The sequence below is a fragment of the Anas platyrhynchos genome, chromosome 2, assembly GCF_047663525.1.
Source record: "Anas platyrhynchos isolate ZD024472 breed Pekin duck chromosome 2, IASCAAS_PekinDuck_T2T, whole genome shotgun sequence".
Lineage (NCBI taxonomy): Eukaryota > Metazoa > Chordata > Aves > Anseriformes > Anatidae > Anas > Anas platyrhynchos.
The window spans coordinates 60,523,117-60,811,474 of record NC_092588.1 but is presented as its reverse complement, the minus strand read 5'-3'; the positions used below and the strand labels follow the sequence as shown (position 1 = coordinate 60,811,474).

The 288,358-nt window shown below is 38.4% G+C and overlaps 4 protein-coding genes and 3 long non-coding RNA genes across 26 annotated transcripts in view; 5 read left to right on the top strand and 2 right to left on the bottom strand.

Annotated features, from left to right (window-relative positions):
* C2H18orf63 (chromosome 2 C18orf63 homolog) overlaps positions 1-17,788 on the bottom strand; it is a 21,422-nt gene extending 3,634 nt beyond the window's left edge. The window contains exons 1-14 of the mRNA XM_072034823.1: positions 16,773-17,788; positions 14,758-14,830; positions 12,939-13,108; positions 12,158-12,236; positions 11,576-11,632; positions 10,156-10,267; positions 8,960-9,001; positions 7,868-7,944; positions 6,263-6,372; positions 5,534-5,630; positions 5,329-5,414; positions 4,706-4,883; positions 2,557-3,618; positions 1,226-1,345 (exon numbers count right to left, since the gene is read on the bottom strand). Of these exons, the coding sequence (XP_071890924.1) occupies positions 1,226-1,345; positions 2,557-3,618; positions 4,706-4,883; positions 5,329-5,414; positions 5,534-5,630; positions 6,263-6,372; positions 7,868-7,944; positions 8,960-9,001; positions 10,156-10,267; positions 11,576-11,632; positions 12,158-12,236; positions 12,939-13,072 (2,154 nt within the window). The 5' untranslated portion in view covers positions 13,073-13,108; positions 14,758-14,830; positions 16,773-17,788. The remainder of the gene's footprint in view (positions 1-1,225; positions 1,346-2,556; positions 3,619-4,705; positions 4,884-5,328; positions 5,415-5,533; positions 5,631-6,262; positions 6,373-7,867; positions 7,945-8,959; positions 9,002-10,155; positions 10,268-11,575; positions 11,633-12,157; positions 12,237-12,938; positions 13,109-14,757; positions 14,831-16,772) is intronic.
* A 339-nt stretch (positions 17,789-18,127) lies between these two features.
* CYB5A (cytochrome b5 type A) lies at positions 18,128-31,183 on the top strand. The gene is made up of 5 exons (XM_027451901.3): positions 18,128-18,336; positions 25,371-25,499; positions 27,402-27,431; positions 29,230-29,264; positions 30,047-31,183. Exons 1-5 carry the CDS (start codon positions 18,187-18,189, stop codon positions 30,123-30,125), a joined length of 423 nt encoding a protein of 140 aa, XP_027307702.2. The 5' UTR covers positions 18,128-18,186; the 3' UTR covers positions 30,126-31,183.
* Positions 31,184-38,656: 7,473 nt separating this feature from the next.
* LOC110353546 (uncharacterized) lies at positions 38,657-53,944 on the top strand. The gene is made up of 3 exons (XR_005263518.2): positions 38,657-38,698; positions 48,608-48,700; positions 52,412-53,944. It is a non-coding gene; the product is annotated as an uncharacterized lncRNA (long non-coding RNA).
* A 1,155-nt stretch (positions 53,945-55,099) lies between these two features.
* LOC106018512 (uncharacterized) lies at positions 55,100-64,650 on the top strand. The gene is made up of 3 exons (XR_005263467.2): positions 55,100-55,248; positions 57,797-57,992; positions 62,099-64,650. It is a non-coding gene; the product is annotated as an uncharacterized lncRNA (long non-coding RNA).
* Positions 64,651-67,946: 3,296 nt separating this feature from the next.
* Positions 67,947-73,790, bottom strand: TIMM21 (translocase of inner mitochondrial membrane 21). Its single transcript, XM_027451902.3, has 6 exons — positions 73,250-73,790; positions 72,204-72,266; positions 72,015-72,112; positions 70,683-70,756; positions 68,709-68,814; positions 67,947-68,611 (listed from the first exon to the last, which is right to left on the bottom strand). The coding sequence occupies exons 1-6, from the start codon at positions 73,506-73,508 to the stop codon at positions 68,519-68,521; spliced, it is 693 nt and encodes a 230-aa protein (XP_027307703.2). The 5' UTR covers positions 73,509-73,790; the 3' UTR covers positions 67,947-68,518.
* On the top strand, positions 73,759-97,695 carry FBXO15 (F-box protein 15). Of its 7 annotated transcripts, XM_072034818.1 has the most exons (11): positions 73,868-73,994; positions 74,667-74,879; positions 76,409-76,528; positions 78,356-78,460; positions 81,515-81,757; positions 82,037-82,246; positions 84,067-84,196; positions 86,454-86,536; positions 87,470-87,615; positions 93,599-93,723; positions 97,100-97,695. In XM_072034818.1, exons 3-11 carry the CDS (start codon positions 76,515-76,517, stop codon positions 97,367-97,369), a joined length of 1,326 nt encoding a protein of 441 aa, XP_071890919.1. In that variant the 5' UTR covers positions 73,868-73,994; positions 74,667-74,879; positions 76,409-76,514; the 3' UTR covers positions 97,370-97,695. The 7 variants fall into 7 exon arrangements, with proteins under 7 accessions (XP_038030861.2, XP_038030864.1, XP_071890919.1 ...); XM_038174933.2 differs by lacking the exon at positions 74,667-74,879 and having other exon boundaries at positions 73,759-73,994; XM_038174936.2 differs by lacking the exon at positions 74,667-74,879 and having other exon boundaries at positions 73,862-73,994; positions 76,395-76,528.
* Positions 97,696-121,966: 24,271 nt separating this feature from the next.
* On the top strand, positions 121,967-272,459 carry LOC119716136 (uncharacterized). Of its 14 annotated transcripts, XR_011807607.1 has the most exons (18): positions 135,257-135,450; positions 136,567-136,628; positions 137,298-137,448; positions 145,506-145,563; positions 173,067-173,222; positions 174,902-174,964; positions 178,903-178,980; positions 179,349-179,485; positions 179,621-179,742; positions 181,335-181,713; positions 197,849-197,939; positions 225,865-225,923; positions 234,138-234,194; positions 245,043-245,224; positions 249,475-249,596; positions 250,774-250,868; positions 263,192-263,257; positions 263,684-265,691. It is a non-coding gene; the product is annotated as an uncharacterized lncRNA (long non-coding RNA). The 14 variants fall into 14 exon arrangements; XR_011807615.1 differs by lacking the exons at positions 263,192-263,257; positions 263,684-265,691 and adding an exon at positions 272,209-272,459; XR_011807617.1 differs by lacking the exon at positions 179,349-179,485 and having other exon boundaries at positions 178,903-178,956.
* Positions 272,460-288,358: the final 15,899 nt, after the last annotated feature.

Sequence of the window (288,358 nt, the reverse complement as noted above, 5' to 3'; positions counted from 1 at the left end):
TCACCATTCAAAGCCCCAGAATTGTCCCATTTGGCTTGAAAAACGTAACAAAACAAAAAGATGGCAAATCAAACCTAATGTTAACAAATGCAAATTAAGTGGAAGAATCTGAATGATTTAGTTCTTAACAGTTTAGGAGTAGGTTTGACAAGTTTATATATTGTACCATGTGATTAGGCACAGGCAATTCATACTGAGCACGGGTAAGGAGACCTCTAATGGTCATGGGATTGCTTCAGATAAAATAGAAAAGGCAAGCGAATCTGGGTGGAAAGGGAGTAAAATGTAACTTTTCCTCCTTCTGGCTTATTTTGTAAAGTAATTGCACATATGTTCAATTGGCTATTAGCACAAATAATTACATATCTAGATAAGAACATACAACTCTACTGAGCTTTAGAGACGCAGGACCTTTTCCTTGCTAATCTGCCTCATTTCTAGGTAGTGAAAACATTAAGAATGTGGTTGTAAGGAAGAAAGGCTAACTGATGATACAACCGAGTTTTAAAGACCTGATATTGCAAAACAGAAATGAAGCCCAGAGATAGGTAAAAGCAGTATGTAAGAATCACGGGAAACATAGTTTGAGGAAGAATTTAAAAGCACACACTGCATCACACAACGTTAGAGCAGAATCCAGAGGAAAAGGCATAAAAAAAATCCAATTGGTATTAAGAAGCTATTTAATTGCTGCTGTTGGCTCTTGCTAGTAAGACAATTACAACTGAAATATATTTTAAAAATAAGAAAATACATCTTTTAAAATCCCACACTGAATTACAAGTAGCCTCTAAGAGCTCATTTCTGCTGAATAATGCTGAATTCAAGTTCTGAAGATGAGATATTTACATTGTCAGTGAGAAGGCCCATAATTCAATTAGAGAGAATCAAACTGTTTTCTGTAGAATCAGAAAACCTGCTTCAGAAGCATATTTACTTTACATACCATCATTGAATGCTTTCATTTTAGTATTACCTTTTGCAGAAGAGGAACATTTTAGATGCGTGTTTGAAGTAATATTAACATAACTGATGGTTAAGGTTCATTTCACCCAGGGTGGGCTCAAAAATATTTATTGGTTTTCCTATTTTAAGTGGAACATGATAAAATGATAAAACTGACATTTTCCTTTTTATCTTTTCATTCAAGTCCTCATAGACTGGGCTAAGGTGTGTATGTGTGGTGTTTTTTTTGTTGTTGTTTGTTTGTTTGTTTGTTTTTTACCTGTCTCCTTCTGGCACCACCTTTCTTTACTGATGCTTCCATGCTGCTCTCCTTCGTTGAGTAAGTCAGTTTTGATGCCAGTGTTTCCTCACATCTCAGATTTTCTTTTCCTGTAAACATCTTAAAATAAAGACATTTGTACCTTTATTAGAAACAAAAACCACACTATCTTGTCTATCAGATCTTATCAACACAACACATCCCGATCTATAATTTTTATCACCACTAACACCAACATGATTTATTCAGATAACCTCATTGCTCCTCAACCCAGGCATCATCTTGATAACCTTACTTATCCCATTTAGCAACTGCTGCATGTTTTCACACTCTGAAAGCTAATCTGTGACTGTCAGATGGTAATAATCTTATGCTGTTTAATTTCTGATTGTTTGGCATTTAGGAACTGACACAACTGAAGGGCTGTGCTCATGGAATGGCAAAATACGCGCTAATAACACAAAGTTGAGATAATCCTGCAATTACATTATATAGGTGAAGACAGTGATAAACACATTTGTACCCATGTGCTCAATCTGCGGGACATCATCCTCATAAAAACTGCACTGAAATCAGCTCAACTACTTATTTTATTAAAATGCAGTCAGAATCATAGAAATTTAGGCTATAAAGGATGCCTGGAGGTCATCTATTTGTAACTTTTACTCCAATCAAGGATAACTTCAAAATTCGATCACATTGCTTTGGATCTCACCCAGTCACATTTAGAGAATTTGAGTGGGTAACAGTTCAACAGTTTCTCCGTGCAAATTGTTCCTGTGCTTAAACACGCTCTCTCTGAAGATTTTTTTCCTTATGCCCAAAGAATTACAGTATGTTAGGGTCTGGAAGGGACCTTTAAAGATAACCTACTATGCGCAGTAGGTAGTCTTCTTGTTGGAACTTCTGATTTTAGTTAAACTTTGTTTAAACTTGTATTTTCAAAATCTTCCATGTTTGTCTATATGCACTGCAGTCAGGTTTGGTAAGAAGACAGAATGAATACAAAAAAATTCACCATACTCTCCTTATACAAATCTTGATAAGCCGATAAACTCTTTTAAAGAAATTAAAACTAATTATCCCACCTTAAAAGTCCCAATAAAAAAGTGTGTATCTCAGAGGACAAAGTAAATAATCCCTTTTGGAAAAACAAACAAAAAAAAAACCAGCAGTGGATGAAAGCATATATATATATGGTACAAATTTTAGAAAACTATATCAAGAATGTTGGTGGAGCATCATAAAAGTCACACTCTTTATTGCTTATTGTTGTTTTAGAATATACAGAATTTGTGACAACCAGTGAGAGTGAGTGTTATTTACTGTACCTGTTCACAGTTAGGTCTGGAATGAAGACAGGTTGTTGCAATACAATCCTTACAACTGCAAGATGCTTTCCTTTCATTGTTTTTGGTGATGCACATCGTATCATTTAAGATGGATTTGTGAATATTTAACCCTGGTCCTTCATTTGTTTGTTGCTGTGATAAATTGCAATTTGTCATTCCATTGTCTAATTTACAAATCTGCAAATGTGCTTTCTTTGACTGGTGTTGTTGCTCTAGAACTTGAGTGGCATTTGGACTTGCAAACATTTTTCCCCTTCTTGAACTGGAAGTAATAGATGCATGTGTATTCAGGCTTGGACTGATGTTAGATTTCGAAATCACTGGCCCACCATTCTTCAGAAAGGAAGGAGAGTTTGCCTTATTGTGACTCTCTTGGCCTGAATTGTGACCTGCAGCTGACTTATCAGAATAAACAGAAGTAGTCATTTGTCCACCGGGCTCTCTTTTCCACTGAAATACAGATACACCTTGTTTTATGTAGGCTTTCTCAGTCATTATCTGAATAAAGCTGCTGTGGGTAGGAATTTTGCCTGACGTATTTTGAACAGGTTTGTAAACTTGAGTTATGCTGGACTTGCAAACAGTCGACGCAGAAGAGGAAGCACCCATATTTTTTACTGGTGAATGTCTTTCAGCATTTTTTCTTTTCTTGCCATCAATTTGATTTGTAGTCTTTCCGTTCATTTGCATTAACTTTCCTTTGAAAATTGGTATAGTTCTGTTGACTTTTTTGCGGGGCAATTCAAAGGCTGAACTTACAGGCATTCCTAAGGATTTCAGAGCTGATAAATCTGATACTCCTGATATTTGCCTCTGATTCACTGATTGCTCTTTTACTTCAACGCTAACCTTTTCCATACTTCTGCTACTCGAAAAAATATGTGGTTTTGGCTCTTTGATCAAACACTCCATCCAGTGGCTATTTTCTGTACTGCATGGTGAAGAAACGCTGGGCAAAGTCTGTTTCTTTGGAGGAGCCTGGGTTAGAGATACTACACAAACCATCTCATCAGCCAATTTCATATGCCTAGATTTTATTTCCTGCAATACAACAAGAGTTGTTACATCGAATGAACTGGATTTAAAATTTTGACAGTGACACCTAATGCATCACTATATGACACATACCTGATACACACTACAATGTATAATTGTATGCATTCCCATTTTGAGTTAGAGCAATCTGTATTTTAAGCAGTATTTTGTTGTCATTGCAAGTGAAGATTTGTTTTCTCCTCCCCCGGTTGTTTGTTTATAAACTATGCTGGAATATCATATTTCTCAGAAGGAAAGACTTAAATTACAGCCATTATCTTGGTTTAGTGCTTTCCAGTTGGGTAATGCCCTTTTGAGGGGGGTCTGCAAAGAGACTTTTTCTGACAGTGCTCCTTGTCTTTTAAGCCTTCTAAGGACGTTCCAAGCAAAAGAGAGCCTGGATATCTATAAAAACTGCAGATGACAAGGAGGAGCCATTTTAGCTTTGATCACGGAGGAGCCATAAACAGGAACTGTGTTTTCAAAGAGGATTATACCATTTCAGAATCTCTGCCATTCCTGTCAGTATTCTTTGTTCAGAATTAATTACTTTACTTCTCCTCTTACACATTATGACCAAAGAAATTTGAGTCTCAGCCTTTGTTAAAACCTCAAATTACAGGCATTGTGATTGCCTGCCTCCTTTCCTTTACTGCACAGAATAAATCTTACAGTTTTAGTGCTTTTAAATGCCTAAATCCATGCAATTTTATCTTTTCCTCAGTTTGCTTTTTAAAAATAAATTAAAAACCATTTTTTTTAAGTATCATTTTTATGGAAGAGGTGTGAGAAAGTTCTCGAAACCCAACTGCAAAATGAGGACAACAGAACAGCACAAACTGACAGCAACTAATTAATGCTGTAATACTAACCCCAACTTTTTAAAAACTGTATTTATCATGTGAACAACAATATAACAGTGTCAAATAGAAATATATACCAGATTACACATTTACTAAAAAGAAGATAAATTTTCATTGTGAAAAATATACCTCCATGCTACTACTGGGTTCTGACTATGATATGGACTACTGCATACCATAAGCAAACTACCTGCCATTAGTAAGTTTATTTAAAAAAACCTTACACATACTGGAGCCCTGGAGAGTTCCTGTGTAGCATAAAGTGCCTTGCTTGTCATCTTTACTGGAAATCCACACAGATGTGAAAACTTACACTTCAGATCAGAAATAAAAGAGTTCAACACACTTTCTGAATCCATTCTAGCAAAATACTGCACTGGTTGGCTTCGAATGCAACTTAGAGGGTAGCTGAATAGTGTTCAGGGATACATAACACGGTTCTTTACATTTCTATCATTATGAATCTTCTTCTTTGGGAACAAACCATAAGCATGTCTAAACATATTTCAACAAGGTGAACAAAATCATTACTTTCTTAAGGGACTGAAGCTTAGAAAGTCAAAGGACTTCAATATGTTTATACCATACTGATCTACTGCAATAAAGATTACTCAGTATAAGTAATCTTCAGTCAAGTCTTTCCTACCAGGAAAATTATCTTTAAAATGAATCTTTGGTGGACATATTTTTACAGGAACAATGCACAGTATTAATTTAACTGTCTAATGAAACAATTCCAGTGACATCTATGAAATTACGGAAGAAGAAAATGTGGTGTTATCAAAAATGAGAAGGTAGGTCTTAGATAGAAGAGTAGTAGAGGGCATATAAGAAAAATATTTGCAAAGGATACGTAAAGAACCTTTCCCCTATAGGCTTGAAGTAAACACTCAAGTATATTTTTCTCTCTTCAAGATCCTCTGGAAGAATATATCCGTACTAAAAAAAAAAACCACAAACAAACACTAAAGGACACTCACAAATGTGTAATACAAATATAAATTCAATATCCACAAAGCAGGAAGGAAAAATACAGTAATATGTTTTTTTTTTTTTACCAGATTCTTCCAGTGCATCTGAAATTCCTCATATGAACGGAAAGGCGATTCTGGAGGAATTACATGGCTGATGTTTATGATCTGACCCATTTTCATGCTGTGCACAGGTAAAGAAGAAATGTTTACATAGGATGTCTCAAAACTCAGCTGAAAATACATTGGACTTCTTACAAAAATAATTCTTATTTTTGGCATTGAAAGTATGTATTATTTTTAGGTTAGGAGAGCTAACATCTTTAGCTCATATTGTTTATGACAAAACCATAGTGATATTTGCTGAAGTATGGAAAAGTGCTTGGAACCTACCAGTCTGATTAGTCTCATCTGTAATGCTCACTACCAGTGAGTATAGAACAAAAGAAAATGTATCATTACACCTGATACAGCTGTGATGAAAATCAGAGGTGAAAATAGTTTGTGTCAAAGATGATTATTTTTTTCTTTAAATTGACTCTTTCTGCTATAATTATACTTGAGGACAAGTAACATTTTTACATGTCACATTAGCAAAGAGCTTACTAAAAATGAAATGATACTTAGGTGCGTAATTTATGATTCATTAACTTTTCTTTCACATTTTCCATAACATTGAGACCTAAAAGAAAACTTCTTGAACGTAAAACGGTCTATAAAACAGATGTGTTCTTATCACTAGTACTAAATTTGCAATTTGCATGTCATACATTACAGGAAATGTTTGCTTCTGCTGGAATTAAAACAGATGCCTACCTTGGCAAAACATAGCACCAGTTAGTTAATATGGAGTGTCTGTGAATAACTGTGTTTTCATTGCTGGCAAACAGCTTTATGGCATTTGCTGAAATATCAAAATCTTCCAGCTTAAAACAGGAAAAAAAAAAGGTATTTGCAAATATCTCCATAACAATACAAAACTTATAATTTCAAAAAGAATTGTATATCACAATACAGTGAAGCTTAGACCTTATTATTCTCCTATCAGGACTCACAGCCTGCTTATTTCATAAGATATCTCATTGTCAAATTGCACGCTATCTTATGCTAGAGCCTACACTGCCCAAAGTTACATAAGTACAAGTTTTAAAGGCTACTTAAATCAGTGAGATTTAAAATTTAAGTGCTTTAATAAATAACAGTACAGAACAAATTTCCCAAACTCAAACTGTCTCACTTTTATGCATTTAAAAAAAAAAAAATCAACCCAGAAACTCATGTTTGACAGTCTAGTAACTGTGTAACTGTGCCATCCTTCCTAATCAAGTGCAAGGATCCCAGCAACAGAATTAATGAGACATGTAGCTTCACCCTGTGAGAAGTCACAAAACACCATACTTTTTCACAAAGGAAAAAATTGACTGTCAGAGCCAATCAAACAGAGATTCTCTTTCTATGATCTCTCAAGGCTTGCATTTATTCCTGGAGAAGAATATCTAGCCATTTCTGTTTTAGAAAAGTATGAAAATGGTCAAACTGATAATGAAGTCACACCGTGATCACTTCTATTATTACTTTGTGTCATTTTGTAATTGGATTCATAAAGACAGCTTTAATACTTATGCTGTCCAACTAGCTCACAAAATAAATCTTATTTTTCTGTTCTAAAAAAGAAGAGTTGGGATCTGAGATACTAATTTTGGAAAGAAACCAACCAGCCTGACAAATATGCCCCTGTATGCATGAACTTATCAACAAAGGTAACACGGCTGTCAGAAAGGACAGACATTTTTTAACCTCAACTATGATTTATTAATTTATTAATTATGTTCTCTAGCTGCATGGTACAGGCTGCTCCTGTATTTTGGCAGCTACAGAGAAAATGAAGCAAATTCCAGAAAAAAAATATATCCAGGGACCTTACACATAGTGCTGACAACTTACCTGCAGCTTCACTTTTAAGAAGTTACTCAAAACTGGTTATGTATTACAGTGAGACTGTGAATGCCTTCTAGAAAACACTGCTAGAAGGAACTCTAGAAGCATAAATACAATTGACTTCTATAATCTGCTAGGGTTTTTCAAGAGGTATTTCAAATAGAATCTGTTTTACAAAGATGTTTGTTATGCTTGCTAGAATGCATCAATAAAGGTAACATACGGGTGTTATGCACTCAAAAGCGGTGTATATGGTCAATAGAATCATAGAACACCCCAAGTTGTAAGGGGCCGGCAAGGATCATCGAGTCCAACTCCTGGGTCCCCAAAGGACCACCCAAAAATCAGACTGTGATTACTGTCTTAACACAGTCAGAAATAAGCACTTCCCTCCCCATCACACTAATACTATGTCACCTTACAGAAAAGAAGATAAAGTTTAGCATGACAAATACAGCCACAGAAAATGCAACTGTTTTATACCTCAGGGGGTGGTAACCGAATTGAGCAAGCCTCCACACTGATGCAAAGCTGTGTCTCTGATACATTGAGGTCTAGAACTAAAATAAAAACAAAGTCCAAAGCCCTGTTTTGAACTATAATACATCTGTTAGAAAGCTAAACCAAATGTTTATTTAAAATAACTGCTAGTCAAAATGCTGAGTTTGAAAATCAAAATGCAAAACTTCCTAGGCGTGGAAATAAAAATTAATTGCATTTTAACTGTGGGAAAAAAAATAAAAATAATCAATTACAATCCATACACCTCCCTATGAAGGTGAGGTGTATGGCTCCCATGGTTGTATATTCAACCAGATGTTTGACACCTATATGATTGATAAAAAATACCCATTTTCAAAGCAAATGTAGTTAATATAAAAATAACCATCAGCTGTATTCAGTTATCAAACCCAGTGTTACACATCCAAAAATGGTCAATATATATGAGAAAGGCAAGCACTTATTGATGCTTCCCCAGAATATTCACCCAGTGTTAAGTAAGCTTTAACATGGGGACTGAATGCATTAAATTCCTGAATATATAGTCCTGTTGCAAATGTAGACTTCAATATCCCAAAATGTAATCTTTAATTTTTACACTGGATGTATAAATACAAATTTAATTTTGTATTTTCTGCAATAGCTAAGCAGCATGCTTTGTGCCTTTAATTTTGCAAACAACAAACACTGTACAGTCAGTTTAGTTCATTTGCTTATCTATTACTATCGGGCTTTCACATCACTTTCAAGACTTGTAATCTTAGGCAAGTGCATTTAATTGTTATAACCATAATGTTTTAATGGTAGGTTTCAATCTATGGACATAGATTAATAGTAGAAAGGTTACCTTTTTTTTTTTTTTGTGGGTAATTTTTCAAGGGTGCAGTTGAGCTGACAACTATTACATACAAAGAATTATCAACCATCAAATCTAACTTGACTGAGATTAGTTCAGAATGAAAACCAAAAGACATTGTGTTGATAAGATGAAGATCATGGGGGTATTTCAATCATAAGTTCATATAATAACACGTTTCTCACACAGGCTTACCACTTACAGAAAACTGTACTTACCAACTGCATTTTGCTTTCCTGTACGAGACAAAAAATCTTTCCCTTAATAAACAAAATACATAAACATTATTTTCTAAACTGTATGTATGCCTAATGCTCTCATGCAAAAAACAAAGAAATGACATGATTTTATTTGTGTCAAGAGTGACAAAAAGTTTGTCCCTTTACAGAGAGGAAAATCCTCCACATCAATTAAATTTTCACTGACTCATTTTCTTCTTAATTAAAAGAAAGATATATGGAAGGATATTAATGGACAAAGAATTACACATAATTTTTTCTCCCAAAAAAGGAATTTAAACATAGAATTATTTTTAATTGACTAAGAGTCAATACATTTCTTAAGCTCAAAAGCAAACCTGTATAGTATTACTATGTATTTTACCATCTATCATGAGTTTTGCCCCAGATTTAGCATAGATATGATTAGACAAGCTGTATGCACCAGGAGCACATTGTTGTTAGACAATGTTTTCCTGAAGACAGTTTTGTATCAGCAACCATCTAGGCCTCAACTTCTAGCTGTTATTCCTGAAAGCTGATTTCATTTAAAAAGTTATAGGTTTTGAAGACACTGAAAACAAAGACACTGCTAATATTGTGACTGGAAATAAGACAACATGCACTATTCTCAATGTATATTTTAAATGATCTACACAATTGCTTTGCTTAGTAAGAGCACATGTATCTGAAATGCATATTTGTCCACACCTTGGTAATTCACCCCTAGATAGGAATTAGGGTAGAGGTGTTAGGAAAAGGAACTTCTATCTAAAAAGACAGAGCTTGGTAAAAGGAGATGGTCTGACAGAAAAACACTTCTGTATTAGAAAAACATGCAATCCAAGTGCAGAAGTGCCACTGATGAAAGCATGAATTTGAAAAACAGGCTGAGTTTTTAGAAGACATTTACTGTCCAACAATATTTGTTTTGGAAATGATTAGTCTGGTACGTTGCATTCAGTCGAAATAATTATTTTGTCTATTACAAATAACAGGATAAGGAAGTGCAAAAGTGAATGATATATCATTTTGGATTGTTAACTTGGATAAAGAAACAATAAAAATGCAATCAAATAAAAATAGAATAATGAAATAATTATGTAAATTATTAATATGGAAATTAACTTAGGAAAAAAAATGCAATAATAACGAACTGAAAATTAAATGCTTGATCCCTGGCCCAGGTGAATTACCTTGCACCAAGAGATGACCAGCCTTGTTCCACATGGGTGCAAGTCTGGCTGTAAGTGTGTAGGAGAGGCAGTTTTGGAGAATGGTTGGACTAACTCTTTGTGGTTCTTCCAGCTAATAACAGCAGTAAGAAAGGAGAAGTAAAACATTAATCATTCAATACACTTTTGTAAAAGCTTCAGTGAAAGTTTTACCAAAGACACTGCTATTGTATCTTGGAGCCAAATCCCAGTGTTACACATCTTTACTTTTCATCTACACAGCTACAAAGGACAGTTCGCACAATATTCAATGTAGGCATTTAGATTTCATGGGTCATCAGAGTAAGGTTTGCTACAATTCATATGATGTTTCATACAGCTGATAAAAGAGTCGGGGAAAAGGCTGGCTGAAGTATGGAATACTCTATTAGGTACGCATCTCTTTCCAGATAACATCCATAGCTCCCCAAATGTACATATATTAATTCTGCTGTCAAACTCAAGACCAGAGACATTCACTTGCAATCACAAGAATGATATGTGAATGTAGCTTTGTTCATCTAGCAGTATAGCAGTACTAGTTGTCTATTTGACTCTGTCCTGTACAGCCTGCTGTTGATATTAAGCAAAAAAAAAAAAGGGGGGGGGGGGGGGGGGGCTTAAAAAGATCTAAATAATACACATTCAAGAGGTTTCTAATGAGATTCTGCAAAGATCTGCTTGCCGCTTATGGTTATTAAATATAGGCATTTTAAACATCTGTTGGTTTTGGAAAATCTGACCATGATGAGTCAGTTACACAAATGAACATAAAACAGTTTTGTAATGCGACCGTATTTGAGCAGTACGTCTTTAAAAAAGCAGACATGCATTTACACAACTGGGAACAAGAAAAATACATCCAACAGTTTGTGCAAATAAATCACCAGAGCTACTGGCTTTGACTGCAATCAGGTTTTTTTTTTGACTTAGCAGTTTCAGTACACCCATCATAAACCCCATAAACATTGCATACAAGATAGTAAAGCATGTGAATAATGGTCTGAAAACAAAAGTTGTTAAGCTCTTGGGTTCCATTTCTTCTCTGTGTTTTTGTCTTGGTTTGGTTTGGTCCTCTGTGACAATCCTATACATGTTGGACAGAAACAAAATATGAATGGGAAGGTAGTTCAGCTCTCTGAACACCCTCACCCATGGGACCTATATGATGAATTGATGAATATATGGGACCTATATGATGGATTGGCTCTGATGAAGTATACTTACTACACCCAGATTCCTAGGAGACATTTTGTCTATGGGACAGATTTATTTATTTTTAACCTGATATTTGGCTTCTGCAGAGCAAATTGCATGTCCTATGAAACATACTCATCTGTGGTAACAGCAATAACAGAAATGCCTAATAATCTGAAGAAATGTGACATCTTTCAGCACTTACGGTAGCTCCTTGTCTCTCTATATAGGCTTGACATATTCCTGATTTGTAAAATGGTATCTAAAAATAAAATAAATAGAAATCATGTGTCTGCAATTAAGGGGTGTTTTATCAAATCATAAAGTAAATTTTGGTCCATCAGTGTCTCTACTTTAGAAAAACATACTGAGGAATACTAAAGAAAATACCAGATCCTGTATTTTAAAGGAGAATGATAGCTAAAATAAGTTCAAGGCATTTGTCATAATGTAATCTCATTTCCAGGTAAGGATATATTACCAAGCAAGCAAAAGACTGCCCAAAACAAAATGGCAGAAGCTGCTCCTGCTGATCTCATTGTGAGCTGAGTGGCATCTTACTGAGTCCATTCTGTCCCACAAAAGGTTCACCATCTGAAAAGGTCATTTTGTCAAAAGAAAAAATGACCTAAGCTGTCATCCACAATACTAATGCATACGAGTAGAAGTTTGCTTTGAATTAAGTAATTTTGCTTATCCTTTGTCTTCAAAAAAACACAACACTTTTTTTTAATGAAGCATACATCACATATAACTACATATACTTATTTGCAGAGTGATTACTGACCGCCATTACAGCTGAAATTTGGTTTAGTGTTCCAATAACAGGTGCAGAAAGGATGTCTTGATACAGGAATAATAACTGTCTACAAAGAAGGCATAAAAAAATCATCAATAAACTTCCATATCTTATTCTATCAGACTACATTTCTTTTCCTTACCCTTTCAACCAAATACATTCCATTTTTAATTGTTTTTTTGGTGGTTCAGTGTAGTAGGTTGGACTAGTCCAAGTCACTTGCTCTTAAACCACTCACAATAGGTCTAAGATGTAATCTACAGGCCTTTGGCAAACTAGCCTCAAAGCCTCAAAGCGTTCCGTTTGGCAGAATTTCTCATTTCTTCCCTTTACTATTACAGGGAACAATATAAAGGTTTGTGAGCACTGAGCAGAGTACATACTTTTTCTGAGTATTCTGTTCACTGAGTCTCAACCTACATAAAGCGTTTACAATAGCTCAAAAGATGGTACTGATTTGGCTCAATAGCAAAAATTTGGATGCTCTAAAGCAACCCAAATTTGCATGTTAACAGAAAACAATTTTAATTGTTTATCAGTTCCAAGTAGGTGGTCTTGTTAGTTTTAGATGATCACATTTAAAAACACAATAGTTGTTGCTTTTTTTTCCAATGCCTAGCAAGTCCCCCACCAACAACTTAAATTACTTGGAACACTTTTATAGTGTTTACTACTAATTATATTACAGTTAAGTCTAGTAGTACTAATAAAATCTTTGAATAGCAACCACTAGCAGCTTCTGAAAATAATAATCCTCAACATTCATTACCTGCATGTTTTTATCTGTGTGCTCCTTGTCTCACTTTCTGGTAACTGGGAACTCAGTGTTATTGTAGTGGCACAGAGTTTTTGTAAATCTGGCAGACTGACAAAGAATAGAGACTGATGCCTTGTGTCATTCATGTTATATTGTTGATTTCCCCAGAACAGCACCTGGGTCTTGAAATAAAAAATGTAATTAATTCCCATAAAGCAGATATTTATTTAAGGAACTTTATAAGTATATGTTATCAGGTAAACCAATAATCAGTTAATTATCTTCTGATTAAGACTAGGTAGGCAATATGAGGTAATTTGGTTAACTGGAACAGACAACTAATTCTTGTTATAAACAACATGTTACATTTTAAAGATATATATATATATATATATATATATATACATATACATATATATTTTTACAAGAGACAAAATATTCAGAGTAAAGACAAGGACGAAAGCATCCTTTCCACCTTCTTCTGAGTCTATGTTTGGGCTGGGATCTATCTGGGATCCAAGACCTGAGGAACCCTGTGAAACTCATCCCCTCCTGCCCAACAAGAAATTTTATTTGTTAGGAGCTCAACAGAGATATCCTCCTCAAGCCATACAAAGACAGCGGCCAGTCTGGTAGAGAGAATGAAAACCACGGAAACAGGGATCCACACTGAAAATCTTTTCTTTCTTGGTGTTACAGGAAATTTGTGTACTTTCTGCTTAAAACCACCTTTCTTCTCAAGTGTCAGGTGAACAGCATGTTCTTGTCTATGTAGAACACATTACCTCCTTACATCATACTGAAATCTGTACTAATCCAGAATCACATTACATAGTGAATAATGGTCACAGACAACCTGTTCTCCTGCACTTGCTCTCAAAGGAGGAATGTATGCAGAACAGCATTTGTCTTGGTCAGAATTTTAGTTGCACTCTAACATTTATCAAAAGATCGAGACAACATACCTGGTATATGGAGTGGAATGTGATCAGGAGGTGGTTCTAACAAAGCTGTCTCTCACAGCTTAAGCTTTACATTGTAATAGAAATTATTGACTATATTATTTGTGCGAGAGTATGAGGCAGTTTTGGGCTCAGCTACGATCATTATCCTGAAATGAACGTGACTGGGTATTTTATGAGAATACAGCGCACGTGTATGTTGATCGCCATGCCACTGAAAAGACATGCTGCAACTCTGTAATTTTTGGTATTTTCTTAGAAGTACTGAAAAGGAGAACCAGAAGAACCAGAAGTTCAGACTGAGAATGTGATCCTTTTAGTCCTTCTTGCTATTTCTCCTTCAGGCAGACTAAGGGACTAGATAGTGCAAACTGTTATCATGCTGTAATAATTCACACCACCTTAAATGAGCAGCGGCTATTTCAGGATGATACACTGAATGGAGACAGGAATTTCCTCCTTGCCATAGATTTGTTCTTTCAAACACCTTCGGTGGGCCACACCTTGTGAGTGGGATACAGCAGCACTAACCAATTTCATGTCAGTGGGAGTGATACGAACTTATGGCTGTTACCTGGTTGTTGCATGCCTGCTGCACAAGCCCAAGCATTGCTGAGCAGGCCAGGCTCTGCGTAAAGGAACTAGAATATTTATGCCAAAAAATAACAACTAACGTTTCATTATTCAAAGAAAATATACCCCTTTACTATAGCAGCATTCTCAATCAAAGTGTCTCAAAGAAAAGCAGGCAAGTTGAAAATCTGGTTGTTATCCAAAGCCAGCACAAGCAATGCACACCAAAAGCAGACGTTTTGATAGATCTCCCACCAACTTCCAAACCTGAAAACCCTTTTTGGAAATGGACTTACCAGAGCAGCGAAGATAGGAATAAGTATAAAGCAATTTTGTTGCCCAAATTTTATGAAGTCACCAGGTATTCACCTGAAAAGCAATTTTGTAAATCATGACTAAAAACTGATGATCTGAAAGGTTTTTGAGGAACTATGTCAAAGGTAACTTTGCTGTTCTGATTTTGCGTTGCATTGCTTACAGTGTAACCCATTAAAGAGCTTTATCTCAGTCATACTCTAGAAAAATTAGTGAAAGATTAGTGCTTTTTGACCGCAATTTTAAAGATTTTTTTCCCCTTAAAGGAAAATGCTTTTCAAGTTTCTTCCTTCAATCATGAAAACTAGATTTTTAAATGGGTACGAGAGGCTGGAGAGATCTTTTCCCATGGAAAGGGATCTGGAGGTTCTGGTCAATAGTGAGTTGAATATGAGCCAGCAGTGTGCCCCAGCAGCCAAAATGGCCAGCCATATCCCGGGTGCATCAGGCACGGCATTCCTAGCCCGTCAAGGGAAGGGACTGCCCTGCTCTGCTCTGCACTGGTGCGGCCTCACCTCCAGTACTGGGTGCCGCAGTATGAGAAGGACGTAAAACTAATGTAGAGTGTCCAAAGGAGGGCCACAAAGATGGTGAAGGGTCTAGAGGGCAAGGTGTATGAGGAGCAGCTGAGGTCCCTTGGTTTGTTCAGCCCCGAGCAGAGCAGGCTGAGGGGAGGCCTCATGGCGGCCTGCAGCTCCCTCACGAGGCGAGCAGAGGGGCAGGCGCTGAGCTCTGCTCTCTGGGGACAGCGACAGGACCCGAGGGGACGACATGGAGCTGGGACAGGGGAGGGTCAGGCTGAGGGTTAGGGAAAGGGTCTGCACCCAGAGGGTGGTCGAGCACTGGGACAGGATCCCCAGGGCATTGGTCATGGCACTGAGCTGCCAGAGTTCAAGAAGGACAACGCTCTCAAACATAGGGTCTGATTTTGGGGTGGTTTTTCCAAGAGTTGGAATCAGTGATCCCTGTAGTTCCCTTCCAACTCAGGATATTCTGTGGTTCTGTAAAGTGCCAGTCAAGATTACCACTTTATTAGATAATTCCCAAAGCTATAGCTTAAGGCAGAGCACCCTTTAAAACAAATGTGAAAAAAAAATCTTCTCAGATTGCAAACAGAGAAAAGAAAGGCTGGGTCCTCAACTTTCATTAGTGCTTAAAAGAATTCTAAATGGCCATCTGGGGATTTTTGTGGAAAAGATGTTGTAAAAACACATGCTGCAGTGCTCCAATGATTTGCTTGCTGTTAGAGGACAACTCCCCTGTGGGAATGACTCACTGTGTTCAGCGTAAGTTAAGCCTTCCCAGTGATCATAAAAGCTAATGGGACAGAGAGCTGATAAATGGTTTGTCCCTTCGGGGGAGAGGTAAAAGAGAGAGAGAAGTACCACTTACTATAGATGTACTAAATAGAAATCATATCAAATAAACCCAATGGCCGTCTTTTCAAGTAGTAGGTCTTAGGTGTGTAGGAGAAATTGCATCTCTAGATGCTGGTAATCATAGCACATGATGTTGAAACCAACACTGAGATCATGTTAAGATGAACTTTAGTCATATAATGGTTATCACTGTTTTTTGTTCAAAATAGGACAAATCATAGAATTTGTAAGCAGTATTTATTATTGTCATTATCGACCTGGATGATTGAATAAAGAGCCTCCTTATTGAAACCGAAAATGACACAAAGCTGTGGAGAACTGCAGTTACTCTTCCCATTTGGTTCACTGTAATAAACTGGAGAGAGGGCCTGAGAATCAGTATGGTATTCAGCGAGGAAGTACAACGTTGTCCTGCATGCAAATAACCAACAGCACCAGAGCAAGTGCAAATCCACTAGCTAAGCATCAACTTTCAGGAAATGGATCTTGAGGTCATATTCTGTAAACTTTATGTCACTTAAGTTACACTGGAAACAAACTCTTTAAAGGAAAAAAAAGTCTGTATTCATACTGGAAAGTGTAAACTGCGGTACTATTGGTACTAAATTGGTGCTGACCTAAAGCTGCTGAATGACTTTCCTCAGTGGTGGTACCACAGTGAAGGGAGCTGCCCTGGGCCGAAAAGAAAACAAAGTCACCAAAAGCGTTTGTGAACACAGCAAAGGGGCTGAGGTTTTAGCTTAAATTACACTGGCAGAAAACAGGCAGAGGCATGATGAAGAGAGTTCCCATGAGGTGAAGGAACTGCTCTCTGTGCCCTCAGCACCACAGAACGGGGGCCAGCAGGCATCGAGCAGCACCATGAGGAAGCCACCTGCGGTTGTCAGCTGGGCCAGGCTCCCCAGGTGGCCCTGCTGCTTTTAGTGGGTTTATGTGGCAAGGTATTGGTAGCGAGAAGCTGCAGGGGTGGCTTCTGTGAGAAGAATCCAGAAGCTGCCCCGTGTTAGGTAAGGGCCAGTTTCAGCTGGCTCCAAACGGGACCCAGCACTGGCTAGAGGTGAGCCGATAAGCAGTGTTTGTGCCTCTGTGAGAGCAGGTTTAAGAAATGTGAAAAAAAATGCTGCACAACAAAAACTGGGAGAGAGGAGTGAGAAAATATGAGGGAAACAACCCTGCAGACACCAAAACCAGCAAAGAAGGGAGGAGGTGCTCCAGCAGCTCCCCCACGGCCTGTGGAGAGGCCCCCGGTGGAGCAGGCTGTCCCCCTGCAGCCCATGGGTCCCCCACGGAGCAGATCTCCACGCTGCAGCCCCCCCGTGGGTGGAGGAGCCCCCGGTGGAGCAGGTGGATGTGGCCTGGAGGAGGCTGCGGCCCATGGAGAGGAGCAGGGGCAGAGTGGCCGAGGGCTGGTGGAGACGAAGCGTTAGGGACTGACCACAGCCCCCATTCCCTGTTCCCGTGTCGCTCAGGGGGAGGAGGTGCAAGAGTGGATGCATGGAAGATATTTTTATAATTTTTTTGTTTCACGCTTCTCTAGCTTGCAATAGGCAATACATTTATTTCATCTCCCTACTCTGTTTTGCCACCACACCGCCCCGCACCCCTCCTTACGGCCCCCCCTCAGCACCACGGGGCGGCGCCGCCGCGCGGGGAGCAGCGCCGGGCGGGCAGCAAGATGGCGCCGCCTGAGGCGGGGCGCGCGAGGGGCCGGGGCGGGCACCGGCCGCTGCGACGCACGTGACCGACCGGGTCACGTGGCGCGGAGGGGACGGCTCCGCCCGCTCCCGGCGGCGGGGTCGGAGTAGCCTGTGAGCCCGCCCCGCGGCCGCCTCGCTAAGCCCCGCCCCTCCCCCGGCGTCCTCCAATCCTGGCGCGGCGTCCCGCCGCCCTGCTTGATAGACGTGCCTGTAGACCAATGAGCGGGTCGAGAAGGCGGGGCAGCGGGCGGGGCGGCGGCCGGGCTCTAGGCGTGCTGCGGGGCGCCCCGGGGGCCGTGTGCGCGGCGCCGAGGCTGGGCGGCAGCGGGCGGCCATGGGGGGCTCGGGGGAGGCCGGCAGCGGCGGCGAGGCGTGGCGGGGCCGCTACTACCGGCTGGAGGAGGTGCAGCGGCACAACACCAGCCAGAGCACCTGGATCATCCTGCACCACCGCATCTACGACGTCACCAAGTTCCTCGACGAGGTGGGCGACCGTTACGCGGCGACCGTTAAACGGCCGGCGGGGGGGGGGGGCAGATTTCTGAGGTAAACTCGGGCCCCTCCGAGTACCAAAAGCGCACTCTGTGCGCTTAGAAACGAAACTCCTGAGCAAAGTGCTTTATCCGTGATGTTTTGAGCTTTCTCAGCCCCTTTCTCCCAACTCTGCAAAGATCTGGCACCCGATTTTAAAAAGTTCCTGCAGTTTTACGTTAGCTTGTAGTGGCACGGCACTGCGTGAGCCTCTGCTGTTGTGTGGCCCTGCCTCGCTTTTCATGACTGTAAGCGCTTGAACTTTAAAGTGGGGTGTTCTGCAAGTAAGAATTTGACAAGACAACTCTTAAGCGGTGTGCCAGTGCACTTGGGTCGTGAACTGCATCTACCAATTCTTCCTGAACTGGTTTTCATCTGGCCGTAGCCCTGGTCTGGTTCATTACCTAGGTATGGAAATGTTTACTTACACAGGCAAGGCCAATTTAACTCCAGAAGCCTTGGGGAAGAAAAATTTTTCATGGAGTCTCAGAAACAGAGCTGTTCTTGGAGACTGGGTGGGTTTTGGTTGGTACACAGTTCTGTGAGGTCTTCCTCATTTAAAAGAGAAACAAAACAGAAAAACATTTGACAAAAAAATCTAAGAACTAACGAGCTTATGATTTAAGTAGCTGCACAGTCAGGCAGACAGCCCCTTCGTTCAGAACACATGTGAAATTGATAAGTATTAGTTTCAAGTTATGCAAGGAAGACTTGCTTTCAGCCCTCAGGATAACTTGGCAAATTCACTATCAAACCAAAAGAATTCAGTTTGTAAGCAGTTAAGTAGTTTTTTTTTTTTTCTTGGACAGCTGCAGGATGTCTGATGCACTGTGGTATACCGGCTCAGGCTTTAGCCTCACGGTAAACAGTTTTTGCTGTGATATGGCTGGCTTTGGAGCTGAACTTCCTGGTTGATACGCTAAGATAATAAAGGAGCGAGATCAGATTGCTTTGTTGAAAATGACTATCTAAGTGCAGCTGCACTCCCACGGAAAGTTCTTGAATATCCTAGTGTGCATTGTATTGATCTTTTTTTTTTTTTTTTTTTTTGAGGGTAGAACCCTTGGATTAAAACATTTAATAGGGTACTTTGGGTTTTGCCTTTTTTGAATGCTTTTGATAGGTGGTTTACTTACAAAGTGATGTACTAATTCAGTCTGGTCTGTCAAGGACTTTGAGGGATTTACACATGACAGATAAGGAGAAATTGAAGCGAGCCACTTGCTGGTGCATTCTGGACTATGATAAACACTGCTCGGGGAAGCAGGGATTACATGAGCAGTTTCTATAGCATTACTAGTCAAATTCGGCTTTACCTATTGGTTTTCCTTGCCAGAAGTAGAAAAGCTTAAAATATTTCAAGAATTAGTAATAGGCTATTAAAATAAGTCTGTTAGTTTTTCAGAGAGAGCACAGTTAATGCATCGCTTCAATCCTCTTCCCTACTAAGAAACATCTAAGCATATCAGTTCACTGGGGAGTGAAGAACTGGGAACAGAAGCTCGCTTTACCAGTTCCAATTATTAGTTCAACAAAAAAATCTCTCCAACTATTGCATTAACCTTTGGAATTACTTTCTTTCTGCTTATAAATTTGAGAACTTTACAGTGCCTCACTGTTAGGGATACACTGGATGTTCTCTTGCTTAACAAGTGAATGTATGCTGTTGCCTTTCGCTTCATTACAGTACTTAAGGGCTGTGTTTTCTCTGTACAGCTGCTGTCTCTGCATAAAGCTCGCAGATGTTTAGTGAAACTTTTTCTGGGGTGTGGGGAACCGTCAGCCTTTGCCAACACTTGGTTGAAATTAGTAAGTGGACTGGGAGCAGTGTGTGCGCACTGGGAGTGGTAGGGCTGTGTGGAGGCATCACACAGGGTCACCACGTTGGCTTGGTTTCCTAAGGCCAAGGCTTAAAAATAAAAAGATCCTTTGAAATAGGGATGAAGTGCTGGAGAAAAAAAGGATTATGTGCATTGGCACCTTATCTTAGAGATTACTGAAGACTCCAGCAACTGTTTTTTTCCTCAAAATGTAGGATCTCTAAAACTATAATGTGAATATATATCTCTGAATATTCTTCAATTATCCATGTTTATCCCCTGAAAGAGGAAATCTGGAGACCTCAGCTTTTAGGGTGTGCTATCTGAATGTTCTTGACGTCAAAGAATATTCTTGGGGCTGGGAACTCGTATATCTTTTTTTTTTCCATCGAAAAGCTGTTGGACCTGTATTACAGAAAGTTTGAGAAACCTTTTCATAGTTTCAGGCCCTACATTCATTAAGGAAAAACAGCTGTGAGAAGTGAATGCATACTGACAGCAGGATCTTATGGCTATATCTGTCTGTACTGGAGATAATTCCATATGTGTGTGATCAGAAATATCAAGTAACAGAGTAAGTACGGTGGTATTGCTTGATAGTATTCTTCTGTAGTTTAAGAAAGCAATTCCACTGTTCAGGAGTGACTGTTTGACGTCGATCTGAGGAGTTAAATGAGTGATTGGGCTTATTTAAAATGGGAATGAAATGATCAGTACCCTGATCTCTGCTTCCTGTTGTGGTGAGGGTCTTCCCAATTCCTTTGCTGAGATCGTGGTTGGATTCCTAAAGCTAGGCAGAGAAGCCAATGTGAGCCAGAGAAGCCAACACCTCAGCCTCTGAGAAATGCTGTGTTCTGGAAACTAACTAGATACATATTTAATATTCATCTAATATAGTCCTTTTGGTGGTCTCAAAGCTTGCTTTGGATGTACAGTTTATATTGTGAAAATATGAATGGACAATGTCTTTTTCTCATAATCTGTAAGCTTGTGCTTTTACAGCACTGTTTCCAAACAGCATGGACAGCTCTCACGAAATTTCTTTTGGAGTGCTGATCGAATAAAATGCAGAAAAACTAATACTGTTTCACTGCATCCTAGTGAAAACTGGTCTCCCCACCATGTGGAGATGAATTACGTTCATGTGATGTTGTGGAGGAGTAGTATAAGTTAATGAATAGTTTACATCAAAGGGTGCCAATAGTGGCACATTCTGAAGTCTGCCAAAATACTGCGTGAGTTTTTACTGCAGAACCTTGCAGTCTAAAGATAAAAACTGGTGCTATCACTTCCTAAAGCTGTGGTGAAGCTTGCAGGAGGACTTGAAAATGCTTTGGAAAATAGCAGTTCTAAGTGTTCTCTGCAAAACACACACTGCAAGCTGTAATCGGTTTTTAAGTGGGAAAATGGGCACTCAGCTATTGAGCATTTCTTTTGCACTTCGGCTAAAACCCTAATGATGGTTTTCAAAACTGCGAACTCATAAGGAGAAGTACTCTCCTGTGCTCCTTAAATTTTATAAGTGCAGAATTTCTGTCCTGGAACTTGAATGGCTTACAGAAATAATTTGGAGGACTACATGAAAGTGGCTTTAAAGCAAACAAGTGTTCGTCTTTTTTACACAATAAAGCTAAAGTTTGCAGGGCACCTCTAGTTCTGTCTCTGCTCCTTTCTGTTTTCAGTAGAGTGCACAACTTGAATTCCTGAGGTTGCCACTGGTGGAGGCCTTCAGTTATCTCCCCCAGGACTTGAATTGGATCCAAGACTTGATTCCCCCAGTTTGGGGGGGAAGAAAGGGTGATAAGAGTTGTGAATTCAGGTAGTTACACTTTAATAGTCTTGAACTATGACACTGAGAAAGTTGCATGACTGTAGCAAGAGTGAGATCTGATAGGTGTTCAGAATGAAGTAATTAGACTCTTGACCCAGATGATAACAGTGAATTTAACTGCTTAGTTGCTTCATCTAAATCTGCTTAACGTGCTGCTGTTAGGAGTTAGCCTGTGCTAGGTACTTTTGCTGGCTTTGTGCAGACTTCTGTTCCACGTCTAACTTAGATACGCTGTATTGGGACTGTCCTAGAAATTAACTAGACTAGTGAAAGCTTTTTCATTTCCCTCGAACCACAATTTTACCTGCAAAAATACTTGTTATTTATATCACAGCATTTCAGTTTAGGAGTCATTATTGGTACAGTGTAGGCCTCCAGTTCAGGGGCTAGCAAGAGGCTTTTTATGAAAATGGAAATCCTGGTAGCAAGCTTTGTCATACAAAGTGTGAACAAAGGTCTTGTGTAGACAAACTTTGAGAGACTCATTGAACCACAGAAAATGCCAAGCTTTTGATACAAAAGTAATTTCTTGGCATTTGTAAGGCTTTTCAGTTACACCCTTTCATTGGGGAAGGCCAAATCTTCACTAATTGCATGTTCTGCGTGCTGGTTGTTTGCACAGAGGTTGTAAATTTGCGTTTTTAAAGCAGACATTTTCAAAAATGCATGAAGTTTCAAAATACTTTTAAGTATGTCTAGTAAGTTATTAAGGGTATCTTCTGCTAGTTGGCTTAAGTTGGAAACGCTGTGCATTTATCTTTGCCGTAGTCTTGCTGACACAAGGGAAAAAATTTACGTCTATCCAGCTATGGTGGCAGAGGTCAGGATGAGTTTCACCCCTTCAGCTGACATGTGTGATGAGTTGGTCATGGCCATACTTCCTCTGTGGTAACACTCTCTGCAAAACTGTGGCATTGGAGGGATCAGCTGCTAGTCAGCCTGAAAACAAAACCTTCAGAGAAAAGCTGGAGTGCCTTAGTGAGGCTGCTCCTGTAGCTATGTGGTTGCTTTGCAGCAGCGCACGGGAAGGATTTGGGAACACAGTGGATGGCCATGCTGTGGTCAGCAGCCTGCAGGTAGTCTGTTAGCGTACCCAAATGGCTGTAACGTAGATGCAGTCATACTGCTAGGGATCCTCTTGTCTTACAGCTTGCTGCAGTAACTGATGTTTTATTGACTTGTGCGAGCAGGTCTTGGGTTCACCCTACGTATGAATGTGAACATACGCGCCGTTAGTGCTTTATGGGTAGTGTCACGTTGGTTCCTTTTGCTGGGTGTTGATGTCTTGTTAGATAAGCCTGTTTTTTCCAAGGAGTTCTGCCTTCTGCTCAAGATGTTGCATATATTTCATACTTTCAATGTGGTATTTCACAGTTTATACAGCATGACTCATGCCTCTGGGAATAGGTTATTTTGGGGAGCACAGGACTTCAGCATGGTATAAAAACCATGGAGTAAATTTTATGGAGACTTAGTTACGACAGTATCTGTGAGCCTGTTAGATCCAAGTTCAGCTTCCTAAGTGTACTCTGGATTTCAAGGCACTGAACTCGAATGATCTCTCAACGTCTGCCTAGTCCTTTCCCTGAATACTTATCAGAAAGGATTCAAGGGCAGGATTTGATGAGCATGCCATGTTTGCAGGCCTGTTTGCATAATCTTTACTCTACATGTACTCTTAACTTTTTTTTTTTTTGGCTCAGCTGCTATGCCTAATCTCTGTATCGATTGCTTGATCTTGCTTTTGCTTAGTCATGGTAGGCACCCCTTGCGCTTCTAGCTGTGATGTTTTGGCTTTTTTTTTTTTTTTTTTTTTTTTTTTTTTTTTTAAGGAACTGTCTCAATCTTTAAAAATAATCTTTGCAAAGGCACAAGTTTAACTCAAGTTTTAGAGTTCTGGCACAGCTGGAAACCAGTAGTCATACTGTCTTCCTAATCTGTATGAACAAATCTTACTTTTTTTTTTTTTCCCAATTAGAAGAAATGGATTGATAGGAGGTTAATATGGTAGATCTGAATTAAATGCAAACTTGAATTCCTTGGGCTGGTAGAAATGTTTAAGCCATTTCTTTCATCTCCTTTGTAAATGTGGCTTTTCTGTTCAGTTATATGCTAGGCTTGGCTCTAAATAACAGAAGTTTTGCCTCTTTTCCTCACTTTAGATTCTGCAGTCAAGGGTGTTAAAAATGAAATAAGGCTTTGGAGACTTAATTTTCCATTCCTTTGTGAGGCATTAGTATTTATTATATGGTTGCCTTAATCCAAGGTAGTACTTAAACAGTCTCAAATTGCTCATCTAACAACTCCTGTTTGTATAGAACAGTTTCATAGTTTTCCACGTGCAAGTTGAGTGGTGAATTTTTTGGTTACTTACCTAACAACAGAGTAACTGCAGTGAGTCTTCTCAACCTCAAGTAACCAGAAGATGCACTGTAACTTGGTGTTTATATATGGGGCTATTTAATGGACAGAAATGTGGAACTGCTTGCAATCCCAAAAGTGTATCCTGGGGAAGAATAGAAGTCAGTGGATAGCAGGTATTTGGTTAAGGGAATGGTGGTGGGTCGAGACATCAAGAAGTACAGGGGAGTGACTTCTCTCCATCTCAGGGGTTTTACCAACAGTGTGGTTTGGGGATTCTGTGGTCTGCTAAAACAAAATTGCTATTGTAGTGTCTTGCATGAGCTTTCAGTGGTGCTGAAGCAGCTCCAAAGTATCTGGCTTACTAGATACTCATGCAATAATTTCTTTTGGAAAGGATTCCTAGAGGTTATCTGGTCCTGCCCCAGCTTGAGCTGTGATTAACTAGGTCAGGTTCCTCCTAGCCTTGGCTAGGCAGGCTGAAAGGATGGAGGTTGTCCAGGGAACATGCACAACTTGCTCAAATGTTTGATTACTTTTGTTGTGAATATCTCTTTTTGTTACACCTACCTGGAATGTTCCTTTCTGCAACTTACACCGTTTGGCTTTTATCCTTCTGCTGTATAAAGCACTGTTTGGGTAAAAATGTTTCCTGTTGAAATATGAGTACAATGTAACTTTAGATAACAGTTTGGCTGCTAAAACACTGATACCAGTAATGTTTTAAATCCATCCTTAGCTGCTGGGGATCCTTAGCCTGTTACTGATCTCTCACTGGAGTAGAGGCCTAGCTTCTCTGGTTTTGGCTTCTGAGATTGAACAGAGCTCTCTAGTTATTGAGAGAGGTTTACAGTTGCTTTAGACAAGTCTAGTGACTCTTTTTTGCAAGGACTTCTAGAAATGTGGAAATGAACTTCTGTTTTCAGAATGTGGAATGGTTTTTAATAACAAATACATGTTGATTAAAAATTGCAGCACCCCGGTGGTGAAGAGGTCCTCAGGGAGCAAGCAGGGGGAGATGCTACTGAGAACTTTGAAGATGTTGGCCACTCCACAGATGCAAGGACGATGTCAGAATCATTTATTATTGGGGAGCTACATCCGGTGAGTATGCAAGTGTACCAGTATGTAATGTCTACTATAGTGTCTTTATGTCTAGTTATTTCTCTGATAATTTTCTTCAAGATAAAGAGAGCTGCTGTTTGGGTTGGATGCCAGCTCTGCAGACATTTGTGGATAGGCTTGTTTTTGAGACTGTTTCCCTAGTGCAAAGTGATTTGACTAGTATAATGTGAGGATGGTTATGTGTAAAACTTTCCTTCTTTGGAATATTTTATAGCTTAGTTCTTGAGTAAACTGAATGTGGAATTATGCTGTTCTTGCTGTACCATGTGAGCTTTATAAGACTCTATAATCGCTGAAGGTGGAATGTTGGAATGTCTAGGCCTCTTCTTAAGTCAACGTGTAAAGTGATTACTCAGCAACTTTCATGCTTTCATTGCTGTACATGTATATGCCAGGCTTCCATCTTGATCTACAAGAACAGTCTGGATCTTCATGTGTATATTTGGAAGATTGCTGCTGCAGAACTGTAGAATGGATAACGTTAGAAGGGACCATCTTGAGGTCACCTGCTCCAACCTCCTGCTCCAGCAGGGACACCCGGAGCAGGCTGTCCAGGGCCACGTCCAGGCAGCTTTTGGAGGTCTTTGAGGAGGAGAGCACACAGCCTCTATGGGCAGCCTGTGCCAGTGCTCGGTCACCCACCACAGTAAACAAGTGTTTCCTGATGTTCAGATGGAAAGGTGCAAGCATAATCTAATTTGATGCTTTGTGTATTTTTCCTTTCTTTGGCTCCCCTCATTTTGTGCTGTATTACCAACTTGTTTGCCAGGCTTATGATGTGTTCCCACTGTCACTGACATTTCCATCTGTCACTTCCTCTTTTTCCTGTAATCTCCGTATCTCCTGTACTTCTACCAAGCACCTGTTTGCTGCCTCAGTCTTTGTAGTTTGTAGGTATAGAGCTGCTGTAGTGGCTATGGCTGCCTTCAGATCTGCTTCTTCTAAGCTCTCCTGCATGCTGGTAGTTGAAATCCATTTGTTGGAAGACCCAGGCAGCTAGTGTGCAGAGACTGCCTGCCATCCGTGCCTCTTCTCTTGTCCTCAGCTGTCTTGTCTGTTTTGTCTTTCATTTGAGGTGAATATCACTGCCTTTTTCAACTTCAAACATTCTGTCTTGAGAATTGCATTTAAGAGTAAGAGTCCTGATCCTCTTCCTGTCTTAGGTCCTTTCCTGGTGAATATTGCTAGTGTAGCCTCTGCTAGCATGAAGTAATTCAGGTCTGGTGCATACTTGTAATGCCCCAGATTTATCTATTTTAGGCAGCAGCTGATAACAGTAAAGTTGTTCATAACCTGCCACCAGTCTAGTTCATCCTTGTTTGATAAATGCCTGTTTTTATTGAATATGAAACACGCAGTTTGATAGTTGTGATAAATAAAACACTGTCAAGAAGATATATTGTTTCTTTTTGAAATGAATGTGACTATCCCAAGTAAAGCTTCATGGGTTTCTGAGACATCCATAGAATCTGGGATGTTTGTGTTGGATGTTAGACAAAAGCTAGTTAGATAATTTTGTTTGATAAATATGAGTAGACCAGGTAGAAGTAAGCTAGTACCACTGTAATCCATGTGTAAGCTAAAGAGACGTGTACTGTTGAGAGACAAAAGAAATGTAAAAACATGTGCACAAAAAAAAAAGTTTAAGACTCAAGTTTCACTTCTTTATTGTGTCCTGGGAAGTATTACTCAAGGCAGTGATCTTGCTTATGGTAGCTCAACAACACATACTGATACCTCTTTTATAAGTCTGTTTCCTAGGGAAAAATAGGTACATGCTAACAGAACAGAATCGTGAACTGAATTGAATTATTCCTTGACTTTTTTCATGTTTTGGGTGTTTATTTAAAACTCATTTTTTCTCTCCTTATTTTCATGCAGGATGATAGAGCGAAACTTCAGAAACCAACAGTAAGTATTTCTTAAAGTGTCACATTATTTCTTTTGGGCATTGTAGATGGTGTATCTCTGGGTAAATGACATACTCAAATGCAAAAATAAGTCAGGTTATTTAAGTGTAGTGTTTCAGATCATAAATCTCTTAAGTCCGTTGATCTGTCATCATAACTAATTGAGCTAGCGTACTAGGAAAATTAACAAATCCAGTGGTGACTGGAATTTAGAGCTTCTTCCCACCAATAAAAACATGTGTCATTCAGACTTCTTTTGAAATCTAGGATAACTTACACTTAAGCTGTAAGAGCAACAACTGTAAGTGCAACTGAGAAACAGATTGCCTAGTGCAAGTTGTAGTAATACCACCTCTTACTATAGGAAACTCACAGAATCTTAGTGAATTGAAATACAGGTTGTAGTTTGGCCTAAGCACAGTCAGTTGGAGTTAAAAGATCCAAATGACATCTTACTACCCTCCTGTTTGGCTTATTCCCTCATTTTAGTGCTGGTGGTCATAGTTATCTACACTAATGTGTGCTTTCCAGCTTCTCTCCGGAAACACAGAACACTTTGCTCTAGCAGGATGTGTGGGCATAGCTGATAAGATAGCTTCACGTAGAACTGCCCTCTGGATGTGTGACAAACCTATGCCCTGGCACTCTAGGAACCTTCAGCAGGCCTTGTGCTTGTCTTTTTAATCTTTGCACAGTTTAAAGCGCCATCAGTGGTACTTTCCTGTGTCATAATGTTTGAAAAACATATTTTTGGTGAATTTATTAATATTTTAATAATATTTTGGTATTTTGGCTTGCATTCTTCCTGCTGTCTTAGTGTTGGGGGGAACCGTTCCCTGGCCCTGAATGCGGCAAGTCTGTTGTAGAAACTGTTAGCCCTAATTGTGTGGTCATGAGCCACTCCACATGGCTTATCTTTGTGGTTAGTTCTTCAGGGAAGTGTTCACAAAAACAATATGGATGTAATTACTGAGCTGTGTTATTTTAAAATGTCATTTGTTGTGCATCACCCTATGATAATTTGGGCTTTTGAAAATGTAGCCTGTTTAAACCTATGCAGGATCTCTGTGTGGGATCTTACTCATTCTTTGCCTTGGTATCAGAATATTTATGGCTCAGTCAGTTCATTTTTCGGTGATGGATCTTGTACTACTAAAGTACACTTTTTTTTTTTTCAGTGCTTGGATCTTTTAAAAGCAATTAGGGCCGCGTGCAATTAGTAATACTCAAATGATTAAGTCTTCATATAAACTGCATAAATACCCAACTAGGATTTGGTCTTGTAGTGGTTCTTTTTGTATGCAAATGGAACAATAAATACAAGTCAGAATCAAAAGTTGAAATAATTTGACAGCAGTTTTTAAGCAATCTGAAACACCACACTGACAAGCTGAGTTTAATAAGCCTTGTGTGGATGTAAATCAGCACCTTGTTTCCCTGTAAGAAATTCTCATGTATTCGTTTGGAGTCTCTTTGATGGGATTTTAGACAAGCAATGGATCTTTGTCTTTTAGGCAACTACAGCTTTTCAAAATGTATCCTGAGGTTGACGTTAACTTCATGGAAAACTTGCAGTGAAGTTTTTTATTTTGGGAAATCACTTCCGATGCAGTGCTGACTGCAGAAACTGCTGCTATCTGGCTTATAATACGATAGTTCTGTTACAGCATATCCGATAAAATGTTTTCCAAAGGCAATGCACAGAGTTGTTTTCAAAATTAGTTCCCCTTAATTTTTGAGAAGTTGAGTGGCAATTAGTATGAAACCTGATGTAAATATCTTTTTGTTTTCCTTTCCAGGAACCTCTTATAACCACTGTGCAGTCTAATTCCAGGTACAGTATGACATCTGGTATCAAAAGCTCCCCATGATAATGTTTCTGAAGCTCAGAAAGCTGAATAGCATCTATTTACAGGAAGCATAGATGTCAAAGGATACAGCACAAACATTTTTGTTCTGTGTAAAGTCCAGTTTGGCATCTATGTACCATTTTACAAGCATGTTAATGTAATATCTAAATTTTTTGCTCATTGATGTGTGTCAGTCTCTATCGAATTGTTTGTGCTGTACAAGCTTTCATTTCTGAAGGCTAGTAGATTAGTAGAAGACACTTGGTTCCACTGCTGACTACTGACATGGATTCACTCACTTTTAAAATTTGCTACAATTAAAGGAAAAATCTGTCAGTACGGGGTGATGTGGAGGATATGTTCAAAATTGCCGAAATAACTTTGTAAAGTTATATCCTGCTGCCTGTTGCTGAAACCTCTGAGCACCATTCCGTAGCCCTTTGAGTGGGGAGCTTGGGTACTTGAAAGTGTCATGTGTAATGTCTTAAATGGCTTCTGAATGAATTGTATTCTGGGCAGCATGCCATGACTTTAAGCATGTCTAAAGTCTTACTCTTCTAGTAAACAAACTTGTAAGCTCTCTTGTGAAGTCTGAACAGGACAAGCTTTTTTTACTTGGCTGGAGCATTACTGGGCCAGTCCAGGTGTCCTGCTCTTGCCCTAACATTGAAGGATATGTTGGGAGGGAAGGACTTTAACCAGCGGTTTTTTTAACTTGTTGGTTGGTTGTCACTTCTTAAACTGCTGTTTCAAAACTTCTTTCTAGTTCATGGTCCAACTGGGTGATCCCGGCAATAGCAGCAATTATTGTGGCCCTGATGTATCGTTCCTACATGTCAGAGTAAGCGCCTTACCAAGAACTAATGCAAGAAGAGACTGATCGGGGAGAAAATACAAGCAATCCTAACCCAGTGTTTCCTCACGAAAGCCTGGTGTCTGAAGACAAATTCAACTTTTTCAGAAAACTGAACAGTTCTTCTCTGCTGTGCACTTTTCTTAATGTTGCCTTCTTATTTGCTGTACTGAAGTGATAAAAAGGCAGCATTTCTTTTTGTATAACAATTTATTCTCTAATGAATTATTTGATAACTGTATTAGTTTCTTTGTTAAAGTAGTTTTATATGTAACACCTTGATTCTGGTTATTTCTTCTTAACCTGTAATGGGGTCTGTAGGACTTTCTTTGCATATCAGTTTTGCAGCTTTAAATTACTACCAAAACTTTGTACATGCATTTGCCCATGTACACTACTTAACTCAAAAATCACGTTGTCTTGTAAGTAAATTTGAAACGCTAATTTAAATAAGCATAATGGGGAAAAGCTCAGTAGAGTAATGAGTATGTAAGGGCCTGTATATGGTTGGGCCCTATGTAATGAGATAATAGACTATAATTAGGTGATTCTTTCCTTCCCTCTTGACATCTGCTCTTACAGTTGTAGATACTCCTATCGGCAAACTGTTCTGTTTGGCTGCCATTGGAAAATTCAGACCAAATATGAAACCCAGTGTTTGTCCCAATAATGTTTGTCTCAGTTTTGTGAAAAGTAACTCTTCTGAGCAAAAAATAAAAAAGGCAGAAAATAAGTGCTGCGTGTAATTCCACTACAGATAATGTAACTACTACTATGTAATACTGTTCCTGCCAAGCACTCAGGTGACTCTAGAATTTGTTCTGGAACTTTTAGACTTTTATGTAATCTTCAACTTTGTCATCGTACATTGTGAAGGGAAAAAACTGATACGTGGAATCTGTTTCTGACTGTTCTGTTGTGTGTTCCTTGGTGCTTTACTACAGAGATGACCATTTTCTATGCTAAATACAAGATAACTGAAAGTCTGCATTTTGTTGCGAACATTTTGAGGCATATGTAAATGATCATGAATAAAAGTTTAATTGCTTACTCTTGCCTGGCTCAAATACTTTTAATTTCAGCCTTTTATTGAAGGTCTCAGAAGGGAGGCTTTTGCATGTTGGGACGCTTTTCAGACAAACCTGTTTGACAGTGAAAGCTGGATGCTTCCCTCATGCAGGGAAGTTTATATTTGAGAGGTGGGATGGCGTGCTGTGGAGCACTCAGCGCCAAGTAGCTGCTGTTAGCAGTGGCCCTGTAAGCTTTGCCTGTCTGACAGTGGCCAGGACTTGTAACGTCAGCACTGACCCTTGGCAGCACCGGGGAAGGTGCGTTCAGTGTAAGCCCTGCATCAAGCCAAACCAAACTACGAAATGGTACGCTGTAAACAACAGCTTTTTAATAAATACATATTTTAGTAGGGAGAAGGGGGAAAGTTCTTTGACTTCAGACAGTAAACACATTGCTACATATGCACAAGACAATGTGGTAGTCTTTTAAGTATTTTTGTGGGATTCCTTAAGTGGTAATTCCTTTACTGTCAAAGTAGCCAAGGATCTAATAAAACTTGGGTCCTTGCAGTAAACATCTCACACAGCTTCAATGGTGAAGGCATTTAGTATCTTACAACTTCGTTCTCTTCTGTCAGTCTTGATCTAGAGATATAAAGATACACCCTTAGAGTACACCCCATCACCTTCTTTGCCTTAGAAATTGAACGTGCAGTATAAATGACAATATCACAATGGTTGGGATTCTGTCTGGTGCTAATTTCTTACACCATCCTGTTCTTGCCCTAGCTTTTCTTCTGAATGTGGTGTGGCTGAGCTAAAAGTTCAGGCTTTATCCACTTGTTACGGATGACCTTTAAAAAGGATGTATTAACTCTAAGTTGATATTTAGACATGTAAACTGGGTTTGAAATACTGAAGTTTCTGTTAGTTTTTAAAATAACATTTGAGTTCGCGTGTTTGGGCCAGACAAAAACCAAAAAGCAAACACAAACTTTACCTTTCAAATAATTTGCAAGAATTGGGATAATTATGTTGGCATCCACAGATAGGGCAATGCAATCAAAGTGCATCCATAAAGCAAAAAGCTTTTTACTTGTTGCGAGAGATTATTTTTTTTTTTTTCTCCCCTGTGTTATGCATGCTTTGGGAACTTTAACATGGTATAGCTCTGTTCGCATCCCTTATATGCTGGTTGCTTACTGGGGCTGGATCACATCATGCAGTCCCCTGGAGTATCTTTTCAAACTCAGTTCCATCCCAAAGTGGTCTAGTTGGCACGCTCAGAGAATTTCCACAATGAGAACCAAAAATGCCATGAGTGGAGACAACAGGGGATACTTAGAAACTGATCCATCTTAAGAACCTACTGTAAATGCACACAGCTTGCTCCCTGTAGTTGGTCTGTTCATATTCCCCTCCATGGGTGCTGATGGAAGCTGTTCCTGAGAGGTGAGCATTACTGTTGCAGCTTTTTAAATGTGAAATGATAAAAAAGTATTAAATTTCCTTTTTATTACAGTAAGGCTAGACCTGCATTCCATAAGGGGTCATAGAGGAATTTTTATGAGACTTTAGCTTTTAATTGCTAATATGAGAGGAAGAAGAAAGATGGGTGTGGTGAGGAAAGAATTACTGTGCTATTAAGAAAAACACGAATTAAGGAGAGTCATTGTTTTCATAGTCTGACAGCAAAAAGAAAAGAAAGCAGAGACTGATTTATTCTCAGAACAAAGCCCTTTGTCCAAAAATCCCATCCAAGGGACTTGCTCTAATGACCTGGCAATTTCCTTTCATATTAATTTTTGTTTGGAGAAGCTGGTTTTGGTGGTCGATGCTTTAAACCAGATGTCTTCCTACGTTGCTTACTTATACAACACCACTATTTATACTGCCTTTGTATCCTGAAGAAATTGCTTTGTGCCCTGTGTTTTTGACCTTAATTTGACCATCCTCTCTTATTCAAAAGAGTGCAGAATGGCAAGTGGCTCCCTTCAGTGGAGACAGCATCATCTTCCTCTTGGTTTGTGCAGAGTAAAGCCAGTACACTCACTCATTTGTTTCATCTGCTAAAATGGGGGAAAGAAAATGTCTCTTTTGCTCACCAGCTCTGGCACAGCAGTCTGATGCCTTTCTTTTTCTTGCACCCTCCACTGTGCTGCAGTCAGGGGTTTGCAGAATGCCAGACAGGGACTGGCCAGGGAGTAAAAGCTGGGCAAATGGAGCCTGAGCACAAATCTCTAAGTCAGTACGTCTCTCTGCAGAGGCAAAAAAGGAAGTCACTATTGTTTTTGTTTCCTGAATGTTTGAGTGCTGGGGGTAAATGGGTGCTTATGAATTTTGTGGTCATGTTGACAAAACTGTTGCAATGTTTTCTGCAAGGCTTTGGCAGTGAAAATTGTCATCTGAAACTCGGTCAGAATGAATGAGCTGAACATAGAAAAGGATTTCAGAAATAGTACAGAACAGACAAGGAGGGGGAGGGAGCTATACTGTCTCCTTTGCTGTAATGACTGACCAGATCTGGTGTGAAGCTAGTAACTGGTACACCGCATATTTGAGTTTTACTTTCCTGATTTAGCTTCCCTTTTATGTTACATTGCATTCATTCTCCTGGTTAATTCATTATGTATTGAAATATTTCACCTAGTGAGTGACTTGGCTTGTAAGTGGGAGGTCAAACAAGCGCATGAATTGATGCTGGCACATTGCATCTTGGTTGAGGATTAATGCTGGATTTTCTCTTCTTTCTGAAAAGTAGTTAGACTTGTTCTTGATCTTCTGACATGCCAGAGTGTGCATAAAGCAATTCTTGAAGTTTTCTTTGCCAACTTTCTAAAACTGGGGACACGCAATGCAACTACTGGTATATCTTGGTGGCTGCCAACACAGAGCTCAGAATAGAATGGATTGCATTGTAGTTCACATATAAGGAATAGATTTTGACTTCTGTCCTGTTTGGTATAATTCATAGAATCATGGAATCATTAAGGTTGGAAGAAACCTTCAAGATCATCTGGTCCAACCATCCCCCCACCACCAATGTCACCACCATGTCCCTAAGCACTACGTCCAGCCTTTCCTTGGACACCCCCAGGAACGGTGACTCCACCACCTCCCTGGGCAACTAGTCCCAGTCCCTGACTGCTCTTTCTGAGCAGAAATGTCTCCTAATTTTCAACCTGAACCTCCCCTGGCACAACTTGAGGCCATTCCCTCTAGTCCTATCACTAGTTATGTGTGAGAAGAGGCCAACCCCCAGCTCCCCACACCTTCCTTTCAGGTACGGAGCAATAAGGTCTCCCACAAAATGCCAGGAGCAGTTGATTCTGTCCACTGAGAGAAAAGTAGCACTGTCAGGCAAGAGGAGTTACACACAAGAAAACCTTAGGAAAGCGTTTTGGTGTCCCTGAGCAGAACACTGCAGAAATCCTGTGGATTCCCAGTGTCTATGAACAGTATCCAGTAGCACAGTTATTGCGGAAATCTCTCCTTTTATGTAAACTCTGGTGCTTGGATAAAGCTGAGTGACTGATCTCATTACAAGGTAAGAGTGCTCCACAGCAGCTCTGCAGTTCTGCCTACTTAGGTCCTGGATAAATGTGGCCTCGCATTGCTTGAAATTACAAGGTTACTGTCCATTAGCTGTGCGTAAATAGCTGACTTGAAATAGAATATATTTTGGAAACTGCTTTGAGGGCTAGGAGAAGGTAGTTAGAGTGGAAAATGGTAAGCCAAAAAAGTGGAGTATTTCGCTTAATGACATTTCTGAAGCCAGTTGATGCTTTTAGCATCACTCATCATATATTAACAGGGCTTTCAGGGATGTCCTTAAGAGCATGATAGGTATGATTTGTATGTAGGTCCTGAGGGTTCACATGAAAAAAGAGCTTAGCTTACAACACAGAAACCCACAGGTTGGTGGGCTGGTAACTGGAAGCAAGCAAAACTGGCCTGAATGGATTCACAACCTGTGTTTATTTGGATCTGTTTTCAGAGTAGGGTTGCAGTGAGTAACAGTCTCTGCATGGGTCTAAGGAGTACAAGCACTTCATAAATTATAAAAGGAATTTGTCATTTCAGCAGTCACAGTTTCTGGGTTTGGAATGGGAAATTCTTTTATCTTCAAGTGATTCTGTAGAATTACTTTTTGACCCTAATGAAGTAACAGAAATATTTGAGTAATACAGGTTATTATGTACTTTGTTGTCTTGGTGAGATCTGCTGTCAGACCGGAGGATATGGATGAACAAATTACTAGAAAACAAACCAGGGAGTGTAGATTTAAAGCTAACTAGCTTCTTGGCAGCACCTGGGGATGGGCTGCTCTGATTCTTAGCTGCATATGCAAGATAACTTACTCCACCTTTGCTGAGGGATGTATGATTTTATGCGTGAGAAGCTCAGCATCTAGTGGAAGCACAAGTCTGACCAACAAGGCTTGTCTGCCTCGAGGTCCCATGGCAGGCTGGTGTCTCAGACCACATATAACAAGCACTTCAACAGGATCAGACTTCACAACTAATTGTACTTTTTCATACACTAAGTTGGTGTTGGCAAGTAAGTGTCAGTAGGTGAGACAGAGAGAACAGTTGCTGGAGAAAACAGAAATAGACTTTGAAGCAAGGACAATCAGCCAGGACTTTCTTTCTGAGCTCTAACTGCTAAGCTGCAGAGGATCTTTCTCTCTTCTCTCTGCTGTGAATCCAGCATGTTTTTTTCTCTCACTGGAACAGACAAACCACCTGAATATTTACCCTGGTTCTTGGACAAAGTGTTACAGCTTGAGCAAACTCTGACCTAGTTTAGTGTGAGCATGGATGTGCCTGCACCGTTCCTGTAGGCGTGACTTGCTGGGTTGCACGAGGCACAGGAATGCAGCTCCAGGCTTGTCGCAGGCTTCCAAGCGGGGACGTTTCAGTTCGTTCTTCAAATCAGCACGAGCTCATTATGAACCCCTTAAAAATAGATGGCCTTCTTACTTCCAGCTGCTAATCTGAATTTAAAACAAACACACACAGGGTTAGCATTACTAACAAATCACCAAACTACATTATTTTTGTCCTTTAAAAATGCACATTTTAAACTCATCATTGCAAGGACTATGCTCTGGGTACAAAACTCAGAATACAAGCAAACTGTGATCTTGCTTGGAGCTGACCAGCCCTAATAACTCTGCTAGAAAGGGTGTCAGTAACAGGGTTAGCATGCAAGCTGATGAGTCTAAATTCCCTTTTAAATAGAAATCTCTATATGTCAGTGTTGGATTTTTCTTTTGTTTTGTAAACTACCAGAGCAATAAAAATCAGAAGTGTGGAATGGATTAAGGCTACAGGCTTCATCTTGAAATTGAGAACAAAATGAGTAACCAAGAAGTGTGAGTGTTGTGACAAACTGTGGGTGCGTGCTGTGCTTCGGAGTGTTATTTTAAAGTAAACACGGGGAGCACGCATGTCACTTGGCACAGCATTTCTCCTGGCATACTGCATTCTAGTTATTCTGTCCCTGGGGTAAATCTTCATGTAATAATCTCATTTTGAATCCACTCATACGATGCTGTTAAAAGAAGGTTAAATTTCCTTTCATGTTAGATTTAGGGGTCAACCCAGTTGATGCAGTAAATTACTGCAATGCCACAATGCTCTGGAATAAGGATAGCCTTATTCCAGGAACATGTCTGCTTAGGCAAGCATATTTTTTGGTGATTTGTTTCATAGATCAGCTGTATGTAGATTCCAAATCCACTCAGCACATGGCAGAATTTCTTTCCTATAACAAAATAGGGATTATCTTAATCAGCATGTTGCAATATAAGCAATGTAAACAGAAAACACTATCACAAGTTTTACTGGCTTTCAAGTGGCGAAGACATTAATCAAAGATATCCCATATACCCTGGCTATCATCCTCCTCCTGATTTCTCCATTTCATGAAGTAGTTTGAGTCTTACTATTACAACTAACGTGTGTAAGCTAGGGTGCAGGCACTTCATATCCCTGCCCTGATAACAAAAACTTCACAGGATACGCTCAGGGACATCACGAGTTCAGATTTCTACCCTGAAAGGCAACTGAAATGCTCACTGACATTATTATATGGTATTTTTCGGACTGTAGTACTCCAAATACTGCCGTTTACATCCAGACGTTCCTCCAGTTTCTAAAAATATTGTACAATACCATGTCACCGAGCAGCTTAGAGGCTGTGTCATAGTAAAATAGAATTAGTGTAAGGTACTCATCAGAAGTCATTAAACTATTGGCAATAGAAAAGAATAATGCAAGTAAGTGCGAGATTAGCACGTCTCTTGCAACACAGTGCAAAGGCAGCTGCGCCCCTGAGGCACAACTGTGAAGGAGATGCAGTGCTTATTAGAAATACTTGAGCAGAGTAAACAGATTTACTGGACTAAGGTAGAAAGGTCTTAAGGTTGCTTAATGCAAAAAAAAAAAAAAAACAACACGAATGGACTATTGACCCGTGCTGTTGAAAGGACCTACATAATCCTCCTAATTGTTTATCTAGCTGCACGTATATAGATGTATGTTAATAATTGAAACAGGGAAAGCTGTCATAAAAAAAACAATTCTCGAGCTAATCTGCTCATCCATGAGAAAGTGGCAGTGAAAAATATTTCTTTTTGAAAATTTCTGTTCAGATTTTTACCTCAGAATGAATACCTCTCTTCTGCCTTTTCTCTCAACTTCTTAATATCTTCTTCAGTGGGGCAAAACCTGTGTCTGGATTTTGTAGCTATGCAAAAACATAGCATTCAGCCCAGCCAAGGTCTCAGCCCAAACACAGAGCTGCTCTATTGCCAGACAACACGACCAGTGAGGAACAAAAGGTTTCCTAAAAGCTTGAGGTGACCTATTTTTTTTTTTCTTCATCAAGATAAAATTACAGGAATATGTGCTGTGTGGGGTTACCTGGCTTTTGTCAGCTCTGCTGCTGTGTTTTCTTCCTTCAAAACTCACCCACCCACGGGTGATGCAGACAAAGCATGCCACAGCTAGAGGTGACTGGGGATCAGCACGGGTACTGCACGCAGCCCTGCTCCCTCAGATTTACTACACCTTTAGTTCAACGTTAGGCAGAGGCAGACGAAAACTCAATACCTCTAAAAATTTTTGGGGCCAAGTGCTTCTTGACCATAAGTTTAAACTAACACACTCTGGCCTTACTGAAATGGCTTGGCTCTGAGTCATAGAGGGGCTTGGTCTGTTCCTAGCGGAGTTTTTACATGATTATCCCGTTGCTTGTATTTTTTTTTTAAGCGTTCAAGGTTCAGAGGAGGAAGAAATACTGCACACCCATTTCAGAAAAGGAGATTTTGTGTTTATGTGCATTTAGTGAATGCTTGCCAGTGGCGTGTTAGCTCAAAGCAATTGCTGACTCACTCTGTGGCCAAGTGTTTAATTAACTACAGCTGAAGATTTTTAAACAAATGTCCAGCTGTAGGAGAGTTGGGTTATAAAGGTGAAGTTTCAGGGTTGTTTATTGTACTTCTATGTTTTCTGTGAATACGTCCTTATTTGCAAGACTGCTTTCACAGGTACCCCTGAAAGCTGCTAAGCTTTCAGAGCACGTGCTTCTGTATAGGTTATGAGAGTTTCTTTTGATGGTGTGTTGGGATCAGCTGTGTCATGCAAGGGCATGTTCACGAAAAAAACTCCATTGACCTTAGACACATGTCTTTATGAAGTTGACTAAGGGGACAGTGTTTGCTGTGATCCTTGCAGGGATCCTCTGAAGCTGACTAACCTTAAAAAAAGGTTTTCTACAGTAATGAGGAATATAGTCATGCCAGGATGTGGGCTTTACCGGAGAGACATAATGAAGCCGATATCTTGAATGAGTGTAGTGGTGTCTTTATTTTTCCCCAAAAAGTTACCATCCATAAAGGACCATAAAACATCCAAACCTGAAAGAAATTAGGGAGGAAAAAAAAAACTTTGGATATAGCTGTTGTTTTTTTGTTTGTTTATTTGTTTTTCAGGGTAACTATAGGTCAAAATCCTTCTTGGTCTTAGTAAGCTATTTGTAAATATGAAGTGTATAAACAGCAAAGTATTGTTTTAAGCAAACAGTTTTCTAAACGTTTGGTTTAGATCCCTTTTAAAAGCTCTGTGGAGGGGGTGTGTGTGATAAAAATATTTTTTCCCTTTCTCATTTGGTATACTTTTTCAGTGTCTGTGTGGAATGATTTTTCATATAAATATAACTGGGTAAGGTTTTGTTCTTGATTTTATTCTATTTTTTTCTTCCTCTGTCACTGCAAAAACTTGAATGAACTTTTTCAACCTCTACCATTGCCCTACAATAGTACCACCAATCAATCTTTACGTGGTTATCCGAGCAGTTTACTTTATTGTTCCTCCTCTTGCCTGGGCCATCCAATAACCTTTTGTTTACTTGAACTTCGGCTGTCCTTCTGGACTGCGTGGAGGCAGTGGTCCTGGGACAAGAGTCCAAGGCAAAAGAGTTAAATTGACCCTGTTGCATGACAGCTCCACTCAGAGGCTCGCTGCTTAATTAACTATTTCTGTTGCCTGAGAGCCATTGTCATGGTCCAGTGTCCAAACTGCAAGGAAAAGCATCCAAAGCACTGCATGTCTTAAGGCCTAGGATGTCCAGAGACACCAGAGAGAAGGAGCCCCAGGAAAAGGTGAGGCTGTCCTGGGAACAGTGAACTGATTTGAGCTCTCCTCGTGCAGCCTCTCTCCCATTTCCATGCCTGTTGACACAGCAGGACCCTTTGCCAAGCTTCAGCCCCCCATATTCGGGCAGCTGCAGCAAAGGAGGCTGCAGGCATGTGGGTGCCAAGCTCACCTCTAGCCTTCTCATCATGTCTGTGAGCCTGAGCCATCCCTTGCCCACAGCCTAACCACAGATAGGATGTGGGATTACACCAAAGAAATTGATGGGTTAAGAAAGGTGGCAGCAGATTAAACTCTTAGGTGATGCCAGCGTGGGTCACTGAGTTCTGCCTACGCACTGGTCAGGCAACGAGGATCAGTGTATTTGCCAGTTAGGGATTCCTATGGAAATGTAGCTACAGATGTAAAAGGATCACAGTGAATCACATTGGTTAGCTCAGCCACACCTGATGGGCCTTCTGGAGCCCAGGCTTTATGCTTTGTGGAAGAGCCCTGCCTGGGTATGGCAAGGTGTCAGCATCCCGAGCTCCTTGCTGGGAGGAGTACAGTTGCTTCTGGTTTCTTCTTCCTTCTGTAGGGTCCTCTGAGGGTGATTTTCATTTTTCCTAACACTACTTGTGCTTCCCTCACAGGTCTGCAATTTTGTTACAATGGAATTTACTATATACAGTGCATTTTATCTATGTTAGATGCTTCATCTTTGTTATTTTTGTTACTGATAACGGGTCTTGTTGAGCTGCCAGGCCATGGTCCCGCAGCCCTCAGCACAAGCCCGTGCCCATCTCCTGTCCAGTGTTCCTCTGTGCTGTGCCTTGTGGCCCCTGCTCTCACACCAGGCCTGTGTTTCTCTGCATTGCATCATTACGCTAAGGTCATAAATATTTCATCCTACACAGAGAAGCTGCGTGCTACTGCTCTCTATAAAAGCTACGGTTATGCCATGTGAAGGTAAACAAAGCAAGTTAGGCGTAGCTACCCAGTCCTTAGAAAAATTGCTGTTACAGCAGCAAATAAAACCAATAAAAGGAAAGCTCCAGGCAGGTCTAGGCAAAGTCAGGCAAAGCGAGCCTGAAATACCTCAGAGCTGAGGCTCTGCAAAGTCAACATGGAGCCTGGATGCTGTAACCTGCAACAGCCATACCATCTGCACGGAGACCTAGCACACAGAGCCCCCAGACCACACATTTTCTGAACGTGGGTACTCATGCCATCATGAAAAGTTACCCCAAACCTAATCCTAGCCTGGGCATGCTATGTAGACTGAAATGCTGATACACAGTGGTGTTGAACATGGAGAGATGCACTTGGTTTGGCCTGGCAAGCCCTTGTCAGATTGGTCACCTTCTTGCTTTGGGTTTGGCAGGTCTGAAACCTTACCTTGAGCCATAATCCCACATGTACATGCCCTAAAATTCATCCTGGGCCTCTTCCTTTCTCTAGGGATGAACCCGTGACACACCGTGACCATGCCCTACAGGGGTGCTGGTGGGGACACCTGTGAGAAAGCAAGCTCAGGCTTCTCCAGAGACCATGCAGGTCAGCCTGTGGGTTGAAACAACATTGCCTTCTCAGCCCCTGTGGGTTATGGCCCTGTGCCATCATCTGCAGCCCCATCCTTGCAAGGCAGTAGTGCAGGGACATCCTGTGGTGCTGGGGACCCTGCCTGAAGCCAGGCTTTTGCCTCAGCCTGAGGCCCGTGGAGGAAGCCCTGAGGCCTCAGGATGTCCTGGGCCAGGAGCCACCAGCTCATGGTGGCCTCAAAGAGAGATAAAAGTGGTGGGAAAATGCTATCAAGAGGTATCAAAGAGAATTTTTGATACCATGGTAGAGGAGGATATTTTCTTTCAATTTTGAAATGGGTCATGTGCTGGGATCTCCTTGCCACATCAACTTTTGGCCTTGGAGTCGAAGTTTTTGCAGATGCTAATTTTTAATCCTGTTGGGTGAATGCATTTATTTCACAATTAACATGTAAAGCTCTTAGTTGTTGTTTCAGGAACTGGTACTCCTAACTTTATCCCTATTCTCATTCCTTGATCAGTCTGATTTCTAAGTGGGGGATATTTTGGAGCTGTTTAGAGTAAATAGGACTTGTTTGGGGATTTGTATTGGAATTCCTCAATTTTAAAAAAGAGGAGGATTATGTGGATAAAAATAATTTTTATGTTAGAGCTGTGGGTAGAGGTTTGAGGAAATTTAGAATTTATTGCTGTATGTTTTAGACTCCAGGTTTTCTGAAATGTGGTTTGATGGAGTGCTTCCAATACACATTGATTGCTTTCACAAAAATGGCTGTCCTGGGCTACCATGACTTCAAGCTAACTCTGAGTCTCTTCTAGAAATATTATCCCTTTCTTCAGGGGAACAGGTTGTTGTAAAGGACAACTACACCAGGATACAGCTGTGCAGGAGCATGGTCTGAGAGCAAATTTTTTTGAAGTCTTCACCTTCAGAAAGTCCTTTGTCCAGGGCGGACAGAGGCTGATTTAGACATCAGCAGAGGAGAATTTTATGTGTGTAAAAGGTGCATGAGTTCACTTGAGTTCATTGAACAAGAACTAGGCCTCAGTTAGAAGAATCCCCAAGGCATTAAGTGTAGGACTTCTTGTCATGCTCTGTCCTACAGCTGATGGTGTAAGATTATGGCTGCAGTTGTGGATTTAGCTTCTGGATGCTGGTATCTTTCTGATGCCCAAACAGGGAAATGGCATGCTTGAGAAAACTTGAGAACAGGATGTCAATAGGAAGGCACAGGCTGTGCTAGGGCTTGGGCTAGGCTTGGAGTAAGGACTGCCCTTGCTCAGGTACCAAGAAATGGGGCCTTGCTAAAGGATGGATCTTTAGGATCAACCTACTGACATGTTGATGTGTTGGATACTCTGCCAGGAGAGTGAGAACAAGGGGAGCTGATGGTATTCCCAATTTATGAGAGGCCCAGGCTAACAGAGAGAAGTCAGCTGGGGCTGCAGGAAGTCCTGGTTTGTGGTCATCTCTGCATGGTGATGTCTCTCTTAGCTGCTGCTCTGTGAAGGAATGGTGCCACATCAACAAACAAAGCCCAACCTCCTCAGACACCCTCATCTTCTGTGGGTAGTCCACCTGCTACTGTGATGTCCCTTAGCTGTGGAGGGCTGCCTGGGCTAGGTCTAAGCAGTGGAGATCTGTGTCCTGGTCATGTTTTATTTTCTACTGCTACAGGAGTAACAGTGCTGGAAGCTAGATGAAAATATTGCCCCATGTCCAAAACTGAAGATACTGAAAATCATGCTTGGCTATTGTTTCACCCTGGAATATCTTAGTATCCAGAGATAACTCTTTGTCTAATTTATATATCCCAGTGTTAAGCAGGCTGAGTAAATTGGTACCTTTATTATATGAACCATAACATAGATTTCCTTCTGTTTAAAGTCCCTCAAGTCCCTGAGGGCTTGATGTGGGAGGGATGGCTTCAGTATCTTGTGAGCACATGTACAGGCTGAGGCTCAGCACACTGCACAGGTGGGGCTAAACTCTCCTAAGAGATGAGGGGTAGGTGAAAGGAGAAGGAGCCTGGAGTCTGTTCCTTATTTGGGGACAAATGCTTTAATGATGTGCGCTGCTGAGCCTAATAGCTCTGACGAACATGTATGGGTGGATTTAATCCTGTTCAGCTGGAGGTTGCAGCTGTGTACCACCTGCAGCTGGTAGCTGGTGTGTATCCCAGTTTGCAAATCAGATGTTAGTGCAATCCCATCTTCATATGTGAGAGGTTTGCAGTGGCCATGGCTAGGTGGGGTGGGCTCAGCAACCTTCAGTGGCAAAAATAGGCCTTCAGCAGGGTTAAGAACATTTGATATGACTTTGGCTTAAGCTACATCAGCCCTTATTTTCCAGTCTGGTCCTGTATTACACCTGGGTCCCACCTAGCTGAGAAATTTCATATTGCTATTCAGTGCTCTCTTTATTCAAAATATTGTCTGTTAGCATTTTCTGAAACAATTCATATTTTTAAATAACTATATTTTATGATGCAAAACATCAGCATTTTGCACTGTCTTTCAAAATGAATGTAGAACACATCAAACACTGCAACATTTTGAAACTTATCTTGAAATGGGCATATGCTTTTTTCTAATTCATTTTCATTTTCTGCTTACTGATACTACTGAGCTGCTGAAAAGTAGTATTTCTTCCCCTGGTAATTCATTAAAAAAAAAAAAAAAAAGGATTACTTTTACAACTCTTTGAAAAGGTTCACCATTGATAAAGTGCAAAAGAGTTCAGACCTTCCAGTAAAACTTTGGACTGTTTGATTACCAAATGTCTATTAATCAGTAAAGGAAGTTTTTCAAACTCTGTGTGTGGGAGACAACCCAAAAGAAAACATCCTGATACAATTATATTGTTAGCCCTTGAATTGCGTAACTTAATATAATGCAATTATTATTATTTTTTTCCCTTAAAGGAAAAAATGCATGTTTTTTGTGACATTAGGGTGAAAGTAAAACATTGGTAATGGAGAAGAAATAAATCAAAGTAGATTATAATCCAAGCCCAGATCTGATTCTGGTGAAAGGGATGAAGTTTTTGCTTTTACATAACCTCTTCAGTTAGTGTTCTTAATTTATTTTGTAGATAAACTCCAAAAGTCCTTGAGCTGCATGTGCTCTGGATCTAAGACACTTGTTTGTTATGGAAAGAGTGTACATCTCCATCCTTGGAGATATTCACAGCTTGACTAGACATGACCCTGAGTAATCTGATCTAATTTTGTTCCATCTAACTTCAAGGTTGGCCCTGCTTTGAATCAGGATCAGACTAGGTGACATCAGGAGGATCCTTCCAACCAGAGTTTTTCTATGAATTTCTCTGTATGTCTGCATATATGTGTACACAGACAAGTACAGGAAAGTTACCCGTCAGCTCCAGTGTAAGCATTTCATTTTCACTGACAGCAGCAGTATGAAGCTTGTTATAAGGCACTCTGGCTAAATCAGTGAGTGAATATGACTGTCTCTTATCATGCCCTTCCAAAGCAGGTAAGTATGGAAAAGAAGCCTTATAGCAACCAGCTTGTGTGAGTAAAGGGCTACTTGTCTATGGATTTCTTCAAGTTAATTTAATTTTCCTGGACATGTTTGTTTCTTGGAGGAAAACAATTAGAAACAAACTCAAAGCCCTGCCTGTCTGCACAACAAGTGACCTGCAGCAACAGGGCAGAGGTGGTGGCCTAAGAGAGGGTGGAGGCAGGTTGTAGGTGTTTCCTCCAGCTGTTGCTGATAACCTCTTTGTGGTTTCCCTAGTTTTTCCTTTCCTCCCTCTGTGCCTGCTCTCCTTCATCTCCTCATTTCTCTGCTAGTTGCTGTTATCTAGGAATGGCACTTGAATTCCATATAAGCCCTTTTTTCAATGGCCAGAATATATGTTCTGTGTTTTCACGGCTGAAATGCATGTTCATCAGAGAAGAAACTACTGTTAGGAGAAAAAGCCTCCTGGGAGACATGATGTACTACAGTGTCTTGTTTTTTTCACCTGCTCAATATGTGATCACAGAGCTACTCCGGTTGTCAGAACGGAATACGATGCTTTAAAATTTAAGTGGATTTTGACAGCAGTTGAAAACTGAAATTATAGCTATTATTTCTTCAGCCTGGTCTCTGAGGGTTTGATGATTCTTAGATTCAGGCATTCATCTGTGAAGCCTGGAAATTTTGTAATCTAATGCTCAACCACATGCAGAAAAAGTTGTGCAAGAAGATGGAAATCACTTTGCAATGGGTTAAAGGAATAATGTAATTGGGAAATGAACTATATAGAGATCAGAAGTTAGGGTGTTGCTGGCATGAAACAGCATAACCCTGTGCCAAATCAAAGGTTTACACCATCTTTCAGCATCTGGGCATGGGACAACAGAGCAGTGAGGCAGTAACTTGTTATACTGGTGAAGATGAAAAAAAATACAGAAAGCAAGGATGGCAAAATGGGGATCTGTTTGCCAAGAAATCACTCAGAATCTGGGGTACTCACTAAAATATCTTCATTTTTTCCTCTATTCATAACATAAAGTTCAGGGGTTAAAATATTCTGATATTTAGGTGCAATATTTGAATGGTAGGGAGCATCAAGTTATAAAAAGAAAGAAAGAAAAAAAGAAAGAAAGAAAGAAAAAAAAGCACAACAATTAAATTGTAGCAATTCTGTTTCATTACAAATGAGCTTTTGGTTAAGAGGAGCATAAATAATGCCAGCTACACAGACAATACGGATTTCCACAGTGATTCACCACAGAAGGTCACTGTAAAAATGGCATGAAATGGTGTTTCTGGAGACGAGTTCAATTTATCCTGAAAAGAAACATTGAAACCAGAAATGGACAAACAGCCATACAAAATAATAAAACAGCCGTGGCTCGTACAGTCCTCTTCTATTCTTTTTAGAGGCTTGCCTTGACTTTTCTGTCAATGAGATCAAAAAAATATACTATGAAATCCGTAAGAAAATAAAATTGGCTCCCTCATTAGATGATCTCTCTCCTTCGTTTCTTTCTTTCTTTCTCTCAGTGGTGCAGCCAAACCTGGGGAGAGTGCTCGTGTGCATGGCACGTTCATGTTCCTCCAGCAGGCAGTGAGCGGGCATGGGAACACACGAGGGGACATCGAGGTTGTAAGGCAGAGCGCAGTACATTTGTCTTTGCATCACCCCAGCTCTCTGCTTGTGATGCTTCTCATGTATGAGCATTAATTTGCAAACCGTTTATTTGTTCCCAGGGATGCATCCTTTAAAAGCAGACAGAACCAGGTGTCTTCAATATCTTGATGGATGGTCAGCAGCCAAGTGAACACGGGTGCAAGGTGGAGACTAGCTGGGGAAAAACCAACTGGAAATGGTTGTTTACCAATGTCTCAAAATGCTGCTGTGTTTTGAGGGCTGGTGGTGCAAACAGGCTTTACTATCTCCTTTCCTGCATTACCCTAGCTGAGAGAGCTTTCTGCCCTGGTTTTGGTTTGGAGGCACTGATGCAGGGCAATTGCACTGCTAAGATCAGCCCAGTTTGGAGTTTTCTTGTTCCTGGGAACGCTTATGTTCCAGCAACTTCCTCTGCATTACCTGGTGTGACCTGATGAGGCTAGGGACAGTTCCTCTGGGCACCCTTCTGAGAAACGAAAAAACAGCCTTGCCTACGTTGTACTCAGTTGCTACAACTTTTGCATCCAAACTCAACTCTGTTGCGCATTTTGCAGCTCTGGAGAATAGTCTGCCTACCTGTGATACTGAGCAGAGCACTGTAATGGATTTCCCTCTAGTGATGAAATATGTCAACTACAGATTAGTCAATATATCTGCAGTCCTAGTACAGTGAGAGCAGGTGTTTCTCCCTTGCTTTCAAACAGGCACTTTGGGAGGGAAGGAAAAGAAAATCAGAAGTTTTTTGGATGTGGAATGCTTTGCAGTTAAAGCACAAACAATAAGACTCTTTGCCATAAAAACAAAAGAAGCAAAAAGAAACCCTTTGAAATTAAAAACAGAGTTGTGCATTAAATACACACTCGCAGCAGGTTTATTATTCTGGAGAAAAATTACTATCTCTGTGTCATAACTTGTTTACTGGTGGAGCACATAACTTTTTAATCATTTATTTTCTTGGTGTTTAGAAAATTTCTCATCTTCTCCAGGCCTGAGACTGACACAATTTTAAGATTTTTCATTCTGTATTAAGATTAAAAAATTGTATCAGAAATAGATGCTCTGGGGCTCAAAACCTGCATGGTAGATTCAGTGTGGATTCATCTAATTTTGCTCAGCCAATGAAGAAAATATTTACTTAACCTGAGTGCAAAATACAATAACCTATCTGTTGCTGTTATTATTTTCTTTGGAACTGTCACTTTTGAAATCAAAAGTGTGTGTTATTTCCCCTAAATAATTTTGAATTTATCGATTGTTTTCAAACAAACTCAGCAGTAGGAAAAAGGTTTTGGAGATATTAGATTTTGACATCACTTGTAAAAAGAGGCAGCCAGCTACAGAGGAAAAGCTATTAATGCATGCCCTGAGGGGCAGCAGTGTATGAGCAGCGTCTGTATGGACACAGCGTGCCCGTGGGTAGCTGACTGGGGAGGGCAACCACACCTTCACCAGTGGGTCGTGCCTTATTAGAAAGCAGATTATTTATGCATGCCTTGGGGAAGTCTCTTGAGGATTTCTTTTTTTGGGGGGGGGGGGAGGGGGGGGATGTACTAAGAGGAACAAGGTTAGAAATAAAAAAAAATCTCTGGAGATACAGTTCACTTCTATCGTGGAGATAAAAGAAAGGTTGTATGGCTGGGCAGCAACCACGGACTATCGTCAGTGAACAGGGAGTGGCCCTTTTTCTTCTGCAGGAAAAGATCAGAGGACATTTGGGCATTTGGGGACCACAGGGTTTGAGGCGCATGGTGTGAGGTGGGCAGGACAGGTGGTGTGGCTGAGGCATCCTGGTTTTGGCTGTGGTGATCCTTGGAGGTTTAGCCATGCAAGGCGCAGTGTGCCCCCACATCCCCTGTGCTCCCTTCAGCTGCCTGCCACGTCTGGCCTTTTCTCACACAACCTCCCCTTAACCACCCATGAAATCCAGACATTCCTCATGTCATGTCTGACAATTTCTCCACGTCCTGATGACTTCATGTCAGCGGGCCAGGGACCAGCTGTCCGCCTGCAGCCCTGGCACATCATCCCATTTCTTCCTTCCACTTCACTCGCGCAATGATCTGCCTTACCCTGAGCCCCCATCGCTCTCCACACACATTATACTCTTATTATTTATTTATTTATTTATTTTTCCACAGAATACTTGCGTGCGCAGAAAGACAAGCTTAACAAATATTTGAAGAGATGATTTCATTATGCATTTTGCAGAGCAGTATTTTCCGCCATCCTTGGTAAGGGGAGGTGAGAGAAGGAGCAACTTATGGTTGCCACATACTTTGAATCACAATTAAAATTATATGTGGTTTGTTTTTTTTTTTTTTCTAAACTTCATGCTTGGTAACACATAACACTCACAGAATAAACATCTCCCAAAGCCAGAAAGGTTGCAGAATCTGAGAAATAATCAACGTTACTTTAGCGAGGTCTAAAAATCATTAAATATTTAAGCTAGTCTCTCTGAGAATTTTAATTACATTTAAAGAGCAATTCTTCTCTTACACATGACAACAAGAATGGTGTCTTCTGTGCCAATAAATTTGCATCTAGGTTGTATCTGACATCAATTCTGCATATTTTAAAAAATAAAATAAATGACTTCTGTCTTTTAGAGTTGTTAGCATCACGACACTGCTTAAATAATCCCCATTTAACTAAATCATCTCCATTCCCTTTGATAAGATCACATCCTCAAATGTTAATTTTAGATATATTACTATACAAAACTTCAGGGCTCTTTGCATCTTTATATATATATATATATATATATATATGTTTAGAGCAGCACACAAAATGCATACCTTCTCAGCTTTACTTACAGTAACTGGGGATTTTTGTGTAAAAAATCCCTAATGTAGGCAAGCACTGTAAGCTAAGAGCCAAGAACAAAAAATTTTCCTTCCTGCAGATGCACTTGGGGTCAGATTTGATGTTACTTTGCAATCAGGAAGCCAATCAAAAAACTCTCAAGGCACTTCACAGTTTTCAATCTTGTTAAAATAGATTAATGAAGAACAGGATACAACTGAAGGACAGAGAAACATGGAAAATCCTCTGTCCTGTGTGATCTGGAGATGCAAAAGAAGGAAGAAAAAAAAAATACCAAAAATTTTACCTAATTTGACCATTATCAAGGAGGCTTTTCAGGGCTCAAGATGTAAGGTCTTCCTGACCTTGTACATTAAGTACTTTTAATATGCATTTGAGAGAAGTTTAGGTAGCCAGCCTCATCGCCATGCTTGCTTAAAAGTTGTCTGTTCAAAACAAATGTGGTTTCAGGAATATATAAACTTTGATTAAAAGCTGTTTTAGAGGTTATGTTTGAGAAGATTTTTTTTTTCTCTCTTAAATTGTATGTAAAATACCTATTTTTTGTCTATACCTCCCTTTAATACACCTATTCAGTGCCATATGGTTTTGTTTTCTTTAAGGCAAGAATTATTTTCCTATAACTGTTCTGACTTAGGGCACAGAGTAGCATCTCTTAAATCAGGAAACCCAGGCAGGCTTCTGGATGCTTTACAGCTTTCCATTCTAGCAGCAAGGTGCCGGAGCAGCTTTGCTTGGCAAGGCGATAATTCCCACACTGAGGGAAGACAAGAACAGACCACAAAAGCTTTAGATAAATACAAGAAGAAAGCTGTTAAATGCATTTCAGTGGACATTTACGTGCGTCCGAGCACTATAGGACATAAAAAGCTGATTGTAAAAATAAGCAGCTCCTAGAGATGAGTTGCTTGTCACTGTGTATGTATTGGCAAAGGGTGTAAAACAAAACAGCACTGAAATGTCCCCCCCAAAACTAATCACGACATTCAGCTGAAGATTAAGATCCAAAATACTCCTCGTATAAACTTGTTCCTGTTAAATAAGCTGAGAAATGTGAGAGACTCCACCAGGCAAGGAGCTATCACTGTTGCCCTTGTAGCACAAGAAAGGAGCTATTAACTTTCTCATAGTGAGGTATGGAGGGATAATACGTTTCTGAGCCCAGAATGACCTAATCAATCACGTATAAAAAGAGGCCAGCAATTCTTTCTCTTCAGGATTCATTCTCTTCCATTATTTGCAGGTAGCTCGCTGCCATCCCAGGCCTTGGCAGGAGTTAGGAGTGAACCAGGGCAACCCATCACCTCCAAGAGACACAGCCAAGAGAGATTTTGTCATGCTCTCTTTATGGAGAGAGCATGACAAAGCAGCCCAGTTCAGCCTCACAAGCAGCCCAGCTATAAGCTGTGATCAGTGTGAGCTGAGCATCAGCTGGCTGAGCACCACTAGAGATGAGATTCCTGGCCTAAAGTGGCTCTTTGGTTTGAATTAATACGGCTTCTGCTTGATTTTTTTTTTTCCCCTTTCTGTTGTTTTGAAGGGGAAAAAATCCATTGCTGTAAGAAGCGGATGAGGTAGACAAAGCCCTGAGCAACCCAGTCTGACCTGGGCTGTATGAAGTTGTTTAAGAATTTTCCCACTTATTAAGAAAAATAAATTTTCTTTAAATTCCAATTAAATATCTTCTCGTGACCTTCTAGTGTGTGTTGCCTGTAAAAATCCCCTAATGTTTATTTGCTCTTATTTAGTGGTTTCTCCAGGGAAAAGATGTTCCTGCTTTAAATTTCTGGAAAGTCCCTAGCTGTTGTTAATAAACATGCTGCAGATATTTTAATCACAAAATATTTTCTACTTAATTCCTGTTTCATTTATTTCCCTACACCATTTGTTTGGATATTGGTAGTGTTGGCTCTGCGTCTGGAGTGTGCTAACTTCAGATTTCTTTCGTAAGACTCCGTCTCTCTCTCCTGTGACTTTTGATGTCTAAAAGCACAGCTTGCTGTTTCATGACATGCTGCACCTTACCTGTGCGTGCAGCAGCTCTCTGTAACACACACTCCGTTGTGCAAACAGAGTGAGAGGTCTTTGGATTTTAAGTTCTTGGCAATGGTCTGGATCCAGAAAGCGTTGCAGGGTGTCCTCCCTGCCTCCTGCAAAGGTGACAGATGCCATGCTGTGTCCACAGAGGCTTTTGGGCCAAGCTGGGGAAAAGCTGTTGGCTATTTTCTGCAGCTGCTGATGACCTCTTAAAATGAAGTCGATCTTGTTTTTATCTGAGCTATATGGTACAAAGCATTTTTTCATGGGATGAGAAAATATGAAAGCCTGAGCCAGCGTGTGATCCAGCCCAAGCCTGGCAGGATGCTAACTCATCCATGCTGCTTTAGCTGTCTCGGCCATTCCAGATGTTTTCCCAGCACTGTGTTGTACAGTGAAGAAATCCTCAATTTTGCATGCTGTCTCTGTCCTTCCAGAGATATGTGCCTTCAGCACAGATGTGCTGACCACACTGTTCTTTTAAACCCCTTTTCAGCGTACAGAAAAGGAGCTGGCTGGTTTCAGCAGTTGCTTGTTGCAGCCTTCCACACAGCTGCAATTCAGGGAAACGCCAGTTTGGATTTTCCAGGCTCTCCGTTCCCATGTTCCAGTAGCAAAGCAAAGCAATTCTTGTACATGTTTAATCATAAAGGGACACGGTACTCCCAGCTACTGCTTTGGAGTATAAGCATAACACATCTGCCACAATTGTAAATAAAGCATTGAACCTTATGGTGAAAAAGAAATCAGATGGCTGTGCAGTAAGGGGTAGTGTCAGTGTTTGTAAATGAGCATGCACTTTCTCTTGCATTTTGCCATGATGTGCTAACATATTTTGCATCTACGCTAGAAAAAAGGTACTTGTTTTGAACTAATGGACTACTTCTGCTTCTTGGTGAAACACAGAAAAGGAATAGAAAGTATTAACTCTCAATGTTTGCTGTATTTTCAAAGGTACACTCATGATGGTTAAGGTGTGATACAACACATTTTAATTAGGATGTTTGCAATTATGCTAATGCAGCTATTTTAAATTCTTTTTTTTTTTTTCTTTTTTTTTTCCTTTGTTATTTATTTAGGACTAGTGCCTGCAGGCTGACTCACCAGAATGAAATCTAGGCAAGCCTGCAGTTACGTATCTGGAAAGATCCCATCAGTCAGGGGCAGCGAAGCCATCAGGAGTTTTGCCATTCACTTACCGGCAACCCGTGGACTTTGAAAGACATTTCTTAAGTTCTCAAAAACTCTTGGGTGTAGCCAGTTAAATAGCCCATTCCTTTGCCAGCCGTAGCCCCTTTGCTGTTAATCCCAGTTATAAATGATTTGTTTTACTGAAATTCAAATGAAGATTTGAATCTGTTTCCTGTTCACACACACAAACTTAAGACAGATATTTGGCTGTAGCCAGAGTTCATACAGCCTCCTGGGGGCTATGTGAGTTTGGTGTGAGTCATAGTTCGCTGACATTCAGCATGAAAAGAAAAATTCTAAAAGTCTAACCAAGTCTGCTGGTCATTGGGAAGTTTGTAAACTTGTCAGCCTTGTTTGGAAGCTGTTTTCCCTATTGCGGTTTGCAACTGCAATTATGTAAAAAGTGATGCAAGATGTGGCCAAAGGCACTATGAAATGCTCTATCTGCTTTCTGTGAAGATCAGCTGAACAAGTTAGGTTATGAATAGAAACAAAATATTGCTGGTTCAGGAAAAAAAACAAACAGACAAATAATGAAAAAACAACCAACCACCACAGAGGCATTTCCAGCTACCTTTCATCTATTTTTCATTCAGGATAAAGTGCCTGTCACTGCAGTGCTGCCATGTAGTGTGAAGCATTAGATAGCCAGGAAACAGTTTCAAAGCAAAGACATAATTCACAGGTCTGAAATTTTATGTGGCGATGAATCCCAAAGAAAATGGAGCGTCAGCTGATCCGAGGCAGCAGGTGTCAGCGTGCCGTCAGTTGTTACGAACCCTCCTGCTGTCAGTAGACTTCAAACCTTCTTCTGCATGTCTTGAATTCTAAAGAAATGACCAAAGAGAAGAGAGTTTTCCATTTATAGGGAAGAAGTGAGCTTGGGAATTTTCAGTACTTCTATAAGAAAGAAGAAAGCCTGGCTTTACTTCCTCAGAAATTGCCACATGGCGTTCATTGTTCCGTGCAGCCTCAGAAACAGCCGTGCTCTATGGCCAACACACGCGATTCAGCACTCTCAGTGGAACCAAAACAATGAAGATTAAACGATTAAATTGTACTTTCAGATATAAATAAAGCTTATCTTGGCTACCAAGAGTAGCCAAGAGTACAAAGAGTTCTGATATCAAAATGAAAATCTGAAAGTATCTAATCTATTTTTCCTACTTTATTTTCTAGTCTACTCCTTGAATTCTATTAAAATTGGTTATTTGAACTTCTCTTTCCCTTTTGTTTCTAGACTTTTCAATTACAGTCAATTTTCATTCTTGTGGGTTTAGAGCAGCACTACACTTTTTGAAGAGATATGCATAAATCTATTTCTGGAGCCAAGTGATTTATCAGTTTTTATTACGCTGAGTGTAAGGAAAATCAGAACATATTTAAATTTAATTCAAAATGTAAATAGATAAACAAGGTAAGTGAAAAGATAAATGTTTTTCAATAGGTTTGATTCACGATTTGTGACTAGGTGGTGTTGACATCAAACAACGTTTGATTGTAACATATGAAAATAACTACTTCTAAAAAAAAACAGTTTACAGAACCAGAATATCTTGAGCTGGAAGGGACCCACAAGGATCACCGAGTCCAACTCCTGGCTCCAGACAGGACCACCCAAAAATCAGACCATGTGTCTGAGAGCATTCTCCAACCGCTTCTTGAACTCTTGAACTCTGTCAGGCTCGGTGCCATGACCACGTCCCTGGGCAGCCTGTGCCAGTGCCCGACCACCCTCTGGGTGCAGAACCTTTCCCTAATGCCCAGCCTGACCCTCCCCTCTCCCAGCTCCATGCTGTTAAATGCAACTTCAGGCCACAGCTCATATTAGGTTTGATAAAAGATCATTTTTAAAGGGTTATTAGTTTTTCAAAGTCTTAAATTCTGGGCTTAGCAAATCTAGAAATATCATCTGAGACATAATACTTAATCTTTATGTTGGTTCTTCTTCCCTGGAATTTTCAGTGAAAGAACTGAAGACAGTGAGTGGCTCACAAGGGACCCAAAGAGACTTCAAGGCCCCAGGTAGGAAAGTGCTACAGAAATGCAAGGATGTGGGGAATAGCTGAGGCTGAACCTAAGAACTATGCTTCCAAAGTCTGAAGATAGAAGCTAACTGAGAGATCCTGAAACTGTTCTCCTTTTCATATAGGCTACTGAGTTATTGGTATTCCAGAGTAAAACCCAGGAGTGTTACGCTTTATAGATCTTCACTAAGCTCTGGAGTGCCACAGATAATAACTGTAAAAGCAATAATTAATAATTGCTATTAAGATATCATTTACAAAAGCCTGCAAATAAGTTGCCATATGTCAGAGAAGGTCAGGCAGTAGCCCAGAGGCAGACAGTTGTATCCCAAAGTCACTGATGAGCCAGGTGAGAGCGCCAGGTGCTGAATATTGCCAGTGACTGCGCACACCAGGAAACCTGGCCCCTTGCCCTTCTGCAGGGAAGTGTTAACAGAGCAAGTCAGAGCAGAAAATGGTAGAGAGCAGGGAAACCAGTTCTTCAGGGTGTGTAATGGGATATTTTGAATTTTTAGTGAAAAATGTTCACTTTTCTCAGCATTGGTAGGTGAAGAAATCAATAGTGCATGCAACTGCTGCTGCTAATGAGGGATAACTGCTGACTATGGCTGGCCATCTTTCCAGGAGAGCAACTCCCAGTGTGTTTTGTTCATCACTCAGCTGAGGAGTGGCATCAGAAAGACCAAAAAGACTGGGAGGTGAACAGAATATCAGGCATGGGGTAGAAGGTCTCAGTCTCCATACTCTTAGGTCACTTCTCTCTAATATCTGTGTTTGTGTATCTCACTTCTGCGGGCTCCTCTCTGATGGATGTCATTTTCTGATGCTTGCTTTATAGCTGTTCAGCACTTTTATTACCCTACCATCTGTTCTAAACTGTTAAAGATGCTTTTATTCTTAATTTTTCTTCAGGGATGTAGAAGAGGCATCTGCCTCCAAACACTTAAAATTTCCTAATATACTTCTACCAATTATTCAGGCAAAGTAACTCAGATATATTTTCAGTATGATTTACAGATGACTAAAAAATAAAGAGTATATTGCTTACACCTTTATTTTTTTTTTTATGTTTGAAAACTGGCATGCATACCAACTTGGAAAATTGCTTGTCTTGCATATGAACTCAACAAAGTTAGGCTTGAAATTAGTGGAGTTCTTATCCTAAGCCTTTAATTTTAAACGTGCTATCAAGTATTTTGCTAAATGAGGAACCATAAATATCTCCTTACTCCAATCTGTTAGTCCTAACACTGCTAAATCTACAGAATACATTTTGGCAAGCCTTTCCATCACAAAGCTCTGTGTAAACACCGATTAATCTAGTTACTACAGTGGGAACTCTGAAACAGAAAAAGAGGCTTCTTAAAGGCTTCAGAGTGGATTTAGTGAGTCTGAGCTGGGCTTAAAACTAAGGAGTTTCGGTTGTTAGGCTGTGGAAATAAATCCCCTCCTGACCCAAGTGTATCAAAGATGAGGTGATGGTCCCCATGGGGTACTCACCCCTCTCTGCTGGCAGCCTCCTCCCCAGCATAGCTGCAGAAGCACAGCCCACATGAGTTAAATACCTTGGGTGACCTAAGGCTCCTTAGCCATTTTTTTCTTTCTTTCTATTTTTCAACTGCTACCACTGAACAAGGCTTTGCCAACATTAGATAAGAGCTGCTGCTAAACACCTTAGGAAAAACATCCTTTTCTGTTGCTACAGACCTCTGCTCCAGCCTGTGCTTATCGCTGTTCCCAAGGTGATAGGAAAGACCTAAGGGTTTGTGGACATGACTGGGTGTAACTGAGTGACGGTGGCTGAAGGAGCTGCCTGTCCCCAGAGGAAGGTGGGATGTGTGAATTAAATCCGATCTGCCAGCCTGGCCAGAGATGTCTGCTGGTGCTGCTGCAGTTACTGAGGTCAAGTGGCCAGTGCTCTCAATGTATAGGAGGGTAGAAAAGAGCAACTCCACATTGGAATACATTTTTATAACTCTTTTTAGTTACTGATATTCCTCTCTGTACCATGATCTCACAGCTCCGTGTTAATTCAGGAGCCATCCCCTGGGTACTTGAGTGGTGGTGCTGAGCCCTGGAGCCAGGCTTCCCATGGTGTCCACTTCGGGTCTGGGCGCTGGACTTTTGTGGCTATACAGCTGCAGTTGGCCCCACCACAGATTGAGTGGCAAGTTGCTCATCTCACTTCACCGTCCCAAGCATGGAGTACAGGAGGATCTGTCAGCATGTGGAGCACTTTCAGCCAAGGATGAGAAGTCAGGTGTTAGATTCCAAAAGTATGATGGAAAAGTTTTCTGAGAAATCTATTCCCTGTTGCCTGCAATCAAGCCTGGAGGAAAGAGTGGGGTGCTGAGGGAGAGGCCGTATGCAAGGCTCCAAGGCTGGGTGACCTTGGGGTGCCTGAGCTTGGGCACCCCAGGTTTATCATGGTACCACAACCAGGGAGGGCTGCCCAGGCATGGTTAATGTGGGACAGAGGGTATGGTGTTGGCCTGTAGGAAGTAAACAAGGATTGTCATTGCTTTTGGTATATTGGCAAAATTTGCCTACAGTTTTGTGGGAATAAAAGGCCACGTCTTTACGGCAGAAGCTGTCTGCAGGCAAATCCAAAAACCCCTGCTTCAAATTGGAGGTTGCTAGAGCTGCCAGAAGAGGGTCTTGGTATTTTGGATTAGGCAGAGGAGAAACTGAGACATTTGGAGGTTTTTGTTCCTCTGTGGCCCTAGAAACAGGCAAGCTATCTTGGCGGAAGCTTTTGGTGAAGGAGTGTGGGGGAAAATTGGCTGAGAGCAGATGCTCATTGTGTAAAATTTAATTCCAAGTTGTTAAACAACTGTAAACATGATTTTCTAGCTTTTATAGTTGGCGCTGTCACTATGTGTCATCAAACAATAATTGCTAATACCTTGCACCTTCTGTTCTCTCTGTATGCTTTTCATTCTGTTCAGATTTCTCATGCAGCCATAACGTCGGATTTGAAGTGCAGGAGCTGAAACACAAAGAGAACATCCATAGTGGCACAGTTTTCACACAAATGCTATGTTCAGGGAGCTAACTGTGAAGTTTGGTTGCCTGAAAGATGGAAAACTGCTTGGTGAACAAACGTTTTCATCAGGCTAGTACATTTGAGGTAGAATTCATGAGGGAAGATGGATTACTCTGAAAAATAAATAAATAAAATAAATAAATAAATAATTTGAAGTGATTGGCTCCACAGCTCCCATTTTAATGTCTTTTATGCTTCAGACTGGACTTGATTTCTCCTGGGCGGCCCACAGACCCCACTCTATGCCCCTTCCATGAGGCCTCCAAGTCTGCAGATGTCCCTTTGTGTGGACAGCCAGACCGTGGCCCTGCCAGCAATGCCGACTATTGCACACACACTGGCTGCTTCCAAGAAACATCTCAAGATGTAGGAAGATGGAGAATCACGGCCTGCCAGGTAGGCCAGCCTACCTTGTGGACCGGGTTTTCTGGGCCTTTGGCTTTTGATGGGCTTCTTTGATGGGCTGTAAAGGGCTTGCTATTCAGTAATAACACCCCTGTGATACCCACTGCCTCATCTACACTGTTAATGCTTTGCAAAGCCTGCACAAATCAATTTAATGAACGGGTTATATTAACATTATAACTGGAAAACATCATGGTGCTTAGTCCTCCCCATGGCTTTGAGCTACCTATCCCACATATGGCTGCTTTTGATCTGATGCTGAGGAATCTGAGAGATAAGGCTTGGTGTCTGAGGAGGTCTGGAGAGACAAGGGAAATACAGGCATCTAAAAATGTTTTTCCTTGTAAGTAGGAGTAAATTTGTTTACTGCTTTTCATATACATTATTTCTGTGAGTGTAGATATCATACGGAGTTAAAGAACCTTCTGATATAATCCATATTCTATGCAAAGTCTGGATGAAATAAAAATCAAATTCAAATTTTAACAAAACCATCAAATATACATGTCAGATGAAATCAGAGATCTGTTTATGTAGTTGTCTGTATTGAGTAGCAATGTCTGTGGAAATATTGCCACGCTCCATTAATTGGGACAAGAAAATAATACCTATCTGTTTAACACTGCATGCTGTCAAGACACTCTTCAAACAGTAATGCATTTGTCGTCTGCCTTCCCAGAGATGCACTGAAAATGCAATCCAAACTAAAATGAGAATTGAAAAGGGATGAATTAAACTGCACTACATGGTATTACGTGGTTGATGTTAGAATTATAGCATCTTTAATTTGATCTGCGTTAGTTCTCCTTAGAAATGAAGTAAATTAAATTAAAGCCACTTTAACTTTTGAATTCTTTATGAGAATACCTACACAAAAGTGTAAAGAAGCTAAACTAACCTACATTACAAGACTCATTTTCATGCATTTTCTTGAGAGTGCCTCCAAAAAGGACACCCTGATTCATATGTGACGTTTGGGAAAGGTTTTAAAGACTGACACCTATAGCTCCTTTCTTATCATTGATCAGAAGATGCTGCCTAGAGTAAACAGATGTAAATGTAGGTTCACATCATAACTCATTGTCATAAGTGAAGTAAAGGACGAAACCAAGCAAAAATCTACAAACATCTTTGTTTTTGAAGTATCAACATGTGGGACGTCTGTAAAAGAGGTCATGTCACAGGGGTATGTGCAGCTTCTGGGCAACAAGATAAAGAGCTCAGCTTAAAAGTAGGTTTTGTAGAGGGTGACTGTAAGGTAATTTTGTGATTAAGCTTATTCTTGGCTAGCTGATCCTAGACATGCCCCATGCAAGTGAGGGCAAGCTGGAGAACATGCCAAAGGGGAATATTGAAGAACACATTGTAAAAAATAAATAAATGAATCTGGATGCTTGGCTTGAATTTTCTTTGAGGTATGGGCTTGTCTTTGACTCTAATGCAGGTCAATTGCCCCCATGTCTGTCTCCCCTGTTTTTCAGAACACCTCCTTATATTATGAAAGTATTTCTGTTGTAAACTACAGCTACCAATCCTGTTTGTTTCTAAAGAACTCATTTAAATTTTCCTTAACAGTTGTTTATGATGAAATGTAGAAATCAGGTTGAAACTTGTTACCTTGAATGTTGATCAAATATTACGTTCAGATTAGGCACTCACAATCTCTTTCTCAATACTAATATATGCTAAAATTCAGCATAAAATTAACCTATACATCACATTAGAATCTCATTATTAAACATATCTAGTAATTAAAACAGATCAGGGCATAACTACCGCTTTTTTGGAATTTTGCTTATTCTTTGCTTTTTGTACAAAGGCTTCATGCCAAAAGATCTGGCAGTGCAAAGCTGTCATTCTTTAGTGTATAGGAAGGTGGTGCTAAACTACAAATGATGACAGAAGCGGAGGGAGTGTGTATTCTCTGCAGTTACACACAGACTCACTGATGTTGATCTCTGTTCCTTGAAATCTGGAAAGCCTGTAGGGGGAATGTTGTAGGGGGCCAAGAGAAAAGTGAATGGCCTTAGAAATGGGAAATAGGTATTATTTATGTTCTCTTAATAAAGTTCAGTATTAGGAAATCTGCTACATCTGCTATTTTTGTCACATCAATCTCAGAATTCAGATCTGCTCTCAGTTTAGTGGCTTTTTTTCCATGCCCTGTGAAACTCTATTACAAAAACTCTTAGGAAGTTTAATTGCTGTGCATGGACATGAAATCACATAAAATTTTGAAGTATTAACTAAAAACTTATTTGAAGTCTTATGTGTTCCAACTTATTTCCATTAACTTTTAAGCAAATGTTAAATGAGAGCCAAGCGTGATGGGGCTGGATCTGCCAGTGAAGAGATATTAATCAGTTATTGCTGTCCTTTTTGCTTGTGAAGTACAAGTGGGCAGATTTTTGTTTTACTGTTTCCACATACTTGTTCACTCTCACAAATAATTTGCTCACTGCCAACACACTTGAGTTTGTGGATTGTTCCCCAGCCATTTGCTGCAAGGTGCCGGTTAGTTTAGTTAGGTGCACAGACCACAGGGACCATCTGTGTAATCCTTCTGAGGCTGAACCAGTTGTACATTAAGGTCTATGAGATGCATGATCAAGACATGAATCTGCAAATTGCTACTTGCAAGTGCTTCACAATATCCAGTAAATTCAGACGAGGGAGCAAAATCCCTCCCCCCGCCCCCACTCTTCTTGTTAGACCACTTGTAGTGAAAGGTAATATGCATGCCTTCAGCTGGATCACGTTTCCAGCCCTGATTTGCTCCCTGCTTCACACTGAGGGCAGTTCTGTTCATAAGGGACTCCTGCTCACCATCACCATGCTCTGTTCCTGCAGATGGAGGCTGGGAGCTGTGCTCCAGCCCTTACATGCTCCCCAGGCCTATTGGATTAGTGAAAGAGATTTTTATGAGATGTTAAACTCGAAAAGAAACCATGCAGTACTGCACAATTGTTAGACCTACAATGGTATTTCAGATCCCATTTTGTAAATCAGTATTACCACTTACAGTAAATGGCAGTTCAATGACTTTTAATTGCTATTATTTGTGCAGCCCATTATATCATGGAGTGATGTGTGTGTTACCACTCACGGTATTCAATACCAGGGCTTCTGTTTGCATCAGAAGAAAGCTGAATTTAGCATAAATAAATGTATTATATTCTTTATATGCATAAAGAATGTTGTACTTTCCTAGATTGATGGCTTTAATTCTGTTATGCATAAACTCTGTTATGCATAAACTCTGTTCTACTTTGTGTTTTGTTTTGTTTGTTTTTTTTTTTCTTTCTTTTTTCCTTTTTTTTTAATCTGAGTTTAAAAGTGAGATGCTTCTTCTTGTCAAAGTCTTTTCAAGCGTAAGAAGGTTGTTACTAAAAATGGAGATTAACCGCAGTGCAGGGACACAGGATATCCAGGATAAAACAAGATTGGGGCACTGAACCATTCAGTTCTTTGTTATCAGAACTAGTACTATTGGTTTCCTATGAAAATTTCCTTTATAATCATGTAGTTTGTGAGGTGTGGTGGAAGAAAAAAGATTGATATTGTGATTTTTTATTTATTTTTGTTACTCTGTCATGACGTGTTTTGTTATCATTTCATGACTTATCACTTTAATAGCCAGAAGTGATGATACTTTCATTCTGGAAAAATGCTTTGGAGTACCTGACTTGAAGTGTGTCTAAAAAAGGGGGCTCAGGGGGTTCTGAAAACTGGTCTCTGGGATTCTGAGCAGTGGTGTGTGAGCTTATTCAGGCTTTGTGAAGCCTGAATTCATTAACTGTTTCTTACAGTACTCATTTGAGGCTGGTGATTATTGTAGCAGAAGAGAAAAATACTTGTTCCAGGCCCACAGAATGGATGACTGACAGAACTTAGCTTAGAATCAGTGTTTTCTGAGCCCCAGTGCTGTGCTTATTACTGTTTTCTGGGATGGTGAAAATGTCTGTATCATTACTCAAAAGTCCTTATTTCTACCAAGTAAATTATTTCAGTGTGCAAATGTAACCCTGTATGTTGCAGCAGTGATTTATAGGCAGTTCCAAGAATATCCATGCTGTTTCTTGTCTTTAAAATCCCAGTGCAAGCTGCATGGAGTCACATAGTGCATAGCTGCAGAAAGCATGACCTGAGGAACCTGAGTGGTGCACAGAGATGTGAAAGAGCAGCCTGCAGCTGGCATCCAGCAAGCTAACTCTTATTACCAGAGAAGAGATGAATGACCCTTGAATTAGAGATGGGAAACTTCACCGAGGTTCCAAGACTGAATAAAACATGGGTTTTAGAAGTCACCTAATGTCTGCTGTTTCAAAGGTAGAAACTCCCATGGGTATGATGCCAATGGATGCAGCAGCAAAACCATTTATAACTCATTGTAATGACCTCAGCATGGATCTGTTTGTGCTGGATTCTCCTGATCTTTATCACAAAGTACATTAATGAAACTACAAGATTGGGCATATAGGACAAGTATTTAATGGTCACGCACAGGAAGATTGCTCACTGATCACAGCACTGCCTGACAATGTGTGTGAAATGTAAATATCTAGACTTCACTCTGTGGAGTACATATTAATTTTCTTGACATTCTGATGACTTCATTTTTAAGAGTAATTGTTTTCCTTTGGAAACAGAATTTAGGAAACAACAAGGCCAGTTGTTCATGAAAAGGAAGTCACTGTCATGTCACTCGTGTGTGGCATAGCACGATGGCTAGCCTGTAGGTAAACTGGGCTGGCTGTAATTGGCAGTTGGTTTAGAGTTATTACTTGCAACGTGAAACATGTATGTTTCTACAAAACTAAATACTTTCCTGTTGTTATTCTATCCCAAAGACTTACGCCATCAGCAAATGCAGCAGTATTTTTCCAGCCTTCGTCATTACAATGCAGGATGGAGCGAGGGATTATCAAGGACAAACTGCTGATACACTTGACACAGGAGAAAAGACACGGAGTTGACTGGCTCTGATCTTAGCATGAATCATATACCTGTAGTGCTTATTTGATTTCTTCTTTTTGATTCCCCTTGAAGTATTTTCTACTGAGGCACATCTGGAGCTTTTCTAGATGTTAGCGGTTGGAGTTTTGGATGCGGTGCTGGACGTAAGATTTCATACCACCTTTTAAATGAGCCAGCATGATGGAAAAGTTGGATAAAAGCACAGGAGAAAAGCTGTCAGCTCTAGATACCTTGGAAACCAAAGGTGTAATATTTCTTCCTCATCTTTCATTTTGCTAACTTAAATATAGGTAAAGAAGAGAAATGCAGACATAGAAGCAAGGCATAATATTTTGAATAAAAAGAGGAATAAATGTAGAAGCTGGCAGGACTCCTGAAGACGTGTTAAAAGAGAAATTCCGGGAAAGGAAGTGGGAAGAATACAAAAAATAAAAATAAAATAGTGATGTAGAACATATTCCATGGATGTTTTCATTGAAAAACATTTGTGGCTAATTATGGGGCTTTTATGCCCAAGACGGCTGATAGGAGGCTGCTTTCTGGTTTAAGTCTTGAGATGTCTCAGATATTTTTCTCTCCTATATTTATCCTTTTCAGTGTCACACACTTGACTATGATGCACACAACTTGCTAAATATCATGCCAAAAAGTGACTAGTAGCATTATGAAAATCCGTGCTTCTCCGTTGGACTTTGGGTCAGTGTCAATACATGTAAGATAACGGGCAGTCCCAGACAGCATACAAAATATCACTTCACTTTTAGCTCCAGTATGACTGCTGTAACACTAATGAAGCAAATCAGATTTTGGGGAATATAGCCACATACTTAGTATGTGTATATGCTGTAGTAATATTTTGTTATGGCTGCAATTGTTGCGATTTTAGAGGAAAAAAAAAAAGAATTAGGATCGAAATTGTAAAACAGTCTGTTCCTATAAAAAGTGAAAATGCACTCAGATGAGTGAAAGTTAATAGAGTTAATCGTGGTGAGTAATACAAGAAGGTAATTCGTGTTAGAGAACCTAACTGTGATTCAGATAAAGAGGAATTGTAATTAAATGGAGGTAGATAAACAAGATTATTCTGCCAAGGTTTCCCAGTGCAGTACCAGGAGGTTTTAAGATGTGCTAGCAGACGTGTATGTGATTTGGAGTTAGAGAAGACATTGTAACGGGCCAGGTGGGTACCAAACCACTGCTGGGAAGGAATGGCTGCGAACCCTGCAACAACGTCGGCCTTAGTAGCACACAGCAGCGAGGTCCTCACAGTACTCAAGTTTTAAGTCCCGTTCAGTTTCAGCTAGATACTTGTGTGTGTGGTGGGATGGTAAATCAGGGGAGACATTAATGTCTTCAGCTAAGAGAGGTGAAAATGAGCCCTCAGATTTGGTAAAGCCAGGCTCCATGAGGTGAGGCCTGCGCTGCCCCATGGTGGATGCAGCCGGCTCCAAGGGCCCCACTGCAGGGCAGGGCCAGGCCTCACAGCCACGGGTGGGCACCTCAGGGAAAGGGTGTGTAAGAATGGCCAGAAAATATTAAAACTGACATTTTCTATTAAACACCTGATCTTTTCTGCTAGATATACTGTCATCTCCTTTTGTAGATAATTATAAGCTTCCGTGTACGTTATTTCTGTCAGTCTGAACTTCTGTTTACCAAAGCTTAATTAAAGAGTAGCCAGGTAGTCAGGTTTCGATATTTTAAAGTTTTAACAAAATTAATGACCTGAATGTTTCAAGTGCACAAACATGGACTCAAACAGAAGCCTGCATGTAACAGCATAGCTTTGTTATTTCCTGGAAACTGGATCTAAGGCTGTCGGCTGCCTGTTCCCTATATGCACGAGTTTGGGCATCACAAAAATGAGGGATTTCACAAAATGATTTAAAAAAAATGAGGGATGAGATGGTAAAGTTAAGACCAAGGTGCATACCTACCCCAAATTTTGAATAATCTGTCATGCAGTGTTTCTGGAAAAGCAGCATTTCAGTTCTGGGTAATGTGCTTTTGTTTCCTAAAGAATGGGTTTTTGTGCATACACATTTTTATTAACTCTGCAGCAGTCAAAATTTAATGTGTTTGATTTCCATGAAAATGTTACTGTTTTGGCCCTGACTTCCTGGCAGTTATTTTTTCCACAATAGCATGACAGTTTCACATTGGAAAGTAACTGGCACCTGCTGTAATTTTGTTTGTGGGTGCCACCATAGCTGTGTATCCTGCTGCTTTGAGCAACTGTGCTCACACACCTGTTTTCCTGCTACTTCACAGGAGTGAGATGAGTTCTGGAAATGACAACAGCACACTCCATGTAAGTACAGGATAAGAAACATTTTATTTATAACCCTGTCATATTGGGGCTACCCTAAAGAAAAATTAATTTGATGGTAATCACCTGACTTGATTTTCTGGATTCTCATTTCCTGAAATGTGTGCGTAAACCAGAGGTTAGCACTTTGCTTTTAGACATTCCACATCCACCTGTGCCTTTTAAATTATACTCATGTGTCTGTCTCTTCCTCATTGCCAGTTATGGTCTGTCTCCATTTTTCTTGTATAGGTCTAGACGGGTTGCCAAAGTGCCAGACAGAATCATTATTTTGACTTTGCAAAGACTTTTTCTGACACCTGGAACTGTAGCATTTATTCCCAGCTACAGCACACAATATTGATGTCTGACACAAATGCCAACATATGACAAGGGTACCAAGTCCTTTTAAGACAACTCTCAGAACTTCTGTGCTGATGTCTCACAGTGACCAGGCAATGCAGATTCTCAAATTGTTCTTTCACACAAGCCTTGAACACTATTGTATTTTTATGTAGGCTAGGAATTCCTTACTACTGAAAAAAAATATACAGAAACCTGTTTGCAAACAATAAAACTGTTTTCTCTAGAGATGAAGTTAAATGGAGACATTAACCCAATGGCCAATTCTTGCTGTTCTACCACAAGTCTCTTAAAGTATTTCTTGTAATTCCACTGTTGGAAAAACATCATTATGCAAGGTCAAAATCTTTTCCTTCCCAGAAATCTTCTAGTCCTCACAGTTTCTTTCTTCACTGCAAACAAGACTGTAAAACAAGACAAAAGTAAAACTAAACAGCTGGCTTTTCTTCACTGTTTTTATTTTAATGTCTTTCTTTTGATGCGTGACACTTGATTTATTTTTTTTCCTTAAGGACTGGATTTGACACATTGTTTCTACCATACCATTTACTCTAAAAAGTTGTTTACATCTTGCTTTAGGAAATACTCCTTTCCCCAGCAGTGAAGCCCACTGGAAACAAGCCACATTCAGATTAATGGGAGAGCAAAGCTGGAATGTGGAGATACAGGAAAAATATCTAGCCTGTCAATTTTGTTGTTGATGTGGAAATTTACAATGGCTTTCAGGCAGTTTGAGATGGAACAAACTCATAAAGGAGGGGCAAAAACAATATCACAGTTTAGGCTAGAAAACTTGTATTTTGATATAGTCTTGTTTCATAAAAGTTGAAGAATGAGTACATTTTTATCAAGGTATAGCACAGGCTTAAAGCTAGTAAGCTTAATATTAAAGTTATACAATTATATAGCTAGCAGTATTTCTGATATGCTCTTAACTGTTCTGTCTTTAATTTGTGACAAAACTCTTGCAGAAGTAGTTTTCAGTAACTGCCATGTGTGACACGTTTACAGCAACTGGACTTAAACATGGCATGCAGTGCTATCAGTCACTACTGCAGCAGTATGCAATGAAACAGATTTCATTCCGATTTTTTATTTGTCTTTGTACTTGGTTATAGATTTTGGTAAAGTGCAATGCTAAGAATTAGGAAGAGTCATACGCAACACGAAAACGTGTTAATAACTATTACTTTCACAAAAATAACATGAAGGGGGCAATAGTTGCTTTCATTGTTTAAAGAAACCTTTCCAGATTGACATTAATGATGTCAGTGACTGTGGGTGAAAATTAAAATTTGTTGGAGTTACTTCTTAATAAGTACCAGAATGGTTTCTCGTACTTTCATTAAAGAACCACAATGATTCCTGTCGCTTTTGACTATGAGTAAAAGACTTTTTGGTCTTGACAATTATCCATTAATAGATAAAAAATCAGACAAATTTATCACTCTGCTGAAACTGACAGATATGGAATCACTTTGATCAGTCTGAACAGATGTTAGTTTTGTAAAAAACCCTTTGGCTGGCACAGCAGAAGTTAGTTATATTCTGTACAGTGTAGAAACTCCAAAATACATTGCCCGTTATCACAGATTGATATTGGTAGCTGCTTCGCTGTAATGTGCTTTTCTTCTCTACTATACTCATAGGGTTGGAATAAATGTGGGATTCCTTTTCATTGAATACTTTCAAACAGTGTGAGGATCTGACTGAAGCTAAAGTTGCAATACTTAATATAAAGCAAAACTATCCAGGTCTAAAAAAGTATTAAGTGTAGTTGTTAGGGCTATGAAGATGAGAGTACTGGAGACTGAACAGGAGGGCAGTAAAGCATTTCTAAATGTCTATCTACAGTATTTGTATGAGGGAATACTGTATGAACTTTAGAACACCCCAAATGTACCATTAAATGAAGCTCAACGTCAGTGTATATTTAATTAAGGGCTAAACAACTAGTGAACTAAAAAGCTTGTATTATATATAGATAACTACAGAAAAATGCATTAGTTGGTGTTTAAGAAAATGGTTATATGTAAGACACTAAAGCTTGAGTTTTCAGATGGTGCTGCTTGGCAGACACAATTGAGTCTCACTATTAATACGCAGGATTATGCTTAATAATTGCCATGTGGTACTAATCAAGAAATAACCAAGAGATAAATTTGGTCATGAGTTGAGCTTTTGATTTTGGGTAAAATTATACTAATCTAATTCCTGGAGGATGTAGATTAGTTATGTCAATGAAAAAACTGTTGGCAGTGCTGAGCAGGGTGGCACACCATGAAAGGAGCAGACAGTAAAGGTGTTGATAATTTATTTAAAAGATACCAGTATTGGAGCCTTTATGATCAGTCATCTGTCATGGGTGTGGGTCTCCACAATTCATATTCTTAGATGCATTTGGGCTAGATCTCCTTTACACACTAACATAAATCATCTACAAACGCATCCAGAATGAAAACAGTATTTGTCTGTATTTCAAATACCACTTTCTTTATTGCAGTGCTAGTGGGAAATCCAAGCAAAGGAAGACAAGAAAACTCCCCACCTAAACCTGAAACCTTGAAAGACTCAGATTTTAGGTGTTAAGGAGAATTATCCAGCATTAAATAGTTTAGTATGAGCCATTATTTTCCTATGTCAAAAATACTTGCCATGAGTGACGGCTCTACTATTTTTCATTGGCTTCACCTCAAATTCTGGATCTGTTGTTATGAGAGACTTTAATGGAGGCCCTGAGAGGTTACTTCTTATATTTAACTCCAAATCTGCAAGATTCGATCAAGAACACCAAACAATTCATGTGTAGACTGCTTACACCAATATCATTCAACAGTGAGTAAGATGAAGCAGGAACTTTGATTGTTGGCTATCTGTTATCTTCAATGATAATGGTTCTTCTAGGATACGCGTCAACATCCACAAATATGTAACGGACTTCAGGTTTTCCTCCCTCAGGGTTCTGTAATGAGGAAAACACTTTCAGGCTCTGTTTTTTTCTCTTTGGTACTTTAAATCCAAGATTAGGCTTGTCAGCTACATCAAGTAATTGTACATACCTCTTTGACTTCCACGTGGACTGTTCCCTGTTTTCCTGGTTCAGAGCCCTCAATATAGAACTTCAAACGCATATGTTTCAGTCCATCCTTTATGTATTCAACGTGACTAAAAACGGCAAAACAAAACAAAAAAACAACCCACCCAGAAAGGATAGCTAGTTAATCTTCAAATTTCAGCTTCTTATTTAGAGAGGAGCTGCTTAGCTAGTTTTGTGAGAAAGTGTATTCCACTGCAGCCCTTATGCTACCTTGGGTTCCTTCTTGACTTCTCTTCCCAAGCTTTACTGTGGGTATATAAGGAATAGTGGAGAGTTAGAAGAGAGAACTCATTACCAGCTGATGGTTAACAGTTGAGGTGCTTAAATGTTCTCGCTGCAGTCCTCCCTTCAAAATTCATGCAAAACATGCCAAGAATGCTTTGTCAACTCAGATATTAGGTTGGTTAATTTACATCAAAATAGTTTACTATATACTTCACATATTCTGGCAATAACTTCATTCTATAGAAGTTGTGTAACTTTGATATTAATTTCAAACCTCTAGCCTAAGTGCTGATATTTCAGTTACAGCCAGGTTACGGTCAAATACTAGATAAACAGAAAGGTGAAATCACTTTCCAGGTGACCACCTCCAGAAACTAATGGTCAGACTAGAATTACGCTGCCAGTTTAGGTTTCCTACTGAAATTACTAACTGCTGCACAGTTCCAAGCTTTTCTTTCCATCAATCAAATCCAGATAACATGCTGTGAATTAATGAACACTTTGAATACGGTTTAAGGTGACATGGTGGGTTACAAAGGACAAAGATGAATGAAGTCTCATTGCAGTAAATCACATTCAAGATGTCCATATACAGAAAAACTACATTTTTGAGACATTAAGCCTTTTATCACAGACTTGAGCTCTCTGCAATCTGATCAAGTTTTCAGCTCAAAAAGTTCTTTAGAATATGAAACTTTTAAATGGAAAGTGGAAATGAAATACTAGGAAAGCTGACACTACATTTACTTATTCACATAGTTTACAGACATGCTTAAAATTTTCATTGATATTCTTTTCATTTAGCAGCTCCACTTTAAACACTTTTTCACAGTCTGGTGAAAAGATAAACTTTTGGTTCAAAGTAAAAATCGTCCTCCTAAAAATAATCTTAATTTCATCGTTTAAATTCTATAGCTGGGCTTGTGCGTCCCATACTGTATGAAACCTCATGGAATAAATTCAAGTCAAAGAACACAATAGGCAAAGCCTCTGCTGGGTTATACTGCGGGGAGGACTTGTTTTATAAGAATTAGTTCTGTTGTTTACCTCAACTGGAGAAAAACTGATACACTCATAAATGTTTAGATGAGAACTGTTCTGTTAAATATGCAGCAGAGATGTGGCCTCAAGTACCAGAAAGTAATCTAAGTAATGGGCAGTCAGTGCTGCATGTCAACTCAGGACATCAGACTCACTGCAGTGACTACACCTGCTCAGCTAGACACAGTTAAGCTTTAAATTGAGCAAGGTGGATTCTTAGAAGTCCAAGTTGAAACCTCTCCTGCTCTTTCTGGCCTGTTAAGAGCTGCTACTTCATAAGAAGAAAAACTCTCTCCTGTTTTTCAAAGAGAGATTTTACTCTATTTGAGGACTTCACGCTACACTTCGGTCTCACCCCTGCTTCCCATGTGCATGCCTGTGCCTCTGTACCACTCTCTTCAGACTCATCCTCTTTTTTGTAGGGAGGTGCTCCATGTTTACCATGCTGGCCATTGCTTGTTCTGAGGCACATGGAATTGGCATTCTATATTGCATGTGTGCTGTATTTAGTGGTGTGTGCCACAGAAGACATACTGCAAAAAATTCCTTTCATTTTCACTTTCAATTGACAGGGTACGTCACACAGTTCAGTAATCTAGATCTAACTTTCTGTGATGTGACCCAAAATGCCTCTGCTGTGCAAAACCTATTGTCTGTATGGGGCAAACACCTGACAAGCTGTCGTCTTCCTCTTCGCGTTGCCTCCCCATAACCTTTAATGGGTTCACCAAAAACACCAATTACCTACAAGAGAAAAGAGATTTGAGTTGTCAGAAGGTATCAAGTTCAAACAGATATTCCAGCATCAGCTCTTGTCCCTTCTGTGAATGCATCTTCTTTCAATTCCTTCAATAAATTGTCCCTTGTGAGTCTGATACGTCAAGAATGCAATAGTTTAGGAAAGAAAACACCACAGGAGAAATTACTCCATTTCAGCATTTTTCCTTTACAATCACATGCAAAATGCCTATAATAAATCCTAGTAATATGTTCCATTTGTACCATCCTCTGGCATTAAGACATTTTAATCTCTTTTCTTACTGTGTATTTTATACTTTACTGACATTTTGTGTAAAAAGAGGAAAAAAACATATTTGCTCATGTCTTTTCCAAGACAGCATCTGACTGTTTTGAAGTTTAATCTTAAAATGCAAATAACTGCCCTTCACCTATCTAAGAAACACTGCTTAAGAAATTCAAGGATTTTTTTCTTTAGATCTTTAAAGACAGACCAAATTAAACTAGTTTTAAAATTATTTTAAAGTTGCTTAGAAAGGAAGGGTGCTTTCATGGTGTGACTACTAGAGAGGAGTTTTAATTCTACAAACTTGTTCTAAAGCAATCTTAATTTCTTTCCTAGTACGAACTTGTCGCTTCAGGCATCTCAGCAGAACCTGTGATAATTTTTCAAAGCTATTCCCCACCTTTCTTGTTTTAAGCACTGACTTTTGTAGTCTAGTTTTGGACTGACTTTTGTTTATATTTAGCTATCTTATGTGACTGATCCCATGACTGTCACCTTTCTCCTTTCCTATTAGCCACAGTAACGTTAACCTTGTTTCTAATGAAGAGTTTGAATTTCTTGATATTTATGCAGTATTTCACATGACAGAACCCTACAGAAGTTGCAGCAGAGTAACTGTGTTGAGGAAAGTCAGCAACACAGATCCATAAAGTGGGACCAGTTGCCTCTCTGATCTGCAGAACTCTGCAAGTGCCTACAGATACATGTGCTTTGAAGTGGCACAGTGTAGGGCTCTCTTGTCTTTTAGCATGTTAATTCATTCAGACTCAGAGCTTGCATTAACTTCACCTAGTATAGGTTCAGACTTAGAGCTGACCCAGCTCTGTTCAGCTAGAAGCATAGGCAGATCTTGCTGGTGTTTGAACATCTCTGTGGATATTCCTGTAGATTTGCTTGTGAGATGCAAACTTTTGACTTAAAGAGAGAGGCCATAATTAATGAGAAACATAAACTTATGACTAACGTTCAAAAACCAACCTCTGGGTGAGATCTGCATTTCTCCAAAGCATCTCCATAGATCTTACTTGGACTAGAAGAAGAGAATAACTCTTTAAAAATCACATAGAACAAACCACCTGCAATAGAAACAAAAACAAATAGAATGAGAATTAATCTGGAAATAATAAAAAGAATCTTCTGATAAAGAATAGTAATTTAAAAAATAACCTGTAACACCAATTCCAACAAGCACCACAATAAAATAGGTGAAGTCTCTTCCAGCTTCTTTCACTGAAACAAAACATAAAACAATGTGAGATTTAGATCCATGGGAAGTAAAACTTGCATACCTTTATTATATACACGCTCTTCTATTAGTTCAAACCACTCAAATAACATTTTGTCAGAAGAAAAAATCCCAACCACAGCTTCCACAATGCCTCATCACTAAGAGATCACGGAATGTCTTGATGTTATCAAAGGCAGATTTATATTTCTGTACTAAGTATTACTATTTTCTGCTTTCTTGCAATCAAAGGAATAACAAAAAGGAGGCATATTAGACCAAAATATGTATTTACTGAGACTGTCAACTGCAGTTTATTATGTAATTTGATCTAACGCACTAGTAAAAGGGTCAGTATATACCGTGAAAAAAGTCACATGAGATTCACACAAAGTACTCTTTGAGAAGGAGGAAGAAACTACTCATTTGTTTAAGTGGTAAAGTACGCCTTGCAGCAAAGTGCAAATTACTGAGGAAACATTAAAAAGCATTTTTTTCCTGAAGTGTTCTCATCAGCTGAAGATGCTCTTCAGAAACTTTCTCAATCTGGAATTTCTGAGACAGCGCAGGAGCCACCTTTCACTGACATGAATGAGAAGAGCCAAACTGCCAGGCCCTCTGTAAAGCAACCAGCAGCAGATACAGCACTTTGGAAAAGTGCTGGAAGTAGACTTAGCTTAACAGCATCAAAACAGGTCGTGTGTGAAAGGTTTTCCTTTTAAAAAGGGGAATTACTAGGACTTACTCCTCGTGTGGATTTGACTTACACAATCAAGCTGTTTGGAAGATGTCAAAGGATTTCACTTCTGCCTCAGCAGTGCCTACACTGAAGAGTTTGCAACCAACACCATGGAAAACGAGCCTGTTGGTTTCCTAAAAGTTGTGTTGTTTTGTTTTTTTTTTTTTTTTTTCAGTTTCCGAGCTGTGGGCGTGTATGGGGGCTGTACAACCACAGGGGCACCCCCTCACCTCTGCCCACAGCCCTTACCTTTCCGAGCCGCCGACAGCAGAGCCTCATCCTTTTGCTCCCTTCGCACCGACACGTGCTTGCTGTCATGCCCAGACCTTTCAGCCCCCAGCCCCCCAGCCTGCGTCCACACACCCGCCTGGGCACCCCGGAGCGGCGCTGAGGGGCTGCGGGTGGGCTGCTGCTGCCGCCGCCATCTCAGGCAAGGCGCCGGCGGCCATCTCCCCAGGGAGCCCCGCAGCTGCCCGCCGCCTCGCAGCAGGGCGGCGGGGAGCAGCATGCCCAGGCACCCCGAGCGGCTTCACGCCGCTCCCCCCTGCCCGAGGCTTGGCGGAGGAGCCGAGGGGAAAAAACCTTCTCCCAGCGGCGGGCGGGGACCCCTCGGAGGCGGCTGAGGGAGGCAGCAGCCCTTCAGCAGCCCCCGGTGCCCTGCCAGCCGCGCCCCGCCATTGCCGCTGCGGAAATCTTCCAGCGGGGTGCGAGGGGAGGAGGCGGCGGTGGTGGCGAGCCCTGGGAGCCGTAGTTTGAGCGAGCTGCCTCCTGCGCCCGCTGCTGGACGAGGCTCCGGGGAAAGCAACTACAGCGACCGCCATGCCCAGCGCCGCCCCTGCGGCCGCCCTCAGCTGGCTGAGCCGGGCATGGCGGCCGCCCCCGGCAGGGCGCAGCAGCAGCGGGGTCGCGGCATGGCGGCGGCGGCTCCTCTTGGTGCCGCCGGGCTCGGGCCGCCGAGGGTGTTTGCCCCTCTTGCCGCCGCCGCAGGGCTCAGGTAATTAGTGGTGTGCCTGCCCGGCAAAAGGGTGTGCTCCCTTTGCTGCCATGGCTCCCCATCGCCAGTCTCGTGGCTCATGTTTCCAGCTCTGAGCTCGCCCCTCGTGGCCTGGGTGCTGTGCCCTGCCCGGCCATGAAGGGGGTTTTTGGGGTGGCTCAGTGAGTACATGCAGCCCGAGATGTGCAGCACAGCCCTTCCCGGTGTAGCAGACAACCAAGGTTTAACATGCAGCTTTCTGGGCTTGCTATCCCGAGGAGTGCGGCTTAAACCTGGGCTAGGTGCTTGAGCTGAAAGGAGTAGCGTAATTTGCACTAGTCTGACAAGAAAAGGGCCATATTATCTTAATGCCAAATGTCTACGTGTCCAAGGCAGGCAGGCCTTTGTAATATATAGGATGGCTTCTCTGGGGAAGATGTGATTCCTCAGTCCTTCCAGTGCATGCTCAGCTTCCGAAAATCCAAAGCACCGAGTTCAGAAGCAAAATCGAGAAAGGAAATTTTTCAACCAACCCTTTTCTATAATCATTTTAACAGCTGTTTCATTCCTCCCCGCTTTTTTTTTAACCTGTAACCAAAATAGGTTATACCCACCTTTTAAAAAGACCTTGAAATCGATAGCTGAGGAATAAAGTAATGTCAAAACATTGCTGTCATTTGTGTTTATCCACAGGTACACCACTACATTTGGAGAAGTAGACAGGGTCTGTCATTAATTACAGCTTCCTAGACATTCTTTGAAATAGTTTTGTTCCCTGACCAGCACGCAAAAAACCCTAACCCAAAACAACAACAGCAGCAACCACAAAAACGTGTTCACGTTGCGAGTACCTCAGGGTATGAAAGTCAAAATACTGGTACAAAACTGAGTCCTACAAATTGAAAGGTAATGAAATAGCAATTGAGGTTGTTGTGCCTCCAAGCTAGAGCATCTTTGTTGGTATAGAGGTAGTTCTGCTGTTGCTGAACAGGACTTTTTTCTAAATCCCTTTAATGGTTTCTGAAAAATGCCGTTTGTTATGGACTCATTCAAGTTGGTTCTTCATCTCATTTTCTAAATGTGCTTGTTAATAATACCCATCAGTAAAACATTTCCTTGACCTTCAGGGTGTATTTGACATATGGTTACTTTTTTTGTTGCTGTTAATTTTGTTAGTCTATTACATTTTGGCATCCAAACTGAAATGTGTATGTCTTTGAGTTGCGTTTATAACAGCTCCCAGGATAACTTCAGGGATTTTTTTATATGTCACAGTCAACAACATAGGATACAGTTGTTCTTTTTTATTTTTCTTTCAGATTTTTTTTTTTCATTGAGCATAAACAGATTCTAAATCAAGAACAGTATGCATTAAATATATGGGGTGCCCATTTGCTTCAAAATTATTATTTTTTTCTCCGACATTAATTGGTTGCTGATAGCCATGGCAGGGTTGACCAGATGTTAGGAGGCCAGCTGGTGTTACAAACCGTGGAGCACTAAGAGTACGTGGGGAGTTGTGGCTGCTGTGTGGAATCACAGAGTATCAGTGGGTATGAAGTGTAGGGATTTGATGAAGATGGGAACTCCATCTGAGTATATGCGTGTGGTTTGAAGATGGGGTTTGTGATTACGACTTTGAAGTTCTTTATATCGTTTGAGAAATAATATAGTTCCTTCTATCAGAAAAATGGAAAAAAAGTGCAGCCCGTTGGATTCTAAGACTTTGTGTTAGAAGTATGCAAGGTTACTTTTTATTTAGAGAGAGTATTTTGTATCCAAATTGTTGTGTAAATGAGCAAGAAAAGCTTTGATAACCAAATATTTTGCTGTAGAACTAGCAGTTACCCGTCGAGCTGCTAGTATTTTGGCAGGGGAAGGGCTGAAGTGAGCGGTAGAGCCTCGTTTCAAATGAGGGTCTGTTGTACAGTCAACGGAATTCTTCAGCCGTTTTTGAGAGTCTTTCCAGGTATTGCTCTGTTTGGTATCTTCTAATAGCTTACCAAAATTGGATGGCTCAAAAATGCCTCTGGCGTAACGTTGCAAAACAGAAGATTAATACAGGCAGTCTGATTGATGGCGGGGGTCTATCTGGAGCTTGACCGTGGTGCCCGCCACGGTGCAGCCATGTGCTAGATCTTTACCGGATTCCAACTGACCTGGTGGTGCAGCATCACTCCCTTCGGACTGCTGCCAGAGATATGTCACAGGAGAGAGACCTGTGAGTTTAAGTCTGACATCTTCCTGCTGTCAGGTATTTTAGGTATTTTGCCTGATATTTTAGGTGATAATTGTTCAAATTTGTGAACCGATAATGAGTTATCACGTGATGTGTGCCCTCAATCCTGTCTCAGCTGAGATGTGGTGTCTAGATACGCTCGTTATGCATATTTCTTCATTTTATAATGTGACTCCTAACAGTTTTTGCTTTCTAGAAGTTCATCGAGGAGCTTTGCTGCCAGGCCTGGGGAATATTCTGAAACTGTAAATACTAAAACTAAAAGTCTATATTGGAGATCTCCCATAAAACCAAAACCTAATATGTGCATCGAAAGGTGAGTATGTCTTCAATATAAGACTGTAAGAGCCCTTGCAGAGTACAAGCAATTTTTTCACTGTGTACAGTTATTAAGTTAATGCATTGGACGTTTTCTTGTCAGATGTTCTGAGTTGAAAAGGAGATTTGCTTTCCTGACCTACTTTGGGATCCTGAGTTGACCTCAGGACCCAAGACATACGAAGCCTTCAGCAAGTCATGGGATGTGATGATCCTTAAAAATAAAAATTCTTATTGTATTATGTAAAGAAAAGCCAGTTTGGAATTAAACTCCTGATGTTTCTCTTGATGATTCTTGGTTTTTATAGGTAGTCTTAGAATGGTGGAGTGAGATAAGGGAGAGGGAAGTGGCTGCTGCAAACATGCTGCAGAGGGAATGTTTCTCTCTCAGTTTGACATTGAAAGGGCACTTTTTAAAATAGTTGTGAGTTGTTTTCTTTTTGAACATCTTTTACATTTCTACAAAAAGCACCTAAGAGTATTTTGTAGGGAAGATTAATTCCTTTGTTTCACACATTTGTAGCTTTCTGTGTTAGTCATTTTTCTGTTTCCCATTGTATAGCCTGTGCCATCCCTTATGTTGTTAGGTTTGTGTGAAAGATGAGAAAAAAGTTTCCTTCAAAGGAAAAATAATGTGGGTGTGAAAACTACTGCTGAGAATTTGAGATCAAGCATATTATTTTAACCAATTTGTAGCTTTTAAAGGGATCATTGCTAAATTTTCTGTGGCATAAATGCAGTAACTGCTTTCGGCTTATGCTGTTTGAATCCTTTCACGTAAATAACTATGCGAGTTTTGGCATGCTTGCCTCTCTGATAGTGCAGCTGAATTACTGAGTTTTAATACAAACCCTGGAGTATTGACATTATTATCATTCTATGCTTGAAAACTATATAGTTCTGGAATAAAGTATTATAAATCAGCAAGTGTTCTAAATGATACTGTTGGAAAAAAGAGGCATGGCTTAGGCGTTGACTTTCACAGCAGTTTGTATTTTCAGTGGTGATTTTGATTTTATTGTATTACCATGCTCTAAAAAGTTAGAGTATAAAATACTTTTATTCTTTTTTAAATTCTGTGCTGTTACCGGGTACTACTCAAAGGGTTTGTCAGTTAATACAAAAAATTATGGTGTCTTCTCTGAAGGCTCTGTTGCAATTCTACTTAGCCTGCAAAGAAACATCACAAGTGGGATTTTGCGGCTGGCACCTGCAGTTCATCAGGCAGCCTGGGAGACACACAGAAGCATTAATGTTTTTAAGGTGTCACACAACTCTTAGTTTGAAGTTCACATCTTTCTGTTGACATAAATTAGAGCTGTGTGAGACCTCTGAGCACATGTGGCTTGAAGATTTTGATGAGGTATAGCACGATCCCACTGTTTGACTGGGACATTTCAGTGCTGATGCATCGTGAGAGCTGACAGCACAGTCAGGGGGTGAGTGAGTATCCGCAGTTCTGGGAAATGCTGACGGACTGCGTGGTGAAATCATGGTACAAGCAGCGAGAGGCTGGAGTTGAATGAGGTAGTTTCATGTCAGGCTGGGTTGAAGTTTAATGAAAATGCAGACCCATAACTTTTCACATAATGTCCTGTGCCACTTGAATAGGTTGTGATGAATTGTTTCAAGCACGTTTTAGATCAGAGAGACAAATTAGAACCCAAACGTTGTGAATTAACTCTTGAGGTTGAGGTTTGATCTGGGGACTCAAACTGGTAGTTTTAATCTCTTTTTCTTTTTGCTCAGTTTTGGGGTTAAAATTCTTTGCCATTGTCATTTCTGGAATTTGCAGGTAAGTCTAACAGAATTTCTTGTTTTCCAGCATGCCATCAGAAATGCTGATGAAGATATTTTCCTATCTGGATGCTGTATCCCTGCTGTGTGTCTCTTGTGTGAACAAGCGTTTCTATCATCTGGCCAATGACAAGTAAGGGAAGCGCGTTAGTCTTTCTTGCACAGCAGCTGAGTTTACCTGAGCTACGAGTCTTTCTAATTTAGTTCTGCTGATGCCAGAGCACTGGTGCATGTACCTACTGGCAATTACTCTGCTGAAAATGTACTGCGTAGCTCACAGTACAATGTGATGCATAGAATTCTAGCTGTGCAAGCCCTATTAACTTTAATGGGAGTTATGAGGCGAAAACTAAATACAGTGCTTTGAAATGTTGCTATTAGCATTTATGTTGTTATAAAATTTGCATATATTTCTGTTTGTATTCATGTGCACCTGTGCTGGGTCATTGATTCAGGCAGCCCTTAGAGGTGTGTAGCCAGTAGCTTTGTAGAATTACAGCTTTCCTAACTTCTGAAGTCCAACTTCTTCAGCTCTTTATCATTTTTTTTTCTCTTTCCAGAGGATTTGATATAGTCAAGTGATTGATTAATGGGTTTTATCTGTTTTATCTCTGTCAGATTTTGGTGACTTCTAAATGAAAACAAAAAGGGCAAAAGTAAATATTGACAACCATCTTGTAAGTGATTGTTTATGCAGAGCTCAAAAAGAGACAGTATCACCATTGGTTTGTGAAACGATCAAGACAGCTTGGTTTGTGTGAAGTAACTAGCATTCCTGGGTATTGTTTTTTTTTTCTTTTTTTCCCAGTATTCTGCTGCATTAGTGTTGTTTAAATGAGAAAATCTCTTCCTAAATAGTAAGTCGCTGCAACTGTATCTCACTTATTTGCTAAAATCGGAACAGTGAGTTAGTTAATTTGTCACCTTTAGGACTGATGAATTTCAAGGAACGTTTATAATCCAGATTTTTTTTAAGCTGTTAATTTGTCACCTTTAGGACTGATGAATTTCAAGGAACGTTTATAATCCAGATTTTTTTTAAGCTGTCAGAACATGCATGTAGGTAAAAATGGGATAGTTGATGAAAATGATATATCTTAATATGCTCTTTCAACTTTGGGGTAGTAAGGTAAAATCATTGTAGCAATCAAGGGGAACTGTTTCCACCTCAACAATGACCATTTCCATTTTTTAATCTCAACAGAGACTATTGTGTAGGCAAAAATGTGATTCGAGAAGAAGATGCTTTCCTTTATCTAGGAGACTGACTGGTTCTGTAAGATCAGGTCACTTCTTCCTGTTGGATTTCTATGGACCTTCCTGAGACCCTGAATCTTTTGGTGAATTATCATTAACAGAAGTTTTAATTGAAGTCTCTGCACATATCTGTGACAAATCTGGCCTTGTTTGTAGACAGAGTGTCTTTCTGAGGATAGTTCTGCTGTCCTGGAGGTACTTACTGTCAAGCAGGTTCAATAGCTCTTGATGCAACAGGACTGTCAGTCTTTCAGCATGGTGCATCTGTGATACCTGATGCTGTGCTTTGTCTTTGGGTACTTTGAGTACTTCTGCATCAGTAACAAAGTCTGGTTATGGGCATGTGGGGGCTTATTCTCAGTAGCTGATGAAATTGGAATGGTGTTCCTGGACAGGAGGTAGTGGGATGGATGCATTTAGTCCTTGAATGCGTTAATGCTGTAAGGAGGGAGAAGAAATGCATTACAAAGCACATTAACGTAAGTTTGCCTGGGGATAAGTGAGGACTGGTAAAGGTAATCTTGCTGATAAATTGCAGAGAATTTCTCTTGAGAATTTGATTTCTTTTGCTGTTGGTTTCCTTTAGCGTGGTTTTGTTGACTGTGTGACTTCAGAAATAGAAATCTAATTGGAAACCGTTAAATGCACATTATTGTTTGGATTCTTTTAATGTCTTGTACTCAATACCTCTGTGCTGTCCTAGAGATCATTGTGGGTTAGGAGAGAAATGTGACCCCACTTTTTTCCTAACAGTAAAGAGATGAATCCGTCGTTCCTGTTGGATGTTTCTTTGATCTTTGTATCCAGAACTCTTCAAAAGAGTGCGGAAGGGGTTGGCATGACAATGATACCTCTGTCGAACATCAGTGATTCTAACTGTCCTTCTCCACCCTCTTTTGTCTGGGTCTGTGTGAGAGACGTGAGGGGTCCAGATTGCTTTTGTTGAGCAAGAGCTATTAAAACACTGGTTTCGCAAGCTAATTTTCTATGATGAGGATGCATCGTTATTTTGGGATGGAATTTTTGAAAGCAACTGCTTAAGCTTAATCAGTTTTCATTCAAGTCACAGTATGTCTGTGTTGTCTCTGAGCTTCATCCTGCACTTTACATTTTCAGGAAGACAGGCAAGACTTACCTTTGCTTTTTTTCCTGTTGATAGCTTTCTTTCAAATCTGTACCTTTTTTTTTTTTTTTTTTTTAAATCAGTGAGTCTAAGGGAGAGCCTATGAAGGAAGTAGCAGCATAAATTTAGGGAAAATTTTTTTAAAAACACGTGATCTGGTATGCTATTGAGAAGCACAAAAGAGTGGGAAGTTCGCAAGAGAAAATGATCCTACTTTCTACAGCACTAGCCAAACATTTTCTTTGTATATAATTGTGATATTTACCAACCTTGCTGACATATTGTAAGAATTAATTGGGTAACTTACCCCCCTCCTTTTTTTTTTTTTTTTTTTTTTTTTTTCTTTCTTTGGTAGAACAGAAAGTCACAAGTGGATCTCACTTGGTATGTATACTTCAGAAGAAGAAATGTGATCAGAGTCTGTGTCCTCTGAGATAGCCTCGTAAGCTCATGAGACATGCTGACATCTAGCATCTTTGTTTCCTGAGCTTTCAGGTTTGCACCAGGGGAGCTGACCTGATATGAGCTATTTGAAGATCACCATAGGCAAAACTGCACAAGCTGTGCCTTTGCATTTTCTTGACTAGTACCTAGGAGGCTACACATTCTGGTCCTCTATAAATTCAGATTTAGATTAAGCCCAGTTTGCTGATAAACTAGGACTTTATATTTTTCTGACAACATTGTGCTTAGTGGTATCTGTGAGCTGCGTATAAGATGTATTGCTGAAGTGACTTGATGGTTTGTCCTTATAATTAAGTAACTCTTGACATTTATGTTATTTTCCTTTGTATTATGTTTTATCAGTGGAATCTGGCTGAAAATCTATTCTGGTTGTTTTCCACCAAAACGGACAATTTGGAAAGTGAAGTCTGTGCAGACAGAAACTGGTCCCTTGAGCTGTGCTCCTATACAGGATAGAAAGCCTGGATACTGGAAGAAAGAATACATCTTGAAACAAATGGCTGCTGTCACAGCTAGAGTAATGCAACTTGTTAAACCTGTAGATCTGTATACAGGTCTTCCAAGTAGAATCAAAAAAGCTATAAAGTAAGCAATGGCTTGTCACCGAAGACGTTTACTCAAGAACAATGTACACAACATTAATACATTTGGAAAGCTGGGGGGACTGGGAAATAGAGCTATAAATTGCATATCATGAGGTGAAGATAGAACTACAGCTGACTAATGACCTAAATAAATAACAGTTAATAGAAATTTTAAAACCTTGTTAGAAGCATAGTTTAAGCATAGTCATTTTGAGAATCTTTTACAATATTAATATTTTTTTCTAAACACCTCCATTCCCTCTCTATTCCTGAATATCAGAGCCTCTGGTTTGAGCTGGATGATTGTTCTAAAGGACAGAAATGGAAAGGAACATGTAATGGAGCAGGCAGACCTGTTTTTTAAGGACACATCTGTTACTATATTTTGGTATAGCGCAAGTTGGCCATGCTTAGACACCCTGTTGAGCCTAAAACTACTTGGAGTGACTCCATTGCTTCTTGACCAAAGCAAAGCTCCTAGCAAGAATGGGTGAGTTTTTACATAAGATTTTTTTTTATTATTGCTTGATAAAGTGTCTGTAGGAGCTATCTAAACTTGTTTTGACTTAACAAGTTAATTCTTTGTGAGAAAGCCTCTCTGATAGATCTTCCAAAGCCTGTGTCCTGCTTGTCCACAGGTACAGCTTTTTAGCAAGGAATAGATATAATCCAGTACTCTGTGACGTTAATTCATGGGTTAATGCAGCTACTGCCAATACGAGCTACTGCCATACAAACTAGTAAACAGGTCTTGCCTTGGGAAGCTAAATCTGAAGCAGAGACACACAATGCAGGATAGTTGTTGGAAATGCTCAGCATAGAAAAGGAAGGATTTGGCTGTTATTTTTATAACTTAAGTGTGTATGAGACTCTTCTGGTGTTATTTCATGAGAAAAGATGCCTACATTTAAAATGTGTATCTGAAGTATCTATCTGGTTGCTGGAAAGGAATTTTCCAGGTCTGTGTCTTATGTGGGGTTTTAGTATATGCAGTATCAGCTACACACTTCTTACACAGTAGATCTCAGAAGAAAAGCAACCAAACCAATCAGGCAACAAACCAAAATAATAATAATAATAAAAAAAACATATTCCTAGCAGTAGATCTGTGAAAAGAGTTTTGTTGATCACCTCCAAAAAAAAAAAATGGAAAGAAAGAAAGAAAAGAAAAACGCAAAGCCAGGGTTCCTCAGGAAGAAGGAAAGTACTTGCCTAAAAAAGGTGAGAAAGGTAGAAGACTACCAGTCAAATTATCTGAAGAATGTACTTGTTTCTACCAATGATGATGATTCATATGCAGAAAGTAGTAAAAGAAGCCTTTCAGTCAATTGGTGTATTTCCAGAATCATGGGTTGTTAGAGATTGTGCGTATGCACGAAGATGATGATTTCCCAAATATTATTAGAATGGTACTCAGAATGTTAAAGGAACTCATGCAAAGATTTTGGGAAAGTATTTGCCAGCAGCCTGATTGACTTAAAGATAGAAGGGGTTAGTGTCCCTTCCCTGCTGCAAATCCTACAGTTCCAGCCAACGTAAGGAAGTTGCTGTCTGTTTCTATCTTCCTGGCAGTATGCAGTGAAACTAGTGGGAAATCTAGGAACGTTTTTGAATCCATTAGGAGCTTAAGTCTGTGAAGAGTTGTAAAAAGAGTTTTTTCCCCATTCTGAGTAGGTGACACAGACTGCTTTCTTTCTTGTTATGCCTCATTAGCCAATAAGAATGCCTGCAAAAGTATGAACTTCAATAAAATGCTGTTAAGGAGCAAAATTGCTTTAATTGTAATGAAAAATCTATAATTAATTTTCTCAAAGGAAAATTTCCTCTGTTAGAAGCTCAAGATTTATTAGATAGGCAGTTTGATCTTTCCTTGGAATTTTGCTTCTGTGGGGGGACTTAAATTTGCCTTCCAAGTAGCTAGCTTCATACTTTGAAATATTTCATGACTCCATCTGGTACCAGCATACTATTATAACCAAACGATAAAGATTTCTGTGGATATATTGAAAAAACGGGCAAGCATATTTGTTTATCCTTTCTTTTTTTATATATCTTTTTAAAGTAGTGTATTAAGCAATCCTGTGGTGGCATTATTTCTCTTCCTCTTAGCTGCTGAGATCCTGCCAGTCGGATCTGTTTACTTCTTGTTTAGAAGTAAAGTTTACTGCAGTGTATGCTGAGTACTTTGAAAATAGTTTTCCTCAAGTGCTGTTAGTCAGAACTTCAGAATTAAAAATGAAATGTAACTCAACTTTTACATAAAGAAAGAGCCATGAACTTGTTGCTATATGCTGTATGTTCTTTTCAAAGACCCCGTCGACGCTCCCTAATTGCTGAATATGATTTTTTTAACCTGACTGAAAGTAATGTAACACTTGGGGCCGATAAGCTTGTCCAGCTCTTCAGTCTGGATCCCGGACTCTTAGTAGGACTTTGGAAGGTAGAGTAACATTTTTATTCCTGTACTTTATTGTGACTTGATTTTTTTTTGTTGTTGTTGTCCCTCCCTCCCCCATTTCATCTTCCTTTTCTCTTTGGATTTAAAAGATCTTGTCTAAATTAAAAGCAGGAAAATACAGGTAGGGCCAGCAAATTGATGATTTATTGTATTTTAAAGAGATGTCACAGGCATATCTGTACTTTCCAAACAAAAAATCCTCTAAGTGAAAAAACATTTATGTATCAGCATATTAGATACTGTAATGATTTTATTTATGTGTTCAGTTGTATTTATTTTGTAGCCTTCACATGTCAAAGCTTGATATCCCAAAGATGTTCTAAATAGAACAGTGTGAGGAGGGTGGTGCTTCTTACCCCATTCTCACTCCTTGTCTTGTCTCTTTTACTCAAAGTGATAAATTCCCACAAAGCACAGTGGAAGCTAGTTGCTTCCTTCAGTCTACACCACCAGGTAATCGTATCCTCTGCCAGCAGAAGGAATGCTGTAAATAGTGCCCTTGGGGGGCACATACTCAGTTCTTGGTAGTAAGTGCCTAACTGAAGTGTCTGTGTTCAGGGGTCAGTCTGTGAGCTGTATGGTGAGATGAGCATCTTTAGAGAGCAGTGTTCATCTAGAGCAGAATTCAGCTCTGAAGGAATCTGCATCTGTGCGCTGGATACTGTCTCAAACTTTCTGCTCCTGGGTGGAATTCAGGGGTGGCAGCCCTTTCTTGCTGCCCCAGCCGTGGCAATGAGGTCGGTTTAATGATGTTATTTGCCACTGGCCAGGAACTTGTCTCAGGGAGCCTGTGAAAGTTTCTCGAAACTGTTCTTATTTTCAACTGGAAACTCTTGCTACCTCAAATGTACACAGTTACCAGAGGGATTGTTTAAAACCACAGAAGGAATATATGCTTCACCCTTACTTAAAGGTGTCCATTTCCTAGGAATCTTGGAACTGCTTGACCTGTGCAAGCCTATTGTTGACTGTCTCAATCTCTGAAGGGCTCCAATAACTGAACAACCATTTCCTTTGGATATTCAGATATTATTTAGTAGACTGGTGTCCCTGTGTTGCTGTCCCTGTCGTTTTATTAGTGTGTTACCTCTTCCTGTGCTTGGAAAAAGAACTCTTTCAGCACCTGGAAATGGTTCAGACAAAAGTTCCACTAAATTGTTAACCACCGAGTATCTCGCTCTAGTATATTTTTCCTGCTTAATTTTCTGAACAGCTGCTCTTACTCTCCATGTGGGCAGAGTAACATTAGGCACTTAACTGTAGATGGGTGTAATAATCATAAATGCCAGACATCTTGGTTTTTACACAGAGCTTAGCAGTGTAACAGAAATGGTTGATGCTGGCAGGTTTGACAACCACAGACAGGTTATGTGGGCTTTCTGTTATTTGGATGGAGAAAGGCTGAGAGACTCTGTGAGTGATAAACCTATTTCATATATTTTATTGCATTAATATTGCATTACAAAAGTATGGGAGTAGCTAAAAATAATATATGGAGTCGGGGTAACCCAGAGAGATGGAAACAATAGTTACCTGCTTTTCAGGAGTCTGGCAGCAGTGAACACTTTTACCATTGGTCTACATGTTCGCAAATGTAGGACTTATAAATGCATTTTTCTTTAAAAAAATAAGGGCTGAAATCAGCATTCTGTGATCTTGAAGTAAATAGATACCTTTGGCTCTGTTTATTTCTCACAATGAGCTTTGAAGTTTTCTTTAAGCCATGTAGACCAATGGAAGGCACGTCTTACCCTTTTCCCAGGAGTACATAATCTGGTGAAGACATCTAGGGTTTTACTTTGAAATTCAGTATTTCTATTAAATAACTCTGTATTTCTCACTGTTAGCCCTCTTTGCAAATAATTCCTTACGTTTCTGCGCAGGTATTTAGCAGCTGGGAGTAAGGTCTGTTTGATTATTCTTATTTATCCCATTTGAGGTGATAAGTGGAAGCTGGAGAAGTAAGACTCATTGATTGTTGCTGATAACTTTTGCCTTGGCATTTCCCTGCTGTTCCCCAGAATACAGAAATGCGGTGATTTTTTACCTACATTATATACTACCATGAAAAGAGTTGCAGTTATAGGAGTATTTGCCCACGTGTTAAATCATCCTGCCATTATTACAATAACTAGCAGAGTAATAAGCAGCATTTATCTATGAATTTTAATGCTCAGGAAGACCTTGTGAAAAAGAGTATTTCTGGATGAAAATACATCTACTTTAATTAACTTTTCAGGGAAAAAATGAAATTGCTTTTGTTATGGCAAGTCTTCATTATCATCAACTTCTTGAGAGAAGCACTTTGGGTTCTGCTACTGTGTAAGTTGTTTTTTTTCCTCCTCTGTGGGTAATAAAGATAACCTTTTGAGTAAAACTTTGGGTTTTAAAATGAGAATTGGTTGCTGATAAGAGGTTTGTATTTAGGCAGTAATTGACCATTCTTGTTCAATATTAACAAGTTACGGTAACTACATACAAAGGTGTAGAAGTATTTTTATACTAAAATGTTGCCATTGTTATGCTATTAGGCATTGTTATGCTATCTGTTTTCCAGTGTATAGTGTGTGTTTACACACAATAAATGGTTTAAAAATATGGGAAGTTTTTTTTTTTAGCTATAGAGAATGATTTGGGGGTTTTATTTACCTCTCATCCTACCCACTCAACTTTCTGCTCAGTTGTATGTGCTAGTGGTAGTTTTATGTTCCTCCTATAACTTAGTATGACTCTTTTCACACAGAAGGTAAGACTTAATGCAGTCTCAGTAACAAAAAGGATGAGTTTTGTTGCTCAGTTGCCTCTGGGCTTTGGGCTCTTCTGATCATTTATGTGCAGTAGTTTATTAGGCTAGGTACAGGCAAGCTTATTGAATAACTGATGTTCTAGAGAAGCCTATAGCTAGTTGGCTTTTAGATTTGTAGATAAGATGATGCATTTTTTTTAATTTGTTTAAACAAGTCCATATTTTAGAGTTTTACAGATCTGCCTTTTAAATTTGACTGTCATATTTACTGCCTTTGGCTAGACTGTGGAGCTTATTAGTAAACTATTAAAAAAGTATGGTGAACTAGAAATGTTTGACTTTCAAAAGCATTAGCAAAGATGAAAATTTGTATTTTGTTATGTTTTTTCCCCCCTCCTATAACCTCTCAGTGCGGATTATGTACTGTATCTCTTTCTTTTAAGTCATTCCCTGTTTCTTAATTCCATGTTTTTTTGTTTTTGTTTTTGTTTTTGTTTTTTTACTTAAAGTCAATATGCCCTTCCATCTAACAAACCTATACTGGATGATATTGACCCAGAATATGGACTGCATGATTACGACCTACATCTTGATATGCACAGTGGAAGCTGTACTTACCTGTGTGGAACATTCAAGAGCCTCTTTTGCAGAAAAGGTAGAGCTGACAGAACAGTAATGCCTGTTTTTAAAATGATCCCTGCTGCTATGCTTCCCCTCTCAGATCCAGTTTCTCTCTTCTAAGGGAAGAAATTGAAATGGATTTTTAGAGTAAGCTATGTTTTGTTGTTGTTGTTGTTTCATTATTTCTTTATATCTGCATGGCGTGTGGTGAGGTGTTGTAAGCTTGCTCTGTATGAAGTCTGTCCAGTATTGCATTAATATAATGTCAGGCCTGAGCTATAACATCTGTGAATTGTAAGGGTATTTTAGTTCGGTTCAGTGTTGAGGTAATAATGCAGCGGCACAGCTTTTCATGCAGGCAGGTGTTCGTACCTACTTATTTACTGTAAGGGAAAGTGAGTTTGTCTTTATACATTCCTTGGCCATGTTTTTGTAGAATTTTTCTCAAGTATACTTTAGGTACATTGACGGGTTGAATATTTCAATATGTTTGTAGGAGATTGTGTGGACTTTAAGATTTAAGGCTTTTATTTAGTTCAAATTTAAGGCTGCCCTTTCTGACAATTTTCAGTTCTTCTTTGTTTTAATAAGATACTGTTACCCATCCCTATTGTTCATGCACAACCCAACTTAATAATTCACTAGGGTTTTGCCAAAAATATGGATGATCTTTCTTTGACTTGACTTTAACACAGCCCTGCCTGCAGCTACTCTACAGCTGTCTTACGATCAGCAGAGTCCCAGGGTACAACTATTGCTCTAAGAATAAAAGTCCTCCTGGGGTAGCTGTTACAATCCTGAATAAGCTTTATCAGCAAAGATCTCTTCTGCTGGCGTCTTACATTCGCAGCAGAGCTTCATGTGATGACAGAGAGCTTTCTGCTTATTTCTTCATCCTGTAGCTTATGCAGATACAGCTATGCCAACAAATTCTGCAAAGCTGGCTAGGGATGCATTTTTCTTGGTGGCAATTAATGCAAAGTCTTTATGTGTGCTCATACGTAAATACTGTAGCTTGTTAAAGCTGAGCTTTAATGATATAATATGCCTGCTGAACAACTGAGTGCCCCAATGACGACTACGTAAATGATGAAACTGTAGAAAACATAAATCTTGCTTGTTTATTGCATAAGATTCAGTTTTTCAGTGATTTTTTTTTTAAATAGTAGGTCCCATCAAATCTGGTCCTATATCCCAGATAGTGAAAGTACTGATACAGAATACAGAAAATAATTACTTACTCAAGCATAAATATTTTTCACGACTCTTAGATCTTAAAAAATGAAACATTGTAAATTAATTATTGCTTCCCACCGTTCTTCTAATAACATAGTACAAATAAGCCTTCCGTTTTCAGAAAATACTGCTTTTAAAGAAGACAGTAGAGGGCACTGCTACCAGGCTTGACTGCGTCGCAGCGCTGTAACAAATAGAACTGTCATTGGGACCGTAGGCTGGTATGCAGCATTGTAGTCCTTTGGATTTGAAACATGCATGTTTTCAGATTCCCTGAAGCTCCAAGCTTGAAATACGGGAACACTTATAAGGATAAAACTTCAGTGAATTTCAAGCCATGAAGCAACAGAAATCTCTCCTGAGACGTTGTTATTACAGGAGTCCTCTTTATGCCCTCAGAAAGAGAATAATTTCTTCTGTAAACTGGCCAGGGGGTGTGGGTGGATTTTTGTTTGTTTCTTTCTTTGTTGTTGTTTTTTTTTTCTTTTCTTTTCGTTTTTTTTTTTTTTTTTTTTGAGGTGAATGCTACATTTTGTTCTATAAAAATGAAAATTTTAGGCTCCTAGCAGTACAGCTGCACAAGAGAACAAGATGTGAGACACCTGCTTTGTTGGTGTCAGTTTATTTTATTTTCCCCACTTAGGAGTTACTTCTGTTAAAGATTAAGCAGATCTTTAGGCAAGTTTTTGTAGCAAATGTCCAGGACCTGAGGTTGTGATGCCATCTCACTTTGATAGTTAGAAAATCTGTTTTATGATCAGTATTTTTTTCTGGGCTGTTTTGATTTTGTGTCCTATAACTCTGTGAAGCAGGCATTGCATTCTGCTCTCAGAGGACATCAGCCAGCTGAAGCCATGGTTCTGCAGGCAACAAGCTCATCTGTTGTCTTTTTTCCTCCGTATACTTGTACATTAATAACCATCTTCTTGTATTTGATGGTTTGCACTTTGCTTTTAGGCTCCATCTAATGACACTCCTTGTCTCATTCTGTCGGATGACTCTGGAACGTGGAGGTTTCTCACATAGTGAGAAGTCTTGCTGTTTCTTAAAATTCTCTACCCAATCCACAGTTATTTTAAATTATGAATATGACGTGCCAATGGCAGTTTTCACAGTCTAAGACACAGATCAACTGTGAGTTATTATACTGAGGTTTTACTTATTTATTTGTTTACATTCTAAAGCTACAGACACTTCTAGGTTACCAGGGAAAGCCCATTTGTTATTCCAGAGAGCTACTGATTTATTTGTTCAAGTTCAGTTTTAGTTTTGTCTGCTTTTCATTAGTGCCCATTACTGCTGTGTTCATTCTTCCTGCTCTGTTTTCAATTCTTTCTGCAAGATTCCGAGCATTAAATTAAAAAAGTTATATCACACTTCATTGAACCAAGTGGATGGACTGTGTATGACTTCAGATCTTTTTTTGTTCTTAATACTTGCACTGCAGTAGCTGGCTGTTTTGGCACCCTGTTTTGGCTGTTTGTTAGCATTTTATTTTATGCTTCCTTCCATTTAAACTGAATTGCTAATATGGTCTTGTTGACAGATACTGTAGGGTGAATATGCTAAAAGCTTTCAAATTGAATGTATTAGAAAACTTTTCTTGTTTTCAGGAAGCTGTGACAAGCTTTTCATATAACTCATCCAGAAATCAGGAATAGGTTTTTAATAAGCATCCTTGCAATGTATTTACCTAGTTCTTCATCTGTTTAAGTATAGCTTTGTAGCAATATGGTACTTTAAGCTTTGGCTTCTCAGTGTTATTCCTGTTCGATGTCACTTCTGCTGTGCTTGCAAAACAAATGTAAGGGGGTAATCTTTGTGTACAAAGCACTTGTAAGATTAGTTTGCAAAATCCTGTGTTTGGAATGTTTTTGCTCGACCTTGAAGATTAATTTGCAAATTTAAATGACCATTTCAGCATGGTAAGGCTTGTTGTTACCACCAGAATTAGCATTAAGCACAGCCTGACCTGTGAAAATAACAGTCAAATCATAACTCACAACAAGGCTTGGTTAGCAAATCAAACTCGCATGCTTTTAGCAAAAATAAGTGCCTGTGAACTCTTGGGTTATTATTTCTTTCCCTGAGGTTCGACTACTTGTTGTATGTTCTCTATATTGGTATTCCCTTTATTTGGAAGTACCTGTTCCCTTTAAGCTGTGTTGACTGAAGGGCCAATTTAGTGCTCTACCTGTCTTACATAAACTCAAAACTGTAAATATTATAAGGGTACCAATGAAACAAATTACAGATAAGATTGAAGGGAAACCTGTCTGATTTGCCTCATCCGTGTTTAATAGAGCTTGATTTGTCTTTTAATTTCATTTTCTTTCTTATCTGACTGGGATGAGGAAGGGGACATGCAAGTAATTAGCACTTTGATTCTTGCTAGCTTCTAGTAGTATGTTTTCTTTCTTATGCATACCAGGACTAGCTTTTATATTTATATATAAAGTAATAAACAGTTATAAAGATTGGGTTAACTAACCCATGTGTGACTAGCTGTTTGACTGCTGTTCTGCATTGCTTCTTTCTGTTCTGGCTTGGAGTTGAGAAGTATTTGCAACAGGCAATTTCCAACGTGCATCTTAGCCAGGTGGCCCATCTAGCAGTGCAGTAGTTCGTGTTACTAATATTGTGCAATAACACTGTTGTGCTGGACTACATTAATTTATTAGTGTTTTTTTTTCTTTTTTTTTTCAATCTTTCCTTATTCCATTAAAACTTTCATTTGTTTTGAGTAAGTGAGAAGAATAGCTGCAGCCATTCAAATCTGAATTGCAGAAAGCTGCATAGCTCTTTGGAAAAAAATGCTTGTTGCCTGATGTCATTTAAAATCTCTTGTGTAAAAGCTCATCTTCAAGTTCAGGCTCTTAACGTTCTCTTTGTAAAGCTTGAATATTCATTTTGAATGAAATCTTGTCATTGGATTTGATTTACTGAAGTTTGGAACTGAACCATATGGGTAGGCATCACCCATACTTAACACCTCTTTTTTGCCCATTGAGCTGGATCCTGGAAGTGAATTCTGCTTGTTCTTTCCTCCCCTTCTGCTGGTGAGGCCGCACCTGGAGTGCTGTGGCCAGTTCTGGGCTCCTCAGTACAAGAGAGCCATGGAGCTACTAGAGAGTGTCTGACACAGATAATGATGGGACTGGAGCATCTTCAGTATGGGGAAAGGCTGAGAGAGATGGGACTGTTCAGACAGTGGGAGAAAAGGCTCCAGGGAGATGCTATCGATCTTCATAAGCACCCGAAGGGGTGCAAAGAGGATGTGGCCAGGCTCTTTTCAACGGTGCAGGGGGGTTGTACAAGATGACTTCCAGAGGTCCCTTCTAACCTCAACGATTCCGTGGTTTTCCTTCAACCATACCAAATACATTCTGGTCATAGTCAAGATGGTTCAACTGCATTCACACTCCTGTTCTAGACGGTGTCTGTACTGAGCGATCCGCTGCTTCTGCATCCTCTCATGTGTTGAGCAGCTTTCTCCACACATTGTTCTTTGGACTCCCTACTTGACTGATATCTTTCCAGCATTGATCTGTGGTCAGGCATCTCATGGGTGTTGCTTGGTCCCACAGTGCCAATTCAGAGACATTTCTGGCTTTTGTGGTAAACTATGGGCTCAGTCTTCTTCTGTCACTTTGCCTCTAGCAGTCTGCTTACAGCAGCCACCAGGCAAAGGCTTTTTGCCTTCTTGATGTTGCTTCTGTCTTCAGCCTCTTGCTCCTACTGGGCTTTATTGATGGAGAACCATGGGCAAACAACTTCTCTCTTTTTTTATTAGCTACTTTCTAGTTTTTGGTTCTGTTCCCTGACCCCCCTACCTCCCATATTTTTTCCCCTTTCGGGTCTCTAGTGCCTTCCTTCTTTATTTGAAGAGAGTTAGTATCTCTTGTTCAAATAAGATTGTTGAAGGGAAGTCCTGTTAAGAAACTTTATTCTGTCATAATGGGGTGCATTTTTTGTGATCAGAGATCTTGCTTGTTTTGATATAACCCAAACTATAAGCAGACCTTTGGATTGCCTGTTTAATTTTCTTCCAATAGCAGGAGAAAAAAGGAAAAAAAAGCTAAAAAGGCAGTCTCTCTCTGGGAGGAGAGGAGGACATAGCAAAGAAATAGTTATGTTTAATAATAATAAAGTGATTTTAATAATTCTGTGAAAGAAGAGAAAGGAAGCTTTAAAAATAAATCATAATTTAAAAACTTGATTCAAATCAGGGTTTAGTGCTTGTCAGTTTAAATGACCCAGTATGCTTTCCAGGAAGAGCTGATTGTTGTCCTTGTTTCCTGTTTTGTAGGGTTATTTGAAGAACCAGACAGAGCAGAAAAAATAAAAAATAAAGCGGGGGGGGGGGTGGAGAGGGAGAGGTAGGAGGAAGGTATTTCAGCATTTATTTCATGTTTTATACGTTGAGTTTGACTTTTTGGGGGTAGGCAGCAATGGAGGCACTTGTGGCATGTGGCTGAAGTATTAAATACGGAATGTAGTCCTTGGATCCTTGTGTAAGGCCTTTGGTGGCCTTCAGATTTTTATACGGAAATCAGAATTATTTTAGCTGCTGTTTCTACTGAGGATCACAAAATCAAAGCCCCAGATTGTGACTTAAGTTCTCCGTAATGTGCTGGATAGCTAGCTGTTGGTGTATGTCAGAATTCCTTACAGGTGAGCAGGTGGCAAGTAAGGAGAGAAGAAGAGAGAGAATATAAATAGTGTATTTGACTGGGCTTGATTTGCAGATGTATAACGTTATATATTATTAATATTTTCAGGTGACATTGAAAATGGATATTTAAGGCTCACAGTTGTAAGCTTAAAGGATAATACGAAGCACGTGCCTCTTATTGGGACAGTTGGCTTATGCTGGGAAACAGATGCCTTTAAAGGCAATGTAAAGGTCAGTCAGAAATACTTTTTGTTTCTCGAAATGTTCATCTCAAAACAGAATGATGTTTAAGCATCCTGAATATGCTACTTTTTAAAATATTTTTATTTGTGGAAGGTATGTCTCCTAGAAAAAAAAAATAAAAAGGAATTTAAGTATTGTAAAAATCATGTGAATGTTGAGAAAAATAGTTCAATTCTTTCTGTTCTGGAGGATTTGTTGCATGATAGACCCGTTGTGCATGTAGGATGATGACTGCAGTGCTTTCGACTTGCCGAAAATGTTGTTTGACCAGCATTGCTTGGAAGCACTGGACAAAAAATGTACTGCAGACGTGCCTTTTCTTTTTTCCTTGCAGGCAATACACCTTGACCCCCAAGGGAAATACTGTGCAGTTCTGTTCTAGTGTGTGTGTGAGATGGAAGTTAGAAACCGTTGAAGAATATTAAAATGGCAGTGGGCATAGGTGGAGACTGAACCTAGCTATTGCCTCATACATGGGGTTGCCTGGGTTAAATGTTTGTGTTATAGAGGACTTCTTACTTGTTCTCCTTTATAACATTCCTAAAGAATGATTTCTAAGAAGATTAAGAGTAGTTCTGTAGATCTTGCAACAGTGAAGGCACATATTTTTGAATGTACTTCAGCTGCATGGATATTTCAGAAGTACCAAAAATACTAATACAAGTAATTTAAGCACTACTGAAAAAAATAATAAGATTTTGTTCAACAGTTGATTTTGGCATTACTTGAAAAGGGTAAAACAATTAAGAAAATTATCCTCCTTCTACTCCTGCATTAGGGCGAAGTGAAATACTGTCTGATAATATTTTGCTCATAGGCATTAACGTACTTGTTTTGTAGTTTACAGTGTCAACCAGCTGTCCTGTGCAACAAAAAGTATAAAATTTATCATTAAAACTTAATAACCTACGTGTATCTGTTGGGAGCATCAACTGCTGTTGAGCTTGAATTAGTTTCCATTCAGTTTTCCCTCTCTAATTACTCATAGCATTTTTTTCTTCACATTCCTTGTTGACAAGCTAATTCACTTGCATTTTTCCCCTCTCAGTTTGTACCAGGCGGTTTTGAGGTAGGTGTTTGTTTTCAAAGAACAGCAAATCCTTTCTCTGTGTATGTTAAGACTGTTGTATGTTGGCAAGTAGAAGAAATTCAAGCCAACAAGAAAATGCTTTTAAAAGTAATTGTTTGCCATCTTTCTTTAATGCCTATGTTTTGTGTAATTTGTGTGCCCATGTAATGCCTATGTAAAGTTAGTGGGATCTTGGCATACAGTGTGCTTCATTTGCCTGAAAAGTGTGTGATGAGAGGTAGGAACTCTTGTTGCTGTGCTGGGAAGATATCAGGAAATCAAGTGATTTACAGCTGCTTGTCAGGATTTTTTTTTTCTTCCACAAAAATAATCGTAAGTATCATATAACAGTCTGGGAAATTAACTGTCAGAGGAAACAGAGAGCTAAGCCTGTAGTCTAGTTTAGTTCTGTCCTACGTGTTTGCAGCATAAGTTCTACTGAATATTTGCTTTTAGGAAAAAAAATAAATCATATCAATCTTTGTTAAACCCCTTGTTTTATGGTGAGTGCTTGCACATGTCAACACAGCTGTGGGTAGAATTCAATTTAGCTTTTGACATAAATCTCTATAACTCTTAATACACATGAAGGCCAAATAAAATCAGTGGCAGGAGCAGAATATGACACTATTTTGAATTTATTTGAATTTTCTCTGGTACTTCCAGGAAAAAAACACTTTGTCTGGCACTTCTGGGTATTTTATGAAAATTGAAGTACCGATACTTTGGAATGTATGGAGGAAAAAAAGATCCACCAAATGCTTAGGGCCACCCTGCTTTACTTTTCACAATTGGCCTTTGAAATGCAAGATATCAGACCAAAAAATAGTAGCTGTTAGAATCATAGAATTACAGAACCATCTAAGTGGAAAAGACCTTCAAGATAATGAGGTCTAACCATCAACCTGACCTACCGAGTCCCATCTCTAAAGGATATCTCCAGAAGACACTGTATCTTCTGAGCCTCTTGAACTCAGTAACTATTGTAAACATGGACCCACTGTGTAAGAGACCCACGCAATTTTACACAGTTAGGAACAAGGACTTTTTCCACAATGGCAGTGACTGGAACACAGGCAACACCATCTCAGTAGGGCGATGGATCCTTTACAGTACAAATTTTTCCATAGAATTCACTTAAGACTACTTTGTTTCAAGTATATTTATAGGTCATATAAATTATTAAATGATCATCAGATTTGGTTTGAACTGTATATTTGCAGCATAGTCTATAATAACAAGCTTAGGAAAATTTTATAGGTCACGTCACTTCTTAAGGTTTTGCCATCTGCTTGGTATTGTTTGATTAAACTTCAGTAGTAGTGAACTAACCGTTAAAGCTACAGAAACACAGCTATATAATACTCCAAAGTAAAGCATTCCAAATTTATTTCTTGGCATAGAATGGGTGATGTTGCGTTGTTTAATTTTGGAACAAATTATACTTCTGGAAGTAATGCATATACATGTGTGTATATATATATATATATATATATATATATAATATAATTAAGATTGTCTGATTGACTATTGATTCAGAACAGGTGAGAATAGGTAATAACTGCTATTAGCAGTGATATACAGCCTGTATGCTTTTAAGGCATATATGTGAAAACTTCACTTTGTAAGTGGCCAAGAATTGCCATCCTGATTTTAGCCTTAGAAAGCAATGTAGTTGTATAGTGTTGAAAATGTTTATTTGCAAGGTTTTTTTTAAACAGGAAGAATTATTTGGAGGAGAAGATAATGTAATAATAATACCTTTTTGGGAGCTGATGCTTGCAGCCATTCAGAGAGTGTCCTTTCATTTATAGCTGGTGTATAAGAGTAATTGCATTTTTTTTGGCTGCTTTAGGGCTTGTCTCTTTGAATGTTTTTTTGTAAACATTGCTGCATTCACAGGAGTTTAGTACCTTGGTTTAAACTCAAGTTTCTCATATTGAAAGAACTATTATTATTTGAATGGGAAGGTAACTAATTATTTTGAACCACAGATTTTAAAGGCTTAAAAAATCTGCAAGAAAAAATGTCTGATTTAGGCTGGCAGTGCAACTTTCTATTTGGCAAGGCAGTTTTTAATGCCTGTAGGATGCACTTTTGATTTCTGTAAGAAACCTCTAAGTACCTGTTGCTTTGCAGTAGTCAGTAGAACACTGTCAATTATATTTTGAATTTTCAGCCTTCATACCAAAATTTGCTGTGTATTGAACCTTTAGTGTTTCTCCCTAAAGTCAGGAACAGAACTGCTTACTGTGCCATGGCATAGGAAAATAATCTCCTCTGTTTGTGTTTTAGGACTGTTATGTGATGGATGTTACCCTTTTGGATGAAACTCGAAAGCCCTTCTGGTGTTTCAGTGCCCCAGTCTGCATGGAACTGTCTTCCAAGGCGTCCAGCCTTTACGACTACATGGGTTGTGTCTATACCACAGACTATGCAGATGCAGAGGGCAAAGTCTGTGTTGAGTTGGTATGGCTGGAAGAAACCAAAGAGTATTTCATAGTCAGTCTGGTGATTTACGTAAGCACTGAGAAGGTTAATAACTGGTATGGAACAAACTACTGATGTAATTGGGGTGTTAATTTCCTCCAATTAACAAAGAAAAAAATTATTTTTTTCATGTTTAAGAATTGATGCGAATGAGTAAATAGTGTTCCTGCAAGTTTTGTATCTTTCAGTTTTTCAGTAACAAATGCAATTGCATTTTTTTAATTGGCATAGATGAAACTGAAGTGAGATGTTGATATAAATTAATATATTTATTTATTTTTTCTCTGTTGAACAACACATGGTTAGTCTGTTCCTGGTACTGAACATATTGAAATTATTTTTAGTAATGACTTTCTTGGCACATTTTAATATGGTTAATAAATTTCTTCTTGTGAGAGCCATACTGTGAAGAAGCTTTTGTGAGAGCATTCATGTTTCTGTCTGTGTGGTGGTTTCCCACTGATGGCTACCTAAGCTCCGCCACAACTGTTCTCTTACTCCCCTTCCTCACCAGAACAGGGTGAGAAAATATGATGAAAAAAAGCTCATAGGTTTAGATCAGGTCAGGGAGATCGCTCATATGTTACCCTCATGGGCAAAACAGACTCAACATAGGGAGATTAATATAATTTATTCCCTATCACTAGCAGACTAGAGCAGTGAGTAACTAAAACCAAACTGCAAACACCTTCCTCCCATCCACCAGCTTCCACCTCCTCCCCCTGAGTGGTATAGGGGAGGGAGGAATGCAGGCTGTGGTCAGTCCCTAATACTTTTTCTCAGCAGATCCTTCACGGTCACTCTCTGCCCCTGCTCCACGTGAAGTCTCTCCCACGGGGTGCTGTCCTTCCCCAGCTGATCCCACATGGGCTGCCCACAGGCAGCAGCTCCTCAAGCACTGCTCCCACACGGCTCCGTCCCACGGGGTCCATGGTTGGGCGGCAGCTCCCCCCAGACCCCCTGCTCCTGCGGGGGCTCCTCTCCACGGGCTGCAGCTGCGGCCCGGGGCCTGCTCCTGCGGGGGCTCTCCATGGGCCGCAGCCTCCTCCAGGCCACATCCACCTGCTCCAGCGGGGGCTCCTCCACCCACGGGGGGGCTGCAGTGTGGAGATCTGCTCCATGGGGGACCCATGGGCTGCAGGGGGACAGCCTGCTCCACCAGGGGCCGCAGGGGAACTGCTGCTGCCTGCCTGGAGCACCTCCTGCCCTCCTGCTGCACCCACCTTGGGCGGCTGCAGGGCTGCTTCTCCTCTCTTTCTCCCTGTGAAGCAGCTGTTTTTGTTATTTTTTTTTTCTCCTTTCTTCAATATGCTCTCACAGAGGAACAAGCGACATCGTTTCTTGGCTTGGCTCTGGCCAGCAGTGGAGCCCTTATCTAACGTGGGGCAGCTTCTAGATTCTTCCCACGGAAGCCACCCCTATGGCCCCCTGCTACCAAAACCTTGCCACGTAAACCCACCAGAGCAACTCTTTCAGTGAAGACATTTTTCGTAAGAACCAACCGAAACCTCCCCTGGTACAACTTAAGGTTTTTTGCTCGTGTCTTGTCACTTGGGGCTTGGGAGAAGAGAACGACCCCACCTCTCTGGAGCCTCCTTTCAGCTTCTTGTAGAGCACAGGAAGGTCTCCCCTGAGCCTCCTTTTCTCCGGGCTGAACAACCCCAGCCCCCTCAGCCGCTCCTCACCAGACTTGTTCTCTAAACCCTTCACAAGCTTCAGAGCCCTTCTGCGGACACGCTCCAGCACCTCGAGGTCTTCGCTGAACACAGTGCTCGAGGTGCGGCCTCACCAGAGCCGAGCACAGAGGGACAACCGCTTCCCTAGTCCTGATGGCCACTCTATGTCTGATACAAGCCAGGTGCAGAGATATTTCTATACCTATATATGCAGCACTAGTACATGTTCCTTGGAAAACCGGTCAAACTCTCCTCAAACCCCGTAAATTGATGGTTTCCTCTAACTGGCACTGACACTTCAGCTGGATCCTCTAAATCCCATTTAACCGCTTGTGCTTCCTAAGCAGGTGACGGAAACTCCTAACCGCAGAGCAGAGGAGTTGTAGTTCTGTCTACAGGCAATATTTGGAAGTTTGGAAGATGCTTCCCTTGCTCAGCTGCCATCCCGATGTTAATCAATCAGCCGATCTTTTGCCTTCCAGCAAAAGTCTTGATGCAGTTCTTAAGGAAAGTTATATCTGAAAATCCTCAGCCAGCTCTGTGCACGCCAAACCTTTCATGGCACTGTGCAAGGCGCGGATGGCAGCGATAAATCAGGTTGTGGAATGAATGGCAACGTGTGGGGAAGGAATTTGCAGGTGGCGTGGCGCAGCTTCGCAGGTGCCTGACTTAGAGGTAATGAGGAAACAAGCGGGAGAAACAAAAACTTGAGCAAGGCTGAGATCCAGAATTGGCTACAGTGTTAAAGAGGACCTTTGGGCAGTGGGCAATTGCAGGCTGGCTCCAGGCGCATGCCTGAGGGTCTCTGACCAACTGTGGGATAGATTCGGGCGCGTGGACAGCACGTGGGGCTAGCGGGAGAGGACATGTAGGAGTGAAAAAGGGCAAGAAACGCCTCCTGTTCAAGAGCCATCAGGAGTCTGTGTCTTGCATCCCTTCAGCAACACAAATATTTGGCTCCAGATCCAAAATGTCACGTATTTGGCAATTTTATTTATGGTAGCACTCCCCTCCCCTCTTTTCCCTCCCCTCCCCACCCCTCCTTTCCCTCCCCTCCCCTCCCATATACTCCCCTCCCATATACTCCCCTCCCCTCCCCTCCCCTCCCCTCCCCTATGCTCCCCTCCCCTCCCCTCCCCTCCCCTATGCTTCCCTCCCCTCCCCTATGCTCCCTGTCCATACACTCTGCTACACTCCCCTCCCCTATCCTACCCTACCCACCCCTACACTCCCCTCCCCTACACTACCCTACATTATCCTTCGCTACATTCCCTTCGCTACACTACCCTACATTATCCTATGCTCCCCTCCCCTACGCTCCCCTACACTCCCCTCCCCTACACTACCCTACACTGCCCTTTGCTACATTCCCTTCGCTACACTACCCTACCTTACCCTATGCTCCCCTCCCCTACGCTCCCCTACACTCCCCTCCCCTATCCTACCCTACACTCCCCTAAGCTCCGCTCCCCTACACTACCCTATACTCTCCTATGCTCCCCTCCCCTCTACTACGCTACACTACGCTACACTACCCTATCCTACCCTCCCCTACACTATCTTCCCCTGCCCTCCCCTCCCCTCCCCTGCCCTCCCTGTCCCTCCCCTCCCCTCCCTTCTTTTTATTCCCTCCCCTCCCTTCTTTTTATTCCCTCCCCTCCCCGCTTGTCTTCTTCTCTCCTCTCTTCTTTCTTTCGGGCAACTTCAAATCGCTTCAGTCGTTCTCATAGCTCCTATCCCTGGCTGAGTCACGGGAACCCATCAGCAGCAACCAGAAGCGCTCCAGCTGCTGTGTCACTGGTCGAGCAACAGTCTCCAACTGGGAATCGATGACTTCCTTCTGTGGCTCAGACAGGTGCCTTGCAGTTCCACCGTGGCCTGGACGTGTCCTCTTGCTGTGTCCCCACCTACAGCGCAGTTCTGCTTAGAAGCGGCAGCAGGGTTTGGAAGTAGTCCCACTCCTTCCTTTTTCAATGGGTTAGCTTGGCTAGCCGGGTGGTGTCTGTCAACAGAAGACAACAAAGAGATTTGGGTTAGAAACAGCTAACTGAGTAGTTCCTTTGCACAAGGGCAAGGACTATTTACCCCTTCCTAATGGAGACTGCAGTGTCAGAGATAATGACAGGTCCTTCAGAGAGCTTTGAAAGATCCCTTGGGGATGCTGAGTCCAGAGGAAATCTGTCTAAAGTACACCGTGGAATCACTCTGGATTACTTCCTAGCATAGAAGCATCTATGCTGATACGGCTTCAGCTGGTTGCAGTGTTCTTCTTCTCCTCATACCTAAAGTAAGGTAAGAGGTCTCAATGCAGATGGAAAGACTGAGAACTATAGAAATCACTGATGTGCTTTGAGAACTTCTAAGAACTGAGAACTAAATAAATCCAATGCTGTAACATTAAGGATTGCTTAGAAAAGGAAACGTTAAAAACAAGTAAAGGAGAAGAACAAGTAAGCTTTCTTAAAGTATCTATTCTATTTAAAGGATCTTTAAATAAGTAAATAAGTAATGAAATATATACGCAGAGAGATGGATAGATAGACAGAAACCTAAGAAACTGCTGCGCAGGTTAGCTTCTTGCTGTCTTTTCTCAAAGTGCTAGTGAATACAGCATCTGTGTGCCTTACAAGCATTGCCCTCAGTCCACCACAGGTACACACGCGAGGACAGCCTGCAGGTTGCGGAGGCAAAGAAACTGCTCTGGCTGGATGTGAAGAGCCAAGACAGAAGTTGCTGTCAGGGAAAAGATACGCAGAGGGGATGGATGAAAAACACGGAGTGCGCTTCCGACCTTCACAACTTCTAAGCAAGTGGAGATGAGGGTGTGGAAGAAGCAAATCAGCTGCTGATCGAGAAGCAGCCTGAAGATTGTCCTTAAGCAGGGCCTTGCATTCTTCGTTTTTCTAGCATTGCTTGCCTTCAAGTGCACGATCAGGATTTTATTAACTTTTATTAACTTCTACCACTACAGAAATGCACCGGATTCTTTCACACTACTTACGGGTGGTAATTGGAAATATTGGTCTGCATTCTCTATTGCCTTCTTCATCTCAATTCTCTTTTGGCCTGTGAAGCTTTTTGGATCAGAGGAGAAGATCCGCTGTGATACGGAGTTTTGGATACTGCAAAGGAAACGAAGAATCGTACTGACAACTCTTGTCAACCTCCCCCGCAACCATCACAGAAAAGAATACCGAAAGAACACCGCTTTCTCATGGGAAGCACAAATTTGAGCATAGGTGTCCTCTAGCTGAAGCGAGGTGAAGCAGGTTCCAAACAAGGTGAAGGAGCACACCCAGAAGCATTTCCATCAAGCTGTGTTTTCAAACAAACGGTTTAAAGACTTAGATTTTCTTACAAGTGAAGAATGAAGCAAGAAAGAAACGAAAATTACCTGGACATCCAGTTTTCCTCTGGCTTGCTTTGCTTCTTTCCGAATCTGAGTCTGGAGTGACAATCAGGGAGCAGCATTGTGCAGAAATGCCAAAGCCTCCCCAGCTTGTTGTACCTTCATCAACAAGGCCTTTGATACTGCTGCCTCCTCAGCAACATCAGCAATTTCCTAGGAAAGCTGGTGTCCACCAGGTCCAGTAGGAATGGGAAACCCCTCTTGCCACAGCTTCACACTCACACCAGAGTTGGCAGGACAGGCCGACGGACAGAGAAGGGTCTGGAAGAGGGTTAGAAAACAGACTTGAAACAGATTTCCGTCAACCCAGGACAAATTCCTTGCTCATCCCTTCCAACTGAACTCAGAGTAGAAGGAGGTGATCCCAAGCTGCACTCCTGACATCTATGCTGCAAAGTCATCGAATGTGACATGGTACTGCACCAGCCTGTTAGGAACAGAAACAGGACTTTGAAGGTTATGCTGTCCACCAGCTTGAATGAACTCGCTCCTAGGTGCAGTTGTGTCCAAGCCATTCTGTTGCTAGGCGTGTTGTGCAAACAGACAGCTGAGTAGTGGGGAGAGGACGTGCTGCTGTCTGCAGTGTGACCTCAGCGCTTACCAAACAGTAGGGAATACACAGAGAAGGGCGTTAGGAAAACTTCAAGCCCCAGATACATTTTAGGTGGAAACCATGTTTCCCAAGATAACACTGGACACAACTCCATAATCAAAATGTGTTCATTTCTTGGTTCATCCAACTCCTAGGTTTTAGGTTTAAAACGTTTCTGTCTTGGCTTAAAGCGCTCTCCCAGTCTCTATTTCCAGTTCCTACGATTTCCTGAAATAGCCAATCCCATGTTTTTCTTTGTACAATCTCCCAGTCTCTTCGTTTTCCTCTCCCCAAGAAACTTAGAACTGCTCTCTTCATACTTGACAACTAGATATGGAGCTGTATCAGCCAGAAGGAAGTTTCCTTCACACTTTCCGCTTCTTACGGTACCTGGACTCTCACCTGTACTCTTACTCGCCCTTCCTACATTAGCACAAAGAAAGCTGTTTTGGAGATCTGACGTCTTGTTCTCCAGAAGCTACCTTGAATCACCTTTATAAGAGCTGTCCCACGCTGCGAGCATAAGTCTTGCAGTCTGGCCAGATATTTGCCTTCCAAGTCAATAACCAAATCTGTCAAGTTAAGAACATGGAATTAATGGAAAGGAAATCCTTTTATTTTCATTTTATTTTATTTTATTTTATTTTATTTTATTTTATTTTATTTTATTTTATTTTATTTTATTTTATTTTATTTTATTATTTTTATTGTATTTTATTTTAATTTTTTATTTTTATTTTATTTTATTTTATTTTATTTTTATTTTTATTTTATTTTATTTTCCTAGACCAAGAAGGAATGAATTGTGGGGAACAAACAAAACTCAGGTGAAAAATATAATGACAGTTCATGCAAGCAATGTTTATGTGTAAGCCCTTGTAATCTGTACCACAGAGACTATAGGGGATCTGTACTACAGCAATAGTGTTCTTAATATAACTTTCAAAGGTAATGAAGTTAAGGCTGATTCAGTTCTAGTCTGACTTCTATCACCTTGCCTAATGAAAAAGGGAAACATTTGTGATTGGTGGTTAGTTGATGTAAAACGTATGACTAGCTGCTTTCCATCTCATTTCTTATTGACTGCTGACAGTGACTGGCATTTCTTGAAGTAATGTAAATGTTTTAACAAGTGTACTGGGTGTAATGAATGCCAGAACAACACATGCTGAAATCCTTGCTGCACAGAAAAGCAACCAGTCAAGATTTTCTTTTGACTGGAGTGAAACTTTGAGGCACCATCTTTAGCAAGGAAACCGTACTTCAGTCCTGAAGTGCTCTCAATCTTTGGCTTCCCTACGAAGATGTAGAATTACTCTAGTTGCATTGACTTTGTCAAATGTGCAGTTATGTTCTCTGACCTGCTGCAAAACCATTGAAGTCAGCAGGTAATCAACATCCATAAGATGGTAAGTTTTCTGTTACTGCTCATTCTAGTTGAATTTTGGTTATATTTCCAAATTTTTCTTAAAGCAAAGCACCTCATTTTCTTTAAAAAACAAACAAACCACAACCACCACCAATCCTTCTAATCATACAAAGATTAAAAATACATTTTCACCTCTTCAGATAAACCAGAGATTGAACTAAATGTACTGTAGCACTAAATCATGTTTTAATTTTATCTGATGGTTGTTTATAAATTTCACAATAGAAACAAATTCAGTAGTACCATCCGTGTAACCAGAAACATGGACAGTTGCATATGGCTTCACTCAAAACTGCCATTTCTTCAACTCCTATCTACCTTTCTTTGTATATTACCTTCCACAAAGAAAAAGGATGATATTAGTTAACTGCGCTGGCTCTTTTCATAAAAGAAAATATCAATTCCAAAAAAAATCCATGTTTTGATAAAATCTCTTTACTAGCTAATCCTCAGCTGTCTGAGTCCCTTTTTATATATGGTGCAAGAGAAGGCAGAATAGACTGCATATCCCACTCTGATAAAACAGTCTTGCTTATAAAAGATAAGTTTTTGGACAACCAGAAGAAGTAATAGGCACCATTTGAAATCTGATCATGAAAATACCCATCTGATTGTGATGCTATGCCATAGGTCACAGTTTGGTCACATATTCCAGGATTTATTGCAGCTGCTTTTAATGATTTTGTTACTGTCCCATGCTGAAAACAGGATAACATCTTTGTTGGTTTTTTTTTTGTCATTTATCCAAGTATTAAGACTTTTTTTTTGAGAGAGAAAGTATAAGGACTTATAAGTGGGGGAAAAAAATAGAGTTAAAAACTTTTGTTTGTGTTTCAGAGACCAACTCATCCAAGTAAAAAGAAAGTAACCAGCATCAACTTTTAAATGTGTCTGTTTAACTACTCTGCAACAGACAGAACTATAATATCTTTAAAGGGGTGATTTACCTGGTAGGGAAGCATAAAAACAGTACTTATGTTTATTTTATTGCACATGTAATAGTGCTCGTTTAAGGTAATGAGCTTAAATTGCATTGAAAAGGAATCGGTTAGTATGAAAGAGTGATTTAATGAAAGGGTTTTTATGAGATTATTCCAAGAGTGGAGGAGTTGTCTTTTTAATAGAACTACATCAAAATGTTATTCCTGCCATTTGTCATTGTTTTGTCGTATGTCTGCTGTGTACCTAAATGCTTCTGTGTTCCGCATTCTTTAAAAAAAGCAACAACTAATCATTGAAGGAGTTACTTGTAATAGAAATTGTTTTCAGTGAACAATTCATTAATATTCTTGGGCACTCTGTATGATCTTCCACTGATATAAGCTGGAGCTGTGTTGGTTTATATCATCTGAAGAATTGTTCTGAACTGTAACACTGTCACGCTGGAGTCGTCGCTCTTTACTGCAGTCATTTTCTTTTAGTTGGGAACTAATAGGAGCTATATATTTCTGAAGTCTTTGTAATGTAGGGTAGTAATCACAGTATTCTTCTTCAAACTGGCCTTGCAGCTGTTTTGCTTTTTCTTCCTATTTTTTTTGCAATTGCTTTTAGAGAACCAGCTCCGCTTTCATAGTGCATACGTGGAGCAATTGTATGTTGGATGGCCTCCAGATTTCTTTTTCTCTCTCTTCTTGTTTAGCAGTCAGATTTTGATTTGTGTTCGCAGAATCACAGACTGGTTTGGGTTGGAAGGGACTTTAAAACCCATCTAGTACCAGCCCCCTGCCATGGGAAGGGACACCTCCCACCAGATCAGGTTGCCCAAGGCCCCATCCAGCCTGGCCTTGAGCACCTCCAGGGATGGGGCAGCCACAGCTTCTCTGGGCAGCCTGTGCCAGGGCCTCACCACCCTCTGAGTAAAGAAAGTATTCCTCACATTTAGTCTAAACCTACCCTCTTTTGGTTTAAAGCAGTTACTTGTCCTATCCCAACACTCCCTGACAAAAAGTCCCTCCCCAGCTTTCCTGTAGGCCCCCTTTAGGTACTATAAGGTCTCCCCAGAGCCTTCTCTTCTGCAGGCTGCCCAGCCCCACCTCCCTCAGCCTGTCTTGGTAGGAGAGGTGCTCCACCCCCTTTGATCATTCCCATGGCCCTTCTCTGGACTCATTCTAATACCTCCATGTCCTTCTTGTGCTGGGGCCCCAGAGCTGAACGTAGTACTGCAGGTGGGGTCTCAAGAATTTATCCATTAGATATTTAGGTATGCTCTTGATTTCATTGAAACTGTTCCTGTTGTCGTATGCTTGCTTTTTGAGACAAGGACTGTTTTCTTTGAATGCAGTTACAGTGCTATCTGGTGCTATAATCGAATACTTAGCAAAAAAACAACAACAAAACAAGAACAGAGAATAGTATAATGAGTAGGAGCTGAACTGGATTAATATTATTTTAAATTAGGGATTTAGACACATAATCAAGCAGCTACTATATGTTATCGAGTTACACTCAGCAAGCCATGCAGTAGTTTAAATTGATATACCAGATATTCAGACACATCCAAACACTTAGATTTAGGTGAAAACATTTGGTCCTCTGGCTGCCTGGCGTATTGGTGCAGCTCAGTTGCCACGTAGTGACTCTCAGAGATGTGGCAACTGAATTTGAGCTTAAATACACCTGTATTAGGAACTGCACAGATTAAAGTATTTCTACAAATTATCATGAAAACAAACAGTAGGTTTAATCTCTTGTATGTAGTGCATTGGAAACACATCACCGTGAAAAGTTAAATTCCATCATTTCCTGTCTTTTTTATCTACCATAAATCAAAATGGTGGCAACGAGGGTAACTGGTGATTTATGTGGTGAGGACAGATTTATTGCACTGAATGACAAGACGTCGCTTATTCTGTTCTTACTTTCAAACTATGTTTAAACCACTCAGGAGTCTTTTGCATGCTGTACTTCTTTTGAAGTGCCCATGAAAAAGGAGCAATGTCACTCTATTAACACTACTTAGGTTGTAGAAGTGTTTATTATAAAGAAGAAAACTGTAAGGCTTTTAAATGCACGACAGAAAACTGAAATGGGAAAGCTATTTGTAGGCTTAAGTTGTTTATCTCCTAAGAGCATGAGCCAGACCTCTGAACCTTTGGAAGGGAGATGCACTTATGAGTCAGATATTGATCACATACTAGTGTGTGGGATTACTTTTGTTCTGCATACAGACCACTTATAATGCAGGTTAATAATTTTTCCTATCCTGAATCAGTCAGGCACAAAGTTAGATTCAGCTGTTTTGATGAAATCTTATAGAAAAAAAAAAAAAAGCAAGGTAGGGAAGAATGTGTTATAGCTAGCTAATGTTCTGTTTATTCACCGAAATACAATAAATCAGCTAAGTCCTCAGGGACTGGAAAGTATTTAACTATTAATTACAAACCCCACTGCTGCCAAACCCCTCAAGCTCTAAGGCAAATGCTTAACTTACAGAGGTTGGTATCATCAATATTTCTTCCTTACCAAGATTAAAAACAAAACAACAAACAAACAAACAAAAAGATCTTTTTAGAAACATATTTCCAAACATCTTGATTCCCAGAAAAATCTGGAAATAGTGAGTGAAGTCAGTATGGCATTTCATGATTATCAGTGGTTCTTTGTTCATTGTTACCTCATTTGAGTTACTGCTTTTCCTTACTTTACCTTCTTTTAAAAATGTGCAAATAGAGAAATGTTTGCATGTACATAGTAAAAATGTTTAACAAAGAACTTAGAAGGTAGGTAAGGTACTCTGAAACCAAGTTATTTTATTCTAAATTTGCTGTTGGTATGATGTGGTAAGTAAAAGAATGAAAATTATGGCAGTTATACCATATATCCGCCATGTTTAGGTCTACTTTCCTGCACATGTATAAGGATCTTAAAAATTCTGTTAAGTTACTGAACATGATCTATGTTTTGCTTTAGGACCAACAGGTTTATGTCTGAATCTTACCTCCTGCTGCATCTTAAGCAAGTGAAAATCTATGTCAACAATCCATTTTCTGTATCACCTCTCCCTTCATGTTATCTTGAAGAAACTGGTTATACACATACTTTTGAAGGCTGATTAAAGATTTGGAACGCTTTGTGAAATAAAGATTCGTCTGATGTGAAATAATTGGTTCAGCTAATTGGAAATAACACGTTACCAGTCTGGGACTTCTGGAAGTGAGGTTTGAGATTACGATGGTATAAGAAAATGTAATAAGATATGGGAAAGGGGGGGAGTGACATAACAGTAGTTAGTTTCCCACAGGTAAATTTATGTAAACAGACTTTGATATGTATAAAGCACGAGCTGAAGGCAGTTATTTTGGATTTTAGTTTTCACTAATTTTTTGTATCTCTGTAGGAATTTGTGGAGGGACTCCAGCCCAGTTTACTTGGTATTTCTAAGGACCAAAGCTCAAGTATTGAACTCCAGTTTTATGCAGCTGGAGACTTCTGAATGAGAATTGGCTTAAAACACTCTTTGTGCTTGTAGAGAGGTGTTTACCTTTTCTTTTTACACCGTACGTGAAAAAAAATGCCTTGTTTATGTAGCTCTACTCCACTAAAACCCATGCTGCAAACAATGGGTTCTTTCTCAAAAACATGAACACAGAAATGTATTAATTGCTGATGAGTTCATTTGTACTTGCCTCATTCCCATAACCCAGCAAACAAAACTGGGAAAAACAAAAACAAAAATAAACAAAACAAAACAACAAAAAAAAAGAACACCAAAACAAAGAAACAAAAAAACAATCCAAACCACAAAACAATACCACAAGGTTGATTGGTTGATTGCTCTAGAGAGGCTTTTTTTTTTTCCTTTTTTTTTTTTTTTCCTCACATCTCCCCACAATGACTGCTCACAGACCTACAACGTAATCTCAAATGTACTAGGTACCTTGCATTCAAGTTACTCATATCATAGATAAAATCATGGAATTTTAATTTACTGTCACAGAGCACACTCTGATACTCTTCTACTGTGCTTTGGTCCCTCATTTTGTACCTACAGTAATTTTGGTGCAAATTGTAATATTTCAGTGCAAAGAGGAAATTATCTACAAATACAAAGCCCAATGAGATCCATCTGCAAGTCAGGCTGCACATCCATCTTTATGTTACATAGGACATCAGTTCAAGGGTTTATTAAAATTGGAGTTGGTGCTGTAGCTCGGGTCTTTGTTTATTCCTGCTAATTCAGCAGTAAGAATTTCCAGAGGAGATGTCTTATATAATCTTATATCTCCACTGAAATAAATCATCTAGCAGTGAAACTGGGCAGGGTTATATTCAGTAAGAAGAATATAATTTCATTTTTCTGATTTGTGTCGATAACTGCCTTGACTTAAAAATCTGGTTTAAGCACATAACCTCAGTTTCCAAGTAATACTTTGGTATTAGCATAATAGCAGTCTTGATTCTTCTGCTTCTTCATTTTTTTTTTCTTGCTCCTAGAATTATTTTCCATATAAATTTTTAGACATTAGCAGACTGTCCCAAATTTGACTGCTTAATCTGACTGAAAATAATGTGTACCATTTGGCTGCTGTAACAGCTACTTGTTCCTCTGAAATTCAGTAATTTCTTCTCTTTTAGAGATAATACCAGCAATCAATTTACCCCTTTTGTCCTTCTTTAATGATTTTTGCAGGGGGTTCATTACATTCATGAGAATATAATGTAGACATACTTACCCAGGTGGAGAATATGTGTCTGTCTGTATGTATGAACTTAGTTATAGCTCCATCTAATAATCATAATACATTTTCTAGCCGAGCACAATGTGCTGCCTCCATTAAATGTGCAATCTGAATCTTTTACCAAGGCTGAGTTGTTGGAAGAGGCAATGAATGTCTATTTTTAAAGGCCTATGTCACATCATTGCAACAAATTTCAGCCAGGGCATGTTCTCTCTCTCTCTCTCTTTTTTTTTTTTTTTCTCTTTTCTTTTTATTTCTTCCCTTCCTAGTCCCATGGAAGCACACATCACCTTTTACTCACCTTGTTGTGCTTTTTTCATTCCAGACAGCTCATCTGTAAAGCACCCTCATTCCTTTAATTTCCTTTTATCATTTCAAAAAAAAAAAAAAAAAAAAGTCAGACACTAACTTGTGCACAAAATCTCATCCATACTGAATGATGGCCCATGGTAGATCACTTATTTTTCAGGTGGGTAGGATGGTCACCTGCAGTTAAGCATTCATTCAGAACAGGCTAGTTCTGCTGTCATAGAGGAAAATGAACGCTTCTCCCTGCTTCCCCCATCTACGTCCCTCTCCAAGGCCTTTGAGTCCATGAACTTTGTTGCTCCAACATGGAACATGGGTCATTGTCAATGACCTGGCTGTGAGACCTATGCCAAAAGGGAGGAAGGAGTGTGAGTGGAAGCAGAAATTGGATTTGGGTGACCTGTGGAACTCCTTGGCTTAGTTGTAATCCTTATGCAGAGGTGAATTTCATATAAAATCAGGAAACCTATCAGAATACAAAGTTTGCCCATGAGCTGGGTAACTTACTGACTGGTAATATAATGGAGTTTTGGACTAGTCCTTCTGTGATTTAATTGTTACTGATGATACCAGTCTCCTGTGCTCTGGACTGATGTTGAGAATTCAGGAAATGCAATGTAAAGGTGGCACAACAAATGTAGCCAAAAAAGAGTAAACTTTGAAGCTCCTCCTTGGAAACTGCAGTAGGAGATTGCAAGAAAAAGGTCACTGTATGTAATGACATGAGCAAGGGGAAAAATATTTTGTACTTCAGGCTTCAAGCTCTGCTTTTTCTTTTTTTTTTTTCTTATTTTTTCCCCATTGCTTTGTATTATTTACCTGCTTCTTCTCACACTTTTTACATCAGATGCTGCCTCTGTCTTCTCTTACCACAAGTAGTATCCACTGAGGGGATCAGGGGGCTGTCTCTTGTTTATTTGTGTGCTGAATTTTTGGCAGGCTTGCTGCTGGGAGGACCTTTCTTGGCTTCCTCACTGTCAGGAAGGGGTCTGGCCACATAGTGATTACAGTAAATCTTGTATGATCTCTTTCCACAGGTATGGAACTGAGTATCTTGTAACAGCGTGGGGCAATTTGTGATGTCCCTGACGAACGCAGCAGTAGCTGTCTTGTACTCCAGTGGCTAAAGCAACCGAGAGACAGAAGAATCCAGCTGTAATATAAAAAGCAAAGTTTATACAGAATATGTTTCTTTGGTAGCATCTGCTTTCTACTGGCAGACTGGGACAGGTTATAGAGCAGGGTTCAGCCATCTGTAAGGAAAATTTGAACTGAAGCTTGAATTTAATATGCATGTTGTTATCTGGAAACAGAGACTTAGTGAACTTTCTAGCTAGCTATTCTGTAGAGGACATAAATCATAAACCAGCACTTTTCCCTGGCACTTTCACATCACACACTTATAGCTTTGTGATATGCAGCAAGAGAAGTCACACAGAAATGTGAGATTTGTCTCAGTCAGTTGAATTTTCAGGGTGTAAAACAGGGAGTGGGGGAAAAAGAGGGTGTTTTTGTGGAAATATTTAGCTCAACTTTTCTTATGGTTTACTGATCTAATAGAAGAAATTGCATGCTAATCATAGAGCATGGAGAGTATTAGCATGTAGAGGCTTTTAATGAGTTAGTTCAAACTGAAAAGAATTTAGTAATTTGCACTGAAATTGTTTAATCTTATTCATTGGATTTAAAAAACCTCCTGTTGATATTACAGGCAATGTTTTTCCTAGTTTGCATTTTAAGTGAATTTAAGGCTGTGGAAAGTGCTTCCTTAAGGGAGAAATGTTCTAAGTAGATCAAGAATGGTGCAGCATGGATGGCATTAAGAATTTGTCAGCAACTTCATCCTGGGAAAGTCGCCTCAGGACATATGCAAGTAGTTCAGCAGTCACGTCTTTTCAGCTTTGCTGCCTCCAGAGATACTAAAGATGATGCAGCAAGTTAGCATCATCATCATTCAGAAGCTGTCCTGCAGCAACATAAACCTGCAGTTTGGTCTCAATCTTCAGCTAACTGTGGGGAGAAATAGGCTTTGACATGCAAGCAGTTTATGTTTGTGTTACCTGCTCTTCAGTTATGTGGCTGGTAATACCCTGCTGCCTTGAAATGGCTGTAAGGTAGCATATCTCTTTGGTAAATGAAAGAAGGCTGTGTTTAATTTCTTTGACTGGATTTTAACTGGTGACTTGAAATGTACCTTCTACTACAAAATTTCACTTAAAGCATCAATGCATACAGCTACATCATCTTTTTGGAAATGAAATCACCACCTGATTCTCTAATAGTTCCAGTTTATTTGCAGTGAGACTGTTGACAGAAACATGTCTGTAGGAAAAGGCTTGATCCCAGCAGGACTTGTGAACTTAACAGTGGTTAAACATGTGAGTATCCATTTGAAAAGTCTACAGTTCTGTCACTACATAATTAGAATTTTATATTCAGCTTTTTCTCACTGCTTAATGTGAAATTTTATTCTTGTCTAGTATGCTCATTGTAAAATGTCTTTCCAGCATTACATAGGAAGGTCTGTTCTTGTGTTGAAGTTCCTGCACTCATGTAATATGATGGTAAAATGTATGTCCATGTAAATAGTTCACAATCACGTTACTGTGAAAATAGTGCTTTTATGATGTCTCTCTGAAAAAAAAAAAAAAAAATCTGAGAAGGAAAGGTTGGCAAACCAGTATGGGTGTTGAAAGAATATTAACAGTGGCTGTGATGCTAGGCTATCTGAGGAGAACAAATCACAGAATCATAGAATGGCTTGGGTTGGAAGGGACATTAAAGATCATCTAACTCCAACCCTCCTTCCATAGGCAGGGATGCCACCCATTAGATCAGGTTGGCCAAGGCCACATCCAGCCTGGCCTTGAACACCTCCAGGGATGGGGCATCCACAGCTTCTCTGGGCAACCTGTGCCAGGGCCTCACCACCCTTACAGTGAAGAATTTCCTCCTAATGCCTATTCTAAATCTACCCTCTTTTAGTTTAAAACCATCCCCCTTGTCCTATCATTATCTACCCAAGAAAAGTGTCAGTCCTTCACCATTCCTTATCCACCAGATAAGGTTCATGTCCTTTCGTTCTTTCAATATCCTTTCCTGCTAACTGCTCTCCCCACATGGCTACACAGATAGTCAGTCTTTAGTTTGTAGATCGGGATTTATTTGATGATATGCACTTGTTTATTACTGTCCTAGAGTCATGCATTGAAGAGCTAGCTCCTGGGTATGCAGTTCCAGTTCATACTCATTGGTGACCTTCGGACTTTTACAGTTGTTGGTTTTTTTTGTTTGTTTGTTTGTTTTTATTTTTTATATTTTAAATAATGCTTTTTCGGTAGCATCATAGCTGCCATCTAGCTATTCCAGTGTCTGGTGAATTTTGTTTCAGGCTCCTTGATTTCATTATGCCTAGGTCCATCTTGGCATTTATATATTTTGCAGCATTAATTTCTATAATAAAGTCACTTTCTTTGGGTGGCACAGCCAGGAAGGTTCTACTGTAAAATGCTACGGGAGATCAGAGTTGGTCTTTGCTGCTAAGGTATGCATTAAAAATGGATTGCATTTCACTTCCTCTTAGTTAATCCATATGCTCGAAACATTCTTATTCATGTAAACTGAAGCAACAGATTGCTTTGAAGTGTTTCTTGTGCCAGCAGATCTTGGATCAAAGAACTGAGACTCAACAACTTGTACAGATTTTAAAACGTCACTGCCCCTGCTCTGCAAACTACTGTATATTTGACTTTGATATCATAACAATTTACAGTCATTTCCACTTTTTTTTCTGGTGCTCCCTTAGAAGTGCTTAGTTTAAGCACAGCACAAAGTTGGATAGATTAAGAAAATGTTTTGTTTTACCAAAACAAACAAAAATACCCATCACAGAACAAAAAAAAAAAAAAAAAAAAAAAAAAAAAAAACAGCAACTCAATAGTCAAAGTTCTTGGGGAGTAATTCTAAGTAATATTTTTATTCTGGGGTTTGGAAGATCAGATGGTTTGTATTATGCCTTTGGCAGCATAACATCTGCCTGTGCTGTGGTTTTGGTATCTTAAAGCATCTGGTGTCGCAGGTTGGTGTGCTCCATGCTGCTCCTCCCTTCCTCGCCCCTGCTATGCCTGGCTGCCTGCTGGTGAAAGTGAGCTTGAGAGTAAGACTTGAATGAGTCTTGAAGACTTATGAATCTGGAAAATTAGAGTGTCCGAAATACATTATTTAAGAACTGTTATTCTGAGCTGGTGTTTTATGCTGAACTGCCCATTCCTCGGTGGTAAAATTGTATTTGAAACTAGCTGTCATTTCCTTACTGAAGTGTGACTGTACAGTCAAAGGGAATGGGTTTCCAGCTCGCACCCTCCAAATAAACCAACACCCCCATCCACAAGCACACCATGCCCTGAGATCTCCTGTGGAAGGACGAAGCAATGGTGTGTATTTGAGGAGATTTTGGACTGGTTATCTGTTGTTAAGTGTGAAGAATTGCTGTTTCAAAAACGGCAGCGGCCTTTCCAGTATCAGGAGAATGGGCTTATCACAGTTGTAATGAGAAAATCTGGAGGAGGTAAACAAGCCTAAGTACAAAGGCAGAACATGTTAAAGAAGGTTAGATCTGTGCTCTGCTTTACCTTATGCTGGGTGCTATTCAGTGTGGCTTTTGCTTTATTGTATCTATATACCCAAAATAGTAACAACAAAACAAAGTCATAAATCTTACTACCAGCAGTGCTGCTAAAACAGATGTATGATCCCAGGTAAAAGTGGCTATTGCATTTTTTTTTTCCAGTTCATTTCCAAACCCTGTTGTGCCTTATTGAAATGCTAGCACTGCTGAAAAGTCATTTTGTCTGCTTAATTTTGGAGCTGATGATCTTGTTTGCCTTATACCTAAATGTGGACCTGGAATTTCTGTTACCTATTGAGAGTCATAAGGCTGCTACTACAAATGGCAGCATCTTAGAAAAACTTACCACCATTTCTTAATGCTTATGATGAAGTAATGGGTAAAAGCTACTGGAGTGCCAAGCTTTATAAACTGGAACAAACAAACAATCACCAAAACCACAATACAAAATATTCTTGCCTTGTCTGCATTTATTTAACCAGTACAAGAAAACAAAATACCCCAGAAGGGTCTTTTGCAAGATAAAGCAGTATCCCAAGGACTGTTGGAGTCCAAGGTAAGTATTTCTATTTTTGCAGATGTTCTGTTTCCTCTCTGTGAGAACTGACTACCTAAAAGCATTGGGAAAATTATATTGAGAGGATTCAGAAAAATAGCTCCCTTCTACATCTTTCACCACAGGTATATCCTTTATTCACTGTTTCTGTGCTATACCAGCGTAGTGGAGAAAGATGTCTGACTTAAGGCATGTTAGCATCGTGTGATGCACTGCTGCTTTCAGGATGCAATAGATGACTGAGATAGGCAGTGAGACTGCACCGAGCAAAGGCGTTCAGAGATCCTTCTGCAGTTTCAAAGAACAGTATCGCTACAGCAACATGCGGTTATGTGTGCATGTAGGACTGTGCTGATACAGTTCTGCAGCTGGAAGCACGGTCTTAGCTTGGGTATTTTTCTGAGTGCTTCTGCACAGTGCACAGCAAAAATTGTGAAGGAAACAAAAAATGGAAAAAAAAATAATGCAGCCCTAAGGCTCTAAACCTGTAAGGGTTCTATAAGGGACAATCCCCTTCTGATTTAAAAAAATAATAATTACATGTACAGGCTGATGTACTGCTTCTGGAACCTATGGGCAGCAACCAAAGGTAGGTGAGAGCCAGTCTGTGTTCACTGAGGTTAAATGCCACAACCGTAATATCATGCAACTGTACAATATTTCTAGTACCTGATGGACAAGGATAATTCAGCTTGTGTTGAGGCCCAATAGCACAGCAAGTGGCTGTTTGCAGTAAGTAGACCCCAAGTAGTTTGCTGTCTACTTTATGGAGGTGCTTTTAATTGTGTGTTTGTGACATGATCTGCCTCAAATGCTCTTTGTCATACATGTAGGAGTATTAAAGCAGCTGGAGTGCTGAAATGGGAGATGCCTGGGCATCATTTTATAAAAGCTGATCTAATGTAAACTCCCAAGAAGATAGTCATGCATGGTTATGGAAAGCACCTGTAATGCTTAGATACGATCACCGTATCATGTGGCAACACTGCTGTAGGTGAACGCTTCCTGCCTTCCATTGCTTCTGATGCCTGTGCCTTCAAGACATTCTGGTGACCTCACATAAAACACTGAGTTACCTTAAGTCTTTCCAATGGGTAACTTTGTAAAAAAAAAAAAAAAAAAACTAACAATAATTGCTCCTCTAATTGCTCCTCTACCCATGCAAAAAAGAAAGGCGTTGTCAAGCAGGAGCTTTTTGGTATTTTGCAAATGTGTAGCATATGTGTAGATCCACAGAATGTGGGTGGCCAGAATAGAAAAATGCTTTGAAATAGGTCAACTTCGTTCAGGCTTTTGAACTGTTCAGCTGTTAGAAACTGCCTTGGTAAGACGAATTGATTTTAAGATATCTTATTTGGATGAAAAAAAAATCCTGTCTATGATGGTGTCATCTGTGTCTAGTACAATGTATGTGATATCAACTTAAGTTTTCTCGTTGCTTGTGTTTTATGCTCTATGTGTATTGTTAGTATTTCTCCCCATTTAGAATGAGTATTTCAGCAGAGCTAGGGAATGAAGTTTTTGTATCTACAGCAAACCACACTGGCTGCAGACATCCAGCTACAAGTGAGCAGATTGTATAGCACGATCTAACTATAGTATTCTGTGTGAGAGAGATTTAAAATGAACTGAAATATCAGTGCAATGCCTATGTAGAAATCTTAAAGCAAATGCACTTCATCCTTCATAAACAAAAGAGACCATCCTAAAGGTATCTGAAGTTCATGCTGTGAACTGTGGAAAAGGTGCAAATTGTTTTTCCAGGTTGTTTTACCAAATTAATTTACTTTCTCATCTAGGTAGATTCTCTCAGTGGTAAATGGCTTGTAGGATTAGAAGCTAATTGCACCAGTTTTCACTGATACCAATTACACTTTTCTGTAGAGGTTTTGTGTGAAGCCTTTCAGAATGCAGATATATTACAACTGCAGTAATTGAAGATTGTTGTATAAATCCTCATCTTCATAATGATTTTCCATGTGTTCACAATGACTTTCATTCTTACTTTCATCTCAACATTAATACTTTAGCTGTGGGGTGTTTTATACTGCAGTTTCCAGAATGCTTATGTAACTGACATGAGGATATTCTCAAAACTAATTATAATATGTCATTTTGTTGCCCCATTGATGGCTTAAGACTTTCTGATGTTCTGATTAATTATAACATTACAAAGTACCTCATTGTACAAAATTGCACAATAAGGTTTCAAACTGTGTATTACATATTATTTCTATCTTGAGGCCCTATTACTTATTTCACAAACACTCCAACCTTTCCTGTTAGATGGCATTGTCTCAGTGGTGTCTTCCTGCAGATTTAGAAGTTTATTCTCAATACTGAAATGTGTCCATGCATTATCTTATTGTATGCAATGGAATATTATTCAGACTGTTGTTTTTTTCAGTGCTTTCAATTTATGGTAATATTACCCTGTTCACTTTTACCACTGAATCCTACAGAAGCATTGCAGAAGCATTGATTTTCTTTATTTTTTTTTTGTTAAACTTCTTGCTCTATATCAGCAGTGAAGGTCTGCTTGAAGATAACTTTTCCCTATTTAACAAGGCAAACAAAATTGTCAACTCAAACTCCTTCAGTGCAAAGCAAAATGTTAGTCTCAAGCTGCTGTTCTAATTCTAGAAGTTGTGATTTCTGAGCAGGTTCATTATTTATGTGACATGACTTTTTCCATCAGTAATTCTTAATTATGGTAATTAACAGAATAGAATAATTTGCATATAAAATAAGTAAGGTGGCACTGATACATTGTTACTTAGGGCAATGTAGATTATACTGATTAGTGCAAAAATGCGTTCTGCTTCAGCTGATCAGGGAAAAGGGAGTATTGCACAAAGGCACCAATTTCATGTGTACTGAATTATCCCTCAGGTTTTAGCTACAACTGTGATCATGGAATGAACACTTCAACAACTGCTTGCATATGTTGTATTTGTTCTCTTGCATATGTTCTCTTTGCAGCCACTTCTGGAAGCATTTGGAGGCTTTTAGCTGGACTGGAAGTTCACTGGGGCCCAAGTCTGGGAAAAATGGCATCATGTGTTTATCACGAGCCTACAAAATAAAGAAAAATGCTGTGGTAATACTTGTACTGTGCTCTTCTCCCTTCCCTATTTCACTCTCTTTCCTCAGCCTTTTATAAAGTACACAGATTCCCTCATCTCTTAGATAAATCAGCTGGACTTATTTTTCTTGGTTGCTTTCCTGGTTTCTTGGATGCAAATCTGTAGGGATTTTTATCAGGACCACTGCAATTTCATCTAAGAAATGTGAGAACTTAAGGAATACTGTCTCAGTAGTCCTTCTTTTCAGTTTGCTGTCAAGTTTTCTGTCCCTGGTTTGGTGGTTCTCCCATCCTTCTTCCCTGGCTTTCTTCTTGCTTTTATAGGTGACTTGTTTTGGTTTGTTTTTTGTTTTGTTTTATTTTATTTTATTTTATTTTATTTTATTTTATTTTATTTTATTTTATTTTATTTTATTTTATTTTATTTTATTTTATTTTTTCTTACCTTCCTTTACTTACCTTACTTTTTTCACTGAACATTTGATGTAATTTTTTTCCCCCACAATCTAACCTTTTCTTCAGATATTTTTTCCCTATATTTCTTACTCTAAATTCAAATGTTTATAAATAACTGGACAAATTTTGACCAAACTGGCACATTATCCCAGTTTTATACAGCTGTCCTAGGTTCTTCTTGAGTAAAGAAATATATATATATATATATATATACACTTTTTTTTTCTCCTTCTAAGCCGTGTGTTTGTTTAATGACCTGTTTGTTTTTGTGAACTGTCAGATTAAGGTGGGTATTTAAGGTCTTATGTAAGATACCTTTGATACATCTACTTCTAAATAAAATTATGTTGTAGATGAGACTAGAGTTTCATCTATCCTTTTATCTGTCTGTTTATACCAGATGCCTATGCAAAATCTTTGTATGAGGCAAATCGATGACGTTTCTTGCCAAGCAATCTTCTAAGCTCCCCTGATTTATCATACGTATATTGTAAGACACAGGTGGATGTCTTCATAGACAGCAGTCCAAATTGGACATATTTTTTCCCTCCCTCATGAGCTTGTCTACTCTATTTTTGACTGCAAACTGTTGGTTTTCTCAATGTCTTGGGGCAAGAAGCTCCACAGCTGAATTGCACAATATGTGGTGTCTCCTTTTATTGATTGATTGATTTATTTATTTATTTATTTTTCACTTACCATCTGCTACTTTCATTTAATTGCTAGTAATTGCTGAATTGGAGATAGTGTGTCCATTCTATTTGCAATTTTATAGATATCTCTCAGAAGCTAGCCAATATTTGACTTTTTTTTTTTTTTTTTTTTTTTTTTGAGTGCCAAAATAATGGCAGGAAATTTTCATAGAAAACACAAAAAATGGAGTGATCAACTGATTCACAGCTCATTACTACATATGTAACATCCTTTTCATATGTGGCTCGCTTTATGTTAAGTATATACTGAGTCAGTAACGTGTCTTTGTGGCAAAGATGGTTGAACCATGTAATGGGTTTTATTGGCAAGACTGTGACCAGCAGGCTGAGGGAAGTGATTAATCCCCTCTACTCAGCACTTGTGAGACTGCATCTGCAGAGCTGCGTCCTGTTGATTTCTCCAATACGAAACAGACATTGACATATTAAAGCAAGCCCAGCAATCAGCCATTAGGCTGGTGGGATGCTGGAACATGATATGACAAGGAAGGTCTAAGGGAATTGGACAAGTTTAACTGGAAAAGAGAAGGTTGAGGGGAGACTTTATTTGCTGTCTTCAGCTGTGTAATAGGAGGGTACTGGAAAGAAAGATCCAGGACCTTTTCTTAATGCTCAACACTTGTGAGGGTAAACAACAAAGCGAAACACAGGAAATCTCAATTCAGTGTTGTATTGGGTTTACATGGCAAGGTTTTGGTAGCAAGGGGTGCTGCAGGGCTGGCCTCTGTGAGCAGAGCCTAGTAGCTGCCCCATGTCAGATCTGAGCCAGCTCCAGCCAGCTCCAAAAGGGACCTGGCGCTGGCCAGAGCTGAGCCAGTAACTGACACTGGTTGGGCCTCTGGGAGAGCAGATTGAAGAAAGGGAAAAATCTGCTGTGCAATAGCATCTGGGAGGTAGGAGTGAGAAAATGTGAGAAAACCAGCCCTGCAGCCCCTAAGGTGAGCACAGCAGGAGGGCAGGAGGTGCTCCAGGCAGGCAGCAGCAGTTCCCCTGCGGCCCCTGGTGGAGCAGGCTGTCCCCCTGCAGCCCATGGGTCCCCCATGGAGCAGATCTCTACGCTGCAGCCCCCCCGTGGGTGGAGGAGCCCCCGGTGGAGCAGGTGGATGTGGCCTGGAGGAGGCTGCGGCCCATGGAGAGCCCCCGCAGGAGCAGGCCCCGGGCCGCAGCTGCAGCCCGTGGAGAGGAGCCCCCGCAGGAGCAGTTTGGGAAGGACAGGGGAGCAGGGGCAGAGAATGACTGTGAAGGAGCGGCGGAGACAAAGCATCAGGCATTGACCTCAGTCCCCATTCCCAGTTCCCCTGCACCACTCAGGGGGAGGAGGTGGAAGAGGGTGGATGGGGGGAAGGTGTTTGTAATTTCCTTTTAGTTTCTCACTGTTCTCATCTGCTAGTTGTAGGGAATAAATTATATTAATCTCCCTTTGCTGAGTTCGGTTTGCTCATTAGGATAATTGTTGAGTGATCTCCCAGTCCTTATCTCAGCCCGTAAGCCCTTTCCATCATATTTCTCCCCCTTTTCTTTTGGGGAGGGAAAGTGAGAGGGCGGTTGTGGTGGAACTTAGCTGCCCAGCTGAATAACACCACCGCATGTGTAGGACAAGTTTTATTTTTTTCCACAATGAAGATTGCCAAGCATTGGAACAGGATGCCAAGAGTGGTTGTGAAATTGCAGTTCTTCAAAATACTCCAAACCAAACTGGACAAGGCCTTGACCAGCTTGATTTGAGTGTGCTGTGAGCATGGAGTTGTTTTGAATGACCTCTGGAGGTTCATTCCAACATGAATTACTGAATTCGTATCTGTTGTTCTACTGCCTACAAATATAACAAATATAATACAGCATGAGTTCCTTCCTAATGACACTTCCAATTACTCTCCTGATTCAAGATAATATTACTAGCAAACTTTGTTTTACAACTTTTTATACTTTTTTTTTTCTTTCTTTCTTTTTTTTTTTTTCCTGAGTTTGTGTGTGAATACATGGTACTACTGCAAGGTATTTTCCTTCCACTGCTGTATTCCACTAAGTGGAAGAACAAATGGCTAGTTTTCTGTCTCTTAACACTTCATGATTATTTATTATTAGCTTGATTTAATCCATGTGTGCTGTTTGTTTATCTTTGTTTGACCCACAGTTGTTTGTGTTCTTTACAAATTCTTCTGAAGGGGCCTCGCTGGGGAACCACTCTGAAATCTGAGAGTACTGTATCAGATGGATCTTCTTTGTCCACCTGCTTCCTGATCCTTTCACTGAACTTAAAAATCTATGAGGTGTGACTCCCCTTTAACAAAAGCTATCATGATTTTATTTTGGTGGGTCATGTTGATTAATGTGTCTACTCTGCAGTTCTGAAGAACTGTGGGTGTCAGGTTTATTTGTCTCTAGTTCCTAAATGAAAGGACTCTTTACAATGTGGTGGTGTGTTTCCAATGTTCTGGTAAAGAGGCAATTTGCTGGAGACTGAGAGTTTCAGGACTACATACTACAATTACTACTTCTCACATGTTAGGTTCCTCGGTAGCAAAGGGGTGGGCAGTATGATTTGAGAGAAAAAAGGGAATTAGTGCTTGCATTCTCCTGCCTGCCCAGGGAAGATTAAGAAAACTTCCTGTTCTCATAATAGAAAATTGGCTTTTTCTTTTATTTGGTTAGTTCATAATGTTGACTCAGTGACTTGCTGGGCTAATAATGCAATACAAAAACACCTCCTGAAGTTTTAGGTAACCTTTCTGAGTATGTGTTCACTTCTGGTATTTCTCAGCTACAGACAATTAAAGCTATGAATGTTAAAGCCGCCCCTCTTTCCTAAGGTTCCCTTCTTTATTCCTCCTTTCCCTAATTAAAACAGTGGAATAGAAGATTGCTGCCTTTCCTAATTTTGTGTTCAAGAGAAAACACGAACACTATGTGCCCTCAACACACCACTGAGTTTTACTCAGAAAAATAGAAAATTCATTTTTAATTGGGTAAAAATATCGGACCCACTTTTTTACAGAATTCCTGTTTTATATATATATATATTTTGTTCAAACAGTGTACTGTAGTTGCTATTTAAGTATATATTATTTTGCTTGTAGTATTTCATACTTTATAATGGAAACATGGCAAAGTGATTATTTCCTGGTGATTGGGAAGACCCACATTTTTAAGCATTAAGAAATTGCAATAAGCATTAAGAAATTGCAAAACATATCTGTTATATAGAGATATATATAAATGTATTTAATTAATTTATTTTTATAGGAATGCAATATTACACATCCTAGAAGTTAAACAGTTAACAAGAACTTGCAAAAATTTGACCTGCTGCAATGTGCCATTACTAAACTGTGAATAGAAGGTTGGACTTAGACCTGGAAGTCCGTCAAAGTTTGTTTTGTAGCACACAATATTTGTCTGGCTAATCTGTTTTAATATTACAAAATGGGAGAGGTGGTGGTAAACTAGAAGGCACCTACAGAAAAGCTGACAAAACAGCTGGTAATTTAAAACATGAATGGAAAGAATATATAGGATGGTTTGTGTTCTGTAGGTGTGCTAGTGAATTTACACTTTCTATCAAATCCTCACAGATGGAAGTAACCTGTAATTTTTTTTTTTTCAAAAGCTATGTGTTTTTATTTTTTTTTTTTCTTTCAAAAGAACATTATTAAAAATATCTTGACTATTTTGAAAATGCAAGAGCATTCACTTCCAAAAGTGTTTGCTGAGAAAGAAACTGCTGTGGCTCAGCATGTAGCTAGGATTGCCTACTGGAGCTAAATGCAAAACAATCAATTAATGGACTTGTGTATCCTCAATCATTACCTCCTAGAGCCCTCATAAAATACTCACTGTTATGGCAGTGTTTCTGCTGGGTTTAAAGTCCCTGAACACCATTCAGATGGAGAAGAACCATGTGAGTGAAAGGGATTTGTGTGCAGATAGATAGGTTGGTGTTGTTTCCTTCAGAGGAAGAGGAATATTACAGAAATGCCATTTATAAAGTAGTAGTCAACTCTGTCAACAGCTCTCACCAATAAAACCTAGCTTTGCAAGTACAGAGCTTGGTTGCAGAACCATGCTTTGGGATTAATTCTACCCTGTATTCCTGATCATAGAGCCCATTTGTATTTTGTGCTGGTTTCTGGAGACCTGCATAAACTGCATTGCTACATCTTGATTTTTATTTTTTTTTCATTTCCTGTTCTTTTTTTTTTTTTTTTTTTTATCAACTTGAATGAATTTGAGTTAATCTAGGATGTTTTTCATTTTTTAATAGTGTAAGACGCAAATCCTTTATACAGTATTTAGAATTTCTGACCTTTACAATTAGTGTCCGCATCACAGGATTGTATTATGCAGTACCTATGTGCCCCTGTTAATGTAACATATTTTACAGGTATTAAAATAAAAGATAGAAAACTCTTTGAGCTAACTTATTCCTCTGTCTTTTAAGAAACGTGCCAAAATGTTTAAGGCATAGGTCTAATGTTTCAAAGTGGCAGCAAAAGGCAGCCTTTGTATCAATGCACAGCATTTATTCCAGATAAAGTCATAATTTCTAGTAATAAGAAACTGACAATAATTAGATATGAATTTAAAGACAGAAGGGCAATCATCATGAGGAGAATTATTTGACCACAACTTGAGTCTTTTTCAGCAGACTGCCTTTGAGAAACCTTTTTTTTTTTTTTGTTTCTTCCCCCCCTCAACAGTGGCTAAAAGAAGGAGCTCTGGGGAGAACAAAAGGCTAGAGAGAGCCTGTAATGATTAATTTACAGAATATTCTCCTACCCGCTAACCATTTTGGCTCTAGGACTTCTAATGCTGAAATTGGTTTCTATTCATTTATTAGATCATCTTCTTATCAGAGAAGAGTCTGCGGAGGATCTACTGTCATTGTGCCCTCTGCTGCAGATTTGTTTGTGTCTCTTAACTGCAGTGCAACCTGAGAGTAGTTGCTCAAGCAGCCCTTCCCACCACCTCTGCTTTCAGGGCTCCTGACACCAAACAGATTTCATCTGATATTTAAAGCCTCTCTGTAAGTCCTGTGTTGTCAGTACATATGAAATGAGGGGATGAAAAGAGATAACAAACATTCTGAAAAGCATCTTTCCAGCGAATGAACAGTGAAGCAATAAATTACGTGGTAAATGCAGCACAGTATAGTACCCTGCTCGTGCTGTGTAATTCTTGGTTGTAGTAGGTGATGGTGTGCATGCGCAAATAGGGCAAGGCTGAAATACTAGCTGTATCTCAGTGTGCATTTTCAGGGAGAATAAACACTGTGTTGATTTACTGGACTTAATTCTGTTTCTGAAGGAAAAAGAATTACAAAAATGCTGTAATTTAGGAAGGTGAACAGGTACATGAATTTCTTCAATTGGTACCGAGGTCTACCACTTTTCCTAAGTAATAAGTGCCATTAATACATTCAGTGCTGCAGAGTTTTTTGTTCTTTGCCTCATGAGGATGCTTATAAACTTTAAAATGATGGTAGTAATCTAATGATCTGCAATATTTGCATGCCCATGTCTAAGTGTGCAGGTTATCTGTTGAAGTTAATGATGCTGCTCATTTTCTGCAGTTACGCATGCACTCTTTAGGTGGTGGCCGAAATCTTTCTTCTGAGTGGGACCAGAGAGGTGGTGTGGGGTAAGAGAGACTGTTGCCATCTGGTGTATGTGCAGCAACAGATGCAAATTTGGTGTCATTAGGGTTAAACAGTGAAATGGAAATCTTCCTTGCAAAAAGTTGAAGTACAAAGAGAGAGAACCTTAAAAGCACTTAGCATCTTTTGAAAGCAGCTGTAGATCACCTCACTTACAAGTTAGCAATAATTATCAAGTTTCTTTCCTGTCTTCTCTAAGTGTAGGATTTTCTGAGCCATAAAAACAAGCTGTAAGAGATGAATGAAGGAAGCACGAGAAACATAGGTATATTGTTTTAAAGAGTGTGGTATTTTTATACTTAATTAAACTCAGGATCTCGTGTCACTGTTCTGCTAGAAGCTAGATAGGAACAACTAATATGTGCTTCAATTCAGTGTGGTCTCTCTTAAATGGTTCTCTGTGAGCTCAACCCATCCATGCATTTGGTGGTCAAAGACTAAACAAAACCTCATTTGCTCAGGTTCGTTACAAGAAGATAAAAGGCACCAATAAACTTTCTAGGTGACCAAAAAAAAAAATCCCTCAATAATTTAACTTTTCAGATTAGGCTTTGCTGATTTTATTAATTATCAACAACACATGTAAGTTTACCTGAAGTAGTTTGAATTCAAATAGTTCATAGAGAACCACTCATCATAGTGAGTTTTGGCCAATCTTTGTTTAGGTCCATTCTGAAAACTCTTCTGAAACCTTGAGAGGAGTGAATGTTTATTAGATTTTGTTTATTTGTTTTAAAACAAACACCCTAAACAGCTAGGCTGCATATGTGCTTACTGATTTGGGGAAGAAATGGCAATATAAGGGGTATTTCTTGAAACTGTTGCTGTTGTTTTCAGAAATCTTTTGTGAATAAAGCTTTTCTCTTTAGAACATGACTTAAATGTTCAAATAAATGTTTTACTGTGGACAGATCTGATATTTACCTGATTTTTGTTCTTACCCTGATCACAGAGGATCAGGGTAAGATCACAGGGGCCTGCCTTTTTTTTTTTTTTTTTGATAATTAATCAGCTTTAAACATGAATTAAGAGGATTATGAATATGCATGTATTTGTACCTGGATATGATCTTCAATGGAGCTTAAATTGCTAACTTGTGCCTGTTATTCTTACTGCCTCCTAAAGAAAAATAATTTGGTAATCCTAGAAACAGCAAGCAATTAACAAAGCACAAACATTGGTTATGGTGGCAATTATATATGTATTCATAATGAAACATTCATGACCTCTTAAGCAAGTTTTTCAGCTGATTTTCTGACAGTTTCCAAGTTTGATGATGATTTTTTGATATTGGTATGCGTACACAGGGATGCAGTTATAGTGAATTCAGCAATGTTGGTTCACATAAGTTGCTGAATTTTCCTGCTACCTCATACAGATGTTTGAGAACCTACAACATGAGCTCAATTTAAACTCTCCATTTATATATTCCCCCAAGGGCTGAAAGAAAACAATAAGGAAACTTCTCAAAGGAATCAAACACGAAACAAGCACATTGAGTGTGATTGCGTTACTATTTCTAGAATAGCTGGACACGGCAGAGCAACCTTTTCCACTGAGCACAATGTTGGCTGAAACACAGGTTAGGGAACTGAACAGGCAACTTGCAACCACTGAAATAAGGTAGGATACTAAGCTTCAGAGTGGACTGGGATGATTATGGATCAATTGTGCAGAGAATTTGAGGAAACTTTAAACCAGCATTTATCACCGTGTCTGTTTATACAAACTTTAATGCAATGGATAAACTGTTGACTACTCTTGCAAAATTGCATTAGAGATTGTGTTTGTCTAAGTTGCCTTTGCGTTACTGCAGGGATCAACATAAAGATGTTGTGTCTTCTGTGGTATTAATTCTAAAACTCACAGTGTATGTCAGATGCAGGGGAGTCATACAGAGTGGTGCAAACCTTAACTGGTAACTCAGGCCAGTTCAAACTGTGTGTAGCTAGAGCAGCACTGTGAATATTTATTCTCTGAGCTACCCTGGTAGATTCTGCTTCTCTGAGAGACTGGGAACAAAGGTAAATGCTAGTAGTGTTGTAATTGTTTTTGGCTTTTTCATCAGCCTTGGTTTTAAACCAGCAGTGACCTGAGCTTTGTATTAGAAATGCCTCATCTAATTGCAGAAAGGCTCATTTTATACCTTATAATTTAATTAGTGTGTGATTGTAAACTCATTTAAAGTAGGAGTTTATTTCTTCACAAAATGTATGAGAAACCAGAACCCCTTCCTGGAACCACATGGAGGATTAATTTACTAAGTAGCATAATCTTGCTGATCCTCTTTGGCACTAGATCCTCTACTACCAATAGCAGTACCGTGTTTCCCATGAGACTGTGCATCATGTAACAGGCTGGAAAGGTGTTCTTTTGTTTTTTCTTTTTGTTTGTTTGTTTTTAAGCAACTGTAGAGTAATTATTGGTTATTTGTAGCATTGTGCAGTGACAGCTTTGTTTGGATACACGATATTTGTGGGGTGTTTCGCTTTCAAGTAGCAAGGTTTTTCGGTCAAAATGCTAACATGCCAGAATACATCCATAGTCCTGTTTGCAGGGCTTTCAGACTGTTGTGAACCTGCAACTAACTCTTGTGCAAATAGCTATTACAAAATGTGTAAATAGCACAGTGCAAATAATTGACAACTAGAACACCTGAAAAAGACAGGAAGGACATCCTCCAAATACTCTTTGTATTCGGCACTTTTCTCATAGGGGACAGCAGGGCATTTTTCATCTTTTTAATATGCATAGATCTAGTTTAGGTTTGGGGCTTTTCCTGCTTGGCTGGACTATAAAGGTCTACGGTTGTCTCATCAATAGCAGTACACAATTTCATGTTGGTGATCACAGCAAAAGATGGCTGAGGAAGTTTGTTTCTGAAGAGTAATTTAGTCCTGCTGTGCAGAGTTCCCTGTGATACACCAATGATTAATATGTTCATCTCCTGTTCTCTGGCAGTCCTCACAGCCAGCCAGGTTTTCCTTCCATTATAATGCTCCTGCCCCCCCCGACTTTAACCTTTATGTTGTGAAACAACATGGGTGAGCATAGAGAATAGTGAAATTTTAGGAAACCATTACTCAGTGCTGCAATATTTAAACTGATTTCAACTGTCAAGTGTTTTGTTTTTGTTTTTGTTTTCCCCTGTCAAATTCTGATCGTTGTCTTCTTGTCACTGAAGAGTGATTGTCACAGTTCCTTTTAAGCTGTTACATTTCTAAAATGCTTCTCAGGCTTTTTTGTAACATTGATCATTTTCTAGGAGCATCTGAACACTTGCTAGGTAACAATAGCTGGTGATTTGGACAAAATACATTTGTGTCTGTATATGAAGTAGTCTATTCTTTTCAGTGGACATTAAATAATCTTATGTGCCTGGTTTGTATTGTGCATTTTTTTTACTTCATGTACATCCATGAAGTCCAATAGGACTCTTTTTCCTGTGAGCAAATATCCCATGAGAGTTCCTTTATATTTAGACACAGGACTTGTTTTTCCGCTACCTCACAAATTGTTTTCCTTTTATGCTTGCATAGAATGGATATCAAGTATTATCAGCACAAAATGGTATAAGCAACAGTGGTCAAACACAATAGTAAACATAAATGTGGTCCCAATTTTCTTTCTACCAACATGTCATGCTCATAAGCAAATGTAATACATCTATAATACCTTCTAAATAGAAGGAATAATGTTTTTCTTGTGATGTATGCATAAATGGAACGTGTCTTCAGGTTTCTGATGATGCAACAGATTTGTGTTTATAGTTTGTCATCTATAATTAAGGGTTCCAAGTAGAGGTGGGTGTTTATTACTCTTACAATTATTCTTAAATTTGCCAAAAATTAATTTAAATTATTAATCTCCAGACTCCAAATTACTCTTAAAAGACTCCAAGTTACTCTTAAAATTACTGCACAGCACTGGAGAGATCAGTTACAGCCTCTCGTTGGAGAATTAAAAGCTGACAATTTTTTTTTCTTACAGAAGGTAGGATAAAATTGTTGCAGTCATGTGGACCATGAGATAGAAAAGCTTAGTACTACTTCTGTTGTTTTAAGTAAGGGAAGGGTGTAAACAAGGTGTCAAAAAACAGGCTGTAAACACTGAGCCTGCTCTCCCTCTGTATACAGTATGAAGTGTGATTTATTTCTTTTTTTTAATTTTATTTTTATTTTATTTTTGGGCCTACTGGTTTAGGCTTTTAAGTGCTAAAATCATGTAAGTTCAGAATCACAGAACAGTTGTGGTAGGAAAGGACCTCTTTTCCAACCCCATGCACGAGGGCCACCTACAGCAGGTTCTTCAAGACTGTGTCCAGATGGCTTTTGAAGATCTGCAGGGAAGAGACAGATACCTCCCCAACCTCTCTGGGCAACCTGTTCATCAACTCAGTCACCCTTCCTGTAAAACACTGTTTCCTGATGTTCAGAGGAAGCCTCCTGTATTCCAGTTTGTGCTTATTGCGTCATGTGCAGTCCCTGGGCACCACTGAAAAGATTTTGGCCCCATTCCTCTTTGTAACCTCCCTTCAGGTATTTTTCTTAAGGTCCCCCCTTCCAGAGCCTCCCCTCCACCAGGCTGAACAGTCCCAGCTGTTTCTCAGCCTTTCCTCATAGCAGGGATGCTCCAGTCTCTTCATCATCTTCATGGTCCTTTGTCAGACTCTCTCCAGTAGCTCCATGTCTCATGAACTGGGGAGCCCAGCATTGGACATGGCACTCCTGGTGTGGCCTCACCAGTGCTGAGTATGGGGCAAGGATCATCTCCCTCCACCTACCGGTGGGTGACACACTTCAAAATACCTTTGTATTCCGCTGCTGTACTACAGAAGGCCCCAGTTAGTGTTCTCATAGTCTCTCATCTTAAGCTACATAAATAAAGCATGAGTCTTTGTATCACAAATAATTCTGATGAATTGAGCTCTCTGAGGACTTTTGAGTTCTGGTTCCATATCAAAGCTGTACAAACTCAGTTCTACCGTGGTGTTTGTGGTCAGGAAGGCTCAAGAAATTCAGGCACGCAAGTCTCTATGATTGCACTTAGTGGACCCCAGCCGTGCTCTCCAGCTTCCCAGGGAGAATCACAGAGAGAATATCAGAGAGATTTTGTGGCAAGATTTATTGAGCAAATAACTTACAGGGAAAACAAACTGCTTTGGAGTAAGGCCATGGATTAGCTTTGTTTGCATTCAGAGCTCCAAAATGCTGACAGATTTTCCTCGGTGCTCTGCGAGTTCTGCCCAACTAATGATGCTGATAGTTTGCATGGTCCTTGGGAAAGTTGAGGGAGCAAGAATAACCAAAGTGCCTACAAATGAGCTGAGAAAAGTCAGGGATTGGAGGACATCATGTATCTTATGATAGAAATTGAATTCAGAGTTGCCTTTAAAGTCTCACTAGAGCACTCTTCTGCACAGAACTGCTTATTCAAGTTCAATATGAAATATTTTTGCAGGAACCTTGTTCTAAAAAAGCGTTAGATGAAAATACTCATTATATTAACATTGATATGTAACAATCCTTGTCTAAAATATGTATATGAGATTGTGAATGTGAAATTCAATATATGAAATACGACTTGGGAGAGAACCAGGTGTCAGCATTTTGCAGTGATAAAAATTGTGTTTATATATAATTTACAGGCTCTTGGGGGCTGTTAGGACTCTCACAGCAGCACTGACTGTCACCACTGGGAGTGAAGAATTTCCACTTAATAAGAATTTTATTTTTTTCCTGGATACTCTTGAATAATTTTATGTACTAGTTACTCTCAGTGGCTGTGACAAGAGCAACTGTTTTATGCCTGTGTCCTATTTGTTTCTCTGCACATGGTGCCATTCTGAGTCTTCTGCAACCTGTTTGGGCTTCCCTTTTTTTACCAGTTATTATTAGACTGAAAGGCTGGAAAAGAGTAGTGCCTTTGCTATGGCGGGTGCAGAATACAAACTAGCTAGGGGCTGCTTCTTGAAGAGGCAGCTATATGAAGGGACAGGACGGTCCTAGTTTGTGTTTTAGCCTTCCTGCAAGCAGAATTATGGTTAGGGATTGCCATGTTGGATCAAAATGGGCCTTTTCTATTACAGGGTCTTTTTCTATCTGGGGGCAGCACTGGTCATTTTTGGAGGAAGAATCTACGTTAAGGAGCTGTGTAAATCTTTAAGCAGTCTCAGGCTGGCTGGACTCTGCTGAAGATGGCATGGGCTAGCTCAGTGGCTGCCTTTGCAGAGCTGGGCCCTACTCCAGCAGCTGCCCTGGCCCATGGGCATGCAGAAGAGCCCTGGAGGTTGGCCTGGGCTGAGGCAAGGGATGCAGCGTCCAGCCTGCAGAGAAGCCATCTGTATAGCAGCAGAGAAGGTGGAAAATAGATTGACATGTCTTTGCAGGGAACATGCAGAGACAAAAGCTTCACCCTGCCATCCAGACAAGAGGAGGAGTAGGCAGAGTCTGCACCTGTTCAGTCACCTAATGGAGTGCTAGAATAGGGAAGACCAGAAGCTCATGATTTCTGTCAGCATGAGGATGGCTTGTTCTCCAGCCACAGACAGGCAGCTGCCTTGGTGGCACACAAGGGAGGTAAAAGTAATGTCTGGAGAGGCAACATTGCTGAATCAACATGAACCATGCAGCAGCAGCAGCAGAGAAGGACAAGTGACTCCCTGCTGTATGGGACAGAGACAGATTGTCAGTGTGAGCTGCTCTCCAGGGAGGCTTTCTGGTAGCTGGGGACTTAGGTCTGGGATGTTACAGACAGACTGGCAGGCTTGTCTAGTCCAGCTACCTGTTGCTCATTCACATTGCATCAATTATACTGGCAGGAGAGACCTGGAACACACAAAGAATGGTTATGCAGCTTTGAGGTGAGTGAGACTCAAGGTTGTGAGAGCCCAGAGCTTCAAGAGGAAAGGATGGATCATTTACATCAACAACTGGCTCTTGCTGGTGCTGTTGTAGGTAGAAAGCTGCCTTGTACACCAACAGGACCTTCTGAAGATCAAGAATCACCAGGGAGGGGTTTTTCCTGACTAAGTGGGGTGAGAGCCCTTAGGCTGGACAACCTGATGAGGAGAGCTTAAATAAGGAGCAACACAGGAAGAATGGATAAGTCAGATGAGGATGCAGATTGATAATGCAGATTGAAGAATGATAAAAAAAGGGCAAAAGACACCTGAATGAAGCATATGCATGCATATGCAAATGTATACAGCCTGGAAATGAACAGGAAGAACATGAACTCTGCTTGTGGTCACAGAGGTGCATTAACAGCAGATCTCAGGGAGTGCCTATCCCCCTTTAATCATCACTCGTTAGACCACATCTAAACTACTGCATGTGCTTTTGCATAACCCCTATCCTCCTCCCCTCCCCCCCCCCCCACCCCCCCAGTATAAGAAAGACATTGATAATCTGGATTGAATTCAGCAGAGGATTGCCAGGATGGCTGGTGGCTGGAGCACTTGCCCCATGGGGAAAGGAGAAAGGATCACGTCATCTAGGGGAAAGGATGGCCTTTTCACAGCTATGCATGATGGGAGGAGAAAGGCAACTTGCAAAAGATGAATTAAGAGGTTCAGTCTGCGTATAAAGAACAAATTTTTCCCTGTGAAGATTGCCTGCCAGTGGGATAGTCTGCACTCATTGTAGCACATTTTACATTGTGCTTATCAAGTCTTTGGTGTCATCTCTGGGACTTTGAGGGGTAATGGTTCAAATAGTTTATGTTTGGTGTTACTTACTCATATAAAGAATTGTCAGTGATTTTAACACTGGTCTTTCTGAGGCCACGTTGTTTCAATTCGCAAATCCATTGCATGTACTGTCCTCAGTTAATGACTTAGAAGTATTCCTGTGTTATATATTAGAAGGAAGACTATAGGTGTTCAGATACCAGAAGTCAGTGGAAGCTGGTTCAGCACAGAGCTCTTTGCAATTACAATCTGGCTGATAAAGCTGATCTTTCTCATGTGTTAACCATAACTATAGAATATAGGAACTGTCTCAAATAGCTGAATCTGTGTTTGCAGAGATTTTGTCTTTCAAAATAAAAGGTTTGATTTTTTTAGTGAGTGGCACATATTCCTGTTCTGGAAGCAATGCCTTGATTACTTACTTCATAAACTTAGCATGTTGTAAATTATTTAAACAATTACATTTCAGTATTAGAGATGTGACAGTTCTAACTAAACCAAAGCATCAATACACAATACACACGAGTGTTTTTGTGTGTGTGTGTGTGTTGTTATTTTTCAAACCAGTGCCTAAAGCTCTCATTTAAAAGCTTAATAGCATTTCAGTACAAATTGTATAACCTCTATAGAGCATTCAAAATAAGAGATTAAAGGCCTTACATTATAGACTGTTCCAGCTGTATCCAGTCTTTCCACAGTATTTTTGGCTTTTCTCAAGAACAAATTAAAATTCATACCCTCCTTTCAGAAGAATGGAGACTGCAGAGACAGCTTCTACCTGACGTTGCAAATTATAAAATTTGCTGTTGGTCTGCACATATTGATGAAGCTATCTGGGATGTTTTGGGTTACATCAGCCAGTGAGCCAGAGGTTGTAATAAAGGTTCATCTGCTTCCGTGAAAGAAAGCTAGTGCAACAGAACTCTGATTCAATTCATCTCCAGAAGAAGGTACCTCGTTTCACTAGTGCTCTTATAACGTGTTCTAATATATCTCTCTACAGTATAGCATCAGTTGTTGCAGACCTGTGCCTTGAAGTGAACACTAGTTTGAATCAGTCATGGTGTGTACTTCGTTTATTGTTACTTTTCTTTGATCACATATTTCTTGTACAGATTTATTTGCAAATTACCTGCTTGAAAATAGAGTGAAGTGTGTGATATTCTGGAAAAATCTGAAGCAGACTTATGGAATATTTCAGCCATCTTTTTATATAGGTTGCACTTGACATGTTTTTCATGATTTGTCAGAAGAATTCATTCTGTCTTTTTCTGCTTTTCTTGTTTGTCGTTAAATTGTGTTTTATGCATGGTAACTGCTGCTGTACTCTTTCTAGAATTATGTATAGATGAGTATTATTCTTAAAGGGAGTCATACAGTTGTTCATTTATTTATTTTACAAATCTGTTTGGGGTTTAGAGAGTGTTTATATTTTTATTTTCAATATGAAGGCTGCCTATCTATGCAAAATTAAATGAGTAGGGTATCAATTTACATATATATTGTACAGAGACATTTTTTCCCCCTGTGCATGGTTCAAATAACTTTGGTCGTATCCTGTTCCTAGCTTTAACTTCTAGCACGGTTTTAGTGTTGTGACTGGAAACTGCTAATGGTGAATTAAACAGCCCAGAGGCAGTGGTCATTGTCAAGCACAAACAAGTACTGACTGCTGTGGGACACATAATAGTTATTTTTCATTTGTTGTGTGGGTTCTATGCAGTGATGATTACCAAGGATGATAGAGATCGTTCTGTTGGAATTAAAAGCTGACTGTAGGTAGACAAGTACTTGGAGTTGCAGCTGTTCTTTTAGCTTCATATTTGTGGATCTCTATTTTAGCCCTGGTATGGAAACAGTCATGCTTTCATTGATTGTGTTGGATTACAGACTGTATGTGTTTTGTTAACAGGGAGAAACAATTCACCGGATCACAGCTTGGTCATCAAAGTGTATAAAAGCTTTGAAGCTTCTTTGACGTGTCTTTCTAGAGTATCTCAGTTTGCTCAGGTGTTAGCTTCAAAATACCTCATTAGATACTGTGGAAAACCCGAACAGCTGCATGGTCTTAAGACAAGTGGGTCACCAGACCTGAGAGCCTGAGTAGGAGAGCAGGGCTCCTGCAAGAGCTATCTGGAAGAACCCAGGGAAGTAGAAGAACATTTATTTAGGTCAGACAAGAACCTATGTGGAAGGTTTTTGTAGGTTCATTTCCATAGTCATTCATGTGAAGCCAGGTGGAGAGCTGTGCTTCTTGATAACCTACGTGCCTTACAGATACGGGTAAGGAAAACCTGCTGTCTTGGGAATCCTTGCAGAAGGTTAGGTATGGTGGTCTAATCTCTAGGCTTGCAAATAGCTAGTGTTTTGAAGGAAAAGTTTAGGGAAAACAGCACTTAGGGACCAGATAATGATATTCAGCTCTTTACTGTGCTGTACACAGGTGTTCCTAGGTGTATACCCTGGCGCATAAGAAATACCACACACAATAAGGTCACTGATTTACTAGTGAGATGGTCTCCCCATTAAGCTAGAACACATCACAAGGTAAATAAAAACTGGACTCTGGAGGAAGCTAAAGGACCGAAGTGCCAGTGAACACAGTGGGCCAAAGGCTGAACAGCTGCTTCAGGCATTTTCTCCCACCTTGTACAGAATACTTTGGAGATGAAAGAGTTTTGTCAGATCTTCAGCAATTCTCGCTTCAACATTTCAGGCTTTTATCTGGTTAAGGTAATAAAAAGACTTTGGAGGGGGAACAAAAAGAGCTGATTATATAAGCAGAATGTTAGAAGACTGAATAGAAAGTAAACCTAAGCTGTGTATCATCAAAGTGCTTTAGAAATGTCATCCCCAAATTAGAAACTCTATGAGCATGGTTTGATACCCAGTGTTTAGATGTGTATTCCATTCATATTTAAATGTGCAATCACCTTAGTCTTTTATGTATAAAAGCTTATTTATTTATTTGTTTGTTTATTTATTTATTCCTAGCTAAAGCTTGATACAAATGTAGCTCAAATATTAGGCTTATGGATATATGTATACCTTGACTTCATTAGGTGTGCTGAAGGGTTAAGCAGGTGCTTGAGTAGTTCCTGCAATTGTGGCCAAATGTAAATGAACTTTTAGTCTATGTTCAACTATTACTATTATTATTATTTTATTTTTTATTATTTTTTTTTTTTAACCTCCATATCTGGGCAGAGGAAGTTAGCTTCTAAGAAGGTAATGGTTTGTCTGAATAAGAAAGAGAGGAAAATTAAATCTTTCCTCCTGAAGCATACAAAGATCTCTAGATAAGCAGCTTTGAATGTTAAAATGAAGTATTTCTTATGTGGAAACAGACTGATAGCTATGGAGTAGCTCATCTAACACTTTGTTTTCCACATTTGCAAGTGGAATTCTGAGTCTGAGCATTGTGTGGACTTCCATCTGCTCCTAAAATCTGCCTTGACAAGGTAAACCTATTATCATATTTTAAATCAATCTAGAATATTTATGGATGAGTAAGAACAATTGAGTTAGTTGCATCGATTTGAGAATGATTCATCTAGCTATTGATTTTAATATGTTATTGGCAAGTAAGGGACCTGTCATCAGGAAATCATATAGCTGTTGGTCAGCTGTGTTTGTCAATACTGAGTGAGTCAGTTCTTCCTTTCTAATGGAAACTAAATCCCTAGCTAGCAGAGGCTGAATGATTATTTCCATTGCTATCTCTAGGTTTCAATTAACTCTGATAGAACACTTCCTGTTGGTCTGATTCATGCCATGCAGCTGTATAGCAGGAAGCACTGTAACCAGTGTCAGGAGTGTCACTTAGTTGGCAAGCTGTGAAACTTCTTTCTGAATGAAAAGGTCAGCTTTCATTTCTGACCAGCTGTGTACTGTGAGGCTGCTCCATCCACATGGCCCTCATCCAGTGAAACGTGATGCTTTCGGATGTGGAAGGAGACTGAAGGCATGCATCAAGGCTGCCAGCAGGCTGCCTTGTTCTGGGCAGATGCTTGAGGGATACTCCCTCTGGACCTGGGCTAGAGGGTGTTGCAGCTTTTATTCTGACCTGTATGTTGGGTTTTCTTTTCATGAAAATGAAAGGGTCTGAGGTCTGAATTCTGCCCCAACAGGTAGCTGGAATATTGCCAGGGTAAACAGCCATGTCCAGGAACTAGGAAGCACTCCACAAGTCTTCTGTGTGCTCAAAAGTTATCCATGCGCATGGGTTTTGCTGTACTGCAGTATGACCTTAAAGATCTGTCCTTACTAACACTCACACAAGTAAGTAATTTTGCTACCACACATAGTTATTCCGTTTCAGTGGGGCTAACCATGTTTATTATGGCCACTGTCTTGATTCTCCTTTTCCTTTCTTTAATCTTTATTGATTAAAAATATTTGATTATTGCTATTAGAGGAGAGAAAGGAAAAACAAAGAAGTTAAAATATTCAAGCTGTCTGTGTGAAATAGCTGTTGGGCAAATCTCTATTGCCTTTTTTGCTCTCAGTGTGTTGCCATGTGCTGAGAAACCGGCGTAGCTTGTGCTGTCTGGGATTGCCCATGAGAGAAGTGCTATGGGAGCAGGGGACAAATGCAGATTGGCTTTGAACCCGGTTGTGTTCTCACTGCAGCATTTGTGCTGATGTGGCCAGAACCTAGTTGCCTTAAAGCAATTTGGCAGCAGAATAATTCCCTTAAATTTATTCGTAATTGGTGTTACTGCAAATGGGGCAAGAACTGGGGTCAGAGAGCACCTCCTTTTATGATTGACCAGCTGGTGAGTATCATGTGTATGTAACAGGAAAAATGCTTTCAGTTTACACTGAGAGAGATTCTTAGAAACATCAACTGCAGGAACTAAAACTGTATTTTGCATATTTAATCATATAGGTTAGGCTGAAACCTTGATGCAGCCATGTGAGTCTAATTGAGATGAGTGTAATGATGTTTGACTGAGAATGAGCATAGGTGGGGCTGCCTGTTTGTGTGCTCCCAAGGGCTCTTCCACTGCTCATACTGTGTTGATAAATCAGGGTTTTGAAAGAATACAGTGCGTTACTATAGGCCTCTTGCTCTTCTTTTGAATATGTGAAGGCTGCTGCATTACAGAAGTGCTAGAAACTAAAAATAAAAATCCTCTATTACAGGTATGATACTAAACCTGTCCTTCAAGTCTGAATGATTCTGTGATCAATTATGATTTTAACAATTGCCTTTGCTTGTTTCAAATTGCTACGGAACTGTCATACAATAAGGACAGTTAAAAAGATTATTAGTCCAATTGCCTATTTTGAAGTAAGCTGTCTTTTAGGAAATGATAGTGTTTGGTAGAAAAGGCAGTTTTTGTTCCATAAAAGCTTTGTAAAATGCAGGAGTCTTTTTGAAGGACAAGGTTTTATTATTATTCCCAGTTTTAGAAACTTGAGGTAGATGTTTGGTAGAAATGAAACACTGAGACTTTTTGTTATGATAAGCAAAATTTTTAAAGTGCAAGGTCTTCAAATTTGGAGAAGATATGCAAGTACAGAATAGCTGAAAGTTTCAAGTTCAGTTCAAGCGATAAGTTTCAACTAAAGTGCAGTTGAATTAGTAATGGTGGGTATGCAATTGCAATTCAAAGCAGGTTTTGATTGTTTCACGTAAATATTTAATCCTAACTTTGCTGTCCTCCAACCATGATGACAATGTGAGGAGCTGAGCAGAAATTACTGTACTTAACATAAAACTGATCATTAATGTAGGATGGGTGAAGTGCAAATTGCCATTTCAGCAGTTTCTCCCTGGACTTGCTTATACTCCTCCATTTCTACTACTATTACTTAGTTAAATATGTTTCTCTTTGCAATGCTGGATTTTCTGCTGGCTTGAAACAGCTCACTGGTAAGGGATACAGAACTCACAAAGAGATTTATTTTATTTTATTTTTTTCCCCCTCTGGCAGAGGGGTAAAAAGAACAATTTTCTACTTCTGAAAATAAAACATAGTTATTATTGCAGAGAATACCTATATATCTAGGGCAATTGGATTTGACCTTATTGATTTATGGAGCTAGTAAGAATGAAATTCTCCATGGAGAGCGTTTCAGAAATTGCACGTATGTTGGTGGATAAGCACATAGAGGTTACTTGCCTCTAGGGGAACCCTGTCTGCCCGTGTATATGTTGGGAAGTAGTGCAGCTCATTTTAAGTGGATCTGAAAAGCAAAACAATGGGTGCAGGGGACCCAGTACCCATCCTGTTTGCGTAGGGAGATTGTGTGAGAATCTGATTCTGTGAATTCAGCATCCACAGGCAGTTGTTGCACGTCTGGTTTGACTTCACCTGAAAGGTATCCAGCTCATGTGCTCCAAGATCACTTTGGGATCAAACCAAAGCGCAGGATTTTGGGGTGACTGTGCAGCCCTTTTAAAATGTGAATTTCTTGGCTGGGCTCAGTGGTGGCATTGCCTCAGTGTAGCGCAGTGTTTTGTGGGGTATCTCTCAGAGAGAGATGGAGAGTATGCCAATAATTCCACAAAATCTTCATCTTTTCAGCGCTTTTCATGTGATTCTGCATGAGCTTACCCTTCTCATCCTCCTTATTTTCATACTTTTATCTGAGCATCTTTTAAAAACTGAGTTAGTGCCTATGGAATACTCAAGTGTTTCCAGAGTTAATTCAGGCTTTTTTATGGTAATTAGGATAGGATTAAAGACCTTAAGTTTGAGTGGTCTGGAAAGATTTGTTTTCACAAGAAACTCATAACAGTTTTAAGTTCGTGTTTTCACATTGCAGCATTTTTGGGTGAGTCATTGTTTCTAACTGAAGCCAAGTGCTGACTTCAGTGTGGAAAAAATACAAGTTACATTAGCAGTTACTTGGTGGGAGGAATGAATGACAAACTGAAATCTTCACAGAAAAAATGAAAATTCTGTTTAATGGATGCTTGGTTGTTTGGGTTATAATTTCTGGAAAAAAAAATGGTGGGGATGAGAGGTTACCCAGAAGGATAAGTTTCTACTCTTTGTGGTTTTTTTTTGTAAGTCCCTAACCCCTTCTGCAGAAGGAAGAAAGATTGCATGTTACTGAACTGGATGTCCTAGGGCTGGTCTGACAGGTGGTTAGAAGTCATTTAATCAGCAAGTTGCTTTTGAAGCACAAGAATCTGGCTGATTAATAGCTAGAACCATCTTCAGTGACATGTAGCTTCAGTGAGGTGTAACAGGGAGAAACATTTCATAACTGGGTGATGTTTCAGATTTGTGTTTCTTGGTTTTATGACTGCTATCCCATCCAGCAGGCAATTATTTAAATTCATGTTCTGTTCTTTAAGACCTGCTTGCAGACAAATCTTTGTGCAAGTGTTTGCTTTTAATCTGTCTACCTGAAGCTGCCTGGAGGAAGTTGGCAGATGCTAATAGACAGACTTTTCTTTCTGCATGCTACCTAGAGTAGGAGGAGAGCTAGCTTAGATGTGGTGTTTCCAAATAAAACAGTTCATAGAATTCAAGAGCAGTCAGAGCAGAGATGAATGATGAAAAACTTAAAGGAAACATAAGGGGCAATGGTAACTGTGGAACTGGAAATTAATCTGCTACTATTACTTATTTTAACTCTTCTTAATAAACTTAATCTTTTCAATAAACTGCTGTCAGTACCACACATCACACTTCTGTAATGATGTTGCAGAAGGCTGAAGATGGTCTCACTCTACAAAAGGAAGGCACAAATTATCTGGAAGTCTTGACTATTAAAAGGAAAAAGCATACAAGTTTAAAAAAAAAAATAATCTTCATAGTGTGTTTGTTACATAAAGCGTTTTAGTGACAGCAGAGAATTAGAACATCTTCAAATTGATCTTTCGATAATGGCATGGAAACATCTCCAGTTTATGCTTTGCTGCTTTGCTTTGCCATTTGTTATGGAATATGTGAAACCAATTTATCAGATTATTTTGATTGTAGATGTAATTCAGTTAGCTTATCTTTTTTAGAAGATAGCGAAGGACATTTTTGGCTAGGATGTGATTGAATAGAGTAGCCAAGAAAAGTTGCATGCCTGACTAATTTATTTTAGTCAGGTAATAGGGAGTTGTTTCTTTTGTACCTGTCAGGAAAGATGTGGAAAAACAACTAGAGTATGAAGTCTGATTATGGGCACTTGAATGAATGGTACAGCTTAATGAATTAGCTTCTTAGCTAAGTTGATGCACAGTGTTTAGAAGTGTCTGCTGCCCCAAGTGTGAAGTACAGTCATCCAGCTTACACCCCTTATATTTTAAATGAATTCATTTTAGAGTGGATAACTCAATTTCATTCAAAGTGGATCACTTTAGAAGAAAAAACAAGAAGATTTTAAAGAGCAAGTTTGTTTCCTGATTATTTTTTTTGTCAGACTTTTGGTCCATTTTATATTTACTCTGATATTTCTACATTCCTCACTGATTACATTTTTTAAAGTTTATGTAAATAGGAGAGGATGATTGAAGTAGGAATGAGAAAAGTTGTAAAGCACCTAAAAAATGAATAATTACTATCGTACTAGAAGTTCTAAATACAAAACATACAGAAATGATATTTCATTTCTATCTGTGTTTCTATAAAAGAGACACAATAGTCTTTCCAAACAGTATCTCCACATCTGACAGATGAAAATGTGTCCAATTAGCTTATATATATATATATATATATGAGCTTTTTTTTTTTTTTTTCCCTTTTTACAAGATGCTGTCATCACATTGTGTGACAGAATTGGATGCCTGGCAGATACAGAGGCAACCATGCAGTTAGTCAGGTTCATTTTTCCTGTCCTCAATTATGCCTTCAGCAGTGTTTGACAGTTGACAATGTCTACGTGTTATTTAGAATAGCTTTGAGAACAAGAAATTATAAAAGTTACAACTAGAACTGAGAAAATAGTTTCTTCAGTCCTGCACTTTAGGGATGATGGTACAGTAGTTGATGTATGGTCGTCACCAACCCACATAATGTATAAAAGCTCTCTCTGCAATTCTACTTGTCTCTAATTAGGAGTCACCAGCAGGGTAACCTGTCTTTGAAGTTTGTTTGTTGTCCAGACCACTTCACTTGTGCAGTGAAACCAAGTTCTGTAGTGCCAAAAATAGTAATATTTCTGCATAATTTTGGAGACAATCTTGCCCTGAAAGCCAGCACACTCAGAAATTTACAAGAATTTTCAAGAATGGTTTGTTTGTTTGTTTCTTAATTATCTACAGGATATTTTTGGAAAGGTATTCTTGATTTTCCTGTCTGTCCCCCCCCATTTTTATTTTTGGATTTTTTTTTTTTTCTTCAGGGGCAAGGAGGAGGAATCAATTGTATGGGTCTATTTAGAATGACATTTAGGGAGAGGAGAGAGAAAGTTGCTCTAGCAAACAGCAGAAAACTTATCTCTTTGCTTTATCTCCTGGGCTATACTGGTTGACTAGACAGTCCCTTGCATAATGTTGGTGTTTGGGCAGGGATTTCTTAGAGGTGGGAGAGATAAAGGTACAACAGAAAAGATCAAATAGAATATGAAACCATTGTGTGTATCATTTTGTTAACTGTAAGCTGAACAAGAAGTTTGGGCTGTCTTTTGACACCAATCATTCTTTAAGGATTGTTGGCCTGTTGTCACTTATGAGATAAAGCGCTGCATTATTCTTCTCAATTTGCAACACGAAGGGGTGAAGTTAAAATTATAATTCATGATTTTAAAGATTTCACAATAATTTATAGATTGCTTAATGTTAGGGGGCTAAGGTGTTTGGTGTTCAGTTCTGCATCTTTCTTGCATATGTAGAGGATAAAAGTGAAGCAACTGCAAAACTCCCCTGAACATTTTCTTCTGAGGTTTTGTAGTTCATTGATATTAAGACACTAGCAAGTCTATCTTGGGCAATCATATAATAAATATAAATAATAAAATATAAAGCATTTTGTAGATGGCAGCACTGGAAATAGGCTTTGCAAATGGTTGCTTGGAATTTGCTGGATAACCATTGCATGGCATTATGCTTTAGAGATGGTAGTAACTTTCCATTTTCTTTACCAGTGGGATTGTCCTTTCTTGGGGTGAGTTGAAGGCATCCATATTCTTTGACTAGATCTGACCTGTCTGCAATATTGAGTTCAGCCTACTGATTAAATTGGTCTGACTGTGCAGTTCATGGTCTTCAATACAACTGTGCCAGAAGATGTCAGTACTATGCTGTTTCACCACCATCGTTTGGTTCAGTTAACAGTTATGAAAAGCAGAGGTAAGAATTACCAGTGGTATAGTTCTGTCTGCTACATGTGACTAGAGAAGGTGTAAATGAACACCAAACCACTATTTAACCAAAATACCTAATCAAGTAAGGTAAGTTATTATTTCTTTTTTTTTCCTTTTTTTTTTTTTTCTTAGCATCCTTGTCTAAATGAGTTACAGAGTCAGAATAATCACTGCAATTACTTGATGACTCTGAGTGTGAGGATATGTGGGCACACTTTGTAACCTGTCTCGTCATCTTTGTTTTTGTCCTTAAATCATAACTTAATCCCTGTTAAAGTTTTGAAGTAGAAAAGACAAAATCATATTTGAAGCATTGCATGGTAAAGAAGTAACACACAGAATATTATGCATCTAAATAGGTTTCTTCTAATATAAAAATGCATATGGGTAGAAAACTTTATATTAGCCACAAGTATTGAATCAAACCAGTGAATCTGTTGAAGTTGTGCTTGGCCGTTTCTCATCAGCACTTCTGTGAACTTCCTCTCCCAGATTTCAGCATGTGGTTGAGGTGTCATTTGAAAATGGCTCCTCTATGAGGAAAGATGCTCATATACCGTTGTACTTGATGATATGTAGCCTGTTAATGATTAGGTTTATGTACACTTAACATATGTTGCTACCAAAAAATGACAAATAAGGGTTTAGATGTTCATTCTTTTGCAGCTGATTCCCGTGAAAGTAGGATGAGTTTTGCTTATGGCTGTAGTAGGTGACATTGCATGACATCTGGCTGAGGATATGTTTCACTTTCTTTTTTTCTTTTTTTTCTAAACTGATGAGGTAGGAAAGAGCAAGTGGAAAATGTGAGAACAATAAGCAAGGTTCTGTAATAAAATTAAGAGTATCCTTGAAAGCAACTGTAATGTATGTGAGAAATGTGTAAGAATTAACACTTGCTTTCCTTTTGAGGTAAAAATATTGGGAAGAGCAGCTGATTACTTTATAGATGCTTAAAAAAAAAAAAAAGAGAGACACTGAAGACTTGTGCCCTGCGATAAACATAAAGGCTTCTTAGGAAAGCTGGGCATGCTCTATAATTGTAGAATTTTTTGCCTGATTGTAGAATACCTCACTTGTTTAAGAGAATAAACATTCATGAACTGTAGAGAAACTTGAAGGTGCAGCATTTTGTGCATGTGTGTTTTGAAACAGGGATTGAAAGTCAGTAGAAGAACATCTTTGTTCTCTGCCCTGTTACTGAGTAATGAACTGTTTGCTGAATAGCAGTGGTGAGAGCAGATGGCCACCAGCAGCTCATTCTCCATGAAAATGATGACAGTTTCGCAGAAATAAGTATTGGTTTGATTTTTCCTTCTGCACTGGGGAATCATATGTTGTGTATTGTTTATTATTTCTTTGGCTAATGGAAGCTGGTAATGGAAGTACCAAAACATAAATTCCTGAGTTTGTCAGGAGCTTGACAAGATATTCTGTTGGATGAGCCTTCCCAAGATTAAAGACCTCTGAGTGTGGATGGCAGTGCTGTGTTCAGTGCTCTGGCAGTAGATTTTTTTAGTTATTCTCTTATCTGTGGAGAAACATTGCAGACTTAAATGATGAACTCTCTTAATCCTGACTGGACAAGGAACGTCAGTCTTACTAAGATTGTCTGGCTCTTGAGGATTGGTCAGATTGGTTTGTAATATTACTGGTTCTATAGCTGTATGTGAAAAAGGGATAAGGCATTCAAATTGGCTTTTTTGATTCTTAAGTAAAAACAAGACGATCCTTTCCTTCACCACTGCTCCAAGTACTGAACCAGAAATATCCTGGGCCTCTTTTTCTCTGCAGCTGGACTTTCTCTGACTTGAAATCTAGCGCTTTCTAGAGTTTAGAAGTTTACCTTTGTTCTGTAATGCTTCATGACAGGATCTGCCTTAAGCCGAGGGTCTTGCCTCTGTCTGGTTTGTTCCTCTGGAAGCTCAGCAGTAGGTTGCAGGAGATAGCAGTTATGTTTCTTCTACAAAAGCTCAGTCTCATATCATACCTGTTGTATTTGGACAGATTTATGTTGTTTTGTCAAAAATAATCAGAAAAATGCAGTTGGCAATACCATTATTATTGTTTCTGTCTCACAGGAAAAGCTTACTTTCTATCAGCTGTAGAGGAAGTTGAACCTGTCCTCATCTCCTTTAGGTGAGTCAATAATAAATCATTGCACAGAAGTGAGGAACAGCTTTTTCTTCCTCACTGGGACCTTCTTCATGTTGCTGTGAATGTGGGCAAAGAGCAAGATAAACGTCACCTGATTTTTGGTGAGCCATTGGATATGTAACAAGGGCCAGGGTATAAGGTGTGGGAGGGTGAGAATCAGGACAGTAACATCTTGGGAGCAGGGACTGGAAGTCTGGCTTCCCATTTAAAGGTCACTTGATCATAAGGCTACAGAACTGGTCTCCTGCTTGTTACTTTCTGGATAGTGGCATTTCTTCCACAGAGGGCTGGTAAGTGTTTGTCTCTCCCATTATAGTGCTGTCAGAGTATTTCTTTAATAAGTTGAAGGAGTGGAAGCAATCTGTGAAGCTACCCCAAAGATTCTTGGGGAGAAGAGGGATTTCTGTGGCTGCTAGGTATGCATTAGCTTTCTAATGAGACAAGTACCTTGAAATGTGTAGGTTTTCACAAGAGGTTAATTGACATACTGTGCAGAAGAGGATGACATTGTCAAAAATACATATCAAATGGTAAAGATATTTTCTTCATGAAAGTGTAGAGGAAGTGTGAACCAATAGTATGTTAAATAGGATAAACATTATTTGCATGCAAAAGCAAACTCAAAGGTTTTTTTACTGCTCCGCTGAATCAGTGGATTAATGTTTAATTCTGATGAATAAACCCATTAATATATGCATATTTCTTACTGTCCTAGATAAATGAGCTTTTCAGACAATTTTGTTATTCCCTCAGGGGATGGTTTCTACATGCCTGAGTGTTGCTGTAATTAGGTGATGACATAGTATCCCAGTAGCTATTTTTAAGATATGGTACCTCTGTCACTAGACTGTAAGTGTGACTTCTTTGTTTTTAATTTGTGAAAAGGAGCTCTTCTGTCTGAAGGAATCAGATGGAACAATTCTGGTCTTTGGGAATATGTAGTATTTAATACCATACCAGTAAGGGAAGAGCAGAACTTAGAGTAACTGCCTATTGCAGCAAAGAACTGAGTACTTCCTAAATTTAGTTGATCTCCTCAATTTGCTTGCCTATCAAAATAATTCAGTTCTTAATTTACCAAAAAGAGACACCACCATACTCTCTAGCTGGCTTTCAAGCAAAAGTTATTGTTTAGAGAAATACCGTATAAATCTAAGTACAGTTGGGAAGCTGAACTTCTCTGTTAAAATGGTTTGGTAGATGCAGGTACCTGAAACTTAGAGAATGGCACAGTTGATGGTGCTGTCTGTTCTCCATGCACTTATGTGATATCTCTTGATGGGAAGTTACTACCAATGCATGGCTCACACCCTATGACATTCCAAACACCTCCAAAGTAGGTTTCTTCTATTTAAAAAATAAAACAAAACAGCAGCACTTCATTTAAAATGCAGTCCATGTCTCCAATAAATATTTTTCAGATCTTGAGTTTTAGATAATGCTTCTATTCAGACTACTGCATTTAAAAAATGGACAAATATCACTTAATTAAAACTACAGTGATCATCAGAACTGTATGATCACTGTCCTCAGCAAACTGACACTGTTACTGATAGCAGCTGATTAGACAGAAGGCAATCACTACACTGCCAGGATCTTCAGCAGCATTTTTTGTTAAACTCAGATTGTAATGTTATAGTCCTCGATATACGTCCCTGTTCATTAAATTATGTGTAATCTTTTGGGATTTCCTAATATACTCTTTTGTGCTTTACATACTATTACTTTTATACACAATCCTGTTGAAGGATTGTTATGAATAATAAATGCTAAAAATATATTTTTACCTCAAAGATCTTGGATTTATTCTTCATCTTGGTAGAAGTAATAGGTAATATTGGTCAGGCATAAAGAGCAGAGATTTTGGTAAACAGATGGAGATAGAAGTCTAGCAATTAGATATTAAGGGTTGGAATAAACAGACTCAAGTTCTTGCTCAATTTCAGTCAGAGGAATGATTTTCCTGCCTCTGGCAAAGAGTAGCTGTTTGAACTTGTGTTTCCCATGAGCCAGGCCTGGATTTAAATATTCTTACAAACTTACAAAATCTCTTGAGTGCCAGGATAGAACAGAACCTGAGTTTAAGGACTGCCACAAGACCAAATGGCTTTTTATCTGTTTCCATAATATGATATATATGTGATGATATAAGCGTACTATTAAATAACCATTGCTTTAAGTAAAATGTATGACTTGACAGGAATATTGGTATGACTTTTGACTTAGTCTTATATGAAAATTGTAAGCTGAGAAGTTTAAAAGCAGAGAAATAATCTCGATGCCTTGAGAAGAACCTCTTTTACTATTTTTTTTACAGCTTCACTTATTTTTTGTTTTAATTCAATTTCCAGTAAGTGAAACAGCCGTTTTTCAGTCTTACTTTGACAGAAAACAAATAGTAACTCCAGCAAATGAGGTGTATAAATGTGTGAATTGGACACAAAATGTCAACACACAGTTGGCCTTTTTTTAATTTGTAGTTTTCTTTGCCAAAGGAGTGACATTCAGCATTGGCTTCAGTGTTATATCATAGCATGCCCCTGTAGTCATGTCCCAGTGAGATAGGGTTCTAGAATGAAAGATGCAGATTTTTTTTATTATTTTTTTCTTTGAACAGTTTCATGATGTTTTCCATTCTGAGACTGTGAAATACTGTAAACTAAGCCAAATTAAGTTAATGGCTTGTAGAAGGCTTTCTTACAGGGTGTTTTCAGCAGGGGGTAACCTACAGAGAGAAAGGATGCCTCAGTGGCCACGGTGCTGGTGTCAGTTTTGGGGATAGAGGGTCATAAAGCTCCAATCGCTGAGGTTTCTCAAGGAATTGTTCTTTCCTCACTACCTCTGCTGTTTGAAGGGCATTGGAAATAGAAATCTGAAAGGGCTACAAAGAACTCAGATGGTTAGCTACTGAAAGTCATGTTAATGCTTCTAGGATCTTTTTTCCCATTGATAGTCCCAGTATTCTGGTGGAATTCAGAATGGGGTGGTGCAAATGGCCTGAGGTTTAACAGCGTGCATTTGGGGCATAAGGCATTCACTGGCTTTTGTACAAGGGAATGGTGCCACCTGCCACTGCCCAGATAGAAAAGTAACTTGAAATCAGGCCAAAGAAGGAGAGGTCATACAGTCCTGGACAAATCTGGCAGTTCCAAGGCACATAGCCCTGAATGATAAGCTGGATCATCTATGCTGTCAGTCTTTCAGAATCAATCGTAAGTGCTAAAATGAAGTGCACCCCTGAGCAGTACTAAACTCTGACAGAGCTGTAAATGTTGTATTTTGTTCACTCTTTTATCAGGCTGCAATGACTTTCCTCAAACTTCACTTCAAAAAAATAGGTTGGTTTTTGAAAGTAGATCTGTGATTAAGCAAAACAAAACAGAAGGATAAAAAGGATATAAAGGTCGTTAGAGTTGTGCGTGTGCATGCACAAAATTGCTTTCACTGTCTCTCAGCTGCAAGGCTGACGTGCATCCTACAAGAAACTGCTCTTATAGCAGCTGGCACGTGGCACCCCCTTTTTTGGCTTAGATACCTACAATCCCACTTGACTTACTCACTGAGTACTTGTGGTCTGTGTGCTATTTTATTTCCTGGCAAACAAGGGAGCTATGCTTCATATTAACCATGCCAATGGATAGAGGGAAGGATAGTGGAAGAATATAAAATTTACTTTAGAGAACAGGTTGTGCAGTGTCCTTGACCTTGGGATTTCCTGAGTGCTGGCTGTGTCTGTCATGCATTCTGTGACTCTAAGAATCTGTGTTGCTGAACACATTTGCCATTTAGTTGTTACTTTACTAAATACAAATCTGTTAATTTTAAATTCAATTTAACTTCAATTATTCTTTAATTTGCTCAACTCTATTTGCTATTTTGGTCTAAATTGCTATTCTTTAATTCAGCTCAACTAGAAATTGTCTCTATGGCTTTCTCATGTAGAATACACACACACATATATGAAAAAACACTGGCCAGACTATTAAGTGAGATTTTTCAGTTGTCTTTTTGTTGTACAGTAATAAATGTTATGAAGGCAGCAAGAGGGGTTATTTTCCCACTGTTATCCCTCACTGTGCAATAGGGTATACTGTTGTGACCCAGTCCCTACCATGTGTACAGATTTCATCAAGTAACTTTCCTAGCGTTGCCCTCTTTTTCCAGCACGTAAAACAGATACTCAGCTGTTTAGGAAACAGTATCCTATTTGTATTTCAAGAAGCATACTTGCTTTATTTACTTATTTAAGCTCAAAAATCTATCTGTCTTTTTTGTCTTGTATCAGATCTCACTCAATTAGAGTGTTTTTGCTTATTTGAGTGTAAAACTATCTGGTTTTGTGCCTAAGTTTATTCATTATCTACTTTTGTGTGTTTTCAATCCCTGTTGGTGCATAGATTGAGACTTCTTTACACCTTGTGCTTGGATTTGATTAAATTTTATGTATTAATTTATAGCAGTGATGGTATCTCTTCTTTTTAACTTTCCATAATATTTTGTTGAAAAACTGAAATGTTTTTTTTTGTTTTGTTTTGTTTTTCAGTGTTATTCTGTCTGTTGAAAGGAAAAGAACAATATAACTGAAATTAACTGAATTCAGGAAAACATTTCAGTTGTTACTTTTGGTTTATTCTGTCTGCTCAGAGAACAGAAGTCTGACAACAGATCTTTGAATAGCTGCCTGACACTTGATAAATGCTTCCAATCCATCTATTTCTATTACATAAAGCAGAAAACTCTATCAGAGCTCCAGAATGATAAGATTTCTTACAAATCATGTTCTTCCCTCTAGTCACACAGTCACACTTCTTGATGTGGACTACAGTAATATAGTTTTGAAAATGCTTTTTTTCGGTGTCATGTTCACTGACTTTCTTCTTAGTGTTTCCTCTTCTAAGTATAGTTTTCATATTTCTTGACCAAGTATCTAAATATACTCACAAGCTTTTTAAAGTTGAGTTAAATCATTTAGAAAGTGAAAATTAAGTGTTCTGAAAGGTGGCCATTCAAAGGCATGTGGGAGACTTTGTAAACCACTGTGTTTGTGATACTTCTATGGGGAAAGGATCTGTATCTAATTTACTGGAAAGAACTGAGAAGATTTGAACTTGGTTATGTTCTGGACAAGTGAGGATAAATTAGACCATCATGGCAGAACTAAATACATGTCTTACTTCACTGAATTTCATAGCTGTCTGTGGCTATTAAGATACAGGGGTTCTCCCAGTCAGAGGGAATGCTGCTACTCTGTGTCACATTGTCTTGGTTTGGTCTGAGAAACACAGATGCTTGTATCTCCCTGCAGTTGGAATGAATTGGAAAAGATAAATACCACTTAATATAGCTTCTTTGTGCAGATTTCTTGGCTAAGATTTGGAAGATACTTGGCCCATCTCATGCTGAAATGCTCCAGAATAAGCACTGTGCTGTCTATGGAGTAGGACGGTAGCTGGACAGATTCTTTTCTGACTCGCTCAAACCCATTCAAGCAGCAGGGTTCACATACTGCTGAGTGAACATGGAGTGAATCTGGCAGCTCTTGGAGAAAGTGGATTCAATATGCAAGAAAAGTGTGTGTTATTAAGTATTTGCTGTGTTGGTGACCGTTTCAGTGGATTTAATTTTACGAAAGGGAATGTCTGTGTGTGTGCATATGCATGTGGTGTAGAGATGCATAGTTTTGTTTATATAGTTGGGTATGTTGGGTGATAGTTGTATACGTAGGTTATAATTTGTGTGTGGCTTACTGAGGATGCTTGGGATGAATGATGATCTGCTAATGTTCTGGTAAGTTTATTATTTATCCATCAGAGCAGCTATTGTCTGTTTTGTCAACAAATGACAGTGCTTGGTTTGTGATTCCTTTTTCATCTTCTCATGGCTTGTGAAATTACTTCCAATGGGATACTGATGTTTCAAATCTACAATACCTGCAGAATGCACTGCAAATACTTAAAATTAATCTCTCCTTATGCAGTTGTTTTTCCTTGACTGCAAAACCTTGGTGCTTTCTTGGTGGGAGTCATGCATGTCTGTCTGCTTTTTTATTATTATTTTTTATTTTTATTTTATTTCTTACTGAAAAGCTTCAATGAGCATCACACTGGCTCAGAGAACTTGTTGCACTGAATGACCTAAGATGCTGTACTTGTGATACCCGGCAAACTAGACGAGCACAGCATGGACTGCAGAACAAAAACATATGCTGAATTTTGCTGTGAAGACATTTTTTTTTCTTCGTGAAGCTTAGGGAGTCTTGAGTAATTGAATAGGAATAATTAAGCAAAGGTAAATCTCGTGAGTATTCAATGATTTGGGGTCTTGTTCCAAAGCTTATTGAGGTAGTGGAACATTTTCTTGCTTTTTTAATAGCTTCTAAAACATTCAGAAGTCTAGCAATTAATTCAATGAGCTGCATTACCCTAAGATCACTGGTATTTCATCTATCTTATTTGAAATTTGACAACTTTTAGCAGATAAGAGCTTTGTGTGTGTTGCTTGTACTCTGCTTCTGTTCCTTGGGCACTGCTAATGCATACTGGAGATAACTGAATGAATGATTCAATGAGCAAAGAGGAAAAGAAATTGTTCATTGTTCTTAGCTACTGCAGTATGCCCCTATGCATGCTTAGCTACTTCTCATCTTCCTAAATGCCTGGGAAATGTGTTGCTCAATGCAGTGTCCCAGCATTAGCTGGGAGAGGACAGCCACCAGTGGCAGTGACCAAACTGCATGTATTGTGTGATCCTTACCAACAGTTTGCTGTTAGGATTGCTGCTTTTCTTCTAGTTTTTTTCAGCTGCAGAAGATTTCAGGCATCCACTGCTGCATTGTGCTCTTCTTTCTTTCCTTGGTACAATGTGAAAAGATATCTGCAAGAAGATGAAATCGCCCCCAAACAAAATCTGCAATCAGAGCTCCTGTGACAGACTGCTGCAGTTCTGAGCTGTGCCTCAGCATGAATATCTCAGGGTCATGCCACAAGCACGCTGAGCTCTTCTCAGCTGATAATGACACCCACGATTGATGCTGGTTAGTGGGCTTCAAAGCTGTTGTATCCAGTTTTGTCACTACTTTACAGCAAACAGAACTGTGGACTTCTTTATAATAGCTTGACACTTGACATTGTGGTGGTTGAAATTCTAGAAAATTTCCAGAGATTTTCTTTTATTAGTTTCCATGTACAGACACAAGTTATTTTAAGCTGCTGAGCTGCCCAGACAGGACAGTTACTTCCTGCAAGACAGAACACTTAAACATTCAAGTAAAACCACTGTGCTAAATGAGTTTCTCAGCCTTTAATGTGAATTTTTGAGAATGTTAAAATTACTGTTAACTGCTGTTCCAGTCTGGTTTTACAGGCTGGATATGGATTGCTTGTGTTACAATATTTGTGGGTCATAACTGAAGTGAATTATTGCCTTATTCTTCTGGATTTAAAATAGGCTAAGTGGCAAAGAGCAAGCAGGCATTAGGGATGGGAGGATGAGGACATAAGACTACATCTGAGAGGTGGCAGCGCTTGCACTTCATGTGAGTAATTCTGTCTCTACTATAAAATCACTTAACAGGGCACAGGAGATTTTTTCTTTGGAGATTTTTGTGCTCAAGGCCATTGACTGGTTATCATTGAAAACATACATCAGCTATGTCTGCTTGAAATTTCTGTAAAAACTGAAAATTGAAGAAGCTGTTACTGTAATAGTCCCTCTGGAACACGGTTTCTGCTAGTGTGTTTACCTGAATGAAGAGGATGGTACAACTATATGGATAGCTCTGAATATGATAGGAACATTGTTAGACTGCTAACTTCACAAACCTCTTGTAGAGAGATATTATTTTTATAATTACACTTTTAAGTGTTTAGGAACTAGGTACCAGGATCTCTGTGGGTGGTAGGTGCTAAATAATGCTGAGCCTTCTGTGTACTTCCTTGATCTCAGTCAGTAGCTCCAAGTTCATCCATACTGGTCTTCTGCAGTGCTTGTCTTCTGCCCACTGGAAGGGGCAGAAGGGACAACCACTGCTCAGAGGAGGTTGTCCTTGCAAATTATCCATCTTTCCTGGTCCCCTTCACCTCCCAGGGCAGTTCTTTACAGGATCCTGTCAAACAGGTACTTTTACAAGCCGAACACAGTTTTTCTGAAGACCGGGTTTTTAATTCTGTGTGTGTTATTTTTTTCTTTTCTCTTGCTCACTCATCTTGGGATCTTAAACTTTGCAGTCTTGTGGTCAGTGCTACCAACACAGCCCTTGCCCTTTATATCATCAAGCTTTTCCTTGTCTGTGGATAGGAGATCCAACAGAGCACCTTCTCTGGTTGGTTTGCTGATCACCTGCATCAGGAAATCTAGAAGTCTTCTGGATTGTGTCCCGTGGCATTGGCTTCCCAGCAGATGTTGAAGTGGTTAAAGTCATCTGAGAGTACCAGTGCCTGTGATTGAGGCTTTTTCCTGCTGCCTAAAGAAGGCTTCATCTGCTTGCTCTGGTAGATCAAATCTGTAGCAGACACCTACTGCAACATCACTTGTGCTGGTGTGGTCTTTGGTTCTTACCCACAAACTCTGAAGTACTTCCTTTCATGTCCCAAGATAAAGCTGAATCCACTCAAGACACCCTTTTGCAGTGTGACTCCTACATGCCTGCCCACCCCACCTTTCCTAGAGACCTTCTTCTGCACCTCCGTGGGAGCTAATTCTCAATCCCAGTAAAGCTGTAACTGTGCACTGACTTCTGCAAGTCATGCTGTTTCTATAGAAGTGTGAGAATCTCCCCTTTCATGCTCACCCCTAGACACATTTGCTCTATCTCTTGTGACCCCAGCATTCCTTCATATTAAAGTAGCTTTCTCCTGGTATGTCTAATTTAAGTTCATATCTTTTGATTTACTTAAGTAGGGAGAGGAAAGAAGTCCTCAAAATTTAAGCACCCACTCAAATAAATATAAAGTTATGGATTCTGTTTTGCAAACAGGCTTCAATTTTGCAAAGTAGATCCTACAGTTCAGGAAACATCAAAAGTAAAGCTGCCTCTGAAACTTTTAGTGCTTTCATATGCGCTATAATATGTTTGTGTAACTCTTTCCAGTTGGAACCTTGCCTCATTTAGATGGACTGCCTAGTGACAGAGACAGCTGTTCATGTTTATTTTCATCCTTGTCCTTAAACAAATGGACTTTCTCATTCTCAATATGCTGGTTTCACAGTCTGTGGTCCATTTGTCTACTAAAGGCCCAAACTACTCTCAAACTGATAAAAATCTGAATCACGTTCATTAACTTCACTGGATTTATTCCAGATTTACAAGGCAATTACAGTTAAAATTGTGTTGAAAATAAGGTGCAGATGCTGGCATCTGCAGATAAGGCAAAGAAGTGTGTGATTCATACACCAGGTAGGGCTGGGATAATCTCCCTGAATGTCAGCTCGTTTTGACGTGCCCCAGATAATTCTTCCACACTATGAAATAAGAATTCTTAAAATGCTTTTTAGTATTGTGAAATATCAGTTCTGGGCAGTCTTGTTTCCATGTATTTGTTAGAAGTTGCTTGGTCTAAATTATGGCAGTGGATTTGAATTGAATTCAGTTGGCTAAATCATGTGCAGGATCATGGATAAGTTGCTCTTTATACATTCAGTTTGCAGCTAGCTTTTGCATCCTTACACCACTTGCTCCCCCATTTGGTCAAGGAGATGACATGTCGGGTAGGTGTTGTGTGGAAACCTGTAGGAAGAGAAAAGATGGAAGGATCTAACTAAGCACTAATAAGTCATTTGCAGACAAAGAAGAGTTTAGGTTGTATATACAAATATGTATTTGGTTCTGGTCTTTTGGATTTTGTTCACATAAGCTTTCATTCAAATTCCTTAGCCATCAGGAACTAGTATCAGTTGAATGATTAAAAAACAAGTGGCTAACTTAAAGGCATTTTTAACTAGCCTACTAGACTACAGTCATGTTTCTTTCCAAGTTTGGTTGATGAGTCACCATCCCTGGAGGTCTTTAAAAGATGTTTAGATTTAGAGCTTAGTGATATGGTTTAGTGGAGGACTGGTTAGTGTTAGGTCAGAGGTTGGACGCAGTGATCTTGGAGGTCTTTTCCAACCTAGATGATTCTATGATGTTCTGGCATCATCCCTTTGCAATGTGTGTCTACTATCAGGGCCTAGAGGGCACATGAGAGCACTGATCATCCTGACCAGCCTCACGTGGGGTCTCCATCCATGGTGAGGAGCTCCAGTCAGAGCTTGGACCTAGACCTGCAGTACAGACCAGTAGCCCTGGCTGTAGCTGGCCTGACCTGGTGACTGGATGTTGCGGTTTGACCCTTGTCCCAACCCTACCTTGCCTCGCGTGATGGACAGTAGCCCCTGTGGACAGTGATAACAGTAGCAGGAGCTACTGTCATCAACCTGGCTCTGCTCAGGGCCTGTGGCCACAGCTTGGCTTCCCTTGTGGAGTAGTCCCATGCTTCCTGCTCCCTGTCTTCAGTCCTTTCTCTGTGCTGCTGAGTGTTGAATAAGCTAATAAGAGCTTTCTAAGTTCTTCTAGGCTCAGAGGGAATAGTAACACATCTAGGATAAATGTTTCAAATTAATGAAACCATAATGGTAGAGGTACTAGCAAGAGGCTTATTATGCTGGAATAATTTACACATCTATAGCAAGTGTCTGCTAATGTTTTAGTGAAACTTAAACCTAGATAGGCTTATTACTTCTTTCTTTTCTACAGTTTTCTGTACTACTTGATTTTTATGCAGAGGAAGATTGAGCATCTGCTTCCCAAGACCAATGGAGGTTAGGTGAAAGCAAGCAGAAGTTAATGTTACTTGCACTTGGAGTGTGCACTTCGCAAATGATGGTTTCTTCTCTCAAGACTGTAGGAAAAGATATGTTCTTCCAGTTCCTAATTTATACATGTACGTGGATTTTGATGTAAGACTCGTTTAAGAAGTTAGAAGGAGTTATCTTAATGCAGAAATATTGTGCCAGTAAGTATTTAGATAAAAGTTCTTTCTGTTTTGCTCAAGCCCAGCGAGACAAGCCTGTGATTTTCTAGTGAAATTATTCCCACTCTGTGGTATAAATGCATTGTGAAAATGCTACTTTATTATAAAAGTGTAATGATATACTCCTGGATCAAGGGAATTGCCATAAATATTGTTTTGTGGTTTTTCCTCCTTTCTTTCCTTTATCTCTCATTCTGTCAATCTTTTATTCTTAGATAATCTTTAAATATGTATTTGCTGGACAGTATTTGTAGGTAGTCTTATTATCTTTAATGATCTTACTGCAATATCTGTATTTTTTTTTTTTTTGTAGTATTCATGGTGTAATAACAATAGAAAGTCCTTTCAGTTTATAATCGTGTATTGTCAAAATTCTCTGCAATTCTTGAAAGGTAGGATTAACTTTTTTTTTTTTTTTTTTTTTAATGCTGTTTCATGGGAACTATATTAACCTGCCTTCCAAATTAGACTGTTTGAATATTTGGTTATGTCAGAGAGATAAAAACTCTGCATCTGGAATCTTTGACTTCTTGTTGACAGTTTTTTATTTTTATTTATTATTTTTTTTTTTACATTCCAGCTAGCTTTGACATACACTGTGCAGATGTGCTTTGCAAAGGAGAATAGTTCTGGCAATATGAAGGCCTGGAGAGTCAGGGAAGTAGTTAAAGACCCCAGACAAAACAATGAAGGTTCTCCAGAGGTGGCAGCGGAGATGCAGAGCTGACAACAGAAGTAGACTCATACTTCAACCTTTAAGGGTAGTGGTTCCCAAATTGGTAGTGGTAGAGAGCTGGGTGTTACTCTTTTCTGAAGGTTTGCTACTCTTTACAATAAGGAAAACCTTTCCAGGGTAGTAGGAGTTCCAGAGCTGTGACAAGGACAAAGTAGTCTCTTTGACTCTAATTAGGATAACACTGGAAAGTTTGGGAGAAGTGGCAGCAGACAGAAGCTGCAGAGCCAAATTCTGAACTCTACTGTTGGGACATCTAGTGTCATTCAGGGAATGTGTAGTAGGTCACATATAATCTTGAGAAATCCTTAAGACAGCTTTACATTTTTCAGGAGGACAAATTACTTAGCTGCACAAGTAGAAAGGGCAAAGACAAATGGCACAAATGATTTATTTAGTCACTGAATATTTCAGAACAGTGTCTCATGGAAACATCAGAAATAATCTCTAGTTAGAAGAAGTGAAAACTGAGAGGTATGTGGTGCCTCCTTTCCCCCGGGGCCTTTTTAAATCATAAGGCAGTAAATTTCTGACACTGGTTCCTGTCTCATTACAGGTCAGAAGAGTGTTCTGGTGGAGTGATGGTATGCTATAGGCTATACCTATGATTATCTGTCTGCAAGTATCTACTTTTTGAATTTATGCAGAACGGAAGATCACCACTTTATCTGACAAATGGGCAGTGAATGTTTGCAAGCTGTTAAATTTGAATAAAAGACTTCCTGAGTAAATAGTTAGCATGGCTAACACATGGAATTGTCACAGTCTGCTGCAGCTTTTGAGTTCTGTGTATCCCCCAGTGTATTGCTGTAAGCTACAAAACGGACAGAGGTGAAGGGGAGGAGGTGGTTCCTGTAGAACATAATAAAAGAGTGAAGTGTCCTAATATAGCTGGCAGGTTTGCTTATCTAATGCTATTTAAAGCTAATGAAAGCAGTATTTCATCTTTGGATCAAGGTTTATACATATTCTTACAGTTGTATGGATTGTCAAAGTAATTGATGTACTGCCAAAGCTGCAGTGAGGATACAAATAGATTCTTGTGTGGGTTGGAGTAGATCTTATAGTAATTTCATAGAAATTGGTGTGTGTTAAGAATATTTAGTCCCTTATTCTGGGATAAAAACAGTCCATTAGTAATGTGGTTTTTGAAGAATATAGATGTTGCTGTTCTGAATAGGGATGGTAATTTATCTAGCCTTGTATTTTGTTGAGATTGATGGCTAAAACTTCAAAGGGAGATGCAGCAATTTCTGAATTTCATTCCTTACACATGACGCTGACAAGTTGCTCTCTACATTTGCATGTGATTCTTACATTTTGGCCCTTTAATATATGCAAAGGTGTGGTCTTCATGATCAACACCTGGTGTGGAAGCTTTGTGGGAAGTAGGGAAAGTATTCAAGTATCCTTGCAAGGTACCTAGAGCAAGCTGCAATGCAGCACACTATTAGAAGCCAGCATTTCTTGGATGTCAGCACTGTTCCAGTGTTGGTTTTTTGTTTGTTTTTTTTTTTTTTTTTTCTTCAGCAAAGAATTGCAGGGGAAGACTTTAAGACCATAGTATGGTTAAGGACAGAAGTGGGTGCAAATGATCTTATAAAAATGAAAGGAGAAGCTTAGTACATTCAGTGAGTGTTTCTGAACACGAAATGTATATTTCTTGCTGTTCCTTTTGCTATACAGTTTAAGACACATCCAGTCTGCATTACTAAACTTTTTAAAAAACTGTAAAATACTGGCAAATAAATACTGTTTTATTTGGGGAAAGCCTGTCGTTGATATGTTACTGCTATAGTGCTGCTGTGTAATGTATGTACTCGTTGATGTTTATAGTCTAGATGGTACACAGATGACTTATTTGCTTAACTTTCCTGCTCTGGTATGAGTATGAGTTGTAAACTTAAAATGCATGAAAGAGCAGAAATAAGAACAGTAATATCTTCCTTGTCTATTCCAGTTATTGTGTTCACCATCTAGATTATTTCTTTTCACGCAGTTCTTTTTCAAAGCTTCATTATTGTGGTCCTACTTCCTTGATGGACATACAACATAGATCAAAGATGTTATACTAAACAAATCTGTAGAAATATTTAAGTGTCTTCTGGATCTTTTAAATTATTTTTTTTGTTTGTTTGTTTGTTTTGGGGTGGAGTCTTGCTGGGGGAAAGGCACTACTAAAGCTATTTTAATAATTGAACTAGGACAGTGCTTTTAGTTTTCTTTGGTGTAGGTACCGTTTTCCAGTAGAGGTGAAGACGCACTAATTGCTAATTTAAGTCTGAAAATAGATTTGCTTTTCTTGTTGCCTTTTATGAACCTCACAGAAATTGCCTGTGATCTTTCAAAGGTTATTAGATGATGGAGAACCACTGAAGTATCAAAACTTGTGGAGGAAGAATCGATTGAAAAACAATTGCAAGATTCTGCCAGTAGATGGTGCAGTTAGTAAAAATATACTGTGGAGACTTTAGACTGAACAAATTTTGAGTTTTGTGATTTCTGACAAGCTTTTTGGCTTGTGAGACAAACGAGCTGAATGGTTTTATTTGTTATTTTCTTCAAGTACGTTAAATTTTGTCACCTGATAATCTCAGCTGTAGAATATAGTGGAAACTATTACTTGTAATATTCCATATTATGAGTTTGGAAGTAAATTTGCAGTTATTCTGCTCAATGGTTATATGTGCTGTTAGGTTAAATCCTCTGTACCCTCTATAGCACAGATGAGTAATATGATGAAAATAGTTTCTCATACTTGGAGAAAACTTTATGGAGCTTTCCAACTGCACCTTCTGCTTGACCTTTCTGAGACAAGCATGCTGCAACTTAGTTGTTTTTTAAATTGGAGATTCACATACTTTAAGGACTAACAGACTGTGGTTAATTTGAGTATTGTCAGAGAACTTCTATATTCCTTGGAGGAGCTGTAAAAATTGGATGTAAAAATTTTTTTCAACATGATTAAATTGATAAAGACCAGATTTTTAGCTTGGCTCCTAGAGGCTATGCCTAGAAACATTTGGTTGGAAGGATTAGCTTCTGCAATATGACTCAAAAGTATTAGACGGCACTATGAAGTGCTAAAACTTCTGCAGTATTCCAGAATCTGACCTTGTAAACAACAGTAATGATGAACCTCATTAAACTGAAGTTGTTGTAAAGATTTTCTTTAAAGTCTTAAGTTGACAGAAGTAAAGGTAGTGTGTCTAACTCTGAGACTCTATAAAGATGAAACTGTAGTTCCCACATATTAATTGACCATTTATTCACATGGATATGCACTCAAATTAATGACTTTATGATAACATAATGAAAAAACCTCACACCATGTAAGAAATTCAACAAAATATTTTATGATGACCTGCATCAATCCTGCAGCCTGTGAAGTATGGTATAATCCTATTGACCATAGAGCAATTGAAGTAAAAACAGGGTTTTTTTGGTGCTTGAGCACAATCTAAAACTTGTAGAGATGGGATCAATAACTGTCCCACTGCTGTGGTTTTGTTTGTTTGAATAACTCTGTGGGTAGTGCTGACTATGTGTTTTGGAAGCATGGCAAACGAGAGAGGAAATTGGAAATAGAAGGGAACAGTAGGAGGTAAAATGGGTGCATTTCTGTAATTTTGGCTAAAAGAAAAATTTTAACTGTCCTGATTGGTTACTTATTTTGCTCAACACTAAGGCCACTATTTAAAAAAGTAATTAGAAGTTGCATGGGTCAATTTTATGCGCCAGGTGAAGCATCTGTATTACAAGCTGTTCTCTCTAGAAATACTGAATTATTGCTTTGCTTTTAAAAAGACCACTGATATAAAGTGCTGCTAATTGAACATTTGAAAATTAAGCAACTCTGTATCAGTAGTATATGGTAAAGTAGTTAAATCTTGATGAATAAACTCATATCATTTTGGCATGAAGTAGCTAGGAATAAAATACTTTATTTATTTTATTTTAAGAAAGTTAATCTGCTTTAGAAGAGCCAACTTGCTAGGAAAAAGAGGTTCAAAATAGAAAGCTTTTCGTGGTTCATCTGTGAGGCATTGTCTATCCCAGCTCTTCAGTTAACAAATTCTGTGTTTAAAGTCCAGGCAGTGCACCACATTGTGCTCCCATTTTATATTTGTGAACTAATCTTGCTTTCAGGATTCTTGGTCTCTGCTACCCATTAAGAGTGCTGCCTGCATCCCAAGCCTCTCAGTAAACCATGCCACCTCAAAACTTCCTTGACAGTTGTTTGCAAGCTGCTTAGTAAAAGCTTGCACCTATATGCTGACATTGTGAATCATGGTTTGTAATACCTAAAATGACAGATGAATTGCCTACTACTACTTCCTGAAGTCTTAGCTCCTTCCATCTTATATTGGGATTGTAAAACATGCATTTCATTGTGTGCTGTGTTTGCTTGACATCTGGGGGTAACTTGCAAGTACTCTCTATATTAACAGGTTGTGAACCTGATGTTCTCAGAGAACTTAGTGAGCTTTTAACCAAAAAAAGTTTTTCTGTTTTGTTTTGTTTTTGTTTTTGTTAATGTTGCTTCTGTCATTGTTCCAAAAGTGGCAATACGTTCTTAATCTTGAATCTTCTCAGCTCTCCATGAGAAGTAGATGTGCTGTTAAGCTCACACGGTTCTTTTAATTAGGCAATTAGCAGTAGAATGACAATGTGAGGAAATCAGGAGTGGAAAAAATAATAGACTTGCCAGGCCTTAACAGTCCATCAGTTACTACAGTAATCTCTTAGTTTCATTCCTTTATGATCTAATATCCTTGGTGGTACTGTCATGTCTATCATTCTGTCCCTATCAGTGAAGCTGTTCAGCCTAATAGATCTGTCCCAGGCAAGCAGTTTTCGCACTGCAGAACATAGATGCTTTGCCTACTCAATGGTCCATGTCAGCTATTAAATAGCAATGCTGGTCTTTTCTGTATAGCTTCTCATTGAGCAGCTTGAGTTGGTTAGCTTGCATAGTACAACTGTAATAATGTGGTTTGTTTGCTTGTTTTGGGTTACTGGTTGGATCTCTTGATTATTTTTATTTTTGAAAACTGCTTTTCAATATTTGGTACCAATGCAAGCAACAGTGATATTTTTATGGAAGTATATATTGGGTCATATGCCCTTGCTCAGTATATCTTTTTAAGAAATTGGTGTGCAAACTATGACTTTTAAACAGTTCATCTTTCTATTTATTGAATTTTAATTTATTAACCATAAGGTATATCTTTCCAGTTGGGTAAAGCTTTGAAAATGGACTGTTTCAGAGTTCATCAGTATTATTTTTAGCTTTTTTTTTTCCTTTATTTTCTAAAGAGAGAAACAGTAAAACATATGGTTTGATGGTTTGCTTTTATGAAGTACATTATTTGACTCTGACTTTTTCTGCTGTCTGCTGTGTTACAAAGATGATTAATTGCTCAGGCTACGAGATAGAACTCTTTTAGGAGAACCTTCTTTATCTGATGGAGGCTAAGTTCACCGAGGAAGAGAAAAATACATTGATACTGGCTTACAAAATGGCAAAATCATTTGTATATTTTAGAGGTAAACATTTAAAAAAGAAAAAAAGAAAGCTCTGTTATTGATAATACCAGGACAGGACCAACTTTATATGAACTTAAGACTACTCAGTTACAGTGAGCAATGTGTTGTTTCCTCAAATATTTTTCAGGTAGCTCAAGTATTTTGTGGTTTGAAAGACAAGCTGAACAAATAAACAAAACAATGAGGTAGATCCTGTATGATGTTTATGAGCTGTTTATTAGACTGAGTTGCCTAGGAATGGGCAGACTTAATTCAAAGTATGTATACAGTAGACATAATTATGCTTTTATAGTAGTGCATTTGTCCGCAAATTACGCCTCTGGACCCCCCGTATGACAGCTTGTGCAAAGTCATTCACTGCTGCATGTCTTCAGGAAGATTATCTCCAGGGAAAGCAGTCTTGATTTGTCTTACTGAGGAAGCATGCTTATGTCAGGCTTCTAGAGGTAGGTTGCATAGTCATTCTGTTGATCAAACTGGCTTCTCCAGGTCTCATGAGGAGAGGGGCATTTCTTCAGGTAAGTTCCCTTCACAGCTCAGGGAAGCTGCTGGATGGTGGCCAGAGCCAGAAGGAGAAGCCTCCATGGGGAGAAGCCACTCATGATCCTTTCTATGGATTTCCACAAAAGATAGTACTTATTGTGAATGGAGGGCCCAGCTGCTTCTGCTAAGAGGTACAGATAATCTTCAGAAAGCCAAAGCAGACAAGACTGTTTGCATTCTCTTCTGAGCTTAGATGCTGTCTGGACCTCGGATAACGAGTGCCATTTTTTGAGGATTTGCTTTAGTCTAGGGGTTACATGGACAGCAAAATCTCTCAAAGATCTTAATGACCTATATGATAAATAAAGCATTAGAGGCCAATCCTAACTTGTGTTGTAGCCTAGAGGCATAAAAAAAAATCTTTATCTTATCCTCTCTTCTTCAAAGGATGGCCTGTGTGAATACCCTTTTTCCCCTCCCTGATTTCACTGTATATGTCCTTCTGTAGTGAGTATGAACAGATGGGGTGGACTGGCATAGGCTGAGATTTCAACAGTTAATTCTTCTGCAACACAGAATGGGAATAGATCCATCTTCTTTATCAACTGTGAGAATGCCTCTTTCATGGTGCTGACAAAATTGAGTTCATCTGAAGGCTCTCATTTAAACAGGGGGGTTTTCTCTGATTTGATTCTTCTCCAAAGCCAGTCCTACTTTCTGTTTGTGTGGAAAGCTGCAGTAGCTTAATGATTATCTCTAAGCTAGGGTGAACTGAGCCTCTTGTGTGGTTGCATATGGCAGTGTTAGAGCTGATCTAAATCCAGTTGATTTCACTGGCTGGGATGAGGAAATTTGAGGGGAAATCTTGTGAGGAGGGAAAATCCTTTTCCTTCTGTCTTTCTTTCTGTCTCTTTCTCTGTTAGATTTTGAGACAAAATGTATAGCTTTTGGGTCTGTATATTTCTGCAAAATTACTGCTTTCTGTTTTAAGTTGTTTCTTGTAAATAAAAAATACAAGAAGGAATTTGGGGTCAGTCTAGGCTAAATAGAAACAAATCTCTAGCGTCCTGTGTCTTTTTTTTTTTTTTTTTTTTTCCTCCCTGTCAAACTGTTTCTCCTGCTCCAGACAAAGATGAAGAGGGGGTGGGAATGCCCCAAGTCTTTTTAGTGGACAGAATGCATTTCTTAATCACCTCAGAAAGGCAAGTTCTGTTTTTCATGGAGAAGGTTAGAGAAAAAAGGAGTAATGCTGGAGGAAGAAAACCTTGGAAGCTACTTTGGAATGAAAAATACCTGTCATCTCTATCAAATATTTTGTTTAGCCTTCAGAAATGTGAGAGTTAGTCCTGTTCCAGAATTAATTGTCTAACTCCTATTTCTGTTGGGGCTTTCCATTCTATATCACTAATTTTACATAACTGAATTCTGACTTGTGTGAAATGATTACATATTGTAAGTGGATTGAACTAGCCATACGATACATTCCGCTTTAAATGTGAATAATCCAGCCTGAGGACACACTCCGTCTTCAGAAACTTTTCCAGCACTTTGATTTTATTATGAGAGAGATGAGACAATGACATTTTTTTTTTGTTTACCCAATATGGTTGATGGGCTTTCACTTTGAAAAAAAAATGAAAGCTTCTTTTTGACAGCTGTTACTTCTACCTCAAAATTCCTTTCTCTTGCTACCTTACCATGTCCATAAAAGATGAAAGATTTTTTATTCCCTGCTATAATCTACTGAGGGATGATGTGCAGAAAAAAGTAAAAATCCGGCAGGAAAGAAGGAAGTGCAAGTGATGTGCAGGACTATATGTATCTTTATGTAAAAAGACCCCAAATATTTGTGAATTTCTTATATGAAGTTCTGGTGTGTTTATAGCAGTTGCTATATAAAGATGTTATATTTTGTCCCTATCTGACTACAGTAAGATAAGAACTTTCAGAGCCGGGCCATTTGTTAGTAATTACAGCACTGTATTATCAGACTAACAAGTATGTCTAGGTGGAAGACAAATGACAGCAATAGCAACAAAGTGGATAAAAAAAAAAAGCTGAAATCCTCCATCAGCTTTTTCACTCTGGTTAAGCAGTTGGATCAGAGAAGTCAATGGCACCTTGTACGTACGACAAAACACAGGAGCATCACTGTCTGTGAAGCCCAGCTGGAGAGCAACATTGCAACACATTTCTTCCTGCTAGCGGTATCTCGTTGTCAGCAGAATTGTCATCATTAATGCACATCTTCCAGGTTGCAAAGTAGTTGTGAGAATAGCTGATTGGCCCCATTGTCATGATAGTATGGTACTGCTTTACTGAAGTTTTTTGATGGTAAAGATTCTGTATACTGTGACAGTTCTGGAAAGATTGTACAAATACGTTGTGTGACATGTCAACACTTTAACTATACATCATCTCTTGTCCTTCCTTTTCACACAATGCATACATTACAGCTTTTGGAGATGGCTAGAAGAGCTCCTTCTTGTTTGTGCTCTGAGGTGGCATAAACATCAACAGTTTCTTCTGGGATGTTAGGAAAACTGAAATTGGCCTATAAGCATTTTCAACAAATTTATTTTAGTCTTTTACTCAAATAATTCTCTTGGATATGCAAAACTAAGGTAGATATTTCATGTAAACAAAATACCTTAAATTCCTTCTTGGGCTTTTAGCTTCCAGCTTGGCCAGAAATATTATATAAACAATCTTCTGCCTTTGATAACTTCAAAATTTTAGAAGGCCTGTAAAATACTGCGTATGTCTTTTCATTTTTCTCCCCTCTTTTTCCTTTTTCTTGAATTTTTTCTATTACAAAATGCTTTTTTTTTTTTTTTTTTTTTTAAGTCCTCAAAAACTTGATAAAACTTGATTTGCTTTCTTTCCCTCTCAGTAGATTATTTCAGTTATTTACAAGCCATTTTTATGTTTTTCACCTGGAGCCACTACTAGACATTGCTTTAGGATCTTGGATCTGGTACTGAAAAACAATTATTTTAACTTGATAAAGATGCAAATTTTGGGGTCCTTTGCCTTCTGTCTAGAATTTCTTGAGGAAAAGCACACTTTTATATGCTGGATTTGAGGGATTCAGTGCTTGTGGTATAGCTGCACTTGGAGGATTCATTGGCACTGTTATAAAAATGAATTAGATGGTTCCACGAGTGTATTCAAGAATTGAGCTAAGTAGGAAAAGAAGAAAAGATGGAATAGTGGGGTTATGATGGGGTGGGGGAAGGTCAAGGGAGAATGCTATATAAATATTATTGAAAACCAAAGCGATGCAGTCCTTGATGGAATGTGTGGTAATGTTTGGGGAGTTCAGTGCTGATCTCAGGTACTTATGTTAGGAAAGATGAGTGTGCGTGAGTAAATACGATGAAGGATATGTGTGATGTTATACTCGCGAAATTGATTCATGAAGAAAGTACTAGCTTTGGCTACTTTATGCTACCAGCATGTCATTAAGTAAATCCTTAAAACTTTTAGATACTGTCTGCTTCTGTAATTGGGAAAAAATTGTTACAATTTATAATTAATTAGTATTCATTATGATAATCACCTTTAACCATGTAGGTGGCTTGAGGGTATGTTGAGGCCTCTTCCTGAAGGAATCTGCTCTGAAGCCAAGCTTGAAAAGTGTCTTAAAGGACATACTTTTTATACTTTTTTTTTTTTTGTGTGTGTGTGTGTTTGCTAACAGCCCGGTGCACATTGATCTTTCCAGGCTTTACTCTCTAGAGTTTTAGCAAGATTCCCTACTTCAAGCTTCATTGCAAGCATCATCCAGTGAATAGAAAACCACTACCTATATCATAAAATGGCTTGGATTGGAAGAGACTTTAAAAATCATCTAACTCCAACCCCCCTGCCATAGGCAGGGATGACACCCATTAGATCAGGTTGGCCAAGGCTCCATCCAGCCTGGCCTTGAACACATCCGGGGATGGGGCATCCACAGCTTCTCTGGGCAACCTGTGCCAGGGCCTCACCACCCTCTGAGCAAAGAAATTCCTCTTAATGTCTAGTCTAAATCTCTCCTCTTTTAGCTTAAGGTCATTTCCCTTTGTCCTATCATTATCTACCCAAGTAAAGAGTCATTCTCCATCTTTTTTTAAGACCTGTTTAAGTATTGAAAGTTTGCAATGAGGTTTCCCCAGAGCCTTCTCTTCTCCAGCCCCAGCTTGACCAATGACAAATAAACAATATAGTCTACTTGGCTATGAGTAAATATTTCACATAAAAATCTGAGAACAAACATGAAAACCTAATGTTTTAAATAATTCCTCATGAGACATTAAAAGGAGTCATAAGCAGAGCTATCACAGAAGAGGGTGGACTGGCTCTGTTCAGCTAGTGGTTCAAGTCCGCTTTTTGTTCATGTCTTGATATTTGTTTAGAAATGCTCTGTCCCTGTGAATGTATTTGTTTGGCATCCTGTAGATAGAGCTTAAACTGTGTGCAGAGAAATGCAGTCCGAGGATTCCAGTGGAGCACTTCAGGGCTGGAGACATTTGTAGGCTGACTGAGAAGGCTTTTATTTGTGTATACAGCCTAATATCACGGTACACTTGCAGAGATTATCAGTGGTTTTTTTTTTCCTTTGTTTTATCTTGATGAGTCCAGGGGTAGTATAATAATATTCTGGTAGCTGGCTATTTGTCTATATTTAAATTAGGGGATGTTTACTGTTTACTCTTATGAAACTGGTAGCAGTGAGACAGCAGCACTGCAGCACTTTCCCCTGCTTATAATGGAAAGAGATTCAAGCGTTCTTAAGTGAGATTCTTCTATTTCTTAAAAAAAAAAACAAAAAACAAAAAAAAAAAAACACCAAAATTTAAGCAAATTGTGCACATTTTGATGCAGGAATAGAAATGTGGTATTTCATTGCTAGCCTTCATATAGCCATGGTAAGTGACAGGTAGGATGTAGACACTCCCCACGGAAAAGATGTTGCAATGAAGTTTGTGGTGGCAGCAGCAAACTGCAGATCTCTTACACCAGGTAAGAGCAGCTACTCTCTGTCTTCCTTTTGCTGTACTTGAATGTTGCCTTTGATATAGAGACTGCCAAAAGAAAATTTGCCCTGGCCTCTTTCCAGAAAGTTATTGAAATCAGTCTTCAGCAACTGTATTGGCTTTCACTGTGTATCAAGGTCATTGAGCTGCATGAGCAAGACAGCCCTGATAAAAATAGAATTTGAGTGTTTAAAAATGTATCTTTTTACAGTTTGAAAAAATAAACAGAACCCATATAAAAGTATGTTATAGATACAGTGTTTACTACTTTTGCCCTGATCCTATGCATTTCTTTATCTCCAGACAAGATCTGGCTGGTTAATGGTGTGGGTTTTTTGTTTTTTTTTTTTTTTTTTTTTTTTTTGTTTGGTTTTTTGTTTGTTTTGTTTTTCTTCTTCTTTAAATCAGTAGCAGCTTTCAAACATTTGTCTTACTGGAGCTTCAGAAAAGGAAACTGGTTGCCCCAAAGTTTCTGGCACTGATGACTAGAAATATAAGTGTGTCTCTTTTGAGATGGAGATGTGTTTTGTGTTTATAAACAAGGGAGGTGGTAGCTTTAGATAAAGGTAGTTGATGTTTTCCTGGTGAAGTAGTGTTTTCGATGGAAACAAAATCAGCATGTCCAAAATTGACATCTGTATGTCTACAGCTTCATGGTAGTGTTGTTGTAATGAAGTTTTTCAGCTCTTGAATAAACTGGAATTTTTCTTTTAAAAAGGAGTTGCAAGTGCCAAAGTGGCTTCTTCTCTGCACAACACAGAACTCTTCACCACAGTCTGAGGCCTGGATTCATGTCTGTCCTCTACCTGAATCAGACCAGCACCCAGAACAAGATGAGTGTTTTGATACCAAGATATGAATTGTTCAGGGGTGGGTCTCTTATTTCTTCTCTTGAGGCATTTTACTTCGTGGTCTCACTGATGCACACATGCAGTAATTAAGCCTGAGGGGAGGGAGGAAGGTCTGCAACTAATTGCCTTGTGGCTGTGCTTCATGTATTAGGAGTAGATCTTGGATGTCTAGAGCAATAGTGTCAGGATAGCTTGCTGAACCTCAGGTGCCTACAGAAAAAAGCAGTTCCTGCATGGTTTGTTAGCCTGGTCACTGGGATCAGAATGCATCTCATTTAGTGATACTGCATTCGCATAATGGAGAACAGCAAAATTTTATAGCTAAGGCTTGTAGCTAAGGTTGGATAGGATTAAAAAAAAAAGGTAGTATCACTGTGTAAATGTCTGGAGGAGGGCTTGGGAACCTGCACCCTATGGAGAAGGTGTGGCCTGCAACTTAATTTTGTATGACCAAAGGCCAAATGTTCACTTTTTCAGTTGGCTTTTTTGTTTTTTCATGCTGTTAGTGAATATTGCTAAGGTCAGAATAGGTGGCCAAAGAAGCTTTAAATCTGCAGTTATCCCTCAGCAAGGGTGAAGATATCCCACCTTTATTGTAGAATTTCTGTGGATTATATCTAAGCATATACATTCTGTTTTGTACCTAGAAATCCACAGGTTTGACCCCTGCCTTCCTCACAGTATGTTTTCATAGGGGAATATTTTCCAGATGTACTTAACTGACTGGGTGCCTTTAGCATAGCAGAGTTATTACAAGTTTTATGCTGGCTTACTGGTTAAGTGTAGCTGCTACAGAAAAGGACAGTGAGGAAACACAAAGACTGTGCCTGAAGACAGAAAAATAAATAACAGTATGGTGATAATTACCTCCAGTAGGTATGGCATTGTGGTAGTCATCAGAAATTTGTGTCTTCCTTTCCCTCTGTCAACGATGAGTCTCCTTCATCCCCCTGTCCTGGCCTGCCTGCAACATTTTAGAGAAGTTCTCAGGATTATGGCTGAAATGGTAGGAGTAATTAGACAAAGCGTTGCTGTAAATTCCTGTGGAAAGAAATACATCAGTTAATTACCTTAGTTGAGCTCTGGCCAAATGTAGCTTCTTCTATATATAAAGAATTCGATAAACAGTTGGGCAAAGTAATTTTGCTTTATCTGCTTTCAGATAGGACAAAAGGTAACAAACTAAAGTGACTACAGAATTGGAAATCTGTCACTCTGGCATTGACTTGTTCAGCATTTTGTACAGAGGGTATAATGTGTTTGACCAGCACTGAGCACTCGCTTCTGCGTGTCTGACCTTGTCAGAATGAGGGGCCCTTCTAAAGAAAGGCACCACCTCTATGCCAGCAGTAGGTTGGTGCTGATGTGAGTCAGGGCTGGATGAAGTCCTAATGCACATGTCTTCAAATGTCAGCTGGAAATCTTTTTAGGTGTCAAGAGAATGGAAGATCAGCATTTCCAAATAGAGCCAATGTGCACTGCACAGGCCTTTTAGGCCTGTTAAGTGACACGCCTTGTCTCTGAAGCTTGGGATATAACTTGAAATTAATGGAAAAATTGCAAAAAAAATGGTCTGAAGAGTTGTATAAGCATTATACAACTGCATATATATTGAGAGTAAAAATAAGACATCTGAAATCAAAGTTTTGGAATTGAGTGAATCATAGGAATTACGGCAAACTCAAAGGACTAAGCGAAGCTATTGCATTTGATGCTCCATCAAGATGTAAGAGTGTGTTCAGTGTGACTGTGACTCAGCACTTGTGGGTGAGTCATTTCTCATCACTGGGACCCCAGTGCTGTTAGTCTTCTGGCTGACAAAGAAGAGAGGAGGTGGAAAGAGATTTAAACCTACACAGAAAGTTTAAACTTCACAAATACAAAAGAGACGGGGACATTTTACCCCCACTATTTTTCTTGAAAGAGTCTCTATTTTTGAGTATGGTATTTTCAGTGGAATAAGATGACTTTTCAGAGGAGTTATATTTGTATTGGAGGCCTTTCATATTTTATTTTGCAGAAAATTAATCTGACTATATTGAACTTTTTAGGAAACATTTAGAGAAATGCAGTTTGTTTTGTTCATGGCTGTTTCATACAGATGAGCTTAAAATACTTCACAACAGATAACAGTTGTGAGATAATAGTGGAGAGGGGTTGAAATCAGTAATTGCAAAAGGGTGAATGCAGGTCTGAGAATGTAAAACATCTAATGAAATATGTATGTCTAGTAGAAACTGCAAAACAAGAGGATTGCCAGCAGTGACAATATTCTGAGAAGGTCAGGGGTTGAAGGGGAATGAGATGTGAGAAGCAGTCAAATCCTCACCTCAGCTCTGTTTTGTCTGTGTGTTCATCATATGAAAGTTCAGTAATGGAACAAAGGGAGTCTTGGGATGGATCCTAAAGCCCATATCCAGACAGAGCAGATATCCCCTGGCTTCAGGCATAGTGATGGTGGAGAAAGAAAGTTGTTTTGGTTTGTTTGTTTGTTTGCTTTCCTGAAGCTTCAAACTTGTCTACTAATAAAGACAGTGGGTTGCTTGGTGCATTGGTGCACCTGTGGGGCTGGCTGGTGTGCACTGGTGTGTTCACCTGTTGTGCCAGATCTGTGGTTCTGGAAGTAAAATCTTTTTTTTTGCTTTCCTTCTATTTGCCAGATCTGGAAGAGGCCAAGGGGAAGTTTTATCTCATGAAGTAATGCATGTTAACTTCTTGGGATCACCTGGGAATCTCCAGTAGCAGGTTCTTTGAACTCCCAGGGAGCCAAGACCTTAGCAATGCTAGTTATTTTTTCATTTTTCCTGTGTCAGGTTTGGTTTTGAACCTTTTTATTGCAAGTCTCAAGTATGTTGCAAGGTTTGAGCAAGTTTTTTTGTGTGGTTGTTCTGTGCGAGCACGTGTAGAGTAGGCAAAGCAATCTTCTTGACTGAATGACTGTTGTGCTTTATTGTCTAACTAGAGGGGCTAGGTGTTGTAGTTTATATTTCCATCCATGTAGATGGTACTACCTACATATACCATGTTTATAAAGAAATTCAAGAAGCAGGATCAACTCAGAAAAGTTACAGTTTTGCTGGCAGAATCTGTGGGGTTTTTCTAAATGCAGCTCCGTAAGCCATTTGCTGGGTGTGATGTGCTGTGAAATACCCACGTTATGTGTCAGATTACACCATTCTTTTTTTTTTTTTCTTCACAGAATATGATAAATCACTATATGTTGCAAAGAGACTGTCATATGTGCTCATTGCTTATTTTATTCTCCATACTTTGAGAGTTTGGTTTTCAAATGTGAACCCTTCTGTAAGATTTTCAGATCTCTTATGGGAAAGTGGTTTGGTACTTTATGTACAAAACCACACCACTGTCTGCACTGTAAGCTGTGAAGAAAGCTTTCAGTATCTGGCAGTGTTACATAAAGGAATATAAAAGAGCGATTAGAGACAGACAAGGTCTGTGAAATACATCTAGAAGATTTATTAAATTACAGCAGCACTTCTTAAGGAATTTATTCTTCTCTTATTCAGACACTTTCAGCACTTGTTTTTTTGTTTAGAGTGACATAGTATTTCTTATTTTTGTGATTTTATTGCATATGATTGATACCATTTTAGATAATTAGGTGATTATGTTAAAGTGGCGACTGAGCTAATGTGGAGTTAGGCTCGAAATCTGAAAAAATGGATACATGTATGTGGCAAAACCCATAAGATCTGATTCATAACCTTTTACTTTGAGAAGCCCATAATTAATTTTAAAGGAATATAAATTGGTAAAGCAGGAGAAAACAAAGGAAGACCCCAGGCTAATACTTCCTTTTATCCTTATTTTGTTACAGCACAGGAGCCCAGTGATGTCTCTTAAGAGCACATGTGCTAGTATGAGCTCATCTTTATTTCTATGTCCTCAGAACAAATGAGTGAAGCTTTCAAATGAGATCATGTAATGCAGGCTTCTAGGTTCTTCTTCAAAATGTGATCTAAGCTCTAATAAGGTAAGAACTATTGAAAATAGTTTTAAATTACCATACTTGTAGTGAAAAATATGTTGCAAAGTAACGGTTTAGTAGATTCCTTATTTTTTTCCCAAAAATATGATTATGAAAAAGTAGTTCAAATGTCCATGTACACTTCACGGTATTAAGCATCTTTGAGTATTTTTGAAAATTAGATTTGTTATTAATGTCCCTAATTCTGTGAATGGAAATACTTGCTACAAATGACCAGAGAGAACAGTTCTGTTTCTCAGTGTTTTGAGGCTTTGGGCTTTGGCTCTTTACCCACGTAAGAATAAAACTGGAATGTTTTGATGACACTGCACAACAGAATTGCACTGAAGTTGACCATTTTCCATTTTAAAAGCTCAAAATTTTAATTTTGTTCTCTTCAGCTAGAACCTGATCCTTATGCTTCTTGGATACATTCCACATGAAAACTTTTTACCCGTTTCACTGGAAATATTCTAATTAGTTCTTGTTCCAACTTCAGAGTCTTTTAAAACCAGAACAGCAGAAAACTCAGCAAAACTGAGTCAGTAAAGGCACAACGTGCAAAGAATTAAATGCAAGGACTCTAAAAAGGAAGAGCAAAGTCAGGGTTTATACTCAAACCAATTTAGCTTAAAGTCCCATTGGTATGGCCAAGGCACTCACATGTTCTTAGCCATTTGTGTGGGAACGCCCACAGCACCCCAAATTGAAAACATTGTGATATTATTTATTACTGCAAAGTTTTCTATCTACAGCTGTTCTGCATGACTTTGTCACTTTCTAATTGTTTTTGTTGAACTGAAAGCCAGCTCCACTTGTTCATATAATACAATTTTATTCAGATTTTAATGGGAGTGAAGCTATGTCAGTATTAAACACAAAAATGTGAATGAGATGTTGAGTTTTCTTGTTGGAAAATAGGTTTATTTTTCCAAAAGTGACCACCCTCAAAAGTAACCTTTTTGTTGTATTTGTTTGCAAAACTATGATTGTTTCTTAGTAAGGAGGCCCTATTAATGTCCTGGAGGCAAACCTCAGGGAGGAAGCTAAGCCATCAGCCCCTTACTTTCAAAAAAAAAAAGTTTACTCTTTAGTAGAATGAGTTTTCAAGTATTTTTCACTTAAAATATGATGGAAGAGAAGGAGTGATATTTGATAAAAGCATAGTTTCCCTTCTTCCCTCCTTTTCTTCCTATGTTCTTCTGGTCCGGTGTCTTCATCTCTGTTGCAGCTATCCTTGTAAGGCTAAGGCAGAAGGTGAGATGCTATTTAGACTGCAGATGTTTCAGTTTAAAATCCTTTCTCTATCTGAGCGGGAGTGGATCTGCTGGAAGGGAGTGGATTATTTTGGGAATAAAAAAAAGAAACTTTTTTGGTTAAAAAAAAAACAAAACTTTTTTTTACTGGAGAAAAAAAAACATATACTTGTTAATATTCCCTTCACTCCATTCAATAGCTGAGTTAGCCCAGCTGTGCACTTCTGCAGTGCCTTAGCAGGTAGTGGTTGGATCCTTTAAGAGTAACTATGCTGTGAATTATATGTTGTGAATGAGCTTCCCTGGGGCATTATTTATTTATTTTTCCTGGGAAAAGACCTTGCAATGTTATTGTTGTATTCTCTTTTACATTACTGTGGCAATAAATGGATGTAAAAGCCAAGCATGTGTTGTTTGTCCCCTGTACAGTGAGTTATGCCACCACTGCCTCTTAGCAGAAGCTTCCTGCTTCAGAGAAGTGTTGAAAATACGGTAAAGGTGAAAGCTGTTGTCATCAAATGCAGTATAATCCAGTTATGTGAATATCTTTGTCATTTTAATTTTCTGTGCACTTTGCTAGTTGAGATGCTGAAAACATTTTAGTTGTTCTTGAAATGGTTAATGTTTGCAAGTTGCTACTTTATATTGCATATGTAGCCAGACAGTCTTCATTGGTTTAATTGTTATTAGCCACTAAAACAAAGCATTTAAAAGCTTCTCAGAAGCCTTTCCTACTGACTTTGAAGAGTATGCCTGTTTTTTTCAGCAGTTAAACCTGTGCATATAACCAAATTACTATGCTTGTCTATTGCTTTCCTTCCCTACCCCATACAGTTTATAGTCAGCATAATCAATTGCTTTTTTACGTGTAAAACAAATTTTCTTTATTCTTCTTTGGATATTGGATTTAGTATGGCATTCTACATACAAATAGTTAGGCAACGATAAAGGGCAATACAATTCACAGTATTTCTGTAGCTGCTCTAGCCTTTTCTCTGGTGGGCACACATTAGGTGGATTTCCTTAATCTTTCTATATGGCCTTGAGACTTGAAATATAAAGCATCAAAACTGCAACACCATGGCAAAGATTGAACAAATCAGAATGATATCGACTTCATTTGTTTTGCACCGCTCCCTTTCCAATACCTCTGTTTGGTTTCAAAGGAATGTTTCTCATGTTTTCAGTTTTCCTTAAAAAAAAAAAAAAAAAAAAAAAAAAAGCATGTTTGGTTCTTAAATAGTTTTAAAGCCAAGTATTTCCATTCCATGAGAACTTGGTAATAATGCCCTTGTCTTTCTATAGCCAAAGTTACAAATCCTTACAGAAACATAGGAATAGTTTGTTTCAAATGCATACGTGTTTGTAGCTACTATGCATGCAGTTATTGACCTCAGTATTTTGTCTGTGGGTCACTCTGTGACTTGGAGATAACAGGTTATTTTCAGATGTAAAGGTAGGATACTTGGAATTTCAAAGCATTTTAAGAATTGCCTTCAATTAGTGTTATCTCAGTATTTGCTACATTCTGCTTAGATATGGGCAGGCTGTTCTCTTCCCCTGTGTTTGCTTGTGTACCCATGGAAATTGGCTGCTCCCTCTTTACAGTCTGTCTATCGAATTTGCAAGGTTGGAAGAGTAAACTGGGCACTGGGACTCAAGTTCTTGCCAAGCTGTGTTGGTGCCTTATCAGTAAAGAAAGGAGGTGTCACTGTGCCACTGCTGGCTGGTGTGGGGCAGCAGCAGGCCATTATCATTCATGAAACTTTGAGTATTTCCTAGCACAGGGGGCTCTGATGGAGCTGGGGCCTCTCTTATGTAAATGTTTAAAAAGAATTAACACTGCATGTTTAGTTTTGGAACATTAAACAGTTATACTGCAAAAGCCTTGTCTATATAAAAGAACGGTTTCTTGAAATTGTTCAGTAGTTCATCAATTTGGACCAAACCTGGAGGGTGATATTGATTCCCACAATAGACATACCTGATTTCTCTCTTTTATTTTTTTTAAATAACCTTCAAAACCCAATATTTGAAAAACACCTATATGTGTATATCAAATTAACTCTTTGCTTAAATTATTTGCTTATTTTTTTATTCTGAGATTTTGGTGACTGTTTTGTTAACAGAATCATCTTGAAAATAGAGGTAGCCTAGTTTCAGCTGGAGAAGCTATGCGGGAAATTGCTTTTGTTAGACCACTTGAGACAATTTGAATGAATTCCACAGAAGAATTTGAATGAAATCCACAGAAGGCAAGGGGGATGGTCAACTACAAAAAATAGTCACAAAACTCGGTGTGGTGGCTTGACCCCAGCCAGCAGCCTAACACCCACCCTACCTTTCACTTACTGCCCTTTGCTGTGGAATGGGGAGAAAACAGAAGAAATGCAAAAAGGCTCGTGGGTCAACATAAAGACAAGTTAACGAGGAAAGAAAAAGCAGCATACACAAGTAAAGTAAAATAAAGAATGCATTTACTGCATCCCATTGGCAGGTAAGTGTCTAGCTGCTTCCTGGGAAGCAGGGCCTCAGCTCCTGTAACAAATGCTTGTGAGGACAAATAACGTGGCTATGAATGTCCTGCACAGTGCGCTTGTATTGCTGAGCACAATGTCGTATAATATGGCGTATCCCTTTGGTCAATTTGGATCAGCTGCCTTGGCAGGGCCTTCTCCCAGCCTCTTACCCAGCCTGCTGGCCTTAGCGTGTGCATGCAGGGCAGGGGGTGGTTCACGAGAAGGACCCAAGGCTGTGCCAGCGCTGCTCAGTGACTGCTGAAATCATCACTGCTTTAGATGGAAATGCAGAGCTCAGTGTTATGTCAGCTGCTGTGAAGAAAGTTAACTCCATCCCTGGCAGATCCAATGAAAACAAAGCAATTTCAGGATTTTTTTTTTTTAATTTCATGTGTCTGTATGATTGCATTTTAACAGTATAAACGATGACCATCAGATATTAAATAAAAAAAAAAAATAAATCTACTTGTTCATTTCCAAATTCCATGCTCACTTTAATTACTAAACTGCTGGCCATAAGATATCCATTACTCAAAACATAAGGCTTTTCTCAGAGGTGAAGAGTGATAGTCATTTGTTTAGCAAACCAGCATGGAGATTTTTGGTTAGACACTTGTAAACAGTTGCAAGAAGCAATCCCTGTCTTGTACTTGAGCAAAAAGATGCCTATGCCTTTGTTTTGGTATTTCTTGTCTAGAATTCTTTCTCTTGAGTTTGAAGTAGCTGTGGTCCTTATGGAGTGATTTCCTTCAAGTTCTGGATGCCTGTGATAAAGACCTTTCCTTATCTACATTTTTGTTGTTAGGATTTTTCTACAAATGAAAGCACCATAGATAGCCCTGTTTGCAGCCAGATAACTTTGCACCACATTGAGAATTTCTCATTCTGAAGTGATGCCTAATTACGTAAAGGGCATAGGAATGATGTAAATAGCTCTGGGTGTTTGGGAAATTATAGCTATTTCCCCTTTGTTTCTGGTGAACAGCTGATAAACTACCCTTTTTCCTGTTTGGGCTGTTGAAGGAGAAACTGCTAATATATTCATGTAGAATATTGGACCAAATATTTATACGTACATTTTGATAAGCTTTTGATATCTTTTGCATTACCAGCTCTCTATAGCCAAGAGACACACAATGCAGTATTAATGAAGCTGGTGCAATTAGTAATAAGCCACTTTGCTTGGATACATCCTCTCTGCTTACGTGTCAGTGAATGCCAATGAAAGGAGAAGTGAGAGGGGTGAAGTGTTTGAATATATTTTGGCTCTGCTATCTCTGCATGAGGACCAGCCTAGCTCTTTTAGGCTCTGGAGTTTCATGAAGATGGTTTAATACATGGAAAGCGACAATAAATCATACTTCTATATATGAGCAGTTTGTGCTTTGAGCTGACTTTTTTTTTTTTTTTCCTGCAATGGTATGCTGTGTGTGCATATGCAAACAGAAGCAGTAAACATGCATTGCGTATGTATGATATGTAGAGATGCTAAACATCAGCTCCTTCATATTCCAAGTGGAGCATTGGGTACTCAGAATCCACAAGGATCTCTTTCTGGTATCATATGCAGGGGACTAGAATAGACATTGCATGTTTAATTTTGAACATGTAGGGTAAGATCTACTAACTACAGACTAGGAAGACTAATTTCATGTAAGTGCCCCTAAATCATTTTTAAGTAGAAGCTTGGGTTTTGGAAAATCATGTTTTTCAAAATATGTTAATATTATAAAAGTGAGAAGCAGATGCTTGCTCAGTAACTCAGAAATTACCAGGAATGAGATCTGGGAGCTGAAATGCGGTAGTAAATTCAGTGGAGTTATGAGTTAGACAAAGTAATGCTAGTGCTAGACAAACTTTAGTATTTTGTGTCATATCACTTGAATTCTATTAATTCATGCTTTATTTCAGGTTAGAAGATCTTTCTGGTAGTAGCAGTGTCTTCATCAACTACCTCAGTGCTCTGTGGGTATAATGCATAGATAAGGGGTAATGCATTTATCAGTTGCTGTAATTGTTGTTTAGTATCTGTGTTTTTATAAAGTTTTCCATGGTCATCCTGCTGTCAGCCACTCTATGATCAGCTCACTGTAGACATCTGTACGAAACATGTTCCAGCATGATTTCTCTTGGAGTTCTTATTGTCACATTTTTTGTTTTACTTTCGTTAATCTAAAAGGCTCTCTGTGGCTATACATGTATTTTTGCTTTTCATATGGGGAAATCTGATGCTTGACACAAAATAAATAACAGGCTGTTCAGTGCTGAAAATGCAGATGGATGCAGCAATGCCTTGCAGTCCTTCCCTGTGCCAGAAATAGCAGAAGGCATTTCCTTAACTGGCTTTTTGTTGGCAGAGAATTGAATGGCACTAGAAATACAGGGAGATGCAGCGCCGGATTCCTGGGGCCAGCTGTAGCTGGGCTTTGTGGTCCCAGCTGTGCCTGGATGGACCAGCAGAGGCAGAGCCAGGACATTTCCCTTGCAGACCTTGGTAAATGTTGAGCTGACCTGCAGTAGGCTGTGGATCAAAATGTTTAGGATCTAAAACGGATTGTCTAAAGTGCTGTGAAGAACAGAAGATATGTGATACTATTGTGTTTGTTTGTTTGTTTGTTTTTTTCCCCAGCTCCTAACTTATTTTAGTGATGGCCGTCCTTGAAACTGGATACAAGTGTCTAGTACCCGTAAAAAGAAGCTGAGCAAGTCAAATCTTCTATTTTAAGTGAAGGATTCTTACAGATTTCTTGGGTAAGATTCATCTGTGTGCTTGAATAAGGCTTGAGTTCTGGAAAACAAACAAACAAAAACAGATAAACACTGAACCTCAAGAAAGAGAGATAATATAATATTGAGGGAAAATTAAACAACAACAACAAAACCACAAAACAACAACGAAAACACACACTGAAATACTATGCCCTTATTGTATGGTGGAATAGCACTTCTTTTTCTGTGTAGAAAAAATTATTTTGGCACTCTAGAGATGTTATGTTCCTTTACACTCAGGTGAAGTAAAACTTAAAGCATGAATGATTTCAATAAAAGTAAATGCTGCCTTTAAGTATGGCTCTAAAACATATCCAAAAGAGCAAACAAAAGGGTTTGGTTTTACTATCTGAATTCTAAAACAGCATGATCTAAGTTGAAGTATTAAAGCAGCAGGACCTCATTGGGAGCCTCCTAAGGAAAAGTTAGCATAGCTGATGTACAGTGGGGCAGTCAGGACAATAATTCCCACTGAGTCAGCACCAGGCCCTACCCCATGGATGGTGTGAGAGAGAACAGATTGTGAGGATGCATGGGAAGAAAGAGAATAAAAAGATAGTTGTTAATAGCACGTTAATGAAGCACATTTCCTCTTGGCAATGTTGTCATAGGATTTTCAGTCCTGTAAACCTTCAGAAACTTCAGTTCATGAAAGCATCTTCTGTGACATAAGTATCCTCATAACAGTGCAGCATGGTGCTTCCTATCATACTGGTGCTCGGTGCTCAGGTGCTGCTATTGCCTGCCTGCCGTTTATTGCATTCCCATCATTATACTCGTGCAGTCTTTTATCTCAGTACTTTAGCCTGAAACTGCCTCAAAGCAATGAAGCTCAAAGAATGAGGTGGCTGATAGGCCTACAACATAAAACATGGCATGACTTCATGGTCGAGTGGTATTTTATTGTTTCAAAGGAGAGTTGTTGATCAGTGTTTTGAATAGAAATGCTCTATTTAGAAGGAAAGAGAGGGATTGTTCCATGACAATCTTTGAAACAACAATTGAAAACTTGTAGAGAAAGGAAGCTGAGGTGCATATGTGTTTCCAAAACTTTGAACCACATCATGAAATTCAGTGGTGGGCATATTGGCAATACTCCATGTTCTGATCGCTTTCATGGGTTTTAAATTTGGTTTTCTTACACAGTGGAGTTAGGAAGAGCTTTCAAATGCTCTGTGAATTGTATCAGAATGCTACATTTTTAATTTAGTTTTCTGTCATGTGTGAAGCAGACCCCAGTGCACAGAGCTTTTTTTTTGCTCAAAACTTTAGTGGAATCAATGTGTTGGTGTGAAAGAAGTTCCAGCTTTGACAAGGGTGCATATTCTAGCACAAATGAAGGATTTCATCGGATCATTAGCACATTTTAAACTTTCCTAACAAAACAACTTGTGCTCAATTACAGTGAAATTTGAATGCCTTTGCTTCATAAAAACTGGCACTGAATCCTATACAACATATTATCCTTTCAGTTAATAGCATAGCATCAAGAGTAAAAGTGCTCTGTACTCTTTGACCTGTCAAAATAAGAAGGAAAATATTACTCTAACTCATATCTGCTTTTTCTTTTCCAGATATATTGAAAGACTGCATCAGAATTCAGCTTGTGTCTGTGCCAGCAACTGTGCAGATTCATGGCAGCATCCATACCGTAGTACTGCCTGTGCACTGAGGCATGCAGCTTCTTGGTCTCCCTCTGGATACTGAGGAGATCGAACTGTTTTTCATCCATTTCCCTTCTTTCATGTGTCTGACTTGAACCATTTTGAGTTTGTCGATCATCAGAGAAGGCTCCCTGTGGTGTGCTAGCCCTGATCTCCCTTCATACTCAAAGGAAGGCAGAGGTTGTAATGATGAACAATTCCCTGGGGTGGTTGCATGAGGGCTGGAGGTTACAGTGCAGGCTCAGCCACAACCTGTTTGTAATCCTTCCTGTGTGAAGCAGGTGAGAAGGTATGTCATCTAACTGTACCTACTAAAATCAAACAAAATCTACTTTTTCCTTCCTGAAGCTGAATAGACAAGAGGTGTTCAAAGGTATTTTTAAAAAGCCGCCCTATATCTCATTTAATAATGCATGATTTTTAGTAAATATATTTTAGGCAGGTAGTGGAATCAGTTAGTGGAAGAATCACAAGGAAACAGGAGACCGATTTGCTATAAGCCTATATTTTTGGCTAAGATTCCCTAGCTGTAAAGAGTGTTGCTGTATAATTCTCCCTTTGGCAAGGTCCATGCATCACCATGATGCATCTATAAACAGAACGTGAAACGGCTGTGCTTTGTTAGATGAAGCCAGTAATTCACTAAGCACTCAGATCTGTGCTGAACTCTCCTTCAGGATGTGGAGTGCGTGTCACCACTATTCAAGCTGGGGGAAACAGGGGGCTTGGCACCCCAGTGAAAGTATGCTGACTGGAGTCCTACAGGAAAAAAAAAATCTAGCAGTAATACATGATAATTTGCATAGGTGGACGTGGCTTCTCTCTGTGTGTGTTACTCTCTGGTGTATTTTCAGCATGCTTGCTGGAAACTACTTGTAGTGCACAGCAGTTGCTCTGTCCTCCTGAAAAGTGTAAACAAATTGTTGTGGTTAATGATTATAGCTGTTAAATGTTTGTTTTTAGTAACTTCTGCAATATCTCAGGCTCCTGCCAAATATATATAAATATTTATATAAAAGATTCATTTCCCATTCAAAAACCATTTTAATTTTTCAAGATATCATCATAGGTCTAATGTTGCTTCAGGCTGGATTGAACTTGATCAGGCAGGTGTCTGAGCAGTGATTTTCTACTGAAGTGATCTTTCCAACCTTAGGCACCTTTGAAAAATGATATTCTGAGGGTTTCAGCGAGGAGAGATCTTTTTAGATCACATCATCGAATGAGGTGGCTGTAAAAACAAAACAAAAACAACAACAACAAAAAAAAACACCTTGTGTTCTCTATACAAGTATAAATTTAAACTGTTGTTTAGTATACTGCTTAGTAAACTGCTTAGTAAACTAATACTGCTTCAGTATACTGTTTAGTAAACTACACACTCATACCACTAATGCTTTGTAAAGTTAAAATGGTGCCTATCAAAGCTCTGTTATTTTGATGGAGAAGGTTTCCTATTACTTCAGAACCAGAATTCTCCAGTACCTAGATTCACTTAAAAGCTTTCTGTGCTAGTGAAATAATTATTTCTGGAAATTACTGAAAGCTTTTTTTGCATAGTTAGCACACATCCTAATTAGCATGTTTCTATACTTGAAAGAGTTACTATTGTAACAGATTTAGCAGAAGAAAAAAGTATTTCTTTTGGCAGGACTTGAATCTTCTTTAGGAAGAATCTGAAATAATTACATCATGAAAAATGCAGGTTTTGTTCTTTAGTTCTATTTTATTTTCATTATATAAAAGCAGTTTGTGCCCTAACTATTGCATAATTTCTTGTGATCTTTCAAAATATAGAGCTTAATCTCATTGTACACCCACCTCTCTATTTTAGCTTTTATTTTTGCTTAAAAATATTTCTTGGTGTGTGTGTGTGTGAAATGCACTATGTATTTTTAGTTTACTTGTGTGACCAAGTAGGTTGAACTACATGTCTGGTAATGTCTCTTGATCTCTCTTTTAAAGCAAAGTGTCAAGAAACAACATTTAGAATCCATTTCTTTGTGTTAAATGATCTTTCCTATATTGTATGGTAAAAATTGCCTACTGTTTATTCAACTTTTTGATTGGATAAGTCTCAAAGACTTGAAAAAAAACATTAACTGGATGAAGGGACAGGTTATTATCTTGCCTAGAGTGTATCATGCTATCAACCTGTGCTTTATTTAGTGGACATAAGTAGTGATTCTTTGGTGAGAATAGAAATGAAGTTCACAGTGTGATTCACTAGCCATCATTTAGTTATGTGTCCCCCACTCTCTACTGGTAAATTGTAGTTCACTGCATGGTATCTTCTGCTTCATGTGAATTAATGAATTTTTCTACAAGGGACTGTGTAAATTTGCACACAACTTAAAATTTACCTTGTATAAATTGCCAACCTTAAATTAAATTTGCCTGAATTAAGGATCTTATTTCTCAGATGTAGAGGACTAACAGTAGTCGCTTAATTTGTGTTGCTCAGAAAATTGCTGCTTTTCATTAGAACATTTAAATACCTCTTGTCTTCACATTTAAAAAATACTGCTAACTTCATTTAAATACCATTCATTGTGTATAGAGGTTTTTAATCTCTATCTGATTAAAATAGATTTCTGAAAGAGTTTTCAGAGCACTTTACAAACAGGACATATGTGTGGCTACTCCCTTGAAGTCAAAAGCAATACTTATAATTGACATAAATGGAGTCAGATTGACAAATGTATGTTAGAAGGATTGCTTCTCCCACCACTGAACTAAAGTCCCTATGGGGCATGGGGGCCGATCTGTGTTTCACTAATTTTCTGGCTGTGTAACTTCATTGATTTCCACTATGCAATCATGACACCTGAAATGGAGTGGGGAATCTGGCCCTACATATGGTGGCTGCGGAGTATGCTTTATGTAGTGCTTCGAGGTGAGAAGTGTAAAAAAGACCAAATGCCCAAATGCTGTCATAACACCTGTGCTAGCTGAGCACTGTCGCAACTGGATCTGTCCTCTCCTACTGTATGCTACGTACTGGCATCTTATATTTACTTTATAAAACGTGCAGCATAGGAGAGAATTGGACACCTGGTATGCAAATGCAACCACAGAAAGGCAGGGAGGTGGGTCTAGACAGTAGTATGAAACTTCCCCCTGCTTGGGAAAGTCAGTTCAATCTGGCTCCTGTATTCTGAAAGATTAATAGTTTTTAATATTAATCCAACTTCTCTCAGCTAGGAGCATATCATGTCACAGAGGGCGTTACAATGGCATCAATACTGTTCACCATATCTTGTGTCCATAGTCACATCTCATAACTAATAAAAATAAAATGTCTTCACTAAAGGGCATACTAATCCAGTAAAACTGCAAATTTTTGTTGTAGGGAGTTGTAAGTAATTTAAATCAAGATAGAATAACCTCGCCTATTGAAAATATGTCATCCTAGAAAAGAGCTATTTATTGTTTTATTGTCCATTAATTTTCTAAATCACATATTTAATCAATATGAGCTATAATAGAGGTAGCAATTGTTTTCCTAGAATTATTTATTTTTACTTACGGCATTACACAATGAATAATGGAAGCATCCTCTACAGATCTTGAAATGCATGGTAGTATGTCTCAGGAAATCGTATTTGAAAAATTCAAATTGACCTGAACAGGAGAGCACCATCATATTGGGCGCAGGCTATTTAATGCATTATAAAAAAAGATATTGGAATGCGGGCCAGAGCATTAAGTTGAAAGGAGAAGTCTCTTCTGCAGAAGTGCACCAGGCTTAGTTTTAACTTCAGTCTTTCATTTTCCTCATTCTTTTGATTGGCAAGAACTGAAAATAAGTTTATTATTTATGGAGTCAGAGAGCACTTGTAGGCCTGATCCAGGCCTGATTTGCCCAGGGCCAGACAAGCAAACAGTGGATCTATGCCATGCTTGCCGGCAGCTCACTGCAGTCATGGTAAGCTACCAGTGTAAATAAATGTGATGTGGGCTGAGGTGCCTCTCACTCAGATGGTAAAACCTACAAAGGGATGGTAGAACAAGTAGAGGTTGGCTAGAGCACAGAAGTGCAACAACATGATGTCCTCCTTCCTGAAGGTCTAAGAGGAGGGTTTAGTGTTTTCTGGCTGGATTGGTCCAACTGTGAAGCACTACCAGATCAGATGTAGCCTGCTTGCAGTGCCAAAATGCCACTAAAGGAACTAACCTGGAGAGAGCATTCGGTCTGCAGCCTGTGCTGACAGCTTTGTATTGCTGTTGTTAAGCTGTGACTGTTTTTGATATTTGTGTAATCACGTAATGACCAAGTAATGTTTTGCAGCTGTATAGCTTCAGTTACCAAGATCTTTGAGCAAAGTACAAATAATTAGTCAGATGTTGCGAGGTCTAATATTTGCCTCCAACTGCAAAATCTCATGAAGTTTGGAGATGAGGAGTAATTTTTGTTATAGGTATTGATTTGTTTCAGAATGAGATCTTTGTTGTTCCTACCATAATATCTAATGTCCCTCTAAAGTATTCATCTACAGTTTAGATATAATGCTTTTTTTTTTTTTTTTTTTTTTTTTTTTTTAATTCATTCATTGCAGACATATAGAAAGTGAAGAATTTTCATCTGCCCTCAGTGGGCTGCTGCGGTAGTGGCAGGATAACCCATGTGTGCTCAGCCATTCCACATCTTAATATTTCTTCTCTCAGATCATCCCTCGCCTCCCATAGGTACTAGATGCATGACAGTGGCTTTCTCATAACTGTAGTGTTACAGGCTCAACTTATATTTTGACTTGTAAGGTCAAGCTCAGCTAGCTCTCAGCCTCATATAAGTAAGGTCAAGTATTTGTTGACAGAAGACCATCATGTGCTCATTCAGTAGAATGAGATTTTGCAGGTAGGGTAAAGGGATTGAAGTATTCTCTCAAGGGAATGTGTATAACCCCAGAGGAGAGGGTCACACTCATGCAGTGAGTCAGTTCTCTTCCTGGTCCAGTAAATCATGGAACACAACATGCAAAGTGGCACAGCTTCAATGAGAAGGTAAATTATCTCAGACCAGACAGCCTCTGTAGGCTAGGATATTCTTCCTGTGGGGAAATAAGTAGACTCCATTGCACAGTGTTTTCCAAAACAACTGTTTTACCCACTGAGCTTTTGGATAAAAGAAGTACTGTAGCCACTGTGAAGATGAAATGTTTGTCATTGTATTGTTTTAAAATGCCTAATATAGGAAGCGTGCTTTGTGCATGCTTCTGAATTCTAATTAGGGTAGAGTGCTGGAACTGTGGTGAGCTACACAAATCTGCCCAAACCCCAGCATCTGTGCTCATGTTTCTTAACATTAGTTGAGAAGCACTAAACCCAGGATGATATGCATAATTTATGTCACAACATCATTTATAAAGTTCTTCTACCACATTTCTGTAAGGTGTGGGAGTAACTCACCCAAGGGGTTACCACCACCTGATCCTTCACAGCATCAAAGAATTTTGGGTTGCGTGGAACCTTAAAGACCATCTAATCCCACCCTGACCTGCCATGAGCAGGGACACCTCCCACTAGACCAGGTTGCCCAAAGCTCCCTTTAGCCTGGCCTTGAACACTTTAAGGGATGGGGCATCCACAGGCAACCTGTCTCTGGGCAACCTGTGCCAGTGCCTCACCACCCTCTGAGTAAAGAATTTCTTTATAATATCTAATCTAAACCTACCCTCTTTTAGCTTAAAGCCATTACCTTTTGTCCTATCCCTATACTCCCTGACAAAGATTCCCCCCCAGCTTTCCTGTAGTCCCCTTTAGGCACTGGAAGGCCACTATAAAGTCTCCTCGGGGTCTTCTCTTCTCCAGGCTGAACAACCCCAGCTCCCTCAGCCTATCTTCATAGAAATGAGGCCCTTTGATCCTCTTCATGGCCCTCCTTTGGATTCGTTATAATACGTCCACGTCCTTGTTGTGCTGGGGGTCCCAGAGCTGAACGCAGGGCTCCAGGTGGGGTCTCATGAGAGCAGAACAAAGGAGGAGAATCACTTCCTTTGACATGCTGGCTGCTCCTCTTTTGATGCAGCCCAGGATACATCTGTCTTTCTGGGCTGCAAATGCACATTTCTGGCTCAAGTTAAGCTTTTCATCCACCAGCACCCTCAGGTCCTTCACATCAGGGTTGCTCTCGGTCCATTCTTTGCCCAGTCTTGAATGCTTGGGATTGCCTCAACTCTTCCTTCATGTATTAAGAAGTTTTACATGGAAGTAAAGATCCAGCTCCCTGGATAAATGGCCTAGGAAATCAGTCAGGATTTAACCTGCGAGACCCAGGGTATTGTTTTAAACATGGTGTATGTGAGCATGTGTAGGAAATATGAGAGAATAGAGTGGGAGAGAAAGGTTTGTGCACAATTTGTGTAAACTGAACTAGAAAATGTAATAATTTGAAGCTACCCTTTCACGTATATGCTCCTATATTTTGCTTGTAATTTGCCAGTTGGAGAAATATGAAAGAAACCTTTTTTCAGTCTTTTGATTTTACAACAAAAATATTTTAATGTCAATTTGTAAATTAATAAAAGATATCTTTTAGGACATCAGATTTTTTATTAAAAACTATACAGCTCAAATTTCTTATTTAAAATTTTCCACTTTTATGATATTTGGCTTTATTGTCATACTTTTCTACTCTGGGATAAATGAAGTTAGGGGCAGTTACTTCCTAGACTTTGTATTGTACTAAAAGTTTGAAATTCTGTTACTATATAGCAAAAAGGAATGACCACTATTAGTTATTTTATTTTATTTTATTTTTTAAAGTCAATACTTTTTCCTTCGGCAATACTAGCAGATAAGTATATTCCCTTATTCCTTTACATATTTTTCCCTTTAACACATACTAAATTGTAGCAGAATAAAATTAACTTTTTATGCCCTTTTCAGCCTGTTAAATTGGTGTTTTATATTAGCCATAACTTCATTATGCGAGATATGACTTACAGACTTACAGTAGTTCTTGTTATCAAACCAATGCCATAGTTGAATGCTATATTTAAATGGAAAAAAAAAAAAAAAAAAAAGCTCTGAAAAAACTTCCAAATGTAAAGACATGTACTTAAAAACACAGTTAACTAGTGTTCCTATGCATACCTAAACTTGGAGACTTAAGCTTATTATATATAGGTAGTTCTGTTCTGTTCATTTGGTTTTATTTGGTTTTGCCTTTTTTTTTTTAAATTTATCAGGCTCATGAATGAAAGCTGGCTTTGTGATCCAGGTAAGACTGTTGTTGCACATTAGGTGACCTTTAATCTTGCTTACTAAACCCTCCGTTCTTCTTGGGTACCTAAGCATGCTCAATTTTTTTCTGTATTGCTGTCATCAGGGTTATGTGTGTGTGCATGGGAGAAGAGGAACATTTGTTCTTTAAGATTGCTTTCACTAGGAGTGAGTTAGGTGGATTCAGTTTTATTCTTTTGTGTTGATGGTGGTGAAAAGCAAGAGACATCTTTCTTCTCTGACAAGTCAAGGAAAAGAAAAGGCAGATTCAAATACCCCTAGAGATTTTCCTTTGAGAGTCTGCTGGTAAATATCAAATACTGTTTGCCATAAGGGCTATTCCATATCATCATAGGGTCAACAGCTAAGCAGGTTTGCTTTCTTACAGCTGTATAGATAAATATGATCTTACCTTTGTTTCCCCTCAGGGCTTGCTTTTTGGCTTAACTTTCTGCTTTTGGCTTCTGCTTCTTTGTTCTTTACTCCATCCCATTGATCCTGTTTCAGCAACTTAAAATAAATCAGTATATAACTTTTGCCTTGCAAGCATATTGTTAGTTAGTACACAGTTTGCTTGATTAAAAATCTTGTTATCCTATTCACAGCATACCTGGGACTTACTGCTGTATGACCAATTCTAAAAATTCACAGAAACCTTAAACTTAATTGTGTTTCTCCAGATGTGGTGTGTTTAAGATGCATAATAAAAAGGGGAAAAAAAAAGTTGTAGGTCATTCATCAAAAGCGCAAAAGGCACAAGTCAGTCTCTTCTGTAATGTATGAGGCAGAAGATGTTGCCAAAGTTTCTGGTGACCTGAGAGATTATTTTTTTCTTGACATAATATGCATGTTTTAAGAAATAAAAAATTGCAGGTAAAGCAAAAAATTAGATGAGCTTTGGTGTAAAGCATGGCTGGTGGGAGCTGTTGACGGGAAAGGCAGCATGAGGCATGGCTTGCAGACTGACAGGCACCTGGCTGACATGCATTACACCAGAGATCAGTGCAGCCCACACCAGGCCTTGCTATCTAGAAGACTTAAGCCTCAAACTGTGAATGATTGTTACTGGAGTGAAGGGAAAGCAACCAGCTGGCCGAACAGTTGCTTCCCCAGAGGGAAAGACTCTGAAATTTTATGGCTTTAGTTACACTTTAAGAATTAATACTCATTATTCTGCTTACTTACCGTGTTTTCTCCTTTTTAATGAAAATGTTAAACTGTTCTCCTTAAATTTGCAGATGGGAAGAAGTGGTCACTTTGAATATAATTAGTATAATTTCCCAAGGTCTCTGAATAAGTCTTCAAGCAAGTGTTTATCTGGGAAGTCCCTCAAATTTGAATGCACCTTTGTACTTATCAGTTGAATTGTGATAGGAAGATGACACTGAGAAGTAGGTTGGATGTTTGGTTAGCAAAGCAATGAGAGATTGATCCCAAAACAATAAAGGGCTACAGAAATGCATCAAATCTAATGCTGAATTAAGGCTTGGCTCCTGCAGGGAGGAGAGGTAATCTAAATTTCAAATACATATTTCAGTACATATTTTCATGCGCATTTCTGAAAGCAAGATGAGCTTGGATTCTTGTATGTGTGTGTTCTGTTTTAGGGTAAACTGGAATGAACAAATTTTTAATTCTTCCTTTTTTTTTTTTTTTTTCCCCTCTCCTGGTTTCCACCCTGAGACAATAAGTAATTGCAAGAACCCTTCAAGAGCAGGTATCTGAAGAACCATATGCTTGGTTTTCTTAGGGCTGTGAATCATTTAGGAACAGATCCCACAGATCTGTCAAATCTCATGCATTATACATGGGACTCATTCATTTAGTCCCTGTCTCTGGCTCATGTATTTTCAACAGCTCTGCAGCTTCTCTTCTGCTCTTTGAGCCCTGACACTAAGGCAATTGCTGACCATAAAGAGTCAGAGGAAAGTTGGGAGTCCATGGTGGTAATGAAAAAAAATATTCCTTTTCTGCTTAACTTAAAGCTGATAGTGCCATCTATAGCAGGGAAAAGCATTTGTCTTTCATTTATTTTTTGACTGATCTTCCTTAGGCTTGCAGAGTTATTACTACTTTCATGAGAGAGAGGTTTATGCGCAATGCAGAGACAAATACATACAAACATATGGACACAGTCTACTTGAGCATTGCTGAACTGGCATCCACATTTTCCTTTCTGCCCCTTCCACTTACCCCATCCTGCCTGTTACTTAGAGCATTAACAGTCAGTGCAATCTATATCTGTGCTCTCTTGTGAAGGCCACCTAGGTAGAGAGTTGGACAACAGTCTGGAGAATTGCTTGAGAATGGTTCAGTTGCCTGCTGCTGTTATTTTGACATTAAATGTAATGCGTTGCTCTATAACCACAGTGCTTTGTAGAAAGAAAAATCTTGGGCAATTCTTAACTCCCTACAATGGCACCTTGTTCTTCAGGATTTCTTAGTCAGAGGTACATACACAGCCATATTTTTATGATGTGCAATGACTCTGTCATGTTTCAGATGCGCTGGACATGTGTATATGGTAGTATAAAAAGCAAAAATGTCCAAGTAGCAAAAGAAGATATGGCCAGGAAATTCTAAAGCAGTAGGCTTTAAGGCTGCTGAATAAGATTAGAGGACAAAGGTGATTCTATCCATTGCTCGTGGCTTAGTAGAGTAGAGGAGTAGGGAATTCTTGTATCAGCATACAAGAAATGGAACATTAACTAGCTTGACCCTATCTGTTGATTTCCTTTTTTTTGCCTGTTTGTTTTTCTTGTCTGTAATGGTTTTCATTTTATAAGAACATTTCCCAGATAGTTGGCTGAAAAACTTGAGGACCTTCAGCAGTTTAAGGAGTTAAACATTTGATGTTCTGAGCGAAGGCTGAAATATATGCTGTTCTCTAACATCTTAGGGTACTAATATAATTTTCATTGCCTTTTTCATTGCTAGCTTCTGTATTCACGCTTTTGTTACGCTCCTTGAGCCACCTTCTTGCTGTCCTGAGCAGCTGATTATTAGGTTACATGGAAAAGTAACACGCTACTAAAGAGGAGTCAAACTGACATTGTGAGGACTTTGGGGCTCTGCTGGGTGGGTGGTTAGTCTGATGTTTTACGCCTAAGTCATGGATAAAACAGTTTGTCAGGATGCTTATTTTTCAGTCTTATGGTAGTAGCTTTTAAGTTTGCTTGGATTAAAATTACATGCAACAAAATTCTAAATTATAGGCTTCAGAAGTCCATAAATGAACCTCATCATGCTTTATTTTTTTATTTTTCCTGAAAACTTCTAATTTTGACACAGTTTTGATACAGTTTCCCCAAATAATAAAACTGTACTCAACTGCACTATTAGAGCCGTGGTTATAAATCCAGCCAATGCCCATACTACACAGTGATTAACTAGGTTCTGAAACTGCATACGTCTCTACTGGTAGCAATAGCCTGCAAGGTGAAGCAATTGCTCATAACTATTGAGCGGATATCCCCATACATCACTACATGAAGACATCAATCCTTTTCAAGGTTAAAAGGATATTTCTCAAGAGTAGGCATTGCAGCTGCTCACAGCAGCAACAATACCAGAATATTTTCAGTTTTTGAACAGCATTTGTTGCTGTTAGAATTTCTTAAGTTCAGGAGGATAGGCATTTTAAGTGTGTTAACCAGCAGGAAAAAAAAAAAAAAGTGGCATGTTTGCAGAATACATTGTTTTCTGGGCTTATCTTTTGTAAACTTCCTGAGTCTGCAAGAGCAGAAATCTATGTTTGAGGGGACACACAAATGGCATGGCTGTCCCCTCCATCTACTTTACTTCTTTTAGTCTAATCCCCTATTTCAAAACGAAGTAAACTGTCTTTCTTGCTGTACATACCCCCTCCCCCCCCCCCCCCCCCCTTTTTTTCTGGCCAAATTATACTGCAAAATATGTAAATGTAGTAATTTTGTAAATGCTTTAATGCTTTTCTGATACAGATGCAAGTTCAGGATGGTTGTTTCCAGTTCTACTGCTGATGGGAGTGCCTGGCTGGGTATGGATTAGATCAGTCCTGGGGCTGTTCCTTGGTTATTGCTGAGATTTAATACACAGAAACTATTCGGGTATTGCATGAGCTACTGTCGTCTCCATTCTTAACAGAAAGGGAAACTGACTTCATAAATAAGATGTGTACATCTGAATGCAGATTCAGTTTCCAGTGTTGCCCAAAGTATTTTTGTGTGATCTTGGGTGAGTCACTTCATCTCGGATGTGGCTCTTTCCCTGTAAATCGGCAGTTTATTTTTCTGTTCTGGAGCTTTTTGTGGAGAACAAATCCATTAATATATGTAAGAAGCTCAGAAATTACATTGACAACAGCCATAAAAATCTAGACACATAACATTTTTTTTCTTCTGGATGAAGAACTGTAAAGTAACAGGATTTGGTCCGTCCTTTCTTCTTTTCTGCTTTCATTTTTGTAGCTCTCTATTGTCTAGATACATTCTGTAACTTTGAAACAGAACTTGGCATTACCATAATTTTGAGAAAAAAACGTAAACCAAAAATAAATTATGTTGTTCATTGTGTTAAATTTGGCTGGAGTAGACTATTTCAAGCAGGGGTTCAGTTTCTTCACATTCAAAAACTGTACTATTTCTTACACAAGATCACGTACCCACTCTCAGATGCACAAGGAGCTTTCTTAGAATGTGCAAGGAAATCCATTTATTATTTTGACTTAAAATCAATTTAAACACAGTTCCTTTTAGAACATTAGTATTTTTCAAGCCATTTTTATGTCCTGGTGGTCTTAATGGAATATCAGGAACTTTTAAAATTCACACAGATATTTGTTCACTTGCATTTGCAAATTATTGTTTTTTATAGAGTAATAATGCTATATTTTTAAAAATTCTTCTCTATAACTGATGAATTGTCCTTGATAGAGGAAGAGAGTACTCTGTCATAGGAATTACAGAGATGGACAACACCGCGTTGTACAGGTGCATTAACAATGCACTTTCCCAACTAACATGTCTAGAATCCAGCAAATTTAGCACTTCTTTACAGAAATTAATGCTCTAAAAAATACCTTACTCTTATTTAATGTGTACAGTTAATATCAACTTTATCACACTTTTCATTTGGAAATATGTTTAGATCCCCAGATGCCATAGTGCCTGTAGGTCTATTTTGGCAATATTTTGTGCTTCTGTAGAAGGCGTGTGGAAAACTTTTATGCAATTAGTTAATGTAAAGCCTTCAAAACTCGAAGGAAGCATTCTTCAGAGGTCTGTGGATTAAGAGTTAAGTGATTAAGTTAAACCCAATGCATTGAAGACTAACTTTTCACTATTAATAGGTGCATGGATGATCAGGTAGATGTAGGTGTGTGCATACCAGGACAGGTATGCAAAATTTTCCCTGAAAAATGATTTTGTGTGACTGCACAGTGCCAGTGCATGTGAAGAGAATGGGATACTTAGCACAATCTGGTATTGATATAAGTGTTGAAAACCTCTCCAACCCCAACAGTCAGCTGTGAAGAACATCTCAGATGACTTTCATATAACTTGTTCTTTGACGTAATTTTTAAGCATTTTGACATATATTGTAAAGACAAAATTTTCAAATTTGTGAGCATTAGGCATTAATATCTTTCTGATTCTGTATGTGCAAAGTACTTCATGATGTGCTAATATGTATATTGTACCTTCTTGGCAGGGAAAGTGCACTTGAGAGTGTAATCACAGTTTTGAAATTTATTTATTTCATGGCAATATTTTTAATTTAATTTTACTGTTTTCTTTAATGTTCTATCTTCTATTAATTTCTTACCAGACTTGACACCTACTGTAAGACATCTCCTTTGCTCTGTGTAGGTAAATAAACGTAGACATACATCTGTAGGTTAAAAAAAAAAACAATCATATAATATGTGTTTTCACTTGGACTATAGGGTTAAAGTAAATACTTGTGAATCACTAGCTATGGACTGTCTCAATTGGCAACAATTAACTATAGATTTTTTTTTTTAGCCATCAAGGAGAAAATCTGCTTGTATAGCAAGACTCTGGAAGCCAAGATCAGATCATCTGTCTAATGCTCTTTTTCCTTTTAGCAGCCAATTTAAAAAATCAATATAAATATTTTTTAACCTAAAATAACCTGTGTATAACCATTCTGATCTAAGATTGAAATAGTTTACTGGAAGATATGTTTGCATGAATTTATTTTTCTTCTAACAAAATGACTGTAAGAATTGTATGTGGAGTAAGTAATAAATGGAAGAACCAGCTGCTGTGTGAAAGCTAATTGATATTATGAGCAGGAAAAAATGTCTGTGGTGTTAATCTGTAGGCAAGAAAAGATGGTCGGTGGAAAAATGCATTCTGTGTTAATGTTGAACTATACATTTCCACAGAGTGAAAGGGAAGAAAGGTTTTGTAATGAAATTAAGTCTTTTCAGCCTACCACAAAAATGCTGTTGTGTGTTCCTCTGAGAATTATGGCGCACCTATTCGGCAGCAATGGCTCACCACTGGATAAATGCTTGTGAAATAATCTGCAAGTATCTTTTGCATTTATTGAAAAAAGGGCCTGCATGAGTAGGCTGGTTTTGGCAGAGAGGTCAGTGTTATGCATTGCATCTGAAAAAGTTTCAGTTGGCACATATAAAAGCTTTCACCTCTTACTGGAAAAAGTACTGGTAGAATAGTGAGGTGGAACTGGTAGAAATATGTTTTAGATCAACAGCATCTTGAAAGAGGCTCCTCAAGTTATAGACATTTCTTAAAAATCTTGTCATTTTGGATTTTATTAGTGTGTAAAACTGGCTGTTGCTTTTACCTAGAGAAAGCTATTTTTGTACTCAGGGATTTACACTTTTTGATGAAAATGTCTTAATGCCACCATATATTATAAAGTTGTTTTCATGTTGACTATGTTTTAGTGAGGTATGTAACTTTGTGGAAATAGAATCATATAGGAGGATTAAATTGATAAAAATGTTTTGAATGAAAATCTGCAGATCAGCTAAATTATCATTGTTTAAACAATTTGCTAGAACGAGATGATGCATCCCTAATCTGGAATACTTTTCTTCCATTTTCAGTAATCCACTAACATATCAGAGAGCCTGGGTAGTTGCTACTGCCGGTAGTAGTACTACCTCAGAACTTCTCAAGGAGACAACCATGTTGCTTGTGAGCCATCTTGACTTTTTCTGTCTCTTGGAACCCAAGAGTGCTATTAGTTCTATTCCCGGTGTGAATGTATTCAGTAGCATCTGAATCAGTAACATCTGAATATGAGAGCTGAGGATGTTCTTACAGCTCTCCTTTGTTGTTTTGGTTTAATAGTCTTGTTTTCTCCCCTTTTCCTGCATTTTTCAAATTGTGTTAAAAATAGCCTTGAACTACTGTCAGCGCTGTAATTGTGTTGGTAAGTAATCCATAAACCTTCAGTTGACCTTGCCACACTTCATTTCATCTACCCCCTTTCCTTCAGTCAGCTGTATGTGGTGATTTTGCTCAGGTCGACAGCTAAGCTCCACCGCAACAGCTCTCTCACTCCCCTCCTCAAAGGGAAAGGGGGAGAAAAATACAATGAAAAGGGCTCAAAGGTTGAGATAAGGGCAGGGAGATCACTCAACTATCATGATCACTCAATTATCATGATGGGCAAAACAGACTCAGAAGAGGGAGCTTAGTAAAATGTATTACCTATTACTAACAAGCTAGAGAAGTGAGAAACAAAGGAAAGAAACTAAAACCATCTTCCTGCCATCCACCTTCTTCCACCTCCTTCCCCTGAGCGGCACAGAAACAGGCAATGGGGCTGTGGTCAGTCTATAGCACTGTCTCCGCCACTCCTTGGTCACTCTCTGCCTGTGCTCCACGTGGGGTCCTTCCCACGGGATGCTGTCCTTCCAAAATTGATCGTGTATGGGCTTCCCACAGGCAGCAGCTCTTCAAGAACTGCTCCCACATGGCTCTGTACCATGGGGTCCATCCACCAGGAGCAAACTGCCCCAGCGTGGGTCCCCCATGGGCGGCAGCTCCCCCCCAGACCCCCTGCTCCTGCGGGGGCTCCTCTCCACGGGCTGCAGCTCTGGCCCGGGGCCTGCTCCTGCGGGGGCTCTCCATGGGCCGCAGCCTCCTGCAGGCCACATCCACCTGCTCCAGCTCCATGTGGGCTCCTCCATGGGCTGCAGCGTGGAGATCTGCTCAGTGTGGGACCCATGGGCTGCAGGGGGACAGCCTGCTCCACCAGGGGCCTCTCCACAGGCTGCAGGGGAACTGCTGCTCTTTGCCTGGAGCATCTCCTGCCCTCCTACTACAATGACCTTGGGGCTGCAGTGTTGGTTCTCACTGCTCACTCTCCCAGCTGCTGCGTCCAGCAGTTTTTTTTTTTTTTTCTTTTTTCTTTTCCTTGTCCTAAATATGCTTTCACAGAGGCACAAACAACATCGCTTATTACTTTGGCTCTGTACTGCAGCAGGGCCCTTATGGGGCCTCATGGGGCAGCTGCTGGATTCTTCTTTCAGAAGTCACACCTATGCCTCCCCACTACCAAAAGCTTGCCATGTAAACTCACTACACTGTAGAACTCTGGTTTGGCTAAATTTTAGGAATGTGGTATTGAGGGTTTAATAGCTATAGGCAGAAACAAAATGAGGACCTTGTGTGGGGCAGTAGATTAAATAATACACTGCATTATATGAGCATAATTGATAACTCACATAACTAAATTAACGTGGCAGGCAGGTTAGCTGACAATAATTGCCTCTCATGCTATATTAACTGGCTTTAGAACTCATCCACTGAGGATGAATGAAATATGAGGTAGTGGACTGATGCAGTGCATACTGTAAATGCTGAATTTTGCAAAAAGTACTTAAGAATGGTTGGGGAATCACTTCCTTTACACATTTTTCTTTTTAAACAAATAAATACTGATTTTATGAGCATTTATATTTGCAAAGTCACTGCTAATTTATTTATGAAAAAAGCAAAATATAAGAGCTACAAACATTATCACTAAAATATATGACTGAATATTCAATAAATATTTTCTTGCTCTGTGCAGAGGCCTTAATTTGAATACTACTGCTGAGATCATAGATCAAATATACCCCAATGTGCTTGGCATACAATGGCATTACAATTTAAGGAGAAACTGAAAATTCTAACTGAGGTAAAAGCTTTCACTGATGCTTTTGGTTTTCTCAGGGGAACCTCTTTGAAGAGAGAAGAGAGATGGAGATTTAGGAGAAAAAAGTTCCTGTGAAGTATTTGCCTGTGCCAGCTTCTGCCTAGTAAGGTATGCAGGAAAATCTATAGCTTTAATGATATCAGAATTTTGCTTTTATTCTAACTGATGATAACCTGATATGAAATCTTATCATGCAGACATATGACTAAATAGCTATAGATAAAAGCACATTTCAACATTTTGAAAGTAAGAATGAGTCTTTTGATTTGACTTTAAAGAAATCAATTAAAAGTGCAAAAAATGGAGTGTTAACTCTAAAATGGCAAAAGAAAAACTGAAGTGTTAAAGATCCAAGTTTCTGATATATAAAAAATTCACACTTGCTTAATTTTGCAATATAATAGCAACACAATTTAAATTAAGGCATTTTGATAAGTATAACCTGAGGTTATGTTGAAATGGATTTTAAAATGAGTTGGCTTCCTGTTGTAATCTTGTTTGATGTCATTAAACATTATTGTTTATGTTGATTAACATCAATTAAATATTGATGTGAGATGGAGAAGTGTTTTCTTTGGATGTTATCTCTACTGGTACACTCGCTGGTCAAGTAGGAAGTAGCAGAGTTTGAGAATGTCTTTTGAAAAGACTGCAGAAGCAATGAAGCCTGGCCCATAGCTCTTTCACACTTTGCATTTCTAAAAACATGTTTTCCTGCCAGTAGCTGGATGTGGAATGCACACTAGCCCTCTGACCCATCCTGACACACCAGGGATTTTTTTTGTGGTTGACGGTGCAAACAGACTCCCATCTGGAATTTTGGAGGTTTCAGCACTACACTGTGTTACTGCTTATTGTTATTATCTTCACCAAAATGAGCTAGCAATTTCTTCCTTTTAAAATCCCCCAAAGGCAATTTTGTTGACTGGAACTCTGTAATACCCTGTATAGCTAGCCATATGCAGTAATTAAAAAAAAATAAATATGTCACTAGTATAATAACTATAGAGACTTCAGAGAAATAGTACATTATAGTTGGGAGGCATGTCAAATTATCTGCATGTGACCTGAATATTTTCCAAAATAAATGATCTGTTGACTCAGACAAGTAGCTTATCAAATGCTGCTGCGGTTTGTTTTCTAGCACTTTGAATTGTGAAGGTTTATCATTTGGAATTTGGCTTTTGCATCTTCAGTTGCTATTGCTTCACTTTTGCCCCTATTTCAAAGCCATTAAGCGTACTTGTTGAAACGCATGGAGAGAAGTTTGTTTTAACTGTAGATCTAGACATGTATCTGGTAGGTACATTCGATACTCCTTTGGACAATAGATGTGTTGGGATGCTAATAAGTTAAAACATGATAATTTACTATTGACCTGTGATTTTACATTCTGAGAATAAAAGATGTTCGTAAACCAAGTGGCTTACGTAGAAATTATTTTACAGGCTGAGGTTTGCTTGTTTATTTATTTATTTATTTATTATTTTTTAATCTGTTTTGTACTTTGTTAGATGAAATCCAGAAGGCTGAACCCAGCTATGAAGAGCTGTTGGCAAAACATATAATATGTTTTATACGTTATGTAAAACATTTTATTGGTTGAAAAACAAATGGTTAAAAAAACCAAAAAACAAAAAAACACCCTCGTGGCATTGAGGATCTTGTGGGAGGGGTATGGCAGGGGGCTTAAAATGCTGGATTTTGTCATTATCTCTTCCTCCTTGTAAGCTCTCTAATACTTCCCAATCCCTGCCTCAGAGTGACCTTTGCTGAGAGAGTTGGATGTCAGCCCTTTATAGAGCCTAAGAGTCAGAACACAGTAACAGCAGCTGAAAAATCTCCCATAAATCAGACAAGCCAGCAAATAAAAGAAGGGGGAGGATGGGGGAGAAGAAACTGGATATTTTTTGTTTGTTTGTTTAATTTTAGATTTATTTTTGTAGAGATTTTAGGTGTGTTAAAATATAAAGACAGAAGGCTTAGACCTAAATTTTAAAATTATTAAAGATTTTTTAAGACTAAATTTGGTCTTGGCATGTCTTCAGATAGACTTTTCCTACTGTTCTGTAAATCTGTGCCAGATACATATGGGCAGCATAATGGAAGTGGCATTTGGGTTAGTCCTAAAATTAGAAAGAATTCTGATTTAGACTTTGACTTTGTAATTTTTTATTTTTTAACTTAATATCCTCAATTTTGAACGTAGATTGTAGTTGTTTTGTGTTGGTTTTACCGTGCTGGGCAGCTAAAAACCACAACCGCTCTCTCACTCCCCCTCCTTAGATGAGGAGGGGAAGAAGTAAAGTAAAGAACAACTCATGGGTTGAGATAAGGATAATTTAATTAAAGGGAAATAATAATAATAATTAAAGATTATTATTAACTAAACAATTTAACTAAAGGGAAAAAAAAAAAAGGAAAGGGGAAAAGGGAGGGGGAAAGGAAAAAAAGGGAAGAAAACAAACAAATAAAACAAATGAAGGCTATGTGGAAGTGCAGAGGAAAGAAATTACTCTCTACTTCCCACAAATGAGCAATGCTTGACCGCATCCTTGAAGCAGGGCTTCAACATACGTAGCCAGTGTTCGGGAGGAGGACCGACGTTTTCACAATGAGAGCCCACCCCTCCTCTCTTTTTCCTGTTTCCACCTTTTATTGCTGAGTGTGACGTTATATGGTATGGAATATCCCTTTGGTTGGTTTAGGTCAGCTGCCCTGGTGATGTTTCTCTTCTCACTTTTTGCCCACCCCCTAGGAGGGTTAGAGAGAGTCCCAGCGCTGTGCCAGCATTGCTCAGCAGTAGACACAACACTGGTGTGATAACACTGCTGTTCCAGCTACAAGTGCAGAGCACAGCACTTGCTGCTGCAGGGGAAGTTAACATTCCAGCCAGACCCAGTACAGTTTTCACTTCCATGAAGGCTGACTTTGTCACTAAGTTCTTCTGGAAATTGAGTGCCTGTATTGGGGCCTACAAATTTGTTTTTTCCAAAGGGTTGGTAAGAAGGTTTCCAACTTCAGTGAATTTTAGTTGCAAGTACTGCTTTTTAAAATTCTTAAGACTTTTACTTAAAGTATTTTAACTTCCCTTTAAGTTAATGCCTGAACATTTAGAAGGATTTAGAAATACAGTTCTCATACAGTTTTAGGTTGTTATTCAAATAAAACTTTCCACAACTGATTAAATATTAAACAGCATAGGTATTTAATAAAGAATAGATATTGCTATATAGGACCAGCATTATATGGGCAATAGTAAGAGTATGTTGACTGTTGATGGTACATCGTGTTTTGTTTGCATTTTCTCTTGTCAGCGTTGGTTGTATTCTCAGCATCGTATTTTCTGATGTTTTTAAAGGTCTTCAAGCCTTAGATAAGCTTTTGCGAGAATTGGATTAAGGAACACATATAGAAAATTTCTGCTGTATATAGGCATACATTTTCTCAATAATAGAAATGTGGGCTTTGAAAAATATCTGGGAAAGAGCTAAGCTACTGCAAAAGAAGTATGGCTATGAATCCAAATGTGTTTGACATAAATTAGGTAACTTTTTTAAAAATCCAAATTATTATTGTTCTCAACTAAAGCTTTCTGCCTGTGTTCTTATGCCAGATTATATTCAGATGAAGAGGGAATGATATGATTGCATAGAGTTCTTTTGTATTCATAGGATCATTTAGGTTGGAAGGGACAGAGTGTGTATGCAGGTTTTTAATTTATTTTTTTTTTTTACTTAACTGAAATTTTCTGTGTTGCAACTTGTATGTATTGACTCTAATTCTATCACCGTGCATGCCTGAGGGGAGTTTGCTGCATCCATCTTATGCTCTACTTTCTGATAGGGTTTATTTGAAGAGAGAAGAGAGACACACGTATAAACTTCACCCCACACCTCTAGCAATCTCTATTTCAGTCTGAACTAACCCAGCTCTCTCAGAGTCTTCTCACAAACAGACTCCTAATCATGGTCCGGACTCCTAACCATGTTGATGGACCTCTTCTGGACCTGCTATAGTACACCTATGTCTTTCGTGACTGGGAAGGCCAAAAGTGGACATGGTGCTCTCGATGCTGTCTCACAATTGCTTAATCAAGAGTAATTCTGATCTGCTGGCTATATTCTTGCTAAGGCCGTTCAGTATGTGGTTAGTCCTCTTTGCTGCAAAGCCATGGAATAGATTCATGCTAAACTTCTTGTCCACCAAGACATCTAGGTCCTTTTCTTCAAAGATGCTGCCCAGACAGACATCCTCAGCCTGTTCTGTTATTTCCAGATGCACAATTTTGCATTTGCCTATGTTGAACTTCATGAAGTTTCTATAGCATCACATTTGCTACACAAAACACGTAGAATTTTTTTTTTTTTTTCAATGTGCAGGATATTCAGGGTCCCTGAAAGGTAACTCCCACCTTTCAGTATATTGACTGCTGCCGTCTATTTAGTATCATTCACAAGCTTGTTGAAAGTGTTTTCTGTCCTGTCACTGAGATTGTCAATAAAGAGGTTGTACAATGACCTCAAACTTCAGACTTTGAGGATTGCCAGCTTGATGATAGGATTATTTAGTGCCTGTAGAAGTTTTTTTTTCTTTCTTTTTAAATAATGAGCCACTTAGAAACTAAGTCTGAGGTTAATTTGGGTTGTGTCTTTTGAACATGTACATGAAAATAACTTGAGTAAAGTTACTACAATTATTTTGCAATTATTTAACCCTCATTTGAAAATTAAAGCATACAAAATACACTGCATTACTACTTGACTCAGGCGATTTTATTAGCTCCATAGGCCCATATATAAACTTAAAACATTTATGCATGATACGGTCTCTCACTTGTCCAAACAAGGGGCAAATTATTTTGAATATACACAGGATTGGGGGTGGTTAGGGACAGCAAAGCTGTCTTCAAACTTACCACTGTCACAGCATCACAGTGAGGCCCTAGAGAATGTATTGCACTTGTTTGGTGACTTTTTTTGTGATTTTTTTTTGTGATTTTTTTTAAGCTATTGAAAAAACAGTAATCCACACAAAATGCAAATAAAACTCAGAACTCTAGTCAAACATTTATTTCCCTTTGATCCTCTGATAACCTTGAGGACATCTGAGTGTGATTTACTTGTGATTTAAAAGATAAAAAGGCTTACCTAGTGATAATCAAGGTATTGGGGTCATCACATGACCAGGTGATTATATTTACCGTAACCTTTGTTTGCATATATAAATTTATGGTCTTGAAAGAGGTGGTTTTGTTAAGAACTATAGCTAGGTTTAGCATCATTCTGAGTCTCTGGATATTTCATATTTGCTTCTACGTACGATAGACACTTTTTACTTCTTTGTTTCAGGACTCCAGTCTGGAAAGAATGACACTGATTCTTAGTAGAGACATATGATTGAAGCATTACATGAAGTGAAAAGGTTGTAGAAATATGCAACAGAAATGTTGCCGTTGGTATAAAGGAAGTATGAATGGGAATGTTTGAGTGTGAAAGCACCAGAATAAACAGTGAAAGAAAGGATGGATAAAAGAATGAGATGTATCAATGGGATTTAGATCAGTATTTTTATAAGATCAAAGAACATCTGCATGCAATTTTTCAGTAACATTCAATTTAGGGACACACAAGACAGCCTAAAACGAAGGGCAGCCTAGAGCTAGCTGAGGAAACACAAGGGGTGAAGACATTAGCAGTATATGGTTCAGTGACTCAGAGGTGGCACAGGATTATGAGGCAAAAGTTCTCGGTCACTATGAAGTCATAAGCTATATAAAAGTTTCATCCAAAACCTATCAGGTTGCCAGTCCATGAAGGACCCAGTAAGAATTCAGTAGCTGCTGTTCTACGAAACTGCATGTCACACACCACAAGCCATCCTGCATGGACTACTGGGATCTTCTGTTTATTTGGCTATTAGAAAACTAGTGTGTGAGTGGAATGTCTCTTAAATTAAAACCATCTGTATGTAATCTACTATCCTGTATAATCTTGCACCAAAGTGTAATTTGTTAGTTGAGCTTTGCATGTTTCAATGCTATTCACTGCACACATAAAAGTAAAGCAAAAGCTAACAAAAGCAGTACCTGGAAAACTTCAGATGCATTTTTCTCTTTGAAAGTGGAAGAGGAGGAGAAAGAAAGGTATCCATCAGGTGGGTAGCAGTAACCTCTGCTGGTGCAGTCTAAAGAGGTTACGGCATATAACGATGTGTAAAAAGAATACAGTAGCATTTTTATACAGGAACTTAAAGGTTTTAGTAGTAAACCTTGTGTTTATTTTTAAAACCCTCAACGTTAGCGTAATGTCCAGAGGAAATGGTAAAAATAGAACAAACCTACCTATCATTTTCAAACATTCTGACAATATCAAAAAAGCTAAAATCTATTGCTACAGTTAAATGTGGAAGAACAATATTTTACCTAAAACTACTTAATTTTAACACTGTTGGTGTTTCTGGTAAAAGTGACTACAAATGTATATGCAATGAATGCTGCAACTTGTTGCAAGTTATGTGTTTGGCTCTGCTGTTTAGTGAGGTTTTTGTCCCTTGAAATAATCCTTAGCTTATACCTTGGGAAAAGAGAAATAGGGGACACTTTGCATATTATGATAGAGACTCTGTGAAGTATGGATGTGGGTGGTGATTTCTTTTTTCTGGTTCCTGACCATCCTGCAGTAAACTCTAAAGCACAGACAAATTTTATTGATACTCTTGGTTTGTACAGTATGTCTTTAAGAAATCTAAGAGCCTGTTTGTCTTCTTTAGCTCCTAGATCCAGTATCTCATGTATGTTTTTATAAACCGGTACTTATTTATATATATAAATATACATATAAGCCAGTTCAACATCATGTAGGTCAGTGCTGAGTTAAGAAGTGATTCACTAAGTTTTTTTCATCTGTCTTTGGTTGTTTGCTGGCTGCTGCTTTTCCATTTACCTTCCCACTGTTCTACATAGTGCTCCATTAATATCCCAGCTGTTCTGCTTCTTCAGTCCTTAAGATGTGTGACAGGAAAAAATAGAGGTTATCTAGAAATCAACAGAATAGACTTCCTGGCAAGAAAAAGAAATAAGGCTGTGGAAACCATAAGTGAAGCCCTCGTGGAGACAATTAGCAAATCCATAAACCTACCATTCAGAAATGACCAGTCTATTTTGAAGCATTTTGAAGAATGCTGTTGTATTTTGGTCACCAACAAATAAATTTTGTGACCCTTACTATGTGTTTCATTTTACTACATGAACACTTCAACTGGGAGAAGGAGCATTTATTCAGTGAACTACTACATGAGAAAATAAAACAACAAAATTTCTCTCTGTAGTTTTATGTACTCATGTTGGTTCATAAACTAATCAAAATGTATTGTGGTAAACTAAAGAGTGTATTTATTTATTTATTTTATGAACCCTGTTTAGAAACTAAGAAAACTTAAAGCTTGAACTTGGTCCTGCAAGAGCTGTGTATTCTAGCTTATTTGGCAGCCCTGTTAGTTGCCCGTCTAATGCAAGCGAAGTGACAGACCAGTTGTCTGAAGTCATTGTTTTGAAAGGCAATCAACCTAACAAATACTCCTGCCATGAGTCTGGGACATGCAGATGCAATAGTTCTCAGGGAGTTTTTTTGCACCTGGTTAGCTGTCACTGTTGACAGAAGAATGGGAGTGAAGACAGCTCCTATTCCATATTTTTTGATTCATACCACATAATGACTAAAAACAAACAAGATTTGATCAGTGCTATTTCTTAATAGTATAGGTAAACACTGATGAATGTGATGGTAGTACAGAGAGTAGCACATCTGGAAAACTTGTCCCCATTGCTTATTTAGTGATCTTTCCCTTTTCTAACTTGCAGCAGTGATTGGTATGGTATATTGAGGAATGCATAATAATGACCTTTATCTTAAAATACTTTGAAGATTCATTCAAGCATTTGATGAACATTTGATTTCATAACACTTGATTTCTAGGTACAGGTAAAAAGGAACATCTTGCAACACATTTTAAATCAGAGCAGTCTTTAAATTGCCTTTAATCTGAAAGTCCCTTGACCAGTTTCTTCTAACCTTTCCAAAAGCTTGCTTTTATTGTTGAAAGAATGAATCTGACAGTTCTGGCCAAAGTGGTGTGTTCCAATGAGTTTCTGTTAAAAACAACAACAACACAATCAAACAATAATAACAACAATAACAGAAAAAAAAAACCAACAACAACAACAAAAAAAAAAAAAAAAAAACAGCTGTAAAGTATATTGTTGCATCCACAAAATTATAGTGAAACAGTAGAGGCCACTTCTCTGGTTGGTTTGGTAAGAATCATGGTAAAATGGAGAGTCCTCAGACAGAAACAGGAGGATTTTTAGTGTTAAGTTATATATCACAGATATGATAGGTCATAAGTGATATAAAAATAAAATAAAATAAATTGTGTGGTGCATTGAGATGAGAAAAAAAAATCCCTATTTCAAAATAAGGAAACTGTACCTATTAACGGTATTTATTACCTTTACAGGAAAATAGACCACTGCATTTCCCCTGAATCTTATGCTTGTATTAATATTTTTTTCCACTGACTGAGAATCCATACTTAGCCATTGATCTGAGGTAAGTCTATTTTTTGTTACAGTGAGTGTAGTGTCTCAAAGAACACTCAAAGGACAATATCCTTCAACAGCCTGGCTTGAATTCAGTGTTAAGCCTACTTTGAGTAGGAGACTGAACAAGGGATCTCCTGTGGCCTTTTCAACCTGAACTGTACAATTCTAAAAATTATTTTTAGAAAAGGTTTTATTAAGAGCAAAACTTAACTATTTAACTTTTTGTTTAAAAGATCCCTAGAAAGAGTAGATAAGAAAAGCCAATGGGTTTGTTGAATAACTTTTATTCTGGACCTACCTGTGAGGTTTAATGTCTTTTGTGTTGCAGCAAGCCTGTGTGCTCTTCTTTTGTGTAGTCCACCAAGAAGGCCTGGTTGTGTGTTTCGTTCCTGTTCCTCTCAGAAACATCTGAATCTCTTTACTATGCAGAGGGCTTTTTCCCTTCTTGGTCTCATTTTCTGCCTCTTTCCATCAAAAACTCTGCATGCCTTATTCTGAGCTAAAAAGCTGTTATCCTTCAGTGTACTCTCTAGAGCAGAAGTAATCAGCTCCTCCTTCCAGAGGAGTCTTTGTGAGCTTGTCAGTCCCATTTTGAGGGAATAGTAGTTTCAAGCTGAGAAAGAAAACAGATGCTGTCCATTTTATTGATTCCTCACTGGTGTTTCTATACTCTAAAGGCAGATGTCTTAATTAAAGGTTACAGTTTTTCCATATATAGGAAGCTTTATTTGTCTTTTATAGCATTTGTTAAAATGCACAACTTATAAGTCATATATCATAAGAGTGTTAAAAACTCTTCAAATGTCACATGAGATGTAGAGAAAAAGCTTGATATTAAGTAAGTATTGTAATACAGATGGCCATCTCTAAAGATGCCTCATTTCTAGCTGTATATGACACGGATTATGCTGTTTCATCCAATCTCATCTCTATTACCCCATATACAGCCAAGGTTTCTTTTGTAACTGGCTTCAAAATGTTCTCTGCATCTCAGCTGGCAAGCAAACATGGTTTTGATTGCAAGAGATGTGGCAGGAGGGAAAAGCATGCGCTTGCAAAAGGTCCTTTCATTTTAATATGTTGTTGTGACTACTCCTGACTGGATAGAAGAATCCAGCTAATCCCAACAGAAAGGCAGAGCCCATGCTGAGAAACTAGCTCAGTAGGCATCCAGGGGAATGCAGTACCTTATGGCTTTTCTCCCTGAATAATTTACCATTTTTTTTCCTCTGTGCTGCAGAAGTATCTTAATATATCCATCTGTTCTCTCTCTAGCGCTGCAGATGGTGACTTGTGTTTTGAGTATGCAGCTGAGTATGCATTGAGTATGACCTGGTGTATGTGTCATGAACTGGTGTGGATTATGCTTTGGTGTCCAGAAGAATTTTTTTCACAGTTGTATTGCTGTTTTGTTTTCAGTCTTGTTGAGACAGAGGTAGGGTAAAAGTCAAATAAGATTTTTGAAAAACAAGTGAAGAGATAGAAAAATAGTTTAAGATTATGAACTTCATTACAATATTTTACTTCTGTCTTTTGTAGATACAGGCAGACAGGTACTGGAAGAGTGCAATTTTTAAATGGACTTTGAGCACGTTGGGGAAGTGATGTCCTGAAGGGTTTGTGGTGTGTCATTGTTCAGTTATCTCTACTCCAGTTCTGAAAGGAGGAAAGTTTAGACCTCTCAAACTGCTTAATTACATCCTATAAGTAAACAGATGTTGTCTTAATAGATTCTGGGAAGGACTCTGTGACCATTCAGTCATACGAATTTATTGTTCATTTGTGTCTTGAGAAAGTCACTGGACTGGGAGTTGTTTTTAGGGTGTTTTTGTAAGGCTAATGTAAACTGTTTTTTTGTTGGTTTTTTTTTTTTTTTTGCTACCTTTTTATCATTAGGCTGGAAAGGACCAGAACAGGTGGATAAGAAATACTGTAATGTGAAAAGTAGCATGATAATTCCCTTGTAAATCGGTCATGTAAATGCAGGATGATTGGCCATCTCATATTGGTTGGGCTGAGTTGTCTAAATTGAAACTGTAGTTTTGTCCCTTTTCTGATACAGTGTTTAGGTTCCCTCATATACTGCTTTTTGAGTGCTCCTAACTCCAATGAGGGTTTGAAACTAATGTAATTTTAACAATGGAATTTGTTGGAGTAAATGCCTACCTTCTAAAAATTGTTGTGTGAAATGGTACTTGTGTGTCCAAGAAGGAGTGAGAAAGGGGCATGTTCGTGTCTATTCATGAAAGTTATTGCATTGTTTTCATAGCAAAATGAAATGGTTTTCAATATCTTGACATAAATATTATTGTTATAGTGAGGAATTATCAATAACAATACTATGTCCATACTATTTTTACTGCTTCAGTCAAGTACATGGTAAGTCAAGACCACTCTGTTATGTAAAATGATGTACTGTAATAAAACCCTAAAAGTGCTAGAGATTGTTTGCTTTATAATTGGCTTTGGACCATTTCCTAAGAGCATAATTGCCTCTGTAGAATCATAGAAGTGGGCAGCTGGGGAGACTTCAGAAAGTGTTGTTTCCCTCCCTTGGCTTGGGACAAGTAAAATAAAACCAAGGAGAAGCAGAACGAAGTTGTGAAAAAAAGACTGAAAAACCTACCAGTAATGGTCAATTACCTCATCATAACCTACCATGAGTATATGTTGTTAACATGGATTTTAAACCCATGTTACTCCAGGAGGAGACACTTGTGATCTGTAGTAAAGGAAGGGAGACAAAAAAAAAAAAAAAAAAGTCTCGTCTTGCAAGTGTCTACCAATTTCTTTTTGACAGGGAAGTAAAGTACAATTATTTTTTTAATAATCTTGGCAGAGGTAGGAGGAATAGAGTTTGTACATAGTCTGTTAAATCTTGATAATATTGCAGGGCTGAACAGGCCAGCTTCTCTTCATGATAACCACTGGCAGAAGTGATATTGTGTTTGATGTGGAACAGAGCCATTATCCTTGGGAGGTTATGTGCATTTCAGTGTGCTGGTAGGGAAGGATGGAGAGATAAAAGGAGGGCAGAGGAGAAGAGTAATTCTAGAAAGAAGAACAAGTCTGATTGTGGAAGTATAGTTTGATCTTGGTGTAGTTGTGGAATACCTTTTTTTAATTCTTAGGTTGAATTGAGATGGTTATGTGCAGGATGTTCATATCCTCTTTTCTAAAAAAAATAAAAAAATACCAAGAATGGGAAATAAAGAAGTAAATTGAATCAGCAATTAATTTAGTAACTTTTCCTTTCTGATGATGAGAGCATCTTTTACTGGCAGTCCACAATTTAGAAAACCACTCAGCACTGTGTGTATTATGTACAACCTTAGAGACTGGAAAGTAGAGGAGTGAATTAAATGTTTTTTTTGTGTTTGTTTTTTTTTAAATGTTTGTAGACTTTTGTTATTGCTGCTCCTTGGTAATGATGCTGCAGAAGTGAGGCAGGCATATCATAACCAAGTAACATTCTTAAATAAGGGAAATTACTCTGAGACTGTATAAGATCTAATATCAACTATAAGGATAATATTGACTTAGGTATTGATTTAAGTCTATTGGAAAACTAACAAGAATGGAAAGTAATTACAGAAGACACCAACTACTAAAGCTATTGAAAGCAGATGAGACCGTATTCCTACTTCGTTAATTCTGTGCTTTCTACCTCCAGCCCAGCTGCAAGCTGCCCCCGTAGCTCCCAAGGACTGCAACTCACTTCAACCTTAACATAAAGATCTCATTAGCAGCGTTTTAAAAGATGTTGTTAGAAATACTAACATTTTCAATTTCAAACTTTCATTTTCAGATCTTTTTTTTTCTTTTTTCTTTTTTTTTTTTTTTTCAAATTTTCTTTAAATCATGCTTTGTTTCTGTGTTTAAATTGTATTTTGGTTTGGAAAGACTGTTGTCACTGGTCGCGGACTCTGAAGGCAAGAGCAAGGTGTGCCAAACTGTCAGAGTTGCATTAATAATGATTAAAAATGTTGATACCCAACCTGGGGCCTCGTTCAAAGAAGGGAAGAGATGCATACTTCCATCTTGGAAGGTCAAAGGGATAACTAGGATGATTCCTGGTACACAGCAGACAAAAAAAAATATTAAAGGGATGGCAAAATAATGGTATACATGACGACTAGTGCGGGGTTTGGTTTCTGAAAAACTGTAAGAAAAATATTCAAGACAAATTCTCCCTTTAGGGATAATTGGTTCTGCTTCAGGGCAGGAGAGTGACCTAGGTGTTTTCCAGGGGCTATTTCTAGTCCCGTCTAATTTAATAGAATGCCCAAAACTTTATAATATAGTAAGTCCAAAAGGTCATGGGGAAAAAATAAAAGTTCAGTAAGTTTTTTTTTTGTTTGTTTGTTTGTTTGTTTTGTTTATTTGCTTGTTAGGCTTTGAATAGCCCAATAATGCATTTGAATGCAGACTTTTTCTGTCTCTTTAAAAGTAACAGGTGTTTTTCAAGCTTTCACACTTGCACTAAAATTCTTGAATAAGGCAAGCCTTGAAACTTCCAGGCTGATTTAAATGAGAGATTTCCTTAGAAGGACTTGTTAAAGCAGTAGAAACATTCTCTCATACTTCATCTATACGCATTACTCAGCAGACAACTAGGCCAAACTTTTGCAGTATATGCAAAAGTCTTTTTATCTCTGTATTTAAAGTTCATTTTGTTGCTGAAGTCAAAGTAACCACACTGATTCACGGGAACAAATTACTTGATTATTCTTCCCCTAAGCTGGCCTTCCTTGTGTAATTATTGGTTTTCACTGTAGCAAGAGAAGAATTTCTTTACTTTTGTTCTGAATAGTTTCTCTTAAAAAATTTCATTTCTCTTTGATTCTATCTTCATGGCTCTGTCATCTCAGTTATCTGTCAGATTGTACCTGACAAAGATGCCTTGGATTTTTATGTGCTGTCTGCATACACTTTGCATTTTCCAGATTGTCTAAATGTTTGCCTTGTCTCAGGCCTATCCATGGAGGCTATGTCATGATACCTCTGTGGTAAACATATTCTGTCTATTCTTCCTTTCATCCTGACTGTGCTACTTACCTTCATGTTTAACACCCTTTTTAAGGAAAGCAGTGAGGCCTTCCAACCCTGATGGTAGGGGTAGCTGCAGAAAGACTAAAAGCTCCTAGGGATTTTGCCTAAGCTGATGACAATCTTTGCTTGTAGCATCAGTGGCTGTGGCTGAAAGGGAAAGGTCTTGTAGATGCCATTTGTTACCTGTGTGTGTGATTACCTACCCTGACAGGAGGAGGAATTCACTGTGTTAAATGTCTTGCTGTGTTATGAAAAATAAAAATAAAATTAAAAAAAAAAAAAAGGAAAAGTGATTGTGGACCACAAGAAGAGATAGCTTTCTCATGTGTAGACTTGATTTACAAATGGAAAGACTTTGTCCACTTTGGGAGTTGACACAGAGGGGGGCTTTGTAGCCAAAATCTCCGCTGTGGTTGTGGTGATACTCTGTAGCTCAAAAAGGAATTATTTCATTCAAAAAACATCTGTTTAGAGCTATTCATGGGAAGTTTGATATGAACAGAAGTTTGCTTTGTACCAGCAAAAAATACAGCTACACTGGAGTATGTTGTTATTTAACCTTTAATGGTCATTTGTCTTTGCTATCCCATGGAATGGCTGTTGCTCCCAAGAGGTTTCCCTCAATGGCAGTTGAGTAGTGCCAACCTAGCAAGGTTTAATACTGTAGTCAGTTTATTAGTAACAGGATCATTCAGCTGGTAAGATATACTTGAAACTTCTCTGTTCCATTTTCAAAATAGAAAATGCAAAGATGTGTAGTGTGTGTGTGTGTGTGTGTGTGTGTTTAAACAACAAAGGTTATGAGGAGTGGCTGAGGGAATTGGGGTGGTTCAGTCTTCAGAAAAGGAGGCTGAGGGGAGACATCATTGCTCTCTAAAACTAATTGATAGAAAGTCGCCATGAGGAGGTTGTCAGTCTCTTTTCTCAGGTGACAAGTGATAGGACACAAGGAAATGGTCTCAAGTTGTGTCAGGCCAGGTTTAGGTTGGGTATTATCAGAATGGATTGCTGAGGGAAGTGGGATATGGATCCCTGGAAGTATTTAAGAGAAGTGTAGATGTTGCACTAAGGGGCATGTGGGGATAATGGGACTTGGTAGTTCAGGTTGATGGTCGGACATGATGACCTTGAAGCTCTTTTCCAACTTAGATGGTTCTGTGGTTCTGTGACTCTTTATGTATGAAAGCACTGTGGCATCCATTGGCTTCTTCAGGTTCTCATACTATAGTTGAAATAAATTCTAAACTCGGGAAAGTTTTTCTTTGTTTAAAATGATTCATTAAGAAGGAAAAAAAAAGTCTATTACAAACCTAAATGGAGAGATGAAGGGAGACATTTCTGAATGCAAATCAAATTTCTGCTGCTGGTATTTGTTATGGAACCACAACTCAGCTTTAACTATAGATGCACAATGAGTGTCTGTAATAGTGATGCATATGTAATAACAATGAGGTTGTTTGAAATGAGATTTAGTGCAGCTGAGAGATTTAACCTTGCAGTGCAGACAGTTTCTAAAGGGTCTAGGGTAATGGTGCTTATAAAAGCTTCTGGACAATAATGGACACACTGGGCAAGAACATAACTAGCTGAAAGAAAGTAATGTAATTCCATCTCCTGCCTAGCTGCTGTATTTGCTTAAATGGATAATTTCTGCCAAAGGCTTTAACTGTTGGCAACAGAAATCAAGTAGATTCTAGGGAATCCTGCAATACCTCATAAAAATAAATATTTAAAGTCAATGGCAAGTAGACTTGCAAAGCTGAAAAAGAGATTGCAATAGTAACCAGCCACACAATAAATATTATATACTAGGTTTAATATTTTGATTGCTCTTGAATAATCAACTCTGAAGCAACCACACCACTGGAGCTGTTAGGAGTCCTTTTAGTTGGCAATGGTTTTCGTGCCGTAATGTAATTGATAGGCTCCTGTGTGAGAAAGCACTAGGCAGCCAAATAAACAATATGTCCTTCCGACTATTTGGGAATAATGTAATGTTCAGAAATATTGATCCCATGTGCCAGCTAAAGCCATAATGAGGCTAATACCAAATGAACCAAAAGCTGCTTCAACATATCTCATCTATTATCTAAAGAATTGTAAAGTAAGTAACATATTGACCTTGTTGTGACACACTAAAAATTAATGCTGTCAGTGCTGCTTAGTATTTTCAAATGGCTGCTCTTCATGGAGGAAAAAAATAAAATAAAATTAGCTTGTCCACCATTTGTTTAATGTTATTTTATTTTTCAGTTTTAGATGGGAATACTCAGTAATACCACAGTGAAGTCATCTGAAACAAGGATGGCAATAGCATGTTGCTGAGTGATTTTTTTTCTATTACAAAGTATTTGGCATGTTCTGGTTTGCTACTGGTCCCCTTGTCCCTTTCTCTCCCACCTCCAGTTAATCCCAGAAATATGCAAACACTTTCCCTATGGCAGTGTTCTAGGCTTAGTGAAAGAGACTGCCAGGAAATAATGCAGTGCCAATTGTCTGAGTTCCCTGAACACTATTAAAATCTCTCCCACTGAAGGAACTCTTCATTTTGATTGAATTTATTTTCACTTATGGAGAGATTATTCCATGCTAATCAAGGATTAAAAAAAGCGAACTGGAGAGGATAATGTAGAATGACTGCTTAAATCCTGAAAAAGATTAAAAAAACCCTCCGTGAAACAAGTACATGAAAATAAAATATATCATCATCTGTATATTCGCTGTGCAAAAATAAATAAATAAATAAAATCCAACAGGCCTAGTAAAGTGTAACTTTTTTAAAAACAAAAATCAAGTATTTTCAAAAAAATAAACAGATGGATAATCTGGTAATGGACATTATTCTAGACTCATTGCATTGATTGTGAGTGATTGGGACATACTAGTATTATTATGAGTCTTGCATTAATACTGAATGATGCAAAGAATCTTTAATTATGACTTTGCTAATAAAGAAGAGTCCAAGACACAGTCCTTGAGTACCAGCATTTACACTGTTCAGCAACACGCACTTTGGTTCCTGATGATGAACCATCTCTCAGCTGTTGGCTGGGCATGAGGGATTTGTTGACCATGAAGGATTTGTTCCTGGCGGGAAGCTGGGATGTGTCGGGGTTATTCTGAGTAGAGGAAGTCACTGCAGACACATGGGTGTGAACTGAGCTGTGCTGTGCTGCTTGGTGTTCCTAAGGCAAGAGGAGTCTGTGGCCTGTTTTGTTTAATAGTGTAGCATTAACTTTGCGTGTTACAGGATTTTCTCTACAAGCCTTTTAAAAGCTTTTTGGAATTAAATTATAAAACAAAAATATTTCTTACAGCTTTTGTGTAAACGTTTAATAAATTGTATGTAGAAAGATAACATAGCAGTGCTAAGATAATACTCAGATTTTCAAAGCATTTTTACTTTGGACTATGTTTAAACTTGGCTAGGACTGAGACTAATTTTATTTAAAAATAATTCCTTATTTGATTCTTTAAAAGACCCTTGATTCCTTGCCGCTATTAATCCTCTTTTCCCTATCCTTGCATAGCCCCTTCTTTATGAAAAGGCACCTCCAGTGTTATTATACAATAATGCACATGTGCCAGGCCATACAGACTGAACTAATGAGACTGAGATGATGAGACGGACAACATAAGTCAATGTTTGGGTTCAGATTACAAAGCTCTTCATGAAGTTTTTTCCTTTTTTAAGTTAGTATTTGCACTCAGGCAAGAGCTGTTAGCATTTTTAGCAGTGGCTGACTTCTCCCATAATGAACTGCATCCTTTGAATTGGCCATGATCATAAACCATCACTAAAATGAAAGTTCAGAAAACTGCCTCTGAAGTTGCACAGCTATGAGCAGTTTTTCTTGTCAATATCATTAATAAGAAAAATAATGCAGAGCCAAGCTGGCATGCAGCATTACCTTCAAATATGAAATCACTAATCGGTAGATTTTGAGAATATACCTTATCACCTCTGCAGTTTGCTTGACTTGCAAGCAGACATAGCTCAGCATCTGCAGCAGAACAAACCTCTAACAAATGGAACACATTAAAGCCTTCCTACCTCATTGGCTTCCTATTAGAGCTTGTAATTCTGCTTCTCTTTAGTCCTGTCAATTTCTGGCATGGTTTCAATGGTGGGTTTTTCAGCTGGATGTGTTTGCACAGAACTGAGTTGCTAAAACTAGTTCTGCATGATAGAAATAGATTATCCGGAGTCTTGTCTCCAGTAGCTCTGATATGGCTGTTTTGGCCATATCCAGAATTTTATCTGCATTATTTAATACACGACACACACAAGCGCATAATTAGGCTTAAATTTTATATTTTTAATACTTAGGGTTTTCATTAAACTGAACAATAAAATCCTTGGTGTTTAATTTGTACTGGTGATTCTGTGCCTGTAGCGGGATCTCCAAAGAATTGTTTCTCCAAAGAATTCAGTGATGTGATACCAAACATAGTAAAACAGAGAATAACTGCATGACTGCAGCAGATTTTTTAGCCCAAGATTGAGAAAAGCAGATTGATATTCTGCTTTGTAGGGAGACCTTGGAATAAAAATTTTTACAATAGCTTTTTAATAAGATTCCCATATCTCTGTTTGTGTGTTCTCTTTATTTATTTATTTATTTTTCAAAGTGTTTTCTGTTGCAATAATTGTTGTAATTGTTGCAGGAAGTCAGGTAGATGACTTGAACAATCTTTGTGTGAATTTACTGTCAGGTAAGATGTTAACTAGTTGCGAAATAAAGTCTACTACTTTTAAACTGGGTTTTATTTGTCATTTTGGGTTAAAATTGATGTAGGTGTTCTGGCCAGTTATTTTTCTGAATTAATACATCTCTAGAAGGATTATAATGCTTACTCCAGCTGAACCAGCAAGATGCTTCTAGACAACTTTCTAGGAAGCTGAGCTCCTATATAATAACTTTCCTATCTTAATGGCAGCCGGTTCTATACTGATTATTCTGTTATAATTTAGCAAAGAAACATGCCATAACGGTAGCAAGTGACTGTCCACTGCATCTCTGGCTGAGAAGCATTCCTCAATATGCATGCAAAAGCAGGGATTACGTTAAATGAAGTGATAGAATACCCTAACAGCTCTATCATAATTTAGAGAGAGATGGGACAGGTCTTAAAGGTTTGTTGGATGGTTGCATTTTTTTAAAAATATATATATTGTATATAATTCAAGTTATACTGAAAAATTATAATTGTCTGACAAATCTTCAGGAACATACCAAATGAAAAATTTAAACCTGATTTCTTCTTGAGCTGATGCTACTGGATAAAAGCTATGTATTGTTAGTACTGGTAATGCAGGAGTCAAAAGTCATCTTATGAGTGCATGAGGCCATCTTTTCTGTTCAAATACAAAACATATTTCAAGAGTTGTCATGAGGAAAAGAACTGTGGATCTTTTTTTTTTTTTTTTTTCCTCTGCTTTTCCAAACTTATCACTCATCTTTAAAATTAAGTATGTTAGGCTCACTCTACAGGGAGAGGGAACCAAGTCTGATAACCTACTATAATAGGGCAGCTTTTTATTTTTTTTTCCCTAGAGATCCTAAATTTTACTTCTGTAACAGTTGTAAATTTTTAATGATTCTGCAAATTGGGTCTTAATATTTAGAGTTCAAGACTGAGATGGGAAGACACTTGTCCAATTGCTAGGTTACTAGACTGGAACAAACAAACCACTTTTTAGGATTTAGACCATTTCTTTATTGAATCTCACAATTTAAGCTATGGTATTAGGCACCTATCTCTGAGCAACGATATATGAAACATTTAGTTCTTTTTCATAGAAATAAGTGATAAGATGGTAAGAAGTTCAGAAAATTTCATTTTCAACCAAGAAAACAGTATTTGTAATACTTCAGAGCATTTCAGAGTCTATTGAAAACAGGCTGAAAATAAAGTGTCAGTCCTTATATATATATATATTTTTTTTTTTTGGGGGGGGGGATTAGTTATATATATATATTTATTTTTTGGGGGGAGGGGAGGGGGGAATTACATTGCTGTTTTGCTAGGTTATTCTTTGCTGAATTACTCTTTAACTCAAGTAGAGCAGAGCAGAAAAGTTTCTGTGTGTAGTTAAATGCTTGACTCTCTTCCTATCCAAAGCGAATTGTCCAAAAGTGGGCAGTGTTTTAGTCTTGGCATTACACTTTGTTTTCTGTTGAAGGCCTTTCTTAGGATGAAACGTGCTGAGTAGGTGGTGTTTCTTCAACCATATTCTCAGCAGGGTGGTTTCACTTGATTCTAACAAATACCTCACTGAAAGTGGAAGTTCTACTTCCAATTTAAGGTGTAGGACGAAGCAAGCAATGTTTTTACTGCCATAAGGAGTATCTACATTTTTTCTGCTAATTGCAGTGTAGCTGCTTTTCATTGAACTACACATATATAAACTTCTTTTTGTTTTGTTACAGTGGAGTCAATAGACAATGTCTCCCATCACCCATAGAAGTCTATTACAGAGACCGGTATTTCCACCTATGAAAAAAATGCAAGTGTGTGTGAGTGCAAAAGGAAAGCAAACTAAGTCTCAAAATCAGCAGGTGTTTGGCAGTCCTTAAATTTTGGTCTTTGGCAATGTCACTAAATTGAAGAAAAATATCCTTATTAAACGATGACTTCACTCATGCTGCAACCTGTGCTTGAACTTACTTTTTCCTATTGATGGGTGAGATATTAGCACTGGAGAATGTGGGAATTGCACAGGAGTGTTCCCATCAGCTACACACACAAGATAAGGGGGTTGTGGTTGTGTGATAGATAGAGTGGGACAGAATATCACGTGGTTGCCTTCCCACATTCCTAGAAGTTTCCTATGAAATTGGGGTGTCAACATCATTGCTGACATTGGATGTTAACATAATGGGGAATCTAGGAGAGAAGATGCTCTTGGGAGCAGGAGAATGAAGTCAGTGTCTTCCCAGCTTTAAGATCAAACTATCTTTAAATTGCGGGTTAGATGAGGCAGGGAAAGGCTTGGCTTTGCTTGTTAGAAGATATGGTAGATCAGGCTATCTCTTGTTTATCCTTGCATACCAAGGAAAGAGCATTTTCTGCAGAAACTGGTTTGCCACTTCAGCATTTTCTCTGTAGATTCCTAGGAGTTCTGAAAGTCCATGGAAAGCTGAACGTGCAATACACAACATAAGCTTAAAATATTTTAAAAGGTTTCATGATTTATTTTCTACATTTTCTTACAATAGAGGGACACTGCCTAAAATCTCACTTTAATGTTCAGGAATTCAGGAAGAATTTGTCAGCATTATTTGTTTCTTTTTTATACCATGTATTCTAGAAATACATTGTTTGGTAGTATGGGGAATTTGAAAGTATAAACAATATATTTTAGTATTTTTGTTTTTTTAAAAAATCATTAACAACTGAGAGCAACTTCTAAGCATAATGGTGTAGCAGAGCAGAAAAATAAAAGTACTTGCTGCAGTAAATTAGTAGAAGGTGAAAAACTCTGCTTATCTGCTTGAAAGGTAGTAATAGTCAATCTATAGTGATATTGCTGCTTAGCCAAGCTCTTGTGATGTGACCTCTAAACTATACAACCATTTGCATAGTCATATCTGAAAGCAAAATTCTGATTTTTTTAAGAAGTAATGTCATTTCCATATACATAATTATTTGTGTGAAGGGACATGATAATTTTATAGATTTTGTATGCAATTGGCAGAAAAACCCCAACAAATTAATATGCCACTCTGTTCCTGTGTTCTGGGATAGACTGATATTTCTCTCCTACAAAATGGTTGCTTTCTAGTGGTTTTATACAGGCTTGCTTATCTAAACCTTCTGCATATAAACTTATTTTTGTAACATTCCTATCCTGGTGAAAGTAATGTCCAAAACTTTAGAAATTATTTTTCAGATTTTTTTTTTTAAATTAGGTCCAGAATAAGTTAATTATGTTAGTGAAACATATGCAAGCGTTGACTCTGAATGTGCACTGTATTTGGTCCCTTTCTTAATCAACAAAAGACAATTTCACACAACTGTTGTGGTAAGAGTTCTGTTAAAGGTGGCTGTATTCTCACAACATGGAATGGTGATAACTGCTAACAGGAAAAGGGGTAATTATATTGGTTATTTCTCTCCTGTAAAACTAAACACAGAAACATAGTGAATTCCTCTGTCTTTAGAGGAGATTAAATATCAGGATAATTGATATGTAAAATACACAGAAGATTTTTAGGATGAAATAAAGTCAGATGTAAGGATTCAGGTCTTGATATTGATAAGCGTGTATAGAATTCAATACAAATATTATATAGAAAATCCTGTATTTTTCACATGTGCTTATTATATTAATGTGCTTTTTAAAAATTATTATTATTAGAAGCTCGTTGGTTTCTATACAGTGACAGTCTGAGGGATTATACGAACAAGTAAGAGTTGCAGGATCTGGTCCATATCTTAATTCTGTTTGTACAGTGGAATGTGGTAGAGCTGTTTGAAAGATGACTAAACAGGTGCGCAAAGAAGCATTAAGAAAAAATGTTTTGACACATTTTTGAGAAATTTCTATCGCTCCAATTTGGGACCTGTAGAAATATGACCACTGTATAGCAGAATCTAATGATATACAGCTACAAGGATGAAGGAGTAGGCTTTTCATCTTTGAAACTGTTCTGCAAGAATACATGATGTTATTCTGTTATGTACTTGGTAATGACAAGTACAGCCTCCTATTAATAGAAGGTAGACTGATGTTAGAACACCTATTTATGCCACTGCAATGTGCAAATGCAAGCCCTCTTTATAGTTTAGGATTTGGTGATCCTGGTTAACTATGCTTTCCTGCAGACCGTTTGTCCTTGTGTCCTGAGAATGGGAAGTTGGTACACAACTACTACTTGTGGGCACATTCAGGAAGTCTCATTTTATACATGGAAACTTGACCAAGTGTTCTTTGCCACTTCATAACAGGAGAGAAACAGATTTGCATAAGGCACTGTAGTGCTGTGCTGGGTTATGAAGTACGGAAAGAAATGTAATAGCAGCCTGAATTCAGAATTTTTTAGTTATTAAGTTATAGACTACAGCGTACATTTTCCTGAGGAAAAGGTTAATGAGATGAAGATGACTTACTTGCCTGATTTTGAAGGAGAGAGCTTTGTGCTGGGTATCAGAGGAACAGTTCATTACTATGTAAAAATTGCTTCCTTACTGTTGCTAAGGCCAATATTAGTATGCAGCAAATGTTCATACATCTGTAAAGTTTCAAAGTTTTCGTTGTTCTTGCTAGTGTTATCCCATTGAATTCTGACATGCAGGCATGATGCATTTTTTTTTTTATTTTTTATTTTTTTTCATAGAGAGCTCAGTAATACTTAGTAGGGAGAGTAGAAGAACACTTCTTATGTATTGACTCCAAGTGGTCATGATAAGGGCACATCCAAAGATTGGCCTAATTGTGCTTCTGCTGTTACTTGGCAGAAGAAATGGAGAAGAGCAAGTATGACAGGTCATTGAATGACTGCCACAGAGTTGCTGTGTTGTAGCTTTTGAGCTTCTCAGGGATGTTCCTGTGCATCTGCAGCACTTAGGCAACTGCTCTAATTTTGTGCATGTCAGGGAATGATATGGGAAGTGCAGGGAAAACACACTGCTATAAAGTTACTGAACCAATTATACTGCTACTCATTTGGATATGTATGAATGAATACATGCAGTGCCTTCCCTTTAAGTTATGATAACCTTGATTTGATTTGTTCTGCATATTGATTAGACTATTAAGGTTGTAATACCCCCACAGAAATATTACTAGTCTGACTTTGCAGATGGATGTAGTCCCACTTTCAGAATTTCTATGTTGGCCTGGGGCATGTGTGAAGTCTGGCTGAACAGGGAGATGAAATCATCCCACCTGAGTGAACAGTCCCTTCTACCCCAGCCATTCCAATATATCAACTGAATAGCTGGACTATTCCTAATAACTGCAGTGCGTTCATGGTGCTACTGTTTGCCTTCTAAGGATTTTACAGATGGGAAAGAATAGACAATGTTAAAAATAGATCATCACCTTCCCAGCTGTATTGGGTTTATGAGGAAGGGTTTTGGTAGTGAGGGGCTGCAGGGGTGGCCTCTGTGAGAAGAGACCAAAAACTGCCCCGTGTTAGGTCAGGGCCAGTTTCAGCTGGCTCCAAAAGGGACCCACCACTGCCCAGAGCTGAGCCAATAAGCAATGTTCTTTGTACTTCTGTGGGAGCAGATTTAAAAGGGAAAAACCTGCAGCACAACAGTAGCTGGGAGAGTGAGGAATAAGAACAGCCCTGCAGACCCCAAGGCCAGTGCAGAAGGAGGACAGGAGGTGCTCCAGGTGCCAGAGCAGAAGTTCCCTTGTGGAGAAGCCCCTGATGGAGCAGGCTGTCCCCCTGCAGCCCGTGGGTCCCACATGGAGCAGATCTACATGCTGCAGCCCATGGAGTCCACGTGGAGCTGGAGCAGGTGGATGTGGGCTGGAGGAGGCTGCAGCCCATGGAGAGCCCCCACAGGAGCAGGCCCTGGGCCGGAGCTGCAGCCCGTGGAGAGGAGCCCCCGCAGGAGCAGGGGGTCTGGGGGGAGCTGCAGCCCACACATGGGGGACCCGTGCTGGGGCAGTTTGCTCCTGGGGGATGAACCCTGTGGTATGGAGCCATGTGGGAGCAGTTCTTGAAGAGCTGCTGCCTGTGGCAAGTCCTCACAGGATCAATTTGGGAAGGACGGCATCCCATGGGAGGGACCTCACATTGGAGCAGGGGCAGAGAATGACTGTGAAGAAACAGTTGAGATGAAGTGTTAGGGATTGACTGCAGCCCCCATTCCCAATTCCTCTGTGCCGCTTGGGGGGGAAGGGTGTAGAAGAGGGGAGGGTGTTTTTAGTTTCTTTAGAAATTTGTTAATAATTTGACAATTGAGAGCTATAATAGCATGCACCTGTGAAAAACAGCTTGATCAAGGAGGTAGGCAAATGCATATCATAATAATTCAGATAACTCAGTACCATTTGACTTTGAAACAGGAGGAGAAAATAGGAAGAAATGAGATGCGAGGGATTTTTGAAAAAATTTTTATTCAGTCATAATATAGCTTTAGAAAATAGGAAGTGAGATGTCTAGTAGAAGGAGGCAAAAGTACAAAATACCTTGAAGGGATCTAAGCTAGCAGATCCTTTGTAAGGAAAGTCAGAGAAGTGTAACACATCACCTCCTGAACGCTATGTGACAGGTATGTTTTCTGACAAGGCAGTTAGTTACCTGGTAATCTTAACCTGAAACAGCTGATTCCAAAGTAGTGAAATCTTTCTTATGTGAGCTTGCAGAGACATAAATCCAGAGTTATGCCGCTTATTCTGACTCTTGTCTATAATTACCTTTCCTAATTGGATCTTTGCTAACCTTAGAAGCATACAAAGTAAGGACTTTGAATAGTTGCTTCAGATTTTCTGAATGACCTTGGATTTATAGCCCTGTTCCGGGGCATACTCAGAAGTGATTGTCTTGAACTCTATCTGTTTCATTCCTAAACTTCAGCAGAAAAAAGAAACTAAGCTCCAAGCTATCTGTCTGATCTAATGAAAACGTACAGGATATAACTCAATACAATGTGCAGAGATGTAACTGAACTCAGAGTTTCATTGTCTCTTTGATTTTAACGAACTGTGTGAATAAAATGATTAGGATTTGTCCCCATATAAATTTTGAAATAATGAGAACTAGCATCACTATGAAGGGACAGATGTAGGTAGTGTTACTGGAAGTCATTCATATCACACAGCTGTAAATCCACTTACTGAGTACTGTGGAAATCACAACATACATCTGGGGTCTGTACATTTTCATTCCTTGATCTGTATTCCATCTAACTTTCAGCATATTGCTGTGTAGTTAAAACATGGAATTTATAATTAAGAAATGGTGGAATGCACTTATGTCAATTAACTATGACCTTGCTGTGGCTGAAAGTCACATAGCATAGTAGCATAGATACTGCCAAACCAAATGATAGATGAGGGCAACAACCTGATATGTTTAATACTTCAGCACAGAGTATTTTGATTGTTAGCTTCTTGGGAGATTGGTTAATTGCTTGTTTATCTTCTGTGTAATTTGTTACTAAATAAGCTTTTAAAAGCATAATTCTGGAATGGAGCCAGTCTGAATCTGATTCATGTTGACAGCATAAAGCCTTCTTCAGATATGCATTAATGCCTAGTCTTGTTTGCTGCGCTTTAATGGAATTGTGTAGGATGTCTTGGATCAAGTCCAAATAGGAACAAAATTTACTGAGTTGTTGAGTCTTTTTTTCTGGAGTTTCTAAGAGCTTATAATAGGAAAAATGCTGGGAAACTGGAGGTTGGCCACAGTTTTATCCATACTGACTAATTAGCAGAATTATAAAAATTACCCTGCATGTATGTAATGATAATAAAAGGAGCTTTGAGGATCTGCTAGGAGAGCAGGTTTTCTAAGTTAGGCATAGCAAAACCTTATACCTCTTGCAATTACAAGATTCTTTGTTTATTGCTTGTTCAGCCAATTAGGCCTGGATCCAAGGAGTTAAAACGGTGATGGTGAGGCTGTGGCATTGGGCTTAAAGGCTTCTCTGATCAATCACATCAGAAAAACCATGACCGTATGAGGCAAAGTGCTGAAAAGGTGATGAGTTTACTGTGCTGGTTCACATATGTGAAAAATACTTACATGAACTAACTAGGTACTGAAGGATCTGCTATCATTTTTGCCATGCCATTCTGTCTTTACAATGTGTCAGGTATCCTCATTTTTTCTGTAAATAAGAAAAGAAAGCATGAAACTTCAGTGAACTAAAATCATGGGGTATAGCAGCCTTACCATGAAGGCAAATTTTTATGTTTTTGCCAAACCCAGATTGGATTGATACTTTTGGCTGGTCTGGCAGTGTAAAGGTCTGGTATCGATGATGCAGCTATCATCTGTGTGTTGCCATACCTGACTTGCCCACCACATGAAAGAAAGGCTAGCAACTTAAAGTAGGATTTCAGCTGTAATGCATGCTCAGGATACAGAATTTCTAGGATATAACTTGTTTGTTATACAAAATGGATATAGAAATAGGATTTGTAAAACCCTGCCTGTTGCATGGAGGAATGCTCAAGGCAGCCTTAACTGAAGTGGGGAGCTTGGGCCTTCCCCAGTTAATGTGAGTTGAGATGAGAAATGAGATGTACTCCCACAATATAGCAAGCACAACAGCATGCTTTAGTGTTGTATTCCTTTGTTTGTTTGTTTTTGTTTTATTGTTTTAACATAGTTTTGAGTTTACTGCAAAACTCAAAGGCATAGGAAAACTAAAGTTGGAGATATTCTCATAGCATTTAATTGCTTAATTACTAGGGCACATGGGATGTAGGAAACATTTATTTGAACATGCTGGTTCTTTAAAATGCTGACAATAGATGCAAATTAATTAAGGGACCTTAGATACTTTGTGAACTCTACAGTGTCCTTGGTGTGATGGCAGTTCGGTAGCAGTACTGTAGATTTCTAACTAACCTTTCTGACTGATCCAAGTGGAGCATGTCTGACTTGTATCTGTACTGGTGTATTAGTACTTGTCAGAAATTTTATAGCCCAGCTGAAGCTATGCTGCTTTCAAGACCTGAACCTGTGTTTTGGTATTCTGCAAGTAGAATATACCATTGCAGTGGTGTTCTAGGTGTCTGCGTGCTCCTTGCATGGGTTAAATGTGATCAGACACCCTTTACCTGAACTGGCTAAGAAATTAAGCAAGATTTTGTGGATTGTTCGCTTGGATGTATACTCTTACTAAAGTTACTAATGTTAATATGTAATCTAAAACCCACTTCAAATTTTTCTGTAATTTGCTGCATGGGAGTTTGTTGCTGCTTATATACTAAAGTCCTTACTTTCTTAGCTATAGTGTGACTTGAATTTGCAAATTGAGTTCAATATGCACAATTCTAGAAGGCACAGGGTATTGTTGTATGACAGCAAAAACCCTCCAAACCAAGTAGGATGCAGAGACATATTTAATTTGTCAGCGTATTGTTTGAAGGCTTGTATTATATTCAGTAAATTCTTATTTGGAGTACACAGTATCCACTCATTGGACTAGAAATTGAAGTGGTTTAAGTGTGAATTTTATTCACACAATTTCACTGTTCCATAATGTTTAATATTATGTTACTAAGTATCTTGTATCTTTATTTAAGTATTGTTATACAATTAACATATTCTGTACTGCTGTTTTTACTTCTAGAGTAGATGCTGCTATGTAATCAAAGAAGCATATGTTTCTTTTAACTAGGTCTCAATCATTCCAAACTCCAAAAGCTCAATAATTCTTGTACTTTGTTTTCCTTCATTGTAGCTGATGGCTCGATAAGAGTGCTTTTTCCAGCTGGCACTGGTACAACTCCCCCAAAACAGGTAATTAGAGCGATGCTTTTAAAGTACAATAACTTAAAAGTATATGGTATCTTTACTTCAAAGTATACAATTGTCTACATTTTTTCATAGACAATTTCTGTCTGTAATCACTTTAAAAGCCGTATGTTAGGGAGACAAAGTGATAACCTCTTTTCATGGGGTGTTATATACTTTGGATAGAAAACCCAAAAGCAAGCAAAATAGGTTTTTTGTAATTTCCCTGAATGTATACTGTTTCACAAAATGGTGAAGTTTTCAGTCAGGGGAAAAGAGAAAACAGCAATAATAATCTTAAATCACCCTGAGCAACTTTAAATCCTTAAAAAAAAAAAAAAAAAAAAAAAAAAAAAAAAAAGACTTCCAGTGAACTAACAGCCCCTACAGTTAGTGAAAACTGGTGAATTTTCGAGGCTGCATCTAGGTGTGAGGAGTCAAATGGTTATCTAGTTTTAATCTCTTAATTTTACTTTAGCTGGAGGTTGGCTGCTGCACTTGATATTTTCCTCCTCCTCCCTGAGTTCTGGGTCCATGTGTTGTGGGCAGCACAAGGTAGAGGCTGCTGCTGGCCTCTTGTTCCCAGAGCCACCAGTGACTGGATACAACTCTTGGAGCTCTGTACTGAACTGGTCTGTGTTCTGCTTTCTTGTGTTTTCTCTAAAGCTGGTAACTGTGAAAACAACTACAAAAGGGTATAACCAGCTTCACTTTTAAAATTATACTAGTTTCTTTGAGCTCTCATCCTGGCATGTTCCTCTCCATCTGAATCTATCTACAAAAACTGAATAAGCAAAGTCTAGCCAAATATCTTCCACAGAAGTATCCTATTGATGGGATAAGGATGGAAATATAATTTTATTAGACAGGTTATTCTTTAGCTGAAGTTGACCAAATCTCTTCACAGTGACCTATGTGAATCTACCTGATGGTCTCAGTCTGTATGTTTCTGTTTTTATCAACATGGTCAGTACAGTGACCACACAGTGAACAGTGCAGAGAAAAGAGTGATCTGCTCATTGTAAAAGGTGAATATTTAAAAAACAGGATTGTGACACACCTGTATAATTATAGAGAAGGAACCTTATACTGCCACTTACACTTTTTATTACTCTGTTAAGATAGTGGCTGGAAATCGGAGTTGGCTGTTCCTAAAAAACATACAGACATTACACTTTTTGTCTTGTTGAGTTGGCACTGTCTAGTTTAAAACTACATTTATTTATTTTTTTTCAGTAATAAGATCATTAAAGTATTATTGCCTTTATTAGCCAGAATCCATCATGCATAACTATGATGAAAAAGGCAGGAGATGGGCAAAAAAAAAAAAAAAATACAAACACAAAACAAAACACAAAACCAAAAGCATTACCAGATGTGTCAGGTTGTTTGCAGATATTTCAAAATTACCTATTTATCTGAATATACAACAGTTACCAAGCTGGTTACTAGTTGTCTGTGAAATTGTGATATTTGGCACTTGTCATAGTTGGACAAGCTGTCTATCATTTCCTCGGGAATTCCATTATCACTTTCTTGCTTCTTTACTGGGTTTTCTTATGTTCCATTCTAGCCCATAGTATCTATCTGACATCTTTTTTGAACTGCATGTGCAGTGTATCTGTGTCTAATTTTGAGAATTACATAAATGTGCCTTACTAATAAATACCAATTGTTTCTGAAAATAATTTTTTGGCTGTTTACATAATGTTCCTTGCATAAATCTTCCGTATGAGTAGCTTTTTCACAAGAAGAGTTTGGGGTTAATAGTGTAGCAACCAGAGAAATATGATCTAAAGGTTAGAGGCTTTGTAAGCTGTAGGCATTTTCCTTCTGATATCAAAGTCTGGTTTTGTATCTGGTGCTGTTTTGTTAACCCTCTGGTAGAGTTTTTCAAGCGTTTTCATTGTAGTACCAATTTTCTTAGAGCTGAGGTGATTTTTTGGTAAGTCTAAATTCTTCTCACACCTTCTGATTAATCAAGTTTTCCCTTTTATTAGCATAATGAGATGTGGAACAAAATTGCTGCTGAAAGTGAGAGGCAGAAGCATGACATTAGTGGATTTCAGGTTAAAAGAGAACATTTGATTGAAGTGAATCTGCTGGGTCCTATGTACTTTGTATAAAAAGAAGTGACTATGGGTAGCTGTCTGAAGAAACCCGTGCCTTGATTTTTTTCATAGTGTAGTTGAGAGTAAGACCTGTCCTGAAGCATATCTTCAGGGGAAATGTTAATGTAAGTGGAATCATGCATTCTCCAATGTTTAATTATGAGAACAATGTTTTTTTCACTCAAAGCAAGGATAACGTTTTTACCAAGTTGTTTCTCCTTGCATAGTGCTAAACGTTCTCACTGATAAATAGCAGAGCACTGGGACGTGTCTTTAACTTCAAGCATGTGCCTCGTCTTGTCAGATTAAATGGTCAGCTCAAGAAATTGGAGTTACAGACATGATTAGGTGATTTTCTGGATCAAGGCTTGTATGATCACTCCTGTTAACTACTGACCCTGTACAGAAAAATATTAAAATCACTGTAAGAACTGTACAAAAAGCACTATGTAGTCAATCCATATCCCCAAAGAGCTCAGCAGCTAAAATGGGAACAGATGCATGAGGTGCCCTGAAGAGCTTAAGAAAGGAAATACCTAAATTCATTAGCTAAAATTGGTACTGATAATTCAAACGCACTTAAAGTGAATTGAATTGTTTCAATAGTGCTGAAGCCTGGGCATGCTATACTCTGCATCTGTGCATTCCCTAGCCACTTCAGTAGCAGCTACAGTTGTGTTAGCATTGATAGCAGTTTGAGCCTGTTCTGAGGAAGGACATGAAAGAGGCAGACTACAAAATGTGTTGCTGGTACCTCTGAATAGGGAACGTACTCTGGAAACATCACCAGGAACATGCAACATCAAGCTGGAGACAGATTTTACTTAGAAAATTTTTGAAGTTGTTAATGTCTTTTGCTTGTACTGAGATGGGCAGAGCCATTGCTTCTTTTCCTAAAATAGGAGCAAACATGGAGTCATTTGCCAATTTTAAGTACTTTCATCAGAATTGTAGCTTTGTGCTATTTAGAGTTTTAAATTGGACGTAAAAATGTGTTTTCCTGCCTCAGGTTTGCCTAATGTTCAAGTTTCCCCTTAAAAAGGCATCACAGCATGGAGCTGGAGAGCTCCTCAGGGAAAGAAACTCAAGTACATAAATGGGCTTATGCAAATAGTGTTTTTAAAAAGAACCAAATTTGTTTGGCACCATTTGATATGAGATCTGCATTACTTGACTCGCTTAAATGTGGAAAAAAAAGATGATGTAGGATGTGAGAAAGTTCTAAAACCCTAAACATTTCAGCTATGGTAATCTTTAGCAAATTATTTTGGTGTAAGGTGTCCTCCCACTCAGTCTTCATTATTTATTATTACTTATTATATTCCATTAAAGGAAATACTGAAGTCGCAAGTTCTCCTCAGGAATTCTTTCTACACAAAATGAAGTGGATGCATTCTGGGACATCAGTTTGTCTAATTTCTAAATCTGATCAGAACAAAGCTAATCAAAGCTGCTCTTTTTTTTTTTTTTCCTTGCTTCATGAGAAAGAAAATATTGAAATCGGCATTTAGGCATCAAAGCTTATCCTTTCACTGTATTTAAATTTCATTAAGTTATGTAAAGCTATTTAAAAAGCTGGCAACAAATGTGCTGAATCATTTGGTGTGCGCACATTTTTCTGCAGACTTTTAGCAGTTTGAGGACTGTTTATATGCAGTCATTTATTTTGTTGTCTTTATGACCAGGGTATATCAAACTAACATGGCATCTGCTAAAAGATGGCAGTTTAATTTTCACACAAATCTATTTTCTTCTTTGGAAAACGAAAAGCCCTGCTTCTGTTTTGTAAACAGTGGAAAACTCAAAAACTGAATAAATGAAGCCCTGTGCTGACCAGTGATATTTCCTTTAGAATTACTGTTTGTTTTTTTGTTTGTTTGTTTGTTTTTTGGTGATATAGTACTTAACACATCTGGCATGTTACAGGACTATGGTGTAATTCCAATCCATACTGGAAACAGATTTTTCCTTGCTATGGAACTTGCTGGTCAGTGCAAGAAGGGATAGAGCAAAGAGATATCTATTACATGGAAATTAAAAATATTTTGCAGTACCCAAGCTAAACATGCAGCTTGGGCCAGATTTATTCTTTTTAGATATGGGTCTGACACCAGGAACTTTTATCAAGTTTAACTGCTGGGATGTTTGATACAAGGCTTGCTGCCAAGGTTTTAATCTAATTGGGGTACAAATCCCCTTGAGAGGAAGGTGAATGCAGCATTGAGTTGGGAAAGCTTTTTCTTTTTTTCTTTTTTTTTTTTTTTTCCTCCCCTGCCTTTCTTGTAATCAAGGCTTAGCCTTTTTCCTTCTGACCATTTATTTTGTGAAGCTGCCTGTGGAATCCAAATTCCCTTTTCCTCTAATTTGTTTTTGGGTTAGGGGAAAGAGTCTGTCCTGCTGGAAGTCACGGGGGCAATTCCTGTTGTTTTTCAGGTTGTTCTGGCTAATTTTGTTGTTAGTAAGTAGCAAAGGACATATGCAACATACTACAAAACTCTCTAGCTGTGTACCTGAAAAATAGCGATACTAATAGACCGTAATCTCTTTTCTCTTCTGTAATCATTGTTTAGCTGGTTTTGATTATCTCGGTAAGGTCTTGGTTCTTAAAAGGAAATTTAAAGCAACTCCGTACTGTGGAATATTTCTTACATTTTCAAATACTTTTTCACAAACACATAAACAGAAAAGACCAAGAGCAGTTACTAGAGGGCGAATCTTTCACAGAGCAAATGGTCTCTTGGTCTTGGTCCTCAAAGGCTGAATGCCGTGCAAAAACAAGCATAGGACCTGAAATTCCTGATTCTGATGGACACTATGTTCTTGTGACACAGTATAATTGTCTTCACCTATCATCTTTTGTGTGTCCTGTGGTGTCTTTTAGAAATTAACCAACCATGATCTCTCTCTGTTGGCATTCCTCTTATTCACCGTGACCAACTTGCTTTTCTCTAAGGTGGTTTAACTATGACTCAGGTGAAATTAAGAAGAATGGTCAGTTCATATTTGTTTTTTGACTTCACTGCTTCCATTTCAGACTTAGCTCATGCGTTCAAATGCTGGTCTTCTGCTACACTACCCATCTTAAAAAAACAAACAAACCAAAAACCCAACATAACTTGTACTAGCCTTGCAGAAACTACAAAATTTTAGGTGGATTAATTTATGATACTTCTTTTACTGTGTGTCTTTATAGCTTTGTAAGCAGGTATATTTTGATACTGGACCACTGTCTGAATTGTGTATTAAATATAAAAATTCAGCTTCAGTTCTCTGTGTTGTCAGTGCTGCATAGCCTTAAGAAAAATAAAAAGTATGATATTTAATACAATTTGGAACAATTATACCTGACATTTCATTGATATTGGTATACATACTGGATTTCAAAAGACCTCCCCTACTTTGGGGGGACATTTTAAATACCAGAAACTGAAAATAAATTGGGGTTTGAGTAATGAGTGATTTTGTTAACTGTAGTAATGGAAGTCTTTCAAAATCTACAACTTGCATATTAGTTATGAAAGCAACTGAAAGCTAGATTACTAAAATGAACTTCTACAAGTCTTTCAGCTAAATCAGGTTTAAAATGCAAAGTCTGAGGTAAGTAAGCATATTGATCATCACACACCTGTCTTCAGTGAAAGGAATTTGAAGCCTGTGAAACAATTAAAGTCTTGCATCGATTTTAAATACATAATTCATCAGTAAATATTGACCATTTTTCACACAGCTTTAGAATATTTCAGTGCAAATGTGTGCTTTGCATGTATTATTTACTCACTGGAGGGAAGGGATGCCATTCAGAGGGACCTTGACAGCTTGAGAGGTGGGCCCATGTGAACCTCATGAAGTTCAACAAGGCCAAGAGCAAAGTCCTCCATCTGCGTCGGGGCAATGCCAGGCACACTCACAGGCTGGGCAGAGAACGGACAGAGAGCAGCCCTGAGGAGGACTTTGGGAGGGGGTGTTGGTGAATGAGAAGATCAACATGAGCTGGCAATGTGCATTTGCAGCCCAGAAAGCCAACTGTATCCTGGGCTGCATCAAAAAAAGTGTGTTCTCCTCCTCTGCTCTGCTCTTGTGAGACCCTACCTGGAGTACTGCGTTCAGCTCTGGAGCCCCCAGCACAAGGACACAGAAGTATTAGAACAAGTGCAGAGAAGCACCATGAAGATGATCAAGGGGCTGGAGCATCTCTACTATGAAAAATGGCTGAGAGAATTGGGGTTGTTCAGACTGGAGAAGGATCTGGGGAAATCTTACAGCGGCCATCCAGTACCTGAAGGAGGTCTACAAGAAAGCTGGGGAGGGACTCTTTGTCAGGGAGTGTGGGGATAGGACAAGGAGTAATGGTTTTAAACTAAAAGAGGGTAGGTTTACATTAGATATTAGGAAGAAGCTCTTTACTCAGTGGATGGTGAGGCACTGGCACAGGTTGACCCGGAGAAGCTGTGGATGCCCCATCCCTGGAGGTGCTCAAGGCCACTTCGGATGGGGCTTTGAGCAACCTGGTCTAGTGGGAGGTGTCCCTGCCCATGGCTAGATGATCTTTAAAGCTCCTTCCAACCAAACCATTCTGTGATTCTTTAGTTATGTGTATAGTTGTTTGTATAGGCTATTATGAAAATAAATGGAAAGAGATATGATCATGAGTATTTAGTGTAAATTGTTTTTGAAGATGAGACTGGGTTCATGTTTTTAGAGTAATATTCAAGTAAGGAAAGAGATTTGGATTATTTATTTATTTATTTATTTATTTATTGTGTATGTGTGTGTGACAATTATAGGACTTTTTAGATGTCTGGTGGGGGCTGGTGCGTGGGGAGTCATCCCTCTCCTCTCTAACATACTGGTGCTTTTTTTGTTTTTTTTTTGTTTTACATTATCAAAAAAAAAAAATGTGATTTTGAGTAAGCTACCCTCCTAACTAGAAGTTCTACTCATGGTAGCACAATATTCATTAAATCAAGCCAACAAAATGGCAGTGTATGTGTTGCTGTGATGCATTTTGTGTGACTAAGCATGTATACTCTGATGTTTAAAGTTTCCATATGGTACTACGTGGGATTGAATATCTACATATACCATTATGTGAATTCATAATAATTGAGGGATCTTAGAATGCAGTTTGAATGCTATAGTAAACATATAGTAAATGACAGTAAATAAAATAAATATATTTATAATTTGAAATCAATATTTTAATGCAGATTGAATGATAGGCTGTTTTTATTGCATTTACATTATTTTTACCTCAGTTATTTTAGAAATATTTTTTTCTAGTGACATTCATGCTAAGCTAATAAATCTAAAGCAAGTATGTAAGAAAACTACTTTTCACAGTGGGGTTACTTGAAACTGCTCATAATAAGAGGTGACTAACACACAGAAGAGAATGCACAGATATGATGAGAGCAGCAGACGTTGAATAATACTATGCGGAGGAAAATGGTTCCTTTGGAGAACACCTCGGAAAAGAAAATGGCTTAAATGATGGTAATAAACAAAAGACAAATGGGATAAATGTTATTCCCTAAAAGTGCTGCTTTACAATCAGAGCTTTTGTTGCTGACCTTGTGTTTGGTTGTAAACTGTTCTCATGGGTTGTGTTAAGTGTTGCTTGGAGGTGAATTGTCAACAGAAGAAATGTGTGGAGTATAAGTAAGTTGTTGCCAGAGAAAGAAAAGCACACAGAAGACACAAGATTTGTTGCAGTCAAATATCTATTTTTTTATAGGTAGGTATGGAAAAATACCTAAGTGAACTGGCTGTATTTTCTGTAGAGACTTATGCAATTCATAGAAAAGTGATCTGTCATTTGCATGAGCTGCTTTGGACTCAGAGTTTTTCAGAGCCCGTCTTTGAGTATCCACATGCTGAATATAGGATCTGTAGCAAAGATGCTCAGAGAACTCCTATCCTGAAAAAAAAATAAAAATAAAATTGATCATATTTGAATGAATAAAAAAAAAATACAAAAGCAAAGGATGTCTGACTAGGAGACAAGGTTGGTAACAATATTGGTGGAGGAATATAGCTCTGTGTGGGGAAGGGAACATGTTAAATAAAGAAATCAAATACGTTTATTGACCTTGATACTCTGTCATTACAGGACGTGTCAGCATTGCTTCCTGAGAAGCTAACCCTGGCCAGCTCTGCCTACAAACAGGTACAAACCCCTGTCACTTAGACTGGAATAATTGTGAAAAAGCAGTATGGCTTCTTTCCTGCTTGGTTATCTTTTGGAGAAAAAGCCAAGGCATATAACATGATTGTCTTTATGTTGGTTCACGTATCTAGCCAAAGATTAGGACCTTGTTGGAGGGGCTGTGGTACATGATCCCATAACATGAGTCTAATAGCATGTTCCTTAATATGTCTCTTTTTAATGTAGGCAGAGGTGTGGGGGTGAAGGTATTCTGCCTGTGGGATCTGAGTCTGGGAAGTATCATTTTATTTAATTTTATTTAGCAGATGCTTTGAATATCCTGTCAGACTTGTATGCAGTACTGTCTGAGGAAAAAGGAATCTGGGATTACTGTTACAAATACTGGATAAAGGACATCTGAAAGGTTCAAAGATGAAAACAGTAGAAATTTGTATGGCAAGGAAAGTTGGAGCTGGGGGTAGGGTCTTGAACATGGGAAAGCAGAGCACTCAGATAAGTTGTTATATTTCTATTAGCAAAAACCTATGGAAGTTAAAATATGAGTTTATGTGAATTTGGTCTGCTATTAACAAGGCGTATTTCTGTCTGTCTGAGCTTTAGACTGCCTCTTCAGACAGTATTGGCACCACTGGGAGTACATACTGTGTTGTTCTGTGCAGATCTGAGAGTAGTTGTTGAGTGGTGAGGAAAGGGAGGATGGACAGAGGGTCGAGGCTAAGATTTAGAATGTGATGGAACAGCACAAAGCTGTGCCAGGGATGTTCAGGCTGGACATCAGCAAACAACTATTTACAGTGAAGGCAGTCAAACATTGGAACAGGTGGTTGGTGCCACATGCCTGTCTAGAGGCATTTGGATAATGATCTCAGTAATGTGCTTTAACTTTTGATTTTGGTCAGGCATTTGGCCTCAATGATCTTTGTAGGTCCCTTCCAACTGAACCATTCCATTCCATACAAACAGAAATAAGGTTACATCATTGTATTAAGGATGGGTCAGCAACTAAATTGCAGCCTAGTCATTAGTCTTAAATTGTTCTTAAAAAAAAAAAAAAAAAAAAAAAAAAAACTATATGAAACTTTTTGATTTTTTTTTCCTTATCCCTCTCTCTCTCTCTCTCCCTTTCTCAGTTCTAGATGTATTTATCAATATGTATATTATACACATTTATTTTATATATATATTATATTTATCAATATATACATTGTATTTGAAATGTTTATGTTTCAAACAAAACAAAGAATATAGAAGAAATCTCAGATGAGACAATGTTTTTTGTAGATTATGTGGTTCGGTTATGTCTGCTCAGTAGGCTTTGTAGGTTATGGTTTTCTTATGATCAATTGTGGTGGCTGTGCCATCTCCCTACAAACTGTCCTAACTTTTAAGGTTAAGATTTTCTGTACTACTGCTGTCTGAGAAATTTGTCTAATGAACTTGAATGTAAGAAATTACTCAAGAAGCAAGTATTTAGGTACTTGATACACAGAGATAGACTGAGGCATAGGTGGTTTGACTGACTGTAACAAGGTTAACTGCCTGTGGGTTACACAGAAAGAGAACTCGAGACGTCCAGATTTATGGGTGCATTGCTTAAATTGGTCATGGGATGACTAAGAATGCATGTGTTTGATAGATGGTTTTATTTTCTTATTACTGCAGTTATTCACTGGAAAGGATAGTTTTCGACACAGAACTATGAATCTCTGCTTGAAATGCAGAATTAATGTTTTTCAACAACTGATCTTCAGTGTATTTTTTGGGTAGGAAAAGCTCTAATCTCTAAAAAATTTTTATATTGGTATGTCTGGGTCCTTAAAACATTACTGTAAGTTAAAAACATTGGCCAAGCATTCACTTTGCAGATCACATTCTCAGTTCAGTTCCCATGGTTACCATGAAGGAAGTGCTTGTGTAACATCCAGCTCAGGGTAAGATGAACCCCTACAACAGGCACAAAGGGAACCATGAAGTCAGGAAGAGGCAGGCTGTAACAAGCGTGATTGCTCTTAGATTAATAATGCCTGGAGATCTTCCAATAGCACTGTTTCTTAATGATACTGAACCAATTAATAGGTAGTGTGGTAGTGGTAAAAATTAAGATGCTTCCTGGGAAAGGGAAGAGTTGATTTAAGAACTGCTGCAAACACTGCCATTTTCTATGATTCAGGGGACATAGGATAGTTTTCACCCATAACTCATTGTATAACCTCACTGTTTCACTTAACAGACCAGACTGATGCCACTGTAAGTAAAATGAGAATTTAACCACAAAGCACAAATTGAGCTCCTTAACCCCTGCTCTATTTCCTTCCTAGGACAAAATTTATAGAACAAAATGACCACAGGCAATGAATGAAAAAAATGCAAAATAGATGAAAGGATATTATGTCAAATGGCCAGTGGCTTTTTTGTTGTTCGTGGGTGAACATTGATATGAAACAGTGTTGGAGGGAGAAGTCAAGTTCACTGAGAGTGATGACCAGGCTGTCCTGAGAATACATCTAGCATAGCTGAGCTCAAGCTGATGAAACATAGTAACAGAAAGACCTTGCCTTAAAAAATCTGAAAATCTGGACATCACCCCCACAGCACGCATACACATGCACACGCTTCAATGAGTGAAGAAAAGTTTCCCCAGTCCAGAAATAATGGTAGCATACACACAGGAGAACAGTGGCTTGACTAACACAAAAACATCTAGACTTTCTCTTTTCTTTAACAGACAGGTGGAATCCTTTTTTAGAATCCTTTTAGGATTCTAAAGCTAATCCTAAAAAAATCTGCAGGGTCCTGGAGACATGGTCCTGATGCAAAACTCCCAGGAAGGGTCCCTTTGCAGACTGGTTATTACCTTGGCAGCTGCTTCCCAGCCCCACTACACCTGGAGATCAAAGCTTTTTCTTTTCTTCATTAACAGTAACTGCAGTGTTTGTGCTGAACCCTAAACATCAGCAACAACGAAAATCAAGTAATACCTCCAAGCTTTGTCCTGATTAAAAACTTCTTCCAGGCCAGATCTTTTTGCATGGAACACTTGCCTTAGGAACACTTGCAGTCCTTTTCCAGCTCTACTGCAGTTGGAGCTCTGCCCAACCTTAACTCCTTAATTCCTTACCCTATTTTTTTTTTTTCTAGTGATCCCTGAATTCACTCAGATATTGCTGAGATACATAGCTTCTCCTGGGCTAGATACCTTTGCTGCCCACGCTTGGCTCTGTCTACCTCTTTCGTCCCCAGTGCAGATGGAAGGTCTAATCTTTTCTCTATCATAACCATAATGCTAATCTTCATTCTGAACCTGAAAAGCATGAGGAATTATCCTGATGCAAACATTTTTCTAGGCCATATCACTTTGCAGCTGCCCCCACTTAGTTCTGGTATCCCCTTTCCAATCCAGCTGCACCTCAATCTCTTTCTTTTATCTCTACCCTAACCTTAACGCTAACTCTTCTGGTGATTCCCAAATAGTGGCCATGGCATTGCACTAACTGAAGGCCCTAGGCCCTTGTTGATCATATTTGGTTTTGGTATTTATTTCCAGGTGTACTGCAGTTTTGTCTTGACGCATTTTTTTTCCCAAACCATGTTAACAAATGGTTCTTAAGTCTTTCATTATTTTTTTTTTCAATTTAATCTTTTGATTTTAGCAGAATAACCCTTAAAAGTGTCATATCTTTATAGCTGAAGTTACCAGGGTAGTCCTTTTAAACATTCAGCTAACTGTTATCATGCAAATTCAATTTTCAAAGCCTGTTTTTCAATCACTGATAATTTTTAGAAGTGGTAGTGAAGAGCCTCATTTTTTAATTAAAAAGAGAGTGACTATGGCAAGGATATAATAAGGTATGATGAGGATAAAAATATATTTAATGTTAAGTCAGCTGTAATATTGAATATCAGTGTTGTGGTGTATGAATCTGAAATTTTCATCTTTTCAATTGCAGCAATATTATCGTCATGACTTCTGAATCTGGCACTAAATTTAGCTGGTATCAAAGTACTTTGCCTCCTGTTATTCCCTTGCCTGTGACAAAAATCAAAGAATCATCATTTCTTCATCCAAGATGAAAAGACTCCAATTTTTACAGTTTTGTGTTTTCATTATAGTTGCTTCATCTCTGCTGGCCTGTTATTTCAGCTTTGTTTCTAGATTTTACCTAAAATATGAGTTTCAATATAATGTTAATTTCTTAGACTAGATGTGCTGTAATCTTAAACAGTTTCCGAAGGGCTTGGGGGATTGGGTGGGTAGGAAGAGGTCAGAGTGGTTTAATTTTTGTAAAAGGAACTAACCAAAATACCAGTTGTGTGAAACTGACTTTAACTCAATATCAGGAAATATTTTTATGTGAATTAATTCATTAGCAACGTGTTACAGATTTTTCATTATCCCTTATCTGATGTGGCAGTGTTCTTTTTTTTTTTTTTTTTTTTTTTTTGGGGGGGGACGACGACGACCAACTACCATGGGAGAGGAAGGAGCTGTTTCTAAAATAAAAGTAAAACCCATAGTGAACCTTAGGGAATGAAACAGACTTTGTCTACATGCAGCTTCAATACATAATAGTTGCAAACTGAGTTTGATCGTGCTTACAGTGGCTTAGGGATCATTCCTGAATACTTACTACACAGCTGTACTACTTGTAGTAAATATACATTGAACAGATCCTTAACTTTCAGGAGGCAGAGCAAGGTGAATCCCTCACAGCAGTTGACGCTTAGGCACACAAAGGCATTCTGTAGCTGTGTATAATTTCAGTTACAGGTACCTGTTGGCTGACAGCAGAAGGTGGGTGACAGGAATCACAAAACAAATATACAAGTGCATTACAGAATCCTTTTAAATGCCTAATGGTTACTGTGCTAGTAAAAGTATGAAACTTGACTTCTGAACCCAAAATTTTATAGAAGAGCAAAATCAAACACTTGGGTTTGGGTTCTTATTGACAGTTAATGCTATTCTGCTTTCAAGTTTCAGCAGTTTTCATTGTTTTCATATTATAGTTACAATCTCATATTTCTAGACTCAAATATATGACAAAAATCTAAGCCCAGAAAATCAAGTGAAAATACAATTTCTGAGAGGTGTGGTGATGTATTTCATTTAATGTAAGATCCTGAGTGTTGGCATCTGTTATTATCTTTGCATGTTGGCATTCTAATATATTTAAAACAAATGAGCATTCACACACAGACTATACTATACTATACTATAAGATTAAAAAATACATAAATACACATATATCAAAAGACTGTAGTATCAGGGACTTAAGGATTATATGGAACAGTCCCTTTGTCAAAAAATGTGTAAATAAGATTTGTAGTTTCTTCCCCACTTAGGATTTATATGTAATACTTTAGTTCTGTATAACTAGTTCTGTAAACCTGGCAGTTTATTGTTTCTATAAATCTTCAGATTTTTGGGGGTTACTTTCCTTTTCCTATACATTCAGGTGATGGAAACTGTAATTTAAGAGCCCCGTGGCCTGCTCTTTACAGTTATCCTGAATTTGGTACTTTCAGTTCTTCTTTATTCAAGTGGAACATGAACAGAAGTCAGGTGCTTTTTGGTTAATAATGGTGGTGATGAAAAATGGGTAGGAAACGCAACAAAAAATTCTCACGCACTAAAAGTTATCAAAACTATACAGGATTGGTACTTAGCGGTACTCGGCTAATAGCTAGGTATAGGCAGTATGTCTGTAACGGCCACTGCTGCAGGCAAAACTGTCTCAGATTGGGGTTTTACTTAATTATGCCAACTATTGCTAATTAAAACAAACTTTTCATCTCTGATTCAGGCTTTAAGAAAAAAAAAAAAAACAGTCAAACGTAACGTTTGTTACGTTAGTTCTGGTTTTGGTAGCCAGTACCTTTTGCAAAAATTTGTTCTGCTGGATGCTTGCTTTTCTGTCTAGCTATGCTAAGGGTGTGGATATAAGATTCCCTAGAGAAGCAACATTTGCACTGAAGCTGTGCAGGTGAATTGCTAATTCTCCCATTCTTTCTTCAGCAGAAGTACCGTTGTTATCAAGCTGGTTATTCAGGTAAAGGCAGTAATGAATGAAATTGCTATCTATTCCTGAGAGATTGGGTAAAAACAACACAGTGAAATCAACACCCTTTTCTTGCAGAGCCACTGGTACACATGGTACTGTACAAAATCCTTAGCATTTCTATATAAATCTTAATTATATGCATTTGATTAAATGAATGAAAAACAAAGAAAAAGGAGCAAAAATAAGGAAGAGGTAAAATAAAATACCAAGCAAATGAATCAAATCATATTTCTTATCACTTTCTAAAAGTGATCATAAGCAAGTCCAACAAGTAATTACACTTGTATTATAAATGTATGAATGTAGCTTTCTAAATACAAGGTTATAACAGATAATGATGACAGGAACCTCTATTGGTTTTGATGCAAAGCTCATTAGCATTACAAGAAGACTTTCTACCAACTCTGATGGGAGCCTGTTTAATGTGTAATGAGTATAAATATACATTGATGTCTGGAAAAGGAATGGCATTTTATTTTAGCTTATTGCAGAAAGATAAATCTTTTGTATGCATATTTTTAACAAGGTGTCTCAAAGGCAAATGGGAAGAAGAAATGCCAGGGTATAGCCTCGTGATGAGCCGGTTTTCATCTGTACAATCTTCCTCTTTTCCCAGAGGCTTGTTTCTTTGCTGTGGTTCATTACCTTTGCAGCTGTGCAGATGCAGCAATGTGTGGACTCTTACCACAAACAGGATTACTGATATGTTACTGAGTTTAAAAAACAAAACCTCTCCCTAAAGCAAATCTATAAACTCCATCCTGAGTCTGTAGGTATCTAGCTTGTGCTGCATAATGAGTTTCATTTAATTTGTTGCAGTTTATCCTACCCATAGACCCAGGTTTTCTCTTAAAAATATTTTTAAGTAACTTTGGTGTTAGAAGATTTCACCAAGATGCACATATTTACAACAGTCAAATGGTTTAATACTTGGCTGAAGATCACTGTGTTTTGAAAAAGTTCTGAAAAAGGAAAAACCATCATGCTTTAAAGTATTAATGCTAACCCCATCTGCTTGGTGCTGAGAACTCAGATACTGTGATTTTGTGGTGGTGGAGGCTTTGATAGGAAAGATTGTTTAGAGGTATTCACTGTATCTTCACAGTTCGATATGGGCATTGGAAAGTTCACCCTTCTTGAGCCAGGGCTTTTGGTAGAGATACCTGGCGAAGTGCAAGAGGATTATTTCTGTTCCATGAGTAGTAATTAGGTATGTAAAGGAGTCTAGTTACACTGAAATATTCCCAGACTTCTTCCTCCAAGCTGAAGTTAACCTCTGGAGAATAGTGTTTATATCACAAAACTTCAGGACAACTTCTTGGTAGCAAGGAGAAGCAAGAGTACCAATGATATATTTTTTCCTCATGGGAATAAAAAAGGTAAATCCCCTGTTAAAAAAAGTCCACACGACAGCATTTGCCTTCTACCCGATATAGGATATTTTTCTGTACTTGAGGTACTGAAACCATGTGTAAAAATAAAATGCAGAAACACTAATCACTTGTTTTATTTTTTTAAAGTTGTCCTGCACATTGTTAAAAGTCTCACTTAACATAGACAGAAGTATGTTATCATAGTGAGTGCAACAGTGCAATTCATTATGATACAAAACAGCTGCAAAAGAAAAAAAGAAAAGAAAAAAAGTTTATGAAGCTAGATCTCTGTATCTTCCTTAGAAAAACATAGTTGTGATAAAATATAGTAATGCTTATTCTGTGGGGAGGAAAAAAAAAAAAGCATCAGGGCTTCTGTGTAATTTATACGCACCTGAGATAGGCTTTATGTTATCTAATGGAGGAACTAATAGCAATATAGCTTCAGCAGCAAGGAGCTCAGCACAGTTTGTGGAACTTGCTGGGAACTGGAAAAAAATCAGCAGATAAAGCATGTGCTGAATTGAGTCCATGCTGCTATGCCTGATCTGCTTGTACCTGGGTAAATTCAGGGGTGTCTGCCGCAATACGCATAGCCTCCAAACCTGGAATCTTCCTGCTCTGTGTACTCTGGAGATCAGATAAGTTGTTTTTGAGGACTAGTTCTTCCCTGTCAGGATTTTGAATCATCATATTTTTACATTCTGTATTCAGAAATTGCATTAGAGCATCTGGTTCAGCTGCCTGACTGCCAAACCTGGCTGTAGTTTGAAAACAATGCTGGCATAAATACAGGTGTTATTAAGCTGTCCACAACTGTGGGCACAGTGCAGCATCTTCAGAGATTCACTCTAGCTGAGGATCAAAATGTAATCAGAAAAAAAAAAAAAAATCAGACAGAAAACTCGTGGACATGTCTCTCTGGAAATTTCCAGTATCTCTTGTTTCTGAGTAGGCCGGGTTTGTGGCATTTTCAGCCTTACTTTGATTAGATTCCAAGAAGCGCTCTATGACAGCAGGTGGGTATGTTCTGCTGCAGCTCCACTGAGGGGAAAACAGCATTAGTCCTTTGACCTGTTTTCGGTTTACCTGACTTTTCTGCTTTGATATAACACCACTTGATCTAAGTATTTTTTACAAATATAAATAAACTTGAGCTAGAAAGAAAAGTGTATGTAAAGAAAGTCTGACATTTTGAAGTTTGTCTTAAATGGCAAATCCTAGTTTGTTTGCTTTTTAGGAAGCTGAATGAATTTTGTCTTATTTTATGGCTTCAATATTTGGACTTACAAGCTTAAGAAGGAAAAAGACCAAAAGGATAGAATATTGTGCAAAATTTTAAAAATCCTATCCAGAAAAGGTATTAGGATACACTGCTGGCAGAAATCTCTTGCACTTTGATACCTTAATGGTGCGAGAAAAAGAAAATATCTCTCCCCACGTGGCACAGTCAGAACACCAACCTGTGCATCTGCAAGCTGGATATTGACAATACCAGGAGTGATGCTGAATACACAGCTGTACTTTTAATTTACGTATTCCCCAGGAAGGTTGCCAGGCACATGAATGCATCACACTGAAACATTACTTGGGTGTGAATAGAGTTAAAACTGTTTCAGGGTCTGATCCTAATTGCTGTTAGCATGGAGAGAGTTTGTGTCAGAGGCTAAAAGACTATCAGCATAAATGAAGACTGATCCTTGCCAGTTGGCCTCTAGGAATGGCATGCTCCTGGCAGTTTTAATTGACTAGGATAGACACGGCCTGGATGTTCAGTTGCAATTTTGTTTGCATTCCCTCAGCATGCAGCTGCAGCATTTTAAGACTTCATTGTCCTCACCAGTGGCGGGTTACCATCTTCCTGCCTGAAGTAATTGCTATCACTGCAAAGTCAACAAAACGAAACGTATTTGTACCTCAGCTGCTTCTGGGAGAAGACCACTACTGAGTCAGTGCTGCTGTAGGAGTAGTCTTAAGCAGGGCGCTGAACTTTGTATCGAAAGAGGTGCACTCCTTTCACTCAATCAGTTGTGCTGCAGAGAGATGGGGAGGATGGTCACAAAGAGCTGTGAGATTGATGTAAAGGTTGGAGGCCTTGGGAGGAGTACTACAGGGTTACACAAGTCCTTCTGGATTTATCTTCAAACGTGACTACAGAACTGATTCTGCATCTCCACATCAGTGGGTGCTTGGTACCACTGAATTCCAGTCGCTGCAGACCTGCAACGGAGATTTTATTGACAAAAGCTTGTAAAATTTGTTGGCTTCAGTTGACAGAAAACAATGATTAGCTATACTGAGTCTGAATGTTCTTCTTTTCTCACCCAGCTACTTCTGCTGGGGCTGTTGTGCATTGCAGATCATGATTTATGAGAGGACGTGGAGGAAGACCCAACTCTTCATATAATGTCAAGGCTGTGGAGGGTCAAAAAATGTGTCAGCGTAGACTCTCTTTAACTTATTAATGTGTCACAGACAGAACATGAGACTGAGTATTAACCTTGGCCTTACATGGTAGACTTCTCAAAACAGAGGGGTGCACGTGCCGATATACAACAGCATAGGCTCAGGGATAAGGCAGTTCCTGGAATCATACTCAAACGTGCCAGGAAGGATGTGATGCTCTCTGCCTGTTCAGATGTTTGCTTACATATTATCAGTAAAGCAATATCTTGCTTCAGCAAAACATTGCTTTCTATGAGCTGCCAAATTAATAACATTGCCTAATAAGTATGTTAATTCCACTTCCCACAGCCACTCTGTGTTACTCTTGAATGATTGCATCTTGACTGTCTTCACTCTGGATTTGACATTTTAACCTTCTTTACATCCAATGCTCTTTAGTGTGTAGCCTACAGCTTTGCTTGGAAAATGTGTTGTACCAAGTCAAAACAATTTCAGCAAGTGTGAAGATTGCCTTTTTCTTCAAATTACTAGTATTTCATTAAATGAAATGAATTTAATGAAATACTAGTATTTCATTAAATACTAGTAATCATTCCTAGTTTTAATTAGTTCACAGCATGAGAAGTGCAAGGAGGAGGAAGACAGCTAGTTACTACAAAGTGGTTGCCTATCAATAGCTTTTAACAGAGCATACCTTGCAAAACACCTGTGCTCACTCAGGTCAACACAAAGACATTAATTAACATCAGATGATGATGTAACATTTCATTGGTTTCGACTCTAAGAAAACACTTTCCAAACTTAGGACGTTTGGCTGTATTTTCAATGTAATGAGCATCAGAAGTTTGGATTTTTCACTTTATATGTATTGTTCTCATTGCTAGCAATCTGATTTATATATATATGTATGTATGTATATATATATTTAACATTTAGTTGATCTTTTCTGTTATAGTTTGTGGATAAATGCTTTCAATCAACCAGAAATGTTGTTTTTCTCTCAACAGGAGACTGTTGAGTTTCTTTTGCATTTAGCAAGTGTTGGATTTTTCTAATGTATGCAGTCAAAAACATTTTCCTTTCAAAATGTGATGATACTACAAGTGAGGAGAAAATAATTGTACAGTGGGATTGGGAAGAATCCTGTTGTAAAACATCTTATCAGCTTTCAGGAGACAATTTAGTAAAGGTAAGAAAGGCATAAGGTTTTACATATTTATGGGAATATCTTAGAATTGCAGACATAATAGCATGTGTTTCCCAAAGCAGGCTGTGTCTCTTCTTGTGTGAATCTAGGACTGGATATGAGAGTGTATAATTGATTTAAAGGCCGATCCTTGTTAATGGCTAAATACTTCGAGAAGTTTAGGCCTAAACAGTAACAATTACAGACTAAATTATTTTTCTGATACAGAATGAACAGCTTTGATAATTTGGAGTTGTTCATTGCAGTTTACCTGTTCTACCTACTCTAGATCCATGGGCATCGTGGTCCTAGAAGTGATTTGAAATAACGTGCAAAATGTCTAGGAACATAAATTTTTCACCTTCAAACTGCATAAACCAAAGGTACAGCATTGAAAGAAGCTGGAGAAAGTTTTTCCAAAGCCATATTTTTTTTGAATTTCTCTTTCAATGTCCAATATAATGAAAATGAACGAATTCTGCTCTTGCCTACTGGGAATGTCCTGCTCTGGTAACGTATCACACCTAAAATGCCTGTAGGAAGTATGTAATGTACCTCTTTATTTGGAATGGATTTGGCAGAGCACAGTTGTCTTTTCCTATGCCATCCATTTAGTTTCTTAGTCTGAGCACATGCAAAAATTAGAGCATTATTAATATTGTGTCCAAGGGAATTAGTGACTTTGAACTTACTAATGCGGAGATGTAAGAAGTGACTGTCATGTTACTAGCAATCAAGCCTTTCCATAATGATGGTTAACATCTTTTAAAATAAATGGATGTATTTAAATAGTGTAGTTGGCAGTTATATTTCAAAATATTTCAAAAGGTTAGTGGGGGATGTAAAAACAAACAAAAAACCATACACAAAATCACAACAACAACCAACCAACCAAAAAAACAACCATACTTATGTAGAACAAGATGGTGTTATGACCTATACTTGAAAGGCATTACAGAGCTTTGTTCACATTAAAGTAAACAAGATTCCTTAAATGGCCTAGTAAATGAAAGCTTTTTGTTAGCAGTACTTAGTTTTGATGTCTTAATTATCTCTTAGATGTGAGATATTTGATAATTTGTACTCAGAGCCATTTGTACTTTATAAGTTTGATAATATCTTGAAGAAAAAGTTTTGAAATTGATCTACTTCATATGTTTCCTCCACAAAGTTGAATTGGCAAGTTGTTGTTATCAATCAAATATGAACAGTATCTATTAAGAAAATGGAGAACATTTCTACTATTTTTGAAGAACTTTCTGAAGCAAGAATAACCCAGAAGTTTTCAGCATTCCTAGTAGTCTTTTCTCATAAGATGGGTTTCTGAGATATCTGATCATTTCCTGGATTGTTTGCAGTTGATTGTACCCTTCCTGATCTGTGAATCCCCAAATGGAGTGAGATGTCAGTATGGGCTGAAAAGATGCCCATTATATTCCTGTTAATGCATTCTGCATGGCATTTTGCGGTACTATTTCAATTTTTACAGCACTATGTTGACTGTGTTCAGGTTATGATTCACATACTAGGCCTACATACTAGGTCAGCTTTGCCATCTTCTATTTGTGCGAGTTGGGTTATTCCCTTGAGCTTTTATCTTTAATGATTTTCCTCTCGCTCTCCCCCTTCTCTTCTCTAATTTTTCTAATTTTTTAGAAGTTGTAATATTTCCCTGAGAGTACTTGCAGCCTGTTTCAGCTTCATATTTTCTTTCAATCTCATAAGCCTTTACCATCGTCCTTATTATTGCTGAACAGTACTAACAGCACCAGATCCTGGAGAGAGCACTAGAACCTAATACTTCCTTCTTTCATCACAGTGTTACTGTGAACTGCTGATATTCAGTAAGTCATTTCTTCTCTGCACCCACCTAACAGCTATTTCAGCTAGAGTTATTTGCTCTAGCTTGCTTTGAAAATGTCACATTAAACAGTGTCAGAGGTAAAGCTGTATAACACCTCCTCTGTTCATAAGGGCTGTTACCCTGCCATAAAGGCACTTAGATGGGTTTAACAAGCTTTGTTCTCATCAAACTCACCTCGGTTGATTCTCTAATCTTTTTATTTATTATTTTTTTAAACTTTCAGCTGCTTAGAAACTGTTTTTGCATTTGTTCTGGGGTATTCTTATGTTTATCCCAGGAAAAAGGGTATTTTCCCCTAAAAATATAAAAGGAAAAAAAGTCTCCCTTCTAATAATTTCTAATCAGGATGACATTTAAAAGGGAGAAACAGAACGTCAAATTCAGTCCCATGCATTAGAACTGAAATTATACTCAGATAGTATTTTTATCTTCTGGATAATTTTTTAAATTTATAAGATGCAAATTTAAATAAAAACAATCAAACAAACTGATTTTGATTGGTAACCTAATAACCTTCAGATTAAAAGTTATAATCATCAATAGGTATTTCAGAAGGCACCAGTTATCTCCCAAGAAAACTTCTATGAAGTATTAACTTAAATATTTTTCTGGTGACCTCATAAATTGCAATGCTACTCTGTGGAGATGTAGCTACAGCTGGAAGTTCACCAATCAATTTTTAAGCAGATATTGGGAATATTTTCTGATGTTGGTTTTTAAAAAGTAAAGCAAAGCAAAGCTGATGTTATCTTGTTATCTCTTGGTCCTATTGTGCAGAACTCAAGGTCGCTCTCATCTAGCTCTCTTCACAGCCTTGTAAATGTTTTTTTTTTTTTTTGTGAGTTAAATAGTTACCTGAAGGCAGAATGTGGCTGGTCTTCTCCATAGCATTACATATCTCTAAATGTTTGTATCCTCTGATTACAGGGCATTTAAAATAAGTGCCCTTCTGAAGATGTATTCAGATAAAAGGCAAAGAAAAATCTGGAAATTATGTGCTAAATGTAAATTACAATAAACATTGGGAGCTGTGTCTCTTCAGCAGCTTCCTAGATACTGTCTGTGTGGAAATAAGTAGCTTTAAATACATTAGGAAACTGCAGGAGAAGGATCACAGCTGTATGCTTCCTGCATTTTGAGCATTATGTTATAAAATATGTTTCTGTCTTTCCACTTTAAAATCATTTCTATGAATGTTTTTAATATAAACATATTGTTAAGGTGTGTTTTTTTTTTTTTTTTTTTTTTTTTTTTTTTTTTTTTTTCCTGCCTTTCAGCTTTTACAGCAGACTGGTGATGTTTTCAGGTCTCTCCTCTTTTGTTATTTTTTTCACTGTTTTTCTGATTGTTTTCTATCTATCTACTGAACAGAGTGGCTCATTTAGAACTATATTTAACAAGAGTTTTTACCAGCTTTGTCGTCATTCCAGGAAATAAGGTAGCTTTTATATAATCAAGTCATGCTCTCACCACTGCTTTCCTGTACTTGCAAGGTAAAATGATAATTTTGTTTGTGATTCATTGAGGGTAATTATAGCATTTGCCAGAGTACATGTAGGCAGGTAAGTACATATACAAGTTAGATAATTGGGTCAATAGTGAACAATTTGTGCTTAACAGGACTTGATTTAATAAAGGTAAGTTTAATTTAAAATTAGATACCATTTGATAGAGAAGTTTCCACAGAAAGCAGAGATTCAAAAGCATCTTGCCAATGTATAAGAAGAGTATGTGTGCCCTGTATCTTTGATATATAAACATAAATGCTATTTTTTATGTTCAAGTCAGTTATTTGAACATCTGCCAAACTCACAAGTGTTGATAATAGTTTGGGGATCAATTTTGGATATCCAGAATTGGCTTTTCTAATGTATATAAGCTTTTGGAGGTTTGACTGTGAATAGCACATATTTTGTCTTTCCACTTTTGCGTTTGATGTAAACCTACAGTTAAGGTGAAGAATTAACAAGAAAAAGGGCATATATATATTTCAAAGGAAAGACCTTCTGGACAACTGCAATAGCAATCCTGGAATATTGAGGGACTGGCACAGGCTGACTAGACAGGTACTCATGGCTCTGTTGCTGCCATCTGCAGTGTCCTGCCTTCAGCAGCTACTGTCTTCATCTGTGCCTACAGTTTTTATTGACAGCATTCAAATACCCAGAGCAGGGATGCATGAGATGGCTATTTTCAGGATTTTCTCTAAGCTTTGCTCTGCAGTAGTTATGTTTTTCATTCCAAGCTTTCAGATTTTTTCTCAAAATCAGAATTTACTAATGTAAAAGAGACAAAAAAGACGGCTTGGTAGATAGAGACGTTGTGAGCAGGGGGAAACCCTCATTCAGACCTCTTCTCTGTGTAACTCAAAGCACAGTTTTCTTCTCAGGCTGCTGTGATGCAAAACTGGATCCCTAGCATCATAAGGCGGTTCTCTGGACTATCACTAAAAGTAAAATTAGAAAATTACAAAAAGTAGAAGAAAAATACCCAACTGCTTCTAAATTCAAGGTAATGATCTCTTCCTTGAAATTAAAATGATTTAAATGTTTTAGCTTCTGTAAACAGGATCTTTCATTATCTACTGACCTCCTGCAATCCTTACATGATGGTTCGAGTAGTTGCCATCTACTGAACGACAAATTGAAATCAAAATTACTTGCTATACTGCTCAAATAATTGGTACCAATCCCAACCTCTCTCTGCATTTCCAGCCTCTAAAATGGTAATTAGATAGAGAGAGCACAAACTGAAACTGTCAAACATTTGTGTTCCAAATTTGGATGTGACTGGGTTTGAATCTGCTGCACTTTCTGTAAATGTCGTAAAGAGATAATTTTTTCTCTACAGAACCTATAATGTGTGGGTTACTGTGCATATGTTAAATACAGAACCTGACCTCATCTGTGTGTCAGTGTACAAATTTACACATTTTATATGTCATGATGTGGCTGTAAGTGATCACATGTGAAACTACACTCATGGCACAAATGAAAACTGGATATCACATTGATTCATTTTCTGTTCTCCAACTTATATAGACATGGTCCCAAAGTTACTGCCCATGCCAGGAAATGCTGAAATGATCCTTTGGGTGCTGAAGTTTTGTTTCTTCCTTTTGTCTTTTATAAACACTTTTGCCTATGACCTTGTATAGTACGTGCAACTTTTCCCAAATTATAACAAGGAAAAAGAGAAACTTATTAACACTTATGACAAGTTTCTTCTTTAACTAAAGGATTTAACATTGCAAGGTTATTAACACTAATTTCTGTTTTCCATAAATAAAAGTTTATAATACTGCATTACCTAAAAAGCCATGTGAGATGTAATATTACATGAAAATGATTCATTATGTGATAATGATTCAAAATACAAAAACGGAAGTGAGGTTGCTTTGAAAAATGAATCAACTCCAAACCTTGTTTATAAGTTTTTTTTCTATATTGAATTCTTCTCATTTCTGAGTTTGCTCATTTCCTTCATTTCTACTTTTGCACTGGTTCTAACTTCTTGTCAGCTAAGATAAATAGCATTGAAATGATTTTTTACTTAAAAATAAATGTAAAATTAAAAGAAAATGCAAAACTGCTGTAACAGTTCTGATTACAGTTCCCCCTCTTCCTTCCACTCCTGACAAGAAATGGAGATAGCTGCACTGAATCTTTTTTTTTTTTTCCTTGCAAAGGATGATCTACTTGAACTTCTTGTTCCAGGAGTTTCAGCAAGAAACATGACAGAAATAAAGAGATCACAGACCAAGAAAAACCTAGAGAATACAAGGTATCAGATAATTTGTTGCTCAAGACTTTTGTTTGTGGTGTTTATTATTACCACTTTTGTTATAAAATCCGAAATTCTAAAAGTTAGGTGGCTTAAACAGGATTATCCTTTACTGTTGTTCTTTTAAATGAGAAAAGTGATGCATCAAAATCATCATCAGGACACTGCTTGTGATGGGGCCTTCCTCAGGGCTGGGAGCAGTGGGGGTTCCCTAAGGGACATCAGGGCAGTGTACTGGAAGTGAGTTGTGTTTTTAATGAATGTAGGAACACCAAAATCCCGAGTCATGGATCAGGACTCTCTTTGTTGTAGAATCTGCAAAGACAAAACAAAGAGATGATATCCCTCCAGAAAGCACATAGAAAATGTGGAGAGTAAAACAAAGCATGAGATGATAGTGGCCGGTGTAGTGGTTTCTGAACACACCAGTTCTAGCTGCTGTTGAATTTACTTGTAGGCATCTGAAGGGGAGAAGGTTTGGGGAGGTTAATCAGTTTGCTTTGCTCATGTTCACTGGGGGATCCTCTCTGGCATGAGTGATGGGGGAAGCGCAAAGGTCTTACAACCTCATGATTCATTTTCCAAGTGTAAGTGGCCATTGCAAGGCCCTGCGAGCTAGGTGCTGTGTTTCTACATGTAAAAAAAAAGAATAAAATTGCTCCTCTCACCAAGGAGTTCATAACCTGAATAAACCATAGACAAAAGATTTATGGAGAGTTTCAATTAGATGGTTTTTAAATTACATAAAGTCTGTAGTGAACTTGGTTGAACCTTGTGTCCTGAATTCCAGTCCAGTGGCTGGATGACTACTAAGTCATCTATTCTGACTCCTAGAGTTTTTTCCAGTATTCCTCTCAAATTAAGGCATGTAGTGCATTTATTATTATTATTATTTATTTTATATTAGGGAACTGGAAACATATATTTTGACGATAAGTGGTAATCCAATTGTGAGTTTGCCACGGTGTCAACAATTTAAAAAAAAAAATTGTCTTGAGGTTTTATGCTACATATTAACATCTACACAAACAACCTCACCGAACTGCTTTCTGCTTGTGTGTGTGACTATATTTTGCATTCACTTTACTCACTCTACTTTGATAGCAGATGTGAAAAGGACAGAGAGAGGAAAGGCAGCTATACCAACACATGTTAAAACCGTATGTATTCCTGGAAGAGAGAGATAACACATGCATTTATGTGCAACCTCTCAACATGTACACTCTTCATGTGTGATAATCTGATTTGCAGTTGCAGTTTTGATGGGCACATCCATTCGTAAATGCAGGAAAGAGGCATACAACTTAAAACAGGATCCCTGTTTTAGTCCTTTTTAAATTAATTAATTAATTATTTTTTTTCTTTCTTTTTTTTTTTTTTCTGTATGTCAGGCAGGCATCCTGGTACCTTTTGTTTTTCAAAGCAATTGGATTGGGTCTTCCAGGCGTGCCTATCTTGAAGCTTGTCCAACAAGCTTAATGGCATTTGAACAGCTACATACCATTTTTATTGTGTACTTTTTATGACCATTACCATAGCACCAAACTGAAAAGTATTATGATAAAACTGACTTTTTTTTTTTAAATACCTACAGGCTTTTGCATATCTTGTAATACTATATTTAAGCATTCTGTGATGAACCAATTTCATTTTAAAATATGCAAATTATAACAGCAGGCTTTTTTAACATTTTAAATGGTCTTTGTCTAATAAAATGAGTCATTTTTCACTTATCAAATTCAGAAATGCAATTGCATACAGCTATTCTCGTTCTACTAAATGAGAGGAGGAACAATATTTCTTTTATTGCCTGTCAGTTCTGAATTACTTTAAGTGCATTGTGGGTGGACTGTGCTCCTAAGCTCTCTCTTCAGCAGAGCACCTAGAAATCAATCAGGGTCTAAACTCACCTTTTCATTAGAGTGGGTTTGACTGGTGATTCAAAAGAGTACTGCAAATAGAACCTATGATTTTTCTTCAAGCAAAATGATATTTTGTTCTTATTAGTACCTCAGTTCTACTTAAAGTGGAGCATGTCACCCTTTTTCCAACATGGTGGTTGCAAACTGAGGTTGCTAACTAAGACTAGCTATATTCACTGTTAATGTACCAGAGTGTGAGGTCTTCCAAGAGGCCCTTCTTTCTTCCCTGTGATTTTATGTTGTTTAAAAAATAAAAAACGAAAGTAGGGATGAACTTTGTTGTCCTAAAATACAGCATGTTTCTTAGGTGAAAATGAATACAAGCAAATTTCTAAAACACTGTATAGCCGCGGTATTCAGATCATTATTTTCACTGGAGGCAAATTCATCTCCAAGCTGCTATTTATTACTAGGTCTTCTTATAAGCTGTATTCTAGAAAAAAAAATAATAAAAATAAAATTGTATATGTATATGACAGGATTCTAAAAATATAAATCTATGTTGGCTGCCCGTGAGGTCTACTGTCGTTGATGTGGGAAGGTGAGTAAAGCTGACATGAGCTCTTCTAGAAACCATGTTCATAAACTGTTGTGAGAGATCTTTCTAATATCTTTATTTACTTTGCCTCATGAAGACCTGTAATATGTGGGATGTTTTTTTAAATATTGGATGAATCTAAACAACATTAATGGAAGCTGTGTAGTATGTGCTGAGCAGTTTGGTATTAGAAGTTGCTGCAGGCATTAATCTAACACAATAAAAAATGGTAATACTTTACATTATTTGAGGTGTTCTGTCTTTGTCTTGGTAGGTCTTTCTTATACCTGAAATAGAATATTTCTTGAAAGATCTTGTTAGAATTACATCTGTATTATCCAATGCAAAAGTCTGTCCCTCAGAAAGTGCAGGAAGAAATGTTCAAATGTTACTTTGTTCTCATATCAAAATACTCCCTAGATGAAGCTATGGTGTGTAGGAATTACTGTAACGGCACAAAATAGAGACACTCCTGATCTGTCCTCCAAATAACACATCACATATCAGGTTTCAAGATGTGGCTGGAATTCGTACAGGTATAACTTCTCTGGCTTTAAAAGAGGCAATTTGGTACTGCTGGCACTGCACAGAATTATGGATTGTGGGAGACATTTTGACTAAGGACTCCGGACAAACTTCTGGCTCTGTGAAACCCAAGCTGACCTTTCAAACAGATACCAAGGTAATGTATGTCCACATTAGCTGGAATTGCACATCTGGGCTGTGCTAGAGAGATGCCATGAGTATAATAAACATGGTTCCAGTGTCAAAATCAACCAGGGCCTTATGGGATTATGCAACTAAAGGGTCTTTTAAATTAGGGAAGCAGATAAAATCACGAGAAATTCATTGAGACTTAAATACTTCTTGTGATCAGGAATAGCATTGCAAGCAGGACCAGGGAGGTAATCATTCCCATGTACTCAGCTTTAGTGTGGCCGCACTTCGAGTACGGTGTTCAGCTTTGCGTCCCTCAGTACAAGAAGGACATTGAGGCCCTGCAACGTGTCCAGAGAAGGGCTACGAAGCTCGTGCAGGGCCTGGAACACAAGTCCTGTGAGGAGCAGCCGAGGGAACTGGGGTTGTTTAGTCTGGAGAAGAGGAGGCTCAGGGGAGACCTTATTGCTCTCTACAACTACCTGAAAGGAAGTTGTGGGGAGCTGGGGGTCGGCCTCTTCTCATAGATGAGTAGCAATAGGTCTAGAGGGAATGGCATCAGGTTAGAAATTAGGAGACATTTCTTCTCAGAAAGAGTAGCCAGGTATTGGAACGGCTTGCCTAGGGAAGTGGTGGAGTCACCGTCCTTGGGGATGTTCAAGGAAAGGTTGGACCTTGTGCTTAGGGACATGGTTGAGTGGGTGACATTGGTAATAGTGTGATTGTTGGACCAGATGATCTTGGAGGTCTTTTTCAATCCTAATTATTCTATGATTTAAGCTTATAGGTAAGAGGTTCTTTAAGATGGATCTTTGATAAAGGAGGGTAAGGTGAACTACAGAAGATTATCAACTTCTCCTTGTCTTTGCTAACATTTCTCAGGACTAACTGGTACAGTGGATGGAAAAATAGTTTTGAAGGGTTGTATTCATGATATAGTAATAGGGATGCCTGTCTCTGTATTATGGGTACTGACAGTATGTGAATCTGGTAATAAGGCTAATGCTCTGCAGTTTTGCCACTATTAGACTCAGGTACTCTGTACCTGAGCTTTTCCAACAACATCTTCATGCTAAGTGTATTTTTTCTTCACACTAACAAAAGAACTGTCCTAGTGATCTGTGATCTCATAAGTCCTGTTTTTTATAGCTAAAATGTTAATTACTGAAGAATTAGGAAGGCCGAGTGTAAAAACCCTCAGAAATATTTGAATTTTTTATGTTTTTTTGTTTGTTTGTTTGTTTGTTTGTGTTTTTTTTTGAGAAAAAAACATCCAATTTTCACCAAAGGTGAAAACCATAAAAGTACTGGCACACTTTAAGAGTGAACCTGCCCTGGGATGCTGATACCAGTGCCTCATACCGTAGCCTCTTGCTTACATCCTTCAAGGTGATTTATTTATAACATGGATTTTCTCTGTATTTAGTCTGATCTATTTAATCCATTCCTTAGTGAAATACAGGGGTAAGAATGGAGAATTAAGGGATTTTTTTTGATTATTAGGAAAAGAAGAAGGAAAGAAAAACATTAGAATTGTTTTTCAGTTCTGCTCTTTCTTCAAATAATCTTAAGCCACATTTTCGTCATTGCAAATGCCTAGCTTTCTAGCTTTGTCCCTACTTTTAAATGAAATGCATTTATCTTCTGTCTTGGCATTTCCAAGTGAATATATATCTTCTAATTTAAGCAAGATACATTTACATATTGACAGACATAATATCAGCAGTTGATTCTAAGGTTTTTGATTTTTGAAGGAATAAAAACAGTGTCTGGTCCAACTAAATACCAAGGCAGGTACAACCAGTAGAGTAGACTTATGTGGCTGTTCATACAGAAAGCACAAAATGTTTTGCCTTTTTTTTCTTCTTGTTTTAGAGTTAATGTATATTGTAAATTGTCATCACTTTGTTAATATTCTGGGCATCATGTTGATGCCTTTGGTCTTTGTTGAGTGAGTACTGAAACAGTTTGTTGGATGTTAATGATCAATGATCCTGAAATGCCCAGGGTTGCACTTAATGTGACTACAAGTCTCTTTACACTGGAATATGAGTGTCCTTGTAACATAATGCTCTAAGGATCTAGACCAAGAAAAGTTTTGGTTTGCACACTTGAAAGTCTATCTAGTTTTTGTTTGTTTACTTGTTTTTCTCTCCCTACTTATGAAGGAGGGCCTTATGAACATTATTACCTTCATCTTCATCTTGCTTCTAGTGTAAACTGGAAATACTTGAACCCATCCTAGTGGTGTTATGAGTGGCAGCATTCAGGCTAATTTGTCTTGAAGAGTGTATTTCTGAATATCACAGCAGGTGTCATAGATTTATAGTCTGGTGCTTTTCTGTACTGAAGTTACATGCAACAAAATGATTTTGTAGGCAGATAGCTCCTTGCAATCCAACTGGTTTAAAGGTGTGTAGAATATTACACCAGGGCATCTTATGTAGACATATTTAAAGGCATATTTGATGTTAAGTGTATTTTTGCTGAAACAGCGCCCACAAGAAACAGCACCTTGCAGGGTTAAGTCTCTGGCAAAGTGAGGTACCACAGCAAGCCTGGGAAGATAATCCACTTTGGAGTGATACGATACCTAACAGCCTTCCTCTTTCCCCATCCACCTCTTTGCTAAACACCTCATCTCAAATGTATCATGGGCATATGGCATCATGTCAATTTAGTTATCACTCTAAAACAACAGCAAAGGCCATTTTGTTTCCAAACTTTTTTTTTTTTTTTTTTTTTTTTAACTTTTGGCATGTAACTTGGGGACTTCTTTCAAAAGGAAATAATGGTCTCTTAAAAAAAAATATATGTCTATATTGCTGTGAAGTATTTGGTCTTTCTTACATTTATTAGGAATACTTAGAATATCACCAAAAATGTCAGGCTTCTAACTAATTTCTAAAGACAAAAGGATAGCTGATTGATACAACACCTTCTCCAAGTTATGGAGCTGAGACTAAACAGTAAACAACCTCAATCTCAAAGGGGTGAGTTTCAGAAAAAAAAAAAACGCACCATAAATTGCTAAAATTGGTGCTTTAATCAGAATAGGTCTTGCAACCTTCATTCTCAAGACACTGTAATTAGATCAACTTAGCTCATACTTCACTATAAATCTAACAAATTATCTCTGCAATAGGCTTAGTAGAGAGTTCAGTTTTAAAGCAAGGAGAATTAAGCTGATTTTAGTGTTTTTTAAGGTGCAATAAGTATAAAATACAGTAGGATCTAATGAAAAATATAACTTTTATTACGGCAAAACAGAAAGACTGAAAATACAGTAAAACTAAATTCTTGATGATTAAATTGTGAGGAGGTGATTTTGAGATAATCTGAAGGGATTTTTATACAAAACAGTGTGTTGAACCTGTTGGGGACAGAGTTCAACAGGAGAATGTGGGTAGAACTGTCTCAGAAGAAATTCAACCACTAGTGGAAATTAGAACTTAAAATGAGAACATTGCTTCTGATGAATGCCTTCTATTTAACCTATTTTATCTCAGCTTTCAGAACCTATTCTCTTATTGACTTTAGGACGTTGTAGCAATAGGAGAATAATTATTCTTATTTTAGTTAGAAAAGGACATATAACGTGTTCAGTTTATGTTCGTCATGTAGCGTTAGCTGACTAATTATCACCTCCAAAAGCGATAATGGTTGACATTAAAAGCAATTGAAAATGGAAATTTTCTCTTCTAAGCCTAGTGAAGAATAGTAATCATATACTACTAGAAGTTAGGTTTTGGCACATACAGTTTCTTAGTGTTGATCTCTCTCTTGTTATTTTAAGTCTTTTTCAACAAGAGCACAACTGATCTCTTGAGGGGTATTACCATCTGCTTTTCTGCTAATATAACGAAGTGATCATCCAAAAAGAAAATGAACAATTTCCTCCTAATGAGTATTTCTACCATTAATGTTTAGGTACTAAAATGTTGAACTATTGATACTCAGAAACATTAAGTTATGCAGTTCCTGTCAATCTGTAGCAGCTATCCCCATCAGGGACTTTTTGATAGATGTGTGTCCTAATCCTAACTGGGAAGTAAACATAATGATATTTCCTTTCCCTTTTCCAGTTATTCTGTCTTTAAAATGTGAAAAGGAGCGTGTAGGAAATCCAACAGTAATCCTGAATTCTGTATAACTATATTATGGGCAGTCCTGTGATGATCCTTGAAATATTTCCCATTGCTACCTGAGTGCATAAGGTGGTCTTAATATTTGCTTCTCAAATAATTTCCATAGTGAGAGATTACTATGACTTTCCTATTTTTTATTATTTATTTATTTTAAACAGACAAGTTAAAAATTCTGGCCCATGCTGGTTTTGTTTATGTTTATTTATATAAATAACAAATCATAGAGTCACAGAATGGTGTGGGTTGGAAGGGACCTTAAAGACCACCCAGTTCCAACCCCCTGCCATGGGCAGGGATGCCTCCCACCAGACCATGTTGGCCAAGGCTGCATCCAGCTTGGCTTTGAACGCCTCTGGGGATGGGGCATCCACAGGTCCTCTGGTCAACCTGTTCCAGTGCCTCAGCCATCTGAGAGAAGAATTTTCTCCTCATATCTAATCTAAACCTACCCTCTTTTAGCTTACAGCCATTACTCCTTGTCCTAACCCTGTACTCCCTGACAGAGTCTCCAACTTTCTTGTAGGCCCCCATTAGGTATTGGAAGGGTACTATAAGGTCTTCCTTGAGCCTTCTCTTCTCCAGGCTGAACAACCCTGACTCCCTCAGCCTATCTTCTTAGGAGAGATGCTCCAGCCCTGTGACCATCCTTGAGGTCCTCCTCTAGACTCATTCCAATAGGTCCATGTCATTCTTGTGCTGGGGGCCCCAGAACTGAACACAGTACTCCAGGTGAGGTCTCATGAGAGAGAGTAGAGGGGGAGAATCACCTCCCTTGACCTGCTGGCCACACTTTTGATGCAGCTCAGGATATGGATGGCTTTCTGGGCTGCAAGTGCACACTGCTGGATAATGTTGAGCTGCTCATTCACTGACAACCCAAAGTCCTCCAAAGGGCTGCTCTCAATCCAGTCATTACTCATCCTGTATTTGTTTTTGGGAGTGCCTTGATCTAGGTGTGGGATGATAAAAATGTTGATAAATATTGTCCTCCAGCTTCTTTCAAGAACAAGGTTACAATTAACTTGAGTAAGAGGAAATCACATAAGGATTCTGGCCCTCCTGTCTTTGTAAACTGCCTCTCTTGTCCATTCAGGAGTATTCAAGAAACTGGTAATATAATCTGATGTGAGTGGTTGGAAAGATGATATGTTTAAGGAGGAAAAGGTGGAACTCTTTGATGTGTGGTAGCTACAGAAGGGAGAAATTAAGCTTGTGTCTAGGAAGCAAAATAAAGGCTTTATGTCACATCGTAACATTTGAGCATTTGAAAATGGTGAATTCTCAAGTCACAAGATCATTCTAAAAATCTGAAATTACACTTTAGAGTCATGTGTTTCCAACTTTCACTTCTCAAGCTGTACTCTTGTAGTAATTTGAAGTGTTTTTTCAGCTATGAAGGCAGAGACTGTAGAATTTAATGGGGCATGATGTTCTCATATAATCACTTAACTCCTAGTAGGTAGGGTCTCAGAAGAAGATGTATAAAAGCATGCAGTGGAATGATTGTGTTTACAAGGCAGTGGCAACTGTCAGCCTTTCTGCATTTCCTTTGCCTCGATTTGGTGATTTTATACAATGTTTTGTGTGTATAGCAACTTAACTGTTTTATAACACAGCAGTGGATTAATTCTTTCCTTTCTTTTCTAGTTCCGGGGAATAAGCTCATTCAGCCACAGGTGACAACATTTAGATATTGTGAGAAGAATGCAATGGAGCTTTGCCAAAGATCAACTGAATTCAGGAAAAGCGTAGGCTAAAGACTGCCCTAGTCAAGTTCTGTTACATGGATATTATTCACATTCTTGCCACTCTTTGCATATTGCAGAAGTTTTAATTGTAGCTTCTGCTCTTGTTAGTAATTTTGTCACAGTAGACAAGCGACAAAATTAAAAACGGATGCTATAGTATCTAAAACCATACAGCAATTAGCCAGCTGCAATCAGGAATTTTGGCATATGTCCAAATAATGCTAAGCATACCGACTCTACATGTTTTATTTATACATAGTAAGTGGTAGTGTTGTTAAGAAACCTGATACTTAATTACTTGTACAACCTTAATTCAAGCTGGGTTTTTAACACGCATACATTTTTGTCTTTGGGAAGAATACATCTATCTGAGAAGTCAACAATTTTAAGGTTGCACCAAATAATTAGAAACCAAATTTATTCCTAATAGTGTATTCCTAGTAGTCCTAATAATGATGGACTGTTGTGAGAAAATAAGTAGAAAATATGTTTTGATGCACTGTTTATCCTTGGTCAGGTGCACCAAAAAGTATATATTTTTTTTCTCCGTTGAGAAACAATAAATAAAGCAACTAATTATTACAATGGGCATGGAATCCTACTGGGACCCTGTTTATACATAAACATAATATATTGAAATCTAGGAGCTATATGACTAACGGCAAAAATGTAGCAAGAGATTTTATGATATGGATAGTGTATTGTCCATTACAGTTTGTTACCCCAATAATACAGTTTCTAATTCTGGAGACCAACAATTTCTTTTGTACTTTTTTTTTTTTTTTTTTTTGAGGAAATGAGTTACACTGTCTCACTAGACAAATTCTGTCTGAAGTCAAGAGATGGAAGAATATTCAAGAAAAGTATTACTACATAATTGCTTATTTTTTTTATGCTTAAGTGCTCACTGCTGCTAATCATCAGAGCCAGAAGAAAGTGGGTGAGATGGAGCTTGTTCTGACCAAGCATAGCTCTTGTACAAAACAACGTTATTCTGTGCAGGTCTAGATGTTAAACTGTGTACACGAACAGAGGATATCTGTAGGGAGTTTCTTCTGTTTTCAACTCCTTTCACAGTCTTTATAACATGACTGACAGATGTAGATTTAGCTGAGACAGTAAAAGGAAATTTAGCTCTTAGTCTCCCACTCCTCTGCCAAAATCAGTACCACTAACATGATGCTTGTATCAGTCTCCTGGAACGAGCTGCTCTGGGAGCAGTATGAGAAGGTGAGAGAGGTTTGGCAGACCCATTGTGGGTGCCTTTTTATTAGGAATAACTGTGGAGAAAAGATGGTGTGCAGCTCTCGCTATTTTAATGGGTGAGAGAGGTGCTGTGTTTTGCTTCAAAATAATGAGTGAACTCCTACTACTCTAACCAACAGCAGAACTCTATCTGAATGTAAATCAGAAAGAGATGAGTGTCTTGTTCCATGATTTTTAGTCATTTTTAAGTTTTCAAAAAAAATTTTCATATTACTGGGGATAAAGTATCTAGATTTCAAGAAAGAACAAAGAAATAACAGCAAAAACAAAACAACCAAGCTTTATATACCCTTGTGATAGTGTAGTTTTAGATTATTTTTTTTAATGTGTCCTGTAATTTTAACATTTTATATGGAGAAAAATCATCTGATTACTGTGTTACAGTTTGTGTGACTGTAGCCTCCTTGTGAGTTCATCAAAATACTGAACATATTGTGGACTGTTTGATTTTATGGAATTGCATACTTTCCCCCACTCAGTTCAAACAGACTGGCATGGTTATTTGGGGTAAAGTCACATAAAATTCTATTTCTCTTCTGTTGTTGTTGTTGCAGTTGATGTGAAACTTGCAAAAGTTTAGCTACTTCTGTATCCCTGAGGCTAATAAAACCTCCCAGTCTTTTTAGACAGGTTAAAACATGGAAGAAGAACCTCCAGACCATAGAATAATCAAATACAATAGGAAAAACTCCTGACATCCTTGTTCAGAGGTCAGAAAGATTGAGCCAATACAAGGGAAAATGAAAGGGAATGGAAAAAATGTTATACGTAAGAGAAAAGTAAGGATAATTAGTTTAACAACTAAAGAAGTAACTTTTTTTTTTACTTTTTTTTTTTTACTTTTTTTTTTTTATGCTTGAAATTGGGGATACTAGCAATCATAGACAAGCCCTACTTCAGAACTGGAGACCCAGACCTATTTTCAGTTTATTAAATCCACTCAGAACATCTTTGCTATGACCTTTTCATTTCAGATACTTTAAAGGTAATTGTGTTTTGGAAAATTCAGAAGATATTGTACATTTTAGATTAGACTAATATCATACGTAAAATGACCCTGTCAAGAAACAATACACAGAAGTACTTGAAAAAGGTCCGTGAGAATTTTTTTGAAACAACGGGTCATTCTTTAGATTTCCTTCAATAGATACTGAGGGGTCCAATTTAAAAGTCTGTGATCTGAGTTCATTCTTGATGAAACTGAAGTGGCTTCAAAGGCATTACAGCAGGGAACAATCTGTTCCAGAATGCAGTTTTCCCTTAATGGTGCCATAGGGTGACGTAGTGCCATGGCTGTAGGGGACAGCTTCTGCACGGAGAATTCATGGGACTGAAATTGGATATTAAACTGAAGTTAACCCTGTGGGGGTTGAGTTATCAAGGATGCAGGTATTTCAGTAATGAATACTCCTATCACGTAACTTGGAAATCATACAGCCTGACACTTTGGAAAGACTGAAAATTATAACACAATAAAAATGTACATCACATTAAGAAAGGTTGTGTATTTGAACAGAGTTTGATGACATCAGCTTCACTGATTTTAAAAACCTTATCTGTAAGTTAATTTCAAGGCTGCATACAGCAAATTTAGTGTCAGTGCTGCCTACTTTGTGTTAAATCCATGCTAAGACTAAAGTAAATCTTAGGTATCAGTGAATGACCTGTGGAAAAGGAATACTCTTTGTTGACAAGGATTATTTTATCTAAAAATGATAATCCATATTTAGCACGATTTGGTAGCCTAAACAAGCAAATTGCAAATTAAACTGTACTGAAGAAGAGCTCACACTTTGCCAAAAGTGTGACATTGTTATGATCGAAAGTCAGATTGTTTCTTTGGTCTCTATTACAACTAGCTAGCTATCCCCCCCCCCCCCTTTTTTTTTTTGTTCAAAACTTGAAATACTTTTAAATAGCATTTTTCTTTCATTCTGTTGTTTCCCCCCATGTTCTAATATGTCTGATTTTGCATAGGAAAATATAAAGAAATAATGAAGGACCGGGAGAGGCTGTTGTAATGTTTCAGTTATTTTAAAAACAGGTTACTGGAAATGTCAGCAGAGACCTGATTCCTATGAGCTCTTCAGCTCATTAAGTTTGAGAGGATGTAAGTCCGTTCAGATGTTTCTCTGAATTAAACCTTGAAATCTTTTGAGATTCACTCATTATTATTTATCCTGGGCTTGAATATGGCAAACCGTTAAGTAAAAAAGCCTTGTCTTACATGGAATAGGAAGGGAAGGAAGGGCTGAAGTCATGGCTCATGGGTGAGATGTCAGGGCAAGCAAAATGGCAGTAGGCGAGACTCTAGCAGGATTTGCTTCCACTTTTTGCTTTCTTTCCCCCTTCAGGTGAACTCATTTGATACTTTCTTTTAGTGGTTATGTTGTACCCCTGCTCTGTGCTAGTTGCCAGGATTGTAGGGGAATAAAGTGGGATTAATAAAGGTCATTTGCATTTGAGTATATCCAGTGATCTCTTTCACTGATGAAAAAAAAATATCTGTTTCTTATTTATTTATTTTTTCCTGCAGAAATATGAACACCCTCAAGAAAATTTCACAGCAAAGACTAGCCTTCATGTACAGGCTCTTAAGAATCCACTTTCCACTGATATTTTCTTGGAACTGAGAGAAGATATGGACTTGCCTTCATCCACGCAGCATGCTTGATTTTACTGCCTTTAAGGCTGTGTTGCAACCAAGTTTGCTACAGGAATGTTAGGGACACTTTCCTACCACTCCCTTCTCTTTTCTCTCTCTCCAGACCCTCTTGCCACTGCCAGAGATCATCATAGTGTGCTCTGTCTGGCACAGACAGGTGATCTGCTACTGCCAAGGGGGATGCAAGCAGAAGCCACTGCTGCCAAATGCTTGCTCTGTCACTGGCTGGGGGCCTGGGCTGTGGTGGCAACCCCTTCCTCACTGCTCAGCTTTTCCTCCACAGTGTCCTGTGGGGAACCAGGAGCATCCTGTGGGCCCTGGTCCAGCCCCTGTGTCTCCAGATGGACAGTGCTGTGCCAGCCTAGTAAGCCATTCAGTGCCAAGAAGAGATGACTTCCTGCTGTGGGGCTATAGCTGTAGCGTTTTGTAGGAGTCTGTTGCATTAAGATGTCAAACTGTAACATTCTATGTATGAGTTGTATTCTCCTAGTGTAATGAAGGTTGAACCATCACTTTGGATAGCGTTGAGGGCAATTCTGAATCAGACAGAGCTACCAGAGCTACTTTATTACAAAGCTTTTCTTGCTTGATGTACAAAACTCCAGCTATGAGAAAAGCTGCCTAGCTCTTTATTATTCATGTATTGATAGTAATCAGCATCTTGGGACTGTTTTAAGCAATAGTTTTCTGATTAGACAGGTGTAAATGTGCTTTATCAAACATACCTATAACAAACTTTCTAAATCATTCATTTACAGGTTGTTAATTGTTCATTTCTAAAGCATTCAGAATTTATATTTAGTGTGCTTCTCCACACTGCTAAAATATGATGTTGCAGTTCCTTCATTTTTCTTCAACAGTGTTTCATGACACAGTTATGGTGCATCAGCGTTATATAGCATTGCTAATTAATGAAAAAAATTAACCAAGTTTTAGACCAAAAGAAAAATTTTAATTGTCCCTAATGGAGAAAGTTAAAACCTCATGCCAAGGCAAGTTGCCTAATCAATATGTACTTTTCAGAAGCTCACTATTTTCAGAATATACTTTCAGGCATGTGATTTTGATTTTATGGTGTCTAATAACACCTGTAAACAGTTTGAGTGGGGGCAGTGTTTTCACTCTAAACGATGGCATCTGTGCATAGAAATTGAAGAGAAAAAAGCTTCAGTTATTCATGTCATGTATTAAGTGATACAAAACAAATCTGTCCTTGTCTTTTTCTTCTTTTGAATGTGTAGTTACATTTTCTTTTTGCTGAAGTCTATATAAGATTGACAGGAAAAGCAGCCTGTTCTGGGGGGGGCGGAGGGGGAGAAGGGGAATGGAGGGGAAGCAATGTGGCTTTCACCTTTTTGCTAAAGCAGGGGAAGGGGAAAATATGTTTCCTAGTTTGCTGCAATATACTTGATGCAAGTATATTCAGTGTGATGGCTAAATAACTTAACAGAAATGGACATTTTTCAGTCTAATACATATATTAGGGGCAGTGGCAACCTATAATTATTAAATGAGTATTTTTGTCATGTTCTGAGCTTGAAGATAAAATATTTCAATGTTCATTAATGCCAATAATAAGATGCAACATTTTGCGTTACAATCAGAAGGACAAAAATATCCAGTAATCAGAACAAAAGGGTTATCTCAAATGCATGCTAAAAATAGAGAAAAACCTTATTTTCCAGTTCCAATGTGCATTTAAGATAACCCACTGGACTGAGTTTAAGACCTCACATGGCTATAGCATGTTGTAGTATCCTGATTCAGTGCAGCTGTCAACAAACCTTTAAGAGAATTTCATTGACTGAAAAAACATGCTTTTAACAGAATGTTGTAATTTCATCTGTCATGAAAAATTAAAATGTTTTCCTTACACATACTTCCTTCTGAAAAATTTTTTTTGAAGCTTTAATTCTAACACATTTCAGCTACTCAGTAGGTCAGCACACCCAGATTTCAAGCAAGCTGGTTGGAGTTTTCATTTGGATTCTGATGCTTCTTCACTCTCAGCCTCTGAGGTCTCATCTCAGCTGTCATCCCTTGGTAAAAAATGTGTGGTAAAGCAGCAAGAGAATTTCTAATGTACTGCCTTAATCTGAGATTTCTTATTTGATTATCAGTAGAAAACACATTTCCTCTACCTATTTTTAGAGATGAGGTTTTAGAGGTGTAGAAGTTTGCAACCTGTTATTAAGGCTTGTTTATTTTAAACTAGAAACTCAAGTATTTGATTTAAAGACTTTTTTTTTTTTTTTTTTTTTTTTTTTTTTTTTTTTTTTTTACACTTTAAAACCAGGTATTTGGGCAGAGAGGGTCACACCAGTTGGTGTTCCAAAGGACCTGGATATCAGGCTAGTGTTCTCAATTTATTTTGTAGCTTTAGCAAAGTGGTACTCTGCTACTATAGCAGGACTGGGTCCCATTTCATCTGAAGGAGAGTGTGAGTGGAGCAGAAGTGTGCCTTGACATACACATCCTCCAAAATGTATCCTTAAGCATAGGTCTAGTAATTCAAAATGGTTTCTGGTCTTTCTGTTTGAGAGAAACTTGACCCAACTGTTGTCTAGGACTTAGAGTAAAGCAATCAGAGAGAAAAAGAGTAATTGTACCTTAATCAAAGGCTTTGTCTGCTTAGTTAATGAAGTTTTAAATGCTTTGGATTAATAATAATAAACACGTTTTATAAAATTTGGATATATTTGGATTGGATATAAAGTAAGTGCTATAGCTTTGATTCAGTGATCCTCCACAAAATTTCTATTCTTGGCCCATGAAGAGTTGTGTATCTAGGATTGATATAAAATTGATATACAGCTAGTACTAAAAAACAAAGTTATTTTTACTTTGAAATTCATCCAATTTTTCCTATGGCTTGTAATGTTTTGAGGTTTTGGAGGAGGGGCAAGGATGTATATGTGCTGGGAAAAAATTGTAGTGAAAATTGCTAAAGATATCTGAAAACAAAGCTGCAGCTAATAATAATAACAAAGCTTTCTGCTTTATTTTGAAATATATGTTTTGGACAACAAAGTTACTAGCAGTTATACCATGTGGAATCATTTCTCAGTGGGAAACAATAAAGACAGAACAAAAAGGTCTTGTAAGAAGAGAGACTACAGAAAAAGGTATTTTCAATCAGCAAGGAAAGCTTCAATTTTTTTGTAGTTCCTTCAAAGTTAAGCAAGTGAAAAACTGATAAATATACTATGTGGCAGTGTTCATGTAGAGGTTGTCCTGGAAAAGATTCCATTTTTGGCTTTAACTTTGCAAAAAGAGTGAGAAAAAAATATGATGGGGCTACAGTAACTCCTTCAATTTTCAAGATCCAAATTGAGTATCAAAACTTGTTGGACTTGATGATCCTTAAGGGTCCCTTCCAACTCAGGATATTCTATGATTCTATGATTCTAACTGAATATTAAAAGATTACTATTTCCTAGATTAGTCTTTTTGCTCAATGCACGCTACTCATACATACTGTATTTTAGTGATTAACCTTAACTTGGGAAGACAGAGAATAGCTGTCTTTTAAAGATCTTAAAGAATTCTAAAGTAGATGCATGTACAATACAATGTCTAAGCCAACAGTAAATGGCATGAAGAAGCACTTTTCCTATTTAAAAGAGGAAGAGGTCTTACAAGTGGTCTTAAAGAGGAAGAGTCTTAGCATAGTGTAATCATTAACTGCCAGAACTGGCTGCACTAAAGAAGATATTGTCCAGCTGGTAATTTTCCAGGCAATATTGCCCAGGCAGTAATAAGAAGCTAGCAATACAGCTATGTTTCATAGTTGCATTGTGTTTACATATGATGTATATGTCGATGATCAGTTAGAATAAGCTATTGAAACACAAGCCCAAATGTTAATCTAAATATCTAATATATATATATTAATTTTACTTTAACCATAATGTAAAGGAATATGAAGCTGCTTACTGATTTTTTGAAGGTTTTAGGATAACTTTACTTGAGTATAGGAATGTAGATGCTTTTTTTTTTTTTTTTTTTTTTTCCCCTCTGTTTGACTGGCATCAAGGATAACTGAATAGAATTCATATTAAGTGTCACCTAGGAGATATATAAAAGGAGCTTTCCTTTACTGTCACTGTTTAGATATTTCAGGAGATATAAAAGAACCTTTTTGAGCTGTCATCTATTAAAGGGAGCAAAAGCAGCTATTTTCTATTAAAACCAAGCACAATATTTTAGGCAGTTATAAGATTTAGGATTAGCCCTAGGGCAAGGCTATAGATACGCAAAACCTCATTCTAGCCTCCAGTTAATTAATTTACTAAGGCATTTGTTTAGAGTACACAAACATGTATTTGCAGGATTTATTAGCTTTGTGCAATGATAATTTGCAAACATAATATCGTGAAGGATTTTTTCTTCTTTTTTAATCAATCAGTTAATATGTGATGCATATTTCTCAACTCTCTTTTGAGGTCCTTTTCAATTTAAGGGTGAGATTACATTTTAAAACACTTTAATCTGACCCTAATTTTACCTCAGTTCCAATATGTGTGAATACAATTTGAATATATGTAATGGTTTGATCTGAGACACATTTCTGTGCCTTTTGTTCAGTGTTTTTTTCTTTATATAGCACACCACAAAACACTTTGTGAAGATCTTCATTTTCTTCATGCATTACCTGTGTCAATTTTAATTTTTCAGTTCTCTGGAACTTTAGTTCAAGTGGCAATAATATTCATTATATTGTACTGGTAGTGCTGGTGAAAATTGCTTTTACAGTTATGATGCCTGAATGACAGACATTAAGAGCATGTTTTTTGTCAATTAGAATTGCTTGGATTACTGACAAAGTATTGCTTTCCATGGATGAAGTGAAAAACGTTGTAATTCAATATCAGTGTTTGCAAGGAAGAAGCTTTACCGATGACATCTAGACCTTTAAAAGTATGTTCATAGCAGAGTGAATTGATTATTCAAGCTGTGAGTGGGAAATAAATGTGGAATTGCAATGTTTTCTTGCTGTTAGATTTATCATAGCTGTCCTTAGAGACATGTGCATAAAAGGTGCTGATGGAGACCACAGCGCAAGTTTGGGATTAAGAAGCCTATATCTAAAATGGCGGTGGTGGGTTGACACCAGCTAGTTACCAGACTCCCCCCTTCAGCTGCTCTCTAACTTCACCTTCTCAGCAGGACAGAGGGAGAAAATATGGTGTAAAAGCTCATGGGTTAAGATGAAGACAGAAGATCACTTTTCAGTTACTGTCACAGGCAAAATAGAGCTGACTTAGGGAAAATTAATTTATTTCCAATTAAATTAGAGTTTTACCAAATTCAAATCAGAACACCTCTCTCCACCCATATTTATGAGCTGTCATTTAAATATACATTTGTCACATACTCTTCGTGAACTTTGCATGAAAATCAGATTCCAACACTAATATCAAAGTAAAGTCGTCACAACACAAACAAATATGGATAATATAGACAGACAATAAGCCTCCAGCCCTCACCCCTTCACTGCTTGCCTGTTTCCTCTCCCAGTTACTGTGGTTATCTTGAATCCTCTAACCCCATGTTGGGTGCCACTGTGGAGGTTTGACCCTACCTGGTAATCAGGTAATCAAATACCCACCCCGCCTCTTGCTCACTCTCCTCTCCCATGGGATGGGAAGATAACAGAAGCAAGGTGAGAATATTTGTGGCTTGATACAGAGAGTTTAACAAGGAAAGAAAAAACTACATATGCTAGCAAAGCAAAATAAATACCTTATTCACTACCTGCCTTGGGTAGTGTTAACTAACATCTTAAACTACTTCCAGGAAGCAGGGCCTTGGTATATCTAAGAGTTATTTGGGGAAACAGCTACTTAAGGAAGACATAACCACAAATGTCCCCCCTTCCTCCTCATTTCCCTGAGCTTTTATTACTGAGCATGATGTTGTATGATATAGAATATCCCTTTGGTCAGTTGGGGTCAGCTATCCTGGCAGTGTTCTTTCCTGATTTCTTGCCCAGCCTGTTGTTTTTTGGTGGGGGGTGTCTGAAGAGAAAGCCTCAAGGCTGTGCCTCAAGGCTCTGCTTAGCAATTGCCAAAACATTGATGTATTATCAACACTGCTTTAGCCACAACACCACATGCAGACACATTACAATATTGTTCTTATATCACCAGATAGGTAAACTCGTAGATTCAGGGTATACTTTGCTTGTTGATCTCTGATTTAAGTCAATGACATAATAAGAAATGTAACATGAAAGAATATGAAAGAGTAATAAGTGGTGCCATGTAAGTGCACTGACAGAAACAGCCATACTATCTGTACTCTTTGATGCATTTTATGAAGCCAATAACCAAGTCAAATTTTATTTTCCCTGTGATATTCTTTCTGCCTTGTTAGTGTGTTAATGATTTCTTACGTCTGGACATAATGGCATACTCTTTGGGAGTCGTGAATTTAAAGCATGGGTGTGCTGTGATATTTTAATAGTTTCATATCAACAAATACCAAGCATTTGTGCACCAAAAGCAAAGTGCTGATAGCTATAAAATAGTCTCCAGGTAGTACTCAGAGAGTCTTGTTAGTCTCTTAGCCCAAGTGAAAGAGAAGGTTGATAGAAGTGATGTTTAGGTTTCGTGCAATGTTAGTGTCTTTGTCTTATTGTTTCACTTTGGGGCTGTGATAGCAGATAGAGTGCTACAGAATTCCTACAGGGAACCAAAGATGCCTCAAAGAGTATATTAGTACTTGTTCTTGTTGGGAACTGCTCAACACGTATGAAAAAAAAGTAATTTTGAGGTATTCATAGGAAAAAAGAAAACATGACCAATTATCTGTAAAAGATTTATAAAGTGGTATTTCTATTTCTAGTATACACAAGCCCAGAATAAAAAGATATTTTAAAATATGTTTGACTGGAGTGTTTTGTTGTTGTTTATTTGTTAGTTAAGATTTTTTTTTTTTCCTGCTGACTTCACCATCCCTTCATTGGGGAACAGCAAACCACATCTCTTTCTCAGCCAGCTGGGGATTTTTCCTACACAATGTAATTTCTGTGAGTTTTGTATTCTCTTGAAGTCTTTGGAGTTTCAAGGTTAAAGGAAAAAAAAAAAAAAGATAACAGGTAGAGATACCTGATAGAAGGTAGAGAGATAGAAATTTCTCTCTCTTTTTTTTTTTCCTTTTTTTTTTTTATCCCAAGTAATTTAAAAAATCACTAAAATCAAGTAGGAGACCAAAGCTATATGATTGTAACCACTAGCAGATAAGATAGGTCATGTTGAGATTAAAGCTGATGGAGGTTACTAGACATTTCTAATCTTTTTATTACTGGAATTTCACTTGCTTTTCAGCTTACAGTAAGCAGTTGTGGAATAAAATCAAAACAACAAAAAAACAACCCTTATTTGTATAAAGAATCAGATATAGTTGTGGTTCTGTAGGAAAGAGATAGTCAAGTATGCTGTAAGAAGCCATAGAGCTATCAGTCAATCAGAAGTATTTGTTACATAAACAACTTGGCAGAGCAAAGGTATAGTCATATTACTTTATAGCAGCAAAAGTTTCAAAGGCTGTGGGTCACTTTCATTAACAGAGCTTCATGGAGCCTGTATGTGGATTCCCTTCCTAAGATGATGGTTGAACTTGATCTTTAAGGTCTTTTGCAACCTAGATAAATCTATGATTCTATAATCCTTTTTTATATTGTGCTAATATTTCTAATTGATCCAAGAATCATGTTCCTTATTTAGAAGAAAAAGAAATAATCTTGTTTACTCATCTTAAAAATCAGATGACTTACCAAACACAAAATCACACTTACTGAAGCCAAGGATAAGGAAAAATACATAAAACTTACTTTCTTTACTGCCCACAGCAAGAATCATGAGAGCATACATTCCTTGCAGGGGCTGGAACAGACTGTGTGAATAGGATTCAAAGCATTCTTTTCAATTTTTTTTTTTCATTTTTCATTTGTCATACTAAGAGTATTTGTAATCCTTTGTACTGGGTGAATGGTAAAAGCTACAAACTAGGAAAGCCTGCTGCTTTTACCATATTATTTCTTAGATCCTACTGAAATGAAGATGGGAAATTCAAATCCTGATGTGGGGGATTCAAATCTTGTGTGGGAGAAATCTCATAAACGTGGACGTTTTGGTCTTATATTTACTGAGAAAACATAGAGTATTCTATTTAGAAAAACAAGATCTATAGTCAAAGGATGTTTAAACGTTGAGATTAAGTATAGCTTTCCATCTGTATCACCAAAGACCATGCAGGATATTGGGTAATATGCTAAATGATCTGATTTGGGTAGTGGGAGACGTAGAGTTTTTAAGAAATATGAATGTGGGAAATTACCTAATTTCCCCAAACTGTCGCCTTGACAATATCTTTTATTTTCGTCCTTGCAGTGAAAATTCCTTCATGGACACATTTTGTATGCAGCCACTGCAGATTGGTGCATCAATACGCAAGAGGATGTAAGGGACACAAAAACATTTCCACTAGTACTGATATCCAGTGAAAATACTAGGAGGTTGGCACAAGAATGGTAAGATAGTTAAAGATGATGAGGTAGAAGTGGAAAAAACTAATCTTGAGGGAAAATATATATGTGAAAACATATTTTATTGGTATCAAAGTGATCTTTAAAGCATTAAAATGTGAAGCCTGCTACAGGAAAGGGTTTACTTGGTTGTTAAGTACCTTCCTAAGAGTAGGGGGAAAAAAATAAGTAAAACAAAAACAAAAACATGCCATGTATTTAGTGGTATAATATGCAATAAAATACATGTATTTGAAAATCTTGGCTACAAATCTTTTTTTTTTTTTAGTTGTGTTCCTTTGGGAAATTTTAAAGAACTTGACCTAACACCGATGGTAGTTGAAAGCTATATAAGACATATCAAATGGGCCCTGCTTGTTTTAGAATTGCCAAGGTTGTAGAGCTCAAATGAAGATATTTTTAACTCAGCAACTTTTATTTCTCTTGATGCTTGCAGCTAAGCATTTTTACTTCCCAGGCATTAGTAGCTTGGGTAAAAGCTGGCATTTTATATTTTAAATACACTGGCTTGTATTACAAGTCAGCTATGGATCAGTGGTTATTGCAATTGAACTTACACTGATCAGTAAACATAGTTTGCCTCAACATTGTAATTTGATCTGTCACATTGGTTTCTAACAGTTGATAGTAACTAATTATAACGATTCTTTGTCTGAAGGTGCCGCACCTCTTGAGATTATGAATCACAGGCAGAAACATTCTCAGCAGCCATCATAAAGTTGTGTTTAAATAGCTGGGATGTGATTCTGACAAATCAAAAAATAAGATAAATGCTCAATTTGAAACCTATTAATGAAAAATAAATAGTAGAAAAATATTTATTAGTCTGATGTGTGTTAAAATGAAGAGAGATTTCTTTATCAGATCAGATTAAAAAGACATAAATATATGTGACATGACCAAACTAGGATGATTTAAAATTCCATTTGTGCATATGAATCTGTTGGTTTACCTCTCTCTTTAAACTAAGTTTGCCAAATTATATGTGCTTTTTCAGTCTGATCTTAAAATTTAACTTTTCTTGCAGTAATCATTGATCTTAGCCCAGGCATACCCTTTCTTTTTTGAAACTTAGGAACATTTCTGCTTTTCTTGTGCTGCATTCTCTGTGTGTGTACTTTTCATAAATACCCTCTTTCATTTGTCAAGACATTGCCTACTTATATCTCTTTGCTGCTGTTCTGGTCTGTGTGACACATTTTACACAACTTTGCTTAGGGGGCAATGAAACCAAAACATGCCAGAAAGTTTGGTTTTCTGACAAGTTCATGGGAGATCATCAGAAGAGAAGAAAAAAAAAAAAAAAAAACAAAAAAAAACACAGAGATACAGCTCATCAGCAGCTGGTCCCCATCAGCATGGTGTTGGGCAGCTGGTCCCCATCAGCATGGTGTTGGGGCTGTCAGGCAGGTGATCCTATATCCTTGGCAGTTACCAGAATTCTTTATCCTTGACCCTTTTCTGTGGACAGTGCAAGAGGGAAATCACTCGTCCTTCAGCAAGTGAGCTTGTTGGGAACACAGGTGAGGTGACCACTTCTGCAAGTGATTCTGCAGGGTTAACATGGTTTGTTCCTGTTCTGTTAGATGCACAGTGGTAACCGCTTCTGGCAGTGGGGAGCAGGTGTTTTATTTGGAGGCTTTAAAGCTTCCTCCCCTTAGCTCTTTAACATGCTGTATTTCTTTTTGAGGTTTCTTTTTAAGTGAGAATCTGATGCAGCTGAGGAAAAAGACAGCCACAGATCAAATTTGCGTGAGATTGCAGTGGATTACAAACTTTGATGGAATAAAGCCTGGACATCTTTAAGTGTTTAGAAACACTTTCAAAAACTATTTAAACCTATTACTAGTGATACTGACAATGACTTTGCCGTAGTCATAAGGGAATTAACTTATAATACTGGATTATAAAGGCAATTCACTTGAATGAAGTAAACTGCTCATATCGTCACTTCCCCTGCCCCTGAAAGAAACCCAGTTAAGCAAAGGATTAAAATAAAATGTGCCTTTGTTCTCGTTCCTCCTTCAGCCCACTGCTGAACTTGAAAGGGCATAGTTCTATGGTAAGCTGCCATCAGAAGGTATTCTCAGACTCAGAGTAAAAACAAAAACTAGCAAAAATGATGGCATTTCTTATATCAGTGTTAGCCATCATGATTTCCTACAGGAATTTTCTGGAGTTACAGGAAAAGGACAAGGAGCAAGATATCAGAGAACTTTGTCATCCTGGAGCTTTCTCTCAGACTTTCCTAGATGTTGCTATTCCTTGAATAAAAGCCTAGAGATCAGTTTTTAGGCAGTGGCTGGAACTCCTCAGAAGTGCTGGTTTTATTGAAGAGGCTGATATTAAAAAAGACCTCCTTTATAGGTCTCCTAGATCAGTATTTTCTTTCTCAAGTTTGATACTTGTCCTCTTGTGATGGAAATGGCGGGAGGAGAGAGATCACATCCCCTTTCTTTTTATCACTCTGTAAGATGCAAAAAGTGAAATAACTTTGGAAAGGGATGTGACAATACCTGCTATTCACTTATACTGTCTGCCTGTATCCCATTGTAAAGAAGAGGGTGATAAGATGTATGGTATTCGTTAGCAGGGAGATACTTTCAGTAGGGACATTTGTTACTGTAGTATCAATGGATTTTAAGTAGAATCTTTAGATACCAGTGCTTTAGCGAGATGCCAACCAGGACGAAGACTCCAGAAACCATACACTTATGCTAAGCTGTTTTGGGCATAGATTAAATTCTGTTCTGAAGAGTTCCTTGAGGAAACTGCAGAATGTGATATCTGAATATTTTCAGTAGGTGAAGATAAATACAATCTACTTTGACAAATACATTCAATAGACGGGAGAATAAGAATAATCAGTAAAGCAGATTTGTGAGCTGATGATAGAGACAAGATAGAAGTCACTTTAGTGTCAGTTGGTGCTTTGCATCATGTTAGACTTTCTTCTGACTATAATAAGTATATGAATATTGGGAGGGATTTTACCACTTCCTGTTTATACCTGATATTTGGGTGTGAGAGCTGGCTCAGGTAGTGAGGAGTATCTTAGCTGATCAGCTCTGCACAATCAGTGACGCATGCAAAAATGTTACTGGATTGGACCATCCTATAGCAATCTTCAGAAACAGCTGCCTTTTCAATGTTTTTACTAGGGCTCACTTTACACGTATCTTGACTAGTTTGTTTCCTTAAGTTTTAGGCAACTCAAATTCACATGTGTGCATACCTTAAGTGAGTTGGTCCCACCATAAAAAATTTTTCTTGAACCTGTGTCATCCAGCTCACTAATGACATCAAATACATATCTTATAATTGTAATCATGCCACTTTTTAATGCAATATGAGAGATATATCAAACGCCGAATAATGTAATGGAAGGTAAAATGTTTCCCGTTCTCTTGAGTACTACAATGTGCTTGTGTGTGGCATTAAATATTGTTATTAATGTGTGTAATTAATTCAGGAATTGATGTAAAACATTTTTATTATTTAAAAAGAAATCTATGTAAAGAAATCCCTAGGATTTCCCTATGGTCTCTCTCTTTTTTTTTTTTTTTTTAAATAAAATATCTGTTGAAAGTCAATGTGACAAGTCCATTTAGACACAACATAAATTCTCAAATACCGTATGTTTAACTAGTTGATCAGTGCTGTGATGTTGGGAAGAAAAAAGATACCGTGTATTTAAGCAATGTGACCCGAAAAAAATGAAGTGTATGTCACCGTTTGATCATGTATTGAGCTCTTCCAGGAAACAAGACATAAATGATTTTTGGTGGAAACAACAAATATGCAGCACCTTTTGTAAGATACATGACATAATTCCCCAAGTTTCATTACTATTTTACACATGAGGTGTGAACATCCATAGAAAGAGAAAGAACAGGTGAAACACTCCAAGCAGAAATTTCACAGTTATTTGTGTGGTAACTTTCTCTCTGCTTCCCAGATTTTCTTTTCTATCATACAAATAGCAAGATCAAGCATTTCTTTTGGTTTTATGACAGTGCTGTATGCAAAAAGAGCTACTATATCTAGCCCTAAATAAATGTTATATTTATACAGACTTTTGTTCTTTTCTCTCAAGTATTTATGTTCAGTGATGCTGTCACAGGTATTTCTTGCTGTTGAAACTAATTTCTAAACAGTTATGCTGAGTGAGAAAAAGGAGATATTTTTTTACAATGGTATTTGAGTGAACTGAAGTTAATGGAAGAGTTTCTAATGGTTTGAATTTTCCTGGAATTATTATTTTAAGACAAGATATTTAATAATTGCATGTTTGAAACATTTATATTATGAATAGTTAATTTCACAAAGGGAAAGCAAGTAATTAATTTGCATATTCTATTTTTTTTTTCTGTCCAGAATTCATATTAAAGATAATGAAGATAATCAGAATTCTTTAATAAGGGAAAGTATCTGGATTTACACTGCTATATTTATTCGAGTAATTCAATTATGAATTGTTTGTTGCAGGCTCATTCTGATGGAACAATTAAAAAGGGAACAGCTTTTCTATTATAATGTTATTTTGATTCTGTTAAACGGATTCAAAAGAAAGGGATATTTTCATTTGCTAAATAAGTTTCTCTCTAATTAACTGCAGTACAACAGACACAGATCGGTTCTACAAGATGAAATACTTGTGTATCTCCCATGTCTTGGAGAGCTTCTTCCTCTCGCCAGCTTGCTGCCCTGTCCCACCAACTGGGAGGAGTCAGAGCTCCAGTAGCTATCCCTCTGGAGCTATCTCCTGGGAGATTTTACAATACAGAGTCTTGTGCCAGAAGGAATGTAGTTAAGACCCACTATTTCTTAACCATATATCATTCTTCTGGGCCAATCTTATAAAGAACTCTTGGGCTATGTTGCTTTCTGAACCTCCTCTGGACTGTTTCCCAAGGCCTGCAGGATGCAGCTTGGAAGGCGGCTTTGGAAAGAACTACTCTCGCTGTCCCTCTCTGGGAGCCAGGGATAAAGTGCTGTTTCTTTCTCCCCTTGTGTTTGACAGAAGTACAGTGTGTGCATCTATACTGCTTTGCTTCAAGGCAGAGAGCATCATTCTCAAAATGTGCCCTCTTGTAAGCATCCTGGAGAGATTTGGTGGTCCATGTTGGATGTGAAATGTAGGTATATGCCTGTCTTGAAGTGAACTGATATGCACAGTTTCACTGGGGTGGGAATAGAGAGACAAAAGTAAGTTGACAGGTGTACCGGTATGACTTATTTATTTATTCATGTTTAAAGTTCAACAATGGAAATTCTTCCAGTTAAAAAAAATACTCTGGGGTTTCTAGAGGAGAATTTGAATGTTAAGATTACCTCATCTTGAAGTATAAACTGCAAGAATCAAAGCAACAAAAACTTATTCTGTGAAAGGGAATACAGACAATCTCCTGAAACTTGATGCCAATAGTTACATACTAAATCTCTTGCTGATTCAGAAATTTCTTACCTGAAGCAGAAATTTGGGGAGCACTGCAGCAGCAACCAGAGGCTTTAACTCTCAAGTTTAGAGATGTTTGTTGTAAGAAAAAAGTGCTATTGGCAAGAATGCCGCAGCATGGGATCAATTTAGCATGAAGCAGAACTAAAGGCAGTGAAGCAAGAATTGTAACATATCCCTCTGGATAGGGGGAAGTCACTCAGGAGATCTGAATGACACTCTCATGGCAATGCTATTATCATCTAAACAATAGCTCTGTGCTCATGCTGACCTTACAAAGTCTGTACTGGAAACACCTGAAAAAAAATAATCACTTCTTAATAACTTGTGACTAACCTTTCTAGGTGCTGGTGCTTTTTTGGTCCCCTGCCTCCAGGCCTCCCCAAAATGTGATGAAGAATATGCTTGAAATTGAAAAATACTATTAAAAAATGAAAATGACCTTGTTTGTACACTACAGTGGGCTTTGAAATTTTTAATTTATACAGGTTGGTGGGAAAAGGAGAGAGATTTTGACTTCAATCAGTTTGTTCTCCAGTGCTACAAGACTTAATCAAAGTCCTGTTGTTAAGATGATAGGCCAAAAACTGTGGGGTTTTATTGTGAAAATTTGTGTTATGTAATCTGACAGGTGTTTAGAGTGGTCTAAAAATATCCCAGTAAGAAAGGTCTGTGGAAGCTGGGACACTTGGGCACCATTCCTGCTGCCACTGAACTTGTAGCTTTTACAAAATGGATTAGCTTTCACAGCAGGAGGTGCAGCTCATCCCCCTTAGCTAATGGCCAAGTCACCTCTTAGACAATGAAAAGTATGAGCTTTGAATCCTTTCTCCCTCAGGCTGAGCAGTAAATAGGATCTCGGTCTGCTATATTCTCATATAGAGCTATAACTGTTGAGCTATTAAGTGCTACTTCCTTTGGCAGAACAATCCTAATTCTTGTTGTTGTTTGTTTTTTCTTTAGCTTTAAGCTTGCGATGTATCTGGGGTAAATAAGCCATTTCAAGTGACTTGACATTTGCTGTCCTGCCCCATACTCCTTCTCTCCTTTTTTTTTATTTTCCTCTCCCCCCTTCCTTCTTCTTCCTTTTCTCTCCCTCTTTTCCTCTCTCCCTTTTTCTTTCTTCTCCCCCCTTTTCCTTCCTCTTTTCTTTTCTCACTCTCATACTCCCCTTCCCTTCCCTCCTCTCCTTCCTTTTTTCCTTCCTTTTTGCCAGCCTCTACTATTAGCATTTTTCTATACAAGACAAAAAAAAAAATATTTTTATTTTTTATTGGACAGAGGTCCATGTCCGTGAGTGGTACAGTTTTCATGTCATGAACTGAACAATTGCTGTGGTTCCTTACCAAACACCTGTATCTCCTGTGAATCCATATGTGAGAAAAAGGCCATTGACATTACTCTGTTAAAAGACGTTAAGGAGTTAAACACTTTTCTTCATAAAATATCTGATATAAAAGGCAGCATAGAAGCTCTGTTTATGGCAAGGTTACTATATTTTTCACTGCAATGGTAATTTATTTTTATCCTAATGTAAATTATCTGTGGGCTATGAAGAGTTCAGTCTCTGCCTGCACCACTGCTGATGTCCATCAAGGACTGTATCTCAGAATCTCCATTGTTTTTTATAGGTGATTTATTTCAGAGATTTACCTAAATATTCTGAATGGATATTTTGAGACTTAAAAAAAAAAAAAAAAAAGAAAGGCAACATCTGATTTACTTGAATATTAGTCTATTTTAAAATCATGTTTGTAAGGAAAAGTTTTCTATTTTTCAAATTCATGGAAATTAGATGCAGAGCTCCTGTCATACTGATGAAAATTCTACTTCAATATTTTTCCTAGCTCATCTCTGAAAATATACCTCTGTGTGGCTTTCTGCTATGGATCCTTCCTCCTCCCACAAATAGATCCAATTAGAAGAACTATCACATAGATATAGTATGAGAAGACATAGATTTGCAATGTCAACCAAAGTGTAAAAGGGCTGCTGCTATTTTGAGCATTCTTAAGAGGGAAAAATTGAAGCCAGTGGATGCTATTTGTAAGACTAAAAATGTAGTCCTCTGACAATAATTGGTATCATTGGGATTCTACAAGAAGATAGGGGGATTATCTGCTACTTTAGTTATTGCAGGTATACTGCTGAGTACATCACTGGAAAAAAAAAAAAAAAAAAGCATTATCATTAGTTCGCAGCTCTCAGCAATCACCTCTTATCTGGCTTTTGCTTAATGTTTTCCTTATTTATTTGGCTGTGTGCTGTGTATGCTGCAATCAAATGACTGCAACAGATACTTAAAAGAAAAGGCAGGGCTACAGCAGAAGTTTGACCTTGAAGTCTCTGCCCCACAATGGGAAGTTACAGCCAAGTATACAGAAAATTCTTCTAATTGGTGAATATAGGATATGCTTTATCAGATTCAATCAAAATTACCTACAGTATATATTTGTATTCTTTCTAGAATGCAGTATGGGTTTTAGTGCTGATTACATACCTGTAGGATAGGATACCAGGTGATTTTGGTTGAAGTAGATGTTTTGTGACTGTGTTTTGCTTAACACCTATGTTAAGACTTCCTATGATTTTGGGGGATCATGAATGGTATGCCTTTCATCTGTTAAAGATATCTAATCACTGAGAAGTGATACTGTCTTAAGAAAGTGATTTTTATTTTTGCAGGTATTTTATGGAATGTATTTAATTTATAGAGTATATATACTCTATAGTAGTTAGAAACTCTATAGTATAGTAGAAACATCTCAAAGGATGTTTCCTTTGAGAGGGACAGTTGAACATAGTTATCCAAGTATAAAATCCTACTGAAGAAAAAATGAGGTGAGTTTTCATCTTAGTCTAGTTAAGATTAGCATATGTCTCCTACCAATTTTACATTTAATAGTTACACTGGCATAAAATTACACCTTTAGTCCAAAGAATAGGATGGGCTAAATAGGACTAAATAGGATGGCCTGTATTTTCCAAATTTAAGTACATACTTTGGAATATGTTTTGAAAATGATGAAGCTGAAACATTCCAAAAGTTATTTAAGCAGTTACAGAAGTGTATGATATTATCTAAATGGGAAAAATGAAACAAAACAAACAAAAATAAACAACAACAATAAATAATAATTATATTCTAATTACATTCTTTATGCCAAATAAATGGGCAATTAATAGGGCAATGAGTTGAATTTCTATAGAAGTAACTTGCTCTTTTCAGTTTTTCAATCTGTTACAACTGAAAGTCAGTCAACATTCAGTTGCTGGCAAAATGTAAGCTGTATTCCAACAATTTATGATCTTCTGTCACCCACAAGCAAGGTGTTTAAGGAGCTTTCTGCTTAGGAGCTAGATCTAAGATCAAGTAGCTCGTCTTTAAGGGTTTCATCTTTGTAGAGGAAAAATTACTAAATAAAATAAAAAAATTGTTTAAGGAAAAAAGAAAAAATTAAAGCTAATAAAGGTGTGACTCCTGTGGATAGTGTTTCTTTCACACCTCGTAATGATAATCTATACAAATTTTGCACAAGACTGGTTTGTAGCATACATTTCCCATGTGGTTTCATTCGAAAACTACCTGGGGATTGAAAGATTGCTGAATGAAGTTATTTTTATCATTTTCCCATATGGAACAAATTATGGCATAGCTCTTCGGTTGGAATGGCTCAATTATAGGGAAAAGACTGACAATATGGTATGGTCTGTGGGATCACAGTTTCAATGTAAAGGACAGCTATTGTCTTGGTAGAGTTCAAATAGTCTGAGAAGTAGGAATTAATGCTTTTCTTTGAAATTTCTTGCTTTAAAATAGTTCCATATTGCCATTGCGTTTGAAAAATCCCTTTCTGTATTCCTCATCTTTATTTCCTATGGTTGGCCTTTGGTCTTTGTCTTTATGACCTTAATGTCAAATTTCCTGCTTGCTAATTCCAAATGCAGTTTCCTGGGAAAAAGGAATGATTTTTGGAAGCAGGTTGATGAGGGAGAGCAAGATGGAGATTTAAGGCAAGGGAATAATTGTTTTTTACTTTTAAATATTAATATGCTTTAAATTTGTATTCATCTATATTTGTTTATGTCTAACTGTTACTAAATTGACATGTCCAATATTTAATCTAATTAAATTTATACAATTTTTTATAGAATTCATAATAGCTCATGACAATCTGTCCCTAGGTCAAGCTGCTATTTTATTTGCATTCCCCTTCCTTTGACTCAGTTTACATTTCTTGGTCACAATAAAGTTTTGTTTTGTTTTCGTTTTTGTTTTAATTTTAATTTTAATTTTTTTTTAAACATTCACCCCAGTCCAGGGATTAAGGATTCTTTTATAATTGTTATTATACCCTTACATCACTGTTAAAATGATGCGCATTTTCATATTCTATGACTAGTGCTAATGAGGAGTGAGGGGAAGCAGGTGATGATGTTATTCTTCTTGCTAAAAAGCACATGCTTGTCTTTTGTGCAGCTAAATCCTCTATTGCCCTACACCCTTGGTAGTCTGTCCAGACATACTAAAGCTGGTCCTGAAGTTTTCCTGCATTATTCGTAGCATCAGGTAGGTGCTTGTTCTGATTATAATTTACTATAATCAATTTTCTGGGTCAAACAGATCAAAGAGATCTTTAATTATGAAATACAAGGTTATACATGGACTCATCTCTCAAGGGAATGTTAAACCTCCTTAACTTATTTAAATTCCCTCAGAAGCTGTTAAACCTATGAACAGGATTAAGCAGTAGCTCTTCAATTACCAGCATATATTACAAGATATTTTTTTTATCGCTTTCTCCTGAGTGGTAACCTCTTCTCTAGTTGTGCCTTTCCAAAAAGGTGAGAGGCTCTCACTTCCTCACCTTTCTCTGTTAGGTTTGTGAAATGCCAGAGTGGAAGTCTGCTTGCACTCACTACTGCTGCTGGCTGGTCCAGTATTGAGTGATAATCCCAGTATTTCTTTTCCAGCATTAACTGCACAGTGATTTTCTTGTAAGCACTTAAGTGTAACTGACTGTCAGACTCTTGAACTCAAGTCAGACACCTGTTTTTTTTGTGAAAGGAGGTGTTTGGAATATGAATGCCATGCTTAGACTGAGGGTGAGCTTGCTTTTTCACCATAGTGCTGTGTTGGAATCCTGAGTTTGTGTGCCAGCAACTGCGAGGGAACCATTCCTACTTGCCATTTGTGAGTTATCACATTGAAGCTGGAGGAAATACCAGCATTCACAGTCAAAAAACTATCCTTTGACAGCTTATTGTTCTTCCTTGCTGACTTTCTCACTTATTCACCAGTCACTTGCTTTTTCATTTACAAGCTACACCTAATATCCACTGCTTCCTTCGTTCCTTTCCCAGGCAGACCCAGCTTTAGCCTGATGGCTATGTGCAGAACTGCTCGGCCCTGCTAAAGGGTAATGGGCAAGGGAGACATGTGAAGCTTTTGAGGAAGGGTTGATCCTGTTTGACCTTTTGGCTTTTCTGGCAGAGAAGAGTTCACTGTGTTAGATTTGAAAACCAGATGTATCCTCAAATGCAGCTGTTTGTGATGTATTTTATCATTAAAATTTTCTATGTAATCCACTGATGTTCTTAACTGAAGATATGGATTCAATAGACCTGAATATCAGTGGTCACCCACTATAAAGTAATGCCATCAAAAGCTACAGTCAGTTTAATTGCAGTTGGAGAAATCAGCTAAGAGCTACTGCCTCTCTGGCAGGAGCAGCTGAGGTAATGTGTGTCCAGTGTTCACTTGCTGTAATTTAGACTCTGCAGTGGTTGCATTGCAGGTGGCAATGTGCTCTAGATGCTGGAGGTGACTGAGGCACTGATGTGTTCTCTTTTGCTGCTTTTGCAAGGGACCCAAGATAATTTTGATTGAAGGAGCCCACATGTCTTCAACAAGCCTGCAGAAATTACTGTGCTTGGTTTATAATTGGGACCTATCACAAGAGGAGTCAGAGGTCAGTGCAGTATCCATCCAAGTCACTGCTCTATTCTTACCTTGTGCTATTATAGTTATTATAGATTAATATATGTGATGTTGGATAAAAAGCGAATATAGTCAGCTCACACTTGAACCTTCCAGTATACAATATTGATTGTCTTGGGTTATTTTAACATTCTTTGCCTAAGCTTCTGTAGCTAGCACCATAGTCTGTTAACTGAGTTGCTTTCTCAGTCCATATGCACATGCAGATATGCATGTATATAGATATATATGCAAGGGCAGATGCAAATACTTGCTTAGAATTGTAACTTGATGAGAGCAGTAGAGTAGCAGGCACGATACTTTTAATTCCTTTTGCCTGCTGAAGATTATGTAAAACTGCTTTTCAGGGACTGATGGAAGAGTGATTAGCAGCAGAGCACAGTGCAGTGGGAGGTCACAGAGGTTGAGACCCCTCTCAGGGATCACCCAGTCTTGGTGTAAGTCTAAATGAGTTGAGCAGTAATGCTGCAAAATCTCTCTGCTGGACTGCTGGTCTGTGGACGGGTAAGAACTGTCACTTGTCTGAGATTGGCTTGAAAATGGAATTGAGAACACAATGCTATGGAAGGGGATAAATAAACATTGAAGCAAGAGTAAAGCAAAAGAAAATTTGTTTGACTAAAATTCCACTTCCTTTAAAATATATTTTGGTTATGAAAAAAAAAAAAAAAAGGGTGTAGTGAGAATTGATTAAAAACCACACACAGAAAAGCAACAAGCCAAACCAAACCAAACTGCTAAACGTTCACACATCTGTAAAAGCAAACTAATGAAAAGAAACCCTCACAGATGACCATGTAATCATACAGTCTCAAGTGCCATAGCACCTACTTTGGCTTGGCTCCCAGTGAAATCCCTTATGGTTTTGCTATATCAGAAGCACAACACCAGGCTGAATTCCTTGAAGTTCCTCTGCTGAGGTCACTTAAAGAGTAGTGAGGTTAGATGTAAAAATGTGTACTAGAAGAAAATAACCTTGAGAATCCTACTACAGAGTTTTTGAAAATGCCTATGGGATTTAGGGGGATAAATCCTATGGATCTTTAATCTCTCATTTGGAGTGCCCTTGGCAACCTCAGTAAATGCAGCTGAGATGTTTCACTTGCCAGACAAGTATTCCTACGGCAAAGCAGAATAAAAATGCTCCTCAAAGCACACTCTCAGAAAGAGATGCAATGGACTACCTCCCTGCACCTACTCAGCTAGTTTACTGGGAAAAAAAAAAAAAAGCAATATTCAATGGAGCTGAGAATATGGGATGGCTGTGTGCAGTCAAACTAAAATAGTGTCTGCCCTCAGAGAGATGAATCTTGCCCCTTATGCTAGATCTGATCTCACTGGCCCGTTTTGGGACCTGATCTAGCTCATTTGACATTACAAAGTGGTTTAGGGTCTTTTTAGTAAGTTTTAGATGTTCTAGTAAGTCAAATTGGCTCATGGTTTGGCTTACACCTGGGCGGGACCAGGTGATCTCCAGGGGTCCTTCTATGCCTCAACCATTCTTTGAGGCAGAGAGGAATTTGATGAAGGAGCTACATCTGGGTTCAGGGATGGCAGACAAGGGGCTAGGAAAGGGAAGGTCTAGAGAAGGACTTTCAGCAGCAGCGAACTGTAGGTGGACTTCTCCTGTTTCTTGAAATGGTACTTCATACAAATGTGTATCCTTGCACCTACTTGTTATTCCACTTCCTCTTCCCCGTTTATGTAACTGTCAGCTTAGACTGGAGGCTCTTCACAGCACAGATCTTGTTATTCAGTCTGTCTGTAAACTGCCTACTATGCTGCTGGGGATACAGTACTATTTATGAACAGCAATAATATACCTGTCACACAGTCACACACTCTACTAAGTGCTTGCTTTATCTCCTACCTATCCTATGATTTGCTTTTTTTTTTTTTTTTTGTAAGGTGTTATTCAAACATGACTTCTTTGGCCAGCAACTGGACTTTGAAATAGTTGAGATTTTGAGATGATATTATTTCAAACCTTACTTATATTGTTACTATTAAATATTTCCTCATAGGTTTTGCATCTCAGCATACAAAAAGAAGGATTTGATCTCTAAACAAGTTGCAGTTTTCCATGGTTGGCAGAAAGCTGATCTCTATACAGTGACCATGTTCTCTTGGGTATTTGAGTTTAACAGGATTGAATTTCAAAGGGTATTTGTTCACTTCCTTTTCCTCTCTCACCTTCAAAACTGCATTGCCACTATTTTACCATAAATGCCTTTGGATGCCTTACTTTCATCTAGTCACTTGTACCAAATGAACGTTGGTTTACCTTCTGCTATATCCAACACCCCTCAGGTACCTGAGAAAAAGGTATACTGCATAATAAATAGTATGCTTTTAACATCTCATTCCTGAAATGCCCTAGAAACTTTGGTGAATTTGTTAGGCTCTCTTTGCTGTCTTTATGGCAGTCAGTAGTGAAATTTTTAGTTTTCTGCCTTCAGTCATGTAGTAAAGAGAGGTCAGAGTGCATTTTCCTGCTCCATACTGAGAGTCTTTAGGTACAGAATTATTAAATATCCTAAAAGCCTGCTTTACTGATCCAACACCCCTTTAAGGCATGAAAGCTATTGTAGTAGTGGTACGTGCTTCCCCTTCTTCCCTCCCTCCAAGAAATGATAGAGAGGAGGGAAGTAAGGATAAAGTAATGGAGGGAACATCACCTGAGGCTGGCTTCCTATCTGTGAATGCATCCCAGTAAGTTTGGGTAAACCCTTCTCCTACAAATGTATGTTTCCTACAGTCGTAGTGGTAAGATCAAGGTAACAATAGTTCATCAGGTCTTCCTTGCAGACAGGATTAATGGTGAGATGTTGCCATATGCCATATCTCTTTTTCTCTCTCTCTCTCTCTCTTTTTTTTTTTTGGTGCTAGTATCCTAAAGTCAGAGCCAAGGTGATTTTAACTACTAGTTCTTGTAGAAAGAGAGAACAGGATAAAATGTCCATGCAGTACAAGGGTATAAAAGATATTTTCAGGTATTCACTGAGTATTCACTGAGCCGGAAGTCCTCAATGAAAGAGTAGTAAACACGTTCCTTAGAGGCACACCAGGCTGAGTGCATGTACAAAAGAGTTCATTAAAGATAGACACTGGGAGTAAGATGCAGATAACCAGGGCTAAATTAGAGGAAAGTGAAATGTATGGTAGTGAAGAGAGAGGCAGAGAAATCACTATCCATAAGGATGTTCCCAAAATACTCTGTGGGAATAGTTACACTACCCAAAGATGAATCTATACGTATTGGGAAGTGACTTTTATATCTATAGCATTGCATCCAATAGTTTTGTTGTTGTTGTTTTTTTCCCCTTGTTAAAGGGTCTGAGGCTTGTAATGGCAGCAGTGTGGGATTCTAAATACAAGGGGGAGGGAGGAGGCAGGATAAAGCCCTCAGTGCCAAATCTTCACTTATTGTCTGAACAAGCCAGTTTAAAATTAGCTCGGGCATGCCCACAGCTTGCAATCAGGCACAGAACTGTTGAGCATGAGTGACTGCTGAAACTGTCCACAGGAGTACAGTCCTTAGGAAGGGGCAAAAATTGTATTCAAAAGTAGAAATCAAATTTAAGAAGGTTAGTAATGGAGGATTATTAAAGAAAAAGATATCCATGAAATGGAACAGAAAATATGTACAAGAGCAATAATAGCTCACGTATGTGCTTATTTCTTGAAAAGAAAAGGTATGTGTATTAGAATGTGCAAGTTGCAGGCAGGTAATTTTCTCCTGCCATAAGTTAATACACGTACAACAAGGCAGACTTTGAGGTTCTGTAGTTGTTTTGTTTTTAAACGGCTTTCTTCTGTTCCAGCCAGTCAATGAATAATGTGTATTGTGAGTGGAGATAAACTGAATGCAGTAGAATAACAGCAAACCACAAATTATTTTTATGGAAGTAACAGATTCCAAGTGTAAATTCCACCTCCATCCCTAGGGCTGGGACTTTCTGTTGGTTAAGTGTGCCCATTGTCTCCTGCTAACCCACAGGATGACAAAGGAATGGACTGCCTGGCTCTTAACCAGGCCCAGCAGGTACTATCGCTCCTATCCCTCCAGTCTGTCACACAGGTTAAGTTATGCAATGCTCTCTTAAAACTTAGTATTGTTCATGGGTATTTAGATAAGAAATAACGCATGCAGTTAACGTGTTTCTGTAATGAAAAATAGCAACTGCAAGTATTTTTAAATCTGTCTTTTCCTAGGTGTAAATGCTAATTTGATCTAGAAAAAGCTGTCTTTTAACAGGACAAAGGTGTTTTGAGCAGCTCAGAGTACTTCCTAAAAATGCTCATAAACATATCTCCAGGAGGTATGCAGCCTTGTTAGAAATTACATCAGAACTCTGATGAATTAACGGTGTCTTCTGCTCTGACAGAGAGACTCTTGTGAATGGTATTCCAAAGAGTGATAAGTGTAATAGAAGTAGGTCAGGCTGGCAAATAAATAGCCTGATTTATCCACAGGCCTTGATTTGCTGGCATTTTGAGATTCTGGGCCAGCTTTGTACCAAATCTGCTCATCCC

Bases quoted from the DNA above. Each gene is read 5' to 3' on its own strand.
- CYB5A (XM_027451901.3), top strand. From the start codon at position 18,187: ATGGGGGGCTCGGGGGAGGCCGGCAGCGGCGGCGAGGCGTGGCGGGGC. The intron at 25,500-27,401 runs GTGAGTATGCAA...ATTTTCATGCAG, and splicing joins TTATTGGGGAGCTACATCCG to GATGATAGAGCGAAACTTCA. The intron at 27,432-29,229 runs GTAAGTATTTCT...TTTCCTTTCCAG, and splicing joins CGAAACTTCAGAAACCAACA to GAACCTCTTATAACCACTGT.
- TIMM21 (XM_027451902.3), bottom strand. From the start codon at position 73,508: ATGCTGCTCCCCGCCGCCCTGCTGCGAGGCGGCGGGCAGCTGCGGGGC. The intron at 72,113-72,203 runs GTTATTTTTTAA...TTTCTATTGCAG, and splicing joins TGTTGGAATTGGTGTTACAG to GTGGTTTGTTCTATGTGATT. The intron at 68,815-70,682 runs GTGTTTGCCCCA...TGCCGTTTTTAG, and splicing joins GGAAGACGACAGCTTGTCAG to TCACGTTGAATACATAAAGG.
- FBXO15 (XM_038174933.2), top strand. From the start codon at position 73,867: ATGGCGGCCGCCCCCGGCAGGGCGCAGCAGCAGCGGGGTCGCGGCATG. The intron at 76,529-78,355 runs GTGAGTATGTCT...CTTGTTTTCCAG, and splicing joins CCTAATATGTGCATCGAAAG to CATGCCATCAGAAATGCTGA. The intron at 78,461-81,514 runs GTAAGGGAAGCG...ATGTTTTATCAG, and splicing joins TATCATCTGGCCAATGACAA to TGGAATCTGGCTGAAAATCT.